The sequence below is a fragment of the Dermochelys coriacea genome, chromosome 1, assembly GCF_009764565.3.
Source record: "Dermochelys coriacea isolate rDerCor1 chromosome 1, rDerCor1.pri.v4, whole genome shotgun sequence".
NCBI classification, from domain to species: Eukaryota; Metazoa; Chordata; order Testudines; family Dermochelyidae; genus Dermochelys; species Dermochelys coriacea.
In genome coordinates this window covers 227781735-228003894 of record NC_050068.2, presented here as the reverse complement: position 1 = coordinate 228003894, position 222160 = coordinate 227781735, and the positions used below count along the sequence as shown (strand labels likewise).

At 41.1% G+C, this 222160-nt stretch overlaps 1 protein-coding gene and 2 long non-coding RNA genes across 11 annotated transcripts; all 3 read right to left on the bottom strand.

Annotated features, from left to right (window-relative positions):
- Positions 1-37330: 37330 nt before the first annotated feature.
- On the bottom strand, positions 37331-203279 carry PHF21B (PHD finger protein 21B). Of its 9 annotated transcripts, XM_043515435.1 has the most exons (16): positions 194339-194346; positions 178889-178891; positions 170779-170839; positions 124066-124389; positions 89542-89634; positions 73091-73441; positions 71148-71270; positions 57196-57247; positions 52975-53051; positions 49521-49575; positions 46678-46700; positions 45676-45717; positions 45114-45272; positions 43303-43378; positions 41802-41905; positions 37331-39565 (listed from the first exon to the last, which is right to left on the bottom strand). In XM_043515435.1, exons 4-16 carry the CDS (start codon positions 124204-124206, stop codon positions 39341-39343), a joined length of 1521 nt encoding a protein of 506 aa, XP_043371370.1. In that variant the 5' UTR covers positions 124207-124389; positions 170779-170839; positions 178889-178891; positions 194339-194346; the 3' UTR covers positions 37331-39340. The 9 variants fall into 9 exon arrangements, with proteins under 9 accessions (XP_043371370.1, XP_043371359.1, XP_043371392.1 ...); XM_043515424.1 differs by lacking the exons at positions 178889-178891; positions 194339-194346 and adding an exon at positions 203195-203217; XM_043515457.1 differs by lacking the exons at positions 178889-178891; positions 194339-194346 and adding an exon at positions 171610-171636.
- On the bottom strand, positions 120881-123347 carry LOC122460466. The gene is made up of 2 exons (XR_006281779.1): positions 122320-123347; positions 120881-122178 (listed from the first exon to the last, which is right to left on the bottom strand). It is a non-coding gene; the product is annotated as an uncharacterized LOC122460466 (long non-coding RNA).
- Positions 133619-134836, bottom strand: LOC122460468. Its single transcript, XR_006281780.1, has 2 exons — positions 134378-134836; positions 133619-134100 (listed from the first exon to the last, which is right to left on the bottom strand). It is a non-coding gene; the product is annotated as an uncharacterized LOC122460468 (long non-coding RNA).
- Positions 203280-222160: the final 18881 nt, after the last annotated feature.

The window sequence follows — 222160 nt, the reverse complement described above, 5'->3', positions numbered from 1 at the left end:
TTTCTGACAGCCAGGAACTGTTTCTCACCCTGGACCTGGAGCCAGTATCCCCCAAACCCACCCAAGGCCGCCTCCTGGACCCGCCAGGCAGAGCAGGAACTTCTGGTGAGTGTACCTTTAAAAATACTATACAAGGTTTAAAAGCCAGCATGTTTAATGATTAATTTGCCCTGGCATTCGTGGCTCTCCTGGATATACTCCCAAAGCCTTTGCAAAAGTTTTCTGGGGAGGGCAGCCTTATTTCATGGTAGGACACTTTACCACTCCAGGCCAGGAGCACATACTTGGGAATCATTGTAGAGCAAAGCATTGCAGTGTATGTTTGCTGGTGTTCAAACAACATCCTTCTTTATCTCTCTGTGTTATCCTCAGGAGAGTGATACCATTCATGGTCACCTGGTTGAAATAGGGTGCTTTTCTTAAGGGGATATTCAGAGGTGCCCGTTCCTGCTGGGCTGTTTGCCTATGGCTGAACAAAAATGTTTCCCGCAGTTAGCCACGCGGTGGGGGGAGGCAAAATGCAACCTTGTAACGAAAGCACATGTGCTATGTATGTAATGTTAACGGCAAGGTTTACCGTGAAAGAGTGTACCCTTTGTTCTATAAAATGTCTTTTTAAATACCACTGTCCCTTTTTCTTTCTCCACCAGCTGTATGTGTTTCAAGGATCACAGGATCTTCTCCTTCTCAGAGGCTAGCGAAGATTAGAAGGCGAAAAAAAACGCACTCGCGATTAAATGTTCTCTGAGCTCATGCTGTCCTCCCACACTGACAGAGCACAGACAAATGCATGAAGGCAGACAATGTCAGAGTGCAGGAAAGCACAAAATGACCGGGAGGAGAGGTGGCGGGCTGAAGAGAGGGCTGAAGCTGAAAGGTGGCGGCAGCGTGATGAGAGGAGGCAGGATTCAATGCTGAGACTGCTGGAGGATCAAATTAATATGCTCCAGCGTATGGTTAAGCTGCAGGAAAGGCAGCAGGAGCACAGACCGCCGCTACAGCCCCTGTGTAACCAACCGCCCTTCTCCGCAAGTTCCATAGCCTCCTCACCCAGACGCCCAAGAACGTGGTGGGGGGGCCTCCGGCCACCCAGCCACTCTACCCGAGAGGATTGCCCAAGTAACAGAAGGCTGGCATTCAATAAGTTTTAAAGTTTTAAACTTTTAAAATGTTGTGTGGCCTTGTCCTTCCCTCCTCCACCACCCCTCCTGGGCTACCTTGGTAATTATCCCCCTATTTGTGTGATGAATTAATAAAGAATGCATGAATGTGAAGCAACAATGACTTTATTGCCTCTGCAAATGGTCATCGAAGGGAGGTGGGGAGGGTGGTTAGCTTACAGGGAAGTAGAGTGAACCAAGGGGTGGGGGGTTTCATCAGGGAGACACAAACAGAACTTTCACACTATAGCCTGGCCAGTCATGAAACTGGTTTTCAAAGCTTCTCTGATGCGCACCGCGCCCTCCTGTGCTCTTCTAACCACCCTGGTGTCTGACTGTGCGTAACCAGCAGCCAGGCGATTTGCCTCAACCTCCCACCCCTCCATAAATGTCTCCCCCTTACTCTCACAGATATTGTGGAGCGCACAGCAAGCAGTAATAACAGTGGGAATATTGGTTTTGCTGAGGTCTAACAAGTTAGTAAACTGCACCAGCACGCTTTTAAACGTCCAAATGCACAGTCTACCACCATTCTGCACTTGCTCAGCCTGTAGTTGAACAGCTCCTGACTACTCTCCAGGCTGCCTATGTATGGCTTCATGAGCCATGGCATTAAGGGGTAGGCTGGGTCCCCAAGGATAACTATAGGCATTTCAACATCCCCAGTGGTTATTTTCTGGTCTGGGAAGAAAGTCCCTTCCTGCAGCTTTTGAAACAGACCAGAGTTCCTGAAGATGCGAGCATCATGTACCTTTCCCGGCCATCCCACGTTGATGTTCGTGAAATGTCCCTTGTGATCCACCAGTGCTTGCAGCGCTATTGAAAAGTACCCCTTGTGGTTTATGTACTCACTGGCTTGGTGCTCCAGTGCCAAGATAGGGATATGGGTTCCGTCTCTGGCCCCACTACAGGTAGGGAATCCCATTGCAGCAAAGCCATCTACTATGACCTGCACATTTCCCAGGATCACTACCCTTGATATCAGCAGATCTTTGATTGCGTTGGCTACTTGCATCACAGCAGCCCCCACAGTAGATTTACCCACTCCAAATTGATTCCCGACTGACCGATAGCTGTCTGGCGTTGCAAGCTTCCACAGGGCTATTGCCACTCGCTTCTCAACTGTGAGGGCTGCTCTCATCTTGATATCCTTGCGCCTCAGGGCAGGGGAAAGCAAGTCACAAAATTCCATGAAAGTGCCCTTACGCATGCGAAAGTTTTGCAGCCACTGCAAAATTGTCCCAGACCTGCAACACTATGCGGTCCCACCAGTCTGTGCTTGTTTCCCGGGCCCAGAATCGGCGTTCCACCGCATGAGCCTGCCCCATTGGCACCATGATGCCCACATTGCCAGAGCCGGTGCTTTGAGAGAAGTCTGTGTCCATGTCCTCATCACTCTCGTAACCGCGCTGACGTCGCCTACTCGCCCGGTTTCACTTTGCCAGGTTCTGGTGCTGCATATACTGCTGGATAATGCATGTGGTGTTTAATGTGCTCCTAATTGCCAAAGTGATCTGAGCGGGCTTGCCGTGGTATGGCATCTGCACAGAAAAAAGGCACTGAACGATTGTCTGCTGTTGCCCTGACAGAGGGAGAGGCGACTGAAGACATGGCTTACAAGGTTGGCTTACAGGGAATTAAAATCAACAAAGGGGGTGGCTTTGCATGAAACTGAATGGCCCCCTCAAGGATAGAACTCAAAACTGGATTTAGCAGGCCGTTGATTTCACAGAGGGAGGGAAGGAGGGAGGAGAAAATGAATACAAAACAAATCTGGTCTATTTCTTGTTTTGAGCCACTTCATCTATCTTTATACATCTTGCTGGCAGCAGACTGTGCAGTACGACCGCTAGCCATCATCATCTCCTGGGTGCTCGGCAGAAGACGGTGCAATATGACTACTGGCCATCGTCTTCTGCAGATTAAAAGACAGTGCACTGCCGGTAGGACTCAATCACCATGAGACAAAACAAGGGAAATGACCTTGCTGAGTCACTCCCATGTTTGCCCAGGTGCCCGGTTAAAAGAGCACCCAGGACTACGTCGACAATGGCTACCAGTCATACTGCACTGTCTGCTGCCAAAAGGCAATAAACTGCTGCTGTGTAGCAATGCAGTACTATGTCTGCCAGCACCCAGGAGACATATGGTGACAGTTAGCTGAGCGGGCTCCATGTTTGCCGTGGTATGGCATCTGCACAGGTAATTCAAGAAAAAAGGTGCAAAATGATTGTCTGCCCTTGCTTTTATGGAGGGAGGGAGGGAACGGGGGCCTGACGATATGTACCCAGAACCACCCGCAACAATATTTTAGCCCCATCAGGCAATGGGATTTCTACCCAGAATTCAAATGGGCGGTGGAGACTGCGGGAACTATGAGATAGCTACCCACAGTGCAATGCTCCGGAAGTCAACGGTTGCCTCGGTACTCTGCCGACTACATACACTTAGAGCATTTGTGTGGGGACACACACAATCGATTGTATAAAAACGCTTTCTACAAAACCGACTTCTATAAATTCAACCTAATTTCGTAGTGTAGACAAGCACAAGTCTCTAAGGAGCACAAGTCTCATTGAAGTCTATTTCTTTGCCCAGTTCTAGATATCTATGCTTTCAGTGTGTTTGAGTCTGCAGTGAAAAAGAATTCATGTGCAATCTCTTCCTGGAATTCACTTCCATTGTTGAACTCCACTATGTTTTGGTCATTGTGTGACATGCCTCCATCAGGGCAGCTTTGACAGCATAGGACGTGACACCATGAGGAAGAGTCCTGCAGCCCTGATGGATATAATAGATACCAAGTGAGCTAATTCACCAGTCCTAGAAGACGCTGCACTTATTTGCAATATATAGAACTATTAGAAATAATTAGAGCTGGTTGGTAGCATTCCAACAAAATATTTTTTGTCGGGATTTGGCAGTTCATTGAAATTGAAAAGTTTTGCAGAAATGGTTTCATTTCGAGTAAGTTCCTCAAGAAATTGATGGAGTTCTGCCTGGGTTCCTGCCAGCTGATGGGCCTAACTCCTCAGCAGCCCACCACATGACCTGCCCTGGAGTCAATGGGCTCCATTTGGAGAATTTCAAAGTTTTCATTTTAAATCTTCCATGAATTAGAATTACCTTTCTCCACCTAGCTATAGTCAGGGCCGGCTCTACCGTTTTTGCTGGCCCAAGCAGGACATCTGAAGACAGAAGCTGCCACCAAACTGCTGCCCGCCGCAGTCTGAGGAAAGAGGCTGCCACCAAGTTGCCGCTGCCGCGGAAAGACGAGACACTGCCCTGACGGCACACAGACTGTTGTCCCTTTCACAGAGCCGCCCCAAGCACCTGCTTGGAATGCTGGTGCCTGGAGCCAGCCCTGGCTCTAGTAATCATTTGAATTCAAGAGAAGTAACTCAGCTAACTGCAGCCCAGAAAAATATTAGCCATCACTTTTCACAAGACAGTGAAAACTTCAGTGATGCTACAGCTCTGATTTCTCACTGGCCTCTTATTTTGAAGGCACAATAATTTTGCTGGAGCTAGTCCCACCACTTAGATGAGTCAGTGACTAAGTGTAACCCCTACGTCAATGTGCTAGGAATTGTGCCTACACTTCATCGCAGATGCAAATGTTGGCTTACACAAATACTTTTATTAGAGCATAAGCTTTCGTGAGCTACAGCTCACTTCATCGGATGCATTTGGTGGAAAAAACAGAGGAGAGATTTGTATACACACACACAGAGAACATGAAACAATGGGTTTGTTTCATGTTCTCTGTGTGTGTGTATATAAATCTCTCCTCTGTTTTTTCCACCAAATGCATCCGCTGAAGTGAGCTGTAGCTCACGAAAGCTTATGCTCTAATAAATTTGTTAGTCTCTAAGGTGCCACAAGTACTCCTTTTCTTTTTGCGAATACAGACTAACACGGCTGCTACTCTGAAACAAATACTTTTGGTAGCAGAATGGGATTCCACTTCTCAAAATCACCCCCTCTATGTGACATTGTACTACTTTATTTCTATCCAGGCCACTTCCTCAAGTAGTAGTTCACTTTTGCTTCTGTCCTCAAATGGTTATTAACCTTAAGCTCCCTTGTCACCATAGTGACATCAATGGGAAGTCCAACAAAGTGACCAAACTTTTAAATCTACATGAAATCAGGAATTCCCACCTGGCCATCTTTTGTGAGGGTTTTTAATGTGTCCCAATTCTGCCGTGTGCTCTCTAACTGCTTCTGTGCTTTCAAATTTTCTGGCTTCTCTTTAATCACTCACAAAAGCAGTTTATTGCCCCTTACTCCTTCACCACAAACATTATCCCCTTAACTAATGGGGCAATAAAAAGCATCTGTAAAATGCACCAGATTGCATCGTCTTCAGTGTCTGAATTTAATTTCGACAGCAATTGCCTGGGGTCATTCTTCTGGGCAGATTTTTTCCTACACCCAGCACCGTAGATACTAAACCCTAAAAGTGCCAGACACAGATATTATCCACCCTGTGTCTTTCTCTGTTGTCAGCTTCCAAAGAAACATGCTCTCTCTGCAGCCAGAGCTCACTCTCTCTCCCCCATCTCTCCTCAGGGCTGTTGCCTGTTCTTCCTCCTCGCTGCTAAATCCCTCTTCTGTCATTTCCAAACTTTTTCTTTGCTATTTCCAGACCTATGTGATTAACCAGGCTGCTTCCACTGCCCCACCCACACTCCCCTTACATACATACTTAATTTGACTTCCTATTAATAATGTTCCTAATGTATCTGCTGCTTTCTTCACACACCCATTCAGTTCACCTTCTCCATTTTGGATGTACAAGGGAAGAGGCCACTCGGCCTTTCACCACTGCTGTAAGACTGTGGATAAATGGAACAAACTGCATGGGGTTTAATTCCATGAGGAAATTTGAAATCACAATGTTCAAATGAGTATGAAATTGCCCAAAACATGTTTCTCCATCTCTGGAACACACAGACGGTTATGTTTCTGAGAAATAGATTACAATTTTGTATTTAATAATATCCCATTGCTGTTGGGATACGTGTAAAAAAAAAATAAATGAAAAAGCTGTTTTCCTATTTCCTAACCTCCCTCGCCTCCTGAAAATATATCGCATTGGTAAGTAGTTGAAATGCAACCAGAGCTGATGAGTCCAGTAAAGCTAATATTATATTTAACAACTGTGCCCAGAATGGAAACAATATCACACCGCGCAGCATCGTTTTCCATTCTAAACCCTGGCATATAGCTGAAGAAGGGGTTTCCAATGCATTCTTTCGCTGTCAGTATTCCCCTTCTTCCACATAACCGATCTGAAAAGAGGATTTATTTCCCACCCGCTCTCTGTACAGTAGCCTCTCATACTAACTGGGCTACCAAGTGTTAGCAGCTGGTCGCCCCAATTGTTTACATACTGTATGTTCTTCATGGAGCATTTAACACCAGAGTAAAACAAATAAGCCACATATACCTTTATAGATGGATTAGAAGACCTCTGCTGTTCTGAACCTTGAATAAATCTTTATTCCAATCTTTGCCTCGTGGCTGAAGCTGCATTCTCAAGTAGTACTGCAGCAAATCCTTCCAAGGTGCAAACTCACAGCTCTAATAGATAAATGGCCCATGCATAAAGAAAAAGCAAATCTATTGCATTAAAAAAATAACATTAAAGTAAGATAATACCACTATGGTTTTACATCAAAAGATCTTTACAGAAGGGTGCAAATAAGCAGGGGATTTGTATCCATCACTCACAAGAGCTGAAACCAGATGTGTTCCTATAAGGAAGGCAATAATAATACCACATTATATACATGATACAGTATCACAACTTCTTTTAATAATTACTATTTGAAAATTAGTAGAACTACACTCCTGGTGCAGCAGCTGTATAACATCCGTTAGGGCCTATACTATGAAAACACCATGTTGGAGAATGAGCTGTTTGGATTGTTATAAATTAGGTGTTTCTTCTAGGATTTAATTATTGTTATTATTTACTAATTGCATTATAGTAATGGGGCTAGGTTCCAATCAAGATTGGGGGCCCATTGTGCTAAATATTGTATAAACACAGAGTACAAGAAAAGTCATTCCTGCTACAGTCTAAATAGACATCATGGACATAGAGTGAGGGGAACAGAGGTACAGCTAAGTGTAGTGACTTCTCCAAGGTCACACAGCAGGTCAGTGGCAGAGTTTTGGAACAGAACCCAGATCTTTAAGACTGCGCATGATAAGTTTCTGGATGGGATGGTATGATGAGATTGGCAATGGCATATAGCCCAGCCACAATTGCTATTAGCAAATATCTCCAATGGCCTGAGATGGGACACTAGATGGGGAAATACTCTGTGTTACTATGGAGAATTCTTTCTGAAGTGTCTGGCTAGTGGGTCTTGCCCATGTGCTCGGGGTCTAACTTATTGCCATATTTGGGATCAGGAAGGAATTTTCCCCTGAATCAGATTAGTGGGGACCCTGGGGTTTTTTACCTTCCTCTCCAACCTGGGGCCTGGCTCTCTTGCTGGTTTGAAGTAGTGTAAATGGTGGATTCTCTGTAAGTTGAACTCTTTAAATCAAGATTTTAGGACTTCAGTAACTCAGCCAGCTGTTATGCGTCTACAGTGGTACAAGTAAGGCAGTACAATACAATACACTGTACCAGTAAGGTATTTATAGCCGTGAAACTATACCAGAAAGACAGGAGGAGCAGGATACCCCACTCCAGCAGCTCCTCCAGCGCGGCTGTACCGCTCCCCAGCCCCGCCCCCAGCCCTTCCATGTAGCTGTGTCTCCTGAGTCCTGTCTGGGGTCTGTCCAGCAGCCCTGTAGGAGGACAGGGCTGGGGGCAGTTCCCACACTCTGCTCTTTTTGCTGCTGCAATTCCCAGGAGAGCCCTGCAGTTCAGAAGTCTCTGGTGCAGCAAGAGGAGGAAAGAGCCCAACCCTCCTCCCCCCACCCCTTGGTAACATGGCATGGATCATGGGGAGGGGAGGGGGAGAGTGTGGAGTCCCGGGCTGGGGGCAGGACAGGGAGGAGTCATATGGGGGGGTCACATGCTCTTCCCTGCAGCATACTGGTAAGAAATGAATTCTACTTGCACCACTGTGGGTCTATTATAGGAGTGGGGGGGAGTGAGGTTCTGTGGCCTGCATTGGTCAGACTAGATTATCATGATGGTCCCTTCTAGGCTTAAAGGTCTGTGAGTCCTAGTCCAGTATTCGCTGCACTACTCTAACTTTTAGTGTGACTGGGAACTATCTTTCAGGACAGTCCATACCCCTGTGAGCAAGGTATAGTAAAAACCATACAGAGTGGGACAGTCCCTGCCTCGAAGAGTTTCCTATCTACCAGAAACGACATGCCAGACACTATTTCCTGGTGGAAGCCTTTAATTTAATCTCTTCACTGCTGCTGGAAAACTATATTTGACCTAGTAATTGTTTCAGATGTTCTGTGTGTGTTTGTGTGTCTTGGTTTTATTAAACTAAAGGAATGCTGTGTTTCTTTAATATGTGCAATTTCACTGACATTTAATCCACAGAGTGAACTAATCATGACAAGCATGCTATTGAAAATATGGAAATATTGAAAATATGGAAGCAGCTGTGCTACTGATGCAGCCTCAGCATGGATTGCTGCAGTGTGTTCCACGTGGGGCTATGCATTAAGATACTTACCGTGTTGCAGAACACAGCAATCTGCTTTTCAAGTGATGTCTCAGTTTGAGCACCTGACTTCTGTGCATCAGGATCTGCAGTGGCTGCCTATTAGCTTCTTGGTGGAGTTTAAGGTGTTGGCTTGACCTATAAAGCCCTAACTCGCTTGGGACCTAGTTATGTGAGAGACCACCTCTCGCCCCATGTCATGCTACAATCAATGGAGATGCACAGACCAGAGTCCCTTCAATTTAAAAAAGAGGGTGCTGGCAGTTGAACAGTCTCCATGAGGGGCTCCCCGTTTTGAAACCTGCTCCTCACTTGGTCCAGAATGGCCTAAGTCTTCTGACTTTCAGGGAATGCAGCAAAATGTATCTATTTATTTGGGCTTTGGGGGGAGGGAGGGGCATGAAAAGAGAGTGAGATTTATTAGGAAGAGAGTTTGGGGAGAATTTTTCCCCTTGTAATTTACATCACATAGGATGCTAGACTTCTCTTTCATACTTTTATAAATTGAAAGAATACTACTAATGAATAGAGCTGCCCAGGGAAAGGTTTTTAGATCTCATGAAATATTTCAAGATTTTGAAAATTTTTCCTGTACTGAATTGGATGAAAAGTCAATCTTGAAAACTTTTTGTGAAATGAAAACCCTAAAACATTATTGGTTCAGGTCAACTGAAATATTTCAAATGGGGTTTGAGGTGGCTATATACATAATTTACTATAATTAGATTAAAGGGCTAAGCAAAAAGTCATTTCAAACCAGAAAACTAGAATTTTTCATTTTAAAAAATGTCAACATTTTTCAATTTAAAAGGCATCAAATTTGATCCTTTCCTGCAAAAATTTTCAGTTTCAATGAATCAGTATCTTCCAATAAAAAAAAATCATCACTGGAAAACTCCTCACCAGCTCTACGAATTCATCTCTTTGGCATCTGGGTAGGAAAAGTATAAAGGACCATCCATCTTAGCTCACCGTTTACTGCAAGTACCACAAAACCTGTGCGTTCCAGTCAATATTTCTTAGTCAGAAAGGAGAAGGGGCATAGATTACCATTCATGTTGAGCTCCCTGACAGTAACTGGCCTGGGCCGGGGAAGCTAATGATCCAACCGGAGACCAAATTCGGTGATGAATCCCAGTCACATGCCACCTGAGACATGTTGCACATATGCTAAGAAGTAAGAAAGGGAGATTATAATTGTAAAACAGGATACAAGATTTGACTGTTTCAGAGTAGCAGCCGTGTTAGTCTGTATTCGCAAAAAGAAAAGGAGTACCCGTGGCACCTTAGAGACTAACAAATTTATTAGAGCATAATGAAGTGAGCTGTAGCTCACGAAAGCTTATGCTCTAATAAATTTGTTAGTCTCTAAGGTGCCACGGGTACTCCTTTTCTTTTTGCGAAGATTTGACTGTGTTGGTGATTTTTTGCTGTGTTACACTGTGCATTATAACAACATTGTATAAAATGGTACATCGGGCATATTTAAAAATAATGGGAAAGATAATGAATATGCAGTATTAATGCAAATATACATCTGCCACATCGCCACAACAAGAGTCTATTGTGTCAATAATGAGTGGGTTGATGTTACCTGCCACACAGCAGATCTTGATTTGGTGAACTTCAACATACCCCTTGAGTTAATGATCTGCACGTGAACATGTCCCAGAGTCCACCTCAGGACAATAAGGAGCCATTAGAGGTTTTCAAACTAATGATCTGAAGCTGTGTGTGTGGCAAATCTGAAGGCTCTCTGCACCTAGTACTATTTTAGATAGACATTATGAATTTATTTCCTTGTAGATATGTTTACACTTAAACAATGTTAACTGTTTTCAGTACCAATATGAATTACCTAATGGGATGAACAGATTAGCTTGAAGACCCTTCCAGTGCCCTTTTCAATTGTCCCTTTGTTTCAGTCTGCCTTGGACACAAAGAAGTTTTAACAAAATCTGTTAATATGAGGGAACCAATTGCTAATGCTCTTACCAGACTTGTTTCATAGGTTCTCATTAATAGTGAGAAGAAGCATATTCTAATGGCTAGAACAGGGGGCTGAGAGTTGGTACCACATACATTCCATTCCCCAACTCTTTCAATGGCTCACTCTGTCACATAGGTGACATCTCTTACTGTCCGTGTCTGTTTTCTTCCCTGCAGCATTAAGAAAATACCTTGCAGGGATGCTGGGGAATTTAATTCATACCTGTTAATAAAGTGCATGGAGAACATCAATTAAAGAGTGCAAATAATTATTTTTGCAATAATCTAACACTTTTGGGGTGGATACAAGAGGATGTGCAAGCACCAATAAGAGGTGGCCATGTTTTTTACTATTTACAAAAAAAAGTTTGCAAACTGAAAGGATCATGGCACCTACTGTGGGCTGAGATACTTACTGTGAGTGAACTATGGGGCAAGACACTTTTAGACCAAAAAGTGGGCCTAATTTTCTGTGCCTCAGTTTTGAGGTGCCCAACTTGAGACTCCTAGGTATCTAAAGTTGGGAACCTGAAAATTGGTACGCTCTAGATCAGTGTCTGCTAATCAGTGCCCATATTTGAAAATTGGGCCATTAGCTTTCATATGACTATCAAGATACTTAGTGGCCTGTGGCACTCTAGCATCTGGTCACCACCCAGTCATTTAAAAACTAAAATAACTCTCTTTCTTCTCATTCTCTCTCTTCCTTCCCAGCCTGTAAAAAAAAAAAAACTCAATATGTTTACAAGTGTGGGTGTGTGTGAGCATGCGAGAGAGAAGAATTTACTGAGGGAAAGTTAAGAGGAGGAAGCAAGTCTTGCATTTAGTTCTGATAATGCTCAAGTATGCATTCTTATCTCATATGGAACTGCCACAGTCTAGGTCCAACTCTTAAGAAAGTTCTGTTCTCTCACACTCACGAGCCACCCCCGCTGGTGGACAGCAGTCAAACTAGGTATAAAGCAGGATCTCCAAAGGGTAGTTCTGTGTCCCAGCTATTTTTTAAACGTATTAGGGGATGTTTCTATAATAAAACCCAATTTTTTAAAATATTTTATTTTAAGACTAATACCGTATTGGAAATATATAGTGATTGTAAGTTTCCTTTTCTCTGCCTCTCCTTGGTGATTAAAATCAAGGATGAGAGTTGCTCTCTTAAGGGCTTCTCTACATACAAATGGAGTTATTCAGGAATAACTGCCCCTAACTAACTCCATGTGTGGACCCTCTGATTCCACAGGTGGAGCAGCTATTGTTTTTGAATGCACACCCTATCTTCCTCTGAATTAATTTTCAAGTATAGGCAAGCCCTACATTATTTAGGACGCAGTGCAAAGCGAGAGAGCTGAGAGGTGGCATTCCGGCTGCTAAGCAGGAACACTACAGCAGGTCAGGTATATTTATCGTCTTGGTCTCCACCAAGGATTGTGTTTGGGGAAGGATAAGAGCACACAATACCAACGCATAGTCGAGGGGTTTTGTGCTGCCATCAGTGAGGTCATGAATGTGAGCTGAAAGAAAAAAAACCCGAGAGGAATTGGGTGGGAGAGGGTGCAAGCAGATGGAATGATCACTTGTCAGTAACTCTGGGAGTGGGAGGAGAGCCTTTGTTGCCAACCCATTGTCGCAAGGTGTCACTTTCTTACTGTGCTCCAGCAAATGGGTTGTGTTTGTTGCTGCCCTCCCATCCAGCCAAGAGACTGTGTCACTTTCTGCCCCCTCCCAGCAGAATCCTTCAAGTTGTAACAGGGGCTGGTTCTTTTACCTTCTGCAGCATCCTGGCCTGGCAGCTGTCTGTCTTCTGTGCCAGCTGGCCCTGCTGCCTTCATAATCAAAAGAACAAACCTGTCCCTTCTAATCAGGAGGAGACTGGATCAGAAATACACACACACACTATAGAGCATAAAACAAAGCATTGCAATGAAAATTGATTCTGAAAATAAAAATCCTAAATGGGGGTTTAACCATGGGAAAAAAAACCCCACAGAGTGCTGAGAGTGGGGGGAAATTGTTGGAACTGTGGTAGTCAAAAAAACAAACACTCAAGCATCTTTCTACACCAAGCTATCTGCAACATGTTGAGTTGTTCTGTTTATTCCCTCCACCAGCAGCACTGTCAACATTATTGTTAGCAAGCAAGCCTCTTCATTGAAACTGGTCATTTTACCCCAGCAAAAATCCCACCGTCATTTATGGTCTATTTATTGAGTCTGTGGAGGGAGGAACAAGAAATGATTGCTAAAGTAATGTAAACACATTGTCAAAGTACTGGGAGAGGGAATGAAAAATGTACCCAGTCATTTCATTCACCAAAGATTTCCTCCTTCGTGTTGTACAGAGAGAAATTAAAAAGATGACCGAGATACCCAGAAATCGTACGATAAAGAAAGTCAAAATTAATTATTTAAAAAAAATTGAATTCCCCTTTTGGCTGATTTTCTTCCAGCTGCACTCCACTAAAAAGAGCTATCAAAGAAAACTATCATTAGGTTTTAATTCAGAATGACTTCAGAAAGCAATTCTGACGCCTCAGTGGATAGCTTTCTGACAGCCTTTTAATCTCCACAGGTTGTTGACAAGAGCTGAAGGAACTTGGTCTGTCATTATTCTCGGCTCTTACATTTTTAGCTTAAAGAAATGTTCTGCTTAAAAACAACTAATTTTTCCGGAGCATGTCTATGTTAGCTACCTAGAACTTACCATGGGTTTTCATGATGGCTTCTCACATGCCACTCTGCTCCTCTCTTCGTCCCACGTTAGTGGTTTGAGTATATAAACAAATCCCTGGGAACACTGAAGATAATCTGTACTTTGCGTGTGTGTCTGTGTATATAGTTACGTGTGTATAAATATGGTACTTAGGTCTGGCCAAGTAGTGCTCAGTGGGATTTAGGACCAGCGATGCCGGTATGTTACAGCTGGTTGGGAAATGTTTGCTCCTTCAAAATATATATATATATTGAGGAAAATGAAAAAAAATTGTTTTCCTCAAAAATATTCTACAAAAATTTGTTGAAAACTGAAAAATTTGGGGGAAGGGGTGGCTGGAATGGTTCAGTTTTCAACAAAAGCACAATACGGTTAGTTTCAAAAGGATCTTTCCTGCAGAAATTTCCATTATAAATATTCCATTTTCCCCCAATAAAAACCACTGCCAAACAAAAACTGACCATGTCTATTGTATCCTAACCTCTCTCTTCCCCACTCCCAGTGGCCTCTGTACTGACTGGGGATCACTGGAGCATATTGTGATGCAGCCATGCTCCTTTCCTCCGAAATCATGCCCCCCGTGTTGAGAAAGAGTGGCTCAAGACTGGTTACACTGGTTCTATCCAAGCTGGTGATCCCCCCACCCCTGCCCCCCCTCCACACACAGACACCAGGGAGAACCATAAACTACCCATTTAGAGCAGTTTTATGGCCTCTTGGCGCTGCCAGAGTGGTGCAGGGGGGCCATAGTGAGGAAGAGAGTTTGTGTGTTTATGGTTGTAGCTTAACTTCCATTTTTTTACCTCCAGTTTAAGCCTATTTTCCCCTTTCCATGCTTGCTTTCAACCCAGTACTGATTTTTGTTTTTCCTTTTTGGAAAGCTGGGGTAGGATTTAGTCAGTTGTTTTTGAGCTGGGACAGTGGGGCAGAAAGTGTTATTTTTACTCTTGAAATAAAGGGTTTTTTTAATGAGTGTTTTGTGGATGGGTTTTAGCACAGAAGTCTCTTAAAAACAGCTGAAGTTTGACTCTTCATTGAGAAATCATCACTGTGCTCGTTTGGAAAAACAGAACTAAAAAGAATTACAAAATGAAAAGTTAGCATTTGTGCATGCCTCCTCCAAAAAATTGCTATGAATTTTTTTATTGCTGGCAGCTCTGCACAGGGTCATATTTAACACAACACTCTCACTCTGCAGTGGTTCAGGAAGGGGATAAAGCTGAGTGGCGAATCTGAGCAGGTTAGGCTAACAGCCTGTTGTAAAGCCCCATTTTTAGTTGGTGGCTTATAATACCCTTCTTGGCATTTTTCCTTATGGGCCAAAATTCCATATCTTGATATAGTGTTTCTCAGTCTTTAAGAACTGTTTGTTTGTTTATTATTTATTATTTGTGTAGATTGTGGTAGCACCCATAGGGTCCAGTCAGAATCTGGACCCATTGGGTGAGGTGCTTAAGAGACATGGTCCCTCCTTAAAGCAGCTTACAATCTAAAGGCCTGATCCTGTAGCTTGTGGGCTGTCTACTGCATCTCTGCAGAGCCCCCACTCAAGTCAGGGTCAGAGCATTACTGTAGTTGGATCTACTTTGCAGGTAGACCCTTCCAGCTGTGCATAGCCCTTTTGCCTTGCGTGGGAGTCTGTGGGCATCAGAGTTCTCCAGCATGGATCCAGTTGCAGGATTGGGGCCTAATTTAGATATTATCGAGCCAGTCAGGTATGAATACATACACGGGGCACATTGGGGAAGTCCTGTGCCTTGTGTTATACAGGAGGACAGACTAGATGATTGCACTAGTCCCTTCTAGCCTTGGAATCTGTGAATCATCAGCTGGTGTAAGTCAGCATAGCTCCATAGACTTCAATGGAGCTACAGCAATTTGCAGCACGTGAAGCTCTGGCCTGAACTTTTGTTCAGAGACACTCCCTGTCTTAGGTGTGAAAGAGGAACAGTTGGGTAAACTCCGTGGGTTTCATATGTTTGCGGGAAAAAATTCTAAGCAAATCATAAGTGATTGAAAATTGATTCTGGCGACACACACAGCACAAGGTTTCTACAGTCTGATGCTGAACTCATGGAGAAAAACAGATGAGAGAAGGGAAAAGGTGCCCCTAGCCCTTTAGCCTCGATACATTGGCTTGCCCAGTGTGCTCTGTAGGGAACAGGAGGATACCGGGTAGGAGCACAACGTTTTGATGTTGCTCTGTTAAGTAACATGTTCCCCTAGACAAACTGCAGAACCCATACAGAAAACATTAAAATGATTCAAATGGAGAAACTAAGCAAAACATCAAACTCTAACGCTCTTCCAGTGTAAGTTGCTCCCTATCAACTGCATCACAAAAAGCATAAAAACTAAAGGCAGGCTTCTACCTCCATCTCTGTATTGTCTCCACCAGTGTCTGGATTTTATTGGGTGAATTCTCCAGCAGGCAGTTCAGCCTAACCCAGCCTATTGCACAGTAGGAGCTCAGCAGATTCCTAACCAATCACCTAATAGAGTTAAAATTAGTGGAAAAATCCCAAAGCTATTTACTCCCATGTGATGCAAACTGAGCAGGTAACTCATCACCCTATTTGAATACACAAAAAAGAATTAACCAATGCAAACACCCAGAACAAAATGGATGCCTGATTCCTAAACCACATTTCCCAGAACAACACAGGACAAGGGTGAAGGGTCACACATTTCTTCCCTAGTATAAAAGCTCCAGCCCCTGTATACACCTCCATTACAGAAAGCTCCTACTATTAGGAGGATTTGATAGCAGCCTATCCTTTGACTGAATACAATATCAACTTCACCAGTGCTATAAGGTGCTTTTTGGACAATTGGTACGTTTTAACATATAATTTGCTGTATCCTTTGTAACGTGTAATGAGTTTCTTAAATGTTTGCTGCTCCCAGGGAGAGCTCCTTCACTACTGCCAAGGCCAAGCGTTCAAAAACCACAAGTCAGGCCATCAACTGCATTACAAAGCATAAAACTTTAAAAAAAATAATTAATTTTGGAGTTTTTTATACTTGCCTTTGAGCTGTTAAGAGTTCATGCTTTCAAATTTTTCTCTGCAATTGTGAAGGCTAGATGCTTTCTCTCTTAAATGAAAGCTTTCTCTTAAATCACAAGACTCCAGGAGCTGAGGCTTTAAGGCAACCCTGAAATATCATGAGACCCATTATCAAATTGTAAGAGTTGCTAACACTGCTCCTTCAAAGAACTCCTTTGATAATTCATGTAATAGCAGCAATGGAGTTAGCTGTGGGGAGAGAGATTAATGTCATGCTAGTATACCTTCAGTCAACACTTATCACACTTAAACATTCTACCTAAAAGACTACTATCTCTGCTTCACAAAGAAGTTCAGTGAAATATGTGAGAAGCAGAAAGGGGCTCTGAGGAAAACTTTTGAGTTCTCAGTCCATGCAGCAACTTGTGAAACTTTGCAAGGAATGGGCAACAGGGGGACAACATCAAGGTCTTGAAGCTTCAGAATGAAGTGGAGGTGGTGTCAAAGTTCCTGTTGACTTAAATGGAGCTTTGCTTGAAAACTGAAAGATCAGGCTGATATTTCACATAGTGATTCCAAAAGTGAGGTTAGAAAGAATGGGGTGGAAGGGAAAGAATAAATTCCCTACCTGGGATGGTATTAAACCTTAAATTATCATCTTTGGTTCTAATCAGGGAAGTGGCAGATTTCCATGGTTTCCTATGTTTCATACCGAGGTAACAATTAAGTCCCCAGGTGTAAGTGGCTAATTGACTTGTACATTATCACTATCATCATTGCACTCTGCATTATAAAAGGACTATTAATAGTGCTGCTTTTTTTTTCATGCTGAATTAAACCACTGGTGTTAGGTTGTGAGCTCTTCAGGACAGGAGCTATAGTTTTATTATTTTTTATTCTGTGCCCAGTGTTCTCTAAGTTTACAAATACAGTACTAATGAAGGATTTATAAACACTAATTCAGGCTATGAGAATGTGAGAATGAGACAGAGTGTATGCACCTTCTCCAGGTAGCTCAAAGCATCTCACATTTTTAGGAGGCCAATGTCGAGAAGCCACCTACAACTTTTGATTGCTGTGCTTTATCCCTAGGCTAATTTGTTAAAGATGATGTTTAAGTGGCCTTAAATGAGCTTGCCAGAGGGCTGCCTTGTTGCACATCAGCCTCCTCACTGAAACTGTTCACTCCAATTCACTTTCACCAGTGCAATGGATTCTGGTTTAAAAAAAAAACTTGGTCTCCCCTGAACGTGTGATAGTTTAAACAAGGAACAGGGATAAATCACCATGTCCAGAAAGTGAATCAGGACATCGCTGGTGCTACAAGCTGGAAGAGTTGAATGTGGATGTCAGGTGTGATCCTTTATGCACTGGGTGGGCACAAGTTGGCACAACTGCTTGTGGGGGCACTCTTGGCTCCAGAGTGTTTCTCCATTGTTAACTTCATTGGGACGCCATTAATAGTCATCTACCTGAGCAGTTAGGGGAGGATTTCAGCATCCTTGTGGCATTACCCCAGGAAGGGGCTGAATTCCTCCTTAAAGGTGCTGAGCACCCTCAGCACTGAGTGATGCAAACACTAAGCTCTTTACGTGATCAGGCATAAGAATGGCGCTGTTCTCCCTTAGCTACGCTGAATAGGTGCCAACTAATGATCTTCCCAGTTCAACTAGGAAGTGTTTGGGTACCTTAGCACCCCAGTTCACGAAGGTCCTTAGGCATGCACCTAACTTTAAACAAATGAGCAGTCCTATTGAAGTCAGTGCTTAAAGCAATGCATGTGCTTATGTAGCTTGTTGAATTAAGACCTTAAATAGTACTATAGTTAAATTAATTGAATAGTATGTGGTTTGGTTTGGTTTTTAGGCTGGGCCTTCCCCAGTTAAATAAAGGGTGGTACAGTCCTTTCTGCTAAAGCTGTAGGAGGTGAATTACATGTACTTTGTGAAATCATTTTTGTGTCTGCTTTACAGTCACTGATGGAGGTTTTTTCCCTTCCATAGCTGCCCCATCACGCTCTGATTCCATTATGCAGAGTGCATGAGGCTGCCCACGATAAAACGATTGGAGAATCTAGCTATGTGTATGTCAGTCTGAGGGAAGGGGAGATTGGTGAGATGCCTGAGTGCATCTGAATACAGATGGTTCCCAGAGTGATGAGGAGGAAATCCACATAAAGTATCAGTGGCAGCCACTGAGAATCGTTTTCGTTATAGAACATGAAGGGGCAGTCAGAGGAAAAAGTAACAATTCCGACAGCCAGCCAGATATTCTAACAGACCTAAACAGCAGCTTCCGAGGTGGTGGAATGCACTTTTGTGGCGCAGACCAGTGCTGTTGCTCAGCCTCATGGGCATGTGGGACTTTGATTATAGTTTAGAATGTAGGGATTCAAAGAAATAGTCTCCGGATGCATTTTTCATTCTGTTGGCTTATTTCTCCAAACCATTAGGTTGGCTTCAACATTCATCTTTCTCTGTCCTCCTCCCCCCCCCTCGCCTCCCCCTCCCAATAGTGGACCAAATCCTCAGCTGGTGCACACCAAGGTAGCTAGATGGGCTTATACCAGCTGAGGCTCTGTCCCAGTGAATTTGCATTCTCACTTTCCAAAAGCCTGTAGCACATGTACTTGGCTCCTGTTTCACTTGACCAACCCCCGATGCATGCATGTAAGGACAGAATTTGATCATGCTGGTGACCTTTGGAATTCCCTGCTTGTCAAGGTGGCCTTTGGATCCCTTTATAGCCCACAGCTCTTTGATCCTCTTGATATTTTGGGATTTTGCAAACACCAAGGCTAATCTCAGTTTATTCTCTTTCTCAACCCGCACACACCCATCCCCCCACTAGGAAGTTTCCAAGTTTTTCTGTAGCATTCAGCCTTGAAAGTGTAGCCACTAGGGCAGAAAGTTTGTCCTGGTGAGTTTTCCATTAAACCCTGTGATAAATGAAGGGGGGTGGGGTAGCTCCCTTTTATGGATGGCCAGCCAGCTAGTACCTATCGAATTCCTCTTAGTAGCTGTTCTCTAATTGCTATACCTGTAAAGGGTTAAAACATCTCACTGCTATGCATAGGTAAAAGGAAGTGAGTGGACACCTGGCCAAAAGAGCCAATAGGAAGGCTAGAACTTTTTAAAATTGAAAAACAACTCCCCTTTTGTCTGTCTGTGATTGTTCTCCAAGAGAGAGGGGACAGGGCAGAGTTACACTTTGAGAAGCTTGGGCCAGGTATGAAAAACCATAAGTATCATACCTAGAAACTAATCATCTAAAACCCAAGATATGATCAGGAAATGACTAGGAAGACGTGATTAGGTTTATCTCTTTATGGCTTATGGACTCCTCTGTGCTAACCCAAGTGATTTTGTTTTGCTTGTGGCACCTTAGAGACTAACATTTATTTGAGCATAAGCTTTCTAGCTCACGAAAGCTTATGCTCAAATAAATTTGTTAGTCTCTAAGGTGTCACAAGTACTCCTTTTCTTTTTGTGACTACAGACTAACACGGCTGATACTCTGAAACCTTTGTTTTGCTAGTAACTTTAAGATGGACCTCAAAAAAGCTATTCTTGATGCTTAATCCTTGTAGTTTTTTTTTAAATCTAGCAAAAGCCTAAATTCCAGGTGTATCTTCTTTCTTTTTTTATGAATAAAATTTACCTTTTTAAAGAACAGAATTGGATTCTTGTGTCTTAAGAGGTTTGTGCACATGTTTTAATTAGCTGGTGGCAACAGCTGATTTCCTTTTTTTTCCCTCCCCCCCCCTCTTTCTCAGCTCTTCCCTGGAGGGGGCGTGAAAGTGCTTGAGGGTACCCCACAAGAAGGAATTCCCAAGTATGCCTTCCTGAGTTCTCAAAGGGCTTCTGCATTTGGGTGGTGGCAGCATCTACCAATCCAAAGTCAGAAAGAAGCTGTAACCTTGGGAGTTTAATACAAGCCTGGAGTGGCAAGTATTAATTTTTAAAGTTCTTGGGGGACCCCATCTTCTGCACTCAAAGTGCCAGAGTGGGGAATCAGCCTTGACAAATCCACTGGCCATTCCTAGTTCTCTGCCATTGCCCTAAGGGGCCAGTGAAACCCTAACCCTCGGCTTTGAGAGGGAGCCCAGAGTAAGGTGGTGAGATCTCCTTTGTCTTCCTCCTTGGGGCCAGATGGTCCTTTCCCCAGAAATAGCCCCACCGCTTTCAGTGGGACTGCTCAGCACATGGAACTGCATGAGAACATGGCCCTTGCTTTGCAGGCTTACCTTTATGAGGCTTTCCACAAAAGTCTCACACAGGAGTCTGTTCAGCCAAGTGACCTGACATAGTCTCAGCACGGCCTGCTCCCTCAGCACTACAGAAAAACTGGGTTTGCTTTTAAAAGGGGCTGGATGCTCCATCTTGGCCCAAAGTATGGCTGCCCTATAGAGGAGGAGAGTGCACGGAGCCCCTCTTGTCCCTAACTTGGGAAAACAGATGCACGTCCCATATGTTAAGTCTTTCTGCTGCTGGAGATAACTCGTATTAATTACAGATGGGCCTGAGATACAAAAGCTAGATCTAGATCTGGATCTGCGCATCCTCAAAATGTGAGTTGCCTCACTCACTGCTTCAGGTTTGGCCCCCTCTGTAGTACCGATCTGTCTTATATTTTCAGTTATACTGAGAAATTAGTCCCACCTAATACTTGTACTTTGTAATATAAATGACAAATAGCAAATCGTTGCAGTGAGTGAACATTTGTGCTACTCTTCACCCCCCCCCCCCCCGATTACATTATATACAGCTCAACAAGGGCTTGTCTTCTCTCAAGGCTGGAGACAGCTAGGGGAGAGGAACAAATGGTTTAGTGTGAGAGGCAGAAGTGTCAGCTCCTCTGGGCATACGCCTTTTTTTTTAATAGTTCTGCGATGACATCGTCGCATTAAGATCACCTGATGCTAATGAATGGTCCCTGCTCAGAAGAACAGTGAACCTCACTCCATGCACACCCTTAGGTTAAACAGCTGTATGCCCTGGGCAAAGCCTCCTTACTGACCCTGAATTTGGGTTTCAATTTAATCCTGTCCACGGGAGCAAGAATCTCCAGTTGATCATATAATCCAATTATGCTCCTCAGAGATATGGTTGGTGTCAAGAAATTGTTTACTTGTAGCTTGAACCCTCATTCATGAGGATGAGTGCCTTGATTGCGAGTTTGTCTCTTTGTGACTTATCGCCATATGGTGACTAGCAGCCAGACTGAGCTGGAAAGTTACCTCTGAATTGGGGGTGTTGCTGCTATGGGCATTCTCATTCCAGATACTGTCCTTCCTGCCCATGGACACCAGGAAATAGTCCTGCACTGCAGTCATTGGTAAACAGTGGTGGAATTCCTGTAAATGCAGCTTCCTAAGTCCTATTTGTGCACTAGTTGGTAAATGGGTTATTTTGGGACTATCTTGAAGTGATCTTCAGGGATACCTCAGTTCTCTGCTAATTGTCTAAATGAGGCATTTGGAATACAACAAATGACCGTTGTCTTTTGAGAAGCTTGGAACTGGTGAGCTAAAAAGCAGTTCAGCTAGCTTTGCAGGTAGAGGGAACTGCTAGATATACAGGAAAAGGCCTGGCATGTTCTTTCCAATAGGAGGAGGTTGTGTACATATGTATAAGCCAGTACATTTATAACTAAGGCTAAGATTTTGTTACGGATATTTTTAGTAAAAGTCAGGGACAGGTCATGGGCAATTAAGAAATATTCATGGAAGCCCGTGACCAGTCCCTGAGTCTTACTAAAATATCCATGACAAAATGGAAAGCCTCTAGGCAGCTGCATGGCCAGCTGGGAGCTCCAGGGCCCTCACCACCTATGGACGCTTGGGCGCTGTGGGGGTCCCCTTGCTGTTTGCAGTGGTGGAGGGCTGCGGGGATCAACACCACAGCAGCGGGGAGCTGTGGCAATCAATGCCAAGGGCAGGTGGGGGCTGTGGGGGTCCCACTGCCTACCACGGTGGTGGGGAGCTGCTGGGTACCCCCACTGCCGCAGCTGCTGTGGAAGACAGCGGGATCCTGCAGCTCCCTGCGGCCATGGGCTGAAGTCACAGAGGTCTTTGGAAGTCACAGATTCCGTGAGTTCCGTGACACAATTGTAGCCTTATTTATAACATGTAGGAGGTTCACTGTTGGATCAGGTATTGCCAGTAGCGCTGCAGAATTTTTATTTTCTTTGAATGAAACCATATTTCATTGACACAACTTTTCTGTGGGGAATGAGAAATTTCACTCAACAACTTTTTTTTCTAATGTTTTAAAATGTTTCACTAAAATGTTGATCAAAAGCAGCATGGAAATGGTTGAGTTTCAATTACATGAATTTTTGACAAATGAAAATTTTCTGTAGCAATTTTGATAGTGGGGTTCTTAAAAACATTCACAATTTGTTTTTTAAAAACAATGGGTACATTTGAAAGACAGAAAAATGGAAAATGATCACTTCTTGCAATTTTTTTTTAAATCTTTCACCCTGCTCTAATAGCCAGTGAAGGCTGCTTTCACAACTACCCACCATTCACCTCACAAAATTTGCAAATCCCATCTGATATTGCTGAGAAATAACAGGCGGTCCTGTTGGCTGCGGAGTGGAATTGGAGAAAGAGAGGGTCAAGTTTTAGAAGAGGTTTTAGTTCAGTGTTCACCAGGGGCCAAGGAATGCAAACTGAACCCATGCTGCTGCCATATAAACCTCTCGAACCTCTGCACATATCATTGGCCACTCAGCATCACTAATAAAAATCTTCTTTTCCCCCCTACAGCTCTGCCTGCCTGGCAGATCACTTATTGCTAATGAAACAGGGCCCATACTAAAACCCAGACCCGAACCAACCAAAACATTATTTTGTTGGGGGTGGAGGAGGAGGAAGAGGAGACAATGGGATTAAAATCATGATCTGAGTTTCATCTAATGGCTAACTCCAGTCCAGACAGTCCCCAAACTTGTCTGTGTTCATAATTCAGGTTTGAATTTTTCAACTTGAGCTCCTTTCTATTTATAAATCACAACTGCACCTGCCCAGTATTCTAATAACCTAAAAGACAATGTCTAGTGTTTTTGCTAATTTCTTTTTATTCTAAAGAGACCTAGATTTTTCTTGATCACATCTGAATTTTATAGATGCATGTTCTTGATCAATTTCAAACTCCTGTTTGTAAACACAGCAGAGATGGAAATATTTATACAGCTTGACAATTGTATTAAACATTAGACATGGCTACCATTCCTTAGTCTGTTGTAGAACTGGTTCTGCTGCAGCTACTTTTACAATGTATGTCTGCTGTTTTGAAGTGAAATTTGTGGACTAGATGCAAATCAGAAACTGAGTTAGAGACCTCCTAAAGGCAAAGTAATATCTGCCTATCTTTGATAAGAATTTGAGTGTGAAAGTGAAGTATTTAGAATGAAATTAAAAGCTTTGATTTTTTCCCCATTATTATTTCATGTTTATGAGGGCTTTAAATGTTCCTTTCAATTCTTATTAGGCTGTAGTATTTTTTTAAGTTATTTCAGTCTCACATAATACATTCACAGACAAAAAGCGACATTTAAATAACACTGCAGTTTGGAGACAAATCAGCAATAGCCTGGCAATTCAAAACTGTAGCCTGGAACTCTCCTTAGCTCATGTTACTAGTCAGAGCAAGAGTGGGTGAAGGGGAGAAGAGACACAGTTGATATAAGTGACAGGAAGTGTTGATCTTACCTGGACTTTCCAGACTTGATGAGTTTGAGCAATAAATTTAATTTTATTTCTACTTTTGTTGTTGTTGTTCAAGATTTTTTTTTTTAACAAATTTCGTGGACGATTACTGAACACATTTGAACTTCCATCAAGGCACTGAACTTAACTAATAACTAGGCAGTTTTAAAATGTATCGTTTATCCACCTGAATACATTTTGTTATTGCTTGGTTCTGTGTATTTAAAAATCTATCATTACTATTTTACAGACACACAGTAAAGCTCTGTTCAGTTAAAGAGGTGTAAATGCTGGCAAGTTTGTGGCGTTAATCTGGATTTATACCAGCTTTACTTTAGAATTTGGCCCATAATTTGCATTTCACTTTGTCTTGTGAATAAGGAAAACAAAATAATTGGAATCCTTGAGGATGGCAGTTCTGCTGCAAGCTAGATTTCACTCTTAAACCATCAAAACAGTCACACAGCTGTAACTGAAATCAGAATCTGGACCATACGCCAGGAAAAAGTAGTTCAACACACTTTCTCATAAAGGGCCAGACTCTGCCTCCTTTACCTTGGAGTTGCTAATGCCACAGCTTGTCCCACTGATTCCCCAAAATGACTTTGCCAAACAGAGCAATAAGCCTGGCTGACAAGGAATCTGAGTCATGGGAGTGGTAGGCCAAGCAGGCACAAGTTAGAGCTCCTAACCATTTTATACACCTGACGAAATCATGGCCCCATATTAATTTAATGAGAGACTTACCACTGGAGTCCACAGGGCCAGGATTTCACTTGAACAGCAACCTGCTCCAAAGGCTTAGTGACAGTGAAGGAGTTGCGCATAGACTATACGAGTAGAATGACATTTAACCCCCTATCATGTGGTACTGCTTATTCTTGGCCTCAGATGCCTCTGCAACTGCTGTGGGGGTCATGAAGTGGTCTCTGATGTAAGATGAAGGCCTGCCCTTGAGCACACTGCTTGGAACAACTGAGTGACCTGTAATCACTACAGGCGAACTTTAGGCCTGAACCTGCTCTCAGTGATAGGTAGGGGTGTGTGAGACACACACACACACACACACCTGGGCCTTTTGTTACCTGAAGACCAAGCTTCTGCCTTGGAGCTAGAGTGAATTAATTCTCCCTGTGCTAGCCAATGCAGACCAGAATAACTGTTTGGGGGACACAACCAGAAGGAGATCAGGTCCCTTAAAACAACTGCAATACTTTTTCCCCCTTCCCTAGAAGTGTTAAGTCCCTCCCAGCCCCAGAATTCCAAGCCAAGCTCAATGTTCAGATGTGGGCTCGGACTTATCTCGACTTTAGTCGGGCTCTTCACAGAGTCCCCGCCCCCCAGTGATGTTCTCAAAAGCAAATTGGGTAAGGTGGTCTAGATGAAATTACTACAGGGTGGGTCTTTCAACTAGTTATGTACCCTACTCAAAGAGTGGTTCTCTGTAGCTTGCTGTTACAACTGGGAGGCTGTATCTAGTGAGGCCCCACAAGAGTCTGTCCTGGGTCTGGTGCTAATAACCACTTTATTTATTTGTTTGTTTGTTTTGTTTTGTTTTTCCAGTGATGGGGGCAATGGAGTGGGGAGTGTGCTTATAAAATGTGCAGCTGACCCTAAAATGGGAGGGGTTGGAGAGAATCTGGAGGACAAGATTAGAATGCCAAATGACCTCATGGAATTGCTCTGAAATCAACAAGATGAAATTGAATAAAGACAAGTGCAAAGCACTCTACATCCAATGTGTGTGTGTGGGGGAGAGGGGGGCTGGACTAGAATACCTCTCCAGGTCCCTTCCAGCCCTACATTTCTATAAGTCTATTGTGAAATGTAAAACAATCACTGTCCCACCATGGTGCCCTGAGCCATGCTACTCCTGTGCATAATTAACCCGTTGCACTGTTTGTAACAGTCAGTGCAGCTGCTCCACAGAGGCAATGAGGGGGTGAATGCAGATGCATTGTGTGGAATTTTAATGCGTCTGTGTGAGTGTAGTGTTGCGCTGACAGCCCTAAAGCCTGAACCCTCTTTGTTCTTTGAAGAGCAAGTAGCATGGTCAGGGGCAAGATGCTGTCCCACTATGGTTCAGCCTAGACTTGGGCAGGCCAACTCTGGTGAGAGAGAGTGATGACATAGCAATGCGTACTCGGGCAATGATCTCTGTGACAAGACGATGCCCTGATCCTTGCTTTTGCTCTGTCCACAGACTCTGACACCTTCAGTTGTTAAACACCCCAGTGCAGTTTGTTTCCACTTGCTCTTCCTACTACCTCACGGACCCATACACCATAATTATTTACTGTTTCAGTTTCTCTTCAGCAACTAACTGAGGAGCGAGATCTCTCTACCTAGAGATACTTCCAGGGGGCTGGCTCTGCTAGCCTGCCTCTCTCCCCTGCGCATCCATGTGCCACCTTATACTTCCTGTTTTTTGTGGGCCAATTTGCTCATTAGTCCTCCCCCCAGCTCACTTGAATCCACTAATTAGGCCCCATCAGATCCACCCTGGGGGGGAATTAATTGGTGTTTCAGTGATCATAGTGCTGGCTCAGCTGCTGGTTCCCAGCACTCTGTTACAGTCTCCCTGTTGAGACCCCCAGGCATTATCATCAGAGTCTGGTGATGTACCTCTTGTCTTGTGAAGAAGTGGACTGAGATCCCCAGCTTGTTCTACTGGACAACTTTGGTTAGCTGCTGACTTGGGATGGCTGTGACCCTTCAGCATAAAGCTAAAAGGTGCATTATAACTCCTTGGCAGAACTTGACTTTTTTTATTTTTTTCATAAATTGACAGATACTGATTTTTTTAAGCATGTTTTTATTTTTATCAGTTTTTACAGTTGTGGGAAATTGTGGTGGAGTTAGCCAATAGAGAGGTCAGACAATAATTCTTTAATGACTGTAGACTTTGTGATACAGAAAATTAATCTTTATACCCACAAAAATACAACTCGTCAGCATCACATGTCAAAATATACAAAGTCAATATCGTTGAATTAAAGTTCTCAAGCAGCATTTTCCTTACTTTGCCTAGCTGTAAATTTTGATTATTTTTTGTTGATTTGGGTGGGTACAGCGAAATTGATGTTTGCTAACACTTACCAGTACAAATAGAATCCTTCCACTTCTACCCATTACGCAGTCCCTAAGCCATGAAACCTGCCTTCTTCTTGGAGGATGCAATTTTTTGAAGAAGATACTTGCTGCACAGGAGCAGAAAACTACTAATATATATAAAAATATGCCAACTTGGTCACTGTGAATTTGTTTCACACACCCTGACACTTGCCACAAGACAGAAACAAAAGACACTTTGCTTAATGGCCTGCAATATTTCAGTTTTTAAGAGAGTCCTCCTTGAGAAGGGACCAAGACACCAAATGTGGATCCAAATACAGATTTCAAAGCCCCCAACATTCAGGTGTGTTTGGATTCATGGGTTTGGTGTGACCTTTTATAGTGAGAAGGAGTTGTCTAGATTCTGAACACTCCAAAATCAGGGACAGTTCAGAGCTGGGAGTTTTATTATCTAAATTCTACTGAATTTCTCTTTTTTTTTTTTTAAAAAATACTTAACTCTTCCTTCCTTCTCCCCTAGCCCCCATTCACACTAACTGCTTCTCTCTTCACAACTGAAAAAGGACCCTTTATGCTTAGTTTATGAAACAAACTGGTTTCACAGATTGAGCCCTCATGTGCCATGTCTGAACACCTTTTGCCGCTGAGTAAAAGCACCTCTGAGAGCTAATTCTAGTCACTTTTTTTTCTACAGTAGGGCCAAATTGTGTTCTTGGTTACATCCCTTGTTGATTTCCCAGAAGCTGCACACCAGGAGGATTTGGCCTTAAATGTGTCAAATATGACTACAATGGACTAATTTTGCTTTGTGAAAAAATATATAAAATCAATCCCTTTCTGGTTTTCCATAGTCCTGTTTCTAGGCTGCACACAGTTAAACCATCTGACAGCAAATCAAATTTCAAACCAGTTTAATTAGTATAATCTGTCCTTGGCCTGTTGCATTTCACCACCCCTAAAACCAAATTAGGCCTCTTGACCTCCAACCCTGTGAGTTGATGGCAATTTGTTTTCCTGCCCCTTAGTGCAGCTGGGGTGGAGAGGAGGTAGAGTACATCCTCCTGGCAGCAATATGCATCAAAAGGATCTGATCTTTTCACAAGCCTCTTGGTGACAGCTATTGAAATTTTGGTGGGGGAGAAGGAAAACAAAAGCTCTTTTTGTGAAAGTCCTCAGAGTCAGCTAGCTCCATCAGATCACTGATTGGGAACCCCCAAAAAGTAATAGCAGCAATGAGCAAGTGAATGTCCTCTTAATGAGCCCTGTTATTGGATGCAATGGCCCAGATTCTCCTCAGTTCAGTATAAATCAGGAGTGTTCCCACTGGCACTAGAGCTGTATCAGTTTCAGACTGGCAGGAGAGAAGAATGGGGCCAAATTTGTCATCATTTTGTTCTGTAATTACAGTTTGAAATGCAGGATGATAGACCAATATCTCTCCTTTTTGCTGTTAAAAATTTGCTCTGCCACAGATTTCCTGTGCGACCTTGGCCAAGTCACTTACTCTCTCTGCTCCTCAGTTTCCTAACCACAGAAAAGGGATAACAATACTTTTGTCTTGTGTAGTTGGACTGCAATACAAATGATAGTTGTCTGTGTGTGGCAAGGGGGGAAATCCTATTTAACAAGCAATGGATCAATGCATTCTGTGACCAGCAATGTGAACAAAAATGGTGGCGTGAGAAAATTAAAACCCAAAGTGGGACAAATGAGTGTCCTCTGTATAATATTTCAGCACACAAAGCTGTCTTTGCAGGAATAGTAAGTGTGATTATTCTATCACCAGATGAGGTTATCATGGAGTGTACAATGGGACAGATTTTAAACATGAGTAACATGGGTAAAATGTCCATGGCCACTAGCTAGTGCATATGGGAAATAACTCCTGGCAGTGGTAGCAGGCTATGTCTTTAGCACCTGTGGAAAAGGTCAGTGCTGTGTTGCTGAAAGTCTTGGGTCAGACTCTGCTGATGACCCATAAACTTGGATGTGTAACCCACATCTGAACACAGAAATGAACCATTCAGACTAATGCAGGCTTTGGAAGCCAGCTTGAAAATCTTGGCCAGTATTTCATATGGTGATTAAATCCCAGCAGTTATTTCTTATTAGAAAAAAAGAAAAGGAGTACTTCCAAATTTGTTAGTCTCTAAGGTGCCACAAGTCCTCCTTTTCTTTTTGCGAATACAGACTAACACGCCTGCTACCTGAAACCTGTTCTTATTAGGAAGAAATCCAAAAAGCCTGACACTTGTGAAACAAGGTGGGAGAGATGATATATTTTATTGGACCACAGTCTGTTGGTGAGAGGCAAGCTTTCTAGCCTGGGACCATCATAACTACAACGCTGCATGCTTTACTTGTGCATCGTTAGGCTTCGGTGCAAAACATAGTGCCGCAGGAGCCTTGACTCTGGTAGATAGAAGAATGGAAACATTAGGTGTTTCAGGGGAGGGAAGACTTAATTTGGTCTTGAATCCAGAAGTCAAACTGCAGAAGAGGGTTTGTGGGTGAGGGTCCTGAGCAGAGGGCGTCACTGGCCCGTCGGCCTGGAGTACTAGGCACTTAAGCTCCTGTCCTCTTGGCATCTCACTCCTGGCTAACTTAGGCAGCTTTCTGCTCAGCTGTCAGGTGCTTAAGGAAGGGATTTTCAGAAACCAAACTGAGACTGAAAAGTCCACTGGACAGTAAGTGATGCTGCTGCTCTGAGCAGTGCAAAGCCTGAATACCTTTAAGCTTTAAGCAACCTTGGGTTCACCTAAGCAAAGCATTGCCAGGATAAATAACAGCACTATTGCCGCCCTTACTTAAATGAAAACCAAAGAGAAAGGAATTGTCTTAGTTCCCCACTTGCTTTTGTAACATTGTTAGCAGCCCTTTTGAAACATGCTCTGAACATCAGCTAAAAATCCATTAAATGTTCTCTTGTCTAGCCACAAGCTTAAGAAAAGATTACTTGAAACTGACTGTTCCATTTTATTGAAGTACAAATCGACTGATATACACAGTCTCTCCTGCTGCAAGGCCTTAAAATGGCTTAGCACCATCATGCTGGAATATCATATTAGCTTACGTGCAGGAGTACAAGATTCACATTGATAATGCATCACTTACTTTCAGTGCTTTCATGCAAGCCAGAAACGAATCCCAACTTTCTGCAAGAGCTGTCGTAAGTGTCACTCAGCGGTGATTCAAACCCAGGAAAGCAACCTCCCTAGTAAATCTAGACTGGGTGCCTAGATTCACTTGACAGGCTTGCAATTAAAATTTGTGTGTGTGATTCTTCTCCACTGTGGCTTCTGGAGAATGGGAGCTGAACACGTGGTCTGGCTGGGAAATGATGTAGCATTCAGAAAGTGTCACTGCCTTAAGAGTGGTACTTCCAGTTGAGCATGGGGTTGTGTGTGTGTGTGTGTGTGTGTGTGTGTGTGTGTGTGTATACGAACACAGTCGATGACGCAATTTCAAAATAGGAAATGACTGTAAGTGAGGTCTGAAAGAACAACTTTAAAAACACAAAAATATCCTCCAAAACTAATCCCTTTTCTTGAGCTGCTACTTTTAGTCTGTCTTCCTTTTCTAGTTTGTCCCACTTTATTTTAGGGAAAAGTTCAAGGAAATGCCACTATGGATGTAGAAGCCCTCTACACCAACATTCCACACAAAGATGGACTACAAGCCGTCAGGAACACTATCCCCGATAATGTCACGGCTAACCTGGTGGCTGAACTTTGACTTTTTCCTCACCCATAACTATTTCACATTTGGGGACATTTATACCTTCAAATCAGCAGCACTGCGATGGGTACCCACATGGCCCCACAGTATGCCAACATTTTTATGGCTGACTTAGAACAATGCTTCCTCAGCTCTCGTCTCCCAATGCCCCTACTCTACTTGCACTACATTGATGACATCTTCACCATCTGGACCCATGGAAAAGAAGCCCTTGAGGAATTCCACCATGATTTCAACAATTTCCATCCCACCATCAACCTCAACCTGGACCAGTCCACACAAGAGATCCACTTCCTGGACATTACGGTGCTAATAAGCGATGGTCACATAAACACCACCCTATATCGGAAACCTACTGACTGCTATTCCTACCTACATGCCTCTAGCTTTCATCCAGATCATACCACACGATCCATTGTCTACAACCAAGCTCTACGATATAACCGCATTTGCTCCAACCCCTCAGACAGAGACAAACACCTACAAGATCTCTATCATGCATTCCTACAACTACAATACCCACCTGATGAAATGAAGAAACAGATTGACAGAGCCAGAAGAGTACCCAGAAGTCACCTACTACAGGACAGGCCCAACAAAGAAAATAACAGACCGCCACTAGCCATCACCTTCAGCCCCCAACTAAAACCTCTCCAACGCATCATCAAGGATCTACAACCTATCCTGAAGGACGACCCATCACTCTCACAGATCTTGGGAGACAGCCCCCCAATCTGAAGCAAATACTCACCAGCAACCACACACCACACAACAGAACCACCAACCCAGGAACCTATCCTTGCAACAAAGCCCGTTGCCAACTCTGTCCACATATCTATTCAGGGGACACCATCATAGGGCCTAATCACATCAGCCACACTATCAGAGGCTCGTTCACCTGCGCATCTACCAATGTGATATATGCCATCATGTGCCAGCAATGCCCCTCTACCATGTACATTGGTCAAACTGGACAGTCTCTATGTAAAAGAAAGAATGGACACAAATCAGACATCAAGAATTATAACATTCAAAAACCAGTTGGAGAACACTTCAATCTCTCTGGTCACTCAATTACAGACCTAAGAATAGCAGCCGTGTTAGTCTGTATTCGCAAAAAGAAAAGGAGTACTTGTGGCACCTTAGAGACTAACAAATTTATTAGAGCATAAGCTTTCGTGAGCTACAGCTCACTTCATCGGATGCATTCGATGAAGTGAGCTGTAGCTCACGAAAGCTTATGCTCTAATAAATGTTAGTCTCTAAGGTGCCACAAGTACTCCTTTTCTTTTAGACCTAAGAGTGGCTATCCTTCAACAAAAAAGCTTCAAAAACAGACTCCAACGAGAGACTGCTGAATTGGAATTAATTTGCAAACTGGATACAATTAACTTAGGCTTGAATAGAGACTGGGAATGGATGAGTCATTACACAAAGTAAAACTATTTCCCCATGTTGTTTCTCCCCCCCCCCACCCCACCCCCCACTGTTCCTCAGATATTCTTGTTAACTGCTGGAAATAGCCTACCTTGCTTGTCACCATGAAAGGTTTTCCTCCTTTCCCACCCCTGCTGCTGGTGATGGCTTATCTTAAGTGATCACTCTCCTTGCAGTGTGTACGATAAACCCATTGTTTCATGTTCCCTGTGTGTATATATATATATATATCAATCTCCCCTCTGTATTTTCCACCAAATGCATCCGATGAAGTGAGCTGTAGCTCACGAAAGCTTATGCTCTAATACATTTGTTAGTCTCTAAGGTGCCACACGTACTCCTTTTCTTTTTACTCATTAAGCAGTTACAGCTCAAATTTTCAAAGTGCCAGTACAGTGTTTCTATGGCTTTTGAACAACAACAAAGTCACCTACTATCCTTCAATAAAAATGCAAACAACAAATTCAAAAGCCCAATGCCATCTTTTTCTCCTGGAATTTTTATGTGCTTGCATAGTCTGTGTAGTAGTTTCCATCATGACAATTTAATGTTAATAAAAAGCTCTAACCTTTAATGGTATTCACCCTGGTTAACTTAAAAGTGGCTTACAGAGGCAGAGTCTGGCATTTTCTGCTTATACATCAGTCTCTTGTGCTTGATTTTAGATACCGCCTGGGTTTCATTTTTCAGGTGAAATGAGCTGCAGTTGTAAAATCTGATTAAAGTGAATAGAGTCTGAAATGAGTGGCAACAGCCACATCAGATAAAGCACTCCCCCTTCCCCCGTAACTACACAATGCATCTGTTACTCAGCATACTTTGTTCTGTATTCTACAGACTCTGTTTTAAAAGTTTTTTTCACTGTTATTAATAGGCCATCAAACTGATAGAAAACCAAAGTACTCTGGGTATTTCTGCGTGTGACATAGAAAAATGAAACTCATGTCACTGGAGGTGTTTTGTTTTTGTCTTAGCAACCTTATGCAAGGCTTTAAACACAACTGATGGTAGCAATGTGATGAGGTTGCAGTACTACAAGCCCCAAGTGTCATAAATCGTGGGTTAGGCATGCCCTGAAATTGGCCTAAAACTAGAACTTGTGTGTGATTCCCCCCCCCCCTTTTTAGACTTGAGTTCTTTTTAGGGTCCACTCTAATCTACCTCTCAAGCTAGAAATTTATTTAAAAAAAATTAGTCACATGATCCAGGAGCTATGGCTTTAAGAAAAAACACCTAAGTACATGAGACTTTCAATAAAATTGTAAGAGTTGGAATTCTATGCAGATATCTTACAACCTACTATAAACAGGTTGGGAACCTCACTCGTGGTTGTATCTTATACATGATAAGACTGGCCCCATCTATGTAGGTACTTCTATAGTACCTGAGCACCCCACTAACATTAATGGTGTTGTCCTCACAATATACCAGTACCAATGTCTCCTTTTACTGGGGGCAGGGGATGAAAGTAGGGTCCAGAGTGGGGGAGGGAAGGGCTGTTGAGGTCACCCTTCTGTATAACCAAGGCTGATGAGAACAAGTGTTTAACCCAAGCGGGGCTGGGCAGGCTGCAGTCACACGCAGACACTCAGGATGTGGCTTGCATGCTGGAAGACTGTGAGTGGTCCAGATGGGAGCTACTACAGTAAGTCATTGTAGGCACCCATGGTTGCAGGGCAGGGGTGAGACACTGGTCTGGACTGTACCCTGGTGTGTCACTGGAGTCAGAGAAAATACTCAGAATAGTGGTTGCGGGGAAGGTAGGTTAAGAAGAAAAAATGGTGCCCTCTTCATTTCCTCTCGCATTTGAGCGTTCAGGGTGAAAAGGTTGCACTACTTCAGGGGAGGGTGGGAGACCACAGTGGTTATCCCTCTGACAACCTAGTGTTCTTTCCTACTCTCAATATCCACCACATGCCCCCTCCCCACCATGAGTACATCCGTAACCTCATTCATTCACCAATTGATTCTATTCCCCACTACACTCACACCTACCACGTCCAAACTTACTTGCCCCTCTGCCAAACCACGAAAGGGCTCTCCACTCCAACTGCTGCGAGTTCAGTCTCCTCCTACCACCTTTCCTATTTAAGCTTAGCAGCTGAGAATCACACCCTGCTAGTTTGACCCCTCTGGCACCTTCTACCCTCAGCTGCTGCACATATCCCTTCAGAACCAGTAAGCCCAGCCCCTGAGTCAGAATTGCCTGCGGCCAAATATGCACATGCAAGGTGTTGGGGCAGGAAAAGCAGGAGCAACAGGGACTATGTGCATGGGATCTGAACGAGCCTCACAGAGGCCTGCATGTCTTTTCCTTCTGCTTCCTGAGGGCAGAAGTCCTAGGGTGGGGGTCAGGCAACTTCAGCTTTTAGGAGCAGCTCTGTTCCAGCAGGACTGCCCCAGTAGCTTCAGGTGTGACTGTACCCTGAAGCGTATCAGTCCCACAGCACACTTCTCATAGTGCTGTGGCTGACCTCCATTAGTTCTTAACCACCAGCCATGCCTGCTAATACAAGGAATGTTTTTGCTTTCAAGTCTGTGCCTTTATTCATGGTGTCACAGGACTCTTTTTCTGAACTAGGCATAACTGACCCTGCTTGGACCAACAGCAGGGTTTGAACCTATGAGTTAAAAACCATGTGTCTTTAATACTGGACATAGTAAATTAAATAGAGTAGCAGTCTTATGTAGATTAGCCACTACAAGGAGACACTCTTACCTGAGGTTCCGGATGTAATATTGTACCCATAGTATTTTTGTAAACTATGCTATCTGGTTACAAAAATGTAACTATACTGGCTGCTTTGGGACTCTGCCATACTACTACAGAAATGGACACATACAGAAGGAAGCAAATGCTCAAGTGACTTCTCAACGCGAGTGCAGTTAAAATAATAGCTGTCGCTGTATGTACCATGTTGGTACATGATTTCCACATCTGCTTTCATTTTGAATGGACAGAAGTTACTTTGTATCCCCTTCAGACAAAGAAGCCAAAATGATGTTTAGAGAGGTGCAATGGTCACATGCACCCAACGCACAACCTGTGGAATTCCTTGCCAGAGGATGTTGTTGTGAAGGTGAAGACTATAACAGGGTTAAAAAAAGAACTCGATAAATTCATGGAGGATAGGTCCATCAATGGCTATTATCCAGGATGGGAAGGGATGGTGTCCCTAGCCTCTGTTTGCCACAAGCTGGGAAGGAGCAACGGGATGGATCATTTAATCATTACCTGTTCTGCTCACTTCCTCTGGGGCACCTGGCATTGGCTACTGTTGGAAAACAGGATACTGGGATAGATGGACATTTGGTCTGACCCAGAATGGCTGTTCTCATTCCAGACTGGACACAATACCATTCTCTGACATAGCTATTTGCTGATCTGATCCCTCTGTAACATGACTGGCACTGAAGAGGTCATGCACACATTACAATAAAATATTGTAATGCTGTGAACCTGGGCTGTTTATAAAAAACTTTCAGAGAGGTAGGAGGACCCCACCATTCAGTTTCTAATCCTTTTCAAAGGCCAGTGTTTGGTGTCAGGGCCTGCTAGATTGAGGCTACTGTACCAGCTACAGAGCTCTCCAACAACACCATCATTTGAATTATTACTAGAGATTAAAAGCTAGCACATTCTTGCATCCATATTAATTAAGGCACCATGCAGAGCACTGTAATTGGCTCCTGTAAACTAGTACTATGATGACTTTATAGGGTAAGATTATGGGAGAATTTTGATGGTCATTAAAAAAAGACTTCTGGTTCTGTTTGGGGGCAGAGGTTTCTCATAGGATTGGAAGAAAATAATAGGAAAAAATACCTGGAAACTCTGCAGTAGTTCTACATTCCCATGGTCACAACAGCCTGAAATTGAACACTGACACAGTACGAGGCTGAAGAGCTAGTTAAAAATCACGCTTGTCCAATCTGCCACACCTAGAAGTGCCAATAATATGTCCCACTCTGTTAGCAGGCCAGCACGATTGTAATAATATGTCTTTGTGGGGCTATATCACAGTGTCGTCTTTCTCTCTCCTCCTCCAATAATCTTTTCTTCAGTCATTTAGAAAATGGATAATCTCAATACAAGGCCCCATCCCACAGTCCTTAATTGCTACATGGACACTGTGATTTGCAAATGTACAGCCCAAGTCTGTCACTCTACTTACTTGTACAGTACCGTGCCCCCATTCACTTCAATCAAGTAAGGTAAGGGCATTAAAATATGGCGACAAGTTAGAGACAAGACAACACATATGACAACATGTCAAATAAGGCAGAGCGTGGGGACTAACTATAAGAAGGAAGTGAGAATGATTTAGATGTGGCTTCATAGAAGGGATCTGAAAACAAAAGCATGTGGGAAATGGGAAGCCAAGCAAGGGATTGATGGAGACACCACTGCAGGATGACTCTGAAATGATGTAGATATTCTCAAAATGGGGCAAACATAAGAATGAGAGAAGAGGTTAAAGACTAGTGAAAGTGAACCAAGGTGTGAATGAGGCTCAGTACCACAAAGGATGGTGAAGAAAAGCAGAAACAAGAGTGTAGGTAGTGGAAGGGAAAAATGATTACATAGATTGTAAACTCTCTGCAGGGAGTGGGACTGTCTGTTTTTATTAGGCACTATACCTAGCAGAATGGGGTCCTAATCTGTAAGTGGGGTATCTGTTCATTACTGCAATACATATAATTTGTAAGGGGATGGAGGAGATTACATTAAAGTTTGTGGGTTTCCCTTGATCTCTGGGGGTGTTTGGTCTGAGAAGGGACTGAAGGATTGAAGCAGGTTGTATTTCTGAAAGAATGAATATCACACCATCCACACCACTATTAAATTGTCAGTCAAGTTTAATGCATCATAAAGAAGTAAAACTACATTGGCATATTTAAGACAAACACTTTTTTTCTATGCACACTATCCACTGGACAGTCCCCTTTTCAAAATAACTACTTTTAACAGTCCAAGATACGTCTTCAGAAATTCTTCACATGTTCAACCTTCCATATTTTCCTTTTTTAAATTTGTCTGAGAAGAAAAAAAAACATTAAACCTGAAAACACTTACATTGCAAGCCACATTAGAATGCATAATTGGCATACAATAATCAATGTATAACAATTGTGTTTTACTTAGTTCACTTTGTTCATCAATAAAAGAATATAAAAAATCTTGTTCAACTGAGTGTTAAGTGTATTAAAATAGATTTGTATAGTACTGCACAGTTTCTCCCGGAGTTGTGAAAATGGTTGAAGGGGACCATGTGCTGCCTAGTGATGGGCAACTGAAAAGGCCAGTCCCTCATTTAAAAAAAAGTGACATTCGGCACCATGTCATATGCTGATGTGAGAGACTAGCTGTGTGGTTCCTTGCTTTTGTTTTGTTTCATACCTGTTGTGCTAAGTAACTAAAGGATTGGAGAATGGAATCAGTGGTTATTTGAAACGCTGCATTGTTAGAGGAAAAGGGGTTGCCCATCACTAACTTCCGAGGTAGGCCTCAGGATTACAGGATAGGCCTGTGGCCTACGAAGGCGCCAGACTGACCCTTGTAGTATCAGGAAGACTCGCTAGTGAAACAAGCAGGAGCTCTAAGATTTTCTCAGACTAATACTAAACATTTTCAAATGTGTTACAAACCAACAAAATTTAAAAGGAATTAAGTTTCCAAAACCCCAGCAAACCCTTAATTTTCCCAGTCCACCCTTCCCCCAAAATTCTTGCTATTATCCAATATGACAAACAACCCCTTGAGGCAGTTTTTTTTTTCCTGTACCATTTTTGCAGATATTCCTGCAAACAAACAAACAAAAACCCCACCAGCTTTTTTCCATGTTACCTATTTTTACAATAAAAACGCAGTACAAAAATGTAAAATTATTTTTGGCATATTATCTGTACTGGCAATAAAAGGAAAACAATCTTTATTTACTTTTATTTAAAAAAAAAAAAAAGAAAACGGTTCAAAACATAACCAAAAAAATAAAACCAAACTGAACCCAACTTGCCAAAGCTATCCACTATATGGTTTATGCTAAATCTGCACAAAAACTCCATGAGAAAAATACATCAATAGCAAAATAAGTAAAAAGGACCTGCAAAAAAGTAAGGAATTTTACAGTCATACCTCTTTAAATACTTCAGAACGCATATACAGAAGCATCAGCATGAAAATACTTCAATATTTTACTAGAAACGCTAACTTCATACAGTTTTTTAATTTAAATATCTGCAATTCAGCTATAATACTGAAAAAAATGATCTTTTTGTTTTAAAGGCTCTGTGAGCGTCCGTGATATCATTCTTGTCAAACAGCCCATCTTCAGTTCACCTGAATCAGTGAGGCAGACCTTGTTCACTTTGCTAAGAATCCATGTCAAGTCCTAAGTAGTTCCAGCTCTTTTTATATTACCAGTTTCCTCCCACAAACAGCTTTAAGCCCAGCTACCTCCCTACTAGTTTACTAACTCTTTGAATTTAGAATTTTTCCCTTTAAAGCAAACTTGTAAAATTGTCTGCCCTCCAAAAAGGATACTTCACTTTCTATCAGCCACTCTATTTCTTTTCCTTCTTATTCATAAATACATTAAGGCCAACATAACAAAACAAATCTCATAAGCACTGAAGGTCTTGGCAAATACAAAACTGCAGCAAAATCTGCTCTGGGGGAAGTTGCTGCCAGAGTGACCTACAAACTGGACTGATTGGCTTAAGTTCTACATGTGTAAAAAAATGAGATTGTTTTTTGTTTCCTTCATTTCCCGTTGTTTCAGTTTCATCTCTCCTTTGCACGTGTATAAAGTTTTTTGTTTTTTTTTTTTCCATTTTCCCCAGACAGCTCTGTCAGTTGTTGCCCTGTGCTTGCTGCAAGGCTTTGTGCTTGGCAGCAGAGGCAGATGAGGGTTTGATCCAGGGGACAGTTAGCAGGGAGGAGGTGGTGGTTGTCGTCATGGTAACCTGAATCATCTGCTCATTTTGTATCAGTCTAATGAGAGTTTTGAGACGTTCCAGCGATGACTGAGTCCCTTTCTGCTGGGCCAACAGGCTGTTTTTTAGCTCTAAGCATTTCTGTCGGAGAGAGAGAGATGGGGAGAGGGAAGGAGAGACTGAGAATACATTCAAATTGGCATCAAACATCTCCCCAAACATGATTTACATGTCTGGAGAACATGTCCATCTCAAACAAATTACATTCTCCTTTGCAGACAGCAGAAACACAAGTATAACTAATGAAGGAATGCTAAGTGATGCACTGTATTCACCAATATTCATCTAAGATCAAGTATATACTGAGGGCACTTTTGACCATATCCTGTTGAAAGACAGGAAGAATACATGATCATGTGATCACGGTCTACAGATTTTGTTAGCATGGATTTACAATGGCCACATTACTCAAAAGTGGCAAAGCCACCAACAACACTGTAAGTCTTCCCAAATGACTTCAGTAAAACCTTCAGGTCAAACTACACTCTGATGTATGTGGCACATATTTCACAGTCCATTTTAGGGAGATTAAATAAAGTGGTGTTTGTTTTAAATCCGTTTACTTAAATCCAGGCAATTTAGTAACAAGAATGCCGGTGATAACTTCTAAAGACAACCTCAAATATTTTTCAGGTATAAAATGTTAGTTGAAGGGCCACTATTTAATGTTCTACCATGGCTAGAAACAGAAGTCTTATCCTACTGGGAAGGGTATTTCTGACTTTTAATGGATGAAAGCTCCTGTTTCTCTCTCCAGTAGGTCATGAGACCCAAACCAGTTACTGGTCCAGGTCTGCATATTTTCTCTCATGGGCCTTGGTCCAGAATAGTTTTAGGGGAGAACATTCTGCCGTTCTCGGGAAACACTTGACTTTTTTTTTTTTTTAATTATTATTAAAGGTAGCTGTTCAGAGGTTTGGGATTTTGGAATAAGCCCTGGGGGAGATGAATTAGAGGGCATGTGAAGTAGTCCAAGATGAATAATAAATACATGGGTCTGCAATTTATAACAATATCACTGTCACATGTGGTGTGTATGGGGTTTTCCACTTAATTCAATTGGTAATTTACTTTTTAAATTAATCTACACCTCAGGAACCAAACATTTTTGATTGGATAAATATTATCATTGGCCAAAATTGCCATTTAGGAGAGAATGCTTCCCACTCAAAGGGCCTAATTCTGCTTCTGCACCACTCCCATTGACTTCAATAGCAGTTATTTTTATTCATACATACACACACGATAGTTTGGGCTAGCTTCAACTCTCTTTCATTCTGAAATCTCTAATCCCACTCCATTGTTCTAACCACTAGAGAACACTCCACCCTACAGAAACCTCTCTCTGTGCATGTTAGTTTGCATTAGTGCTGATGGTGGTTACGCACAGTTAAAGGGTGTACTTCCCACTGTGATGTCTTTTAATAAGTTATTACTTTTCCTTCCACTCTGTTTTAAACGTGATAAAATATTTAACATACCTCTCCTGGATAACTGCAATGATAGAACAAGTACTGACCAGTTACTGTTGCAGCTGCCACTTTAATTTTCCAGGATAGAGAAGATTTAAAATATGTCTTTACACCATATTACAAACAACCAAGCAGATTCTTATTATTAGTAGCGCTATAGTTTGGGGGCAGGGTTGTGGTCAGATAGCCATGCCTCAGGTAAATCCTGATGCCCACAGCAGCTAGGAATTTGGGTTCTGAATTCAGGCTAACACTCTCTAGAGTGGCAGGGACTGGTAGAAGTAGTGTATACGCATACCTGGAATCAGGGAATGCTTGGGTGACCCTCTCTAGCAACACTTGGTTCTAGTTCCTGTAGGAGATGCCGAGAACACTGCTGTGATACTAGACCTTCTGAGAGTGGTGATGATGGTCATATCTGCCTTACCTCATTCTTTTGGACGGATACGCAGGCTCTTGGCACTGAAGCAGCTGGTCACGCACAGATCTTTCTTGTGAAAGTTGGGAAGTGCTATACTGTAGTTATACAGCTCTGACTTGTGTATAGAGTGGGACAGAGGATATGTTTAATTTTGTATTCTCATTTGAGTGGAGAAGTGCTCCAATAACAGATCTGCCACTGCCTCCTTCTGCTCCTCAACCTGCCAGTGTATCTTGCTCACCTCCACCCCCCCACCACAAAGAGACACCATATATGTTTCTTTGTAAAGAAACTATTCACACTTGAACATGCATAGTTTGTGAGCATAACTCATTTCCCAGCCATCAAATCTCAGTTTTTCAAGCATAAGCGCTTTATAACCAATTCTGTAGGAGACAGTATGCCCCACAGTCTGGAGTCTTACTTTAACCGCATTGTTGAGAAGTCTCTCTTTCTCTTCCAACTGTCTATGTTCGCTCTTCAGCTCGCTGCCTTTCTTTAATAATTTTCTCTTCTCTTCTTCTTTGACTGTAGAACAATAAAGTTTAGAATATAAATGTTAAGATACAGACTGAAAAAATGGTGTGCACTGACTCATGAGAATAGGATTAAGTGTTCTAGATGGAGCACTGCATAGGTCTACCCAGTCCCATCTCAAAATGCATAGCCAGAGAAACTGAGTTTCCATAAGACACACATAAGTAATTATATAAGGAGTTATGTCCATAAGACACATTAAATAGTTGCACATAAGACAACTCTCTATCACTTTTGAAAGGGTTCAAGCAGAGGACAGACATTATTCCACAACACACCTTTGAGGTGGATATAGAATCCCTATTTTATAGATAGGGAAACTAAGGCAAAGAGATTAAATTACCTGCTCAGGGCTACACAAATTCATTTAAGGATATTTCCTCTCACAAATGCTAGGTACACAATTTCAGACAGTCATGTCTTTATTAAATCAAAACCAATACTTGTTAAAGCAAAGGCACTAGTTCTTATCAAAGACTATGTTCATGTTTCATGTTTTCAGTCATAAAAATTTTTTACACTGGCCTTGTACTTTAAAGTGTAATTAGAATTAGAGCTTGTCTTAAAATGTTTGCAAACAGTAAATTTGCCAAAAAGTGCATTTTGGGAGGGCACCAAATACTTGTGAATTGGGGTCAAATTTAGTGAACAGTTTTGGCCGAAAAAAGGAAAACACAAATTTAGAAAATGGCTAAAAGGTTGTTTTGAAAAAAATCAAAACTGTTTCAAGACAAAGTACTGAATGGAAATGACCAGTTTCTAAATGAAATGTCAAATCAAAACATTTGATGTTTTTGAATAGACATTAAAAAGGTTTTATTATTAATTGTTCATTCAACTTTAGAATTTTTCTCCAGTTTGAAAAGAATGTATGTTTTTGTCTCTTCCAAAGTTTTTCTTTTCTTTCAAAGTTTTTAAAAGAACAAATTAATCTTCAATCCATGACTGAACATTGAAAACTTCAGCTGAAAGGTGAATGTTACAGAAAATTATGTGTGTGAGAACAGGAGGCTGGGATGAAAAGCATTTAGTAATACTGGCGGGCACTACAACTGATCTTATGGAGCTTTAGCTCTTCCACGCATCTTGCTAACATGAATTTATGCCCTCTGAGTTAGATAGTCACTCCCATTTCAAAGGTTTCAGAGTAGCAGCCATGTTAGTCTGTGTTCACAAAAAGAAAAGGAGTATTTGTGGCATGTTAGAGACTAACAAATTTATTTGAGCATAAGCTTTCGTGAGCTACAAGAGCTGTAGCTCATGAAAGCTTATGCTCAAATAAATTTGTTAGTCTCTAAGGTGCCACAAGTCCTCCTTTTCTTTTTCCCATTTTAAAGGTGAAACTGGGGACTAGAGAGCCTCTTATCAGGAATCATGCCATTCTGTACCTGTTTTATGAGTAACATAGGAATGAACAATAGCCAGAGTTCCAGTCCATGGCACATTTTCATCTTTCTTTAATACCTATAAATCCAGGGAGCAACAAAAATTAGTAATCCACCGAGAGAGAGAGAGAGAGAGACACACACACACACACACACACACACACACTTAACGTCTTCCCACTCACCCCACAAAAAAAACTTTACTATTACAAAGAATGATATAATTGGAATTATAAGTTGTAAACTGAAATGCAGTGGAAGAATTCTGTAACTTTTATTTTATTTCACTATAAACAGTGTCACTACATAATTGCTAGGATGGGGTTTTCAAATCTCACACTTGATCACCACCACAGAGGACCAAAAGGAATTATTCTCCAGCCTCTTTCATACAGGCTTACACAATTTCCAGGACTGTTAGAGGTATTTTGCCTACCTATTAGATAGAATACTGGAGATAGAATACTGGACTTGATGCATCATCATTCTGATCTAAGATGGCCAATTGTATTGGGTATGAGAAAGAGAAGATAGGTTGGTTCCACTGAATGTAAATATAGACCAGCAATTCTCTTTGACATTTCCAAAGAAACTAATAGTAATTTTTCCTAGGGGCTAGAGCAGAGAATTCTAAGGAACAAAAATTAAGCCCGCTCGTTCTGAAATTTAGCAACATTATTTTATAGTTCTTACAAACCTGGTGCTAATCATTTGGCTTGTCTGAACACTGTTAGAATTGCATTTATAAAATGATTATCAATAGCTGCATATGATAAAACTTATAAAGAAGATGGCGTACTCTCCTTGCAACCTTCAGATCCTCTGGTGCATTGTCTGTGCATGACACTGTCTCCTCCATCTGCAAGAACTACATTACTTGCTTTGCAGTTGTACGTACAGGTGGTTTTTATTGTAGAGAAGAAAAACGTAAAGGAAATGAACAGCCATTTTTAATCTTTCAGCGTAAATCTTGAGGGATGCAATACCATGAAATCAGGAGGGGAAAAATGTAAGGTAAGGTATGAGACCAGTACTGTGAAACTACCAGGCAACAAAAGCAGCAAATTACCGAAGAAACTTCAATGCAGTAGAATTTCAGCATTACGGACACCTGGGGAATGGAGGTTGTGTCTGTAACTCTGAAATGTTTGTAACTCTGAACAAAGTGCAGTTCAGGGTCCAGATCCAGTAGCTGACACTTCAGGCCACTCAGCTCCGGCAGCTTCCTTTCTGAGTTGGACTGTGTTTGCAAGCTTGTCCCCCTCCCGGAAGAGAGCAAGAGAGAGAGCAAGAGAACGTGTCCCCCTCCCGGCTGGGAAACGGGGGTGGGTAAAAACAGCGTGTCCCCCTCCTGCTGGGGGGGGAGAGAGGGAAGGGGTGAAAGTGGCATAGACCCCAGCACTGCTCCTGCTCTGTTGGCTCTGGCTGCCCTAGGCTAACAGCCCCAGCTTCTTCACCTCCTAGCTGTAAGTGGCTGCCCAGCATGGGGGGGGGGGGGGGTGAGGTGGGAACAGGCATCCCAGCCAGCCTACTTTTAAGATGCAAAACAGGCACAGTAGATTATTGACTTTTTTTTTTAGTCTCCGCTGCTGCCTGATTGGTTACTTCCAGTTTCACATGGTGCCTGGTTGACTGGTCAGTCCTTGACTCTAGTGTTTGTATCTTTGAGGTTCTACTGTATTACTTTTGATAATCTTGTCTCCTTAGCTAGTATTGTAGGCTGAAACAGCCTCTAGAATTATGATGTACAAACTCACTCTCCCCTTTTTTCTTTTCTTGGAATGACTGCAATACACATGCCTCAACTCACTTACCTTTTGTTGGCACTTTGGGCAGGCCCAAACCCCTTTGGGGACAGTTTTAAGAGGAGGGTCCAAGCAATTGAGGTGATACGCTCTTGGACATGTGCCACATGGTTGCAAGTTAATGCCACGCTTACATGCTGTACAGTGTTCATCATGGCGGATTTCATTCTGAAAGAGAAGAAAAGGGTAGGTTGGGTCAAGTCAACTCTTAACATAACTTTCCATGAGCAGCACTTGGAGTCACTACTTCACCAGACAGACCGTTCAAACACAGTATCTCATTTTCAAAAGCTTCCTCGCTGCTGTAGAAGGAAGACAAACAATTTTGTACTCATCAGCAACAAACGAGCAAAATCCAGTGAGTTGCAACAAACAGAAAAAATGTGAAATAATCAAACAATCACACAGACAGCAATCAAACACAGATATGAATCAACTAATGTTTCCAGCCTGTAATGTTATAATTATTCCTCTCTGTTTCTGGGAGTGTGTCACTGTCACTTCCAACACACATATATCACCAGGTGCAGTTCTATTTTGATGAGTGGGCCAGTGTCAATATGTGGCTCACTTGTCCTTCAAGTCCACAGTAAAAGCAAGCAAGCAAAAGTTTCTGGGGAAAAAAAAACACAGTTCCAAGTCTTATGCACACTGCCTTGAAGAGCAGCTAGGGAAACAAGCATGAATACAACTTTCTCCCACATGCCCCCTCACAAATTTCCTATAGAGGGCCCCCATCCCTCTCTTCTCTATTTTGTTAATTATTGTTTTCTGATTTAAACCAACCACACAGATCCACTATGAAAACCTTTCTCAAACAAGACTGATTAGTACTTTATCTGTAGTTCATTTTATATATTGCTAAATCTCATTAACAAAGTTACAATGCCATGTAGTAAATTGCTATGCTAATCTGGTGGCACTGTCAATTACTCTTCATATAATTAACTACATTTTAATAAAAGAGAGACTGATTTTGGAGCTCTCATGGTTTGTGAATCATTACATAAAAACCTCAATTTTCCTACTAGTTTTCCAGGGGGAAAAATGATTTATTGAAATAAATTTATTCTATAATCATGTTTTCATCTTTCAGAATATCATTTTTACAAAGTTTCATGTCAGCTTTATCCAGCATCAGATCCTAAACTCAAAATTACTCTTGTCCAAAATGCCTCTCCAAAAATGTCAATATTAGAAAGCACTATTAAAAATTTCTAGATTTTAATCTTAACAGAGAGAGAGATCTATTCAAGTAGAACAGTAAATATTTTTCTTAGATGTTTATTAATACCACAAACCTAAACCACATTTTCTCAATCAATGGATTCTACAAAGTATTACATTAAAACCTGTGAACACAAAAGCACACAAGTTCAACTTGTTCTGAAATTCTGCTTTAATGGCTCAAAAATTTAGGTAAACTGGAGAGATTCCAGAAATTCTGGAAAAAAAAGGGAAAGGAAACATTGCAATTTTGTACCCTGGCAGAGACTACAATAATTAACAGCAAGCACTGTATTACATGATGATGAGACAGACAGTGGTAATATACAAATCTTGCTAAACATACCTTCCAACATGGATCCTCATTTGCTAGCACATGAAAGAAGGGCAGAGAACAAGTTAGTGGACAACACATCAGTGCAATGAATTTTAGTCAAGCCATGACACAAATGATGAAAGAAGGGAGGGTTTTAGCCAGTTATTTTAACATCTACATGAGAGAGTGACACTTGAAATAACACCAATGAATATTTTAGTATTCAGAGCTGCATGTTATTTAGGTTTCAGGATTCGGGCATCAAACTCTAAATGCTGAAGATGTTAAAAAATTTCATAGTATCAAAAGGTTGAGGTCTGTCCTAAACTTCCGATGGATAGGAACTGTCCATGCTTAACTAGATAGGAAAATTTCTTCTTTAAAGGTTTGACTCTTCCAAAGCGGAACACTCTGGCCCCCAACCAGCAGAGCACTTAAGCAGGTGCTTATCTTTTCAGTACAGGTGTAGTCCCATTGACTTACAGTTAAGCATGTGTTTAAATGCTTTTCTGACTCATGGCTAGAGTGCTCAACACCTTGCAGGATTGGGCATTATATTATCATCAACCCTTCAACATCAGAATCGCTCATGTCAAAAAAATGTGTCATGTTTTGGGCTATCGCCCAAGCCTGATGGAAAGAGTAGTTAGAGGTGGTTGAAAAATACACTGAATTTTTCAAGAAATTGTTTGGTAAAATTCATTCTTTAATGGTTTTTTTCACAACAGCAAGTCTGTAATTTCCATTGCTGTGTCACAAAACACTTGGGCACAATGTCTCCCTGAAAAGTCCTAGAATCTCTCTCCTGTGCTCCTGTAAGTCAGCTGATGGAGTAGTCTTTCTTTGGGTTAGGGAGATGGAAGTGATGTGGAAACTTCTTTCTTGTGCTCCTTTTCTGATCACACATTATCTGGTGTGTGTTTACATACATATGGCAGACAGAATTTGATCCACATGTCCAAAGCACCACTTGTATTCATACTCACACACACTGAGAACAGTGAAACTATGATTATTCATATGAACGGGGCACATGAAAGCTATTCAGATAAACAGAGGCGTGGATAATTGGGGAGTTGCGATGCACGTCAGGGACATGACCTCATTTCAGCTAAGAGATTTTTCCCAATAAACAAAATCTGAGTAACTGACACTTCACCGAGAATATCACAAGCACCATTCTCTCCTACGTTTTTTGTAAAGGAAGAGCTGTTTCCTGCACACTGTGTTTTCTTTAACAAATATACAATGCTTTTCAAAAATAAATAAATCCTTTTTGGTTCGCATTTGTCAATAAAGTTGGTCTACTCTAAGTGTCCACTTTTTCCTCTTCTACCTGCTGGAATGATCTAAACTGAGAATTATTTTTAAAGGGAGGTTGGTATAATAAGCAAGTTGGTGAGCTATGCAATGGAGACAATTAGATTAGAGTGTAAATTCTTTGGGACAGGGACTGTCTTGTTTTTTTGTGTTTGTACAATACCTAGCACAATGGGGTCCATCACTGGGGCTCCTAGATGATACCACAATACAAATATATAACAACTAAAGCTGTGAGCTATGTAATTAAGACAGACAATGGAGAAATTGTTCAGCACTGCAACAGGGATTTTAGATATTAGGAAGAATAGTTATAGGGCTTACTAAAATAACTAACAATTAAGGTAAAACAGTGTCATATCCCAAGCAGCTTTGTGATAGTCATGCCACTGAAGCTTTGTCACCTGTCTAAAAACACAGACACACAGAGGAAACAACGAGATTTACTGAGGGTCTGAGAGTAACCTAGCTAATGTTGTTCTCTCTAGGCATGTGTTTACAGGTAAACACAGGCATCAGTATTAAGTTGTATAAGAAGAGTAAGGAAAATGGGATATCAGCAACATAGGAAGAAAAGACCAAAGCAGGTCACAACTTTGCATCTGTATTAAAATGGCACTTTTAATTGCACCTTAATATTTAAAAATACTTTTATTGTAGAAAAAGGATAAAGGTCCCTGTCCTTTCCTACCTCTAAAGTACTATCGTGTATAAACAGTAGAATCTAAGTTGTAGCAGCTGCATCAGGGGAAAGAAATATTCAGATCTCTTTACAGTCTTCCTCTCCTCTTCTGCAATGTATTCAAGCCCCTCATCCTCAGTTCTACACAGCACTGTCCCCCCTACAATGCAATTTTTATTTCCTTTTATGTTCTGTTTAATCCTTTCTCCTCAACTTTCCCTCTTTCTTCCCTTTTTTCCACTCTTGGTTCTGTGCCTTTTCTCATGCTGCCCCTTATGCCTGCCACTTATTCCTTCTTCCCATGAGCCACTACTTTTCTTCTCCAAATTTAGTTCAGTGTTGCCAATTTGTTTTTATCGTGAAATCTTACAAAAATTTGGTGTTTTCCTTAAAGGCTCAGCTCCTGCAGTCAGTAAGTACATGAGAATTTCACTTTTTCTTTGAAAACTATGTTTCTAGCTCTCATAGTTACAGAGTACAGTTGGAAAATGTGAACGCTAAAAGCTGAAAACCAGAAGATAAATTAAAAGACCCCCTAATTTATTTTTTTAGTCTAATCCCATGGTTTTTGAACATTTGGAATTGCAATACTGCCTCCTTAACATCTACTTTTTCTCTACAACACTAGAAACCTAATCTTTCCACAGATTTCCCAGGGCTTTGGGGATCATGCTATATATCCTTATGACTCCTTAACATTATCTTTTGTTTTGCAGTATAACCATCTATTTTCATTGCACAGTCCAAGGGGCAGGGGTCTTGTATAGCTCTGCATCCTATGGTACTCTAGAAGTAATTAATAACAAATACAACTAATACATATTTAATACCACATCATAACAACAATGTATTCATTTAAAAAAATACTTACCTCTCGCTGAAAGGAACAAGGGGTTATTCAAATAATTTGATGCAAGGCGTTTCCGCTGCAAAGGGAGAGAAAAGAAACCATACTGTCATCTCAAGAGCTCTGGCTCTCTTATACTTTTCTACCATCAGTCTCGAAGGAATTTCCTTCATGCATAATCAGTACTCAAAAAGCTAATTCTGTGACTCAGAGTATAGTCTGCTTAAGGCTTCTCAGATGGTCAACTAAGCCATATACAACTGCATTATTCATCTTCTAGCAAGGTTTTTATAGACCACTTTATTAGATTTTATTAACAAGCGGTAAATGCAAATTACCAACATTATTGATTGAGCTTCAGGAGTGGTTCCTGGGGTCTGTAAACAGTACTAAAAAACCTGACACCCAAACAACATTTATCATAAACAAATACATACTAAATTGTTGCTGTGAGACAACACTTTTATTAGTGTCGATAGAATTGGTGATGAACTTTCCACAGGAGGGGGAAAGAAGTCACCACTTTGTGTGACAATTATCTGCATGTGATACACGTACATTTTGATTGCAAGCTGTATGCAAAGGCCTTGGGAAAATATTTCCCCCAAACATTAATGTGCACTACCTTTAGGTGTCAGTGGTCATTTCAGTCTGAAAAAATTTCAAACCTATGGACACCTGCTTACTAGGTACTTGACTGAGACAACCAAACAACATTCCAACCAGTTACCAGATGGTAACAGCTATGGGTCACTAGAAACCTGGGTTTGTAATCTAAAGAATAAAGGTCTCCATCCACAGTAATTGCTTTCCTGAGCCATCTAGTTCCTGTGCCGTGACCTTATAAAGAGTGCTGTACTCCTCCAATATATGTTGTTGAACCTACTTTCAGGAAAATCGGAGTTTTCTTTCTAACAAATGATTTATTCAGTGGTTAGTAAACTGCTCTCTAGTGTCATGCTCTTCAGAATACATGAATGACTGGATGGCTAATGAATTTTCAGTTGACATCTGTTCCTTCAGAAAACATTCAGCCTGAAACATAGCCTTCCTTCTGTTTTAAAATATATACTACCCAGGGTGGAAGAATGGAATAATTTCTTAACAGCATAAAACCCCCAAACATGCTTCTGGGCAGAGATTTAGCTGCAGAAACAAAAGTCCAATTTGAAACAGTAACTTCATATTCACAATCAAGGCAGTTAACAGCACAATGAAGCACATTTTCTTGGCTTCGGCAGTTTGGGGGAGGGGGGCAAATAAGAAGTGTAATTTATATGCAATTTCAATTTAAACAATCATGAATTAAAGATCATCCACTAGATCAGTTGTAAATTAAACTGCGCCAAAATGCCTGAAAAATGCCACAAAATACCTCAGCTCACTGATTAGTAAATCAATCTGAGAAGCTAATTGATTGGAGGAATACCTTCTGCTTCCATTTTATTTGAATGACATTCCCTATGGTCAGTCTTTAATGACAACTCTTAATGAGGACAGAGCTGGTCAGCCACGACTCTCTCATTTTAAGATTCTTTCTACATGCTACTCTTCACTTTAGGATATACTTTTGAGAATAAGTCTAATAAGAACAAGGATATGATAAATGTATTTACCTCCTCATCAACCCTATACAAGTTAATTTAATTTCTCAAAAATACTCCTCAGTTTAGGACCAAAAAACCCATGCAAAATACATTTTAAACAATCCAGTAGTAGTATACTTCAAGCCAAATGGACCTTATATGAGACAACACAAATAAAATACAAATAATACTGAGGACCCCATTGTGCTGGGCACTATATGTACCTATAGCAAGAGATCACAGGTTTCAGAGTAGCAGCCGTGTTAGTCTGTATTCGCAAAAAGAAAAGGAGTACTTGTGGCACCTTAGAGACTAACAAATTTAAAATAATTTCATGAAGTTGACAGATTTCCACTCTATACAGCTAAAAAATAATTTCATGAAGTTGACAGATTTCCACTCTATACGGCTAAAAATTAAATTAAATTAAAAAAAAATTAAATTAAAATTAAATTAAATTTGTTAGTCTCTAAGGTGCCACAAGTACTCCTTTTCTTATAGCAAGAGACTCACAGTTTGCATTAATAAGACAGAGGAGGTGGGGAAAAGGAAGCATCAACATTCCCCATCTGTGTAATAGGGATAACTGAGACAGAAAGAGATTAAGCGATTTTCCCAAGGTTACTAAGCAAGTCTGTGGGCAAGACTGGGAATAGAATTCAGGTCTCCTGAAACCCACTCCACTGCCGTAAACCGCAAGACCAACCTTCCTCACAAATAAGTCACTCAACAACCCATTTACATTCTGCTTACCAGTTCCCTTCTCTCAACAATCAACTACCTCCCCTCTACCACATTGGCCAAAATAACCGGAAATCTCAAAAAGTTAGTTTAGCTAAGAATCTGCATTGCTGATAACTTGTTAAGCAAAATCCGTGTCCTTTGGTTTATAGCACACAGGAAAAACTAATGTATGTTCATTATACGTAGAGCTTGCCAGAAACCAAAATTTCCATTCTATGGGAGATTTCAATTTTTTTTTTATTCTGAATTACAACTGAATGATAACATTTCCAAATTCCCAGTGGAACAAAGATTCTGAAAAATTTTAATTGAAAACTATCCTCACATTTAGTTTAGATAATGTCTAATAGCTTCCTTGTCAACATATTTCATTTTAATATGGTAAAATGTTTCATTTTAATAATGTTGATCATTTTGTTAACTTTTATTACACTAAAATATTAATTTTAATGATATAAAAGTAAATCTCCACGATAGATAAAATGCTTTTAACCTTTTCAAAATATTTTGCCATTATCAGAACAAAATGAGAAAGTCAAAATGTACTTTTTTTAAAAAAAAAAAATAACCCAAGCATTGAATCCAATGCTAGACTAGGGTCAAATTTTGTTACACCTGCGAAAGCTCATTGAATACGATAGTACTGGAATAAGAGAGCAAAAATTACATGTCAGGGTTTCACTTCGGAGTTCCTTTACTATCTACAGGACCCATAGGAACATTAGTTAATAAATGCTCATGAAAGGGCTAGACTGTCTTCTTTGGAAAATGAAGTCTTCTCTGCTTTTTCACTGACAAGTATTACATTTGTAGCAGCAGTGCAAGTTTCAACATACTGACCCACCACTGTCTTCAGTCCTGACCTGGAAAGGCCCTTCTCTATGGGAAAGAGAGTAATTAGGTCCCATGTTTATTTAGCCTTTTTTGGCCTCTGCTCAGACCATCAACAAGGGTTCCAGTTAGAGCCAAATGATGTTCTGATGTGAAAAACTGTTGCCTAGAAACTGAGATAAAACATGTTTGTTTCATACCCCCTCCCCCATCAATCATATGAGATTCCTCATTCATATGTACTTTTGCAATAAGAAGCACTTAAGCCTTTTATTAGCACAGAACAGAACTGTGGTGAAAAGTGTATGATAAAGTACCTCAGTTTCCAAGAGTCCACTATAGGCTGGATTTGCTGTGCTTCTTCTCTTTCTTTCCTGACGTTTGCTCTGGATTTCTGTAACCATGGAAAGAAACGTTCATTTTGTGTTTTTCATTCATCAGGGGAAAATGTAGATCTAACTTGTTAAGCAAGATGCTCTTGCCCCCAACGCCTTGGGCATTGTGTTCAGTTTCAGTTTCTACAGTATAATTGGGTTGCCTCAGTATTGATAGTTGCTGCAGTTCAAGGTCTGATATTACCAAGCCTTTCTTAAAAAATTCAAACACAGGCATTTTTATTTCATCTTCCTCCAAAACAGGCTTGCTCTGCACTAAAAGATTTTATTATGATCCCTTCAGAAACATATTTAGAAAACTCCTTCAGATGGCTTTCAAAACACTACCAATATCTGTTATTAAAAAAAAGAGCATGTCAAACATATATCGCTTTCAAGTTTTATCAAGTAAAAATCACAGAGCTATTTTGAAATTTTACTGTATATTGGTTTTGTTTTCCTCAGGTTAAGAAGGTGATGAAAATCAGGGTCATAATGAGAAGCTAAATTCAATCTTAACTATGGACTGATAATTTGTCTGTCCATAGTATACAATATTATGATCTTGTGCATAGTATGCAGTATCTTTGTTCCTGGCAGAGGCGGAAGTAAGGTCTTCTAAGGTCATCATCATAATTGGAACTCCAGATGCACCAAATCACAGTCCTATTTAGAAGTAGGGAAATACAGGAAAACTCTTGTTTTCCTACACCAAAAGGGATTTAGGAGTAACAATGGCTGTGAAAAGTAATGCAGCATACCTCTGTAAATATACAACAATGTAGATAGGGTAAAATCCTGACCCCATTGACTTTAATAGGGCCAGGATTTCACCTGGTGTATTTCACTTTATTCTTTGAAAACTGCTTGTGAAAATGGAGGAAGATGTTTATTGTGTCAGTGTATTTTATAGCCTTCATTTTTCAAATCAACTAGTAATCTTGGATGCGCCATTTCTGGGGACTCAGCACTTTCTGAAAATCAGACTCCTGAAACGTGTCAAGTTGAATTCTGAAAACCACTAGTCACTTCTGGAAAAACTGAGGCTTACATACACTATCTTTTCTCATTTGTTAGTGCTGGTGAAAAACACTTGAGACTGAAGTCTATGTATTTACAGGCAGCAGCTGTGCAAAATTTTTCTCAATGTCATGATATCATGACCATAAAGGGCTACCTATAGTAGCACGAAATTAGTTCACCCCAAATGTCCATCCAGCCTTTGGCTTTAGCTGAGGTTGCCAACAAGTGTGCTGGAGGGTTTTGGTGATGTGGACATTCACTGAGTAGGAACTGGATTGAGAAAACTAAGCTCAAGTCCCCCACAGGGCATGCCCAGTCACCAGATTGTAACAACTTTTTGTCATTGATGCTGGATCTAGGCTGCACTCTGGTGACCCACTCTGGTGAAATGTTTGGTTCTCATCGCCAATGCCACAAGTATGTATGTGTATTTTTTTAAAAGAAAAAGCTAAAAAGAAATACTTTAGGTGGGTGTCATACATCAGCAACACATTCATTGGAAAACAGCTTTGCCCCCAGTGAAGCATCAGTCCACTACTACCATCAACAGTGAATATCTCTTGTAAATTGTTCTATGCACCCTATATTGACAATGTATCCTGAGTGACATGTACCTCCTACAAAAATCCAACACAAGGTTCATATGTTCCATTTACTACTTAAATCCTCAAAAGAGAGTGCATATGGCTCAGGTTGACTCTCTGCAGGGCAGTGTGCTGTTCCCAATGAAGGGAAAGAAACTTTTCTGGAAGTTAGCTGGAAGGGTTGCTAGGCTGAAGTGGATCACAGCCCATAAGTTCTCTAGGGCCCTCAACCACAAAGTAAATCAATACAAAGGAAGGAAAAAGATATTACATAATAGAAAAATGATATCAAATAAGTTTTAATGACCCAGTCTGAATATGCTTTATGTTTTTATTTCCAAAAGCGCAAAATTGCTAAACACATTAGACACACTAAAAATAAGCTGAATTTAATGACCAGTACTGCCTGACAAACAACAATGACTGGTAACAGTAAACATGACAAAGGACTGAAATAATAAACTCTCAGGAGTGTGAAATCTGTTGAGGTACTTTTCCTTGACAGTTGTAATCACCACTAATTGTGAAGAAATACCCTTTCTATAGTAAATGGCTTTATATGGAGCCATTTATTTAGAAGCAGTAGGAATATTAGAAAAAGTGAATTTGTCTAAAGGGACTAATTCTGCAGGATTAGAATAGTATGTAGATTCAAAAATGTAAGTCCTTGCACTTACAGTATAAGGAAGAAAATCGGGTGCTACCTGGTATTTTCAACATAGTGGCATCAAATTAGCATGTTTTAATGAAACCGAAGGGCAAGAGAATTATTCAAAATGATGCTCTTCATATCATAAGTATAATTTGCACTTTATCATAATTTCAGATTCTGCCCCATTTTTCTCAAATATAAAAGAGAACATGAATAATCTCTGACTAAGACTTGCAATCATCATCTGTACTTTTTGAATTATAAGAGATGCGCAAAAAATGCTCTCTCTTAATTTCCATTTCAATCTATTTCCATTAAGGATTAGGAAAGGTGATGTCTTAAACTTTCTTTAAACTGCTTTCAAATTTTCAATCTTCAGGACACTAGGATGATTTTCTAAAATGCAAATATAAAGAGAAAAGCCACTCTGGAAAATCGAGCAATAAAATTGAAGAAAACATACTGCATATTTTGGCATGATATTGTTATTAAAATGCTACGGTCTCCCAATACACTGAATAAAAAAATTAATGTACTAGAGAAATAGGAAGATGAGTGGTTTTATTAAAAATACATAAAAATCAAATTTTCCAAGGGTAACACGGGCTGTAACTCAGATACTGAAGTACGTGCCTGCCTTTAAGCATGAGTAGTCTCATTGATTTTACTAAGAGCTTGTCTACACAGTGGGGTAATGCTCTTTACAGGGGTGTGATTTCTAAAGTGCACTAACATGTGCCTTAATTGGTCCATGCAAACCCTGCTGGTGTGCATTAAAAGTTCCCTAGGGTGCTCTGTAGTGCTGTTTTAAACAATACTACATTAAAGCCCTCTGGAGAACCTCTAGTGCGCACCAGCAGGGCTACATGGACCAATTAATGCATAACACATTAGTGTGCTTTAGAAATTACACCTCCCATAGAGCACATAATCCCAATGTGTAGGCAAGCCCTAAGACTACTCGCATGCTGAAAGTTAGACATATGCTTAAGTATCTTCCTGAATGGGAGCCAGAAGATAGGAGTTTAGTAAATTAGTTAGTAATTTATGATTCAATCATGCAAAATCAAATGCTAAATTCTCAACTGGCATAAGCACCAGTGACTATGATGGAACTATACCAATTTATACCTGCTGTGGATTTGGGCCCAAGTTTTTATAGAAAAAAACGCACTGCCTGAAATTTGTAGTTAATGTTTGGATCTCTTCCCCTTGCTGCCAAAAAATCTATTTCACACCTGCAGCAAATGTGCAAATCAGGCCACTTTTCCCCATCTGCATTTTCACAACAGAAAAAGAGGCACAAATCTGTTAATTCTTGCAGTTTATTTTTGAAGATTGATCATGGGACTATAGAGGTGACAGAACAAATAGGGATCAAACACACACTGAAAGATGGACATTGGCCCAGATTATCCATTGTGCCAGCTTTCTAGCTGGTGCAGCAAGTGGATTGGGAGAGGGGAGGAAATCTTCCTACAGAAAGGTGGGCAAACTGGCTCTCTGATTCACTACCCAGATCTGCATTGGTCACAGCTTTGGTGGAGTTTAGATTTTCTAACCTATGACACTCGTAACAGATCTCAAGGGGCCATCTACCAGCTGGGGACTGCTTGAGAGCAGAGCATTCTCGCCAGACCCCCTCCTGACCCATTATGCCAGGCATCCCAGCTGAGGAGTCAATTTCTGCTCCCTGTGAGGCATGCAAAGAGAGCTAAGCAAGAGCCAGGGGCTCTGATCCATTATTTTTAGGATGGGACAGTTGAGCATTGTTAAGATTTTACCAAATCCTTCAGCTTTCTGTAGACAGATTCCTCATTGATTCTTACTGTATGCAGCATAGTATGGAGAACAAATGAGATTACAGACTAAAGTGTAACTGTAAAACAATATATGAATACTTACCTTCCAAGTGTTCTGTTGTAACCAGGCCTAATGCTACCATAAAGGCAATTTTCTAGGGAAAGATTAAGAAAGTTCAGTTTTGCATCCTATGATAACAACTGTAAAAAAAAATGCTAGCTTTGCCAGAATAAACTCCATTTAGGGATTTTAGAAAATTTTACAAAAAGAAAAGGAGTACCTGTGGCACCTTAGAGACTAACAAATTTATTAGAGCATAAGCTTTCGTGAGCTACAACTCACCACGAAAGCTTATGCTCTAATAAATTTGTTAGTCTCTAAGGTGCCACAGGTACTCCTTTTCTTTTTGCGAATACAGACTAACACGGCTGCTACTCTGAAACCTAGAAAATTTTACTTTTTGAATAAATATATAACAATGAATAGCTTAAACTTAATAGCTTCTTCAGTTACACGTGAACAGACATATGCTACATGCATGATTATATGAGTCTTGGTAACATGCATAGGTTTACCAAAATCCAATGATATGAACATAAGAATTTACAGTATGATCAAAACTCCACCCCGATCCTGCTATTTTTATGCTAGAAAATTTCCAGAGAAGTGTTTAGTTCATTATTATTATTGGTTGGACATGTTATAAATTAAACAGTGAGACACTCACTAAGCTTTACACCACTATGTATATTCTAACAATTAGCTGTTACTGAAAGCATATTAAGCATGTTTTCCTATTGCCATTCAAAGTCTGCCCCTCCCAAACACTGTAGAAAGAATCTCACACATCTAAATTAGTCAGACACAGGGTTGCCTTACAATTGGACCCAACATCTTCCAGCAGATAATGAACAAGCATCTCCCACTGACTTCAGTTGGAGCCATGTTGTAAAGCAGAATTTGGCCCATAATAATACATAGCATTTTTATACAATGTGTACATTCAAATCATTAAACATACACTAATGACTTCTCCCAACACACTGATAGGTAGGTGGACAAGAAGTGCAGCTGGTCAGGAATTTTACATCAACATGATTTTTTCAGTGGAAAATGCAGTTTCAGCAAAATTCAGGAAAATTTCAATTTTTCTAAAATGTTTCTATTTTCTTGATGGAAAATCAAAATGTAATATTTTGGTTTGTGTTGTTTTGACATGAACTTAAATATTTTGGTTTGTGGAAGTGGGCCAAACTATTTAGTTTTGCCTCATTTTGATATTAAACTACATCTGCCCATAGTGCCTCATAGCCTTATTTTCCCCTATGGGACAGGCTCTTTGGCAGGACTACATCTCCCAAGGATGCATGGCAATCTCCCCAAACTGAAAGACATGCCGCAGCATGGAGGCACATGACTGAAGGTGACTCAAAAGAGTAGCAATCTGATCAGAGAGCTCAATCCTTGGGGACAGGAGGCACCTTAACTGCAATGTCAATGAAGTGCCATGGCTCTATAGGCAGGTGCAGTTAAGTGTCAAACTGACTCCAAATGAAATGTTTAGATTCATTTTGTTTTGCTCAAAAGCATCAAAACGAAACATTTAGACATTTTCTAAGTGAAAATTCAAGTTTTCATTCTGTGAAAAATTCACATTTTGACTTTTTGTCCCTATTTGGGATGAAAACAAAGCTGAAATACCAGAATTTCCAGTGTGATGAGAATTCTGATTTTCAGATCTAGTAAGCATTATTATCTTCATTTTACACATGAAGAAACTGCAAATGAGGGGCACAAAGGGCAGAGTTGGGTGCCTATATCCTTTTTGTTCCTTTTAAAGTCTTTATCAGAAAGGTGAAGTGATATGCCCAAGACCACACAGTGACGCAATGGCAGAGCTAGGATTGGAACTGGGGAGCTCCTGACTGCCAAATCCATACTCATTCTGCCAGACCACATAGTCTATTCAAGGTTCAGTTCTTGCCATAGATAAAAAATGGGTAAGTGGTATCTCAGCACTGGCAAGCTGGATGACAGTTAGGATTAAATTGCCTCTTCAGCTACTGTGGTGATGATGGGCATATAACCAACTGATAGATTTGCATGACAAACCTTAACTCCGATAATCTGTCCTCCCTACACATATGAAACACCAACTGGTATCAGTGGGGGTCCTGCACATGAAGGAAAAGCAGAATATCTGATCTGAGATCCACTGTGCAGATCTGAGAGGGGAATTTTGTCAATAGATTTGAATTACAAGCAGCACCTGACAAGAGAAGCTGTGAATTAACTTTACAGCATGATAAACCTTACCTTTAGTGATTCAATAGACTTTTTAATTTCAGGCTTAGAAATTTTGAACAGTCAATATTTGATTAAATTCTCATAGCAGAGCCATAAATGCATATATTACCTGAAAATTAAATTGTGAGGAGGAGCAAAGTGTCAATCTCTTGAATCTAAAATTAAATTGAGATTGGAAACCCTGCTAAATAATTTCCATTTTTTATTACAAAAAGTATTTTAATAAAATTTTCTATCAGAATTAATGATAGCATAGTTATTTAACATACGTATAGTATTCATTAAATGGACCTGATAGTTATCTCACTATTAAGGATAGAGGAGTCAGACCTTAATAGCTGTCTGCAAGACAATTTCGTTTTTAAAAACCTTAGTACGAGCTGTAGTTCTTTAACAAGTATTATTTTAATGGTATATGTATTTTATGAGCTTCACTTTTTCATAATGATGTGTTCAACTGAATTTCACTCAAAACACTACCTCCACTGCTATGCATTTTTCCAAAAATCTGAGGAGCTACAATGGAAAATTGTACTAATCACTGCACTAATCCATAAAAATGATAATTCAGTCTATCCAGGTTCTCATTTCACACTCATCTCGATGGTATATCAGCCCCTTAAATGTGTTTAAAACTGAAGCATCAATCTCTCTGTTCCTTTCCTCTATAAATAGGAGGAGTAAACCTGTTTTGACTGTAGTATTTTCTTTTAACTGTGCAGAAAAATATTGCAAGAAAGCTATACTGAGGAAATGAGTGAGAAATTATCTTAATTGAAAAAAACCCAGAAAATTGATTCTGCTAAAAATTTCAAAATTATGAAGGTTTTCCCATTTTCCAGGATTCACCATGAACATTTTTGGCAACATTTTCTGTGACTTCTAATTAAAATTTTAATTAAAATTATCAACTTTTTTCATTTACCAAGAAGTGTGTATTCAGCAGGCAAAATTATTCCATATAGTTTTAATATAATCTTAATTTTTTAAATTAAAATGTTGCTAAAAATGTCATGGAAAACATTGCCAAAAATGGAAAATTTCACTGTCAGCAAGTTTTTGCAAAAAGTTTTGTTTTCTTAAAGAGGCCATGTTTTAATGAAAAAACTTTTAGTGCAAATTTTTTTTTGACAAGCTCTATAAATCAGTTTTATATTTAGGCCCCATTTCAAAAAGGTATTTAACAGCATGCATTACTTTAAGCATTTCAGTGGCCACTCAAGCAGTCAGTTAATGCCAAAATTACACACATGCTTAAGTACTTTGCTGAATCAGGGACCTAGATCTGATAGTATTGTGATCTGTTTTTGCAACTCTCATCTCTTTAAAACAAGCCAGTTTTCTCCCCGACTTATCAGCAAAAATTGAGTGAGTACTTCCTTAAAGAGGAAGCATAGCTCAGTACACTAACTCCTCACTTAAAGTTGTCCCAGGTAATGTTGTTATGTTGCTGATCAATTAGGGAACATGCTCGTTTAAAGTTGTGCAATGCTCCCTTATAACATGGTTTGGCAGCCGCCTGCTTTGTCCACTGCTTGCAGGAAGAGCAGCCCGTTGGAGCTAGCTGGTGGGGGCTTGGAACCAGGGTGGACAGCCCCCCATCAGCTCCCCACTTCCCTAAGTTCCCTGTGCGGCAGCCGCCCAGCAGGCTACCAATTGCCGACAGTTCAGCTGTCCCTCCTCCCACTGCCATGTGTTGCTCCTGCCCTCTGCCTTGGAGCTGCTCCTAGGAGCCTCTTGCTTGCTGTGCGTGGGGGGAGGAGAGGGGGAAGAAGGCTGCTAATGTCAGGGCTCAGGACAGAGGGAGCTTGCTGGCAGCAGCTGCTGTCTCAACTTGCTGATCTACTTAAAAAGGCAATGAACTTAGAGTGGCATCAGAGTACTTAAAGGGGCAATGCGCATCTCTCTCACACACACAGGGTGTATGTCTCTGTCTGCCATGCTGTCTCCCCTCCCTCTATTTGTGCTGCCTTGTAGAGTGTGAGGCTACATTAACAACAATGTGTTAACCCTTGAGGGCTCAGGCGAGTGCTAGTTCATCATTTAGCAGTAAGGCATTCCCTGGATAATATCCCACCCTCTGACTTCACCACCTCAACCAAGCTTCACAATCATCATTGCTGTGTACAGTATTAAATTGTTTGTTTAGAATTTATACTGTGTGTATATATATATATATATATATAATATAGTCTTTTGTCTGGTGAAAAAAAATTTCCCAGGAACCAACCCCCCCCCCATTTACATTCATTCTTACGGGGAAATTGGATTCACTTAACATTACTTGTGGCACCTTAGAGACTAACAAATTTATTAGAGCATAAGCTTTCGTGAGCTACAGCTCACTTCATCGGATGCATTTGGTGGAAAAAACAGAGGAGAGATTTATATACACAAACACAGAGAACATGAAACAATGGGTTTATCATACACACTGTAAGGAGAGTGATCACTTAAGATAAGCCATCACCAGCAGCGGGGGGGGGGGGTAAGGAGGAAAACCTTTCATGGTGACAAGCAAGGTAGGCTAATTCCAGCAGTTAACAAGAATATCAGAGGAACAGTGGGGGGTGGGGTGGGAGGGAGAAATACCATGGGGAAATAGTTTTACTTTGTGTAATGACTCATCCATTCCCAGTCTCTATTCAAGCCTAAGTTAATTGTATCCAGTTTGCAAATTAATTCCAATTCAGCAGTCTCTCGTTGGAGTCTGTTTTTGAAGCTTTTTTGTTGAAGTATAGCCACTCTTAGGTCTGTGATCGAGTGACCAGAGAGATTGAAGTGTTCTCCAACTGGTTTTTGAATGTTATAATTCTTGACGTCTTATTTGTGTCCATTCATTCTTTTACGTAGAGACTGTCCAGTTTGGCCAATGTACATGGCAGAGGGGCATTGCTGGCACATGATGGCATATATCACATTGGTAGATGCGCAGGTGAACGAGCCTCTGATAGTGTGGCTGATGTGATTAGGCCCTATGATGGTATCCCCTGAATAGATATGTGGACAGAGTCCTTGCTTACAGACAGCCCCCCAATCTGAAGCAAATACTCACCAGCAACCACACACCACAAAACAGAACCACTAACCCAGGAACCTATCCTTGCAACAAAGCCCGTTGCCAACTCTGTCCACATATCTATTCAGGGGATACCTATGAATCAGTCAACCATGCCACATGCTACTTACAGTGTGTATGATAAACCCATTGTTTCATGTTCTCTGTGTTTGTGTATATAAATCTCTCCTCTGTTTTTTCCACCAAATGCATCCGATGAAGTGAGCTGTAGCTCACGAAAGCTTATGCTCTAATAAATTTGTTAGTCTCTAAGGTGCCACAAGTACTCCTTTTCTTTTTGCGAATACAGACTAACACGGCTGCTACTCTGAAACCTGTCACTTAACATTGTTTCACTTAAAGTCGCATTTTTCAGGAACATAACTACAACCTTAAGCGAGGAGTTACAGTAGTTAGGACACAAGCCTTGGTTTTGGGAGATCCAGATTCAATTCCTTTTGGCAAAGCATTTAGGGCCAGATTTTTAAAGATACGTAGATGCTTAAAAATGCAGAATTCCAAAAATAGATTGAAAATCAATGCAAGTTAGGCCACACCTGCTTTTGAAAATCCCACTATGTGCCTATCTGCATCTTCAAGCACCTCCATACTTTTAAAAATCTCTGATTCCCATCTGTAGAACAGAAACAATATTATTTCTCCAATTCACAGGGCTGTTGTAAGGCTAAATACATTAAAGAACGTGAGGTGCTCAGATACTGCAGTAATGGGAGCTAGCTAAGTAACCTGAGATAGAAGGCTTCATTATATGTATCAAGTGTACTACTGTACATTTAACATGCTATGAAATCTTATCACAATTAAAACTACATTTATAAAAATCCATTAAAGTACTATATATATATAGGTTTCAGAGTAGCAGCCGTGTTAGTCTGTATTCGCAAAAAAGAAAAGGAGTACTTGTGGCACCTTTTAATTAAATTTTAACTAAATTTGTTAGTCTCTAAGGTGCCAAAAGTACTCCTTTTCTTTTTTGTGTATATATATATATATATATATATACATATACACACACACACAAAATATAGTTCACTTATTTGTAACATTGAGCAATCCACAATGGGGTTGTTGGCCATTAGCAAAAATTAACAAGGTCCTTTTGTATTTTCTGTATATTTAACTGTGAATTCCAGTCTTTCATCATTGACATTTATTTACAGAATATCTATCAAAGTTCCTATTTATGTTCTGTGCTTTTAAGATAAATAAAGGAGCAAGTGCTTACATTGTGCATATATAATGCATATTTTAAATAATCCTACCTTCTGTACTCTGTACCACCAGATATTGACCCATGCTTTTGGAAATGTGCAGAACATCTTTCCACATAGTTTAATAAGGATTTTTACAAAGCCATTTCAGGTTGTAATTACATGTTCCATTTATGTCATTACACGTGTTTACACTAATTATGCAGTTAGCGCTAATTACACTAATTACATAAATGCATGATAATCAACTAAAGTTTACTTTCAAGGAACAAAAGAAATTAACTCTAACCCTACACTCTGAGCCTTATGCTGTGAGACATATCAATAAAATAAAGGAAATTCACAGTTAAGCCTTTACTGCCCTACGCTGAAAAGTGTGGTTGAAGGTGCTTCCTACTCTGCTGGTGATGATATCCTTGTCTAAAATAACAAAGGGGTCAAAGGCCAAGATGCTCACAGACCAGGATACTAATTTAACAGGAAGCTCACTAAGGCCATATCTACGCTAGTCAAACTTTTGTTGCTTGAGGGTGAGCGACGTAAGTTTTGCTGGCATAAGCACTCGCGTGCACAGCTCCTCTTCTCCTCATCCCTTCCCTAGGCAGTGTCCTCTTTTTGGGAACCTGAAATATGGTCACCCTACAGCTAGTGACTGCTATATTTTGTCTGCTTCACAGTTTCTTCTGATTATTGCAACTTTTTTCAGAAGCTCTAACACCTCCATTGTTTCCAGCAGGCCCTTGAAATTTGGAGGGAGAAAGCCCTGTAGCTAGAGGCCTTTTCTTTGTCTCATGACATTCTTTTCAGGTTTGGTGGAATTATAAACTATAAAAAAAAAAATCACCATTTCCTTTCTTGTACTTGCTTTCCTCAGAGAAATTTGGGCAGCTTGCCAAAATAATAATTGACTATGAACATTCTGAAGAGTCAGACCTGTGGCCATGCAGAAGCACCATTTAATTGCGGCTAGAATGCCTGAGAGCTGCCAGAGCAGTGGGGTAGGAGGAATGAACAAGGCACTGTTCTCTCTCCTACCATGCTAATCTTGGCACATGGCTTACGCCTCCAATCTTATCTCTCTCTGGGAGTACCACATGAGGTGAGAGACACTCCAATTTCCAAGGGGGAGAGTGAGGGAAAGCTGGGGCAGATCCCCTGGTAGTGTGTCTAGATTCAGCAGCTAATACCACTCTCCAGGGGTATCACATGGAGCAGGAGCCAAGAGAGTGCTGGGTTGGGCTTCCCCCAGCCATCCCATTGACCCAACATATGGTGCCATCATCCCTCCTCTAGAAGAACAGCCTTCTCCTGCTGCCATAGTTAGTCCCATAGGCACTGACTCTGTGGGTGCTCTGGGGCTGGAGCACCCACGGGGAAAAATTAGCGGGTGCTCCACACCCACTGGCAGCCAAGCTTCTTCCCCTCCACCTGAGTGCACCACGCCCCCGCTCCTCCCCCTCCCTCCCTCCTAGTACTCCTGCCCCCCCGCCACCTAACAGCTGTTTGGCGGCACTTAGGACTTTCCGGGATGGAGGGGGAGGAGCAGGGATGCAGCATGCTCAGGGAAGGAGGTGGAGAAGAAGCAGGGAAGGGGCGGGGACTTGGAAGAAGGGGGTGGAGCTCGGGTGGGTAAAAGCGGGGTGGGGCGGGGACTTTGGGGAAGGGGTGGAATGGGGGTGGGGCGAGACCAGTGCAGGAGCGGGAAGAGGCAGTGCAGGGATGGGGCCAGGGGAGGGGAGGTCGAGCATGCACCGGGCAAAGGGGAAGTCGGTGACTATGGTTAGTCCAGTAGTCTAAATGGTAGTGATCTGTATTGCAATGCTGAAGGTTCAAACTCTGATGATGATGCATGTTGAGGGGTTTTACAATTACATACAACAGAATTTGATTTTGACCTTTTTCCTTTAAAGAAAACCTAGGTGATTATCTACAAAAATTACTGTTACAGAGGTTGCAAAACCAACCACTTGAAAGTCAAAGAACACCAGATTTATGGTTGTCCACATGGATTCCACTGTTGGTGACTAAAATAGTTGTACATTTGCTTATAGATAAGTACTAGGAGTGCTACTTAAAGATTACTTCAGCTGAACAAATTCTTTCAGGGGACATCATCAAGCCAGCATCCAGGCTGTCAGATGTAACAAAGCTGGGTCCAGGTGAAGGATCTGACCATTGTTCTGCTGGGCAGAGCAGGTAAGGTGATGACAAGGGAGAGCTCTGTTGAGAGGTTCATCAGAACCAAATACCAGAACTGCTGGGTCCATTCTTGGGCTATCAAAATCATCAGTCTTGCATCTTGCTTCAGAACCCTCGGTATCACGGTGCACTTGAAATTGGTTGATGAGGTTTACTATTGCCTGGAATCTTTTTTGTGGAAGATAGGCTCTTGCTGACCTGTAATCTAACGCAGCTCCTATGAATTCTAGGCTTTGAGTGGGAGTAAGCATGGATTTTTTTTTCTGACTTTCAGCCAAAGAAATTTAAGGTCATTTGAGTTGAACTGATCACTTGATGGGGTTATCTTCCTTGAATCAACCAGTTCTAAAAAGTATGGGTACATCTAGATTTCATGTATCCTAAGATGAGGTGCCACAACTACCGAGTTGTGAAAACACTCAGTACTGGTTGTGAGATGTTCCTACCAGGTATCTGTGGGCTGGATGAACAGATATGTGAAAGTAAGCATCTTGCAGGTCGAGAGCTGCAAACCAGTATTGAGGATCTAAAGATGGAATTATGGAGGCCAGAGTCACCATTTTGAACTTGAAACAATTTGTTGAAACATCAAAGATTCAGAATGGGATGCCAATCCCCTTTATTCTTTGGGATGAGAAAATAATGGGACTAAAACCCCATTCCCCTGAATTCTAAGGGCATCTCCTCCACCACTCTCAGTTGTAGAAGGGAGGCTGCTTCTTGCTTTAACGGTATCTCATAAAAAAGATCTCTGAAAAGGAATGGAGAAGGGGGACAAGATGTAGGAAGGAACTGGAAGTGGATTGTTTCAATTTCCAGAACCTATTGGTCCAGGTGATCTGAGTCCAAGCTTCCAAAAATAAAAGAGAGGCAGTTGCCAAAGGTGGAGGAGGGAAAGAGAAGGCAGGAGATCTTCTGATGGTTCTGCCAAGCTCTCAACACGAGTGTCAACCCTGCTGGTTGGTGGAAGACACAGATTGTGCAGTGGCAGATGGTTGTTGTTGCTGGAAACTGCTTTCTTCTTGGTGGCTCTGATGTCCTTTGAGGTTGCTAACAGTCCTGGGAAGAGCAACACTGCATGAAGGAAGTCTGGTTTGGCTTGCTTCTTCTTGGGGCTGGAACATAGAGGCTCAGGGAGCATAGAGTCACCCGTGAGTCCTTAAGGATATAGAGGGCCTTATCAGTCTTTGAATTAAGAAGTTTTTTGCCCTTAAAAGGAGGGTCCTCAATTGTTGTTTGGACTTCTTGGGAATCCCTGACAACTGAAGCCAGGAAGATCTTCTCATGGCCAACTAGGCTGCAATAGTATGCACTGTTTTTATCAGAGGTGTCCACCGTGGCCCGAGCCGACGTGCGGTTTATCTGCTATTCTGCAGACATGATGATGTTAGCTCTCCTCTGCGTTCTCAAGGTTGTCTGTCAGAAACTGAGACACTGTCCAATTCAGGTATTTGTATTTGGACAGAAGTGTTGTGTAATTAGCCATGCACATCTGGAAGCTGATAGATGAATACATTTTGAATCCAAATGGGTCCAGTCTCTTTGAATTACTCTCCCTAAATGTAAATTTGAGAGGACCCTGCTGCTTTGACCTCTCTTGGATTGCAGCTACCACAAATGACCGTGCTATTTGATGGGAATAAAAGTACTCAAATCCCTCATAAGGGACTTGGTACCTAGTCCCAGCTTGCTTGGATGTGGCTGGAATGGATGCTGGCTTGTGCCACAGGTCTTTCACAGGCTCCATCAAGTCCCTCATTTATAGGCATGACAAGCCTTCCAAGCATGTATGCAAGATGTCCAGCAGTTTGTGAGGTTTCTCCTTTACCACTTCCAGATGTATATCCAGAGTGTAAGCCATACACTTTACGAGGTCTAGAATGACTGACGTCATCAACTGAAGAATGCAGTGTAGTAGCCGTGTTGGTCCCAGGATATTAGAGAGACAAAGTGCATGAGGTAATAACTTTTATTGAACCAAAGTCTGATAGTGAGAGAGACATGTTTGTTGTAATAAGCCATAAATCCAGTGTCTCTATTCAATCTATGATTTTTAATGTCCAGTAGAGTTATGAATTTAAGTTTTATGACACTAGATTCATGGCTTATTACAATGGTGTCCAAACGATGGCTAGTGAGCCACATGCGGCTCTTTTACAGTTAAAGAGAAGCTCAAGAAGCCCCCCCACGCCTGCCTTCCCCCACACATTTTCTGCTTTCCAGACAGGATGGGGGGAGCTCAGGCTTCTGCCCTGCAGTGGGGTGGTGGGACTAGAGGCTACTGCCAGAGACAACTGGTGCCTGATAGCTGGGCGGTGGGAGGGGCACAATCTAAACATTCAGCCCCCTCAACAACTTGAGTCACACACACCCAGGGACACCCCCACTCTTGCCCTCAGTGGCCCCTCCCTGCAGCTCCCAGCTATTTGCTGCTGCCTCTCCCTACAGTCGCAGCTCTCACCTTGCCAGCTCTCCAGGGAGGGAGCCTGGCTGCATCATGTGATCAAGCAGAGCCAGAAAACCCTGGCAAAAATCTGGTAGCAGGGGGCACGTGACCTCCCGCTGAACCCCAGCAGGCATGCCTCGGCTCTGGAATTTCTGAAGACTGTCATATGCGTCTCGGAGGGCCGGTAAGTTTGGCCACCCCTGGCTTATTACAGCAATCTGTACCCCAATAACCCCTCCTTTTTATCCTATGACTGCAGAGGTGTTAACAGGCCACTCCACCTTGAATGGCCCCTTACAATATATGCTAACTACTTATGCTAAACAATCAGTTCCATGGTACATTCAGCTGTGACATTCGGAGTGTCTTTTCCAGACCCAAAGAAGATCCCTGTGTGGCTTGAAAGCTTGTCTCTCTCTCATCAGAAGTTGGTCCAATAAAAGATATTTCTCATCCATCTTGTCCCGCTAATCAACTTAAGAAGGCATACCACAATTTACTGCCTCATTGGGAGAGGATGAGGAGATCACACAGTGAAGAGTAGTTGTTCTTGTAGTTGCTGTTGCTGTAGTTGCCTCATCACTTTCTTTCTCCTGCCTTTCCAGGATCTGAGGCTGCACTGGCTACCATGGCTGCATTGTTTTATATTCCCTCTTTGGGGAGGGAGAGCTAACCCTAGAGGGGACATAAAAACCTGAATCTAACATAATTTGTGTCTGTTAGAGCAGGGCTGTCCCTAGGGGGGTGCAGGGCCCGGGATGTAGGTGCTGAGTTTCTAATCTGCAGAGAGGTGCTCCTCCTGGCTCAGCCCAGCCACTGCCCCCACTCCATCCCTTCCCTAAAGGCCCCACCCCTGCCCTGCTTCTTCCCACCCCTTCTATGCCCCCACCCCGGTTCTTCCCGCCCCTGCCCCGCCTCTTTCCCACCCAGTTCTGCCCCCTTCCTCAAGCACGCTGTGCCCTCACTCCTCTCTCCTCCCTGCCAGCGCCTCCTGATGCTGTGAAATGTCTGATCTGTGGTAGGCGCTGAGAGGGAATCACACAATATCAGTATTTTTAATACTCTTTTTATTATATGAGCCTCTTAAAATTGTAAAAAGAATACTTCAAAAATTCTCTCTTAGTAGGACTATTGATTTATTCTGTAATAGACCTTCAAAGTTATAGTTCCAAAGTTACTTTGTTTTCAGTAATTTATTCGGAATATGAATTGGATTCCACCTGAACTGAATTTCTGCTAACTAGAAACAGATTCAATTTATATAACTTAAGGGTATCCAGCAAAAAATATTCATAATCCAACTTGAGTACATCCAGTCTAAAAGCACAAAAATCCTGTTAAAAAAGATAGCTGCTTTATGCTGTATTTTTTCAGATCTTCTGGTTTATATTTTAATTTACACAGAAAATGCAGTTCATCTAACATATTTAATCTTTTATCAAGTTTCCCTTTTTAGTTATTCATTTTAAAGGATTTTAATGTATTTCTGTATATGTGGATATACATGTATTTATCAAAAGCAAAAACCTGTGTTACATACGATGTAAAAGTTTCAGAGTAGCAGCCGTGTTAGTCTGTATTCGCAAAAAGAAAAGAAGTACTTGTGGCACCTTAGAGACTAACAAATTTATTAGAGCATAAGCTTTCGTGAGCTACAGCTCACTTCATCGGATGCATCCGATGAAGTGAGCTGTAGCTCACGAAAGCTTATGCTCTAATAAATTTGTTAGTCTCTGATGTAAAAGTTGTTAGTCAATGAAAATCAGAAAATGCAAAAGCTACGCTTCCAGAATAAATGTGTTAATTCAGCTTCACTACACAGCCTAAGCCATATATATATATAAATATATGATAACAAACAGTAATGTATTACGCTAGCGTACAATTTCACATTGTGTTGCTTTTGCCGGGACCAGAGCAGGAATGCAGGTCAGAACTCCTGTGAAGAGTTAATAAGCAATCTAGTTAGAGATGCGTGAGATTCTGTTTTGTTTAAATAGCTGATAAAATAAGTTGTTCTGAATGGAATGTATATTCCTGTTTTTGTGTCTTTTTGTAACTTAAGGTTTTGCCTAGAGGAATTCTCTCTGTTTTGAATCTGATTACCCTGTAAGGTATTTACCATCCTGATTTTACAGAGGTGATTCTTTTCCTTTTTCTTCAATTAAAATTCTTCTTTTAAGAACCTGATTGCTTTTTCATTGTTCTTAAGATCCAAGGGTTTGGGTCTGTGTTCACCTATGCAAATTGGTGAGGATTTTTATCAAGCCTTCCCCAGGAAAGGGGGTGTAGGCCTTGGGGGGATTTTGGGGGGAAAGACATTTCCAAGTGAGCTCTTTCCCTGTTATATTTGTTAGACGCTTGGTGGTGGCAGCAATAAAGTCCAGGGACAAAAGGTAAAATAGTTTGTACCTTGGGGAAGTTTTAACCTAAGCTGGTAAAAATAAGCTTAGGCATTTTTTCATGCAGGTCCCCACACCTGTACCCTGGAGTTCAGAGTGGGGAAGGAACTTTGACATGGTTCACAATGTGGCTAGATGAACATAGTTGTCAGGCCCATAACTCTTGCATTTCCTAACTTCTAGAGATTGGTAAAACACAACCAAGAGTGCACGTGCATCTAACTGCATTACCTTGCATTAACCTTATTTACACACGCAAACTGGGTAGCTACGCAAGCAAGTAGCTGATTTGTGGGCACAAATGCAGTAATTTTGCATTTACCCTGAAAGCCCTTTAGAAATGGTCCCACATAAATGAACAGTATTATATCTCATTTATGAAGAAAGACAAATTTTATTGGTTTTACCACCTCTGGATTTTCCTCCTTTTTCTTTTTGGTAGCAGGGGGTCCCTGAGGTGACTCTTCAGGAGGTTTCTTTGTTTCCACTTTATTTTCTGTCTGGGTCTGGACTTGAGGCTGAATGATGATAACCTACAAAATAAAGAATAAATAAAGAGAACAGAGTTCACTAGACAAAACAGATTTCCAGGCCGAGTACCTGATCTAGATCCTTCATTGAAGGGCGGAAGTACGGTGTCAAGCACCTGCTAAAAAGACAATAAATAAAAGTCATAGGCCAAAATTTTCAAACTTGGATGATTAACATTAGGGTCCTACATCTATATTTGGTTTCCTAAAGAGAAGTATCTCTTTTTTCACAGGAGCTCAGGCACTCCACCTCCTTTTAGAAGTCAAAGGGCCTCCATCTCTGAAAATCAGGCCACTTCTATTTAGGTATCTGACATTGATTCAGGGACCTAACTTTAGGAATCGTCGTTTGAAAGCGTTGGCAATGGCTTGATGTTTATTTATTTATTTATTTTATTTTATTCCAGATACAAGGAAGAAAGATGTAAATGCTGTACACTCAGGCCTACATTCTGATCCTAGTTACACAGAGGTAACTGTTGATATCAATAAAGTTACTCCAGATTTGCACTGGAGTAACTGAGATCAGAATCCTAAAAAGTATGTTTTATGGTAGATTTTCAATTTGTCTAAAAATACAGTAAGATGTACGTCCATTATGAACTACACTTCATTCTTGTGCAGCACCATCCACAACGAAAGTATTACACAGCCCTTCACAGTACTTACATGTGCTTGTTAGTTAACACCACCAACATTCTGAGAATCAACAAAGCAGACTTATACTTTGCAGATTCGGTATCTCAGACTGCATTAAAAAACACTGAGGAACAAATTACTGACCACAAAACTGTCCACGTGACGTTATATTATTAACAAAAAATTCCTAAGAATTATGAGAGACCTTCCCAAGATCGTCTTTCTGACGATGTCTACTGGATTTGACCATTGGGCCTTTTTAATCTCATTGCTAACTTTTAGTCAATATTACTCAGTCATCATAGATCCGATCTCCAGTTACTCATTTTAAAAAATGCAAGTGCTTACACAAGGAAGATTTTTTTTTTATTGGTAACCAGATTATAGGAATGTTAGCTAGAGAATTACACCAAAGATGCCTACTTTGCTTATTTACTTAAAAGTCATCCTATATTCTGTGCTCTTTCCTGTCAGCCTATTAGACCTTGTCTTGCCAACAAGCTCCAAAGTAACAGGACCTGGGTATTTGAATTACACTGGAAGTCTTTTGGATATGCCCGTCTTCGTTCAAATAGAATCTGGTGTCACAGATGCACAATTCTTGCATTTCAAAGCTTAGCAGCTGTGCAAAAAGTAAACAGATATTTCATAACTGGATTTTTTTTTCTAGGAGTTCAGATGCTGATCAGTTATGAAATCCTGAACTCTCATCTCTTATGGACTTTTCCCAGAATTGCAGAAGAGAACACCCGGCTACTTTATATAGCCCTGCAGAGTGCTACATTTGAAGAGACTACAGAATCAGGTTCTATAATTAACATTATTCTTCTATAATTCAAGGGAAAGTCAATAGAAAATTTGTGTCTGCTGAAGTTTTTGAGTTTCATTAATTATGATTGGATTGAGAGGAAGGATGATCAAATGGTTCCAAAAATGCCAGGCTACACAATGATACACTTACTTTCCCAGACAACCAGAAAAAAATGTAGGTATACTAATAAGCATCTAATATCTTTCATGTGTCCCCTTAAGACTTTTCTCACTGCTTTCTGATTATTCACTTCAAAAGGAACAGCTGACATCACTCTATAAAGGGCTTTCCAAACTACTAGGAATATATTGCCTACACTTGCAATATAATTGTTGATCTTGATGTAAAGATGCACTGCAATTGCAAAACCTACCTTGCTGTCGGCACTAATGAGGAGTGGTTGCACTTTAATGCTATCGTTGACCACAGAGACGGTAGCGCTCGTGCTGATAGGAGTTGCATTGTTGGGGGAGGTGGATATAATGGCATAGGCCACACCTGCACTGCTCAGAGGTGATGAGATAGATGTAGACTCGGCCACACTTTGTGATTGGCTGTTAGGTGTCTGTACATGGCTGACAGTATTATTGGCAGTGGGGAGGGCAGGGCTAGGGTTTTTGATGCTCACTACTGTTGCCTTTTGGAAAGTAGGAGGCTGTTTGGAAAGTTGGTCTCTGCATGAGGAAATAGGAAGGCTGTCTGGAATCAGGGTCTTTGGCCTAACCTATAAATAGAGAATTAGAGATTATTAGACATAACCTAACATAGTAACAAATAAATTATATAAACACACTCTACCAACATCACTTCACATTGCATTAGCAATGTAGCATGATGCCTAAAAATACTGCAAAGCAGGTCCAAGTAGAAAGTGATTCATTTACTTGTAGATATATTCCAAATTCTGCCTGGCTGAGTCATTTCCCAGTCATTGCAACCATGTATAAAAGGGCATAAGTAAATTCCTTTTATTAGCAGATATCCATACAAATGCCACTCTGTTCACAGTAGGCCAAAGGCTTTTCAAAGGCATGGCAATTCCAGAATGACCTAATTTCTTGTGCTGAAAGAAATTATATTCTAGCTATGAATTAAAGGGTGGGAACTGAATCATTAAGGGAGTTCTGCGAATGCATCTACAGGAACAGTAAATGAAATCTAAGCATGCCATATTGTGGTAGATTAGTAAATGAAGATCTTTACTTATGTTTCAAAGGTGCACAGTTTCTTACAGCATGAAGATTGCTCTTTTGGGTTCACAAAACAAAAACTGAACTTAATATTTTCAATTATGAGTAAAGGGCTAATTTGAGGCTGGAATTGAGGAGGACTGCAATAGAGGCTTGTCTAAAGGAAGGGAAAAAAGAATCTGACAAAGACTGTGAAGAAGGCGCAGCCCATACTCTACAAAGGACACCAGGAATGAAGAGCTCAGAAGACTGTGTTCAGCTAATGTGATATGCTGCTTCCATTGGTAAAATTAATGCAGTCCTCTCAACAGGACTCATACTTAACTATGTATTAAGTATGGATTCAAAATGTAAATAATTTAAACTGCTATGCAGGAAGTTAACTTTACCCTTAGCTCATTCATTAACATGGCCATATAAAACACATGGGGATCTGACTGTTTATTTTGTCAGTCACTGCTTGCACCTTCCATACTGTGAACCAAAAATGATATTTCATAACAGACATATATTTGACACAGCTGTTTGTGCCACTCTGCCTTAGCTTACAAGAGGCATTCCAATTATATTATCTTCAGTCTTGAGGATAAGAGAACAGTTAAATGAAAATGTCCTGATTTACTGGAATACCCTGCATAATCTTTCAGGACATCCTTTTGTAGCTTTCAAGCAGGAGGGCATACCCAATGCTTTCTGCAGAAGATATTAGGAGTGCCCACAAGGCCCCATGCAGTCACATATTTTGCTCGTGCTCATTAATTATTTGTATTATGGTAGCGCTTAGATGCTTCAACAGTGATCAGGACCTCAGGACCTATGCACTGTACATATAGTAGGACATGATAGTGCTGTGAACACCTTACAATCTAAATAGACAAGACAAACACAAGGTAGGATGGGAAACACAAGAGCCACAGAAAGATGAAGTGACTTGCCCAAGGTCACTCAGCAGGTCAGCGGCAGAGCCAGGAACAGATTCCCTGTTCAGTGCCCCATCTATTAGGTACTCATACTATTTCTTATGTGCCAAATATAACATTAAATAAAAGTGTTCAGTAACGGAGAATTATAAATATTAATTTGGTTATGTAATAGGACATAAATCTTCCCTGAGCCTTGTCTCTGTCTTCTATGGCTTATATAATTTGACATCTTCAGATGAAAGAATTTAGACAAGTTCAAAGGCTAAGATTTTCAAAAATACAAGCCTTACAGTTAAGTTCCTAACTCCATGTACAGGCAGAAGTGCTGAGCTGTTGGCTGACCAACACTTTTGAAAGTCAGGCAGTTCCCTATATATATGGACTTAGGAACCTACTGGTAAACGCCTATTTTAAAACATCTTGGCCTATGTGTTTTGCAAATTGGGCCCCACAACACTGACAACAACGCTATAAGGTAGATATTATCCCCTGTTCTGTCAATGGAGAAAACTGAGGCACAAAGGCTAAAGCGACTTGACAAGTCTCTGTTATATAACCCAGATCTTCTGGTTATCCTCCTATGTTTTCACCACAAAATTATGCCTTTTCTTCCCTATGTTATGTCCTGTGTAGATCTATGATTGGTTACTCATGTGTCATGGCAGAGTAACAGTTACAGAAATATAATTATGCATGAAACTAACACTCATGAAACTTTGCTGTTGAGAAACTGAGCACTCAAAAGAACTTCAGTTATAGCTGAAAAAAATTCAACTTTAATTCTGATCCCTTGGTCTAACATCTGAGATTATGACCTCACTTTGGATCATCAAAGGATTGTTTTGTCAATGAATACAATACATATGAGAAAATGGACATATCTACAGCGAGACATAGTACAGACTTCAGATTTGGCTTGTGTAAATCTTACTGAGATTTATAAAACAAATCAAGTTGGAAGAAAATCAGCTCAGTAGTTTTATTTACTCAAAATTGTCATTTCATTTACTACTATCTGAAATGTCTGTTTCTGCCATTTTAAATTGCATTTTATATATCTGTTACTGTATCTTAATCAAAAACCTAATAAAAACTAAATATAAAAATGGCCATAATATATACATTGGTTATTGTATTAAGGGTAATACTTAATATCACATATTATCCACAGTACAATATATGTATTATGCACTTTGTGTGCAAAATGTACAAATCTATATCCCTTTGATACATAATAAAACCTCTCTGCATAAATAATTAAAAGGAATGAATTTTCCAAAGAAAAATATTCCCTATATGGTTCACCATATTGAAATATCTCTATTATTCCACAAGACAAAGGTTAAGTATACAGTACATTGGACATTTTCTGCCACCTTGTGATAAAATAGGGGTACTGCATAGTCTTCATAATCACTGAGCCCAGCATATTCCCAGACAAGATTATTTAATGCTGTGAAAGTGTATTTATTTATTTATTTTCATTTCTACAATAAAAAGGCGGCCTATGCAAAAACTCTGGGCATCCCGGACACCAGGACAAAAACAACATAAAATTAAACAGCTACTCAATCCAACTAAAGATCTCCACACACAAAACTCCTTTCACCCTACACTGCTCTGATGCCCCATCAAACTCTACCCTTTGAAGCTAACCCCCTAAGTAAAAGCACTACTCAACAGCTACACTAAAGGATTAAAAGATTTCTATTAAACTTCCAAAAATACAAATGGCTATTGTATTATTGTAAAACTAACACTGTCAATCAGGAAGAAAATAAGTGGAGAACAAACTAGTGTAAATTCCTTGGCAACCCTGAGAAACTGCAGTTTAAATTTTGGCGATGGAAGTCAGAACTATTAAATAATCAGAGCAGCAATATTCTGGAGGGTACAACATTTTTATGGCAACTGACAATCTACAAAGTAGGAATTGGAGGAAGACAGAGGTGGGGAATATGTTGCTAAATACATGAACTGTTTCAAAAATATATTTACTGCTAAATATTAACAGACTTGATAGCACTTGTACATACTACAGGAGACATCACAGGTAAGGAGTCAAGAAATTTAGAAAAGGAGAGAAAAAAATAAAAACAAATAGAATTTATGTTGTGAAGAGAACCGTTGCAACTGGTGAACACAATGCAATTAGTGTTTTTCCAAGAAAAACATTGTTCATTTAATACATGACAGCTGTCAAAACATTGTGTGCGACTACCAGTACTGGGACCTTATAGGAGAAGAAATGCACTTTTTCTTGTATATAATGATTCCAAATACCTACACTGTTAGTGAATTTATGTGGTGCCACAATAATGAAAATGCTTGATGTTAGTATTCACGTATCCAAGGTATCTGTCACGCTACCTGGCAGGAGAGTGTACTTTCCAAGCAGATGTTCCCAGACATGAGAATTCAGTATGTGGCTGTCTGCTTTTCATGCAATAACAGGAGGTCTGATCCTGTGAGATCCTCTGCACCTCCTGTGAATTGCCAACTCAACTCCCACTGATCTCAAATGGAATTGATGGTGCTCAGCTTCATATCAGGCTCTTGCACAATATCAGGCTGCTTTTGGGGGTTATTCACACTTCATTTTCACTTCATTCTTGCACTCAGCTTAAAAACAAAGACTCAAAATGGATTTAGCAAAATTCACATGTCACAGAGGCAAAATGCTTGTACCAGAGGACAGAGCTCTTCAATTCTTAATGAGCGTTAGAGGATAACACTCCCCAAAAAATATTAGCAATGGCTGATAAAAATTAAAGTAATATTGTCTAATCATATCCTTAGCTGGTGAAAAGGGATGCAATTTTATCCACTTCAGTGGTGCTGCAATTCATTTACACCAGTTGATGATCTGGTGCCATTTTTTTTTTAAAGTCAATAGCCCTACATTCAGAAGTTTCACAGAAGGAAGGTCCTGCATGAATTTACAAGAGCCTGGCATGCACTAAAATCAGGGTTTCCCCAAAAGCTGAAATCTTAGTGTCCTCACCACAACACATACACAAGCATGTCTTTCCCTGAAAGCCTCCTCAAAATCTTTAGCTTGGTCTAAGATGACAGCAAAATAAACAATCTGATCAGCATTCCCTACATAAAGTTTATTTTTCAGTAACACATGTAAGTGCATGTGATCACTGAACCAAACATATTTTTTCCCTTTCTGGTGGGGTTACACTGAAGAGCAGTTATTCTGCATGCCTCAAGGGACAATGAAAAACCCCTCGGTTTAGTGACTGTTCATTCCCAATACGGGGGTGACCTATTTTCTTGCTAGAAGGCTGATGGAAATCTCCTTAGAGTCCATCAATGCCACTGATGATACATTGGCTGCAGAGGTCACTGTAGAACAATATCTAGGTGCCCCACTCTACCTCACAAAGGGGTGAGCAAGCTCTCTCTCCCATGCTCCCACTCCCTTTCAATTTGGGGAGTGGTTCAACATATTGTTTAATGGCTGAGCTATATTAAAAATCCAGTGGATTGTATTACCATCTGGGTTTGATTTCCCATTTTGCTACTAACTAATAACTTTCCTGTAGTGAAAAGGAAGACTCAGATGATACCTCTGTTCAATTTCTAAGGCAGAGCTATTTGATTTAGTTTTCCTTCTCTAGGAGCAAGTCACTGCTAATGAAATCGAGGTGGTGCTGATAACTTTCATGCTAGAACTTGCCTGCCACTACTTTTTTGTGACTGGGCAGTTGGCTGGTAAAACGAAGTCAGGTGGGAGTCCTGTCTTTAAAAATGCTTTTATATGTCTTTTGCACACAAATCTATATTTTCAGATGAACTTTCCAAGATTTTTATTAATGAAGTGTACATTTTCTATCCAATTGTACTGCCTGTATTATTTGGTTTGGTACTGTCATTTTTTCCTGTTTCCTCTGAATTTTGTTGATATTTTAGATTGCTGTTTTTCTTTTGTAAAGTAGACAACTGCCATTACAGCTGCAAACTAAAATCAATGTCATTCCAAGTGTGATTGACTAGAAACTGAGGTTAACAGGGATTTCGGCTATTTTCTTCCTGAGGGACAGATTCTATCTTTGAATGCATAGGAAGGCCCACACTGAGCCACACATATGCATCTGAGGGCAGAATTTGATCCTTACTGTTTAAAGGTTATTAAAGCAGGTCATTTACTGTATGCTCACATCAATACCCCTAATTCTACATCCTTTTGTGTTATAAATCAGTTCCCTTCTTGTTGAAGCACTCGTCTGTGGTTTATTTCAATTCTTTAAAAAAGCGTGTATTCAGCCTTCTAGGTGCATTAACATTTATATTTATTAAGGGCTACATTTTCAGTTGAACTTCAGCCAAGTTTCTGGCTGCAGGAGCAATATGTTTCCATGTTTTCTGCATGCATAAAATTTGTGAATATTAAATAATACAGCATGGTTCTAAGTTTAGTTCTATACAAGTGGTTCTCAACTAGGGGTATACCCCAGGTGTTACGCAGAGATCTTCCAGGGGGTACAATTCATCTAGATATTTGTCTAGTTTTACAACAGTCTACATAAAAAGCACTACCAAAGTCAGTACCAACGACATATAGACAATGACTTGTTTATACTGTACACGGAAATGTAAATACAACATTTATATTCCAATTGATTTGTATAGTTATATGGTACAAATGAGAAAGTAATTTTCTATAATAGTGTGCTGTGACACTTTTGTATTTTTATGCCTGATTTTATAAGCAAGTAGTTTGTAAATGAGGTGAAACTTGGGGTACACAAGACAAATCAGACTCCTGAAAGTGGAACAGCAGTCTGGAAGGATTGAGCAAGCCACTGTTCTACGCCATACTGATTAAGTTACCTGAAGTTAGATTAGGCATCTCAACTTCCACTAAAATTCCAGCAAGTCTCTCTGGAACTACAGAGAGGGTTATGTCCTGGAAAGCTGTGTGCAATCCCCTCGCAGGATTCTAGTCCTTTTCTCCTTTGAATTTCTAATGATGATTTTACCCAATTCAATTATATCACACTTTGATTTAAACAGTGAAACACTATCTTCTCCTTGTTGCACAAGTACATTTAACATTTTATGCAACAAACATTTCTTTTGGTTTCCTTTCCTGTTTCAAAGTTTTCTTGAATTCTGATTTGTATTTAAATATTTTTTTTCACTCGTCTACTGTTTAGGTTCAGCCCTCAAACATTATGCTTAAAAATTAATTACTGTAGTGAGTTTTTTCTCACACCTCTTGAAAGAGTTCATTATTATGCAAACGGAGAGAACCCTTACACAGACTAATCTGTAACATTTTCTCTTCTCTGACAGCCCCATCTCCTAGCTTGGGCTATGACTACACTAGACGTGTTTTCCCTAAGATTTCCCACTGTTGCTACCACTGGGAGGGCTAGAGCATGTAGAGCTTCTGAAGCTGTGGGCTTTTTTACCACTGCCTTGTCTGCCTCTGCTCAAAGAAGGTCTAGATGACATGGTGACAAAAGACCTAGTGGTCATTACAACCCTGTCTATATTAACTGCTACTGGAGCTGCACCAGTGTTAGCAATGTGATATTATTTGTACTGCAGTAGGCTAGGGAGCCCAATCACAGACCAAGACCACATTGTGCTGGGTACCGTATAAACACATAACAAGACAGTTCCTGCCACAAGGGCTTTCAATTGAATGATAGGCAAGCCCATACTAAAATATACATATTAAACATATCAGATACAATTCATATAAAATGCAAGGCACCAATAGTCATGCATAGCAACAAGAGAAATACACACAGAATGCATCTGAAGTATGTGTGCACTTGTTTCTCCACTCCACTAATCCTAATGATAGGAGCACTGTAGGCCTTTGCTAGGATACTGTCTGCACTGTTCTACCAAAGATGTCATGAGCAAAGCACTCCAAATCCCTGCCTTCAACTAGGAGGTGGAAAAAGGAGTCAGTGAAACAGGACATTCATCTCAGAGTCTATTCAGCTCCCATTCAGATTAATGAGAGTTTTTCCACTTATTTGAATAAGAGTGGATTGGGCCCAAATTTATCTTAAATTGAAAAATAAAACAAAACTGAAGGTTTGATTTTAATGTCCCTACCATTATTGAAATATTTATTTGAGGGAGTATATCACCTTGTAAGATTGCTCACACTTCATTTTAGTTGGATACAGTACTTCTTTAATTGTGAATGCCTGTGAAATTACCAGATTACTATTTTTACCGTAGTGACACACAGGAACACAGTCAGGCATAGACAGCGCACGAGTTTTTCAATTGGGGAGGCTACTCCCATGAGTGCCGGACTCTCCACAGAAGTGGGGTGGCCACCAGCGCTTGGACTGTGGCCCTTCCCCCCCAAGGCTCCAACTCTCCCCTCTCCCTGTGGCCCCACCCACACTCTGTCCCAGGCCCCGCCCAGGCTCTTCCCGAGGTCCCACCCTCTCTCTGCCTCTTGCCGCTCCCGCTCTGTCTCTTCGCCTGAGGCCCCGCCCACTGCTCGCTCCTCTCTGCCCACTTCTCCCCCCTTCCCTGCTGCTTGCCCAATCACTTTTTTCCTGCGAGGGATGGGGGTTGGGAGGGATGGAGCAGAGAGGAGTGAGCAGCAGGCAGGGCCTCCGGGGAAGAGCCAGAGCAGAGGCTGGGCCTCAAGGGGGAAGTGTGAATCCGGGGAGCGTCCAGCTCTCGTACTCCCTGGCTGCAAAGGCGGCAGACCAGCAGGCCTCCGAAGGGAGGTGACCTGCATCCAGCCTTTGCCCCCGCCTGTCCAGCCTTTTTATTTTGGGAAGGCTTAGCCTTCCCAAGCCTCTAATATGTGCCGCCCATGCACTCAGGGACTCCATTGTGCTACGTGCTGTAAAGAACACAAGAAAAAGATTTTTTTTTTGGTATTTTGTTTTAAATAAACCCAACCTGTGTTTCTAGAATAGAACAAAGAGTTCAGTTTAATGAAGGAGTGCATGCCATTTAACTGGAAATCCCAAACAAGATATGAAATAAGGAATAAGGGGGGATAGGGGGAATTAAAATTCCTGACATCCTAAATTATAGAAGAAATTTCCACACTTGTTTGTAACAAAAGCAAAATATAAGAGCTCTGCCAAAGAGGCTTGCTTTTGGTGCTAGTGAAGGCCTAAGGAAAAAACACTGTTTGTATTGTACAATGAATTTATAATATTGACTATCCCAGCCTAATCTTTCTACTTGTGAATGAAAAGTGAAGTTTTGAGAATGTCAAGGTTATTTTTATGACGGTTAGGAAACAAAGTTATGGAACTGCCTGTAAGCCTAAGGAGGGTGGGGGATGGACAGAATTGTTGCTGGCTGGAGAGAAGGGCATGGCTTGAAGAAGGAGAATTAGAAACTGTCAAAAGATGAATAGGGGATCCGATAATGTGGTTCTATATAGACCTAGCTAGCTCATCTTGATTTTCAGTCTTTAGTTTTCACAGTGATGAATTCACTATGTGGCTGTTTCTCATTCTAACTATAGTAAGTGTGAAAGCTGATGATTAATACTGCAGAACAGGTGACTGTTGTTCAGTGATTATAAAACATCAATGCATGAATGTCTGACTCAACATGCCTGAAGTCAAAAGCAGTGGTAGAAAACTGAATGGACTGAACTAATGAAAACTGATAATTCTTCAAAAGTAAACTGTTAATATTGTCAAGAATAGCTAAGTAACAAGATACAAAGAATTCATGCTCCTCTCAGAAAAGTGTAGAAAATCAGCTTTTTCTAATTCTTCAAGATCAAATGTAGAACTGAATGACAGTTTGTCTACTTAAGAAGAACAGAACACTGATGACCTTAGCAGTGTGACATCTGTGATGCCATCACTGTCACCGTAATATACATTTAAGTCCCTGATACAGGTTTTCCAGCAGCTCTTCAACAACATCTTCTTACATTAACAATCTCTGTTCATCTTTGATGCCCCAAAATGGCAAAAATGAGTATGTGATTATGCCATAAAAGTAAAAAGCAAACTTAAACTTGATAAGGAAACTATAACCTTCTTTTATGCCTTCCACAAACTGAACAATGTGAAGAAACAATTGAAATACTATGACCTCAATATACTCCTCCAGACAGACTTTAACTTACAGATCTACTACTAAATGCACGAGAAGAAACAATAGAAAAGAATTAAAAGAACCAACACTGACATTAATGTTACATGATTGCTCAGACATGAGAAATGACCTGCTAATGGATACCAAAGGAAAAGTGCATTTCCACTTACTGCTGTTAAGTCTGTATCTGAAAAGAAAACTGCTGAATATTGTAAGCAACTTGCTGAAGATGACATCCAATGGAGGTCTTTGCCATTTGCTCAGACAACAACAATACAATTAAAAAGATGGAAAAATTTCAGGTGCAATCATTCTAAACCTGTGTGTTCTGTACACTATTTAAGAGAAAGTAAAGCACATGGTGAAAATTCAAAAATTCTGCTGCCACCCATAGCCTCCTAGTTGATTGTCTGAAAATGAGATTTACTGTAGCAGCTTCATAATGACACCTGAGAATGAATATCTGCATTTGCATCCAACTACCATAAGTATGCTGAAATTTCCAATAAGCATGAAGAGGAATTTCATTAAAATAAAGCAAGCATTTTACAGATATAACAAGCATCTTACACAATGAGGGATTCTAAAGAGAGGCACTAACTTAGTAAAAAAAAAATTTAGTAAAAGCAACTGAAAGTTTCAGAAGGACATGACTGATCAACAGGCTGAAAAATACTATCAGAATCTCAATGGAAATCTCGTTTGATGTAATAATGAACTCAAACCACACAAGGAAAAAAAATCAAAAAACAATTCAGGAGCTACTATGGAACCCGCCTATTACTTAGTCAACATGACCAATTCCCAAATAGGTTGGATCATAGGTTGAACCCAGGACCAGGAGAAAAGGCCAAAATGTGACTGACGTAATGTAGTCCTGTTCTTTCCTTCTGTTCTAGAATGTTAAACAGAAGATCTGGATCTCTATTCCAAACATTTTTTGTAAAGGAGATTAATTGTGTCACAAATCAGTCAATTAAAATGACAGAAAGTTGCAGGGAAGAGGGGGAAATCAAAGAAGCCTGGACAGTTGAGTTGAGAATTCTGTCAGTTTTGAAAAGACTTTCATTCTTGTCCAGCCAGTTCAATATCAATAGTGTTCTCAGCATATCTGGGCTTGTTCCATGAAAACTCTGTAACTGGCTAGGTTCGATTAACAAATTTACTTGCTTTAAGTGTATGGGTCTCTAAGGCCAGAAACAACAGATCTAACTAGTTCATAGATTCAGAATCTCTCTAGCTGCATCTTTTGCAGGGCAGGATTTACAATTTATGCACCCCTAGGCACAGCATCTTCAGCCCCCACTCCATCTCCCACCGCCAACAGCTGACCTTCATATTGCACACAGTTTTAGAGAGGTAAGATGCCTCTAGAATGCCAGTGCCCCTAGGCATGTGCCGACTGTGTCTAATTGGAAATCCAGCCCTGATCCTTTATTTTGTTTTCAGAGTTGTAAGCTTTTTCATTTAGCTTTTCATTTCAGACAGCTGCAGCGGCACAGGAGCTAGCAAACAGAGCTGTAAACAGGGGAGTTTGAGTGGGAGTTTGAAAGGGGAGTTTGTATTGTGGTGCTTGTTTGGGGTTTGCTTTTGCTGGGGGGGTGGTCTTTTTGGTGTGGCTTGTGTTTCCCAGATTAACAGGACTTAGGTGGGAAGGCGATGACAGATACGGAGGCAGCTGTGGGAGTGACTCCTGTAGTGGAAGACACATTGAGGATGACTGGATGTGGAAGCTGTGGTATGTACATGATCCTGGAGGGGGGACCTGGTAAGAGTTTTGTCTGCATGAAATGCCGTCTGATAGAGCTGATGGAGGAAAAGATCCGAGGTTTGGAGATGCAGGTGGAAAGTCTGGTTGAGTTTAGGAAGGGGTTTGAGCAGATGATGGAGCAAAGATATGAGGTATCTGAAGGGAAAAGCTCAGACTTACAGGTGGAAGCAGGGCTGGGGAATTTTGAGGGGAGACTGGCTGAGGGAAGTGGTCAGTGGAAGCATGTGACTAAAAGAACCAGGCAAAGGAAAAGATGGGCTAGTGAAGGAGAAATAGAGCTTAGGAACAGGTTTGCAGAGTTGGAAAATGAAGAAGGGGCTCAGCAGGTACTTGTTGAAGGTGGAAGGGTAAGGAAGAAGAGAAGAGAGGCTAGTCCTATAGGAAAAGCGGAAGAGTCAAGGGAGACTACACCAAATATGAGCCCCAGGAGGATACAGGATGGGTTGAAAAGGATTATAAGGGAAAATAGGAATGGAAAGAACTTGCAGGCAGAGAGAACAGGGGAGAGACTGGAGAATAGCACTGTCACCAGGAAAAGGCAGGTCTATGTGATTGGGGACTCTTTATTGAGAAGAATAGACAGTCCTGTAACTAGAGCTGATCCAGAGAATAGAAGGGTGTGCTGTCTTCCGGGTGCTAAGATACGGGATGTAGACCTGAGGTTGAAAAGGATCCTAAAGGGAGCGGGAAAGAATCCCCTAATTATCCTTCATGTGGGAACAAATGATACAGCCAGATTCTTGCTGGAAAGTATTAAGGGAGACTATGCTAGGCGGGGAAGACGCTTAAGGAAATTGAACCTCAGGTGATCTTTAGTGGGATCCTTCCTGTTCCTAGAGAAGGGCAACAAAGGTGTGACAAGATTATGACTGTCAACAGATGGCTTACACAGTGGTGCTATACGGAGGGCTTTGGGATGTATGGCCACTGGGAGGCATTCACGGACAGAGGACAGTTCTCTCGGGATGGACTTCATCTAGTAGGGAAGGAAATAGACTTCTAGGATCAAGGCTGGCACAACTGATAAAGAGCTTTAAACTAGGAATTAGGGGGAGATGGATGGGAGATGTCCAGAAAATCTCCACGCCAGATTTTAGCATTGAGAGGGAAGAAGACGAAGTAAGAAAGGATACAGCCGTGGGTAGGAGAATGTATATAAGGAGCGAGGGCGGTGTGGTTACTAGTCTAATAGGTTATACTGGTTGTAGAATGACTGTGCCTAATAGGGTACAAAATGTAAGCGAGGCCAAACAGCAAAAATTAAGACGTTTGTACACCAATGAGAGGAGCCTAGGTAACAAAATGGAGGAACTAGAGCTACTGGTGCAGGAAGTGAAACCAGATATTATAGGGATAACAGCAACATGGTGGAATAGTAGTCATGACTGTACTACAGGTATGGAAGGGTATGTGCTGTTTAGGAAAGACAGAAACAAAGGTAAAGGTGGTGGAGTAGCATTGTATATCAATGATGAGGTAGAATGTAAAGAAATAAGAAGCGATGCAATGGATAAGACAGAGTCCGTCTGGGCAAAAATTACATTGGGGAGGATAACTAGTAAAGCCTCTCCTACGATAGTGCTTGGGATGTGCTATAGACCTCCGGGATCTAATCTGGATATGGATAGAGCCCTTTTTAATGTTTTTAATAAAGTAAATACTAATGGAAACTGCATGATCATGGGATACTTTAACTTCCCAGATACAGATTGGAGGACCAGTGCTAGTAATAATAATAGGGCTCAGATTTTCCTAGATGCGATAGCTGATGGATTCCTTCATCAAGTAGTTGCTGAACTGACTAGAGGGGATGCCATTTTAGATTTAATTTTGGTGAGTAGCGAGGACCTCACAGAAGAAATGGTTGTAGGGGATAATCTTGGCTCAAGTGATCATGAGCTAATTCAGTTCAAACTGAACGGAAGGATTAACAAAAATAAATCTGCAACTAGAGTTTTTGATTTCAAAAGGGCTGACTTTCAAAAATTAAGGAAATTAGTTAGGGAAGTGGATTGGACTGAAGAATTTATGGATCTAAAGGTAGAGGAGGCCTGGGATTACTTTAAATCAAAGCTGCAGAAGCTATCGGAAGCCTGTATCCCAAGAAAGGGGAAAAAATGCATAGGAAGGAGTTGTAGACCAAGCTGGATGAGCAAGCATCTTAGAGAGGTGATTATGAAGAAGCAGAAAGCATACAGGGAGTGGAAGATGGGAGGGATCAGCAAGGAAAGCTACCTAATTGAGGTCAGAACATGTAGGGATAAAGTGAGACAGGCTAAAAGTCGAGTCAAGTTGGACCTTGCAAAGGGAATTAAAACCAATAGTAAAAGGTTCTATAGCCCTATAAATAAGAAGAAAACTAAGAAAGAAGAAGTGGGGCCGCTAAACACTGAGGATGGAGTGGAGGTTAAAGATAATCTAGGCATGGCCCAATATCTAAACAAATACTTTGCCTCAGTCTTTAATAAGGCTAAAGAGGATCTTAGGGATAATGGTAGCATGACAAATGGGAATGAGGATATGGAGGTAGATATTACCATATCTGAGGCAGAAGCGAAACTCAAACAGCTTAATGGGACTAAATCGGGGGGCCCAGATAATCTTCTTCCAAGAATATTAAAGGAATTGGCTCCTGAAATTGCAAGCCCATTAGCAAGAATTTTTAATGAATCTGTAAACTCAGGAGTAGTACCGAATGATTGGAGAATTGCTAATATAGTTCCTATTTTTAAGAAAGGAAAAAAAAGTGATCTGGGTAACTACAGGCCAGTTAGTTTGACATCTGTAGTATGCAAGGTCCTGGAAAAAATTTTGAAGGAGAAATTAGTTAAGGACATTGAAGTCAATGGTAAATGGGACAAAATACAACATGGTTTTACAAAAGGTAGATCGTGCCAAACCAACCTAATCTCCTTTTTTGAAAAAGTAACAGATTTTTTAGATAAAGAAAATGCAGTGGATCTAATTTACCTAGATTTCAGTAAGGCATTTGATACCGTGCCACATGGGGAATTATTAGTTAAATTGGAGAAGATGGGGATCAATATGAACATCAAAAGGTGGATAAGGAATTGGTTAAAGGGGAGACTGCAACGGGTCCTACTGAAAGGCGAACTGTCAGGTTGGATGGAGGTTACCTGTGGAGTTCCTCAGGAATCGGTTTTGGGACCAATCTTATTTAATCTTTTTATTACTGACCTTGGCACAAAAAGTGGGAGTGTGCTAATAAAGTTTGCAGATGATACAAAGCTGGGAGGTATTGCCAATTCAGAGAAGGATCGGGATATTATACAGGAGGATCTGGATGACCTTGTAAACTGGAGTAATAGTAATAGGATGAAATTTAATAGTGAGAAGTGTAAGGTTATTTATTTAGGGATTAATAACAAGAATTTTAGTTATAAGTTGGGGACGCATCAATTAGAAGTAACGGAAGAGGAAAAGGACCTTGGAGTATTGGTTGATCAATTGATGACTATGAGCTGCCAATGTGAAATGGCTGTGAAAAAAGCTAATGTGGTTTTGGGATGCATCAGGAGAGGCATTTCCAGTAGGGATAAGGAGGTTTTAGTACCATTATACAAGGCACTGGTGAGACCTCACCTAGAATACTGTGTGCAGTTCTGGTCTCCCATGTTTAAAAAGGATGAATTCAAACTGGAGCAGGTACAGAGAAGGGCTACTAGGATGATCCGAGGAATGGAAAACTTGTCTTATGAAAGGAGAATTAAGGAGCTTGGCTTGTTTAGCCTAACTAACAGAAAGTTGAGGGGAGATATGATTGCTCTCTATAAATATATCAGAGGGATAAATACAGGAGAGGGAGAGGAATTATTTAAGCTCAGCACCAATGTGGACACAAGAACAAATGGGTATAAACTGGCCACCAGGAAGTTTAGACTTGAAATTAGACAAAGGTTTCTAACCATCAGAGGAGTGAAGTTTTGGAATAGCCTTCCAAGGGAAGCAGTGGGGGCAAAAGATCTATCTGGTTTTAAGATTCTACTCGATAAGTTTATGGAGGAGATGGTATGATGGGATAATGTGATTTTGGTAAGTAATTGATCTTTAAATATTCAGGGTAAATAGGACTAATCCCCTGAGATTGGGATATTAGATGGATGGGATCTGAGTTACCCAGGAAAGAATTTTCTGTAGTATCTGGCTGGTGAATCTTGCCCATATGCTCAGGGTTTAGCTGATTGCCATATTTGGGGTCTGGAAGGAATTTTCCTCCAGGGCAGATTGGAGAGGCCCTGGAGGTTTTTAGCCTTCCTCTGTAGCATGGGGCACGGGTCACTTGAGGGAGGCTTCTCTGCTCCTTGACGTCTTGATTAACCATGATTTAAGGTCTTCAATAGCTCAGACATAGGTGAGGTTTTTCGTAGGAGTGGGTGGGTGAGATTCTGTGGCCTAAGTTGTGCAGGTCGGACTAGATGATCAGAATGGTCCCTTCTGACCTTAGTATCTATGAATCTATGATTTAGGACAACGCAGGCATCTTTTCAGGTTTGAGATTCATTTTGTATAGCATATTTATTGCTCATTTTGCTTTTCCGTTTTCTTGGAGTCTTTCACTGTTTTCATCCCAGTGTTCCTCCTTCCCCCAGCCAGCATCACGCATCATCCTAGAAGAAAACCAGTGGGTTTTTTTTTTTCAGCTTGGGAAAATCACAACCATGTTGCTTAACCAGCACTGAAGCCAAGATGTTCAATAATTTGCAGGTTCAAGCCCTTAGTTTTTATTCAGTCAACTGAATGTGCTAGTTGTAACAGGGCTGGACACCAAAGAGGCACATAAAAGACTAATTAAATATCAGATTTGGAGTTCAGTTCAAATAATTCCACAAAAAAATTGAAATAGTATTGTTACCTGAGGTAGCACTGCTGGTCCTTGTCCTGCCAACCTCTGCAAGGAGCTGACCTGAGGAACTTTAATGGGCACTGTAGTGATAGTTCCCAAAGCCTGTCAGAAGAAAATAGTTGAACAGGGTTTGAAACAATGGAACTTTCAAAACTCTCCATTGACAGACTGAAACCTACCCAACTATTCCCTGCATTTGTTATTCTTCTCTGTATTAACTCCCCGTAGTTGGGAGTAGCACACTGTAGCATTTCAGTCCATTTGGAACTCTCTCTCCCTCCCTGCTTCTGAGACAGAGAATTGTTTCCCCTCTTTAATCTTCTCTTAAAAGCATCCTTAATTATGATCCATTGTCTTTGTGGAACATTTTGCAATACTGAGTATGAAGGATTTGTCTTGTAACGCATACCATCCTAGTTATTTTAAAGATTTTTAGTGCCCTGTCAAGATCAAGGTTTGTTTGTGCAGTAGCATGTTTTCAAAAGTGATCCAAGGAGAAGAGATACATGCTGCTCTCATTTTTCAAAAAGTGGGGTTTAAAGATGTTACTTTACACGTTGCCAGGCTACCTTTAAAAGTTCAGTGAGTTTAAAGAGTATATTTTATTTTTATCATAAATCTGAAATTTGGTATATGCTGATCTGTTACAGTCCCATCAAATCCAAAAACAGAACCCAACCTCTGGAGGTACAATAGTATATCAGTAATCTAAAACTGCTACAGGAAACACTCATTTTGAGCCAACATGTCAGTTGCCACTACTCAAACTTACTCTACCTATACATTCTTCTCTTATTTGTGTTACAATTGTTTTCAACATTAAAAAAGACCTGGCTCTTCATATAAACAACACCTTCATTTAACCTATATGAGCTTTACTTCAGACATATTGGGTAACTGAGGTGATACTTGATACCCAGTTATTTTCTTTATGCTTTGAGATTGCAGCTGGTTATCAGTAAGCTGGAGAGCAACATAAATTTATGTGATGAGAGATGAGAAACACCCCTCCCTCTGAATTTTGTTTTGATTCATTCTCCTGCTCTTCTAACCCTACAAAAAGTGGGGGTTTTCTGTATTCAGAAAAGATTAGAACTTGAACTGGGAGTGGTTGAGTCCTATAGACTAGTGGAGTTCACTAGTTTGTCTTTGCAGAATCAGTGTTTCTGTAGTGCTCTCTCTCTCTCTCTCTCAATACTTCTGCAAGAACAAGTTCTTTTTGAGTACTAACCAGTAATGTCCCTCTGCAAAACAGCATGGCAGGCTTCAATGATGCCTTGAGAGAAACACAGTGAGCTGAGTTTACATATCCTTGTAGCAGTGGAAGTAAGTTGCACCTCCATGTGCAAGTGAAGACCTTTGCATCAGAAGGGGAAAGATCAGGCAGTGTTTTCACTGTAGTAATCCCACATAGATTACACACAGCAGCACCATTGGAGGCTCACAAGTAGAGGCTGTATTGTGGATTATCTGAATCACCACCTCCTCCAGCCTCCTTACCCAACCAGTGCCAGGCACTTTTGGTGTGTGGTGTTGGTCTCCTGCAGACCCTGAGAAAAAAGGAAAATTGTAGCTACCTTCTACTACTGCAGTTTCCATCCCAGCAGACACCCCATTGCTGGGGACTCAGCTCCTTCCTTTATACCAGTATAAACTGGGAATGAGTGAGCCCAGCCCTTCTGCTCTCTAAGGTGAAAATGAAAAAGAACATACAACATTTCAAACAACCAACAGTGGAGCAGATGACAGTTTAAAGTAGCTACTCGCATATGATTCAGGTTCTCCCTCCAGTCCAATCTTTTTTGTAATTAGAATAATGAGGTTACTTCTGTAGTACAATGTGCCTGTAGCAGGGTGGTCATTTACTGATGGCCCCGTTATGGTCAGGGGTCACTCTGCAGGCATCTTGGCCCTTTAAGCCTCTCTTGCAAGCCTCTTAAGAACTTCCTACAGGCTTTCATGGAGATAACAACACCCCCAGCCTGCAGCTGGTTTAATAACACAGTTTTTAATAATCCTCAGGGTCCCAAAATAAAATCTATACCCACACAACAGTCCACACTCAGCTCTGGTGTCTTCTCTTACAGCCAGAGCTCTTCTTTTGTCCCAGTCTCTTCTTATAGTCTGTCCTCCCAGCTCCTCCTCCCATGAGCATAAGTCAGCTGACTTGGGCTCTGAAATTTGGTGCCATCATTTTTTAATTGCAGTGTAGACATACCCTTGGTCTCAGGGTCTTTCCTGCAGGAGTCCTTCACACTCCCTGTGTCCCTCTACACTTTCCTGTGCTTCCCCCCTTTATTATAGCCTCCTGCTGCTCTTTATAGGGCAATCACCCGGCCCTCTCTCAGGTGTGACACATTCTGTAATCAGGGTTGGCTGGACTCCAACTATGAACCACCTTGTTACAGTGCCCAAAAAGTAACCTAGAAACAGCTGGACATTCACAATTTATCTTAGACCACAGAATGTTTTCTCTTCAAGTCACTGATCAAAAATTATTGAACCCTATTGGCTATTCAGCAGCCTGGGTAAAATGAGTTAGTGGTCTCTGTTCAGTTTCTCTTGATGAAGCATTTTCATCACAAAAGGCACTCTTGCTGGTAGTCTCACCAGTTGGCTTTAGGGCAGAAAGAGTGCTAAATGCAGGTAGTACATTGGCTACAATGTAGTACATTAGCAGGGTGGCAAAGGAAAGCTGGCACTGCTGCTGTCCATGATGACACTCTGTGGCCAGAGGATTTCCTTTCCCAATAGTGTTAATGTAGCACCTTCTGTGAACATTAAATAGACAAGTTAAAAAGGAACCCCTTCCTCAACAACTGAGTCTGATTATTCAGTGGTCTGAACCCTGAGTCATTTACACCAATGCAAAGCAATGCAAAGGGTTAAACACTACCCTTTTGATTTTACATCCACTTTATCCCCATGTGAAAGATGACAGAAGGTGCAGGGCAGCTGACCTCCACCCTCTCCACCTAAAATCTTGCTCATGACTATTCTAACATTTACAGTAAAGATGAAGAGATCTCATGATGTACACATACACTCTACTAGTGAGTTAATATAAAAAGTCCCTCACTTCTCTGAGCTGGAGTCAAAGTGGTTGCATCTTTCACTGTCAACTAATTTTAGACGTGCAGTTACATATACTGAAAACACACAGTAAACACACAACAAAAGGGTTTTCAGATTGCACAACAGTGCATCCCAGATTAGAATAAAAAGTGTTGCTAATGAATGGATTGGGAATTGAACATGAAACAAGGAGTCCAATTAAACAAAAGTTATTTAAGAAATAGCTGTCAACAAGTAAGATACTGTAAACAACATTCCATATTGAAAAGACCTTTCTTGCACTTCTTTAAATATATGATCTTAAAAACAAACATAAACTTGTAACAAAAATTAGAGTTTTCCTCTAACCATATTCCTCCGAGAAAGGATCTAATCTTAATTTATGTATGCATTATAGTAGTAGTTCTGATACATTTACAACAAGGAAGATTGATTCAAAAGTCATATGGGGATGGGAGGAAAAAAGGGGAACTCCAGAAGCTACTTTGTACTTTATTCTTAGTTCATTGCTCTGATATCCATGGACAACACATTTTGGCTGTGTTTTCAAATGAAGCTATCATTCATTAGTCCTGTCACCTAGACTCTCAAAAAATGCTCTAGATTAATTTCCCTGAAGAAGCTCAGAGTACTGCTGCTACCTCTCAAGAGAATTAAAACAAATTATGGCACTCTTCTGTTATGAAATTTTCAGTACAAGAGATGCAGCTTAGGGTTTACCAACTTTTTGATATTAAAGAACTGCTGTTTTAAATATTTAAAGGGACTTTGCCAGGGTAAATCTCACACGTGGAAGGTGGAAGAAAAATCCAAAATGTTCTTACATATATTTCTTATAGCATCAAGGAATACAAAAAATTGAGACAATTTTAAAAAATACAATTTACTTCTCACTATTTGTGCTGTTTGCTTACTTTTTATCTTTCTTTGTTTGGACAATTAAAACGGTTCAAGTGAGCACATTAGCAGAAGTACATGAATAATAAAGAATAAATACTTTGCACTTATCTATAGGTTTCAGAGTAGCAGCCGTGTTAGTCTGTATTCGCAAAAAGAAAAGGAGTACTTGTGGCACCTTAGAGACTAACAAATTTATTAGAGCATAAGCTTTCGTGAGCTACAGCTCACTTCATCGGATGCATTTGGTGGAAAAAACAGAGGAGAGATTTATATACACACCCACAGAGAACATGAAACAATGGGTTTATCATACACACTGTAAGGAGAGTGATCACTTAAGATAAGCCATCACCAGCAGCAGGGGGGGGAAAGGAGGAAAACCTTTCATGGTGACAAGCAAGGTAGGCTAATTCCAGCAGTTAACAAGAATATCAGAGGAACAGTGGGGGGTGGGGTGGGGGGGAGAAATACCATGGGGAAATAGTTTTACTTTGTGTAATGACTCATCCATTCCCAGTCTCTATTCAAGCCTAAGTTAATTGTATCCAGTTTGCAAATTAATTCCAATTCAGCAGTCTCTCGTTGGAGTCTGTTTTTGAAGCTTTTTTGTTGAAGTATAGCCACTCTTAGGTCTGTGATCGAGTGACCAGAGAGATTGAAGTGTTCTCCAACTGGTTTTTGAATGTTATAATTCTTGACGTCTGATTTGTGTCCATTCATTCTTTTACGTAGAGAGTGTCCAGTTTGGCCAATGTACATGGCAGAGGGGCATTGCTGGCACATGATGGCATATATCACATTGGTAGATGCGCAGGTGAACGAGCCTCTGATAGTGTGGCTGATGTGATTAGGCCCTATGATGGTATCCCCTGAATAGATATGTGGACAGAGTTGGCAACGGGCTTTGTTGCAAGGATAGGTTCCTGGGTTAGTGGTTCTGTTGTGTGGTGTATGGTTGCTGGTGAGTATTTGCTTCAGATTGGGGGTCTGTCTGTAAGCAAGGACTGGTCTGTCTCCCAAGATCTGTGAGAGTGATGGGTCATCCTTCAGGATAGGTTGTAGATCCTTGATGATGCGTTGGAGAGGTTTTAGTTGGGGGCTGAAGGTGATGGCTAGTGGCGTTCTGTTGTTTTCTTTGTTGGGCCTGTCCTGTAGTAGGTGACTTCTGGGTACTCTTCTGGCTCTGTCAATCTGTTTCTTCACTTCAGCAGGTGGGTATTGTAGTTGTAGGAATGCATGATAGAGATCATGAAAAAACTTGCACAGATACAGACAGACATCATCTTCCTCTCCAAATGCAAACAGATGGACATCATACCGAAAGGACTGAAGGTAAAAAATCCATTACAATCTACATACCACACAGACTATGCTGACAGCTTGTGCCACACACTCTCAAAGAAACTGCGGAACCACCTGATCAACATCCTCTACAGCAAACAGGGAAAGATTAAGAATGAGCTCTCAAAACTGGATACTCTCATAAAGAACCAACCTTCCACACAAACTTCCTCGTGGCTGGACTTTACAAAAACTAGACAAGCCATTTACAAAACACACTTTGATTCTCTACAAAAGAAAAAGGACACTAAGCTATCTAAACTACTATATGCCACAAGGGGCCACAACAATGGTTCCCGTAACCCACCCAGCAATATTGTTAATCTATCCAACTATACTCTTAGCCCAGCAGAAGAATCTGTCCTATCTCGGGGCCTCTCCTTTTGCCCCTCCACCCCCACGAACATGATACAGTTCTGTGGTGACCGAGAATCCTATTTTCGACGTCTCAGACTCAAGGAATATTTCCAACACACCTCTGACCAACATATTAACCCACAGAGACCTTCCTGCCAACACTACAAAAAGAAGGATTCTGGGTGGACTCCTCCTGAAGGTCGAAACAGCAGCCTGGATTTCTACATAGACTGCTTCCGCCGACGTGCACGAGCTGAAATTGTGGAAAAGCAGCATCGCTTACCCCATAACCTCAGCCATGCAGAACACAGTGCCATCCACAGCCTCAGAAACAACTCTGACATCATAATCAAAAAGGCTGACAAAGGAGGTGCTGTCATCATCATGAATAGGTCGGAGTATGGACAAGAGGCTACTAGGCAGCTCTCCAACACCACTTTCTACAAGCCATCACCCTCTGATCCCACTGAGAGTTACCAAAAGAAACTACAGCATTTGCTCAAGAAACTCCCTGAAAAAGCACAAGAACAAATCCGCACAGACACACCCCTGGAGCCCCGACCTGGGGTATTCTATCTGCTACCCAAGATCCATAAACCTGGAAATCCTAGACGCCCCATCATCTCAGGCATTGGCACCCTGACAGCAGGATTGTCTGGCTATGTAGACTCCCTCCTCAGGCCCTTCGTTACCAGCACTCCCAGCTATCTTCGAGACACCACTGACTTCCTGAGGAAACTACAGTCCATTGGTGATCTTCCTAAAAACACCATCCTAGCCACTATGGATGTAGAAGCCCTCTACACCAACATTCCACACAAAGATGGACTACAAGCTGTCAGGAACAGTATCCCCGATACTGTCACGGCTAATCTGGTGGCTGAACTTTGTGACTTTGTCCTGACCCATAACTATTTCACATTTGGTGACAATGTATACCTTCAAATCAGCGGCACTGCGATGGGTACCCGCATGGCCCCACAGTATGCCAACATTTTTATGGCTGACTTAGAACAACGCTTCCTCAGCTCTCGTCCCCTAATGCCCCTACTCTACTTGCGCTACATTGATGACATCTTCATCATCTGGACCCATGGAAAAGAAGCTCTTGAGGAATTCCACCATGATTTCAACAATTTCCATCCCACCATCAACCTCAGCCTGGACCAGTCCACACAAGAGATCCACTTCCTGGACACTACGGTGCTAATAAGCGATGGTCACATAAACACCACCCTATATCGGAAACCTACTGACCGCTATTCCTACCTACATGCCTCTAGCTTTCATCCAGATCATACCACTCGATCCATTGTCTACAGCCAAGCGCTACGATATAACCGCATTTGCTCCAACCCCTCAGACAGAGACAAACACCTACAAGATCTCTATCATGCATTCCTACAACTACAATACCCACCTGCTGAAGTGAAGAAACAGACTGACAGAGCCAGAAGAGTACCCAGAAGTCACCTACTACAGGACAGGCCCAACAAAGAAAACAACAGAACACCACTAGCCATCACCTTCAGCCCCCAACTAAAACCTCTCCAACGCATCATCAAGGATCTACAACCTATCCTGAAGGACGACCCATCACTCTCACAGATCTTGGGAGACAGACCAGTCCTTGCTTACAGACAGACCCCCAATCTGAAGCAAATACTCACCAGCAACCACACACCACACAACAGAACCACTAACCCAGGAACCTATCCTTGCAACAAAGCCCATTGCCAACTCTGTCCACATATCTATTCAGGGGATACCATCATAGGGCCTAATCACATCAGCCACACTATCAGAGGCTCGTTCACCTGCGCATCTACCAATGTGATATATGCCATCATGTGCCAGCAATGCCCCTCTGCCATGTACATTGGCCAAACTGGACACTCTCTACGTAAAAGAATGAATGGACACAAATCAGACGTCAAGAATTATAACATTCAAAAACCAGTTGGAGAACACTTCAATCTCTCTGGTCACTCGATCACAGACCTAAGAGTGGCTATACTTCAACAAAAAAGCTTCAAAAACAGACTCCAACGAGAGACTGCTGAATTGGAATTAATTTGCAAACTGGATACAATTAACTTAGGTTTGAATAGAGACTGGGAATGGATGAGTCATTACACAAAGTAAAACTATTTCCACATGGCATTTCTCCCTCCCACCCCACCCCCCACTGTTCCTCTGATATTCTTGTTAACTGCTGGAATTAGCCTACCTTGCTTGTCACCATGAAAGGTTTTCCTCCTCCCCCCCCCCTGCTGCTGGTGATGGCTTATCTAAAGTGATCACTCTCCTTACAGTGTGTATGATAAACCCATTGTTTCATGTTCTCTGTGGGTGTGTATATAAATCTCTCCTCTGTTTTTTCCACCAAATGCATCCGATGAAGTGAGCTGTAGCTCACGAAAGCTTATGCTCTAATAAATTTGTTAGTCTCTAAGGTGCCAGAAGTACTCCTTTTCTTTTCACTTATCTATAGTGCCTTTGCTAAGAATCTCAAACCCCTTTGCTAAGGTGGGTTAGTATTATCATCTCCATTCTATGATGTAAGAACTGAGGGTCAGAGGCAAACTTAGGTATCGGGCCAAAAAGTTTGCCCCCCCCCGTTCTAATCCCAAAACCTCATTCACCTCAGGTGTTACTCCAGTTCCATGTTGAACCCCTTTTAAACTGGAATAGCAAAGTCGTGAATCACACTCTACCTACCTGAAACAATGCCTCCATGCTGATTGGGGGATACAAAAATAAAAGGAGGAGATTTTGGTCACAGTTCTTATGGAAGTACTGAGGTTTAGGAGTGAGAGCTGAGATATGGGGCGATGTGGTTCATCTTTAGATTATTCCTGTTTCTCAGTAACGTAACTTGGTGCAGACCTGGAGTAAGAGTGGTGAATCAGATCCCTTGCTCTCAGCTTAAAGTATTCGACCACATTGTCTCCGTGAGGACTGTAATCAAGATCCTCCTCTCCACAAATGTGGATAACTTGTTTTTCCCCTTCAGAGATACCAGCTATCTCACAAGCAACCCATACTTCCATGGTGAGCGTAGGTTGGGTTTAGCCTCTTGTCTCTCATTGCTGCCATTCTATACCTTTCTTCCATTTTGGGCTTCTTCCCCCCCTCCATTTGTCAAAAGAGCAAGCTGGTGCACATTCTTATAAACCTTTAATTAACAAGCTGAAAAGACATTTTTCTGGCAATGTCTGACCTTTAAGTACTTTGTATGAATTTATCGATACCAGCAGAAACAATAATTTAAAAGGTTATTTTATGAGTGCAGAATAGTTTATTGCAGCACTTTTGTCACGATAAATGAGTTTCTTATTACTACATTTACAGCTCTAAGCATTTTAATAAAAAAGGACCACAAAAGTCAAAGATAACTTCAAATCTCTCCTTTATCTGCAGTCCGTGAGGGTTTCTGGTGACCCCCTGAAATACCTACACTGCTATGTACTTCTAGTATGTGAAGGGAGCTGGTAATGGAGGGAAGGTTAAGAATCCTTATTCAGCTTACCTGAATTCTTTTGATTTGATATCAGGTTTAAGCCAGATTTAGGGTCTTTTTTATTGAGAGAAACTTTTAAATACAGACAAACTAATTTACCTTTCACAAATATTTCCTGATATGGCAACCCTTATACTGAGTAGCACTTATCATAGGCTTTTGTGCATGGGAGTTCATCACCTTAGCCTATACATAGGGCACAGGGTGGACCCACAATCACTATCCTATACCCTGGGCTGAAATGGAACCTCAAACCTTATGTCTCCCATATACTGATGTTAATGACTACACATGGTCACAGATCCTATGGTCACATCTCCAGCCTGTTTCAAACTCCCCCCTGTGGTGACCTACACAGAACAGAGTCCAGCTTTCTGGCTTTCAGGGAGGGTCTCCTTGCATGACCAGTCCACAGTTGCCCATACAGAGGAACCACAGCAAGTCCACTGAGTTGGTGACCTTCTGCAGCCTCTATATTCTGGGTAAATGACACCTAACAGCAGGCTTTAAAGAGGTATTAAGGAATGTAAGCAGCTAAAGAGAGTACTGAAAGAAAGAAGCTTATGCACGAGTCCCTAAATTAAGTAGAGCTCGCTCAGTAATAAAATGACAATTCAAAAAAGCCACAGTAGGACACAACTGACTTAAAAAACAACAAAAATCCAGTTGCTCCTATGTAACCAAAGAATGTGCATGGAAAAGGACTAGGGGAAGTTTCCAAGAAAAGTTTGAAAACAAGTCATCTTGTTTTTAATCTAATACAACTGAGATAATTTAGTAAATAGTTGCAACGCTTTCATCTCCACTGTTGCTCTTGTTCTAAACCAATGACTTTCTCAAAGCAATCCATTCTCAAAAGCTTGGGAGATGTAAGCAGAGAGGAAAGGACAAGTGAAAGACAAAAAATATGAAAAGTGAAGCTACACAAGGGAGGGGAGAAAGGAATCAGAGAGATGAACAAAGGCTGAACAAAGTAAGATGAAACAAGAGGACAAGCAGCCTGGTGGCAGCCGAGCAGCACACAGACCTCTAATGTGGATGATCAGATTAAGCACCAGGAGCATGTTTTCACCCAAGATATCCACTATGTGGTCTATTAGAACTCTGCTTAAGCTACTGCGTAGGCTTGTAGTTCTGCGACTTAAACACTGCTATGATCAGCACAAACTTCTTTATTTCCATGCTAAATGGTACAAAAATTATATTGTAAAGTTTTAAATACATATATTATTAAAAGAGGCTTCAGGTTTTACTCAGTTTGGGTAACACTTATTCATGGAACCATCTCTAACTATTAACTGGGATATTTGGATCCATTATTAAAACTATGGGGCTGATCCCAGATTCATTGTAGAAGCAGAACTGTTGTTGATTTTGAAGGGAGTTTTGGGTGCAAGAAAAACATAGGATCAGGTCTAAAGTGTATAATTATTAGTAGGCATGATTCTCTTCTAAATCCAGAATTATACTAGGGTAAATAACACCATTGAAATCAACAGTTACATCGGTGCAAGAAAAGAATTAGGCCCATTCACTGACAAAGTTAATGACCATTTACTTTTCAAAGCCCTTTGCTATAGTACATCAATAAAAACATATTTAATTCTAGAGCATTTGGGTTTGTTATATTTTAGGAAAATAATTTAATATTTGAGCTCTACTGACACTACCTTTTTATATTATTTTCAAACTATTTCATACTGAGTTCAATACTGCAGCAAAAATGCTGTGTTCCTACAATATATTATAGTATCACTAATCTTTTTTTAAAAGTACATATTCATCTCTAAGATCTACTCCTGCTTCCTGTTGCAAACAAGACACCTAGAGCTATTTTTTAAAAATGTTTTTGTCTGTTATATGTTCAATATTGGCGACAACAATTTTACAGAATGGATTTTTAATGTGGTAGTGACAGGGGAACAGATTGCTATAGCAACAGCAAAGATGAAAATTCTTAACCTGAATGGATATTCACTGAAGTAATTGCAGGTTTTTTTACCCATTCTGCATTCATTTTACACCTTGAACGCAACATTCAGCCTTGAGCTTGCTTTATATAAATGCCAAGTACTAAATGCAACCTTCGAGTTCATTTGACTTAAAATTTGCTGCACCTGACTTCAATGATCGCTCATTGTTTCTAAGCTTGCTACTATACTCTGTTACCATAAACACTTGAATAGCAATTATTTTTTCATACCCTCCATCAGTAAAAACAACATATTTAAGTTCTCTGTGTGACATACACACAAATATATTTTCTTTCTTTTCAGCAACCATAAAGATATTTAGTATATATTTGGAATATGGACTGTAGTTTGACTGGGACTTCACAGAAATTTAAGAAACTCTGGCCCAATTTTTTTTTAGAAGCCTAGAAGTAATTGCTGTTTTCCCTTTTTGTTTTATCTCACACCAGTATTTTGGTAGGTTGTGCTCCCTCACAAATTGAATTCACAATCTTGTAAATATGTTCATATTTGTTGTGATACATGTGTTTACTCAGAGGCTCAGTATGCCCTATTGCTGGAACTAGGGGTGCTGCCGCACCGCCTGGCTTGAAGTAGTAATAACAACCCAAATACATGATTTTCGCCTTCGGCACCTTCACTATAAATATTGTTCCAGCACCACCGCCCTATTGCATTATTTTGTAGTTTGAAGAATTAAAAAAAAAGACAGGAAATGCTCTTGGGATTTCATGGGTCACAAAAATACGAGCGGCAGAGGGGAGCAAAATGTGTCAGAAAATTTCTCTAACCTGCAAAGGGGCAGGGAAGGCAATATTGGTTCTCCTGAATGCTTACATTTTTCTAGACACTATAGATATCCATCCATGATACCAGTTCTGTGGAGTCAGGGCTCCTGAAGCTTTGGAAAGGTATATGGAGCCATGGGTGAGAGAGGCCCTTAGTTGCTGCTGGTAGTGAGATCAGCAATAATTCCCTCCTTCACCTGACTTCTCAGGCACGGAATGGGAAGTTTAGGGCACAGGCTAAATGCAATGTGTGTGTGTGGGAAGGTGGGGGGTGCTAGCCAATGGCAGCAAAACTCAGAAGGGTGGGACTCAGGAGACCAGCATGGAGGGTCTACTAGACCATCATGAGGAGTTACCTGGGATCTGTAAAGTTGTCTTCTGCCTTCCTCTTGGATCCTCAGGGTTGGTAGGCCACACCCTTTAATTTTCCTTCCTGCCTCCCCACATCTTCCTTTTTAAGGAAAGAATAAGGCAGAAACTCAAAGAACTCTCTTATCAGTTTTAGCCCTGCCTAAACTTTTCCCTAGGAATGCAGCATGTGGGCCAAGAATTGTAGACATAATTCTGTCAAAGGAGAGATGCTAAGAAAGGTCCATAAGCTTCTTGGGTTTCACAGTCACAAAGGATGCCTTTTACTTCAAAAGTGGATGATTATACCACATCTGTATTAAACCACTGCTTCCCTCTCGCCTATTAAACTTAAACTCTCCGTGAAGTCCTTTACTGTTTAGTCCTTCTCTTTTAAGAGGTGGGACTAATGATATTAAAGGGAATGAGCTAACGCTTTGCTCAAAGGCATTAAGCAGGACCCCGTCTACTAACCTCATATTTGGCTATACTGAACCACATTAGCCTGCACATATTTGGTCTGCAATTTGAAGCTTTGCACAGAAATCAAACTTAATTAACTAAGTCTCCATTCCCTGAGCAAATGAATGCAGTCTCACTGAGTTGCAAGTACAACATGCAGCAGCTGTGATCACACCTATAGTCTCTTGCTCAGCTGATTCCTAAGAGATTTGCTGTTTAACTACTAAACTGTTCCAGTTTTTTAATGAATAATGGCCTCAGATTATTTCCTCTTTGTTCACAGATTTTGCGGCAACTATTTTGAAATAAGGAAACACACATATACAGCATGTATATTGGACCTGATTTTGCCCTACAATCCATCTCTAGAGACAGCTTAGCCCTGCATAGTTGAATCTGGTGTGTAGGACAGACTCTATAGTAGCTCCTATGCCACCATTTCCCCTCTGCCACCACTGGCCAGGGGGTCACTAGGGGAAGGGGCTGTAGTCAAAGCTTCTTTATGCCCTGTATATCTCCATCCACAGGTATAGCCCAAGAGGGCTGTTGCCAGCCACCATAAATAAAATTAGCCTTCAGGTTGCTCTAATTCACTGGTTTTTAGGCTGCGTATCCCTTTCCAAATAATGTAGTCTATATACCCCCATTTGAGAAAGGGTCATAATATAGCTATGTTTAGATTGCCAAATCTTACTAAATAAAGTGCATTTCCACCACTACTGATGAGAGCTTGCGTGACCCAGTTTGAAAACCACTGCTCTAATTTATACCATCCATTGGCCTGACAGCCACGGGACAGGCACAAAAGTGGCTTAAAGTTACATGTGCTGCCCCCTGCTTTGGGTTTTCATTAGCCATTCCCCATCAATTCTGGAGATTGGGAACATAAACATAAGAGTCTTGGGATGGAGCAATGGGAACTAGCCTAAACTATATCCTATACCTATAGATGTGAAAAACATTAAAATTGCAGCATTAAAATTACCAAAGTTCAGGAAACACAGAAATTAAAGTTTCCCAAAGCAAAGTTAATTTGGTAATGCAACACATCCTCTATGCTTCATAGAAAAATCGCTTTTACAAAATATCCAGTAATATACTAAGCTACCCAGCTAACAACAACAAAATACAGCAGACTGCTTTGGTACAATTTGGCTGAATTATGTTACTGTTGAATCCTTAACTTTTGTATTTCTAGTCTCTGATTGCAACTGTCCAACAACAATGAAGTAATAGTTACTAGGGCCTGGTCTACACTGGGAGGGGATCGATCTAAGATACACAACTTCAGCTACGAGAATAGCGTAGCTGAAGTCGATGTATCTTAGATTGATTTAGAATCACTTACTTCGCGTCCTTGCGGCATGGGATCGACGGCCGCTGCTCCCCCGTCAACTCCGCTTCTGCCCTGGTGGAGTTCCGGAGTCGACGGCAGAACGATCGGGGATCAATTTATCACGTCTACACTAGACTAGGCGGGTAGTGTAGACATGGCCTTAGTGTACTTACTTTTCTTTAAAGAAGTGAATTTCATTACTGCAGAGCCAGTTAGCTTTAAAAGCTTATAAGCTCTGCAGAATTTAACTCCAGATCTAGTTAAATTAACTGAATGAGAGCTCAGCAAAAATGGGGCTGCAAGATTGTGGAGCTTTGTGCAGGGAGTAAGCATGCTTCACCACAAAATAAAATAAAGTTCATTTCAGAGTTATAAGCATGTGAAAATGGGCATAATGGAGCCTCAGTTTCCCAGTTGTCCCAGGGACAAAAGCAAGAAACCCTCTGGCTAATAAGGAAGAAAAAGTAAGTCTCTCCTACTGTCCTTCCTAACCTACTGCATTTATTTTAGGCCATTAGCAGAACAACCAAAACAAAACATAAAACCCACCACAGGCTCCTCTATGTCAGCTCCCAGACCCACCATTTAACTGCAGCAGTTATAAGAAAAATGTAAAAAGTCCAAAATACAGCATCATCCCCTTTCTCTACTACTTGGGCAAGGTCAGCTTTAATGATTCCTAGCTGACAGGATAACAAGGACCACCTGCCAAAACAAATTCATTTGTTTAACTCCTGCTGGTCCTAGATAAACCTCTACAGAACAGGCGGGTGTATTAGGATATCTTTCCAGGGACTAGCACTGGGGCATTCTCAACACAAAAGGATTCCTTCCCTGAATGCTGAAGGACCAATGAATCCTGTGAAGAGGGAATATAATGGAAACCATTTTGCAACCTTAACTATAGCAATTGCTACTGAGTCACCACTATAGCAAATAATTTTGGTCACACTTTATATTAAGGGTTTTTATTTATAAATCGTTTATAAAGGTTTAATAAATTATTAATAGATGTTTCAATAAATGGTTAATCAACTGGTAGAGTCTAACAGGTCAGTAAGTGGCTTAGAACCATACCTTCTATTGACACATTTGTAGCCACCTCTACCACATATTAATGTCTGTAACATACTTATTACATAAGCATTTATACATTATTTAATTATATTCACTACTATATAATAATTTCTAAACTATTTATAAATGTATCCTTAGTATAAAACGTGACTATAATTTCTGCTTTTTGAGGGATCTAATATCAAAATCAACACCAAGGTCTCATCACGCATTCCTTGCTCAAGACAAACTACTAATAATTTCAACTGAAAGTTTTCCTCAAATAATGAGGCCTGGGCTAGACCCTGAAGTTGCTCTGGATTTTACATAAAAAGCTAGCCTTATTCCATATGTCCCTGCCTAGCCCATTCTTTACAGCATATTCAGTTAGGTCCCAGTCCTACATCTCTTGTGCACATGAGTAACTTTACACATAAGTAGTCCCATTAACTTCAGTAAGACTATTTATATATGTAATGTTAAGCAAGTGCTTAAGTGTTCGCAGAATCAAGAACCTAAATTTGCTATAACTGAAGGAGATTAGGAGAAAATATTTTCTCTCTTTTCAGCGTATTTATTTTGAGAATTAGATCAAACTAGACAGATAGTAATCTTCCTGTATGGTCAGTCATTCACTTTCCTTTTTTAGGCTCCAATAGTGCAATGAGATCCACAAACACAGAACCCTTCACCTCCTCAAAGCCTCACTGAATTCAATGGGTATGTCTACACTGCATCTGGGGGCGAGCCTCCCAGCCCAGATGCACAGACATTCTGGCAAGGCTCATGCTAGCACGAGCTCCACTAGCATGAGTCTGTGGACCTGAGCTGGAAGACTTGCTTCCAGATGCAGTGTAGACAGGGCCGCCTCCAGGCATCAGCGAAGGAAGCAGATGCTTGGGGTGGCCAACAGAAAGGGGCGGAACTCTGTCAGTTATTGGGGCGGCACATCCAGGTCTTCGGCGGCAATTCGGCGGCGGGTCCTTCATTCACTCCCTTTCACTTCGGCGGCACTTCAGCAGCAGCTCAATCGGGTTTTGTTTTTTCCCCCCCACCACTTGGGGTGGCAAAAAAGCTGGAGCCGGCCCTGAGTGTAGACATACGCAGTGTGGCTCCTCATAGATTCATGCTGAGATCCTTCTGCACAGAGCTCATTGCAGGATCTGGGCCTAAATTTTATGGGTGTTTCCTACTGCAAAAAGGGGAGATAAAAGGTATTTTTTATTTTTAATTGGACAATAGGATGATAAATCCACAGTAACTGTCAGGGGGATTTAAGAGCAGGTTTAGTACCTGAAACTATTGTTAATTTTTGTTTGTTAAACTGACAACATTTCAAGCTGACGGTGCCACTTTAAGATCAGGGATCATATCATCCCATTGACTTTTACTCAGAAAAACTGATGACAGGACAGGGTCCATGGTTTTCAATTATATTCCACCTGCAAAACTGAAAATTCTGTATATTCAAATTTTTTGGAATTTTAGTTTTAAAAAAAATTGAAAAATGAGAAAATAAGATTGAGAAAATGCTTAAAAATTGGATTTTTTTAATATAACATTTTCTAATTACAGCTACAGCCAAATCTGTTTACAGTCAGCTGGTAAATGGTGGTAAAAGTATTAGTGATGCAATTACATAGTCCTTGACCAAATTCTGCTATCAACTACATTGGTGTAAATACAGCATAACTCTACTTGACTTCAACAGAGTTACACCAGATGTACACACAAGATGTATAGAAGAATTTGCCTCATCATGTGTAACTAGTGAAAAACATTGTGACATGCAATTCATTAACATACAGCGTAAGAGAAGACAGCAAATCAAGAAGCAGGATAATTCAAGTCTAAGTAATAATTTGTCAAGTCAGAAAGTATTCTTGGACTCTGGCCAGATGAGTCAGGATTTGATCTTCTATCTCTCAACCCTTGAGAACAAAGCATAAACATTTTGAGCCATTACATTATCTACTTTATCTTTAAAGCCCACATTTACAATGCAGATAAAGCAAAACACGAGAAGTCCCATCTGTTCATGGTGGTTGTTGTGGGTTTTTTTTAATCATACCAACAAATGTAGCTAACATAAAATATTAAAAGTTACGCAGTTTGATGGAATACAAATTATTTCAACTTTTACCACTGCTATGTATTTTGAAAAGAGGGTTATAAGAGAAGGTAAATGCAGTAATGTTACATTATGAATTAGACTCTGTTAGATCTTGGACAGAGTAATGGGATTCTAATTGGGCAATCTCTAATTGATTATAGCCTATGGTCTTCTAAAACTTTGCCTTCCAGCATCCCTGTCAAACTTCTACAGGCTTTTCATCACTATTATGCTAAAATAGCCATCTTTTTAATGTTTCTTTCCTTTTTGTTTAATGAATGTATTGATCCTTGAAAGAGAAATGCAGATCACATTAGATTAAGTGGTTTTTTACATAACTAAGGGATAGTAAGAGTGCAGGTAAGGAGAATTTAAATCACTGCTGCCACACTTCAGCAAACTTTAGAAAATAAACACTGAATATTTTAGAAAATATATGTTACCTGAACCTTATCAACTATCATGTAGTCTTTGGCATCACCTTTTCAATCACTGCTAGTTCAGTGATCTTGCATTTAAAATTAAAGCTGTCTCCAATATAACCAATCTCCTCTTGTTGCTTGATTCAATGAGCAATACAACAATCAAGTGTTTGTAATATCAGAATCCATCACCATGGATGCAAATTTTCATGATTCAGACACTGAATTGTGGTTTTGTTTAATAAAAGCAAACACAAGAAATAGGCTAAGCAAAAAGAAGTTACAGAAAAAGTTGTTTAATAAGGATCTTGCTAAGAAAAACAAATTGTTTCCATTAACTTCATGTCTTTTATAAAATAAGTTGGTATGTTTGAATGTCTTATGGTCCATGAATTCTAAGATAAAGAAGGATTCAAAATTTGAATACAGAGCTAGATTCTTGCCTTCAATGGGCAAAGCTCCAAAGGCAACATTTAGCCAAAGAATGAAAAGGACCATTTTATTATCTATGCACTTCAAGGTCACAGGCCACAACCCACAAAGCAATTAAACATGTGTTTAACTTTAAGCACATGAGTAGACACATTGACTTCAATGAGACCACAGACATGTTTAAAGTTGAGATAACATAAGGGGTAAGAGCCATTACCTCACTTTCTATAAAGGAAAGTAAATATGTTTCAATGCTCATTTATTTTAGGTTGATCTTGTCATTCACCTACAATTGAATTAGGTATGATCTTAACAACAATCAAACAGATAAGCAACCCCCAAAATAATAATCAAGTTTTTTATTCTCCCCTCACCAAAAATAAATAGCTCCCATTGGTGTCAATGTCAATACTCCTTTCCAGTGGGGGAAAGAATTGGGTCCCAAATCAGCACTTTAGGGAAGATTTTCCATAACTGGCTCTAAAATAGGATTACCTGAGAGACTAAATCTCAAAACAGCAAAGCCCTTAAGCATTCCTTTAATTTTAAGCACATGATTAATCACATTGAAATCAGCAGAACTACTCACACACTTAAAGTTAAACACGTGATTAAGTGCTTTGCTGGATCACAGCCTATCTTCCTGATCCTGCTCCCACTGAAGTCAGTGGTAAAACTCACACTGATTTGAATGGGAAATTCTGCAGTCCTTCATCAAGTAAAATTTCCATTCAAAGGGAGCTAGGAGTTGTGCTCAATTTAGGACTGCAGAATTTGTCCTCATTTACTGAAAAACCTGATACTGAAGCCTGTTTGTAAGGAGTTCAAGAATTTTTATTTGCCTTACATTACATGGTATCTGATGCATATTTAAAGGGGGAATTTCAATTTTCATACTAATTCAATTAGGGTGAAATTCACCTCAGTCCAAAAGGGCCAACACAAGTCCTTTGCATCTTTAAGTGCCATTTAAAGTTTGCTCTCTGCACAGGAGTGACTTGAATGGGAGCAAGATCAAGCTTCAAAGTAAAAGCAAGTGAATCCAACACCTCACAGTTAGGTAAGAGGAACAGACCCAGGATAAAAAATAATTAATTAGTAGATAGTCCTTCCCTTCCCCCATTGCTACAATTTTATAGACAATAGGTATGCAAGTAAAAGAAAGCACACAGCCACTTACTAACACTCTCTCCTTTTCACAGACACAAAATGAAATACATTTGACTAGTCACTGATTCTTTTAAAAAGTTGGACGAATTAGGGTGGTTACATTTGATATCAATTCAATCTCTGCAATTCACATTGACCAGCAAAGCAGAAATCCTGCCCAAATCACAAAAGACACTGAAAGTAAGCAATACCTAATCCCTCTTCCTCAAGAGATACTGAATGTAGGATAAATAGAAACAACAAATAGAAAAATATATTATTAAATAGCAGGCAACCATGAAAATAATTCTTACATAGACACCGATAGAATGCTTGTGGATGAATATATGCAATGGGCTAGATCCTCAGGTGGTGTAAACTGGTGTGCAGCTTTGCTACAATCGATGGAATTTTGCTGATTCTCACCAGGTGACAGATATTCTCTCATACACACACATTTTTAATTGGTTATTGTGTAGAAATTTAAATTGAGTTTATAAAATGGTTGTGATATAAAGAAAAAATAACTGAACTAACATCAATAACTGCTAATAAATATTAATATAACATCACCACCACTTTAACTGCAATGTGAAACCAGTTTATTATACACAGATGAAATCAAATTGCTGCCTTTATTACTGTCAGGAACGACTTCTAAGATATTTCCATAAACTACTTGAGTATTCATCAGCACTGTATATTTACAACATACAATCTCTCTCTCTCTCTCTGCTATTTTTATATAAAATAATTTAAGAGCAATATTTTCTGGTATAGTTTTCCAATTAATTTAAATATACACTCAAATATACAGTTAGAGCGTAGTACTTTACAGCCATACCCATTGCCAGTGCTTTACATAGCAAAACAGTTCTAAGAGCTACAGGAAATTTTATCACGTTTGTGTTTTCAACATGAACATTGGCATCCTGAAGGATGATGAATAAGTATTCTGCAGTCCAATAATATATGCCTGGAGTCATGCATTCAAGTTCATATGAATCATTCCACTGCCCCACAACCTCCACCAATAATAAAAAAAATCCACCTTTTGACAATAAATAGAACTAAGACAGTTGGCAGTATTCCAAAGTCTTTCATTTTCTAAAGTGGTGCCTTTATTAAAGTAATAGTGCATATAGTATAAGTGGATGTTTTTATGTATCCTGTAATTTAGAAAACCTAAGAGATTATTTTTCCCTGATCATCTTGCATTATTACAAACTGCACTTCAACCAAGAACCACACAGTTCTCAAATATTCTATCCATCCCCTTCCAGTCTTGCGCCACAGTTTTAAATAGAACTAACTTGAAAATTCTGACATTTTCAGGAATGCTTGCCTGGTAATTTACATGAGGCACAGACAGCCTCCAATTACAATGAAACAGCTACAGTATATTACCATTTTTTAGAGCATTTTTTGGTTTTCTAAAGTAAATCAAAGCTCTCCGTAGGGTTTTTCAAAATAATAATGAGCTATAAACTCAAAGCATTTGACCAAAAGACTGAACTTTTTTATGTGGATGATCTTTTATATATATCTAGTTATATAGATATATAAAAAATACCACACACACTTCCTGGGAAGAACACACTAAGAAAATTTGCTCATTTCTTCCCTACATTTTCTTGCTCAAGTTATTTGTAGATTAAAACAGCTCTCAATGGTTAAAATCTGAGTCCATTCCTGCATGCCCTGTGCACTGTGAAGTCCAACTGACTTCAATGGGAATTGTGGCTGTGTATGGAATGCAGAATTGGGCCTAATCAGTCTTTATTCAATCCTTGATGTTAATGGAAGTTTTACTTGAGTAAAGACTGTAGGATATGGTCTTCCAAGGGCTATGTAAATGCATCACTGACCCTCCCTTCCCCACCCTCGAAATACAGACTGGGAAAAGCATAAGACCATACACCTTGGATATACTGACCAGATAGGCCTGTCTGGGGTATTTAAAAGGAAGCCATTTATAGCCAGGAACCAAAAGTGATTATTCTGAGTCCGACATTTAAATGTCCTATCAACAGCAACTAGCATTGCTGACTGGTTTAATTAACTTGAAGGATATAATCTTATGCTATATAGTAAAAATACATATTTTAAAGTGTCATTTCATTATACAGTATAGATCAGAGATGTGGGGCCTAATTCTGTCCTCAGGTCCATATATGTAAATCTGAAGTAAATTCACTGACCTCATCAGATTAATCTGCATTTACGCTGATGTGAACGCAGGCAGAATCTGACATAAGTATTCTATAATCCATTATCTTAAATCATCATGCTCTTTTCAGCTTTCTGTTAAGACAGTGGGGAAGGAATTTGAATTATGGAGTTATGGAATTTTGTCCTGGTTCAATAGGGTTTAAGATCAACATCACAATAAATGTTCTTTTTCATTTGTTTCATTGGGTAATTTCCTTCCCCCCCTTATATTTACTTTAATGCTCCTCAAACATGACATGGGAACACGTCTGCATTAAAGTTATCAAGGTGACTGTTGACACAAGAGACTGAAGATGCAATATTGAATCTTTCCATTCTAGGACAATTATCTGAAGGGGGGTTCCAAAGAGGATGGAGCTAGGCTGTTCTCAGTGGCGGCAGATGACAGAACAAGGAGCAATGGTCTCAAGTTGCAGTGGGGGAGGTCTAGGTTGGATATTAGGAAAAACTATTTCATTAGGAGGGTGGTGAAGCACTGGAATGGATTACCTAGGAAGGTGATTCAGACATCCCTTAGGGGAGGATCTATAAATAGAAAATCTCTATGTCCTAGTGAGGATGAGAGGATGGAAAATGATAAAATACAGGCAGGGTCTGATCAGAAACAGTCAAATAAAAACGAGTCCCATTCAATTACATTGTGTAATGGCAGATAGCTAAAAGGAGACAAGTTTTTAAAGTGCTTATATACCAATGCTAGAAGTCTAAATAATAAAATGGGTGAACTAGAGTGCCTTGTATTAAATGAGGATATTGATATAATAAACATCACAGAAACTTGATGGAACAAGGATAATCAATAATAAGGAATCAGTAATACCAGGGCACAAAATATATCTGAAGGACAGAATAGGTCGTGCTGGTGGGGGAGTGACATTATATGTGAAAGAAAGTGTAAAAACAAACGAAGTAAAAATCGTAAATGAATCAAACTGTACCATAGAATCTCTATGGATAGAAATTGCATGCTCTAATAATACGAATATAGTGGTAGGGATATATTACCGACCACCTGACCAGGATGGTGATAGTGACTGTGAAATGCCTCTTAAAAGAAAAAACTCAATAATAATAATGGGGGATTTCAATTATCCCCATAATGACTGGGTACATGTCACCTCAGGATGGGATGCAGAGATAAAGTTTCTTGACACCTTACATGACTGCTTCTTGGAGCAGCTGGTCCTGGAACCTACCAGAGGAGAGGCAATTCTTGATTTAGTCCTAAGTGGAGCACAGGATCTGGTCCAAGAGGTGAATATAGCTGGACCGCTTGGTAACAGTGACCATAATATAATTAAATTTAATATCCCGGTGGCATGAAAAACACGACAGCGGCCAAACACTGTAGCATTTAATTTCAGAAAGGGGAACTACACAAAAATGAGCAAGTTAGTTAAACAGAAATTAAAGGGTACAGTGCCAAAAGTGAAATCTCTGCAAGCTGTGTGGAAACTTTTTAAAGATGCCATAATAAAGGCTCAATGTAAATGTATACCCCAAATTAAAAAACATAGTAAGAGAACCAAAAAAGAGCCACCGTGGCTAAACAAGAAAGTAAAAGAAGCAGTGAGAGGCAAAAAGGCATTCTTTAAAAAGTGGAAGTTAAATCCTAGTGAGGAAAATAGAAAGGAGCATAAACTCTGGCAAATGAAGTGTAAAAATACAATTAGGAAGGCCAAAAAAGAATTTGAGGAACAGTTAGCCAAAGACTCAAAACGTAATAGCAATTTTTTTTTAAGTACATCAGAAGCAGGAAGCCTGCTAAACAACCAGTGGGGCCACTGGACGATAGAGGTGCTATAGGAGCATTCACGGACGATAAGGCCATTGCGGAGAAACTAAATTAATTCTTTGCATTGGCCTTCACAGCTGAGGATGTGAGGGAGATTCCCAAACCTGAGCCATTCTTTTTAGGTGACAGATTTGAGGAACTGTCCCAGATTGAGGTATCATTAGAGGAGGTTTTGGAACAAATTGATAAATTAAAGAGCAATAAGTCACCAGGACCTGATGGTATTCACCCAAGAGTTCTGAAGGAACTCAAAAGTGAAATTGCGGAACTACTAACTGAAGTCTGTAACCTATCATTTAAATCAGCTTCTGTACCAGATGACTGGAGGATAGCTAATGTGACATCAATTTTTAAAAAGGGCTCCAGAGGTGATCCTGGCAATTACAGGCCTGTAAGCCTGACTTCAGTACTGGGCAAACTGGTTGAAACTATAATAAAGAACAATATTGTCAGACATATAGATGAACATAATTTGTTGAGGAAGAGTTAGCATGGTTTTAGTAAAGGGAAATCATGTCTCACCAACGTACTAGAATTCTTTGAGGGGGTCAACAAGCATGTGGACCAAGGGGATCCAGTGGATATAGTGTACTTAGATTTTCAGAAAGCCTTTGACAAGGTCCCTCACCAAAGGCTCTTACGCAAAGTAAGCTGCCATGGGATAAGAGGGAAGGTGCTCTCAGGGACTGGTAACTGGTTAAAAGATAGGAAACAAAGGGTAGGTATAAATGGCCAGTTTTCAGAATGGAGCGAGAAAAATAGTGGTGTCCCTCAGGAGTCTATTCTGGGACCAGTACTATTCAACATATTCATAAATGATCTGGAAAAAGGGGTAAACAGTGAGATGGCAAAATCTGCAGATGATACAAAATACTAAAGATAGTTAAGACCCAGGAAGACTATGAAGAGCTACAAAAGGATCTCTCAAAACTGGGTGACTGGGCAACAAAATGGCAGATGAAATTTAATGTTGATAAATGCAAAATAATGCACATTGGAAAGCATAATCCTAACTATACATATACAGTGATGGGGTCTAAATTAGCTGTTACCACTCAAGAAAGAGATCCTGGAGTCATTGTGGATAGTTCGCTGAAAACATCCACTCGATGTGCAGTGGCAGTCAAAAAAAGCGAACAGGGAATAATTAAGAAAGGGATAGATAATAGGACAGAAAATGTCATAGTGCCTCTATATAAATCCATGGTTCGACCACATCTTGAATACTGTGTGCAGATGTGGTCACCCCATCTCAAAAAAATATATATTGGAATTGGAAAAGGTTCAGAAAAGGGCAACAAAAATGATTAGGGGTATGGAAAGGCTTCCGTATGAGGAGAGATTAATAAGACTTGGACTTTTCATCTTGGACGGCAAAAGAGACGGCTACGGGGAGATATGATTGAGGTCTAAAAAATCATGACTGGTTTAGAGAAAGTAGATAAGGAAGTGTTCTTTACTACTTCTCATAACACAAGAACTAGGGGTCACCAAATGAAATTAGTAGGCAGCAGGTTTAAAACAAATAAAAGGAAGTATTTCTTCACACAACATACAGTCAGCCTGTGGAACTCCTTGCTAGAGAATGTTGTGAAGGCGAAGACCATAAAAAGGTTCAAAAAAGAACTAGATAAATTTATGGAGGATAGGTCCATCAATGGCTATTAGCCAGGATGGGCAGAAATGGTGTCTCTAGCCTCTCTTTACCAAAACCTGGGAATGAGCAACAGGGGATGGATCACTTGATGATTATCTGTTCTGTTCATTCCCTCTGGCACACCTGGTACTGACCACTGTCGGAAGACAGGATACTGGGCTAGATGGACATTTGGTCTGACCTAGTAGGGCCATTCTTATGTTCTGGACTCTCCATCCTTAGAGGTTTTTAAGGCCCGGTTTGACAAAGCTGTGGCTGGAATGATTTAATTACGATTGGTCCTGCTTGAGCAGGGAGTTGGACTAGATGACCTCCTGAGGTCTCTTCCAACCCTATGATTCTATGATTGGAATCCAGTCCTGATCAGTATTGACCAGTCATCTTTCCACTGGATACCTGCTGGGTTACTACTATGAAATTATTTCAGTGCCAAAGTCCTGTTCCTAATGGACAATGGTGTCCACATCACAACAAGCACCTTGTGAGCAGTCTCAGCAGATAGAATCAGCATAGTCCATCAGACAGGGCACAAGACTGGGATTCATGAGATGTGGCTCTGTTGTGTGACCTTGGGCAAGTCACTTTACCTGTCAGTGCCTCAGATTCCCCTTCCAGCTTGCCTTCTCTATTTATATTGTAAGCTTGTTGGTGCAGTAACTGTCTCTAACTATGTGTTTTGTATCACTAACATAATAGGATCCAGAGAAGAAGGATGGTTCCTGTGGTTAGGGTGCTAGCTGGGGACTCAGGAGATCTGGGTTCAATTCCGTGTTGCCCCAAACTTCCTGTGTGACCTCTGCAAGACAACTAGTCTCTCTGTGCTGCTGTGAAACAGGGATATAATAGTAATAGAGTTTGGTAATGATTAATCCCTTAAAGATTGTGAGATGTTCAGATTCTGTAATGATGGGTGCCATATAAGTAAGTTAGACATTGGCCATATAACTTAGATAAATCTCAGTTGGAACCTCTAGGTACTTCTGTAATAGAAATAATAAATAATCATAACAGTGTAAAGGGCAAGAAGGCTGAACTACCAGTTTAGGCCAATAGGTGGGTTTCCAATCACAGTGGAGGTAAATTGAGAGAGAACAGAATGGAGAAGCTTGTGTGGGAGACAAACAAACTTATCTCTAAAACGCTCAATCCACCACCTTTCATCAAATTCATTTTCAAAAAAAGATAAAAATTACTCCCTTCAGACACTGCAAAACCCGAATAACTTCCCCATGATTATGTTGTTACTAATCTGTAATGCAACTGGAATGAAGCAGTATAGTTTCCTTTACTGTTACATTGTTAAAGCAGAAAAATATCACATTCATCTAGGATTATTTTTATTCTGAAGAGTAAAAAAATCACTTATTATCCCTAAACTCTGCTAGATTAAGGAATAATGGTGTGATCCACGAAGGTTCTTATGTACCTGAATCTCATATTTAGGGTCCACTGCAACCCACCAAACTCCCACTTGGCTGTCTCCTAACCCTATAGGTACCTAAACTCACTCTGGTGCCTAAATTTTATAGCAAAAGTTCTCTAGGCATCTAAATTCTGGCTCTGACCATGTACACTGTTGCCTCACCCTAGGTACCCAGACACCTATCTCTCATCTAAGTCACAGAGTGATTCACAAACCAAGGGAGACAGGTGTACAGCTGCCTAAATCAAGTGCAGGGGTCCAATCCGGCAGAGGTGCTCAGAGGGCAACTACCGGATTGGCCCCCTCAGGCGAATTCACAGGAAGAGGAGGAGGAGGCTTTCTCTTTTAAACTTTAGCCAAGTGGCTAGAGTACTCATCCAAGACATGGGAGACCCCTCATTCAAAGTCCCCTATCCTCCACCTTTCCTGGTTTGAGGATCAGCATCAGACATAGAAATCTTCCTGCAGGCCAAACTCAAAAAGAGGGGCAGGACTTAGCACACATCCCTCTTGTCAGCATCTCCCATGGGCTAGCTTAGGCAGCTGCCTCCTAGCATGCTGGCTTTGTGGATCACATTCTGAGGTGCCTATCTCTCCCCAGTCATTGTATAGGGAGCCTAGGCTTTGTGGATCATAGTGTTGTTCCTATGGTTCTCTAGGTGCGACACTCAGGCCTTTTCTACACTACAGGGAAAAGTTGATCGAAGCTATGCAATTTGAGTTACGTGAATAGCATAACTCAAGTTGATGCATCTTAGATCTACTTACCGCGGGGTCCACACTACGCGATGTCAATGGGAGACGTTCTCCCATCGACTCCCCTTACTCTTCTCGATCCGGTGGAGTACAGGAGTCGACAGGAGAGCCATCTGTGGTCAATTTAGCGGGTCGTCACTAGACCCACTAAATCGACCGCTGATGCATTGATCGCCGCACTTCGATCCCCAGGTAAGAATAGACAAGCCCTCAGCATCTCAAAACCTAAGGCAGTGCCTTTTTGGATCTGGGTATACGTGACCCTAGAGAGTAAAGTATGTAGCAGCTGTCACTTTTCACCAAAGTCAAAATTCACCCTAGAACAATTCAAAATGTAGGCCCCAACCCTGTGAGTAACTATGCACAAAAAACAACTCCTGAGCCCATATGGGGACCTGTCTAGTCATTGGGGCCTGCCCATATGAAATTGCATGCAGGGTTTGGGGCCCTACCAGGAAGTGCACGTCTTCCCTCTCTCCTGCCCAAATTCCTCCCCCTACGATGTCCACCTACATTTCAAAGAAACAAAGGACAACTATATGAAGAGTATCCCACTGTGTTGTTATAATCATAAAAAAAGTTATTTGTGTTACTGTTAAGGTTCCTTCCCGACTCTGAACTCTAGGGTACAGATGTGGGGACCTGCATGAAAAACCCCCTAAGCTTATTTTTACCAGCTAAGGTTAAAACTTCCCCAAGGTACAAACTATTTTACCTTTTGTCCCTGGACTTTATTGCTGCCACCACCAAGCATCTAACAAAATATAACCGGGAAAGAGCCCACTTGGTCTTTCCCCCCAAAATCCCCCCAAGCCCTACACCCCCTTTCCTGGGGAAGGCTTGATAAAAATCCTCACCAATTTGCATAGGTGAACACAGACCCAAACCCTTGGATCTTAAGAACAATGAAAAAGCAATCAGGTTCTTAAAAGAAGAATTTTAATTGAAGAAAAAGGAAAAGAATCACCTCTGTAAAATCAGGATGGTAAATACCTTACAGGGCAATTAGATTCAAAACATAGAGAATCCCTCTAGGCAAAACCTTAAGTTACAAAAAGACACAAAAACAGGAATATACATTCCATTCAGCACAACTTATTTTATCAGCCATTTAAACAAAACAGAATCTAACGCATATCTAACTAGATTGCTTATTAACCCTTTACAGGAGTTTTGACCTGCATTCCTGCTCTGGTCCCAGCAAAAGCTACACACAGACAGACAGAGAGAACCCTTTGTTCTCCCCCTCCCCTCCCGGCTTTGAGAGTATCTTATCTCCTCATTGGTCATTTTGGTCAGGTGCCAGTGAGGTTATCTTTAGCTTCTTAACCCTTTACAGGTGAAGGGTTTTTCCTCTGGCCAGGAGGGATTTAAAGGTGGTTAGCCTTCCCTTTATATTTATGACAGTTACAGTGCACGATTTTTTACATGATTAGCACATAAACCTACTTTCTTAATTTGATCAAATGCTTCTTAGCAGACATTTAGCACCAAAGGATGTTCCTTACAATACCATCAATTTCACTAGTATGCATCAAACAATATACCTAACGGCGTTTGACCAGTATTAAAGCTGATTTAAGAAATAATAATCATTTTAAAAATTACTTCCTATTGCTGAATAAATTATTCTAAAAGTTAACCCACACATAACTAATGGCTTGCACATGCAGAAGAACTAAGTTCTTCAAGTTTGGTGGCCAAATTTTCAGATAGATGACATAAACTAACATCTATAAAGTGTATATGAACATCCACCTACACAAACACAAGCTCCATTTTTCTGAACAAACTAGATAACAGTGTGCCTGCCTAAACCCAAAACAAGAATACAATATGACCAATATGACAATATCACCACAAACTAGTGAGAAAAGCATGAAAATTCAAAGTTAAGACAAAGTCAGGTGACGCAGTGTGTTATTGTATCAGATTTTCACCTCTGGAGTGGTGTTCAAATGGAGTTCAAATTTAGCCTTTGGAAATATCAGACAGTTTGATGGTCTCATTTAATTAAGCTGTGAACAATGATCCGTGCTATATGATTTTAACATGATTGACAGATTCTGCTGAAGAAGAAAAACTCAGAGTGGAATAGAAGGAGATCTTGCAGGATCAGGACTAAGATACCTGGTAGATCTACATTGTGAAGATTGCCATGAACTTTCAAGCTGACTTGGTGACTATGTGTGCGTGTGTGTGATAAATTAAGGGTGCGGGGTAGATCCTTTTATGGACACCCAGCCAGACAGTTAGCTATAAAATCCCTGTTAGTAGCTGTTCTCTACTTGCTTTACCTGTAAAGGGTTAAAAAGTCCATAGATAAAAGGAAGCGAGTGGGCACCTGACCAAAAGAGCCAATGCGAAGGCTAGAAAACTTTTTAAAATTGGGAAAAAACTTACCCTTTGTCCGTCTGTGTTGTTCTCCCAAAGAGCAGAGACAGGGCTGGAACTATGCTGTAAGAGCTTGGGACAGCTATGAAAAATTATCAGATCATACCTAGAAACTACTCATTTGAAAATCCTGATATGTAAGTAGATCAGGAAATGTCTAGGACAGTGGTTCCCAAACTTGTTCCACTTGAACCACTGGTCTAGGAAGACGGGATTAGGTTTATAGCTTTTATTTCTTTATGGCTTGTGGACTCCTCTGTGCTAACCCTAGGTGCTTTTGTTTTGCTTGTAACCTTTTAGCTGGGCCTCAAGAAAGATATTCTTGATTCTTAATTTTTGTATTTGCTCTTTATAGCTCTAGCAATAGCCTGAGTTTTCAGATGTATTTTTTTCTTTTTTTTTAAATAAAATTTACCTTTTATAAGAACCAGATTGCAGTTTTGTGTTTTAAGAGGTTCGGGCATATGTTGTTTAATTCGCTGGTGGCAACAGCTGATTTCCTTTGTTTTCTTTCTCAGCTCTTCCCCGGGGGGAGGGGGGTGAAAGGTCTTGAGGGTACCCCACAGGAAGGAATTCCCAAGTGCGCCTTCCTGAGCCCTCAGAGGGGTTTTTGCACTTGGGTGGTGGCAGCACCTACCCATCCAAAGTTAGAGAGATGCTGTAACCTTGGGAGTTTAACACAAGTGTGGAGAGGCCAGTATTAATTTTTAGAATCCTTGCGGGCTCCCACCTTCTGCACTCAAAGTGCCAGAGCGGGGAAACAGCCATGACAGTGTGTCAGCAATTGTGTTTGTAGGCACTAATTCTGTGTGGAGGAATGGGGTCTATTGTCTTGCTGGGATGTTTCCTAAGCATTGTGTAGAGTGGTGGGGGCAGAGTCCCACCCTGTGAGCAGCCTTAGACTGGGACTGCTGTGAAGAGCAAGCTCCTTAGGGCAGCGGCTGAATGTTCCTGCAGCCAACTTCTCTAATTCTCGATATCCTTGTGAGGTACAATAGGTGCATGGGGAGCATACACCGTATATTACCAGGGCAAGAGCTAATTCTGGCAGCAAAGGGGTTTAATGACGGGGCTACTCAGAAGACCTTTCCCCCCACCTCTCTCAGTGGCTCTTAAGAAATGGCTGGGTGATTTGTCCAATCGTATTTGTCCCTCCCTCCACTTGCAGCGTTTGCGATCCCAAGAGCTCTCTGCTCCTCCTGTTCTCCCACCAGCCAAGAGTTTTCATGCTTTTCCCACATTAGCTGCTGAGATCCCCTCTGGCCTGAAACCTGGCTGTTTAGAGGAGGCTGCTGAAGAGGCATCTTCTGTTACTTGATGCAGTGTTCCACCACAGCAGATGGGACACTGTCAGTTTTCTATCTACCGTGCCTCATGCCTGATCAGCAAAGTAAGCCCAGCCCCTGCTTTCAATCCAAAAGTGGAGGCAAGACTAGGAAACGGAAATAAAATGAACAAATGGAGGGGCTTACTTTAAAATCTGTTAATCTATGATACTTATATGGCCCCCCCATTACTTTGGAATAAATTGTATGCTAAATCTCTAGTCTAAAGAATCCTTTAAAGGTTATTGTACACATATTTATCTAGACCGTTTTAAGTAGATTTTGTTTCTCTGACAATCAATAATGTCTCTAAATCACTTTAAAATATATTGGGAAAACCAGGGCCTATGATGGAAGTGCTGACACATGGCAGTGCAAACAGACATGCTATAATGAACGTACTTATATTTAATCCTATCTATATTTAAAAATAGCATGTCTAGGTTGAAAGGAGTCCCCTTATCGTTTTATGCCCCATTTTTTCTGCTGAGTTTCATTTAGCATTTCATCCCCTTTAGATACCACTCGAGATGACCATGCACGCATGCTGATCCCCTTAAATGATTTCCAGCAGAAACCAATGTTCAAAAACTCACAACATTATATTTCATGCCCTTGCCCTTTCCCACACTTTGCAGACACAGAGGGAAAAACTGCACTATGCCAGTCATCTCATTTACTGCTATCAGCTTGCCTCCCTAACCCAGGCAGCAGAAGGCTGTCATTATACCCCATCTCACAATTTTTGTACATTTCAAAAGAAAATCTGCTTTTCAGTGCCATTAAAAAAAGAAAGTAGTCATTGGTTACTCTGCCAATAGTGGTACCCTCATGTGAGGCTCTAACATTGGTAACTAAGGTGTGTGTTATTGCTATTGATCTAAAATTCTTACTCTGGAACAGAATCAAAATTTCTGCATGTAAAACAAGAATAGACTTTTTCTAGGTTTTTTTGACTGGAGAAAAAAAGAATCATAGAACAATTCTGTTAGAAAAGTGGCAATCATTCACACTAACCAAGGTCCAAAGGTAACTTACATTTCTATATATACATTTTTAATATTTGTAACTATTCTTATTTATGCCTGTCAACTATATTTTATTCAAAGGGATGTAAACACTACTGTATCAAGGGTATCTCCTAAGTGCTACATGGCCTTGCTATTGTATCGCTTTCTATTACTGTAAATTTTTGACACAATCAGAAATGCAGAATCATAAAACTAAAGTTGTAAGAAACTTTGTACAGTGAAGGCCATTTAGCAAGAACTCAAACACAGTGAAGCAAATGCAAGTCCCAAATGTAGGGCAATGTTCCCATTGCTATTCTGGTTACAGCAAACCTCAGCTTAAAACGAAATTGTTCTAGAAAGAAAAAATAGATAACTATGGGACAAATACTGGTTTGGAAGATCATAGAGCAGGTGAACACTCCCTGTCAACACAGAACAGAGTTCAATGGGGCTGCTCTGCACAGGGAAACACAATGGGATCTGGTATAGAAAATGGGCAGGGCCAATCTTCCCTTTGAAGGGGGATGCAGGCAGCCCTGGGGTTATTGTAGCTGCTACAAGCTTACCAGGAAAGATTCTTCCCTTCTAAGAACCCTAGGTCCTGCCAGAGGTGACCAGTTCACAAGCCCACTACTCAAAGGCTACGCCTACATTTATGGCAGTGTGTAGAGTGTTTATACCCTGCTAGCATGGGTATAAATGGCAGTTGTAAACAGTGAGACACAGTTTAGGCAAGTAGAGTGCCCTACACACACATAGAGCGCCCTGCAGGCTCTCTATGACCAAACATGAAACAGGATGAAGTGAGCTGTAGCTCACGAAAGCTTATGCTCTAATAAATTTGTTAGTCTCTAAGGTGCCACAAGTACTCCTTTTCTTTTTGCGAATACAGACTAACACGGCTGCTACTCTGAAACCTATGACCAAACAGTTCCTCTCACATCTACACTGCTACTTATAGCAGTGAAGGGTCCTGCTGATTCCTATCTCCTGAAACCTTTCCCTGGTGAAGTGAAAGTCTCGGGCAGCAGGGAAGGGCTCTCCCAGTGGGGAGCAGCCAGACCCTTTCCCTGCTGCCAGAGCCTGTTAACTCTATTAAAGTCAATGATGTTGTACAAGAATAAACAAGGGAAGGATGTAGTTCCCAAGGTGGACTGACATGCTCTCCCATTTGCTAATCAGTGAGTTAACTAAACAGGGTTTGTTGTCTTTCAATATGCGAAGTGATGGGCATTCTCTCCACAGCATTTGGGGTGATGCTCCATAGCCCATAGACTTCAGAGAGTTTCAGACTTTCCAACATCACTTTTGTTTTACACGTGCCTTCAATTATAGTTTGACTCTCAAAGGATATCTCCTCTAGTTCACATTTTATTCTTCTCTCACGCTGGTAAGAGACTCTAAGAGTAGCCTTTGCTGGGATTGTGATGGTTAAGGAGAGGTCAGGGTATGGGAATAAACATTCCTTATAACCTCTTTTGTGCAGAAAAGAATTTTGTAGCTGCAGACCCCACTGTTCTCACACTCTTCACATGGACTGACTAGGTCCTCACTCTAGCCTGGAGTCTGTTGCTTTAGACTTATAAGTGCGAAGGGTAATAACTCACATCCTTATCTCACCAGGTTTAAGGCACAGACTTTGCATTTACTGTTTTTCTCTTATCTGAGGCTTTGTTAGTGTCATTTCACCCTGTTTTGATATGCTTTTATTGGCGTAAGAATTCCCATAATGTGGGTTGTTTGCTTTTTGGATGTGAGGATGCTTCTCGTGAGCAGGCCAGGTTTCTCTCTTGTTCTGCAAACTCTTCCTTAACATCTGTGCAGTGTTTCAATTATATGAGCACTATGGGAAAACCTACCAACTGCCCTGAGAGTACAAGAGGCAGCTTGGCAGCATGTCAGCTCATATACGTTTTGTTTCTGCTTGTTTCTCGCCTGAACTTTGCTAGGCAGGAGAACCACACTGTCACACCAGAAAGGTGAAACACTTGTGCCATGAGGGACAATCACATCCGTTCCTCAGAAGGCTCCATCTCTCCGTGTCTCTGTTCCGGCTGGAACAGCCCAGCACCACCACATCTCTTAAAATGAATGATTTTTAAAAATCTGTTTCCTTACACGTGAAAAAAGTGCCACGGAGGACAAACAAACTGGAGGAAATGAATTTAAAAGAGAAACAACAGTACTTTAGGGTTTGACCTGCCCCGTCCTCCCCGCTGGTCTCTGCTGTCCAGCTCAGCCCAGGCAGCACTACCGTCCTCCACCATGGATCCGTTCCCCAAGTCATATTAGCCCTCAGGTGTTCTCCTCCCTGCTCCTCATCTCAGACAGCCCCTCTCCCTGCACCTCAGACCGGCTGCTGCAGCGCCCTGCTCTGCTCCCTCTCCTCCTCCCACTCCCCACACTGTGACAGAGCAGCCCTACTCTCCCCAGCAGCACTCCCCGCTTCAGGGCCCCCTTCCAACGTCACGCGCCTCTCGCAGCCTGCCCCCTGCCCTCCCCAGCCAGCAGGATTACGCGACCGCGACCGCCCCCTCCCCCCGTCAGAGCCCCCAGTGCGGCGGCAGCCCCGCCCCGCCCCGCCCCGCCGACTCGGCGGAGGCAGGCGGCTGAGCCCGCCGCTGGCAGAGCGCGGCGCCGCGGGGGCCGCCTGCGACTCCTACCTGGGAGCGGGAGCCGAGCTCGGGCGCTCTCCGGGCGGTCACCAGCTTGGCCGTGGTCTGCAGGTTGATGGGGCTGCTCTGCGGGGGCTCCACGCCGGCCGCGCTGCCGCCCAGCCCCCCGTTGATGTGCGCGGTCACCATCGCGATGGGCGCCTTGGCCGGCAGGACGGAGATGGCCAGGCTCTGGCTCTGGCTCTGGCTCTGGCTGCCGCCGCCGCCGGCGGACGCTTTGAGAAGCGCAGGGACCCCGCCGCCGGGCTTGGTGTTTCCGCTGCCCCCGCTTCCCACCAGCACCGCAGCGGGGCGGCTCCGCACCGCCAGCTTCTGCCACGGGGAGAAGGAGAGAGAGAGAAGCGCGAGCGTCACCACCGGCCCTGACCCCGCAGCGGCACAATCCCCTTCGCCTCCGCCCCCGGCCCCGGCCCCGGCCCCGGCCGGCCCGGGGCGGAGAGGAGCCGAGGGGCGCCTTGGCACCGCCGCGAGCGCATGGCAACATCTGCAGCCAGCCCGGCGCTGCCCCCTCCCGACGGAGCCCTGACCCGGAGCAGCCCTGCCTGCCACTGCCGCCTGCTCCAGCCGGGGGCGCCCCACCGGGAGCCTGGCTGCCTGTGCCTGCGCCTGCTGCCTCAGGGCTCCCGCCTGCTCCGGGAGCCGGGCTATGCGCCAGGAGAGAACAGAGACCCAGAGCCAGTGGGTACCATCGCTAGCATTTCAGAAAGGATGAAGGCGAGCTGGCCAGATCTTTAGTATCATTCCCTTCCCCCTCCCCAGGTTGCTGTTAACAGCGCGCTGGCTTAGGGGAGCTTTGTATTTGTCTGATCAAATGCTTTACCTGTTAAAGTGGATTTTTAGGGGGTGGGTTTGTTTGTTTGGGGAAAAGAGGCAAGGGAGTTGCTTAATTCTTCCCAACAAATTTATTAGAGCATAAGCTTTTGTGAGCTACAGCTCACTTCCTCGGATGCATTTCCTGAGCTGTAGCTCACGAAAGCTTATGCTCTAATAAATGTGTTAGTCTGTAAGGTGCCACAAGTCCTCCTTTTCTTTTTGCGGATACAGACTAACACGGCTGCTACTCTGAAACTTGTCTTAATTCCTCCTGAATCACCTTCTGAAGGGGTTTTGGTTGTGTGGTTCGACAGCACTGAGCACAAGGTGACTAGTGGCTACATCACTACATGTGACAAATAATAATTGATAAAAAGATTTCAGAGCAGGCTAGCCAGTATTTTCAAATACTGTTATCTTTCATTACACTGCAAACCACATTACATCTTCCAGTCTCACCCTACACTTTCTAGTTTCCCAATTCTTCAGATTTCCTCCAGGATTTACACATTTTACTTTTCCATATGTTGTCACCTCGTTTTTTTAAATGTGCGTTTTCTTTAAGATTTTTTAAAATAACATAGATCATTTTTCAAGCTATTGGGGTCAGGCATTCTAGTGAAAGCCAAAAAACCTGTTCCTTTTTAAGGTATATAAAAATGTCACATTTGTCAAAAGGTATTAATATTGCTGAGAACTTATAAATAGCTACTTTCTTTTGGATCAGGTTGTCTTCTACTATTCCATGTTATGCTGACATACTCATCATGCCTTTATAGTTGCCAAAGTACTGGATACACCAGACTTGTGTCAAACCTGTTTTCATCTTTATCTCATTTTAGCTGTATTAAACATATCACTCATATTCAGAGTAAGATACAGCTTTCTGACTAAGATTTCAGCTTTGCAGTAATATTGTTTCATTTTATATCATTTGTGATATATCATAAAAAGCTCATAATGGAGACCATGGGCAAAATTCTGCTCTCAGTTACAATAATATAAATCTGTTACTTAGAAATAAATGGGGGGGGGGGAGGTGAAATCCTCACTCTATTCAATTCAATTCAATTCAATTCACAGCTGCCTGTGTGTCCGTGTGCCATTTACTTTAATGGGGCCAGGATTTCAAGTAGCGTAAGTGAGAGCAGCATACGTCCCCTGCATCTACATTTTACTTGTTTGTCATATTTTATAACTGGATTTTAATGTCTACCCTAAGAAGTTCCCAATATTTAGATTGCCAGGATGGGAAACTTCACATCACAGAAATGTACAAAGATGCTGTTCTGCTACATACTTTCACGATAAGCGTACGGACATTCATTGTTTTCCTCATATAACATTTAAAAAGGTATCAGAATACTTTAAATTTTCTCTGACTCAATTCAACAGAACAAGCAAAACTGAAGATATGCAGTATTTGGAACAACAGTGGAAACAAAAGCAAGTTAAGAAGCAAGCAGGATACTTTCCTTACACAGTTTAATACTCAATAACTGCTTTTCAACTTGCTGCAAAGGGGAAGAATAGAGACAATACAAAACAGAAATTGTGTACAATTAAAAATGTTTAGCTGTTCCTTTATTCAAATTAATATCAGCCTTATTTTCTATGGTGACCCACACATCCCACTGAGAGACATATTAATAATAGTTTCTTTCTTACACTATTTTCATAATAAACTGATGAAAATGCCTATTTGTATATATGCACCAGAAATAGCTGAAACATGATTAGTTTTGTTGTTTGTTTTAAATTCTAACTCAAAGCAAACATTAAGTGGTTCTTATAGTTGACCCCTCTGTATTTTTCCTTGTTAAAGGGATATTTGTGTTCCCGTTTAAGGATAAGTTTTTACTTTTATCCTTAAGAAATGTAAATGCAGGGAAGAATGTTGCCACTATCATAAACCTGAAATAACCAACCAACTTATTCCAAATACTTCCACTAAGTGGACAAAACAATACTTCTTATGATGTATATATTGAAATTATTTGTTTAAAAAGGCATGAATTTTAGAAGCTAGATGTGGAAACATATCTGAGTGGTAGATATTGAAGATTAGTTTCAGAAAGCTAAACTCACCTGTTTGGAAGAGGTGACATTTTTCATTTGTGTCTGATTGAATTGTTCCATGAAAAATGCATCTAATAACACTAAAACATCTCACTTAGTTAGATTCTTTTGGTAAGAGAATAGAAACTATATGTTTTTTTCTTTTTTAAAAAACCTTTTTTTTTTTTTAATGTTATACCCCAGGAAGTGCTGATAAAGGCATCTTGGCAGAAACAATAGAGTGTAGTATGAGAGGTTAAAAAAATCCCCAACAAAACCTACATTTGCTGTATTCTATTTCTGCCAAATTAATTAAGAATATTCTTGTTTCTAAAAGAGACAAAATCTGCATTTTGGGAATCAGTCAGCATAACATATTCTCTGACACTTTTGGAATGATGAATAATAAGCATTTAGGCATGCTTTGGGCATAACAGTCAAAAACATGTATTGTCATAATAGGGGAGCCAAAAAAAATATTGGCTCTAAATGCTGGAAAGCAGCACACTGCTTCTCATCTACACATATCAGTCCCACAATACACCAGTTTTGAAGCAGCGCCTTTTCAATAGCAGCACAACTTTCATTTTCACTGCAGGATGCCAGAGGCAAACTGGAGTTTGAGATACGTATGCCAGTCACATGCAAACACACTTCAGTGTGCTGGAAAGCTGCTGCTTGTTTATGACTTTCTGTATTCTACATGGCAGATTCCTCTTCTTAGATTTCAACTATACAAAGCAGTGCTAATATTTTTTTCCCAAATGTATCAAAATAGCTTTACCCTTTATGTTTGTTTTTAAATGCAAAAAATTGTGTTCCACAGAGGTCTATGCTCATAAAGGTTTGTAGGATGTGGGGGAAATGGATGCAAGAGTTTTACTCTCATTCCAGGACCTTTGGAATAAGTGAGGCTCCTACCAGCTACTCAGATGCTAATTATTAAACAGATTGCTGAGTTTCATATTAAAGAAAAGGGAATAGGGGAGAGAGATGGATTTGAAGAATGCTGCTTTCAGAAGCCACAAGGAAAAGCAAATAGCTGTTGTGTCTCAGTACAGATGCTGGAACATACATGCACCGACACCCACATTGGGGAGTTGATATTACCATTCACTGTAAGTTAAGATTTCAGTTTCTCCACTTTTACTCTGCTGTAGTTTACATCATTTTTTGGTAACCTTACAAGGTCTGATGTGCCTTGTATATCAATAGTAAACCACACAAGTACCTATGCAGATTATTAAATAAGAATGTGATCAAATTCTAAAACATATACTCTGCTACTGATTATCTTCCCCTGTGGCAGTGACTTTAAACTGATACAAGCCTGCCAACAAACCTTCATGCTTCCAAACTAAGATGTGACCTGCATAAAAGGGACTTAGAATTCACTGCCCATCGCTGTCTATATTGTAACCACTTCAGCCTTAGACGCAGACTTTGTTCCAGTAATCCTTCCAGAATGATATTGTCTGACAATGCACTTTTGCGATGAAAAATTGCAATTGTTTCCAGAGCAACATCTATTATTTTCCTGAGCTGGACTAGAAGGAAAAATGTTGTGTATGAGAGCTTGTCGAGCTCTCAGAAGAATGGTAACCTATTATAAAACCAAAGCGAAGGCCTACCAATTAATAATTTAATATTTGTCACAAACCTAAGGCACTGCATGTGAGATAGCTGAATAGAGATTCCCTCAGAGAGAAGGGTCTTGACCTTTGTTAATTTACTCAGTTCTCACAATAAAACTCAGTTGAACAATTGACTCTTTAATATTCTCACAGTGACAGACCACAATCATATGCTTATTCTGGCAATAACCACAGTATATGGGATGTTTCAAGATTTGTGGTTTTGGTAACAGTATGCATTTTCATATGCTTTTCAATGTGTTTCCAGTTGCCATTTTTGATACCCAGCTGTGAGCAATGACCCTTATTCATTTGGGCCTTGATCCTACAAACACTTATGATCCTACATAACTTTATGCAAAGAAGTAGCCCTAGAGAAGTGAATAGGGCTACTCCCATGAATACATATATACATCTATCCAAGTATTTGCAGGAGTAGGGCCTTAGGAGGGATTGATGATGTGCTACCAATATTTCAACAAAGGGCTCCTATAAAAATATATCCTCTTTGCCTGTGAACAATCCCAAATACCATGGGCTGCTGTTCTCACAGAGTGGAAGGGTGAGGAACTGAAGGATCTATTTGGTTTCCCATTATTAAAAATGCTCTGTCATATCCATAACTTGGATGGGAACATTTTATACTCTGTTCCTGAACCATAGTTTATTGATAATATATCACTATGTCCAATCTCTGTAATTTGAACTAGGGTAATGGCATTTGTAGGTGAGTCTATGATAGCCTCTCCTTCCCATTTGATTTTTTAAACAACCTGCCATTTTGGTGCAATCTGGTTCATTCTAAAGGGGTGGGGGGGAATTGCACTACAGACATATTTTTAATGAACCCCAAGGATAGGTCATCACTGGGAGGGATGATTTAACAGCATCCAGAGAGGGTAAACTCCATCAGAGGCAGGAGATCATCCAACCTTCCCTTTAATTTGGTGTTGCAATTTTACCAGGGGGCCCCAGGGATCCCACTCCAGCACATCACCACTGAGGAGTTAACACTCTTTCTGCTTACTGATCCACAAAGCAAGAGCCAATCGCAGCCCTCTCAAGTGTGCCATGATAGAAACTGAAGAGCATAAGGGAGACAAATATGAGGCAGAAAGAACTATGGATAGAGAGAGAAAGAGAGAGATACTTAGGAAAGGAGTAGTGACTTCACTGCTGCTTGGAATTGTATCCTGGCTCCTAGTATTCATCAGCAGGAAAAAGAAAAATCTGATGAGAAATTGAATATAGATCAAAAAACATCCTGACAGAATTGTCATAGGGTATGGAAAGCAGGAATAAACTTTTAGAGCTGTGATAGATCCTTGGTCCAACAAGAACTGCCCTTTGGAGAAAACAGATCAGGAAGGTACAAAGGAAGGAAGGTTTGTGTGCTGAGGCACAAAGTATGGTAGCTACTGAAAAAAAGGTCTCCTTTTGTGTGTTGTTTTCTCCGCCTCCCGTTTTTTTTGACAACTTACTGCCTGCCTGTCATTAGAAATAAGAATCCATTCATTTTTTCTATCAGATCTCTGCTAATTAGCCATCACGACAGCAGGGCACAAGGATTTACATTCAAAGCAAAAACCCATTCTAATCAAAACTGTAGCAAACTGGGTTTTTGTTTGACGTTAACCTGAAAGTCAGTTATTGTACCACTGATGTACATACCATATTACCAGCTGAGTGCTTTCAGCATCCCTCTATCAGTGTGCAATATTTAATCGGCGCAAGGATCCAATCAGCACAGTAGAGGGGAATCTAGTGTGTCTATTAATTTACTTTCAGATGAAAAGCAGTAAAGCAGGTCAGAAACATATAACCTTCCTCCCCTCCCTTCCCCAAACACAGAACACCAGAAGAGTTTGGGTGTGGGGGAGGGAATGGAAGCCACTCTATATGACTCCAGATCGGAGATTTAAAAGGAAATTAGTCATTCCTGCCAAAGGATGACAAATGCTGCCTGGAGTAGAGGAGCAGGGACTCCCCCCACAAAAATAATTGATTAATTAAAATTGCTCACTATTTCTGAGTCTTCTCTTCTTAAACTAAAGAGGTTGTAAAACCTTTTTTTCCAGCATGTCTTTAATTAAGAGAGTCAACAAACACCCAACAAATAATGAATGAGCCTTTGTATTTAGGTATAATGGCTCTCTATGCTCTGACTAGCTCTGATCTGTGTTAAGATACTCTCCAGTAAAGCTCTTCATTAGGAATAAAAGTCTGTTTTATAAGTATTACGAAGCACTTTTACACATCAGCAATTTTTATATATTGCAGAAGTATATTGCCATATACAGAAACTAAATGTCATACACTACCAAATTTACTTTTAATCTCTCAATGAGAAAGACATTTCTCAGAGTTGTTTTTTTTTTAAATGTGGACTATGTAGCACCTAATCTGAAACCATAAATAAAGGGAAAAAAAGTCATTAATGATCATTTCTAATGTAAACTTTAAATGAATGAACCTAATGCTGTCGCAAATGAAACCTAACTGCAAAGGCACTGTAATGGGTAATAATTAAAATCACCAGAAAAACTAGCCCTTATATCAATCTGATACGATTAAAACTCTCAAAATGGCTAGTTTCCAGCAAAGGTTGGGAATGAAGAATTAGCAGATCTACGTGAAGAGAGAATTTTCAACAGTGGTAAATATTCTAACAACAGTAATAGTGGGATTGTAAAAGCATAAATTCACTTAAATGCAATTATCCTTTAATTTCTATAACCATTACACAGCCTGCTGGGTAAAAAATAAAATAAAAGTGTACTTCCCACTGAATTGCTAACTGGCAATTCACTCATCAGAGCTTCAAATTATCTGCTTAGTGACTTGTAAAAAGCAGTTTTTAACAAATAAGGAGTGAGGATGATATTTAATGAGAAAAGTCAAACTCGTATTATGGAACGTTCTAGAAGTATCTCTGCATTTTAGAGGGGAGGAGGAGGGGCAACTGGATTTTTTTTTTAAATAACCTCACAAATAATCCCTCCTCCTTTCTCTCTCTCAAACCATGTCAATGATCAAGGAAATGAGAACAAGGTGCTTGATTCACAGCTGACTCTCTGTTCTTGTTATATCAGATCAAGAAAGAGCAATGTAACAGGGGCGCCTATTTCTGCAGGGGAAACAAATCTACAAACTGGCATTTTGTCTCTTACTCCTATTAATTTTCTATTTTTTTCTGTCAGAAACAGATCTTTTGTAACTTGCAATCCAGACTAACCAAAATATAATCTATCTACACTCACACACATATGTATTTAAAGCCTATACTAAAAATCTTCATTGAGGGTGATGGACTGATTTGGATTTTATTTGATGAACAGATCACTATTCTTTCCCTTAATCCCAGCAAAAAAATTTTAGTACAGTGAAAATATTAAGATAAGGCCTGATCTAAAGTCCACTTATGCTAGTAATAACCTTTCAGTTGACTTCAGTGGTTGGATAAGTCCCATAGTGAAGACCAGTGAGACATACTATATCTAGTGTGCAAATCTATGAAATGCTTTAAAATGTTTCCTTCTTTTAAGCCCTAATTTACAAAAAAGCAAACTTTAGCTTGAGCTCATTAATATACATCTGCATGCATACAGGCATTCTCCCTCAACAGACCCTGTGGTGTTTTAAATTGCTCCCCACTGGGTAACACGGGTCTTCTGGTAACCTAAAGCTGTAGTCCTACATGCGATTAGCAGCTCAGGAAATTTACATACTTTTGTGGTTGCCAGCTTCATAGCTTTCCATGATTTACCATACCCCAGCCTTCGAGAGGATTGCGTTTGATTGGCTTTTTTAAATAAAACAAAACTCGAGTGTACACCATTTAAACATTCATGTGCTTCTCATTTAAGTTTTGAAAAAACAAAAGGCATTGTGATTAAAGGGCACAAGCATGCAGCACAGCATATGAAGCCACAGTAAGTGCCCCAGAACTAGCTGAAATGTTTCTATTGTGTGAAAGACTTGTTCATTACAGCTACAAGATGCAATGCAGATATTTGCATTTTTTAAAGAGGTGCATCTCATGGCTTTTAGATAAATCGTGGAATCCAGAGCCTTTCTAAATGGCTTCAAAGCCCGCATTTCTTGATATCCTAACTCCCTTTGTTTCTGTAGACATGCACTCTTTGCCTTGCTGAGTATTTTAATGTCTGAATTTCATTAAAGTTTGCATCCTCATGTTTCCAACCCAAGATATGAGCTCACAGGCTTGTGTGTTTTACTTACAAATGCCCTATCCTCTATTCTCAAGCAGGGTAAACAGGGATGTTGCAGCATGTGATTTAAAAATAATAATAAATTATAATAATTTATTAAATCTAATTTTAAATATGCTCCCTACTGATCCACTTCCCCCAAGACTTTGAGACCTTTTTAAAAATAAACAATAATTTCTAAAATCTAATTTCAGATATGCTATCTATTGAATCTCTTTTCCCCCAAAGACCTGATCATCCTTCTCTGATCCCTTCCTCCCCCCTCAAAATTGAATTTGTGAATGCATATCTTCATTGCTATAGCATAAAGGTTTGACAACACAATAAACCAAGCAAACTCTCTTTTCAGCTACTACAGGATTTTCCTGAAATGAACAAATGTAGTGAACAGATATTGGCCTCCCAGGGGATCAAAACATCAGTTCCTTGGTATATATATAAAAAAGAGAGAAGTTAAATGGTTGTGTTTCCCCCAAAGGAAGGCACAGCTTTAGTTTCAGAGTAGCAGCCGTGTTAGTTTGTATTCGCAAAAAGAAAAGGAGTACTTGTGGCACCTTAGAGACTAACAAATTTATTTGAGCATAAGCTTTCGTGAGCTACAGCTCACTTCATCAGATGCATTACAGCTTTAGTTGTGAACTATTCCCATCAGAAATACTGGATAAGTTGCAAAGAAAACAGAAACCTGCCTCATTCCCAAACCCCCAAAACACATATAGAGAGCACTCCTACAGGCACATTTTATTTCAAGAGCTCCAGCATTTATGGTTACAATATGTTAGTGTGAAACAGTGACCATTTTCCAACTTCAGGCATATTTGCATTTTATGATGATACTGCTCCAATCAGCATTACAAACCATCTTTCAACTCTCCAAAGTATGGCTTTGATGAAAACAAGAAGAAGTGGGGGTTGGGAGATGCAAACAAAAACACTTTAACCCAAACTGGGTGCCTAAAGTTAGGCTCCTAAATCCACAACCAGGCACCTAAATTAGTGACCTCAGGAATCACTGCCCGCTGTCACAAATCAGAGTAGCAGAATCCATTGTAAAGGTAACTGGAAATAGGGCAGATACACCATGATAACCAGGGAGTTCCACCCAACTTGCGCTGAGAGGATCTCAGTGCAGAAAAGAACCTAAGCCATAGATCCTGCTGCAAAATTTAGAGAGAGCTCTCTTCGGAGAACAGGAGTGGAATCAGGTCCTTCTACCCCATCTCTGACAGCGGATTCTTCTGCAACCTTGGGCAAGTCACTTTACCTCTCTACCTCAATTTCCCAATCTGTAAAATGGGGATAATAATAAGTTACGACCTCACAAAGGTATTCTGAGGATTAATTAGCTAGTGTTTGTCGTGTTATTTCTTTATTATTAAAACCCAGTTTAGGTCACATGACTCTGTCTTGGCCATCTGGATTATGACTGGCAATCCAAAGGTATGGTATTATCTTGCTGTTTCTCTAATCTCTCTTGCTAATTTTATTTAATATAACAAAGCAGAGGAAATCTGAGATACTTTTATGGAGATAAGGATCAGGGATTATAGCCCCACGTTTTACCTCTGATTCTGAGAGTGCAGATCTGGCCAGAGAACACAGAGAATGGGGGGAAGGGTGCTCCTCCTCCTTTCCACATGAAAGCTCACCTGTGCTGGCTCTTCAGGGACCCACCATCATGGGAAGAAATGGGGTGGACTGGTAAATCTGACAGATTTTCCCCCAAACCAAGGATATACTACATTACAATAATTTATGATGCGTCTTCTACCATGGAAGGAAGGCTCCGTTTAGGGTTGCCATGCGTCTAGTTTTCGACAGGAACACCTGGTCTAAAAGGGACCTTGGTGGCTCCGGTCACCACAGCTGACCAGGTCACTAAAAGTCTGGTTGGCCGCAGCGCCAGCAGGGCAGGCAGCCTCCGTGCGGCTCCTGGAAGCGGTCGGCATGTCCCTCCAGCTCCTAGGCACAGAGGTGGACACAGGGACTCCGCACGCTGCCCCCACCTCAAGCTGCGGGGTGGCACCTGCATACAGGGGCAGTGCGCAGAGCCCCCGGCTACCTCTGCACCTAGGAGCCAGAGGGACATGTCGCCTCTTCCCGGGAGCTGCCTGAGATAACTGCGACTGGAGCCCGCACCCCAAGTCCCCTCCCACACCCAAACTCCCTCCCAGAGTCTGCACCCCGCACCCGCTCCCGCACTCCAAACCTCTCAGCCCCAGCCTGGAGCCCCTTCCTGCATCCCAAACACCTCATCCTAGAGCCCATACCCCTAACTCAGAGCCCTCACCTCTCCCGCACCCCCACCCTCTGCCCCAGTCTGGTGAAAATGAACAAGTGAGCAAGGGTTGGGGAGAGCAAGCGATGGAGGGAAGGGGGATGGAGTGAGCAGGGGCCTCAGAGGAGGAGCAGGTCAGGGGTATTCAGTTTTCTGCATCAGAAAGTTAGCAACCCCAGCCCTGGATGGTTATGGAAGCCCTTGGCAGGAGTAAATTAGAAGGGCTACCCAGCAGCACAGAGACAACCAGCACAGAGAACCCCTTAGTCACCAGCAGAGACCCCAGATCTGCATCAGGAAGTAGAATACAGGACTGCTCCTGAGATTTTTCTCCAGCTTGACCTAGCAAGGAGATTATGAGTAGGGCCCTACCAAATTCACACCCATGAAAAACAAATCACGGACCGTGAAATCTGGTCTCCCGCCGTGAAATCTGGTCTTTTGTGTGTTTTTACCCTGTACTATTCAGATTTCCTGGGGGAGACCAGCATTTCTCAAATTGGGGGTCCTGACCCAAAAGGGAGATACGGGGTGGGGGGGAGGGTCGCAAGGTTATTTTAGAGGGTTACACTATTACCACCCTTACTTCTGTGCTGCCTTCAGAGCTGGGTGGCTGGAGAGCGGCAGCTGTTGGCCGGGCACCCAGCTCTGAAGGCAGCATCCCACCAGCAGCAGTGCAGAAGTAAGGGTGACAATACCATACCATGCCATCCTTTCTTCTGCAGCGCTGCCTTCAGAGCTGGGATCCCGGCCAGCAGCCACCGCTCTCCAGATGCCCAGCTCTGAAGGCGGCGCTGCCATCAGCAGCAGCGAAGTAGTAAGGGTAGCAGTACCGCAACATCCCCAACAATAACCTTTCAAGCGCAGCACAGCTCCTTTTTGGTCAGAGCCCCTACAATTACAACACCATGAAATTTCAGATTTAAATAGCTGAAACCATAACATTTATTATTTTAAAATTCCTATGACTGTGAAATTGCCCAAAATGGACCATGAATTTGGTAGGGCCCTAATTATGAGCTTTCCTCTGGGATACAGAGGTTGACACAGACATTTGTTTAAATATCTCTGTGGCACCTATCATTTAAGGTTCTGAGCATCTCACAGACTTTAATTTATCCTCATAACACCTGTTAGGTAGGAAACTGCTATTATCTCCGTTTACCAGATGAGGAACTGGAGCACAGAGACTTTCCAAAGTCTAAACAGAGTCAATGACAGAGCTGGGAACTGAATCCACATCTCGTTAATCCTAAACCAGGGCCTTAATCATTAGACCATCCCTTATCTTTTTTCCTTACATTAGTAACCTTCTGACTGGATTGCTGCAAATATTTTATCTGGGCCTATACATGATGAACACTGAAAAATTTTGGATAGTTCAAAGGACAACTGCTCTGCGTATTTGACCTACTGACTAAGTTTGAAGAAAGGATACAACAGACCTGGAGGCTGTGCAATAACTGTGAGCCCAATCCTACTCTCAGAAAAGCCAACAGGAGATGTGGATGCCCAGTACATCTGAAAATCGGGCCCAAGGCGTCTCAAAGTTGGATGATCAAAAAATCAAGGACAATCAAAATCAGAGACTACTTTTGAAAATTTGATAGAAAGTCAGGTCTACAAAACTCAGGAGTTCCTGGTTTTCAGTCCTGTGTTCAGACCACTAGATGACACTTCTCTTTTTATGTCCCAAGCACATAAAATAAAGATAGAGTTTTGTTTTGTTTTAGTTTGATGCCATGGATATGGACAGCTGAGAAAGGAGACTCAGAAAAACAGATGGGGGAGGGGACGGGGTTGCAAAGAGAGAAAGAGAGTGACAGTGAGCAAGCCAAACTGGATTTTCTAAATGCAGAACATTTTTTTAGTCTATGAATAATAAAATAAAAACAAATAATAATAATACCACTTGATTAGACATAGAAAATTAATTGATCACAGATACAACAGGATGTGCACAGAATATTTTATTAAATGAGAGTTAAGAGGAAGGCGAGAGTACAAGCAACTGATCGGAATTAGTTAATTCTAAAAATAAATTAACAAATGTTGGAAAAGTAAGATATATTTAAGAAACAAAGGGGATAATGTATTTTCATTCCAATTTAAGTGAAATGCTAATGAAAGTGGATATATTTAAAGCAAATTAAAGGTAAGGAAATGTATTGATGTTGGAAAAGTACATTACAAAGCAACAAAGAAGCTGGCTACTGGAAGATAATGTAGATTCTAACACAAAATTAAAACACTTGAAAAGCGTTGTTATGGGCCCAAAAAGAGAGTAATGAGCAGTAACTAATGTAGAGCATGTCAACGGCAGTAAATAATATATAAGAAAGTGGAATGTAGAAGAGAGACTGAGAAAGAAACTACTGGCCCACTTCAAAACAACAATAGGGAAATAAACACAAAGGATAAGGGGAAAGCAAGGATACCATGCAGTAACTTTGCATTTATCTTTGCAAATAAAGATGGCCACAGGGAGAAAAATTATACAATTCACAGATAAAATGGAAATGATCTGGAAAAGTCTAGAAGCTAGTTAAGGTTTGTGTGTATCTAAACTAGCTTTTAAGCTTCTACTGCAAGCAGAGAAGAGAAAAAGAGTTGTTTGTTGATGGTTCTTGTGAGGCACTTAGATATTATATTGGTGAGGGCCATAAAGTACTTAGATAAAGAGACATAGATCTGTGGATATACAGAGAGAAGATTCAAGGGCACAAAAGAAAAGAGAGGAGAAAATAAGAGAAGCTTTAGCAAACTTTTTCATAACTGTGGTATGTTTACAGGAATCTCTGAAGGTGAGAATAATATATTTCTGGGCCATATGCTTCCATTGTGTGCTGTGGAATACATGAAGTCATAGCCACTTATTACAAACCCTACCTCATATCGTCACTCAAACACACTGCCTGGTACACTATCATGCCACACTGGTTACTATTGAAAAAAGGTATTCTGCAGAACAGCTGCAAAAAAATAAAATAAAATGATGGTCTGTGAACAATGGACTGGTGACTCACTATGCTTAATTTTTGCACATTTCCATCCCGGCCATAGCTTTTTGTTAAAAAAAAAAACAAAAAAAAACCCCCACAACTTTGCCTTCTTCTATGAAGAAACATAACGCTGGGGGAAAGGGAATGCTGTGGGTCAGCACACTAACCTTTCACTTCTAGAGACGTGAGTTCAAACACCAGGTCAGGTCATAAATGAAAAAATGAGTCTCAGTCTAGTTTCTGTTGTCCAAAATCATCCTGGGCACAACACTAACACTATGAATGAGTTTGGCCCCAACTATCTAAATCACAAAGCTACCACATCATTTGGTACAACTGAGAGAATATGATCAAATGACATCTTTGACTGGGGTTACAGTAAAGGAAAGGGAGTGCATTAGAAACAAAAAGTGGGACTGCTTGCACAAAACTGGCTTATTTTATTCCTGCCACCAATCACTATTGTTAGTCTCTCACTTTAAGAACTAAAGTAACTCACAGTTCTTAAAAATAACTCAAAAAGGAAAGTCTAATGGCAATGGCCTTCTTGGGAGAAAATATACACAGACTAGCCAGTTTCATAATCTACTATGATGGAGCTGTGAAAAGATAAAATAAGGGATCACAAAAAGAATTCCTCAGGTCTATGGATCTTGGCCCAGCGATTCTAGTAAAAGGTGATGGGCACCTTTCATCGCTAGGCCACCAATTCGAATCCAGTCAAAGTTTGCAGAAATCAATACTCACTGTCATCTGCTGAGTCTTCAGCGGCCTGTGTAAAAACTACCCACTTTCCACAGCACAACCCATAATAACTATAGCATCCTTGGTAGAGAGGCTGAAAACTGTCTGGACACAGTGTAGATTACCCTTTCTACCCTTAGAGGATTATAGGGTCTCCATCAAGTAATTTACATTTAAAATTTTACTGGTCTTAAAATGTTTATAGCCTATTAGAGAATGTCTTCTGAATTCTCAACATCCATTTAAAAGAAAAATCCATCCCTTAATTATTAAATTATGTTTTTATTATTAATAATATTTTTTCACTTATACAGCAATTTTCATAAGAAGTCCACACCCCCCCACCAAACACTTCACAAAAGGTGTGTAAATATCAGTCTCTCGATATTACATATGTGGAAACTGAGACACTGTGAAGTGACTTGCTCAAGGTCACACAGCAACTCAGTGATACATTCTTTCATAATACAAAACACGTCACATCACAATGAACAGGAAACACAACCCATGAGCATTATTAGCCAGCAATCTTCCTCTTTGTTTAGTGGTCTACACACAGCCCTGAATAGTACAACATACCATAACCCTCCCAGTCATCCACACTTTCTGAGGAAACCCCTTGCCCCTGGCACCAGTCTCTGCAACACTCTGGCAATCTTCTTCAGCTCATCCCACTCACACATCCTGCAACTCAAGTTTTCTTCATCTGATTGTCTTAATGATATCAGGCATCACTACTTTTATGCTGTAAATTCAGGCAATTATTTCCACATTCATCCTGTATGAAGTAGAGCTAGCACACAACAATCGACTGTAACATTTCAATTTGAAGGCAGAAATTCTCCTAATGTCCTGTTTCCTTAATGTCCATGACTCACAAGCATATAGGAAGATGATGAAGACAAGAGACTGCAACAATTTTATTTTATGCTTCAAGGTAACACCTTCTCCAAGTGTGGCTGTGCGTCGTTAGAGCAGTAGTCGTAAGTCCAATTCTCTGTTGGATCTCTATGTGATGTTTGGCATCCACAAAAACATGGCTCACCATCCCATTATTCTCCAGTAGTTTCTTGCACAGCTCATGCAGATGGAATAATTGCTCCACCATACCTCTTTTGGGTCTAAACCCATTTGCTCTTCAGCAGGAAGCTTTCCATCTTGGGCTAAATTCTCTTCAGAATGATTTACAGTAGTATTTTGCCAAGATATGTCAATAATGAGATTATATGTATTGTCAATGATAGAGCTGGAAATATAACCTACATTTCTTGATTGCCCTTATCCCAAGACAAGGAACCTGTCTTCTTTTAGAATCTACACAAAACAGCAGTTTCTACATCGGGCCCTGATCCAAAGCCCATTGATGTCAATGGGAGTCTTTCCATTCATGTCAATGGGTTTTGGATCAAGCCCTCAATGCCAGTGGCTTTGTAACAATAGTTAAATAACAAACATTATTCTGAGAGCTGTACTGACATCATCAGAAATAGTGCTGCCCAAACAAGGAAATAAACAATAACTGCCAGAGGCATCAAAAAGCCAACTCAATAAAAACAAGAAGTGATGGCCAAATGCGAAGGGAGAAAAAAGGCACTGAAAGAAAAGTTGTTTTCAAGGAATGAAGACTTTAGGAGGAAAGGGAATTATAACCTATAAACAGGTTTGTTGACAATATATTTTCAACTGGTTACAATTCTTGCTGGAAAATAGTGTCATGATGGGATAAAGGGAAATGCATTCTATTTTCTGAACCAAAACTTTCAGAAAGAATTGGGTACAATGCAAAGCAGAAGTGTTTTATCTAATGTGTAGATGGGCAAAATGCTAGAACACTTGTAGTGCTGAGTTCAGCAGAGGTTAAATCCATAAAGGAGAAAGTTTCCATTTACGGTACAGGTTGCTAGAAAGCAAGTGAGGCTCCTATATGTTTTATGGTGAGCACAGTACAACGACCCATTATTATTACTACAGGAGTATCCGTCAGCATTGCTGCAGTTAAGGCTTTATCCGCATTTCTATAATAAAGCCTAAGATAAGAAACTTTTATTACTTGGTCATCTTAGTTCATACTATGGGGAGGAAACGTGGCACATAAGTTCTCAGTTCAGATGCACTTTCTTTTAAAATAAAATTTGCTTTAAAAGATTTCTTAATTAGAGGATAAGGGGAGAGAGAGTGTTATGAAAGATCTAACTATAATAAAATTCACAGTGGCACCCAAGCAGAAGTCATAAAAATCTGAGCACGTACAGTCTAAAAAGGCTGTTTAACCTATGCTCTGTCAACACATATGCACATAGCTGATCTACAACCATGGAGAGCCATAATTGCACGTTTCATATGGGCTTATGAAATGCACACTGAAAAAAGGTGTGTGATCTTAACAAAAGTGGGCTTTTTTTGTCCACTGTAGAATGATATGCATACTGATCCCGAATCAGAATAGCAATTATGCTGTTTCCATGAATAACTAACTCCATGACAAGATAGACTAAACTAGTGGGGAGCTTTGCATTGGGACACGTAAGTGTCGAGCCCACTCACCCTGCTCGCATAAATGGGAGACAAGGTGCCTACTCTCATGGGAGGCACACAGCAGAGGAAAGACCACTGCCTTAGCTCTTATGCTTAGTCATCTGCTGCGACTTACGCTTCTGCAGCTCCCCCATGCCTCTGAACTGCAAATTTGCTTGGCACACCTCCAGCCCGGAGCATTTCTGGGACAAAATGTTGGAAGAAACTCGTGCTGCTTCAGTTTGTACAGTCATTGTACCTCATTCTCAACTCATTTACATGGGAGTAACTCCATGAACTTTAATGGCATTACCCTTAGTTTACACTGGGATGAGCAAGTGGAGAAGGGGGCTGAAAGTATTAACATTTCATAAAAATACCTCTACCCAAAGCTCTAAAAGCAGCTTCGTAATTTTCTAATCCAGCATCAGCAGCAGTTTTCAGAGCTAAACCAATATTAGGCTAAGGGATAATTATCGATGGGAGGCTGTGTGTACGTGTGAGACAGAGAGGAAGCTTCTTCCCCTTAACAATTTTTCTAGATTTTTTTAAATGACTGTGTAAACAAATTCAGTACAAAGAAGTTACATTTAAACAACTGCAAGAATCTGAGTCAAAATACAGAAAAATAAGATTCAAAAGTAAGGCTGCCACTCTATGTTTAACTCACTATGTTATGCCATAGTTATAGCAGGGACAACCAACCTAAGTGGTTTTCAGATGCAACTTGATAAATTTGTGAACGCGCTTATATGATGAATGGGATTACATGATGACTATATTCACTTAGGAGGAAAAATCAAATGCACAACTACAAAGTGGGCAATAACTGGCTAGCTGGTAGTATTGCTGAAAAGGATCTGGGGGTTACAGTAGATCACAAATGGAACAGGCGTCAGAAATATGATGCAGCTGCCAAAAAAGCTAATATCATTCTGGAGGTGTATTAACAGTAGCGCTGTATGTCAGAGACAGGAGGTAATTATCCCACTTTACTTGGCACTCGGGAGGTCTCTGCTGGAGCACTGTGTCCAATTCTGAGCACCACACTTTGGGAAAGATATGGACAAACTGGAGAGAATCCAAAGAGCAACAAAAATGATACTAGGTTCAGAAAACCCAACCTATGAGGAAAGATTTAAAAAAACCTGGACATTTAATCCTGAGAAAAGATGATTGAGGGGGGGACCTGATAGCAATCTTCAAATACATTAAGGGCTGTTATAAAGAAGATGATGGTCAATTGTTCTCTATGTCCACTGAAGCTCAGACAAGAAGATAGATTTAGGTTAGATATTAGTAAATGTAAGGGTAATTAAGCTTGGAAATAGGCTTTTAAGGGAGGTTGTGGAATTCCCATAGTTGGAGGTTCTTAAGAGAGTGGACAAACACCAGTGGTCTAGGTGGTTTAGGTTTACTTGGTTCTGCCTCAGAGCAGGGGGCGGGACTTAATGACCTCTTGAGGTCCCTTCCAGCACTACATTTCTATGATGGGGTTGCCTGAGATAGCAAGGAACTCTACTTGATGGCCCAGGAAATCCCTCCCAGTTCTGTGTTCCTAAATACTGCAAGCACATATAATATGCAAATATCTGAGAAGTGCTATTCTGAGAATTCTGAACTCCACAAACAGGATTAAATAAAATGGTATCTCAGAAATTCCATCACGTTCTACCTAGCTAGGTATTTAGATGGCCACTATTACTGTAGCATCTGATCATCTCATAAAACATTAATTACTTTATACTTACAACACCATTACCTTATGGATGAAGAACTGAGGCACAGAGAGATTAAGTGGGACATGCAAGTCATGTGTATGCACAGATTCTCAGCTAGGCATTACACTGGGAACTCAGTCATAGGAAATTTGTGGCAGAGCCAATAATTGAACTCACATTTCCTTATTCCCAGTCCAGTGCCTTAACTAGAAGATCATCCTTCCTTCTTATGTTCTTTCTTCCTCATTCTGACAATTTGTCAGATTTTTAGTTTGAATTTAACATCGTAATTTTATTATTGGTCTAACTGAATGCGATGGGAGACTCTATTTATAAGTTACATTTAATTTAAAGACAAAATGCAAAACAAATGATAAGGAATCCAATCAGGGTACATAAAGATCCTTTAAATATCTAAGAAGTGCATGTGAGATACATATGCACTTTTTGGTGCAACTTGGAATACTGGCTCACCTATCTAGGAAAGCAGTATAAAGTAAGGCAAGAATGACATATGGCCTGAAGGATTTCAGTTTTGAGAAAGGTTGATTTCTCATGTTTTCTCACATTGAGCTGAGAAGCTTGGGCATGACCTTATAAACAAAGATTTTTACAGCTAGGAAAAAGATGGATCAAAGTGATCCAGACAAACTGTATCCTGGCAAAGAGCATGTGAACAAGACATAATCAAGCAAGAGCGGGTTCATGGCAACAAAGATTTGCATTCGCACCATCACAAATAAACAATTAGATGCCACAACCCCTTTTTTTTTTTTTTAAATAATCTTGCATGTGATGTCTAAAGGTCTTGGCAATGTGAAAGAAACTTTTTCTATCAGATTTTATTCATGCAGAAACATTGAAAAAGCAGCAGCTTTAACCCTTTCCCTGCTGAAGTAGGAAAGTCTCACATTGACAGGTTTCTTTCAACTGAATCCCAACTATAGTGACTGACACTGTGGGAAATGGGCCTGGTACCTTTGTGAACACAAGAAGTCAGTTATGTTGCCTTCATTCAGTATGACAAGGGTTCATTTTAAACATTTAGCCCGATTTACTGGGAAACCAAACAGCCCCTGAAAAGGGCATTTCCCATAAAAGGGATAATCCTATTCATACTGATGCAAAGGCAAGATTCCCACTGACTTCAACAGGAACAAGATGAGGCACAGATTATTTCTATCTGGCAGATCCCTTGGTTGAGAGGGGCTGAAGCTGTTGCTGCTGTTAAAATCTGATCTAATTTCATCCCAGGATGGAGTTTGGGATTTAGCTGGAGCTGGGAAGAGTGGTAATGTCATTTGGATGTCTCTTTCTGGACTGATCTGGTCAGGACAACTCTGAGGATAAGGACAAAGAAGGTCTGGAGTCCCAGGAGATGGTGGGGGTGGCAGCCATGAGGGTGAAGTTTGCTCGAGTAGCCTCCGTTTGTTTTTCTCTTTCGTCTGTTCTTCTCCATTTCTCACTCCCATCGAAAGTCTCTTTCTTTAAGGATCTACAAAGGGAATGGTGGATGGAGTAGCCTATCCCCTCATTATTTTGTGCACCAGCTAGGTCTAATAGCTGACACACCAATTTGAGTTCATTAACTTCCAGCTTTACATCATCTGTTTTTAACAAGCATAATTTCAACAGTCCTTGGATTATATCATCGAGGCCTTCTTGATTTAGACGAATCCATTTTGTCTGGTTCTCTTACACCTATTTATAACATTTTTTATTGAAAAGAAGTTGACCTGGTAAATTCCATGGTAAATGTGTAAGCAGGAAAAACTTATAAACCAATTGTCACAACAATACCCAAGCTCCTCCTGGAACATGGCCCTAGAATTCTGCCTCTGTATGTAGGGAAAGGTCCCGTGATATGGCATCTGTATGACTCTGGAATGACTGCTGGAGAGAATATGATAGACACATATATTTTAAGGTCAAACGGGACTATTAAAAACATCAGCTCCGAGTTCCAGAATAACGCAGGATATAGAACCTCACCTAGTACCTTTCATTAAGAAGAGAAATGAGAATGAAGCTGCACCAAACCCATAACGTCTGTTTGAGCTAAAGCATATTTTTCAAACAGAAATCAAGTGTTTATTTAAAGACATCAAGTGATGGAGTCCACCAGATCCCAAGGTAAGTTGTTCTAATGGTTAATTGCCCACTGTTAAAATGCTGCTTCCTATTCCTTGTCTGAATTTGTCTAGAGTCAGCTTCTAAACTCTGGATCTTGTTATGCCTTTTCCTTAGTTATGTTATGCCTTAGTTAAAGAGCCCTCTGCTACCAGAAATCTTTCCTCCATAGATAAGGATGGTGACACCATCTGTGTGCGTGTCAGCTAAGGGCAACTACAATTAATCTGGATGCTGGGCTCATACAAGCTGCTGTAACTTGTTGCTGCTTCAACCTGTGTCAGGGACCAAATGAGCTCACCACAGCCAATCAGAGAAGCACACTGCCTGCCCTCTCAGTACCTGAACCAAGGTCAGACAGGTGTAGGGATGAATGGGACTCAAGGAGCTTAGGTGTCTAGTATCAACAGTATTGTGCAGTTTTACCTTGCACCTTTCTCACTACGCACATGAGAGTCAAATTCTCTCGATTAAACCATCTAACAATGACTTCAGTGGGAATTTTGCCAGCATAGAGACTGCACAATCGGATCTGCACTTGTGGGTTGTTGTTGCCTAATGTAAAATTAACCCATTCTATTAACTAATGGTGTATAAATAAAGAACCTTTCATGGTTACACTAAATCTATATCCAATGAACAGTTTATCATGAGCTGAGTGAGAGGAAAGCATGCCTGTGGCATTATATTAAGCATTTGATAAGATGCATTGCTCATTGGTGAACTATCTTCAGAGACTCTTTTCCTCTTATCATAGAATGTGTCTTTACAGCTTTTGATGCAAGAATAAAATCTGGGAACAAACCAGGAGAATGTAGGTACCAGTGACAGACAGAGAGGAGATTCTGAAGAGTTGTTGATACTTGGAGTATCCATAGATCCATGATAGAACTAAAAGGATTTCCATCCACATAAAGGGTATCAAGGCAATATGTAGGGTAATAAAGATGAGGAAAAACAAACAAAAAAACCAGGGGCCTGCTCCCATTCATACATTTTAAGGGCAGAAGGAATCACTAGACCAGTGGTCACCAACTGGTAGATCGTGATCAACTGGTTGATCCTGGAGCCTCTGGCAGTCAGTTGCGATTTCCAGCCACTTAAAGTCTGGAGGTGCAGCGTGGCTAAGGCAGACTCCCTGCCTGCCCTGACCCCAGGCTGCTTCTGGAAATAGCCAGCACACCCTTGCAGCCCTGGGGCGGGGGGCGCTGCGCGCAGTGGTCTCCGCGCACTGCTCCTGCCTGCAAGCACAGCCCCCGCAGCTCCCATTGGCCGCAGTTCCCTGTTCCCAGCCAATGGGAGCTGCAGGGGGCCATGCCTGCAGGGATGTGCTGGCCACTTCTGGAAGAGACGTGGGGCTGGGGTAGGCAGGGAGCCTACCTTAGCCCCACTGCGCCGCTGATGAGATGGTGCCAGAGATAAATGTCACCTGGTGGGAGCCTGCACCCCAACCCCCTGCCCCAGCCCTAAGCCCCCTCCCAGAGCCAGCACCCCATACCCTCTCCTGCACCCCATACCTCCTCCCATACCCCAACCCCCTGCCCCAGCCCTGAGCCCCCTCCCGGAGCCAGCACCCAGTACCCCCTCCTGCACCCCAATACTCTGCCCCAACCCAGACCCCCCTCCTACACCCAAACTCCCTCCCAGAGCTTGCACTCCTCAACCCCTTCTGCACCCCAACCCCCTGCCCCAGGCTCAGTCTCGGAGCCCCCTCCCACACTCCGAACCACTCGGCCCCAGCCTAGAGCCCGCACCCCAACCCCCTGACCTAGCCCGATGAAAGTGAGTGAGGGTGGGGGAGAGCAAGCGATGGAGGAAGGGTGGATGGAGTGAGCGGGGCGGGGCCTTGGGGGAAGTGGTGGGGTACATCCTGGGTTGCACTTCAATTCAAAAAGTGATCTTGTGAGTAAAAAGGTTGGGGACCATTGAACTAGACCATCTAGTTTGACTTCCCCTATATCACAGGCCATTAAATTTCACCCAGTTACCCTTGTATTGAGCCCTCTTACTTGTGTTTGACTACAGCATATTTTGTAGAAGGCATCCAGTCCAGATGTGACATCATCCCCCCCCCAAAAAATTTAAAAATGGAGCATCTACCACTTCCTTTGGTAGTTTGTTCCAATGGTTAATCACTGTTAAACATTTGTGCTTTATTTTTAATCTGAATTGGTTTTATTTCTAATTTGAATTTGTCATGAGTATTAGCAATGCCAAATGGAAGCAGGGCTGGATCTCCTGGGTTTGCTGGGACTATCAAGCCTTTAACATTTATAAGATTTGTAACAAGTTTCTTATTGTTCTCAAACCTTTGCATTTTAAATTGCCATCCTTACTGTTTAAGCCAAACACTGAAGCAGGATTGCAGGGCAATATGCAGGAGCGTGTAGTACATGTGTAATTTCAGCACAGTCTCCAGCCTTTCAGGTAACTCTCAGCTATTCAAACACTGGTAGCCTAATGTGATGTCCAAATATACCTTAAAGCCAACAAAGAATAAATACCAACTTCAGTTCAGGTAAAACAAAGGAGAAAATGGTACGTAAAAGAAAACAAAAAAGACAACTTCAAAGTTGTTTAATCTGAGACGTGGGCTTTCCAACCCTGTCATTTGAGTAGAAGGGGTTGTGGGTTTGGTTTTTTTCCCTCCTTCTCATTAATCTGCTCTTCAGAAGTTTGCAGAGATGCAGTTTGTCATTATGTACTCCTTCTAGAATTAACTCCTTGTGTGGGCTATCACATTAGGCAATATATAGATATCTAAAACAAGATACAGGATGGCAAGGAGTCAAATTTTGGGGGTGTTATAATGGAGTATCTGTTATTAAGAGGGGAGTTGATTGTGTGCATCAGGAGGTGGTTTCTTTACATAAGGAAAACCTTGCAAAGAGCAACCTTCTAAAGAAAGAGCAGTGAATCACCAGCTTATTTAACTGCTTTCCTCACAAGGAAATATTGCACAAACTCCATATGCTTCATTGTGGCACACAGACCTTACGCTTCTTCACTGATTCTTACAGATCTATGAAGTCAAAAACAAGCTAAGCAATCTAGCAACTAACTTTAGCCTTTAAATAAACCCATGCTCTCCAGAGGGGTGCAAACTGAGTACTAGGTTGTCCTTTCAAGGTCCAGAATCCATCATCCAGCCTGAAAATCAGCTCTTGTATCATCTATGAGTAGGGCCCTACTAAATTCACAGTCCACTTTGCTCAATTTCACAGTCATGTGATTTTTAAAATTATAAAATTTCAGATTTAAATTACTGAAATCATGAAATTTACGGTGTTGTAATTGTAGGGATCCTGACCCAAAAAGGAGTTGTGAGGGAGTTGCAAGGTTATTGTAAGGGTGGGTTACGGTACTGCTACCCTTACTTCTGCGCTGCTGCTGATGGCAGCGCTGCCTTCAGAGCTGGGCATCTGGAGAGCGGTGGCTGCTGGCCGGGATCCCAGCTCTGAAGGCAGCGCTGCAGAAGTGAGGAGGGCATGGTATGGTATTGTCACCCTTACTTCTGCACTGCTGCCTGCAGAGCAGGGCCCTCAGTCAGCAGCCGCCACTCCCCAGCCGCCCAGCTCTGAAGGCAGCAGCGCAGCAGTAAGGGTGGCATGGTATGGTGTTGCCACCCTTAGTTCTATGCTGCTGCTGGCAGAAGGCTGCCTTCAGAGCTGGGCATCCGGCCAATATCTGTCACCCTCCAGCTACCCAGCTCTGAAGGAAGCACAGAAGTAAGGGTGGCAATACTACGACCCCCCCAAGGTAACGTTGTGACCCCCCTGCAAATCCCTTTTGTGTCAGGACCCCCAGTAGGAGAAACGCTGGTCTCCCCTGTGAAATCTGTGAAGTATAGGGTAAAAGCACACAAAAGACCAGATTTCACAGTCTGTGACACATTTTTCATGGGTGTGAATTTGGTAGGGCCTTATCTATGAGGGGCTGCAGCAGTCAAGTTACTTTTCAAAATAAGAGACTTACAAAATGTATCAAGTGTCCAAATCTCAAAAGAGACCACCAGTCTCTCTGATCCTGGAAATCAACATCCAGAATTACTTTCAAACTGATCCAGTGCATGAATGAAGAACTAGATTGAAATCCTCCCCCATGCCTTGTGTGTGCGTGTCTCTGTAAGTAAAAGGAGCATTACTCTTGCAAATCTTAAAAAAAAAATGGGAGATTAAATTGCATAATTAGATTATACTATGTGAATATATTTATGAATACGTGCAATTATTTCTTTTACGCATAGAACTTTTGAGAGATCAATTGCTATTATTTCCACTGCTTCCTATGTGCTTTCTAAAGTTGGTTACCTATAGAGCCCTGCAACTAGAGTAAAGAAGCACGGTGCAAGGTCTACAGCTCTTTAGTGAAATCTTTTTTTTCCCCTTTCATTCATTCATTAAGAAGAGAGATGAGAATGAAGCTGATAGCTCCCACTCCAGGGACACCAGGTACCATTTAATTGGCCAAGGACCCAAGATTATTTTACAAATTCTCCCTTGTTCCAGATTTTAATATCCAACTGTCTTACAATGCAAGAGGACTATAAACAATCCTTAAAGGGACACTGCCAACACAATACTCAAGAGAAAAAATTCCTCCGCTGATCAACTAATAGTATCATCAATTATTCAAGCTAAAAGTATTTTTGTAATCAAATTTACTTCTCACCATTTATAGAGTATTGCCAGATTAAAGTTTTAAGAAACCTGAACCCCACAATAATCATGAGATTGAGCTAGAAATCATGAGTTTGAAAAATAAACATTGGGTTATTTTATCTGTTTGCTGGGTTTTGAGCCTTTAGAGGTCAAGTTTTCACATTTTTTTTCTGCAACCATGAAAACTAGAAAGTTACTTAATATTTTTTACACACACACACACACACACACACACACACACACACACACACACACACACTATAAAAGCTGAGCTTCTTACACAATCACAGGACTGCCATAGCTGGAGCTTTAAGAAAAAATACTAAATACCATTAGACTTGGAAATCTGGCAACACTGTATTAACTGTCTGAACTTCAGACAAGGCAACGAAACTAGACTGGTGAGTTTCTCTTTATGCAAAAATTATATATATATTTGATTGATTCCATCTATCCCCACTCTTTGTGTGACACCTGTCATCTTAGGTCCTGATCCTTCAAAGCCTTGAGGCTCAGTCCTCCAGTGCTCATGTGAATGGAAACACTGAACAGATCCTCAGCTAGTGTCAATCGTCATAGCTCCACTGAAGTCACTCTGGCTCAGTGTGGCTACTTGCGTGTGTTTAAAGAACTAAGCATGAAGGCTAAGGACTGAATAATGTTATGCACGCAAGTAGGTGTTTGACTTCAGTGGAGCTGTGACAATTTACACTAGTTAAGGATCTGGCCCACACACTCCACTGGAACTATTCATGGTTTTAAGCATGCACCCCAGCAATGGTTGCAGGATTGGACTCTTAACACTTCATGTCAGAGACTGCATCTTCACATCTGTTTGTACAGTGCCTAGCACAGTGAGGCCGCAATTGTGACTGGGATCTCTGAGGATTACAACAATATAAAGAAAACAATAAATAAGTAATACTTTATTATCAATAAAAAGAATCCAATTCACTTCAACGTTGTCACACTTCCATGCAGTTCTGTTGTATTTGGGCTTCCAGCACCTCTGGGAATGTACAGGCATATTGGATTTGGGTGTTGTTTTTTTTAATTTTCATTGACATGTTTTAAAATAAAACATCAAAAAAACATATCTATTCATGTTAAGTTTTGTTAATTTCTGTTATACTTAGTTCTTTTAAATCCTAAAACTAGTTGTCTGTTTAAAACATTTGAAAACTAAAGAGGAGGAGTAAATTGATAAACATTAACAAAATCTGCAACAATAGAAGAAATGTGAGTAATAATGACCTTTTGTTTCTAGACATATTATGTTCCCAGATTTAATCCTTCACAATTTGCTGCTAAGGGTTTGATTTTGCTAGTCACAGACTATTTAAAAGTGTATCAGCTCAAGAAGAATAGCATAAAACATTTTATTTAAAAAAACCCTCTTTCTTTTCAAGAAACAGCCAAATGTGTAAAGATTCAGGAACCACTGAGAAATAAAATGGGTTTCTCCATAAAGAGCTAGTCCATATAGCCCATAGCTAAAACATACATATACACAGTTTTATTAAAAGAGCATCTTTACAGCACTCTCTCTCCCCTTTAATGATTGGTCTCTAATGATATCTTTTACATATCTGTGCTGCTATGCAATAAACTTTGCACAAACTAAAAGGGCAGAGAAAAAGTGAACTAACTTTTCAATAGAAGCAAGTCCCACTATAGTGTCTTGTTTCTTCTGTTTTTTTTCCCTCCCTTCATTTTTATTTTTTCCTCTTTCTGCCCATCTGATCCTTTTTAAAGGTTGTGCGACAGAAGCTGCAGGGACATATTGGTAAATCTTGATCTGCCAGTGGAACAGAGCTGGATGCATCTCTTTCTGGAATCAGTGGGTGCCACTCTATCCATTTGCAAAGGAGGCACCCCAGAGAGTCACATCTTGCCAGACTATGCGCTAGGGACCTAAACTCTGATTGGTTACATGGCACCACATCACTGCCAAAAGATCTTCAAGTCACCCCACAGCCCGGTGTTAAATAATGTAACCACGGGCTGGTGTGTGGTAGGTGGAGGCACAAAGTTTCTGGGTTGATAATATTTTGGGTCCTATATACTTCCCCCGCCTTTGGATACCTGACGTGCACATGACATAATACGAGGGTTTACTCCTGAGCTCTAAAAGGTGGCAGCTCCACCATGCTTTCATCATCTACTTCTACTTTTCACCATCCCTGAAACATTTTTACAGCCACCTAAAATGGAATGGTTTCAGTGCTGGGGGTTTGCTGCTGGTTCACTGGGCCCAGCTTTTATTAAAATTGTTGAATTGCCTTATGTACAGTGTCTAATTCTTTTGTTTTGGGTAATGAATGCTTAAAACTAGATATAAAAAGAAATGTATTATTTTTAAGCCAAAGCTACACAGTTTTTTGCCTGTCCAAACCTCTGCTTTGGGAGCACACAATAAGATCATTTGATGGCTTCCTCCCATGATCCTATCCTAAAAGCTTGAGAGGAAAAGCAGAAGCACCGTACACATGACTTAAATACATCAAACTAGGCTGTAGAGCAGAATTGGAAAATGGAAAACTCAGCAGGACCAATCAAGAGGCTTTCCTTTATCTCTGAGGACTTAACCATTTAATAGGAGATTTGGCTATATGGTTATCTCTGCTTCCCAGCAATAATAAATTCTCCTTCTATAGTGCCGACCATCAGAAGATAGGCTTTAAAATCATGGGATTAAAAAAAGAAAAGGAGTACTTGTGGCACCTTAGAGACTAATAAATTTATTTGAACATAAGCTTTCATGAGCTACAGCTCCCTTCATCCGATGAAGTGAGCTGTAGCTGTAGCTCACGAAAGCTTATGCTCAAATAAATTTGTTAGTCTCTAAGGTGCCACAAGTCCTCCTGTTCTTTCTGCAGATACAGACTAACACGGCTGCTACTCTGAAACCTGGGATTAAAAAATAAATTTGGGGTGCTTATTGTTTTCCTTCTCGTTTCTGAGGCTTCAGGGTGCATTTGCTTCACATATTATTCACATTTCAAGCTTTTCTCCACAACATGACGCCTAGAAACTTACTTATTTTTGTTAAAATGAAAGCAGAAATTCTCATGCAATCTCTTGATTCGAGCAGCTGGACTTTAAAAAAACCCCAAGTACCAAACATTGCAAGACTTGTGATAAAATCATCAGAATTGGCAACATTAGTTAGCCACAAGATACCCAGAACTATAAAATATTAAATTCATTATGCTGGTGAAAATACCACTAAGTAGGGCCTATCAAAAATAGGTATGGTTTAACAGAAATAGTAATCTTTATAAAGCACCACAAATTCTGAAAAGACTGTTGATGAGTCTTCATGATTATAATGAAGCAATTGTGATATACAATTGATAACTCAGTGGTATATTCTCCTTTTGTTCCACGCATAGAGACTGCCATGGATATTAATGGGAGCTTTGTGCCTGAGGTTCCAGAGTTAGTATTGAAGGATTGATTGTATCTTAAAGTATTGTATACAGTTCAATTAAACACCCATAGCTGGCCCGGGTCAGCTAACTTGAGCTCACAGGGTTCTGGCTGTAGGGCTGTAAAACTGTGATGCAGAATGTTTGAGGGGGACCCCTCCCCCCTTGTGGGGTCCCAGCCCAAACCCAAATATGTACAGGGGGCGCTACAGGGCAGACATGCCTTACAACTAAACTAAACTGTGTTTATAGTGTTGTCATGGTTAGAAAAAGTGACTAGACAAAAACAGTGCCTTCTTAATTAAAAAAAAAAATCTACCTTCTAAGTGCATTTAGAGTACAACACGATTACTTTATGTCAAATATAAGCATTTCCTATTCCTTTTAGCACTGCAGAACCAATACAGCTGGGGAGAGTGAGCTGGATGGTTTTTTGGAAGCTCTTATCCAGGTTTCAAATGCAGAACCGTTATCGTGGCTTATATGTGAACCAAAAAAACAAAACCAACCAGCTTCATTTTCAGAAAGAAGGATGTATCTGAGGGTGCTGGCAGTTAGGAAAACCTCTTTTCAACTGCAAACTGAGCAGATTTGATCTTGAGTCCCTGAGGTTATGTTTACACTGCAATTAAATAACCGTGGCTAGCCCATGCCAGCAGATTTGGTCTCAGGCTATGGAGCTGTTGAACTGTAGTGTAGACATACCCTGAGAGACAATAAGCACAGAACCTCAAGAGACAATTTTTACAGGATCACTTTTTAGAATGAAAATGCTCCATTCCGCTCTTGGTTCCCTTGTGCTCTTGGATAGGAAGAGGAGGAGGATGGTACAATACTGGTTGATGAAGGCGGAGGGGGAAAAAAGCAAATACCAAGAATCAACAAGAAAACAGCTGCACTATTCTGAAAAGGATTGTACTAGGAAGGAGGATCAAGACCAACCAAAGGAAATCAGTGAAGGGTAAGAATTTTAAAGAAAACTGTCTTATTCGTTTTGGCATCTCATGTCATATCCCTTCCTACACTCAAATGCCAGAATTATCAATATTTTGTCTCATTGATCTCAGTGTTGATTTTAGCTCAGAGTGAGTGAACAGGAAAAAGAAAGCAGGCAAAGGCGTCTGGTGGGATGAAGAAAGAAAAGGATCCACTTGTAATGAAACTGATGCTTTGCTTTCTGTACCCCAAAGAAATTGGAATCAGCCATACTGTAAATCATTCTCTGAGAATGTGTAGTCTGAGTTGAGACTGAGATAGAGAGACCCCAGCCTGGCAAAAGCTTAGGAGATATTCCTCTGTTTTTTTGTTGACCCCTGTCTAGGACCTGGCCGCTATCTTCCAAATCTTCATGCAGTGGCACCCACTGCCATATGCACGTTATGCACAGTGTGTACTAATGGCAGTTGTGAGGGGCAGCAGCACTTGCTGCTCCACTGTCCCACTCGGGTATGGCTGCTGGCCCTCAGTCACGAAGGAGGGGCTAGAGAGCCAAAATGAAATGAGTGGTGTTGCGATCCCAATGCACCAGGTCATATCACCCATCAATTCTGGGCCTGCCAGTCCCCCATCATGACTTAGGAGCCATGGAGCCAAACCTGAGGGGGCACAGTTGTGGGTGGGGTGGCCAGCACCGCTGTTCCCAGCTGCTGCCAGGGGGCCAGCTCCCGATCTGGGCTCCCTCGTGGGGGCTTGCCAGGCCTCATCCTGCATCCAATAGCCTGTGTCCCTTTCAGGGATGTGTAGTGACATTGCATCGGGGTAGGTCAGGCTGGATGGTGGGGAGTAAGCATGGCATGGACTCAGCAGGCGAGGTGCTGGGGGGTCAGCAGCTGTAGTGGAGATGGCCCTACAGGGATAGACAGCGTGTACCAGGGGAAAAGCTTCTGGGGCGCCCCTGCTTTGCATAGTCTCTCTTTGCTTCTGGTAGTAGTAGAAGGCAGAAACTTAGTATCTTATTTTTACTACATGAGTCATGAACTCTGACAAGTAAACTTTTAGTACAATAGACACTCATAAGTAGCAACATATCGGTGCCCTTTTACCATGTTGCTCCTAAGTGGCTGTTGCTGTTATGGGGAGTGTTGACAATTCACAGGAGGAAAAGTGTGAAATGTTGCTCATAAGCAGCAGTTGCTCTTACAAAGTGTTGCGGCAAAAAAGCATCTCCTGTACAGCTGTTATGTCTTAAAACCCTTCTTCGTCTAAATTGGGATTAAGTAACATAGTGAAGGAAATTTCTTAACTATACAATAAGAGGTAACTTTTCATGTGCCAGCTCCACCTTTCACACCTCTTAAATTTTGCTAGGCAAGTCCATGCCACATGTTGCTGTGACTTGAAAAAGTCACAACAACACTGTCAAGAAACCAATAGCCCCTGCCATTTATACATGTGACAGTTAAACAAATTAAATCATTTCAAGGAAATACTGAACTTCTGCAGAATTGTCAGGTTGCAATCAATTAAAGCACTCAGTAGATCTCATTCTTATATAGGGCCTAATCCTGCTCCCACTGATGTCTACAGAGTTTTACACTTACTGCAACTGGATAGGGACCTGATATAGCTCCTTTTTTGTACCTGTAATCCTCTACCATATGATCATCCAAAGGGCATTAGACATAGCTGACGACTACTTTGCACCATGGCAGTTGGAATTGCAATGTCCCATCCCTGCTGTTGTTTATGTTCGACAGTACAGAACTCATCTTTATGCCATTCAAAATGGCAGTCTGTAAAGCTAATACATATGCCACTATGAGTTTAGTTCTATTGTTGGTGTTTATAGTGGATTTATTATTTCAGTACTGCGATTTTTGTGTGCGTGTGCGTGTAAGATTTAGCTATATAAACAAAGTGGACTCCAGAATAAGATGTACACACATGGAGATATTTCAGAATAGGTATTGTACTCTAAATTCGCACCCTACCTTACTCCGAATTAACTTTTGAGTATAGACAAGTCCAAACACTATAAACACGCATCATATAATGGAATCATAGAGACAAATTTACATATGCTGACCTGGACCAGCCCACTATCTCTAGTTAGGACAAAGATGGTCTTTGTCTTATACATGCATATAATGGGGTCCCACGATTGCACTGGGGCCTTTAGGCATACTATATTAGGAAATAACTCCTCCTCAAAGGATGTTTTTTCCCCAACTGATTTTTAAGTACTAATTTCCTCCTAAAGAATCTTCAACAAGAGCATTAAAAGGACAAAGAATAGCTCTTTGAAACTGGAATTTTGTTTTTTTTTAAATTGGGCTGATGTTTTAAAAGTTAAAATACTGGTCTCTGGAGTAAACAAAGACTTCCAATGGCAATATTTTATATTTCTATAATATCGGTCATCCCAAAGGCTCCTAAAACACTTTATAAATGAAAGGCAAAATCTTGACATTCCTACTCTGTCCAATAAAAAAAAAAGGTTACTCACGTCTCGTAACTGTTGTTCTTCGAGATGTGTTGTTCATGTCCATTCCAATCAGGTGTGTGCACGCGCATGTGCATGGTGGTTGGAAGATTTTTCCCCTAGCAGCATCCGTAAGGCTGGCCTCAGTGCCCCCTGGAGTCGCGCCTTCATGGCGCTCAATATAGAGCCCTGACAACCCGCCACCCCTTTAGTTCCTTCTTGCCAGCTACTCAGACAAAGGGGTGGGACGGTGGGTATTGGAATGGACAAGAACAACACATCTCAAAGAACAACAGTTACGAGAAGTGAGTAACCATTTTTTCTTCTTCGAGTGCTTGTTCATGCCCATTCCAATCAGGTGACTCCCAAGCCAAGTTCAGAAGGTGTGGTCAGAACTGTGTGACTCCCAAGACAAGTTCAGAAGGTGTGACTGGAGTACTGCTCATCCGAAGGCTGCATCGTCTCTTGACTGCTGGGTAATCACATAATGCATGGCAAAAGTATGTATGTAGGACCACGTCGCTGCTCTGCAGATTTCCTGGGTGGGAACCTGAGCCAGGAATGCTGTAGATGAAGCCTGCACCCTGGTGGAGTGCACAGTGATCGGAGGTGCGGGTCGTAGCACTCACAGATACAGGAAACAAGCCATGACAAGATGCGTTGGGATGAAACCAGCTGACCTTTCATCCTGTCCACCACTACCATGAACAACTGGACCGATTTTCTGAATGGTTTTGTTCTCTCGATGTAAAAGGCCAGCACCCTGCCGACATCCAGAAAGTGGAGTCTCTGCTCCCTGCTGCTGGAATGAGGTCTAGGGTAGAAAACCGGGAGGAAGATGTCCTGGTTGATGTAAAACTGAGAGACAACTTCGGGAGGAAAGCAGGATGAGGCCTGAGCTGAACCTTGTCCTGACAGAACACGGTGTAAGGAGGGTCTGATGTCAAGGCCCTGAGCTCAGACACCCTCCTGGCCGAGGTTATTGCTACCAGGAACGTAACCTTGTAGGAGAGGTACAGCAGGGAGCATGTTGCTAAGGGCTCAAAGGCGGGCTCCCCCATGAGCCTAGAAAGGACCAAGTTGAGGTCCCAGGCAGGGACTGGCTGATGGACGTGAGGGTATAACCTGTCAAGCCCCATTAGGAATCAGCTGACCATGGGGTTAGCAAATACCGAGTGACCCTGCACACCCAGGTGGAAAGCCGAGATGGCAGCTAAGTGCACCCGTATCGAATACAACAAGAGACCCTTCTGCTTCAGATGGAGGAGGTAGTCCAGAATGCGTGGCACTGAAGCTAGCGTCGGGGGCGAACAGCGCTGCACCGACCAGATTGAAAATCTCTTCCACTTGACAAGGTACTCTAAGTGGCTCTTGTAAAGGATTTCCTATTGCCAAGGAGGACCTATTTCCTAACCTGGTCTGAACAGGAAAGCTCCAACGGATTTAACCATTGAGTTTCAAAGTAGTGAGATGGAGCGACTGAAAGTTCGGGTGCTGGAGACATCCATGATCTTGTGTGAGAAGGTCCAGGGAGAGAGGTAAGGTAATTGGGGCTCCCACAGACCTGTCTAGGAGAGATGTGTATCAGTGTTGACGGGGCCAGGCCTATGCTATCAGTATGACCCGAGCTCGATCCCTGTGGATCTTGAGTAGCACCTTGTGAACGAGCGGTATGGGTGGGAAGGCGTTAGGAGAGAACTTCCCCAGTGGAGAAGGAACGCATCCGTGCTGGAGCCCGGGCTGTGATTTCGGAAGGAGCAGAACTGCCGGCACTTCCTGTTGCATCATGTGGAAAAGACGTCTATTAGGGGAAACCTCCACCTCTGGAAGATTGAAATTGCGATGTCCGGGCAAAGGGAGCACTCATGGCTGTGGAACGACCTGCTGAGGTGGTCTGCCAGCTCGTTCTTAACTCCGGGGAGGTATGACGCCTGCAGGTGAATTGAATGTTCTTCACAGAAGTCCCACAGCATGAGGGCTTCTTGGCACAGGGGAGAGGAGCCTGTTTGTTGATATAGAACATTGCTGTCATATTGTCCGTCATGACTGATACACATTGCCTGGTTAGGTAAGGACAGAATGTCTGACATGCTAGGCGCACCGCTCTGAGCTCTCTGACATTGATGTGGAGATGCAGATCTGCTTGGGACCAGAGGCCTTGAGTTCTGTGGTCTCCCAGATGAGCTCCCCAGTCCAAGTCTGATGCGTCCATCACCAACAACAGAGACTGCTGTGGGGCAGCAAAGGGGACTCCTAAGCACACCTCCTGAGCATTGATCCACCACTGGAGGGAGTCGAGGACAGGGTGAGGCAGAGTCACGAGCCTGTCCAAACCGTCCTAGGCTGGCCGATATACTGATGAGAGCCATGACTGGAGTGATCGAAGCCTGAGTCTCATGTGCTGCATCACGTAGGTACAGGTAGCCATGTGCCCAAGGAGTTTCAGGCAGTTTCTCGCTGTAGTGATAGGGAACTGCATGACACCTTGGATTATGTCATTGAAACCTCACCTGTGGCAGGTATTCTTGGCTTGGGTCGAGTTCAGTACTGCTCCTATGAACTCTATCCTCTGGATGGGAGACAGAGTCAATTTTGCTTCGTTTAGGAGTAGACCCAGGCTGTCAAAGGTGGCTCTGATAAATGGGACCTGAGTTTCCACTTGGGTCCTGGAGAGGCCTTTAATCAGCCAGTCATTGAGGTATGGAAACACCTGTACCTGGTGCCTCTGCAAGAACACAGCGACAACTGCCATGCACTTGTGAATACTCGAGGTGCTGTTGACAAGCCGAACAGGAGGACAGTAAATTGGTAGTGGGTACCGTTGACCACAAACCTGAGGTACTTTCTGCGGAGCTAAGCGATTACAATGTGAAAGTTCGTGTCCTTCAAGTAGAGGGTGGCATACCAGTCTCCTGGATCTAGTGAGGGGATGATGGAGGCCAAGGAGACCATGCGGAACTTAAGTTTCTTTACGAAGTTGATGAGTTCTTGCAGTTCCAGAATAGGCCTGAGGCCGCCCTGGGCTTTTGGTATTAGGAAATATCGGGAATAGAAGTCCTCTTCCCTGTGCTCCTGAGGAACCTCCTCCACTGCCCTTTGCGATAGGAGCAACTGCACCTCCTGGATGAGGAGTTGCTCTTGAGAAGGATCCCTGAAGAGGGATAGGGAAGGGGGGTGGACCTCCTCCTCATGGCTACCCCAGTCACCATGACCCTAGTAGCGGCATCTGCAGCAGCCAGTGCGGCCTGGAGGGAAGCCTGGGAGACTAGCTTCCCCTTATCCACCACAGCCAAGAACTTGGTTCACGAGTCTGACGGGAGGAGCTCCGTAAATTTGGCCATCGCCGCAAAGGTGTTATACGAGTACCTGCTGATGATCGCCTGTTGGTTCAAGATATGGAGCTGCTGACCCCCTGTAGAGTAGACCTTTCTCCCAACGAGGTCTAGACATTTAGCCTCCCTGTTTTCTGGGGAGGGCCCTTGAAAGCCCTGTCTCTCACACTGGTTAGCAGCGTCCACAACAAGAGAGTGGGTGCGAGTATAAATGTTCAAACCCTCTGGAGGGCACGAAATAATGCCTCTCATTGAGCTTGGCAGTGGGCGGCAAGGAAGCTGGGGTCTGCCACAGGGTCTTGATGGTGTCTACAATGGTTTTAATAAATGGAAGGGCAATACAGGAAGGTCCTGAGGGGGTGAGGATGTCCATCATGGGATCAGCCTCCTCAACTACCTCCTCGGCAACTGCTACGGCACCCTGTTGTCCTCGAGTGCCAGGGCTATGGCTGTACCCCCCAATGCTTCATGAGGTGATGAAGAAGAGGAAATGCTGATAAGGAGCGGATGCTCCCTGCCATCTACCCCAGGGGGTCTCTAGACTCTCAGGGCAGCGTCGGTGCCAGTGGTGTGCTCAATGGTGCCAAGGCTGCAGACATCGGACCAAGTGTTGGCGCTGTCATCAGTACGACGGGAGGAACCATCGATGGAACCAGTTCCAATCCACTTGTCTGCACCGACAAAGACAGAGGGCCCGTTGCTGGCATCAGCGCCAGGGCTGTCAGTGTCTATGCCATAGTCGCTGTCGACAATGGTGCCGCCATGGGCATTTCAGCGGTGCCGAGGATGGTGCCGGTGCCAAATCCGGTGCCGGAGTCAACGACGATGTTGTTGTCAGAAGCGTTGGTGTGTGAGCAGGAGCTGAGGGAAGATGCGTAGCCAATGGTGGGACAAAGGTGTCCAAGGCCACAGAAGATGCCACAAAGCGGTGACCTTGGGTCCCTCCCTGTCCTAGCAGAAAGGTCCAGGGGGTCCAGAAGGGCCACTGTGGTGGGTTCTGCCACTGCGGAGGCCATGCCTGGGACTCTCTCCTGTCTCTCCCTCTCTCTCGATCTGTGGCTTCTGCTTCTCCTGGAGCGATAGGAATCAGATTCTGACTCCAAGGTCTCTGAGACTGAAAACCATGGAGGAGCTAAGCCACAGTACCTCGCGAGCTCGGGGAGTGGGTAGGTTCTCTGTCCAAGTGCACTGGTGCCGAGGGACATGGAGGGGGGAGTGCCTGGACATCATAGCTGGCTTCCCTCTTGACTGCACCTGGGGGTGGGGTGGGTCCCCCAGCACTGGAGGTTCTTCCCTTCTTGGGGAAGAGAAGAGCGCCGTAAGGTGCAGGAGGTCCCGTGGAGCTTGGTAAGCTTCCGGCGTCAAAGGGAGCCATAGCTGCTGTGTAGGGACTGGCGACTGTGGGGGACCGGACTCAATTGCCTCGCCTGGGCAGGAGTCAACGTGGCCCCCGTAAGGGATCCGGAGCTGTGGACCGTCTGGTCTCACTTCTCCAGATTTAGACGGAGGTGAGCGGCTGTCCGACTTCTTTTTCTTCTGAGGCACCAGCAAATGGGATCAATGCCTGCTCTCAGCTGGGCTTCATGAGGTGCCGTGTTGGTGCCGAGTGTCTCAGGACAAGTCCTTTCTCGGTGCCGAGCTTGACGACGGTGTCGGGGGGCTCCTCACCAAGGACGAAGCGTTAGAAGCCGGGTCCCTGAGCCAGGGTCGGAGTGGGGGCATAGAGCTGCCTCCATGAGGATCACCTTAACCCGCTGTTCCCTTTCTTTAAGAGTTCTAGGGTGCAACTCTGGGCAGATCTTACAGCAATCCTTTTGGTGGTCCTCCCCTAGGCACAGTAAACACGAAGAGTGTGGATCACGCTTTGTGCGGGGCACACAGTTTTTAAACCCCAGGGACTGCAGCATACCACAGCTCTGGGGAGGCGGAATGGCGGGGGCACTACCCAAAACAACTCTATACTAAGAACTCTAATACTAATAATGGATACTAAGGTAACTATATACAGGTAACTATAGAACACGCTTGCTAAGAAAGGGCTAAGGGAAGTTCCAGTCAACCGTCACTGGTGATAAGAAGGAACTGAAGGGGTGGCAGGTCGGCAGGGCTCTATATTGAGCACCATGAAGGCGTGACTCCAGGGGGCACTGAGGCTGGCCCGATGGATGCTGCTAGGGGAAAAATCTTCCGGCCGCCGTGCATATGCGCGCACATACACCTGATTGGAATGGACATGAACAAGCATTCGAAGAAGAACTTCCATTGATGTCATCAGATCAAACATATCTCTCTGACTAGGATTTTATACTGTGCTCACCACCATGGTATCAGAACGCCTCAGCCTTGGCTAAGAAAGAACTAAGTACAATCTAGCAAGAACTTCAGGATTTAGCCCAATTTATATTCACCTTACTGAACTGGAGCCCTTTCTGGAGCAGATGGCAAAAGCCAGGTATACAGATATAGCTTCACAACAGTGAGGAGAAGAAATATGGTCAAGGACCAAACAACCTTCTGTTGCAAAATGTACATGGGTTCTTTAACCTTCATGAAGAGGACCTTGTGTTTTTAATACAACATCCAAAGCACCGAAATACAATACTAGAAATAATGAAAGGCAGAGCTACCAAGAGTAGCTTTCATGCTACAATCTTTTAATATATACTCAATTCCAAGGATACAGGAGCCAAACCACAGAAAAAGCAGTATCTAATGTCCTTCTTAATCTTTCTTTGGAGACCACTGACAATTGTAATAAACAGTATCTGATTTTAAAGAGTGTCAGGGCAATATACAGGGTCTAAATCTAGCAAGAAAAAAAAAACAGGCAGAGAAACCTCAAAATGTCATGCCTAGCAAAATGTCATATACAATAACATTACAAAACAAGGATCTATACACCAGTGATAAACTATATATGTCAAGTTCTTTCTCTCGCTACCTCAGCACTATTCACTAATTTTAAACCTAGTCCCATGAGAAGGTACAAACTTCTTTAATATAGCCCACACTGAACTGTTATTAAGACATGCATCTTGCTACATAAACAGCTCCAAACAACAGCCTCAGAAAGATATTTGTAGCGTTATGTATATAGCCAACTTTTAGTTAATTTTAAGTGGTACTAAATGTTCTGTTCCCTTCCGCCAGTGTATTTTTAGAAGGAACAGCACAATTTACTGGAAATGTATGTGTTGAAAGTAAGCTTCAGATTTTTACTTAAGTGTACTAGCGGAAAAAAAGATCCTGGAGTTCTAAATATAGTTGAAAATGCCTTTTGTAGTTTTAGAATCACTGAAAGAACCTACACTGTTTTCCACTGTTGGAATGAATTGATTGGGCATTTTCTCCAGGGAGATCTATAGTAACATTGCCTGTTTCTTCCATTCTTTTTAAGTACTACATAGAACTGCCATCAAGTGAACTTTTCAAAAGCTTTATGTGAAAGAAGAGTGTTGCTGTGCTACAGCTTCAAAAGAAGAATTGAGTAATCAATGTGTTAATTAAAAGACTTCTTACAGAGAAGCTTTTTTTAAACTGTAAACTCAAGGCCCTTGATTCTGCTATGGAGACCTTTGTGTGCTATTGATAGATTTTTACACTTACCCAAGCGCCACTATGTATCACTCATCGCCTGCCCCTGTATACACTTGCGCACGTGCATGCACACGCACAGACTTGCTTGTTGGTTAATATTGGAATATAACTACTTGAATTTTCTGCCTGATTTTAGCCATAAAACAAAACAAAATGTAACTCCTTGTCCTAGCTAAAAGGTCATGCTGCCCCATTTTTCAAGATTTATTTTATACCCACAGAATCTTCTACCTTGAAGACATTTGCTTATCTCCAGCATTTTTTTTCCAGTTGTGTTACCTCTTCCAAGATGCTACCAGAAATTCTTTTTTGATATTCATTTCCATACACAGACCCCTCAAGGACTCTGACACCAAATAAACATGCAAGTGAAGGACATCACTATTTCAATCTAAAGTCCACATCCAAAATAAGAGAAACAATTTAAAACTTCACAGAAAGAAGAAGAAAAAAAATGGTCACTCTAAACTAAGATTCATCCATGCAAGCAAACCAACAGTATACTGACTATTTTTTAAGCCTGTTGGCACTTTTACAGTTAACTTGCTGCATTTGAAATTGAATCAATACTTCTAATTATGTCAATTACAGCCTTAAAAATAGAGTGAGCTACAGTGGAGGTGAAACCAGGATATAACTTGATAATGGATTCTGGATATGCTTTAGCATAGTTTTCAGATCAATATACATCATTTATGCAAATACAAATTGCTCAGAGATTGATTATGAAGTTGAATTTAAATGACTGGTATGTTTTTGTAGCTTGACTAATAAAAAACAACTCTGCGCCCTTTTCTTCAAAACTTATAACTAATAGCCTGAATTTCCAATGTTTGAAGAAAGGTAGAGCTTTTTAATGTAAACTAGCAAAATTAAATTGTTTTATTATCTTTAAGTTTATTGATGTAATCTAAGGTGTCCAGGGTCTTTCAATATTTCCATCCATCTACAAAAGTACTTGGCATATCAACTGCATAGGTTAGTTTCTAACATGCACAGAAAGACAATCCTATTTTGAAGGACACGCTGTAGCGTTGCTCTTTTAAAATCTAAAAGCCCAAATCTGCTCTTATTAATGTCAATGGCCAAACCCCCATTGACTTCACTGGGATCTCCCAGGAACCGCAGCTGCAAAAGGAGCAGAACGTGGGGCTGCCGGGCGGCCCCACACCAGCAGCTCCACTGGCACAGCTCTACCGCCCCCAGCCCAGCTCTTTCACGCAGCTGCGTCTCCTGAGTCCTCCTGCCTTGAGGTCTGTATAGCAGAAGTCTGGCACAGCAGGAGGAGGACAACCCCCGCTCCCTCGGTAACATAGGATGGATATGGATCATGGGGAGAGAACAGGGAAAGTGCAGGGCGGGGAGGAGTCACATGGGTGGTCACGTGGGAAGGTCACATGCCCCGCCTTTTTGTCCCTCCCCTAGTGCTTTTTATGCTGTGCCTTTTAGATTATATATAGGGGGACTGACTGACCATGTGATTTCAGTCCCAGGAGAACTACCTTTTGGAAGCTCTATACTCCATTCAGGAATGCTATAGTTGGGACTGAGCAGTCACATACTATATTTTGGGGCATACTCACATGTACCAGTGGGTGCTGACGGCTTCTGTGGCTGTACCTAGAATTTGAAACCTGGATCGATCCCATGGTCTGATTCCAGAGATAACCTTATGGTGAAACACTTGGCTTGACTTAATTATTTCCACACCATATAGACTAATCTGTGTACTTAGATTCTGCTGGTGAGTTCCTAACTAACATTACTTGACTGCAGAATTTCTAATTACAAGTATTACCATTTCTAATCTTCTGCAGCTCTGCCTGCTGTGTCTGCATCCGAGTCATCACATTACAAGGTCCTCTATTGTCTTACTGCATTTTTCTCAGGCCTTCCAATGTTAATAAACCAGAATAATGAAAAACTAGGATAACAGCAAGTCTAATCAAGATGAAAGCACATTTTAGTTTTAGGCTCTCTAATAATGGGGGACAACTGCAAGCTATACAAGCTTAACAGATTTCAGAGTAGCAGCCGTTTTAGTCTGTATTCGCAAAAAGAAAAGGAGTACTTGTGGCACCTTAGAGACTAACAAATTTATTAGAGCATAAGCTTTCGTGAGCTACAGCTCACTTCATCGGATGCATTTGGTGGAAAAAACAGAGGGGAGATTGATATACACACACACAGAGAACATGAAACAATGGGTTTATCATACACACTGTAAGGAGAGTGATCCTTCAGATAAGCCATCACCAGCAGCGGGGGGGGGGGAGACCTTTCATGGTGACAAGCAAGGTAGGCTATTTCCAGCAGTTAACAAGAATATCTGAGGAACAGTGGGGGGTGGGGTGGGGGGGGAGAAATAACATGGGGAATAGTTTTACTTTGTGTAATGACTCATCCATTCCCAGTCTCTATTCAAGCCTAAGTTAATTGTATCCAGTTAGCAAATTAATTCCAATTCAGCAGTCTCTCGTTGGAGTCTGTTTTTGAAGCTTTTTTGTTGAAGGATAGCCACTCTTAGGTCTGTAATCGAGTGACCAGAGAGATTGAAGTGTTCTCCAACTGGTTTTTGAATGTTATAATTCTTGACGACTGATTTGTGTCCATTCATTCTTTTACGTAGAGACTGTCCAGTTGGCCAATGTACATGGTAGAGGGGCATTGCTGGCACATGACGGCATATATCACATTGGTCGATGCGCAGGTGAACGAGCCTCTGATAGTGTGGCTGATGTGATTAGGCCCTATGATGGTGTCCCCTGAATAGATATGTGGACAGAGTTGGCAACGGGCTTTGTTGCAAGGATAGGTTCCTGGGTTGGTGGTTCTGTTGTGTGGTGTGTGGTTGCTGGTGAGTATTTGCTTCAGACTGGGGGGCTGTCTGTAAGCAAGGACTGGCCTGTCTCCCAAGATCTGTGAGAGTGATGGGTCGTCCTTCAGGATAGGTTGTAGATCCTTGATGATGCGTTGGAAGCTTAACAGAAGCAGACTTAACAGAGAAGACGGAGACTTCCCGATCAAGCTACAAAGAACTTGCACTGAAGTGAGAGATGCAAGAAATAAACACCAATGCAATCAGTTGCAGAAAGATTGAGATCGTTTAAGGATTTAAGCTAAACACAGCTACTGGAGTTCAGCACAAATAAATACAAAATAAGACAAGGAGCAAAGAATTCGAAGAGTGAATATCAGGTAAATGGAAAGGTGAGGTAGAACAGAAAGCAGAAAATAGATCTGGGAGTTGTGACACAAAATAAACAATCCCTAACGCTATCAACCCAAATGTTGAAATGCAGTGAGGAAAGGAAATAGAACACCAGTACAAGTGGAAACAGTAAATTTATGGAGGCAATATTAATATTATACTATTAAGCACTGATTAGACATCACCTAGTGACTTGTCGGTGTTCTCCTTAGAACAAACAGGTCAAGCCACTTTGCTCCTTTTCACTCAGCAATCTGCTCTCATTATTTCTCAATGTCTGCTCTAAAATAAGCTACACAGTGGCCACTGGCCATCTTTAAATCTATAAAGCTTAAAATCTCAGCGGTGGTGAAGAAAGCAGCAGAAAATTATAGCTCACATGAGAGAAGTACAGGATCAAGAAAAAAATTTAATTTGTCTGTGCTGGGTAGTGAATTTGGAGAGCAAAAATTATTGTGTACAGAAACAGGCATAACAACCTCTCAGTTTACACCAATGAACCTGACTATACACAGCACTGGTCAAAACCCTCTGTGAAAAGAGATATACCAATGAAATTAGTCCTCTGAATGGAGAAGAGGAGATTTTGTAGGGATGGGAAAAAACTGGCCAAATTCTCCATCACAGCCAAAAACTGGAAATGCCTGTGTCCTCTGATAAAGGCTATGGGGCCAACATTCAGGGAACCATTTGCTCACTTAGTGCCTCATCAATGTAGCAGGGCAACATGCACAGCAATACTAGTTCTATCTTAAATCCTAAATGCTAGGACTCATATACAAGGTGTACTCACTCTATCAGATCAAGTTGTGGGGCCAAAACTTCCTACCTTTAACATCAAATCAAAACACAGTAACACCACTTTTCCAATCCCATCTCAGTTCATGCTGAATGTAGTACCCAGTGTGTGGGTTCATACTGGAGTTGCAGCCTCACCCACTGAGTCTCAATTATATATGTAAAGTTGGGGTCTCATCCTTAATCCAATCATGGATGGTGATGGTTCTGTGAACCATTCAACTTGCAGTCAATAGCATGAACCATACAGCAGCACTCAGACAACTATTCTATCCTATAGTGACACCAATGGGGGGGGGGGGGGGGGAAAGGGGCTTGGAAAAAAAATCTAATGTGTCTTTAAAATTCAGTTTAAATTAATCTGACACTGCAAATATTATTATGCATAACTGTAACATTACAGCATGATATCACTGTAGGGAGGAGTTAAATTATGGAAATGCATAGTTAAGGCATCCAAATAACCTTAACTTGATTGGAACTTTTAAAAGGTTAACCTGAACTCTGAATTTCCTGGATTTATAATGCTTGTTTGGGGATAATTGCAACATCCTTTGTGATGAGTTTTACCTCAAATTACTCATTCATATACTCTAACTTAAATCCACCTTAACATACTTTTTGTCTGGGAATAGTGAGAGAGAGTCAGTTGAAAATGTTCCAAAACTTTTCAAAATTTTAGTGAAAAAATGGCGAATTTTTTTTCCCCTCTTCATCTCCCTCACACTCTAATGCTAATAATGATTATACTCATAATTATTATCTAGTTTTGTCCCTAAGATCCCATCAAAGAGAGAATTAACTCTTCAACATATCCCTATTTCTTCCTTGTGATTATGACACTAATAAAAATACAGAATAACATTCCATCTCACTCACACAAAGGAAGCACAGAGATTGCAAAAAAACCCAAACAAACGAATACACAGTTGTTTAAAGCTATTCTTTAGAAATAATTATGACAAATCTCTCCGCAAGTAAGTTTGATTTTTCACCCGGCACCTTGATTGCACATTATGCTATGTGGAGTTTTGCTTGCTGCTCACCAATTGTAACCTCTGTGCCTCATGAATGCCACTGTTCAACATTCAAACTGCTTTGTCTCTTTCTGATATATGCCTCTTCTTCCTTGCCTTTCTTTTCCCTTTTCCTGTCATCCTTTGTTCTGCCCCTGATAAAGGCCCCTGCATACTGAAACCCAGTGGGACATGACTGGAGGCAATAAGTATGGCAGTAAAGCAGCAGGGTTTCTACATAGTAAAGTCTTGCAGCATATACTGCTTACCCAGGTGTCACTTACATGGGCTTTGAGAATTCCTATCTCCTGCCCTTTCCTCCCTGAAGAGTGAGCCACCTGTCTCAAATGCATTTCTTGGAACTTGCACATTGCTTCTTTGGCCTGAATTCTCATCGATACTAAGGCCATTTGCATCACTCACAGTAGAAAGGGGCCTTAAAGTATATTTATGCCCACTGTAAGGCTTCTTTACTGCCATAGTGGTATATGGGGCCTTAGTATAAATTAGAGTCATGCCCTTTGTCATTTAACTTTGTCAATACCCAATTTAACAATTAATGCTAGAAGCAGCACTATATTATCTTAAAACCTTGATGGTCTGGTTATGTGTGGTTCATAGGAAGTACCAAAATGATAAAACAACAACAACAATAAACTTTATGCTATTATGGCAATTTTCTTCCTAGTATTTCAAAGTTTTTCACAAATATTAATGAATTATGTCTCACAACATCCCATTAGAGGTATACAAGTATTAATTTATTATTATTAATATTTCTATATTGCAGATAAAGAAACTGGGCAAGGAACAATCGAGGGCCTGATTCTGTAAGGTAATGGGTACCGTTTGCAAACCACTAAGCAATCTAAATCCCACTGAAGTAGATGAGAGTTGAGGGAACTCAGCAGCTTACATAAACTTCCCACATGATCAGGCCCAAAATGACTTGCCTAAGGTCAAATAAGAAGTCAGTGGCAAAGACAGAAACAGGCTATGTATAAAGTTTACTAAAAAAAAAAAAAAAGATACATACAGTAATGTGAAATTGCACTATATATATTCCTCATTCAATTAAAAGCAAAACTGCACTCAAGATACAGCACTGGATTGCTTGGCTCAACCATTCTGACTTGGAGTACGCATAACTCTTTAAAGCTCAGTTAGAGATAAATTATGCCAGTATATTGCTTTCCTGATTAACACAAATGGTCAGAAAAGATAATTAATTGCACAAAGCCCTATTCAGATCTCATCTCATCTCTTGCTCACTGACCATAAACAATTTTTCAGGGAACTTCCACCTCCACACTAAAAAGAGAGCATTAGCTGAACTGAATTCTGTAATAGTTTTCCTACTGTATATATAATGGTAGTTAAAATAAAACTGATTTCAGACTCTGTGTACTTAGAGAGATCAGCATGTGAATTACAGCCCAATTCCATTCCCATTGAACTCAATAGCAAAACTCCTATTAACAGCAGTGGGAGCACAAACAGGTTCACTATTAGAAAATGAGGGCCAGATCCTCAGCTGGAGTAAATGGTGTAGCTCCACTGACATCAAAGGACCTATGCCAGTTTATACTATCTGAGTACTCTGCCCAGGATTATTTACCTCATATGCTCAAAATTAGCATTGTTGTACTTTAAACCTCTTGTAAAAAAATTTCTGAAATAATTTTTAAAATGCTATTCCTAGTTCCGCCCCGCTGCCTTCAAATGTGTGGCTCAGTTGCCTGCAATGCTTTAAAAATCTCAACATTAGCCTTTAGTATTTTGTGTAGATAATAAAAAAAAGGCAAAAATGCAATAGCATTCCGATTTAACCTCCTTTTTTCCCCTCCCTAAAATCTCCAAAAGCTACACACTTTAATTTCCTGTAGTTAAATCTGAACATCTAATTAAAAATGTGTTCGCACCCATAAGAGTGATGCATATTGAGAAAAAAGGAGAATGGACTGGCTTGTCTGCAATTGGCACTTTTATCATAAGGCATTTAAAAAGCCTGACAGCTAATGCTCTTTACCAAGGAAATGCAAACTACATACCTCCAAAGGAAATTATAATGGTTAATGAGATTTGGTTTGGTTTGTGCATCATATTACCTGCTTTTCAGAGAGAATGATGCAGCCTTCTATAGAAGCATGATACGACTTTAGGTGGGAGCTGAAAAGGACAGATTTGAACATAAGATTTATCTCAAAGTACGTGTCCTTGTTTATATACGCTGTCATTTTTCATATCCACCTTAACCATTATACCTCCTTAGCAATAGAAGTCAGGTTCTTAATTATGTGGATTTTTTCATTTTAACGAAGGGAAACAAAGATCTTCATGAACATGCTCACATTTATAACTTATTTACAATGTGTTCTCAGAGTTACAATAACTCAGGGCACTAAAGGTGGAAGTCACAACACACTAGCTACAGTATTAATGCTTTGAAAAATTACTAGCCAAACAAGAATTTTTATTAGTCGGCCTTTCGTGTTATATGTGCTCTCCAGGGACTTTGCAAGACCAGAGCTTACATCATTTTCTGACAATTTTACTAACTAGCCTAGGATATTATAATATTAGATGGTGATTTACTAGTTCTATTAAGTCCTGACACTAAAGATGTTTTATGTAAAATTAGGTCTTAAAACAAAGATTTTCCTCCCAAGAGGGGAAAAAATAAAAATAAACAAACAAAACTGTTTTACATTTAGGCTACAGAAGTGAACATCTGCAGGATCTGAACAAGAAAGCTGTTAACTGTCCAGTCCCGTTATGCAAGAACCAATTCATGTTCACATAAATCTCATCTGAAGACAAACTGCATTTGATGACAACCTGTGTAATGTTTATGTATCTAAAAGTTCTCCCATTGAAGATCCTAATGTTACATCAGAATCTCAGTGCCACTTCTTTATGTAAAAAGGAGAGTTATTTACCCATCAGCTGTACTCTCTGGAAGGCAACATCAAATAATGATCCACATTCCTGGCTCTTGAGGTCTCCAATGAGTGACAATAGGAGAGCAATTCATAGCTTGATTAGTAAAGATTTTTGCTTCAAGGCAAAACTATTAGGTGCACAGGCCTCAGGAGCACAGTATAAAACCTGCATCTTTTCCCATGTAAGCCTGGTTCTAAGTATTACAATAAACCAAGGGCCTAATGCAGCTCCCATTGAAATCTATGGCAGAACTCCTGCTGACAACCGTGACATTTGTGATCTGGCTCAAACTCTCAAAGGAGATCAGAGGGGAAAATAAGTCTATTTTCAGTACATTCTATTTAAAGATAAATCTCACTATTTAAAGTGAGAAATTCCAAGCTGAAATTGATAGAAGTTCTTTCATTCAGAATGATTGTATCTGAGAGTTTTCCTGTAACCACATCCATCTGAGGAGGAAACTAGATCTGTCTCACCCTGTTGTTGTAGCCATGTTGGTCCCAGAATATTAGAGAGAGAAAGTGGGTGAGGCAATATCTTTTATTAGACCAACTTCTGTTGGTGAGAATCCTTCAAGCTTACACAGAGCTCTTCTTCAGGTCTGGGAAATGTATTTGGAGTGTCACAGCTAAATATGCTAAACAATCTGTTCCACCTTGTATTTAGCTGTGACGCTCCAAGTACATTCCAGACCTGAAGAAGAGCTATGTGTAAGCTGGAAAGCTTCTCTCTCTCACCAACAAAAGTTGGTCCAATAAAAGATATTACTTCACCCACCTTGTCTCTCTAATCACTTTGGAGAAGTCTTCTAAAATCATGGAATCTCTGTAATTTATAATTTCTATAAGTCATGGAAGCATGTGACTATTGTCATTGCACTACTTAACCCCTTTTTTAAATAAAATGCTGATGCTTCTAGTTCGGCTGATGGCCAGTTGATTCAGGTTCTCTCATCAAAGACAATCTGGTTCAATAGCTTATGAAGTCTTGAAATCACTGAGATGATGCATTTGAGAGTGTCTGGAAAGGTATTCTTCTTCCTTCTGTATTAAGGTTTAAAAAGGAGGGTCTCATTGGACATTGTATAATTTCAAATTTTGAGTGATGGCTAGCTGACACTAGATGTCTGACCCTGCTCTTATTCCCTGGTTGCTGATGTAAAACACTGCTGCCAGATTGCTTGTATAATGTGATCTTGGTTGAATACTGAATTTCTCAAGGTCTAAAAATCCCGCCCTCTCCAGGGTATTTTGGCGTAGGCAACTACAAGACTAAACACAGTGAGTGTAGATGTCTTGCATCTGCCCCTAGCATCTTAAAAAAAGATTAGACACACCTCTTGTTAGGACAGACTGAGGATAAGAAGTTTGGAAATCTGCTCTAATCAGACTGAATTCAGATTCATACAAATCAGTCAGACTCACAGGGTGAACCTGAGACTGTAGACACTTCATAACCCTTTAAGGCTTTTTTGTGCAGGGTGGAGCCATTGGCACAAAAACAGAATTAATGGACCAGATCCTTAGCTGACCTAAATCAGCATAGTTCCATTGAAGTACACCCAGTTATATCTGCTGAGGAGCTATACCAATTTACACCATCTAATGATCTAGTTCAATATCTTCAGATCCAAACATCTTTTAAGTGCTCTTCCCCAGTACCTGCTGGTTCTGTTTTATTTTCCTGACCAAGGTCATCTTCTGTTGGATTCTGATGAGAAAAAGTGAGACTGCGAGTAATTTATGATGAACCCAAAGGCTTGTCCACACATAAAAATTGCACCAGTGTAATTAAATCAGTTACTAAATCATGTTAGTTGAATTAGTGCAGCTCCCTGGCAAGGATACTCTTCAGCTGGTTTAAGAGCAGCTAGTAGTACCATGTTAGCTTAATTCAGTTTTAAGAATGCCCACCCAAGGAGGTTGCAATGATTTTATAAATTGATTTAGAAACCAATTTAGTTAAACTAGTACTACTTGTGTGTGAAGGCCAGGCTTTAGAGCCCAGCACAAAATTCAAAACATGCCATTAGCTTTCAATATTATTAGGTGAATATAAGCATGAAAAGAAAAACTAAGTAAAACAAACTTTTAGCTTCACTTGCAGATGGTAAATTTGCAAGAAAAAAATACTAATGTTTTGGATGCATTCGGCTTTTGACAAGGAGACTAACATGCCACTAGTGTCTAAAATTCAGACTTTGTTATAGTCATGGCAATATAAATGAAGTTTAGAATGAATACACGCTATTATCTGTATGGGGTAGGTGTGAAAATTAATTACAGCTACGTAATATTTCAACATGAGATGAGGAATATGGTACTTCACTTTCTGTATGCAGCCTTCCTTTTTCTTTCCTTGCATTTTATTTTTTGGATCAAACAATGTTTGTGAAAGACTGAATATTTATTCTTGGTTGGTTAAGGACTTTAAATGTACAACCTAGAGCCCATTTCAATGCCTTGGAAATAAACAGATGATTTATATGCCATGTCCATTCCATTCCTGTTCTTGATCAGCTAATTACATATGAAACCTGTGTATATCTTAAAGATAAATGTATTTTAAGCAATTCTGAACACATACTGTACTAACTCCAGATCAAAAGGCAGGAAGGACTCTGTGTCCTGACATGAGAGACAGTCCCCCTAGTGACAGTGACCTGAGTATGAAAACGGGTCAAATGCCTTTTGATGTGGGGAAGATTGGGAAATAGCCAGAATAAAACCCTTTTTTTTTGTCCTTTGGTAGCAGAAATGTAATAATGAAGTCTTCTAAGAGAGAGATGATGTTTTGGTTGAAGTGCTACCTCACCTTCCAGAGGCCTGAAAAATCATTTAATGCTGGGCAATTGGGGGTGAGAGTGGAAAAGCTAATTTTGTACCTCTTTTTCCACAATCTATAGGAAGCACCTGGCAGTGGTGATCACAGGCCACTGAAGTGTAAATGTCACTTGAATAGCCTAGACAGATGGGGGTTTTTTTCAGGTAAAGATTAGGATATTGGCTATATGTTCTGGGGGGAGGGGAAATAAGATTTTTCATACATGGTAGGCAATATCTTATGACTCTCAGGAGCATGGGGATAGGAAGCTCTTCTCCTTGTTCAGGATGGCCACATCTCTTAAAGCCATCTATTTGATCCGTGCAGCCTTATGTGAAAGAGCAGGGAACTCTTAGTGAGCTGGCAGAGAGTCTTAAAGGTGAACAATTATTCACATGAATTGTGCTCTCCCTGACCTTATCTGTAACAAGATTCCTTCCAGTGCAAAGAAGGTCATGGTGCTATTCCCTTAGTCATGCATTCTTCACAGCACTAATACCAGTAGCAACAAAACTTATTGCTGTCATGTGTATCAAATGCTTGTGATACTTGGCAGTCTCCATATCTTTCACGGTTCTGTTTAGATTAATTAGTTAGCAAAACACTCTGAAGATTAAAAGAACAACAACATAAAAGTTACGTACTATTGTTATTCATTATTGTTGCTTCCTTCCCTTTGTCCTATAAGACAAATTTCAGCACACACTTAGATCTTGATCTACAAACTCAAATTATAGTTGGCCTATCGTATTCAGCAATATGAGTGGGGCACAAGATTTGTGGATTGTCATATTTAATTTCTGTCATCACACCGTCTTGAGGTGAGTGAGATTATTACAAAACAGGCAGAATATTTCAATGACATATCAAAGAGCTAAGAATTATTATGTTTATTGTTTGCTTGCTGGATCGAGAATAAAGATGTAGTCAAATCTCTTCAGTAGCTATCCAGGGCAGGGGCGCATGAAGTCTCCAAGCGTAGGTACCTGTCAAAACGCTCTACCTCTCTTTTACTGTCCATAGAGCTTCCAAAAGCAAAGCAGTCATCCTTGTAACAAACTGGGCTGGGGAAACTGGGGATTAGCTAGAGAAAGCAAATATAGATCCTGTGACACAGAACAGGAGGGAGAGGCACAGAAATTAGAGAGGAGAAAGAGAAATCAGGGAACTCCAGGAGGAGCACAGAGGAAGTCATGGGAAAGAAAGAGAAATGGGAGAAGCAGCCTCCAAGCCACAGGCAAAATGTTGCCAGGTCCTCTTCTTGTTCCATGAGGGAGTCCCTGATGAAGACATTCCAGAGAAGAGAAGCTGAACATCACGTTAGGACACCAAACCCGCACCTTCTTTGCCCTCAAAATCTAAGCTTGACTCGTTAGCACCGGCACAGGCAGGTGTAAATTACCCCTAGAGGTGCCAGCCAGCCCCTTGCATCCCAGAGAGTATTCACCCCAAGCAAAGGCAGGTAGTTTCCCCCCACCCTAATTCTGATTTTCCACTGATGGGGCGGAACCACTGATGGAGGGTGCCATCGGAGCTATGCTGGTGGGATCTGATAAGGAGTGGCACAGAATCAGTGCATCTGCAGCCAATCTAGCCACACTTGCTCCTAGCCAACAATGCACCCGCCCCAACAGAAGGGAGATTATAGTTGCCCTATGATGCTTCATCATCCCTATTGCCTGACAGACCTCCGTCCACTTGCTACTTGTGTCAACACTTAGGCCAGCAGAAGCCAGCATAAACCCAGGGTGACCATCACGCAGAGCTTTATGTGCATGAGAATTACACTGAAGTTCTAGAGCTTCTTGTGATAGAATTTCATGCACTGATTACTTTAAAACACAGAATTTTCTCCAAGTTGAGAAATCTCTTCCATGACTTCTGGCCTTAATTTGAAGTATCTTGAAAGAAAGAATTCAAGGAAGCCTTTCCTCCTTGCAAAGTGAACAGCTTATCCAAAAGTATGAGAGCAAGGTTCCTGTGCTCTGTGCTAACAACCTAGATTTGAGCTCCTACAGCTAGTCTGGCACAGATGTTGGAGACTTTCAATATGTGGCTTCCTTCTGGGCAACCCTCGTAGCCTAAGGCAGGTCTGCAGACAGCCCCTCACCTCTGTTTCCCCTTCTGATTCCTCAAAAACTTTACACCGGAGTTTTTTTTCTTCTCCAATAATGCTCCTTCTCCCAGGGACTCATTTATTGACAGAAAACAGAAAAAAACCCTCAGCCCCAGGGCTTCTCCTCTCCCCCCCCGCCCGAGTCTGCTGTCTGCATCACTTCCCTGCGTTGGCAGGCCACTCTCAGAACTACCTGGCTGGACTCTCTTCTTACTTCTGCAGATTCTTCTCTATTTCCATCCAAAAACAGTTCAAAATGAGGAGACTAAGTCCAGGCATCGACCCTCTTATAAAGTCTCCTTAGGCCTTTCCTGCCTTTTAATCTCAGTACCAGGACTCTGCTGGAGCCGACTCTCTCCAAGCAGCCTCTGATCTCCCTGAGCATTTCCCTCCTTGCTTTCTGCTGCTCTTTATGGATGAACCAGGCGATCACGGTTGAGGTGTGCCTTCTGAATAATCAGGGCTGGCTGGTCCCAGGACTCTAGCCCGTATGGAGCAAACCACCCTGTTATGGCTCTAAACAACCTCATTGATCTTGAATGGGTGAAAAAAGACAATCCAAAGGAAAAAAAGACCCAAACTAGAGGTCTGAAACACAGACGCCAGCATTAACAGTAAGAAGTAAAAAATATTATACTAATATTATAACGTGCTGACTACTACCATGTAAGCAAAAGATGTGATTAGCTGCAAACAGGTAGGATTGCTCTTGCTGAGATCATTTATAAAAAAGAGCTGATGAATACATAAAGTTTGGTATTCAGCCCCTTTACGACTGTACACACGATGCACGTCAAGCTTGCCTCAAGGCAAAAGTCTTACTATTTGAGCTATAAATCATTCCCCTGATGCCACACGCTGACCCAAGGGTGTAGAAATACACTGTAGGCAGTTCTTGCCTGCCTCTAAGTTGATTCACAATTAAAGTTTAGCAGAGTTGTAGTCTCTGGTACTCCAGAGCTACCTCTTTCAAGTCAGATGGAAATCAGTGTTCCAAATGAATTTTTTTAAAGGAATCTGTTAAAACTCAGTCCTTGGTGGGGGGAACATTCTGCACCATTAAATTCAAATGTCTTAAGCAGCTCCATGCCTAACATGTATGAAATCCAGAGTTCTATCTGCATGAGGCTACAGAGGCAGGCATTTAAAGGACTATTTTGTTAGATTACAACTGAAGGGCAATTTCTTAACAACAAGCGCTTGTGGATTTGTTGTTTAGAGATGCATCTGTCTTTGGTCAGTGGAAGCAGAAGTCCATCTGCCAGAATATGTTTTGTAAATCTCTTTGCAGGCTGCCATTTTGTGAGTAAGGAGTATACAGCCGCCTCGGTCACCCCTCCCTAAAACCATTTGTATAACCTGCCAGCTGTTCCTTTCTCTGACTCTTCTCCCAATTATCCTTTAGGAAAGAGTTGAAAGGGGAAGGGGGGGAGGGGGAATAAGAAAGCATTCCCCTGACAATGCATTCTGGGAGCCATCTTTGTTCTGGTGGAGAAATGGATTGTCAACAAATCATGCCTTCCATGGGAGTGCCTGGCACAGCAGTGATTAGGACAATAATGCACTAGGACAGGCTTCTTGCTAATGTGCGCTCTGGACTGCTACACTTAATATCTTCTATTTTCTCTCATTCATTCATTCTAGAACCTGTCACAATGTCAGAGAATCTTTCTTCCAGGAGAAGGAGGAGGAGGGATAAGGGCATGCCGCAGTAGGAGCAAATCTCAGCAAACAAGCTTTACATAATGAATATATGTAAATAATGCCCATAATTACATTAAAATTAAAAGGCCTCCTAAAAGCAGAAGATTTTATAAGGGCAATTTTTCTTGTGCCTCCTTAGTGGAAGCTGGTGGCTTTTCTTCTCCCCCTTTAACTAGCGATAGTTCGCTTTTTATTCACTTTCTAAACATTTTCATTGCTCTCAATGTGTTTCTTCAATAAGAAATTTCTTACGGGAGGGAAAATGGGGTGGGGGGAGAAAGACGGTATTTTATTTTCATGAATAATTCTCAATGGAGATTCACCTCCTTAGAAATCTAAACTTAGATTTAAAAAACTGCAAGAAAAAAGCATAACTAATCAGTAACATTTTTCCTACATCTTAAAAAAATACGGGGCCCAACCCTGCAGCCCTTTCACAAGAGTAATTCCATTGATGCCTATGGCACTACACTCAAGGATCAGAACTCTGAACTTACTTCCCATTTAAAGCTGCATCGTGCAATAATATGAGCACCCATGACTCCCATTAAAGCCAATGGGAATTGAGTGGACATGATGCTATAGAGGAGAGGCTCAGCACCTCACAGGATCAGGATTTTTAATTTAGCAACTTGCTACCTTCTTACCGATGTGAGGATCTGATTCTCCACTCCATTATACCAGTACTGTGCCAGTGTAACTCCGTTGATTTTAATGGCGTGTTACCCCTGTTTTACACCAGTGTAACAGAGCTAAGAAGGAGGCCTGGAATATCTAATCAACAAGCTGCTATACTTCAAGAATCTATTTATATTTTTGTCCTGAGGCATCATCATGTATCATAAAAACTGTTCAACACAGAGGATCTTCCCAGCAGACTTTTAAACTAGCAGTATAGTCACCATTCCAGTAAGCACCTCTCCAAAAACAAAGAGAAACGGCAGTGCTCCAGGATAGGGAGAGTCTTTGGAATTTTGATCTGAGCGTCAAGATCCATGGGTGTTTCTATGTCACAGATACAGAAAGACTTTGTTTATTTTAACAAATATTAATTCAGAGACCACTTAACTTCCCCAGTAGAAAATAAGAACAGAAAATCGTCTTTATCATCATCCAGTTCACATTGTACAGAGGGAACTATATGAATAACGATCCATCCAAGACCCTGCTAGAACAGTTGGTCTTGTGGTTAAGGCTGGAACTCAAGAGATCTAGGTTCAATTCCAATCTTTGCGACAGATTTTCTGTGCAATCTGGATTAAGGGCCAGTTCCTCGGTTCCCTGTGTATAAAATGAGGATATTACTATTTCCTTTCTCGCACCTTTTGTCTGCATCGTGTAAGGTCTTCAGGACATGGACTGGATTCTTATTATGTGTGCATGATCTTAACTGGGGCCTCTTGGTGCTACTGTAATGTAAATTATCATTATTCCAAGCCTATGACCCCATTAGAATGAACCCATCTTGGTGGTTCCAGCTGGTCAAAAACTTAAAAAAAAAATTATGACAGCTTTTGGGATTTTTTATACATGTGTTTTCCAATTTTCACAAAAATGCTTGCAGTTTTTCAAGCAGGATTCAATATTCTGATGAACATTTTTCACAGAAAATTACAATATCTGTTTTCACAAAATATTGTCTGCCTTGATGGACCAGCTATATTCAAATGTCTATAGCGTAATTGAGGACTTTAAAAAGAAAATAGAATTAGAACATTTCTGATGTGTCAGGCTCTATATAACAGCACCTAAGATCAAGACAAAAACATGACAACGAAATCTTTCAATATTTTAACTGTCTTTTCTTCTCTCTCTCTCTCTCTCACATTCCTTCTCAACACCTCCAGCACATACATCTCATGAAGTTTTACTACTGATTTTTGAACAGAAGTATGCGTGTTGTTTGAGATTCAAATCTCAATTTTTCTCAAGACATCCAAAAATGTTAAAAAAAAAAATTTAAAAACCTTAACTCATAAAAACATGGGACAGATGTTTGGCTGGTGTAAAATAGGATAATTTCATTGTCTTCCAAAGAGCTACACCAATTTCCACCAGCTCAGTATTTGGCCCAGGGTTTTAAATTAGGATCTCTAGATATTAAACGTGTATTCACAAAAACAGAGACTCCAGAACTAGTTAAGGATTATATTCGTTCTTGCTTTTATTTGTCGAACTGTTTACAGAAAAGCAGTGCATGTTTCCTTAGCACTGCTGCAACCACTGCAGTTAAAATCCTAAAACCTGCTTAGGTCTCAAGTTATTACTTTCTGGCAGGAATGTATGAAAGGGGCTGGAATATTAATCTCTTTAAATAGGTCTCCTAGGAATTGTCCTCTATAGGATGCATTTTGTGGAATTTGATAATCCCTAGCATTTTTCAGCATTTCACAAAGCATCATTCTTAAATTCTGTCGTATTGTGTTTTGGTTTTAGCACATTCAGAAAGGACTGAAAGCTGGTTCTACCCATACCTGGAAGTATAAATGTTTTCTCTTAAGTTCTTAACTAAAATAAGGGCATGATTTTCAAAAACAGGAATCTGAAGGAATGTTTTCCATAGTTTGGCAGCTGGGTGCTCAGCATTTTTAAAAATCAGTACATTAGTTTTCAGCTCCTACTTTTGAAATTACTATTTTTGCTTGCTTGTTTTATCTCATCATCGGTTCTCCTATTGGCCTCCATCACTACAGTATCTCAGTACCTTCCACAAAGAAAATTAACAACAATCTCTGTCATTGCCAGGAACACAAAACTCACATGCTCCGCTACAAAACCCTGGTCTGAAAGACACACAAATTAGGGAAATGCCTGTAATTCATAGATTTCAAGGTCTGGAAGGACCACTTGTGATCATCTAGTCAGACTTCCTGCATTACACAGGCCAGAAAACTTTACCCAGTAATTTTCACATTAAGCCCATAACTTTTGTTTTGAGTTACAGCATTGCTTTTAGAAAGACATCCAACTTTGATTTAGAGGCACTGACTCCTCAGATCACATGTGTTTTCTACCACATACTTAGGCAGAAACACAGGTCCCTACTTCCACTGTTCACGATCACTGGCTTTCCATAAACTAATTCATATTAACCACACGGAACAATCAAAGAGATTCTGATGCTTGATCCTTCGGTCCTGACTCAAGCTAAAGGATCTGAAGGGGAATTTTGCCCAAGTACAGAGCATTAATGGAAATTTTGCCTGAACTGACCATTGGAACATTTTATATAGATGTATTAACAATACTTCTATACATTCATCTGTGTGACAACTCTGGTAGTTTAAAACCAGCAGTAAGTAAGAGAACTGGTCATTATCACTTTCAGCAATTCACATCTTTCAAGCAAATAATGAACCTGACCATCCTTGCTTTATGCTAATGAAGAGAGCAAATGTATTTCATTGTGTTCTAATCATATGATAATTTCAGATATTTTAATGCTTTTTTCATTTTCACTTTCATTTCCTTTTATCTCATCTAATTTATTAATTAATCAGCTGTCTTGAAACATAATCCAGGCATGGTGTATTTCTTTTAATGAAATTAAAAACCCTGAATGTTTTCTGGAGGGAATGCTTCTCAAATACAGCAGGTCTTGCCATGGGGAATTGCCCAATCATTTAGAGCAATGCAACACATAAGAGCAGCCATTCCTCACTGATGAGTAATTTTGTTCCATCGATATTTTCTCCCCATGTGCAAGTTCTTCTCCAGTAAAGGCAGAAGGCCAAGTTCTGAAATCTTTACATAGGCCTGGTCTATACTACAGAGTAAGATCAACATAAGGCAGCTTATGTCAACCTAACTCTGGAAGCGTCTACACTATAGCGTTGCTCCCACTGATGTAAGTTGCCCACTATATTGACTTAATAACTTCATCTCCATGAGAGGTGTAGTGCTTAGGTCGATGTAGTTAGGTTGATGAAGTGTCAGTATAGACCAGTGGTTCTCAACCCATGGCCCACATGCCACTTGTGGCCCAATCAGCACACAGCTGCAGCCCATGTGACATCCTCAGGGCCGTATAGGTAGTATATATACTGTGTGGATGCAGCTCACATACCACATAGAGAGGTGCATCTGTGGCCCACAATGGTAACTAGGTTGAGAACCACTGGTATAGACACTGCATTACTTACATCCAACTGTTCTGGCTGTCATCCAGCGGTGGGGCTCCAGCTGACATCCCTGTGTGATGGGGCTCCAGCTCTCAGTGCCCCACAATATCGCACACTGACAGTTATATAGGTGCAAGCGCTCCTGGTGAAGATGCTCACTCCCAACAGAAGGAGCTAATGTGGATGTGCAAAACCGATTCAATTACTGCAGTGGCTGTACATTGAAATAACTTAAGTCAACTTAGGGTATGTCTACATAGCCAACGATAAAGCGCTGCCGCGACTGTGTAGTAGCAGCTCCCAGCACTTTAACACTATCTACACTGCCATTTTACAAGTTTCAGCACTGTATGTGGTGGTGTAGACAAGGCCTGAATTTTGTAGTGTAGACTTGCCCTCAGTCCTCACTCAAGCCAATCTCCCACGGAAGTAAATAGGCCCAAATCCTGACATAGTTACTTCTTACTCAACCCACACTCAGGCAAATGTCCAGTGAGTTCAAAGGGACTTAACCCGGTGAGATGCTGTATGATTGAAACATGACCATTTATATAATTAAAATTGCCACTGTTAGACCATTGCAACAAATCCTGTACAATGTATATGTACATTAAGGTGTCAACCAAACTTCTAATCTCATTCAATAAAGATATCAAGTTAGTTTGACAGGATCTATTTACCATAAATCCTGGTTGATTGGCATTAATTATATTACCCTCCTTTAATTCTTAATTAATCAAATCCCGTAACAGCTGCTCCATTATCTTTCCTGGGATCTATGTCAGACTGACAGTCCTATTATTACCCAGATCATCCTATTTACCGTTTTTAAACATTGGCACATCATTAGCTTTTGTGCAGTCTTCTGGAACTTCTCTAGTGTTCCAAGACTTACGGAAAAGCAACACTAATGGTACAGTGAGATCCTGTGAGTGAGCCAACTCTTTTAAAACTCTTGGATACAAGTTATCTACACCTGCTGATTTAAAAATGTCTCACTCTAGTAGCTGATGCAGAACATTCTCCTGAAATCCTAGTGGAATGGAAAGAGTTATATTATTATATGAATATATCATTTCTATTCTGTATTTGGGGGGAGAGGAAGATATATTTATTGAACATCTCTGTGTTTTCTGCATTATTATTGTTAATTCTACCATTTTCATTTAGTAATGAACAAATAACACTGTTAGGATTCTTTTTGTTCCTAACATAGTTAAAAAACACTTTCTTATTGTCCTTAACTCTGCTGGCCATAGATTTCTCCTTGTGGACTTTTGCTTCCCTTATCAATTTTCCACAGTTCTTAGCTTTTGATTTATATTAAATTACTACCAACTTCCCCTTTCTTCCATTTGTTATATATTATTTTTTTTATAGATGCCTTCACTTCTCCTCTACACCAGGTCGGTTTTCTAACCAGGATGGGTTTCTTCCTCGATTGTGGGATTGTGGCTTTTGGGGTACCTAGTAAAGTGTTCTTAAATAATTCCCAATTATCATTCACATTTTTCTGACTAAAACAACATGGAGTCCATGTTGTTTTTGTGGATACAGACTAACACGGCTACCCCCTGATATTTTTCTGACTAAATCTTCCTCCCAGTTATTTAGCTCTTAATTGTTTTCATCTTTGTTAAACTGGTTGTTTTAAAGGACCAAGTATATATATCATTGTTCTGGACTTTTTCCTATTTGTCAGTTATAAATGTGACCAAGTCCTGATCACTTGTACCTAAGTTACCATTAATTTTTAGCTCTGTGATCAGTTTCTCTTTATCTGTCAAGACAAGACCTAATATAAAACTACCTCATGTTGGATACACTTTTTGAGTTAGGAAATGGTCATCTACATTTAGAAATCCTAACGATGTTTAAGTACTGATAGCATGAAAGCTTCAGCGTATGTTTCTCCAATAGCAGCTTCCCATGATCACACAGCTTTGTTTCCCTCTACACATTATAGTTAGGTTTGTATGGTTCTCACCATCCTATTCCCTATTTGAGATTTGCTGGTCTGTAGCAGACACCAACTACTACCGCATCTTGTGTTTTATCTGTTAGAACAGTGGTTTTCAAACTGCAGGTCATGACCCAGTACTGAGTCGCGGAATGTAAGGCACTGGGTCGCGGTGGCTCTGGTCAGCACTGCCGACCAGGCCGTTAAAAAGCCCGTTGGCACTGCTGCCCGGCTAAGGCAGGCGAGTCCTTACCTGTTCTGACCCCACACTGCGCCTCAAAAGTGGCCAGCAGCAGGTCTGGCTCCTAGGCGGAGTGGGGCACTGGGCTCCATGCACTGCCCCTGCCCTGAGCACTGGCTCCACACTCTCATTGGCCAGGAAAGGCCAATGAGAGCTGGGGGGGGCAGTGCCTGAATGTGAGAGCCGCACGGAGACGCTTGCGTGCCTCCACCTAGGAGCCAGGCCTACTGCTGGCTGCTTCTGCCGTGCCAGGACAGGTATGAAGCCTGCCTTAGCACCCCTGCTGCTCCGCTGACCGGGAGCCACCCAAGGTAAATCTGTGTCCCAACCCCCTGTCCCAGTCCTGACCCCCCCCAAGCCTGGAACCCCTTCCTGCACCCCAAACCCCTCATCCCCGGTCCCACCCCAGAGCCTGCATCCCCAGCCCAGGGCCCTGACCGCTTCCCGCACCCCAACCCCCTGCCCCAGACCAGAGCCTCCTCCCACACTCTGAACCCCTCATTCCCAGCCCCACCCTGCAGCCCTCACCCCAAACCTCTGCCCCAGCTGTGAGCCCCTCCCACACCTCAAACCCCTCATTCCCAGCTTCGTTGGGTCATGGGCATCAATGATTTTCTTCAACTGGGTCACCAGAAAAAAAGTTTGAAAAGCACTGTGTTAGAACACAAAAACAACAAGGAGTCCGATGGCACCTTAGAACACTGATCCATAAGCATTGATCCTCCTCTTTTGCTTAGTTGATGCTTCCTAAATTGGTTATAACCATTTGTTTATAACATCCCAATCAAGTGAATCATTGGCAAGAGGTTTCAGTAATATCAACTAGATCAAATTTATGCTCAGAAATGAGCAAATTGCAATTCCTTTTGTTTGTTACCAAGGCTCCTAGCATTAGTGCAAAGGCAATAAATATCTCAGTTATATTTAGTGATAAGTATTTTGATGTCACAAATAGCAGATTATAATTTCAGCTGTGCAATAAAGAGCTGGAGCAGATTCAATCATAAACAAGATATCTGTCTTCACACAAATGTCTTTAACAGTAAAGAATACAACAAGGTGCTAAAACCTGACCAAATAATACCAGATATATCAACATAATTGTGTCTACATCAAATGCACTTCAAGGATTTCAATGTGGAGTCAGCAACTCTTTACACGTCCACATGTCATTGACACACACTCAAAACTTCTATCAACTTCACTGTGATTTTCGCATAAAAAATGATGGGAAGTTCAGCCCTAGCAGTATACTTTGGGATCCCCTGAAGATTTATAATGATTTCAGCTAGGAAAGAAGGAGCAATACCTGATGAACTCCTAAAGCAAAAAAAAAAAAAAAAAAAATGCAAATTTCCTTAGTAACAGAATATAGGAGAAGAGAAATACAGGCCATAAAAGTTATATACATTTTGTCTGCCTGTCTTAGTTATATCTCTAATACCAGTCAGCATATAATCTAAATATTTTAACAGAATTGTATCTACACAGAGTGTGTTTTATAGATTTCCGGGAGCCATCAGTAGAACAATAACAAACATAGAGCCTGATCCTACTCTCACTGAAGTCTATGAGAATTTTGCCATTGACTTGAATGGAAGCAGGACTGGATCCATAAAAGGAGTGTTTGCAGCACATTGCCATAGTTGTAGAATTGCTATTCCTCTGTCCTAAGAGACCACAAATCCATGACCATGCAATCTTTATTCATGTATGAAGCAAATACTTTCCAAGGATGGGCTTTTTTTCTTGTCGATGAGCAGCTGAATTCCTACAGTAATAAGTCTTTTAATTCCCAGGCCTGGTTAAGCCGCAGAATGGCTGCCTTTGAACTTGCATGAATCTATTTAATTGATGTTATATGTGTCAATTGAGGAAAGCATACTCAAAATTGTCACAGGTAGGGTTCACCTTGTATCTCTGCCTCAGGATCTTTCAAAGTGGCAGTTTCTTGTATATTAACCTGATCATATTGCTTAGTATTTAAACAAAACAAAAATCAAAAAATTACTGTTTGATGCTACTGGCATCATGGCCAGATTTCCAAATGTGTTCTGCATCCAGTATCTCCTACTCAAAACAATCAACCACTGCATGCTGAGAACTTTTTAAAATCCAATAATGTCCCGGACACACAAAACAATTATTTTGAACTTTTGTACTTGCAATCCTTCTGGTTTGATATTTTATTCCTGCAATATTAATTTGAGTTTCACTTCAATATTGCTGTCATCTCTAATACTTACTTTAGCAAACATAATTCATTTAATTAGTAAATTTTCTAGGGCCTTTTAAGTTATTTTTTCAAGGCTTATTAAACATTTGTCAGAAGCATCCTAACAGAATGTCCATCCCAGCAATGCTTGGGATTTGATGATCTCAGATACGTATTCTTAATCTTGCCCCAGCAAAGCGAAGTAGTAACTGAAAAGGGTAAGCTCCAGTTAGCACCTCGTCAACATGCTTGCACAACAATGAACAGTTACTCCCAAGTATAAACCTGTTGAATCCAATAGTCAGCAGGAATCTCACACTGACTCCTGAGGGGCTACTCATGTAAGTAACTGCTTAACATTGTGAATAAGGGGGTCACAATCTGGCCCAGTGGAATTACACCCAGGTAAAACCTGTGTAAATGGGACCAGAATTAGACTCACTGTGCCCCTGGAAGGAGCTAAAGGAAACACAATGTCCCCTGGAGTGCCTGTGGATCACACACAGCAGCAGTCACTGCTACACCCTTTAACAGGATGCTGTGAGATGCCCCTCATGCTAGCTCAGCAGAAGGTTTACATATCCTTACCACTTCTTTACCTCTTACAGAGAATCTAGTAATAGGGAGTGCAAGGATGGGAACTGTAGCCTGTTCCTTGAACCCTCTTCCTAAATTGCACACAGACACAGCTATCCCTAGTCTAGCCTCAAGTATTAATTATAATGCAATACCAATACAATTTTAGGAAGAACAGGTGCTACTGCCCCTTTAACAGAATAGTGCCCTTTGTTCCACCATGTCTCTGGCACATTTTGAGTGGCCTTCTTTGTACTTGAAATAAAATACAGGAGACCAAACATGATTTTTTAATGACAGGTTTCAGAGTAGCAGCTGTGTTAGTCTGTATTCACAAAAAGAAAAGGAGTACTTGTGGCACCTTAGAGACTAACAAATTTATTAGAGCATAAGCTTTCGTGAGCTACAGCTCACTTCATCGGATGCATTTGGTTTTGTTTTGTTTTTTTTCCACCAAATGCATCCGATGAAGTGAGCTGTAGCTCACAAAAGCTTATGCTCTAATAAATCTGTTAGTCTGTAAGGTGCCACAAGTACTCCTTTTCTTTTTATGATTTTTTAAGTCTCTGAAACAGTAACCGCACTAGCAATTTGTAGCAATAAAAACCCCCTCCATGGTCCACAGCAATAAGTCATGCATGCAATTCGTTCAAAGTCAGATTACAGGCTGTTAGCTGAGGGACCTTTATTGAATTAAGTCATCCCAATCCTTTTTTTTTTTCTGGCCAAAGATTGTGATGCTATAGATGTCTAAAGTGAGAGGTCAGCAGCTGACCATCCAGAAATGAAGACCTTATTTATATGAAAAACAATTAACTAGGCAATAATGCTGAAGAGTTGAAAACCCTCAAGATACTGAAGGCAAAAAGAACTGTTTTAATGGTTTTTCAATGTTTGCTTGTACATGACAGCTGCTTTTTAAATTTAATCATTGCAGTACACGTTTTTTTCATCATACATCGTAACGGTGGCATTCTCCCACTGAGAGCTACTGGCTTGAATGCCAACACTAAAAGAACTTTTATTTTACCGAGAAACATGAATGCTAAGGAGAACAATTTGATCATCATGTGAGTAAAGGCCTTTGTTTGCTGCAGTTTAGTGGATTATCGGATGTAAGGAGGTGGGAGGGGAGATTAAAAATAATAAACCCAAGTAAAAAATTATTTCAATTCTAGCATATCTGTGGGTTTTGAACACCATGCTGAATGAAAAGATCAATTCCCCATTCTTCGTAAAGAGTGTGCTGTTTGTGTGATGTGCTGTCCTTTCAGTAACATAGCAGCTCTAGGAGAGTAAAAGCTAGAAAATGCTACTAGTCATGGTGTCTTGTAAATGAGCGTGCACATTATTTTGGGTCTGATCCTGTGAGATGCTGAGTCCCCTCAAGTGCCATTGATTTCAGTGGGAGGTGAGAGTGCTCAACACCTCCCAGGAGCAGGGGCTCTCTTTTTTTAAGCGATATTCTTATTAAATGCTAATAGAGCATTCTCCTGAGCAGGACAGTTTTTAATAGAGATGATAAAATAACATTCATAAAGCAGCTCTAAGGAAAATATAAGAAACACCACGTGTCTGAACCATAAATACCACATCACACAAAATATCATGGGCCATTCTCATTTTGAGTGCAAGTTTGCTGAAGCCAGTGTAGTTAAATGAGGGGTGAATTTGGCCCCACGTTGCTGAGGTAGATCGTGGCAGGGTGTGCAGAGACAGAAAGGTCTTATTCCCCTGCTGGACCAATACAAATAATTACTTTGGAAATGGAATCAAGTTGAGGATGTCAGAGGGAGCACTAAGGTTACCAAATCTTGTCTGTGTTAAAAGGAAGGAGAGTGCTGCTTCAACAGCTGTTCCCAACAGCTTTGTTACAAATTTATGAAGTGGAAGTCCTGACACAGAAACCCGAGATGAAGTCAACTCCCTTACTCTGTCAAGTGCATATTTTTCTCATTATTCAACACTTAACAGGGATGACAGCCAAGATTAAATAGTCAGTCATCTTCTGCGCCATTATGGCTCCTGCATGATTGCTTCAAATTAAATCTAACAGTCAATGAAATAGTCAATATTTAATTTACTCATTGCAGGTGGCGATTTAGCCTCGGTTACGATATTGTTTAATAACAGAAATATTGATATTTATCACTTTTTATGGGTCTGCAAAGATATGCTGTTCCTCTATTAGGCAAAATGTCTTTGCAGCTTTAAGTCATATGTCGCTCTTCAGAGACCAGATTTTGTCATAGCTAAAGGCATTTTCCTTTTAACTGTTTTCTGGGCACTAGTCATCAGTGAAAAGGAAAAACAGTGGCTGTGAGTCCCTGCATGACCTGACAGGTGAGAGACTCATGACAGTATCTACACTTAGGTTTTCCAGGACCATGTTTTCATTTGTTCCCTACACACCTAGCAGAATAGTTGAATTTAGAAAGACCTAATGTATCAATGACAGCCCAAGGCGTTCAGGGTTAATTTCTACTCTTTTTGACCTCCCTGGCTTAGTTAAATAAAAGCCATTACACAGTTGGGAGAGTTCTAGCAGAAACAGCTTCCGTGACATTCATTACTGACCTTTTGACAACTTAGAGGAGTGAGAGAATTTTTAGCACCGTTTCCATAGGAAAAAAAGCAACATTGATTCTTTCCTAATGGCTCTGCTGCATCTTCTCACTATGTTAGTTAGTAGTAGTTGGGTGAATCTTGGACAGTTACTACTGAGAGCTGCCTAGTGTGCACTACGGACTTTACTTATAAATGTTTTTCTACTATTTAACCAGTATTGTTGCAAAGACTGGTCAATGGCAGATGAAGAATGGAGTTTTTCCATGGAATCTACACAGTTACTACTATCCAGGAAACCTCATTCCCTCTGGCATACAAAATTTAAAGCCTTGGGCTGAGATGAAATGGAGCTACTCGGTATTCAACTACATCCCTACCCTGGCCAGTAAAGGACACAGGACCAACTCCTATAGCCCTTATTCCCACCACACTCACTGGGAGATTTGCTTGTGTAAAGAGTGAAGGCCAAGTCATCACATTGGGATGGGCTTTCAGAAAGTGCAGGAAGTGGCCCAAAGTGGCCCTTTTGGTGCAAAAGGTCAGCAGATGTGCACAATGGGATGAAATGTATGCAAGTCCCTCTGTGCTTTAATAACTAAACAATTTTGAGGGATGAAGCCTGAAGAGAGCCATTCCCCATATCCTCAGTCCCTGGAGAGATTTCCTCAAATTGAGACTCTCAGCGTCATCTTGTACAGAATTCCCTTCTGTAATGTGAAAACCAGCAGCAGGTAGCTTCCTTCACTGCACAGGCATAGCTTAACCAGCCATCATGTTGGGGGTTCCACTTATCTCCTTCTCCCTTCCCACCCACCAGCTTGGTGCGAGGAGTAACAGACACACAATACTCACTTATTCTTGCGCCCAAGCCCAGGACTATAAAGGGAAGTCTTAGTCCCTCTTATGTGCCTTCACAGTCAAGCAAACCAAGGAACAATCCATCCCTATGAAAAGATTACAACTAGGGCTGTCAAGCAATTAAAAAAATTAATGATGATTAATCGCATTGTTAAACAATATCAGAATATCATTTCTTTAAATATTTTTGGATGTTGTCTACATTTTCAAATATATTTATTTCAACTACAACACAGAATACAAAGTGTACAGTGCTCACTTTCTATTTATTTTTATTACAAGTATTTGCACTGTAAAAAAACAAAAGAAATAGTATTTTTCAATTCACCTAATACCAGTACTGTAGTGCAATCTCTTTATCATGAAAGTTGAACTACCAAATGTAGAACTATGTAAAAAAAAAAAACCTGCATGCAAAAAATAAAACAATGTAAAATTTTACAGCCTGCAAGTCCGCTCAGTCCTACTTCTTGTTCAGCCAATCGCTCAAACAAGTTTGTTTACATTTGCAGGAGATAATGCTGCCCACTTCTTGTTTATAATGACACCTGAAAGTGAAAACAGATGTTTTCATGGCACTGTTGTAGTCAGCGTCACAAGATATTTACGTGCCAGATGCGCTAAAGATTCGTATGTTCCTTCATGCTTCAACCACCATTCCAGGCTACACGCATCCATGCTGATGACGGGTTCCACTAGATAACAATCCAAAGCAGTGTGGACAAGTGCATGTTCATTTTCATTATCTGAGTCAGATGCCACCAGCAGAAGGTTGATTTTCTTTTTTGGTGGTTCGGGTTATGTAGTTGCTGCATTGGAGTGTTGCTCTTTTAGGACATCTGAAAGCATGCTCCACATCTCGTCCCTCTCAGATTTTGGAAGGCACTTCAGATTCTTAAACCTTGGGTCAAGTGCTGTAGCTATCTTTAGAAATCTCACATTGGTACCTTCTTTGCATTTTGTCAAATCTGCAGTGAAAGTGTTTTTAAAATGAACATGTGCTGGGTCATCATTTGAGAATGCTATAACATGAAATATATGGCAGAATGCAGGTAAAATAGAACACGGGACATACAATTCTCCCCCAAGGAGTTCAGTCACAAATTTAATTAACGCATTTTTTTTTTAATGCTCATCATCAGCTTGGAAGCATGTCCTCTGGAATGGTGGCAGAAGCGTGAAGAGGCATATAAATATTTAGCATATCTGGCATGTAAATACCTTGCAATGCTAGCTAAAAAAGTGCCATGCAAATGCCTGTTCTCACTTTTCTAGTGACATTGTAAATAAGAAGAGCGCTGCATTATCTCCTGTAAATATCAACAAACTTTTCTGTCTTAGCGATTGGCTGAACAAGAAGTAGGACTGAGTGGACTTGTAGGCTCTGAAGTTTTACATTGTTTTGTTTTTGAGTGCACTTGTATGACAAAAACCCCCTATATTTGTAAATTGCACTTTCACGACAAAGAGATTGCATTACAGCACTTGTATGAGTTGAACTGAAAAATACTATTTCTTTTATTTGTCAATTTTACAGTGCTAATGTTTATAATAAAAAAATACACATTTTGATTTCAATTACAACACAGAATACAATATATATGAAAATGTAGAAAAACATCCAAAAATATTTAATAAATTTAAATTGGTATTCTATTGTTTAACACTGCAAGTAAAAAAAATCATGATTAATGTTTTTGAGTTAATCGCGTAAGTTGACTGTGATTAACTGACAGCCCTAATTACAACCCATAGCAATTAAATGGTAGATGGGGAAAGTTTCAGAAAATATGTTCTTGTTTCCTGTAAGTAAATTGGTTAACAATCTGCTTTGGGATTAATTTGGGTAACAATCTGCTTTGTTAATCATATGTTTGCATATACTTGTTGGGAATTCCATGTGTTGTGTATGTCATTATGGAATGCACAGTTATGATAATTTGCTGGCTATTATTTTAGAGCTGGTTGAAAAATGGAAACATTTTTCATGAAAATTTCCATGAAAGACAAAGACATTTGTCCCTGTTTTTCACTGAAAAAAAATCAAAAATTTTAACCAGCTCTATAGGTGGCCAAAAAAACAAGACAAATTTTGTCCATGTTTTTCATCTAAACATTTCAAAAATTAAATTTTGGGGCCAGATTCAATTTTTCTCTCTTTATAAAATTGAAATAATTAATTTCAATTAAATCAAATGTTTGGGAAGGGAGCACTGAGGGTATAACAGACACATATCACCATTTTATACCTGTATGTGCTATACCCAAGGTCTGGGTATACGGTGTGTCCCGCAGGCATGCAGGCCAAGGGGCAATCTAGCCCAGAATGAAGCTCCTACAGTCAACACCCATCTTTAAAAAAGGGAAGAAGGAGGATCCTGGGAACTACAGGCCGGTCAGCCTCACCTCAGTCCCTGGAAAAATCATGGAGCAGGTCCTCAAAGAATCAATCCTGAAGCACTTAGAGGAGAGGAAAGTGATCAGGAACAGTCAGCATGGATTCACCAAGGGAAGGTCATGCCTGACTAATCTAATCGCCTTTTATGATGAGATTACTGGTTCTGTGGATGAAGGGAAAGCAGTGGATGTATTGTTTCTTGACTTTAGCAAAGCTTTTGACACGGTCTCCCACAGCATTCTTGTCAGCAAGTTAAGGAAGTATGGGCTGGATGAATGCACTATAAGGTGGGTAGAAAGCTGGCTAGATTGTCGGGCTCAACGGGTAGTGATCAATGGCTCCATGTCTAGTTGGCAGCCGGTGTCAAGTGGAGTGCCCCAGGGGTCGGTCCTGGGGCCCGTTTTGTTCAATATCTTCATAAATGATCTGGAGGATGGTGTGGATTGCACTCTCAGCAAATTTGCGGATGATACTAAACTGGGAGGAGTGGTAGATACGCTGGAGGGGAGGGATAGGATACAGAAGGACCTAGACAAATTGGAAGATTGGGCCAAAAGAAATCTAATGAGGTTCAATAAGGATAAGTGCAGGGTCCTGCACTTAGGATGGAAGAATCCAATGCACCGCTACAGACTAGGGACCGAATGGCTCGGCAGCAGTTCTGCGGAAAAGGACCTAGGGGTGACAGTGGACGAGAAGCCGGACATGAGTCAGCAGTGTGCCCTTGTTGCCAAGAAGGCCAATGGCATTTTGGGATGTATAAGTAGGGGCATAGCGAGCAGATCGAGGGACGTGATCGTTCCCCTCTATTCGACACTGGTGAGGCCTCATCTGGAGTACTGTGTCCAGTTTTGGGCCCCACACTACAAGAAGGATGTGGATAAATTGGAAAGAGTACAGCGAAGGGCAACAAAAATGATTAGGGGTCTAGAGCACATGACTTATGAGGAGAGGCTGAGGGAGCTGGGATTGTTTAGTCTGCAGAAGAGAAGAATGAGGGGGATTTGATAGCTGCTTTCAACTACCTGAAAGGGGGTTTCAAAGAGGATGGCTCTAGACTGTTCTCAATGGTAGCAGATGACAGAACGAGGAGTAATGGTCTCAAGTTGCAATGGGGGAGGTTTAGATTGGATATTAGGAAAAACTTTTTCACTAAGAGGGTGGTGAAACACTGGAATGCGTTACCTAGGGAGGTGGTAGAATCTCCTTCCTTAGAGGTTTTTAAGGTCAGGCTTGACAAAGCCCTGGCTAGGATGATTTAACTGGGACTTGGTCCTGCTTTGAGCAGGGGGTTGGACTAGATGACCTTCTGGGGTCCCTTCCAACCCTGATATTCTATGATTCTATGATTCTAACACGAATGTATTTAAAACCTGATTTCACATTTGCCACAAGTGGTTTGAAATTTCACTGTCTCCTTATATTGAGCCCAATTCTGCCATCTCTACATGCTTTGAGTGGTCCCTTGCTTTGTGAGTAGTTCCATTGATTGGAGTTGGACTAGTTGTAGAGAAGAGTACTATTCACCATGAGCGAGAGAATCTACTACTCCAGGGCGGTAAACCTAAGCATCAGATTTCCAAAAACTCCCACAATCAGGGCCAGATTTGCAAAAAAGCTCAGTACGTTGGGTGCTGAAGTCTATGGAAATCTGGCCATAAGTATTACAGTGGGAGACACTGGGTATTGAGCACTTTTGAAAATCTAGCCCTAACGGCATGATCTAGCCCTTTGGTTGGCTATGAGGTGTGATTTCCTGAACTCACTCTCCCCCTCAAATGTAACATTATAATGAAGCAGTTAAATATTGTTCATGTTTATGGGCATATTTAGCTATATTATCTGTGATGATTCACTGTGGATATATTTCAGACTATCCAATGGGCCCCTAATCTTTCAACACAAATATGCCACCAGGTACCGTTAACCCCAGGTAGGGAAATGATTATGGGAATATTAAGTAAAGGCATTGCTAGGGAACCTGTTCTTTGCTTGGAAGCCAACATTTAGTCAGGAGAGAACACTGAGTGATTTGAAAGCCAGATTCTGCTGCTCATTTTTTTAAGCTGCTGGGGCCACTCTCAGAAAAATGTATTCCTTGGGGTAATAAAATCTGCCCTTTAATGTTTAAGTTTCATCTTATAAAAACCACAAAGTGAGCCTGTGATTGAGTCAGCAAAAGTTGGGCCTGCTCCTCACTCTTTCCAAAAGCAAGAACACCTGCAGATTTCCTCTCCTACAAAGGAGGCTTTGTAAATTACATCTTAGAAAGGATGTTTCTCAGAGCATCATAGGCAAAAATAGCACACATAGCAAATTGCTGTAGTTATTATTGCAACTGAAAAATAAAAGGCTCGATTTTGTGTATTTTCTAGGTCACTTACTTTCAACTCTTAAAAACTGACCAGAATGTGAAACTCAAAGGTCCTTCAACTACTTTTGAAACGTCTCCCTCCAAAGGAATGTGGTCCTTGCCCAGCTTTCAAACAGATGTCTGGACTGTACTAAGTGGACTAGATATCCCCACGCAGACAGTCTTTTACACAAGTTTGGCTCAGTATGTGATGGCAAAAGACAAAAAGGGACTTAGCTCCTAACTACACTATATAAAAGCAGTATTGCCAGTTCCAAGAGTCTCCACTCCTAATTCCTGAGATTGGCTTTAAAAATCTTGAGATTTTTAAACATTAATACGTTTGGAAAAAACAAGGAGTCCGGTGGCACCTTAAAGACTAACAGATTTATTTGGGCATAAGCTTACGTGGGTTTTTTACCCATGAAATCTTATGTCCAAATAAAACTGTTAGTCTTTAAGGTGCCACCAAACTCCTCGTTGTTTTTGTGGATACAGACTAACACGGCTACCCCTCTGATACTTAATACATTTGGGGTTCTTTTTATTTGCCTTCTGGTTTTCTGAGCCTTCTGGGTGCACTTGGGTTGCATTTTTTAGCTTCTTTCCACAACCCTGAGAGATAGAAACTTTATTTTTTTTAAATGAAAGCTGATATTCTCACCTAATCACTTGTCTCTCGGAGCTGAGACTTAAAGCAAACATCCAATATCACAAGAGTCATGAGAAAATCATGAGAGCGGCTACATGGTCAAAAGTATGCATCAAAGAATATCGCAGTGCTGTAAATTAATTAATTAGATATGGGCTCAAATCCTGATTTATGTCACAAGCAGAAACAAGTGTTTTGTCTCATCCTACTCTCCGTAAGTCCACATAGCAAAACTATCAGCACAGTTGGAACAAGTGTCCATCTCTGTTCAGAAGAGCCCCACAACAGTAATAATAGGGTCCTGCCATCATGATGGTGATGCACTACTAGCACAGCCATAAAGGAGAAAATCTACAGAGTGCCTGCCTAAATTAAGCTTGGCTCTTGCCAGTGTTTCACTTTGACAAGTACCAGGTCTGCTTCCAAATTAAAAACTATAAAGGTGTGCTCTTCTGCAAACTAGAGAAGTGGGAAAAGGTCTCTGGAAATTCCTGTACTGGAGCCACCTTCTTTGATATGCTCTGTGCTCCTCACAATCCTTCTACTGCCAGGTCACCAAAGTATTTGACTGCGCAGTGCATTCCATGTCTCTTTATAATAAGGTGAGTAGTTCTGACACAAAATGAAGAAGAAAAACCCACAACACTAAGTCGGTGCTGACATAGATCAGCCGAAACTTCTCCAAATGAATTTAGGTGATCAGTGAGCTGCGATGGCATTGCTTCTATTTCTAGTCCTGCCAAAAACTCAGATTAAAGACACTCACTCTCTGAATTGACCCTGAGTATCTAGTGCAAAGAAAAAAAGCTGTGTTTTCCCCCTCTCACACATGACATTCTCTCCCAGCTAATACTGCATCCTGTGCCAATATGACAGAGTAATAAATGCACAAGAGTGTCTGATGGCAAATCAGCAAATTCATACAGAAAGAGTTACTAAATTCAGTCTGATTAACCAATACAATATATTCTAATGACCAAGTAGTGTCGACCAATATTTACCAGTGCATGCAGTTGAGCTAATCAGAATACAGAACCCTTCTTTGTGCATAGAAGAGATAGTCTGTTATCACACTGCAGCTTGTCTTTCACACCACATGCACCACTTACTACATAACGGAAGCAAAGCTTAGCAATTTTATTCAGCCACTCTGCCACAAAAACTCAATTTAAAAATGGCATTATTGTAACTTGTGGATATGGATCCCATTAACCAGCTCCTTGTCACTTCCCTGAAGCACCATTTCTTTACATTTAAGTTACAATTTTCGTGGGAGCTTCTCCCCCGCGCCCCCCGTATTATCTCGGACTAAACTTTTTATCTGCTTCACTGTACTTTCTCCGTCCCTCTGGCATCTTGAGGCCGAGAGACATGTTGTCAGAAGACTGCTTGCTCACAGCACATGCAAGCCTTTGCCTGCTGCAAAAGGGGTCTCCCAGTGTACAATGGCAGCTTAAAGCCACATCATTGCTTTCCAAGGCTCTCCACAGGTAATAGATGCTAAATATAGAGCTGGTTTTCAAGCCTGCAGAGTTACTTTAAGCTCAACAACAGATGATTTCAACCCACCTAAATGTAAGATGGGAGGATTACTTTTGCAAGCCTGTCCTCTGCTATCCAGGTATTTATATCATACTCATCTCCGTATCATCATAGAACGTCCCCCTGAGTGTTCCCCTGAAGCACTTGACTGTCTCTCTACTCTTTTGAAATAAGAGCTAGAATATTCACCAATGCCAGGTACTGCACTATTGTTAAAGTTCTTCCAGCATTTCCATTCAAACCCCCTTTTTAATCAGGAGTTTATAGTTCAGCTATTTAAAAACAAATCATTATGAGTTAAAACGTCAGAAGTAGTATCAGTCCTGTAAATTTTCACCTGCCAAATCTTAACTTGATCATTTTGCAGGTGAGGAAGTGTAACAGAAGAACAGATGTTTATTTCAATATATCCATGTACTTCAGTATAGTAGCAATTGAAAAGGATACTCTGTGAGGCACAACCTGGCCCCCATTCAGTCTTTACACTTCACTCTGTCAAGTCCCCACTGGTATAGTGGCCCACAGGCTGCTATCTTGCCTCAGAGCCTGAATCAGTTCCACCAAGGTGATGATTTGCCTCCCCACCACACCTTAAATTGAGAGATCAGCCAGACCCAAGGCTTGGGCTGTGATGTTTAAAATCCTTATCACTTTTCTATGGCCACAGATCTGTCATGGTGTAGTTCTGTTGTGCAGGAAGGATTTATATGAGGTACTTTCATGGGGATGCGTTGTTTGCTTACTATTTATATTTTACTCAGCTCAGTCACAGAGTCCTGCACAGCTGGGTTTAGGTTGGTCACATCAGGATGGGGAAAGGGCAGAGGTGCAGCAGGCAGAATCAGCATTATGTGGATCAATCAACCATTGCTCACCACAGAATGGGAGCACAGGAGTTATGGTGGCTGCAGCAGTTTTTGGTTTCCTGGGATGAAAATTTCCAGCCTGCCTTCTGCTTCCACTGATCTCCTGGCTACTTGGGCTTGACACGAGAGGCAGGATCTAGCCCATAATGGAATAAAAATATAATGGGACAAAAATGATATATGGGGTGATGTGGGGGACTGAACAAAATGACCGTAGCATTTTAAAAGGGTTTGTATTCACCTAAAAATAATAGGTTAAAATAAGTATTTATATGCATTAATTAACAATAAATAATAATAATAGTTAGTTCTTATCTAGAGATTTTCATCAGTAAACCTCAAAGCATTTTACCCAGGGAAGTAAATATCATTATCCCCATTTTACATATGGGGAAACTGAGGCCTGGGGAGGTGAAATGACTTGCCCATGGTGATCAACAGGCCAGTGGAAGAATGGTGAAAAGAACCCATGTCTCCTGAGCCCCAGGCTGGCACTCTATACATCAGACCACACCGCCCACCCTTAGAATATTAAGAATGAAAGAATTTTTAAAATAAAATGCATTTAAATTTTAAGCTCTTTGGACACAGGGTCTGTTTCATATAGGTTTATACAGTGCCTAGCACAATGGGGCCCTGATTTTGACTGAATTAAATAGATGACTCCATAACATCAATAATATTGACCACTGATGTTATTTGCTTACTATTTATATTTTACTCAGCTCAGTCAGTGAACACTTGGACAGGTCAGTTTCACCTTTCTATTTATAGATTGTCATGCACTAGCACAATGCTGTGTGTTTCAGTACTGTTGTACGTCAGCCCTTATGGGGAATATTTAGACTCCAGATCTTTAAAAATATCTTTCATTAAAAATAAAACAATATATTCATCAAAACTGTTTGATTTGTATAAAAGTTTAGAAAACTTTTAAAGCTATTGGGGGTACGGGAGAAAGATCAAAACTACTTGATAGAGTCTCTTTAAAAACAAATATAAACATGAGAAGTTATTTTATTCTTTAAAGGGCATATAGTGCATCAACCTTACTTTAAGAACTATTTCAATATCCAACATTACCTGATTCCCAAATCATCTATCTGTTGCACGTCCATGCTCTATGTACGTGAAATCAATCACCCATATTTTATTGTGCCCCTTGTTTTTATAAAATTTAAATTTTTAAAAATCTGAAATATGTGATTACTAATTTAGGTAAGGAACTGTTAGAATCTTGTGTGATTTTTGATGTCACATACACTTTCCTAAGGAATTTTAAAAGAAATCAAAATAAATTAATAAATGCAAACATATACTACTGTGAATAAAAATCCTTATCCTACAAATATAATTTTTAAAAAATGTTAAAAATCCAAAACTCAGTAACAGACTACATATTATGACTAAGTATACTATATACTTTTTAAGGCCCCAGTCCTGCAAAGCCTTACAGAAGCATTTAACTTCACTCAAGTGAGTAGCCCAGTTACTTTTATGGGATTTCTCAGGTTCTTAAAGTTAAGCAGATGTATAACGGTTTGTAGGATCGAGGTCTGAGAGCTTGTGTACACTGCACTGTAATGCCGCAAATGGACGTTACAGGCACAAACTAAAAGGTTCTTAGTTTGACTACATTAATGTGAACTAGGAAAATTTTAGTCCATGCCAATAGTGTCCATACAGGATAGTTACAGTGCAGCTCTTTGGCGCACACTGCTATTTCAAACCCCTGTAGTCTGAACTGTGGGGCAGTACAGACATAGCCTTAGTCTATACACAGCAGTAGCTCCTCCAGAAATCATTGGGAGATCAGGATCAGGATCAGGCCCAGACAACATTACAAACAATACAGTCTAAAACAAACTCTTTGAAAATAATGCACTTTCTCATTCACGTACCATGATCTGAGTGAAAACCCACCTGAGTTCAAGGGCCTGATCCAAAACCCACTGAAGTCAATGGAAAAATTTCCCATTGACTTTATTGAGCTTTGGAATGGGCCTGTAAAGCAGTGTTAAGAAATGAAGCTCCCCATTTTGCTTTAGTTGCTAGTGATGATCTCAGTGGTGCTAGGGAACACACATGTCCAAACGTTCCAAACCTGACAGTTAAAATCATTTCAGTTCACATTTAAATAACATTGAGACTAGACCGGAGTAAAAAGCCAAAACCCTGATTCTGAACATTCATGTCCTTTGAAAAAAATGTGTGTTCAGATCTTTACCAAAATGTGTTGCTACAGCCCATTTCAGATGAAGACTTACACAAACCAAAACTAGAAAAGGAATTCTAAGAGTGCTGAACTGATTATCTTTTCACATACACCTGTTTTATATGGGTGTAACTCCGTTCACGTCAATGGAGTTACTCCCGACTAACATCAATGCAAGTGAGAGCAGAATCACTCTCTCCATCCTTATCTTAAGCACAATACGTTAGATTTTGAAGATGTCTTGTAGCCAAGTGTGTCACTGTGTGCAGCAATCCATGTGTCACACAAGTGCAGTAATGAACAGGGTCTTGTTCTACTTGTTAGGTTTCCTGAGATTTTATTGGTATGTGTTTATTAACCATAGTTCTCCATGTGTTTCTTAAACATAGTTTTCCAATGCTAACAGAGATCTCAAAGTATTTGCGTTGGACCCTGACAAATCAACTGGAAAAAGATATTCAAAATCCAAGAGAAAATGGAAAAATATTCAAAGCAGATTATGGGTTGCCACAGCAACATAGCCAATATATCAACAGCCTTACCATGACACAGCCAAGAAGGCAACTCCAAAGTTGCCAATGTAACTGCCTTTGCAGCTTGACCAAAATATTTAAGAGAAAAGCATCCAAGCTTTGAGTGCCAACAAAAGTAGAAAAGGACCCATAATATTGTGCACTTCTAGAGCACCTTCAAGTTTGGATCTCAAATCTCTTCACAAATATTAATTAATTAGTGCTCTCAACTTCCTGTGAGGGAGGTATAATTATGCTTGTTTCAGAGATCAATAAACTGAGTGGCTTACCCAAGGTTATACAGGCGCAGTTTAACTGTCATTTGAAGCCAATGGAAAGAAAGATTCCCATAGTCTTCAATGGGAGCTAGATTGGGTCAAGAGTGAGCAAGCCACAAGGCTGGCAATTGTACCCTGGAGTCACAAGTCCTATTCCTGCACTCTAAGCATTAGACAGCACTTTCCAAGGGCTTTTGTAACATTCTTCAATGGAGGTTCTAAAGACATGGGGCCTCAAGTGGGTAAGGTGTATGCCTTGGTAAGAAATGAAGGTCAAACATACCCACTACGGAACTACCATTCACACCAGGCTATCTTCACAGAATCACTGGACTAGAAGCGACCTTGAGAGGTCATCTAGTCCAGTCCCCTGCACTCATGGCAGGACTAATTATTATCTAAACCAGTGGTTCTCAACGAGAGGTATGTGTACCCCTGGAGGTACACAGGAGGTCTTCCAGGGGGTACATCAATTCATCTAGATATGTGCCTAGTTTTACAACAGGCTACATTAAAAGCACTAGTGAAGTCTGTACAAACTAAAATTTGACTTGTTTATATTGCTGTATATATTATACTCTGTAATGTAAGTACAATATTTATATTCCAATTGATTTATTTTATAATTATATGATAAAAATGAGAAAGTAAGCAATTTTTCTGTAACAGCATGCTGTGACACTTCTGAATTGTTATGTCTGATTCTGTAAGCAAGTAGTTTTTAAGTGAGGTGAACCTTGGGGGTACGCAAGACAAATCAGACTCCTGAAAGGGATACAGTAGTCTGGAAAGGTTGAGAGCCGCTGATCTAGACAATCCCTGACAGATGTTTGTCTAACCTGCTCTTAAAAATCCCCAATGGTAGAAATTCCACAACCTCCCTAGGCAATTTATTCCAGTGCTTAACCACCCTATTTTTCCAAACGTCCAACATAAACCGCCCTTGCTGTATTTTAAGCCAATTGCTTTTTGTCCTATCTTCAGAGGTTAAAGAGAACCATTTATCTCCCTCTTCCTTGTAACAACCTTTTATGTACTTGAAACCTTTTATCATGTCTTCTCTTCTCCAGACTAAACAAACCCAATTTTTTCCATCTTCCCTCATAGGTCATGTTTTCTAGAACTTTAATCATTTTTGTTGCTCTTCTCTGGGCTTTCTACAATTTGTCCACATCTTTCCTGAAACATGGCGCCCAGAACTGGGCACAATACTCCAGTTCAGGCTATATCAGCATGGAGTAGAGAGGAAGAATTACTTCTCATGTCTTGCTTGCAAAACTTCCTCTGAGAGCATGCACGCAGTATTCCCCTTTCATCAAAAAAGAGAACATTTTCTTATGGCAGGGAAATATGGGGGAAATGTACTTCTCACACTGTCAGATGGAACAGATCTTGAGAGTGGGAAACTGGCACTGACACTCCCACACAGACAGATTCTGCCAAAGGGAAGCTTTCTAAAGCGAAACAGTGTTGCATACAGGTGTCTGAATGATTCTGAATCCTCTCCCCTCAGCAAGTATTGTGTGAATACACACTATGGCACCAAGCCTGTCTTCCCTGTTCCCAGAACTCCTGCAACTTACACACTCATTGGGAGGTCTGAATGGCAAGGCATTCAGAACTGCTTGCCCCAGGTAGTCCAGTGCCAGCCAGTTTGGGGCGAAATGTAATTTCCTCTAGAGTGAACATTTCTGAGTAGTTATTGAAAAAAACTGGCCTCACCTAATGCCTATTACTTTACTGAGTTTCTTGTAGAAAAGAAAAAAAAATCTATTTTCCTTTCTTAATCCCAAATGCTAATTAACTGAATAAAAGAGGTTTGAATTACAATGCATCCGATGAAGTGAGCTGTAGCTCACGAAAGCTTATGCTCTAATAAATTTGTTAGTCTCTAAGGTGCCAGAAGTACTCCTTTTCTTTTTGCGAATACAGACTAACACGGCTGCTACTCTGAAACCACAGAGTCACAATGGTGTTTAAAATACCCTTCCACTATATTGTGCATGAAAAGACAACATCTGAGCATAAATATTGCCCTTTGCAAATCAAATAACTCTTTGAACACTTCGCTATAATTAACTGATACATTTTGGCACCCCACCGCACCAGAAAAAAAAGAAAAAGAAAAAGTGGACAAACAGCCTGACTCCTGACAAAGACCACAGAAAGGCTGGCTGGGGGAAGTCTTTTCTTCTTGTACATCCTGTACTTATTCTGTCTGCACTCACCCTCTGTCCTGAAAACAATGAACTAATTTCCGTGACAAAGGACACATAGGGAGATTTTATAGAGGGAGTATTTGTCTTCCAAACCTCTTCTTTCAAAATGTTAGCGCAAAAGGGCTTGGCAATTAGGCATGGCAAAACCAAACAAAACAAAGCAAAAAAACCAAACCAACCAACAGTATGTTCTAATGGTCTTTTAAGAACTGAGACCAAAAACTGGGGCTCTATTTGCAAAGCTTACTCACTTACATAATTGGAGTAAAATTTGCAGGATTAGGTCCTTGGTCATCAGTGAAAGTCCCATTTTGGAGGCTGTTATGCAGAACTATTAGGCTGTTAGAGAGAACCTACAAGTTGCAGCTGCAGTAATCATACTGAAGAACTATTATACAGACAGATATATTAGCTTGTCATTGAGTCTGTTTTGCAGTTCTACTCAGGCTTTTCTTTACATTAAGATAGTTAGAAAGAGAAAGCTCTAGGTTTTAATCAGCCTAATGCAACTGGCGGTTAGGAGGGTCACATAAAAACAGAAGTGAGTAAAGGATTCTTTTGGCCAACTTTTAATTAAAGGAGGGGAGATGAGTTTTGAAATGGGAATGAAGTGAGCCCTGTGGGGACATGTTTGGGACGCAAAGCTCAACACTTATGCAACGCCTCAATGCACTAAGAACAGGGAAGGACAACTACTGCCAGGATGCAATGCCGACCTGATTTACTACAGCTTCTGCTTCAAGTGGTCGTCAGAGCAAGTTCAGGCACGGTTCATCATTATTATTTCATCAATTAAATGCACTATGCTCAGCTGGCATCCAGTGAAGTAGGCTGTCACAGATGCATCCAAATCCAGGTCAAAGGGGGTCTTTGTTCTTCCAAAAAAAAAAAATCCACTGTGGAACGAGCTGCTTCATGCTAATCAAAACAGAAATGATGGAAAAACAAAACCTTAAGATCTAGCGAAGTTGACCAAGGGGAAAAGAAAGCCTCTTTTTGTCTCTCTTGTTATTCACTGGAAGCATTGGAAGTGCTTTATCTTCTTGGGTTCAAAGAAAGTTCCATTAGGCAGAAATGCAAGGCTTGGCAATGCTTCAGCAAAATGCCCTTGCTGAAAAAGGAAAGGAAGGAGTCCTAGGCACTGACTTATTTTTGCTTCCCCCCCCCACAAATATTTCTTTCTGAACGCAACAAACACAAGGGCGAATGAAGCTTCTCAGCCTCTGGAATGCGCTCGAGATTTCACGTGATCTCAATGCCTCTGCTACAGACGGTTTTGATGTTCAAGTGCAGATACAGATCTAGTGTCCTCAACAGACCCAAAACACACAGAGTGTTCTTTGGGTCTTAAGCAGCCATCTGCAACTCTCCTTTATGAGCCACGTCACTACAACTGAAAGGAGACTGTGATGCTGCTGCTACTTTTGAAACATGCCTTTCCTTTACTCCAGAATCTATTTTTATATAATCTCATGAACAGATAAGCGAGTGGTCAGCTCTACTGGACTTTGAAATATAGTGGCTTTGCAGCTGTTTAATGTTAGTTTACTGTCCACTCAGGAGGACTGATGGTGATTATCTGAATCATCCAATAGACTGTGCAGTTTTTGAAGGAGTTACGCAGATTTCTATACACTAAATGTTTATAGATTTTGAACCAAATTCTGTTGGTTTATACCATGGATATTTTCATTTGTTCCAAGTTATTATATCTATGGCTTTATACTACATTGATTGTAAGGCTAGGTGAAAAATATTTTTTCTTTTAATTGGTTATCTGCTGACAAATAACCACTATTAATCATGGCTCTCCATCTGAGAGTTGAGGATTTCTCTCCTCTCTCCTTCAGAAATTTAAATCAGAAATCATTTGGGGGGGGGAGCAATTCTCATGTATTAGCCAATGAACAAAGATTTGAAAGACACAGGGGAGCCAGCAGGCATTTTTCAACTAAAAAAGTCTATCCCACACCATTAATAGGACAGTGTTAGATCATGAGAAGTGGCTTCATCTGGAGTGCTATAGAAGAAAGACAGGTCAAAGAGGCCCCATTCTGCACTGTGAAGGATTATCAGTATTAGCTACTTGAAAATAAATATCAATACAGAAAATCACAATAAATCAATAATTAGTCCAAGCCTAATTGCCAGCCAGTCTCCACTCATACCACTGCCAATATCATTAATAAAAAGCATAACAGGTCTGACCCTTCTCCCATTTAAATCAATAGCTAAACTCCCAAGCAGATCGGGCTGCAGGTCATAACATGATATTATGATTCTTCCACTCTTTCTTTTACACAAACTCCTAGTCAAAGATGGCATTAACTGCAGAGCTTTGCTTCTGCTATTTACAAAGCCACTATAGAGCCAAATATGCAGAAGAGGTTGGACAGGACTTTTTCCAGCAGTCTTTGTTCTGTATATCTGTCCATCCATCCATCATAACTCAGTTAATTTTAATGCACCCATCCCAGTAGTATTTAATACCAAGAGAGAGAGACCACTTGCACCATAGGGTAAAGTGGTGGTGTGATACCTGGCAAACAGCCTGAATGTCGTTATGGGTTTTTGTAACATGTAGGGAAAGCTCACAGGAAATGAAAGCTGGCTGGTTAGCTTTCCTAGAGGGAGTTCTAATTCAAGATAATTCCAAATGTGTACTATTTATCCATTAGGTCTCCAATATGACAGGAGAAGATGTATTTGCATTTCTGCTTAAACAAATGGCATATACCCAGCAGACCTTAACAGTTTTTACAGATTTATCTCTGGTGTTGTCATGTAAATACATCTCCAGGCACGTTTAAAAACTTCTCCTGCTATTTCTTACTGTATGAGCCCAGTAAACACGCTTGCAAGTGTAAGCACCTGAGCGCTGCCTTAAGTAGCAGCTAGAGCAGGAAATCTCACAGAGCTTAGTGACTTAACAGGGTGATTTTGGGGTGATTTTGTTTCTGGGTGCCAGCTTGACACACTTTAAAGGAGCCTGATTTTCAGAAAGTGCTAAGCACCCACCCTCTGAAAATCAGGCACCTTAGAGGCACCTCAAGTTGGGCACCCAAAAATGGAGGAACCCCAAATCACTTTTGGAGATCTTGACCAGCATCTCCTTGCAGTTGTTCCTCACTGAAGTGCCCAATACTCCAATGGGGAAAATGCTTCAAAGGGCTCCAGCAGCAGCTGAACACAGTAGCAAAGCAGTTAAAATAAGACACAGAAATAGGTGTCTTTGCCATGCTCTCCAAAATACAAAAGCAATTAGACTATATTATGAACCACTTGCTAAGTGCACCCTGGACCAAGTTTTTACAGTCAAAATATGAAACCCTGCAAACAAGGGGATTGATAAGGGAAGCACTTATGCAAACATGTGCCAGTGGGTGTCTATAAAACTTCTATAGAAAGAATTAAAATGTCCTGGAAGTCCAGACTACAAAAAAGAGCTTCAGCAAATGCAAGTGAGGGGAAGGGAGGCAGGGGCTGTTTTTGAAGGACATCCAATGGCATCTGTTCATCCAGCAGATCTTGATAACAAATTGAGGTGGCTCTTCTCCACTCATTTGACAGTACAAAAAGTGCCCAGTCTTTCACTGACCAATTTTACTTTCACTGTGGTGTTTCCCTCTAGGGACTCTCTATATAGAATCTAATATGATCACACAAATTGTATTTTCAGAGTTGGGTGCACATGGAGGAAAAGATAGGGATTGGGGCTGATGCTTTTGCTATTCCACTGGCGTGACTGTCCTCTTAGAATTCAAATAAGAACAGAAGGACAAAGCATGCTGTGCCCTAGCATCACTGAGCCGGCTCTTACTGCTCCTTTTACAGCTGGCACTGCTCAAAGAAGCTGGCTGCAGCACAGCAGTTTCACTTCTATTAGCAAATACAAGCTATATAAAAACTGTATCTGTTAGGACCGGATCATCCTGTATAGCAGGGGTCAGCAACCTATGGCACGTGTGCCAAAGACGGCATGCAAGCCGATTTTTAATGGCACGCTGCTGCTTGCCGGGTCCCGGCCGCCTGCCCCACTCAGCCCACTGCCAAACGGGACCCCAGCAGGCAGCAGCATGCCATTAAAAATCTTGCCCGCCCTGGCCCGCTCTTCTCCCCCACCTGTCCCCGGGGGCAGGGTGAAGAAGCTTGGTCCTGCCGGCTGCTACTGCAGGGCAGGTAAGGTTCCCCCTCCCCCCGCCTCTTCCCCCAGAGTGCTGGGTTCCTGCCCCTCCTCCTCTCCCTCCCTGCCACCCATCAGCTGATGGCCCTTGCCCGGGAGGGGGAAAAGCAGAGCCACGGCTAGCTCCCTGCCCCGGGGAGGAGGCGGAGAAGATGTGGGGGGGACAGGGACAGGGACGGGGACGGGGACGGGGACGGAATCAGGGCATATCCCCTCCAGCCTCCTGCCATGAGCTTCTCTGGACAGGGGGCAACCCCAGGACCCTAGCCCACACCCCCAGCCCTCTGCCCTGACCCCTGTACCCCCCTCACATACACCCAACCCTCTGCCCCTGCACCCCCCACACACCCCAGCTTCCCGCTCTGACCTCTGCACCCCCCTCACACACATCCAGCCCTCTGCCCAGATCCCTGCACCCCTCTCACACACCCTCAGCCTCCTGCCCTGATGCCTGCACCCCCCACAACCCCAGCCCTTATTCCAGAACCCCACCCACATGCCCCCACCCCTCTGCCCTGACTCCTGCACCCTCCTCACACACATCCAGCCCCCCCACACCCCATGCCCTGACTCTTGTACCCCCCACATTCCCACCCCCACCCTGAGCACCAAATGGGAGCTCCTGCACCCCCACCCCACATTCCCACCTGCACCCCTCACACCAAATGGGAGCTTCCCAGGGTAAGCACTCCACACCCAAACCTCTTGCCCCAACCTTGAGTCCCCTCCCTCATTCTAGCTCCTGGCCAGACCCGACACCCCAACCCCCAGCCCTGTGCTCAGTGCACTCCCACCCTCAGCTCAGTGCAGAGAGAGAGAGAATGGCTAGAACCAGGGAGAAGGTAGGTACCCACTGTATGTGGGCAGGGCTGGGACCCCAGACCGGAAGCGGGCTGAATGGGGCTGGCAGCCGGGACCTGGCTGGCAGGAGCTGGCGGACAGAACCCCAAACCGGCAGTGGGCTGAGTGGCAGCGGGCTGAGCTGCTCAGCCCACTGCTGATCTGGGGTCCCGGCCGCTGGCCCCGCTCAGCCCACTGCCGGTCTGGGGTTCTGGCTGCCAGCCCCTTGCCAGCTGGGGTCCCGGCCGCAGGCCCCGCTCAGCCCGCAGCCGGCCTAGGTGAACAGAACCCCAGGCTGGCAGCAGGCTGAGCGGGCTGGCAGCGTAAGATCGGCATTTTAATTTAATTTTAAATTAAGCTTCTTAAACGTTTTGAAAAACTTGTTTACATATGACAATAGTTTATATATATATATATATATATATATATATATATATATATATATATAGAGTTATAGAGAGAGACCTTCTAAAAATGTTAAAATGCCTCACTGGCACGTGAAACCTTAAATTAAAGTGAATAAATGAAGACTCAGCACACCACTTCTGAAAGGTTCCCAACCTCTGCTGTATAGGGACCGATTTATTTTAATAAAACAGGACCTAAATAAAAAAAGGATTCATGAAATTAAAACACTTTCTTCTTTTCTACACCAAAGTAGCACTGCTACCTTAAAGTGTGTCAAGCTCTACAGGAAATTTAGACCACCACATTTATTAGCCTCAAGCTGCTATGGCTAAGCAAGACTGGCTTCTCTTTCAGAATGTTACATACACAAACGGAGAGGGATAGTTTATGAGAAAACAGCAGCAGTGCAAGCAGGAATGCACAACTCAATAATGACACAAGGGCTCCTGTCACTTTAACAAGCTCCTACTATAGTGCTATTATCATTCAAAGCTCCTTATCACCCCAAGTGCAAATATTATGACTAGCTGAACATCTACAGTAATCACTGCTGTAACTGTGTATGTATATTTGTGTTTAATATTGAGGGCTGTTGCTGTCACCAAGCTATAAAAACCAAACTAGCATTAACATCAGTACTGTGGATTTGCATAACGCTGACAAGGATAAAGACTGGCACATTGCTTGATGTGCACTACGCAGGCAGCTTCTTGTTGCAGTGCATAACAAATGTCTGACCACACGAAGGCCAAAATCAGAGGGTTTCTCTGCAGATGCCAACTTGTAAGCGGACCAAATGGAAAGTGGGGCTTAACAAACAAGTGCTGTTCAAAGCTGAGAAGGGTTTGTGCAGAGATACAAAAGGGGCTTGCTGTAACCTAAATGTCAACAATCTGGGTAGAAACCAGGTCAAAGGCCTGACAAATTGCTGGTGCTCCACCTCCCAGGTGGATACTTGAAATTGGGTAGTGTTACAGTTTTCAAACTATGGGCCTCAATCCAGAATAGGTCCATAAAAAGACTTTCTGGAGGGGCTGAGGTTCCATACATTGCCTAGATTTTTGCAGACACAGGTACAGTAGGCCAGGAGATAGGTTTTGAAAAAAGGATCTAACAAATGGATCATGGGCTACAGAGTGAGAGTTCCTGAATCTGTAGAATGGATCTGTAGAATGGAGATAATACTTCTATACCTCATGGTGAAAATAAACTCACTGATGCTTGCAAAGTGCTCAGATGTTAAAGCAAAGGAGACTACATAAATACTTAGGTAAATAAATATTTAGGCTCACTGATTTCAATATCTCTGAGGATCTGGGCCAGAGTGCCTCGTAACTACTGGCTAAACACTACATTTCATAAAGGCAGCACAAAGCTATCTTAAACATGCACAAAAATAGTGATTTTGTATCACTGTCCTAGCACTAATGCTCTGTAGAGACTTTGGGTCAAATTTATCTGAATAAAAGCTGATTGCTTACACCAGGGGTGAATTTGACCCTTATCATTAACTAGGCTATGGTCACAAGTGAGATGGGTTTTGTGGTTTCAGTTTCTTTCGGAACTAAGAAAGCAGTCTGCTCTGTGAATTAGTTCATAGTAGGATTACAAAAAGATATCCATAGAGAAATCACAGACTGTGATTGCCTGCACAACACCTGCTGCATGAATAGCAGGGTGCTACTACACATTTTGAGGGTCTCACTCACCAGAAGGAAATGTATGCACAGTAAAAGCAGGAAACTTACATAAGAGAGTAGGGAGTTTACATACTGTACCAAAAGCCAGCTAAAAAGAAAATTAGCCTCATATGGCAGAATTTTACATTGTGGTTTTGCTGTGCTGTTAATCTCTTGCTTTTCACTGGGACTAAGTTCATCGCTTGGAAAAAAAAATCTATGCAAAGTTGAGAGCCCTCAGCATTGGTGCTAATTTTTTTTTTAAGTGAAGTTAAATCGTAAATCAGATTTTGCAAATTGCTATTCAGATCATTTTCGCTCGTATCAAACAAACTGAATGATTCATAACAATGGCACAAATCAAATTCTGAAAGGCCAAATACATTTGTTATCATTTCCAGTTATCAAGGAAATGTACAATACCCTGTACATTTTCTTGATAACTGGGAAGCAGCATAAGTGATGACAGGAAGCTTTGAGATGAAAGTTTAAGAAGCATAGGAGGAAACTGAAGCCAACGATGCCTTGTGTTACCACGCTGTGCTTTGTCAAAACTGAGCAAGCAGATTTGCTGTGCTAGAGATGGAGAGGGGCTTTTAAAAGTTCCCAGCCTCAAACAAGCGCTCAGCAAGAAAGTTCTCTGGTGTACGGTACAAACACTGTGCACAGTTGCATATTACACGCATGTTTAATATAGTTAAGTCTTTTGTGCATGCATCTGTGAGTGTTCAGTGGTAAGATGTAATTGCATCATCTACAGTGACTTCGGATATATTATCTGAACCAAATGATATTGGCATTGGGAAAAAGCTACCTGGGCTGTGTTCCTCATCCATGCACTGCAGCCAATTATGCAGCCAACAGTTAGCTTTACCATTTCTAAATCCTCTTTTTGCACACAGACAGATAGATATAGACTGTGTGTAGGCATCTCTCCGTTTTTTGACACAGCTGGATACAGGCATCATATTGCATCCGGTTCCATCAGGTTGTGTGTCTTCACCAAACTCGCTATCACCCAGTGTGGCCTGACAAAGCAAGATGGGTGTCAAGTCACATTAGAAATTGGAAGGGAAAGAAATTGGAAGGGAGTGGAATGATGCCTGTTATTTTTAAATAACAGGCATCATTCCATTCCTACTGGCATAACACTTTAAATCAGAATTCCTTGAATGTGACAGTAACTGAAATTTAACAAGCCAGGTATTCTACACTGAACACCAATAAATATGTTTTAATATACACATTAGTCAGGATTAGAGCTAATAAGACAGTTGTTATTTATTCAATAATTACCAAGTGATTTTTAAAAATAGATTTACTGCAGTTGATCAGCTATATAAAATATTGTAAGAACTGTAACACTGTAGTTAGGGACACTGACAGAACATTGTGAACTTCAAAACTAATATTTCTGTCAAATTATTTTAACTACTCAAGCTACCAGGAATACGTCAGCTTACTAAAACTGAAGCAAATTAGTAAAAGAAAACCATTTCCTATTTTTTTTAGGTTTGCTTCATTTGTGCATTTGAATGCAATTTGTGTCAAGTCAGTTTCAGTGTTTTGTTGATGGTCAGTTGCACTTTCTATCTCATGAACTACCAGTCTGTTGTTGCTCTGCTCACTACTCTCCCCTGCTGAAAAGACACTTATAAACATCAGCAAGGAAGCAGCAAAAAAAACCTTTATTTGTAAATCCTTAAATCTGTAATAAATCAGGATATATTTTTAAAGAGCTCTTTTAGATATTTTTTATTTTTTAAATGAGTTGGTTTCAAAGAATTCAAGTTAACAGTGACCCATTAAACTTCAGATTTGTATAAAGATAGATCCAAGGTACAAAATTCAGATTCAGGTTCTGATTTTTGAAAACCCTGCCTACGATGGAAGGGTGTTTAAACTGGGTGCTCTTATTTGGCCTAATAAGGGAGAAAAGGACCTAATTATGCAGTTTGGTTTTGATTTTAAAACTCCATCATTATAACTAGCATTCTCATATGCTTAGATTAGGGGGTTTGATCCAGCCCATTATAACGGGCCCCTAATATAAAATTTGGATCAATTTGTGAATCCAAATTATGAAAAACCCACACATAATTTTCAGTAGTTAGGATACAGGGATGCTGTGCGAACCCATCTCTAATTTTGTAATTCTTCTTTATTAACATAAAACCATTTTCTTAAATCTGAATAAAATACATATTTTATTTATAGGCTTGGATGTATTACTTTTTTAAAATAAGTAAATGTAAACAGATTTCACCATACACACACAGACCAATAAAAAACTATTCCCATTAATAATAACTGAAATTTAGAGATAGGCAAGTAAAAAAAAACTCTGCTTGAGAACTTATTAGAGTTTGATTTAAGGATATTTACTTCATGATGTTGACAATTTTATTGGTTATAAAGCTTTTTTTAAATCTTAACATCTATTGCAATTGAATAACTGTCCAATTCCACTGCCATAATATCTTGCAACTGAAAAATTTAAATCGATTAAAAAAAAATTCTTAAAACCATGATTTTTCACAAAATTTAAATAGATAAGACAATTGAAATGATTAAAAATAAACATTGATTCATCTGTCTAAATTTCACAAAAATAAAAATCAAATTCTGCCACACCTATGTATCTGGGAGCATTCAATGAAACATTTGCCAGAACTGATAGCTACAAATTTATGCTGCCAGCAAGTACGTCATTCTAACCACTTCTTAAATCATTATCAAATAGTTCACCCCATCTAAAGCATACATCTTGGGACAGCCAGTTTCATAACTTATATCTGTACGCTGCCAAAAACAGACAGATACAAGGCCTAGCTATACATACACACTGTTGCTCTGTTAAGATCTGTTAGCTTCTGCAATGGAATACAGAGAAGCCCATTAAGGCTGCTCCTAAACTATTTAAAAGGATATTACCCAATTTCTAGTCACCACATTTGCAGCACTAGATCTGCATAAGTATAATTACTTCAATGGAGTATCTTCTGTTGATTTTATAAATCGATATTGCACAGACTGTACAGAGTTGTCTAGCAGCTAGAACTAACTCAGGACTGCGCGAGTTCTATTCCCAGTTCTGTCACTAATTTCCTGTCTAGTCTTGGACATGTCACTTAAACCCTCTCTGCCTTAGGTTGTCCATCTACGAAATGGTGATCAATATAATCTCCCACAGTAGTTCCATGTGGGGAATATAAGGCTTTATTAAAATGGGCCTATTAACTGCTTTGAGATCCATGGAAAGAAGTAGCTCCCAGTTGAGCGTGGTGGGAGGCAGATATTATAGGAGTGAGCACCGCAAAAGAGTTCTGCTCAGCCCTTCAGTTAACCAGTCTTTTTCCTGCTTCCTCGCTTTCTCCTTCTTCTATTCTTCTCAATTTTATTTCATTTCATTTTCTATGTAAATTGTCTCAACCAGTGATTCCCCCCCCCCCCCCCGTACAAGAACAGAGCTGACGCTGCTGCTGGAGCTCAGTAGCTGTGAGCTTTGGGCTCAATCCTGCAATGTACTTAGTACTCTTGGTAAGTGCTGAAAGCCCTCTGCTCCCACTGAAGTCAGGGAGAGTTCAGGGCAGGAGCAAGCCTTTAGAGAATTAACTCAGTAAACAATTCTGTCCTTAATGGCACAGGTTACCTGACCTTTTTCTATTCTCTATAACGTTACCGTTTCTACACTTCAGCCTGACAACTTACCTGTAGAATTCTACAAGGTAGAAGTCATTTAGATGATCCTAGGTTTGTCACACGACAGATGCTTCTTCAATATCCTGTTACCTTAGCTGCTAAAAGGGATAAGTGTAGGGTGAACAGATAGCAAGTGTGAAAAACTGGGATGCAGGTGGGAGGTAATAGGCATCTATATAGGGCAAAGCCCCAAATAGGACTGTCCCTATAAAATCAGGACATCTGGTCTCCCTAGATAAGTGATACATCAGACAGAAGATTCTATAATCAAAAACATAGTTCTTCACTGTCTTACTCAAATGCTTGAAGGGTGCTGTAGATCTAAACTACTTCACCCGAATATGGTGCACAAGTTATTTTTCCTAATTAGTAATTGATATGCATAACTTTGCATAGCTGGAAATGTGCACACATTTCTAAAAGAACTGATAGGCATGATGTGACTGGTCATGCAAACTGATATGATATTAGCAACCAGACATTCCATATGCAGCTTGTTGTTCTATGAATAGCTAAAGATTTATTGTGGGCAGTTTCAGATATGCAACCTCTCAGTTTTTTGTTGCACATTCCTTAAATACAAGCTATTTGCATAGCTATGGAATGATGCCTTTTTGCTATGACTTACTGTGTCTACACAATATAGGGAGTATTCTGTAAAGTACATAAACCCTGATGTCAAATGACAAGCAAAATATATGTATGATAACATAAGATATAAGTGTAGGAGAAATCCCAAACATGCTTGGCATATATAAATAAATGCTTTTAGTTTATCTGCCCTCAAACAGCTCACAGACAGCACATAGGTCTATATAAAGAGAGATCATAATTCAGTTTATTCTGGGTGTCTGATAATAGGATTATTGCTCATACACCCAAAGCAAGACATCCAAAATTATATCATTTTATTTCTAAGGAACAAAATGATAGTCAGAGTCTAATGTTTATCATTGTGAGGTGGAGCCAGAACACTTCATTCTAAAGCTCCTAGAAATTAGAGAATACGGTTGTGTTACAGGAAATGTATTCAGGGCTTGATACAACAACTGTTTATCCAAAGGACACCAGATATGAAAATGGATTCTCTTTGGAATGGTTATCTATAAATTACCTGGAGTATTTAGTAAGATTGCAGTTTAGGAATGTGATGTGTTATAGACATGTGAAATGTGGCTCCTGTCTTGCCTGTCTCATGTCTGCTTGTTCATTTCTAAAATGGCAATTTGATTGTATATGTTTCTCTGCATTGTTAGGCCCGGACTAGCTAATGTATTCAGATAGGCCCTTTTATCACGATGGGATATTGCCCCCTAAAGGGCTTTACTTCAAATAATCCTACCCCCCGAGTCATTTTGCTACTAATCCAGATGATTCAAGGCATTCCTGTTGTGTATTACAGAGGTCAAAGACTGAGTGGACATGGAGACTGAACTCTCTCACTCCAGGGTTCGGGACCAACCCCACTGAGGTCAATGGAAAGACTCCCTCCACGTTCAATGGGCTTTGAATCAGGCCTGAAGATCAGAGTTCAGATATGTTGGTGGAGAAGATGGCCCAGGCACTGCACAGGCAGTAAGTGGTCCACGGAGAAGGAGAGGACTTCATTCTCTAGGGCTGTCAGTCATCAACATCTGAAGACATTAAATTCACTTAAAAAAAAATAAATTTGTAATTTTTTTACAGCTATGTGAATTTGTGAAGTCACTAATTACAAAGCTCTAATGGAGACTTTATAACTGAATAGCAATTAGAATAAGGTATTGCCACATAGGAAGCTAAGAACCTTTGGCAAGGATAAAGTACCCTCTTATTTTAATACCGTACCACAGAAAAACATCTGTCAAACAGTTTTGCAGTCTGAAGTAATCAGTGCAACTAATTATCACTAATTGTAATATAGTTTCTGTCTTGCTGCTAATACATTTAGACTTGCTAATCAAATCAAACTATACCACCTTGCCATGCTGCTTTCAAATAAACATTTCAGCAAGGATAAAAAATGAAGCTTTGTTCTCATTTTTCATTATTGCTGTCTGGAGAGGCCAGTGGCTTTTTCCATTTATTTCACACTGCAAAAAAAGTAGTAGAAAATGCCATCAGAAATGCTATTTGGTTCTCAAATGTTTTAATTTAAGAGATTGAGCAGGCAAGCAGACAGGTGTACTGTACTGCTTTTCATTATGTCAAAGCCACCGCTAATTACCACATTTCACCAATGAAAAAGTGGAATGGTTTGGAGTGCTCACCACTCAGAGACGTGGGTGACCAGCACTGTCCATTGTTTTTAGAATCATAGAATATCAGAGTTGGAAGGGACCTCAGGAAATCATCTAGTCCAACTCCCTGCTCAAAGCAGGGCCAATCCCCAATTTTTGCCCCAGATCCCTAAATGGCCCCCTCAAGGATTGAACTCACAACCCTGAGTTTAGCAGACCAATGCTCAAACCACTGAGCTATCCCTTAAGGGAAGTCCCTTATTTGATGCCTTATTTCCTACAGCTTAAATCCATTAAAGAGCTACTGGAAATCACACAATCAGAATAGTACAGAGTAAAGATGGTTTTGAGGTTAATGCACTAGACTAGGATTCAGGAGATCTGGATTCTATTCCTAGCTCTGCTAGTCTTCCTAGGTGAGTCACTTAAAGTTTCTGTGCCTCAGTTTCCCACCTGTAAACATGGGTTATAGTAATACCCAGCTCTTATTCGGCACTTTTTATCATTAGCTATTAAAGCACTTTACAAAGAAGGTCAGTATCATTATCCCCATGTTACAGATGTGGAAACTGAGGCATGAGGGACTTGCCCAAAGTCACCCAGCAATTCCAGTGGGGGAACTAGGAATGAAACCAGATCTCCTGAGTCCCAGTCCAGATCCCAATCCAGTACACCACACTGCCTCTTTCTTGTCTAATTAGGCTAAGCCAGCAGTTCTCAAACTGTGAGTCAGGACCCCAAATGCTGGCATTAGACTTGCTGGACCCTGGGGCCGAAGCCAAAGCCCAAGACCCACTGCCTAGGGCTGAAGTCGAAGCCTGAGGACTGGGTGGCAAGACTCAGGTTACAGGCCTCCCACTTGGGGCTGAATCTCTTGGGGTTCAGCTTTGTTCCCTCCCCCGCCCCCCCAGGCAGCAGGGCTCAGGCTTTGGTCCCCCCTCCCAGGGTCATGTCGTAATATTCATGATCAGAAGGGGGTCGCAGTGCAATGAAGTTTGAGAACCCCTGGGCTAAGCCTCTGTTACCTCTTACTGTGTGTTTGTACAGTGTTTAACACAATGAGGCCCAGATCTGAGTTGGGATCTCTAGGTGCTACTGTCATACAAATAAAATAGAATAATAAAATAATAATAAATTTTATAAAAATAATATTACACTTCCAAGGAACAAACATACACTGTTTTACAAATGTGAGATTTTTGTACCCTGAATAAACCATTACAGGATATTGTCCCCCTACAAAGTTGCACCATCTTGTATCTGGACAGCTTCTTCCCTTTATTTGCCTTGAAGTGCAAGTGGTCATCCTCCTAGGGACATTGTGTAGTAGAGATCTGTGTATTCTGGAAGGGAAATTCCAGGAGCTCATATGAACTTCAGGATAATGATGTTACTAAAGAATTAAATCGAACTGTTTACTTTTGCACTTACAGTCATGCATGAATATATAGCACAAATTAACACACGTGATACTGGAGTAAGCTAGGGGCCTGATCCTGCCCCAAGGGACCCTTGTACGGACTTTAAAGGGGAAAATATTAGACTGTCAAAAGAAATACTTTATTTTCCAGGGATTTTCTCCCTATCACAAATCTAACCATTTTCCATGCATGGAACTCTGTGGCCATGTATATAACACACAGCCACAATTGGCATAGCTATGCTGGCATAGCCCCCCTAAGTAGATGCAGCCTACACAGACAAAAGGAGTTTTTCCTACAGGTATAAGAACACCACTTCCCTGAACCATATTACCTATGCTAACAGAAGCATCCATTTATTGGCATAGCTGTGTCTGCACTGGGGGTTGTCAGCATAGCTATGTCATCAGGGTTGTGGGTTTTTTTCATACCCCTAACCGACAGAGCTATGCCAATATAAGTTTTCAGCACAGACCAAGCCTGACTCTTGGAGAAAAGCACATCTTCATGTTTTTGAGCTTCTATGTCACAATATCAAAATGTTGTCAACAATATATGTGCAATCACAGCATTCCCCCGCAGAATGTTAGCCAGCATTCAAATAAATGAAATGACAAGACCACAGCTATTAGAACAATGGAACTGAACTTGAATATTTAGTATCCCTTTAAAAAAGCAATACCCAAATTAATGTGTTGCTAACATTAGTTACTGATTTAGCAAGAGTGCTAAAAACAAAGGAAACAACTAAATATTTTATATCGAACAGTGCCTTAGATTTAGACTTTAATTAATTTTAGACTTTGAACTTTCTAAACAGCTATTTGTAACTGAACTTACAAAGGCCATTTAAAATTGTGATGTTGATCTAGAAATCAATGCATTTTCTCAAAAGGTTCCTCATTAGGAGTAAATATATACAAGTGCCAAGTTTTCTGCACACAAGAAGTAGCACCTGGAGGCTACTGAACAGAATAATAACAACAACGAGAATTGTAAATTGTGACAAGATCATCAAATGAGTCAAATAAAATAAAAGAGTAAAACAATTTTTAAAAAATCTGATTTGGTTAGAGAAACTAGTACTCTTAAAATCAGAAAATATTTCTGTTCTCACATCATTTTTAAATTGTTCTTTGGAATCTGAGGGTCTTATTTTTAGAAGCACCTAGGATCTTTGAAACCAAGTCTTATTGCTTTTGCTGCCATGGGCACTGGCATTCTAATAAATCCAAGAATTGTTTATGCTTGACTCAATCATTCAGGGCCCAACTCAGTGAGGTGTGAACACCCTTCCTGAGAAATGCTGAGCTCCCCCAATTCCCACTCAAGTAAACAAGAGTGGGAGACACTTAGCACCCCCTGAAGGGGCAATCAGCCCCTCACACAATCAAGGCCCAAATGGTGTAGACAGGTGTGATTGTCATTGGGCTGTAGAGTGTTAAAGTTCCACTCCCACTACCAAGCATAAATCAGGGGAGGAAAAGGATTGATCTAAAAGGCCTACCATTTTAGGAGAGCCAGTGACTGAGGTTATGTCTACACTAGAGAGCATAGGTCAGCATAGCTATGTCAGCATAGCCCCCTAGTGTAGAATAAGCATATGCTGACAGCAGTTTTTCTCTCAGCATATTAACAGAACCTCCCTGAATGACATTAGGTACACTGACAGAAGCATTCTTCTGTCAGTATAGTTGTGTCTACACTGGGAATTTTGCTGGCCTAGTGAGTAGGGGTGCATGATTTTTTTCCACTCCCCTAACTGGCACAGCTATGACAGCAAAACTTTATAGTGTAGACCAGGATTAACACACTATATTTCTAGCTATTGACTGCACTAGTTTGGTGGGCTCAGTAGTAAGTAAATAGATCAATTTGCAACATTTACACAAAATTTAGTATATTTTGAAGCAAACTGGAGTTTTGCCACTAAAGCCCAAGAGAACATGAAGCTAAAAAGCAAAAACTCTTAACTGCTTTATCTCAGTACACAGAAAACCGAATTCATTGGCAGGCTGTACAAGCAAGAGGCTTCTACTGCTTGTGTGCTGAAGTCTCATAAAACAGAAAAAAATACTATCAAGAAGAATTAAAGGGTTGCTTTTCAAAGGTGACATTCTGCCCTCATATCCACACATCCGTGTTCTCTAAAGCAGACATCATCATGTGCTTCAGGTAGTGGTGGGACAATCCCTGAGCCCACTGAGGAGTTTTATTCACAGACTTTTGAGGTCAATGACAAAACTCTCATTGACATCAACAGAATCAGGATTGGATGTTATGGGCCTGATCCGAAGTCCATTGAAATCAATGGGAGTCTTTCCATGGACTTCAATAGTTTGAGAGTCAACAGAAATCAACCATCTCTTATAAAGTGCATATCACTTGATCCACATGGTCTGTAATTTAAACATCTTGGTCTGAGTCTAGCTGTGCTTGTATAGCAAAAGCTCGAGGAGTTTAGCATGGGACCATCTCTAAAAGTCAAATCTCAGGGAGGGCAGAGTTTTCTGTAGTACAACTCCATTAATTTCAGTCTTATTACACCAGGCAAGAATTTGGCCCAAGATGTTTGGGGGGATTTAAGTTATTCTGGCTTTGAGATGGAACAATTGCTGTGTGTATGAGTTGGCATAGACGGGTATGCTAAAAAGAAGCTATGTGGGTAGGTACATGAGTTTGCACAGTACACATCTGTCAATTACATCAATTATCCAAGTAAAAATCTAGCATCTAGGGACATCCTGTGGATTTGGAGACTCACTGAAAGTCTGTGGAACTGTAAATTACTCTGATACGTATATAAAGATTTTAATTTGTACCAGAAAGAAATTAATTATATTCTTACATTGAATTTTTCTATTATTCTTCATGTAACAATCCATGTAAAACTTAATGTTAGTTACTACTATAAATGATAAATGTTCTTTAATGAATTGTTACAGAACATCATGCGTGAAAGAATGCAACCAAATGGAAATAATTTATATCAAATGTCATTGGTGGTTGATGCACGGTGTGGCAAGTTGCAAGCACGTCACTGAAGTGAAAGGCTTGTCATACCATTAGACATGGACTGCATGTCACATCACTGATGTGTATGTTAGATGCTGCAGCTCTATTCTGTGTTCGTATGGAACCTAAACTCTTGGGGACAGTAACCAAAAATGGACAGACAGCACAGCCTTGACATGCTGAAATTCATCCTAGGGTACTTAAGGAACTAGTTGAAGCAATCATGGAACCGTTAGCAATTATCTTTGAGAATTCATGGGGGACAGGTGAGATCCCAGAGGACTGGAGAAGGGCATAGTACCCAACTTTAAAAAGGAGGAACAAAGAGGACCCAGGGAATTATAGACCAGTCAGTCTACATTTGATACCTGGAAAGAGACTGGAATAAATTTTTAAACAATCAATTTGTAAGCACTTAGAGGTTAGCAGGATTATAAGGAATAGCCAGCACAAATTTGTCAAGAACAAAGCATGCCAAACCAACGTAATTTCCTTCTTTGATAGGGTTACTGGCCTAGTAGATGGGGAAAGCTGTAGAAGTGATATATCTTGATCTTAGTAAGGCTTTTGATATAGTCCCACATGACATTCTCATAAGCAAACTAGGGAAATGTGTCCAGGTGAAATTTCTAGGAGGTGGGTGCACAACTGTTTTTAAAATCATACTCAAAGAGTAAGTTACCAATGGTTCGCTGTCAAACTGAGACGACATATCTAGTGGGATCCCACAGGGATCAATACTATTCAATATTTTCACTATTGACTTGGACAATGGAGTGGAGAGTATGCCTATAACATTTGCGGATGACATCAAGCTGGGAGGGGTTGCAAGCACTTCAGGAGGATGGGATTAAAATTCAAAT

Bases quoted from the DNA above. Each gene is read 5' to 3' on its own strand.
- PHF21B (XM_043515424.1), bottom strand. The intron at 49,576-52,974 runs GTACTTTATCAT...CTCCCTTTGCAG, and splicing joins GTGGACTCTTGGAAACTGAG to CGGAAACGCCTTGCATCAAA. The intron at 46,701-49,520 runs GTAAGTATTTTT...TTCATGTGCTAG, and splicing joins CTTGTTCCTTTCAGCGAGAG to CAAATGAGGATCCATGTTGG.